The 235255-nt window shown below is 42.6% G+C and overlaps 3 protein-coding genes and 2 long non-coding RNA genes across 12 annotated transcripts; 3 read left to right on the top strand and 2 right to left on the bottom strand.

The window, feature by feature from the left end:
• The first annotated feature begins 9050 nt into the window (after window positions 1-9050).
• BDNF (brain derived neurotrophic factor) lies at window positions 9051-82738 on the top strand. Of its 8 annotated transcripts, XM_083600019.1 has the most exons (3): window positions 63880-64217; window positions 64908-64989; window positions 77419-82738. In XM_083600019.1, exons 1-3 carry the CDS (start codon window positions 64141-64143, stop codon window positions 78178-78180), a joined length of 921 nt encoding a protein of 306 aa, XP_083456145.1. In that variant the 5' UTR covers window positions 63880-64140; the 3' UTR covers window positions 78181-82738. The 8 variants fall into 8 exon arrangements, with proteins under 8 accessions (XP_083456147.1, XP_083456149.1, XP_083456150.1 ...); XM_083600021.1 differs by lacking the exons at window positions 63880-64217; window positions 64908-64989 and adding an exon at window positions 9051-9922; XM_083600023.1 differs by lacking the exons at window positions 63880-64217; window positions 64908-64989 and adding an exon at window positions 10666-11101.
• LOC310756546 lies at window positions 78018-118750 on the bottom strand. The gene is made up of 2 exons (XR_014544924.1): window positions 118137-118750; window positions 78018-79950 (listed from the first exon to the last, which is right to left on the bottom strand). It is a non-coding gene; the product is annotated as an uncharacterized lncRNA (long non-coding RNA).
• Window positions 118751-118836: 86 nt separating this feature from the next.
• LIN7C (lin-7 homolog C, crumbs cell polarity complex component) lies at window positions 118837-132110 on the top strand. Its single transcript, XM_083599853.1, has 5 exons — window positions 118837-119063; window positions 123647-123765; window positions 124301-124372; window positions 126240-126449; window positions 128022-132110. The coding sequence occupies exons 1-5, from the start codon at window positions 119027-119029 to the stop codon at window positions 128175-128177; spliced, it is 594 nt and encodes a 197-aa protein (XP_083455979.1). The 5' UTR covers window positions 118837-119026; the 3' UTR covers window positions 128178-132110.
• A 10756-nt stretch (window positions 132111-142866) lies between these two features.
• Window positions 142867-168230, bottom strand: LOC310756571. The gene is made up of 2 exons (XR_014544931.1): window positions 167278-168230; window positions 142867-149243 (listed from the first exon to the last, which is right to left on the bottom strand). It is a non-coding gene; the product is annotated as an uncharacterized lncRNA (long non-coding RNA).
• On the top strand, window positions 144952-231067 carry LGR4 (leucine rich repeat containing G protein-coupled receptor 4). Its single transcript, XM_083598233.1, has 18 exons — window positions 144952-145954; window positions 184095-184166; window positions 201051-201122; window positions 202049-202120; window positions 209468-209683; window positions 210788-210859; window positions 211609-211677; window positions 214187-214258; window positions 214369-214440; window positions 217493-217561; window positions 218327-218398; window positions 219195-219260; window positions 220366-220437; window positions 221850-221921; window positions 223649-223774; window positions 225378-225490; window positions 226740-226820; window positions 227715-231067. The coding sequence occupies exons 1-18, from the start codon at window positions 145770-145772 to the stop codon at window positions 228989-228991; spliced, it is 2850 nt and encodes a 949-aa protein (XP_083454359.1). The 5' UTR covers window positions 144952-145769; the 3' UTR covers window positions 228992-231067.
• Window positions 231068-235255: the final 4188 nt, after the last annotated feature.

Consider the following 235255-nt stretch of genomic DNA (forward strand, 5'->3'; position numbering starts at 1 on the left):
TCTGGGTCATGTGGCCAGCATGACTAAGCCACTTCTGGCGAACCAGAGCAGCGCACGGAAACACCGTTTACCTTCCCACCGGAGCGGTACCTATTTATCTCCTTCACTTTGATGTGCTTTTGAACTGCTAGGTTGGCAGGAGCAGGGACTGAGCAACGGGAGCTCACTCCGGGGATTCAAACTGCTGACCTTCTGATCAGCAAGTCCTAGGCTCTGTGGTTTAACCCACAGCGCCACCCGCGTCCCTTGACATGGCACAGTAGGCACAGACAATTGCTGCTGACAAACCAAGTTAGGTCAGTTAAAGTGAGTTCGCACATGCTTGTTTACTGCTTGGTGAGTACACCATCTAGAGAACACCTGCATGTGTGAAACAGACATCACAGATGAGGTGCCACAAACTAGGGTGGCCAGATGCTAGAGAGTGCATGGCTCCTCCACCTTTGATTGTTTTATAGAATACAGTACATAAATTTCAGAGATGTAGCTTGTCATGCAAGAGCTGAAACAACAAAATCGCTATGTTAGACTCTAGAGCACAAGCTGACCCTCTCTGTGTAGGTTGGCTACAAAGTAACAATCTGCAAAAAGAAAAGAAAAAGTCAAATATGGTAACAAGGGCAGACAGAGCTAAGTCATATTACACAACCAGGAGCTGCTAGATCAAATAAAGAGACTAATGTATGTAAGAAAATATCTATAAGGCCAGTTCTACCATATATATTAGGCACTTAAATGAGGGAATTTCTCAAAATGTTTTATAGCAACATTGTTACATGATATGGTATGTCCATACCCCCAATAAAGGTTAGTTTAGCTCTCCAACACATAACTAGTACAGGCATTGTCTAGAAAACTTGAGGCAGAAATGGTTATGCCTGGATCCAAAAGGGTAAATGTTTTTAGTTCCTACTGAATGTCAAAGTAAACATTTTATTCAAGTACGGGAAGGAAATAATAGCATGGGGTCCAAACTGCTAAACATAGTGGGTTCTCTCCAACATTAGTCAAAGAGCAGAATTGTAGAGAGTTGGAAGGGACCACAGGGGTCATCTAGTCCAACCCCCTGCAATGCTGGATTATTTTGCCCAACGTGGGAGTTGAATCCACAACCCAGAGATTAAGAGTATCGTGCTCTACTGTCAGAGCTATAGAACTTAAGGATCAAATAATTACGGTTGAGCAAACCTTAGTTGGAAACCAAGAATAACATCTTCAAAGTTCTACAGATTCATGAAGAATTGTAACCCCTTGATGTCCACACCCCACTCACCATGGGCGTACCCAGGATTTATTTTAGCGGGGCAGAACTGAGTTATCTGTGACACAATTGGTCAGTTAGTTAAGTAATAACTGACACTGACACACACACACACACACACACACACACACACACACCAGCTAGGCGCATACTATTCACATTTCCTTGGAAGAGTAAGAGGCAATGGAACATCCAGTGCTTTCTCTTTGGGTCCTCTCCTAAATTGCCCTTTTAACTTGCTTTAGTTCTCTGTATTCAGGTTGTGCTGTTGTGCTCATGTCCATCTGGTTGGCCAAGGCATCTGGTTGACCAAGGTAAGAACAGAATGCTGGGTGAGTTGCATTTTTGGTGTGATCCATCAGGGTTCTTCTTATGTTCATAAGGTCTCTGATATTTCCATGCCCTCACACTGAGATCCTTTTCCTTTGGAGATGGTAGGGATTAAACCTGGGACTTTATACAAGTAAAGCATGCAATCTACCATTAAGCTCTGGGCCCTCTGATATGCCAGATCTAGGTCAGCCCTCCTGCTCCATAAACTAGCATGAGCAAGCTCTGAGTGGCTGCAAGGAAATTCTCAGGCCTTTACCAGGCTCAGACTTACACATTTGGGGTGCACCAGGAGACCAACTGCCTCTGTAAAGGCAGAATACCCCAAGGATGACCACCAGATTCCAACCCTCCAGTGCCCACCCTCCTTGCGTGTATAAAGTGCTTTTTTGTAATCCTTGGACAAAAGGGAGATAAAAAGTTGAGAACAATCACTGAGATCGTCAAATGGGGTTTGCTGCAGATATGTCAGCCAACTGAGCTTAGGCAGGTAAAAAAACAAGTAGAAGAACTTTTGGGTGTTGGCCCCCTGCCTATGGAATTCCTTCCCCAGGAGGTCTCACTTGGCAGCTTCCCTGTTAGCTTCTTGGCACCAGGCTGAAGAGCTTTTTATTCTCTCTGGCTTTAAAAGTTACTATGTCCTGAGTTGTAACTTGTTTTAAGCTGCTGCTTTTAATTGTTGCTATTTACAGTGACATTTTCTTACTCTCTTTTATTGTACTGCTTTTACTGCGTCAGATCCACACTAAATTAGCTGAGCTGGGTACACCTTGAAATCCATGGGAGAAGTCAGTTGTGAATTAAGTCCCATCTATTTCAGCTGGAACCAAGTTCAACTAATGTAGTCAAGATCCAACCTGCTGCTTGTATACTTTGTTTGTGAAACACCCTGGGAACCATTTCAGCTGAAGAATAGTATAGAAATGTTCCAGACAAAAAGATAAATAAATAAAGGACTGAAAGTCTGCATTTGTGAGGTGTGTTTTATGTGATGTGTTTATGTTTATGTGGTGCTTTTGGGTTAATCCAGCAGGATTCTTCTTCTGTTCTTAAGGCCTCTAGCTATGGTCTTTCTAATCCCTAACACTAAGACCCACATTGAGATCTCTTCCATTCCCTTCCCTTTCTTCTCCAGGAAAGGATGGTACCCAAACTAGGAGAGCTGCTTTTATTATATAAGTAACATGAATGGGTGGTTCAGTGGAAATAGCTCCTCCGAGTCCTACGCATAGATTGTTGCCATACAATGATTATATGTGCATTGTAGAGACAACTTATCAACAGTACATTGAACAGCAGGAGAGAACTGTCAGCATCAAATGCTTGGGTTTACAACTTGTATTTTTTAAAAAAAATAAAAATAATATTTATTACTTTTAAAGATTACAAAAAAGGAAAGGAAAGAAAAGAAGACAAGAGAGAAAAAAACAAAAGAGAGAAAAAACAATACAATATATAAACAATACAAAACACAACCTAAACACATTAAACTAAACACATTAAACTAAACTAAACAAAATCTTAACCCTAACCCTAAATAAAACAAAACAAAAACAATTTAAAAACAAACATCACACCTTTTCCATACTCTGTCTTTCATTCCCTTGTTTCCTCAACCTCCTCTCACCTCCCTTTTTGTATTCCACTTCTATTAATTGTTTCAGCAAATCCTTTCCAACTTTCTCTATTTTCTATCATATTATAAATATCTCAACATATTTTTAACCTTATTTTCCATTAAGACTAAAATACTTACATATGCTTAACTCCTTATAACATTTCTGCTAAGGCCATAAAATTTCATTCAACCATTTTTCTATCACTCATTAATTTTACAGTATTTCTATATATAAACTTTAAATTTTCCAATCTTCTTCCACCATCTCCTCTCCCTGGTTTCAGATTCTGCCAGTCCTTTCCGTCAATTCCATATAGTCCATCAACCTGGAGATCTTATGTCCGAGGCTCTTAACTCTTTTCCAGGTCCCTTCTGCAGGTCTTCTTCATATTCTTTAATGCTAAAGAGCAGATCTCGGGAAGACTCCAACCTAACAACCTTCTGGACAGGTCAGCCAAATTTCCATAGTTGAAGCTAAGATCCATAAAGTGTTTCAGGACATGTTTCAATATTCCTCCAAATCCAACGGCCCCCAGAACTTCAATCTCCTCCAGACCCAAGTCCCTGTCCCAAAAGTCAGTTAATCCCTGCATAGAGGGATCTTTCCAACTTTCCTTCTTCAGTCCAGGCCGGGATTCGATCCTCAGATTCTGACTTTTCTAGATTCGATCATAAAAGGCCTCAACTTGTAGTCCTCAATTTTCTTCTGTAAGGCTGAGGATCCCGCTTGTATTACTTTAGGTTCAACAACAACAGCTTTCTCCTTCTCCTCCACAATTTGTCCTGCCAAAGTAGATTCCTGTACCAAGTCCTGAATTATTTCTGTCTTGGTGCTCACTTTTTGTCTCATGTTAGTCACTTTTTGTCCCAAATCGTCAATTTTAAAAGCCATGTCATCCGTCTTCTTATGAAGCTGTTCCAGCGAATAGCTTATCTTGCATAATACAGTCACTATGGCTTCTCCTGTCAACATTTTTAAATGGTCCAAGGTCAATCTCTGGTTCTCACAATTTCTTATCTTGCAGCTGGAGATTCCCCAGTTACACTCCTGTAACAGTTTCAAAAGCTCCCTCTAGAGGGAAACAGTCTCCACTTGTATCAATCCTTTCAAACACAACTCAAGCCATAGAAGATAGTTTCAATTTTCAGTTACTTTTCCTCCTTTTTAAACGCAGAAGAGGACAACGGAAACAGTATCTTTCTCTTATTTAGCTAGCTGTCAAATACTTTCTGTTCACAGTCAATGAACTCTCCCAAGACGTCAATCTACTGGCAGCCCTTTTCCAGGTTCAGAGCAGTGGTAATTTGATTTTTCACTCTCTCCTGCAGGCTCGCTAGGTCCAAAATTTTCCCCCTCTTCTCCTGCTTCCAAGGGGGGGTTTTGTAATTTTAACCGATGGAAATTTAATCCTTTACCAAAGGCTTTCCAAGACTTTAGCTTGTAACGTCTTTGCTTCAATCTATTTACAAAAGAGGAAGGCGGACTTCCTGTTTAAGACCTTCCCGTTTCGGTGCCAAATTAAGGTATTTAAGGATCCAATTTTCCGTTCTACTCACGGGTAGTTGTTTAAAGTCCAATTGTCCACAGGAAAAAGTCAGCGCTCTCTGGCAACAGCAATGCGGCTTCACTCCGTGAAAGAAGCAGTCAATTCGAAGCACCGCGCCACTCACCCCACGTCGCTCCGGATCCCCAAAACAGGGTTTCCCCGCGAGTAGGGGAGGCGCAAAAGGTGCCAGCCGAATCCCAGGTTTACAAGCTTCTCCCGCTTGTGATTTCAATGGGTCTCCGCCTTCGCCGTGGCGGTCAGACCCTGCTTTTCACGGAGCAAGTTCCTCCCGATCGGAGGAGCTCCGCCATTGCCGGAGGCGCCAATCCGGAAGTCCTGGGGTTTACAACTTGTAAACTCATGCACCAGTATTGTAAATTAACCAGCCAGCCCCAAGAGAGGTACTGACACTCGGAATTGGGTAGCTATAGCAGGAATAATTGCAGTAGCTAATGAGAAAGATTCTGGGCAACTTCCATGATCCAAGCTGGCTACATTACAGCCACACCTATACCCCATACTGCAAATGTAACTCAGTGCGTGGTACTGGAGCAGTCCATCGTGGACCCAGATCAGGACCCAGTTACTGACCACAATCCACTAGTTGAAGACATTTACTAAAGGGTGAATTGGTCTGCCCAGGTTTGAAGACAGAATTTTGAAACCTGCTAGCGCTATTGATTTCTGACAGTTTTGAATCTTTCCCACCACCCCTGGAGAAAGAGCATTTCTACAGGGTTTAAATGACATATGCTGAAGATAGGCCTGTTAAGATGCTGGCTGTTTCCACCCCAGGTAATCTGAAGAACACAACCTTCTTGTGTTCTTCAGTAATGCAAAATGTCCTGTTTTGCAAAGGGATTTGAAGAACTGGGAGATGAGCAGCTTCACTAGAGAGGAATGCTACAGTAGTAGGTCCGGTGGCAGAAGACTGGACAGCATGGACGTAGCTAGGATTTTTGTTGGGGGGCACAACCTCAGTTTACTATGTATTTTTATTGATTCGGGGGGGACAGCTGCCCCTCCCTGCCCTCCCTTGGCTATGCCCATACTGGGCAGGGCTGTCAGCAAGGGACCAATCTCAGGGCAGCATCTCCTGCTTTCTCCATGGCTCAACATGAGGACTCATGCTTGCTTTGCCTTCCAGATAAAGGTCTTTGTTGATTCAACAGCTTCAGAGCTTGGTGTGGGTGGGATTGGCATAACCCATAAACTGTCATACTGCATGCAGAAGCACAAGAATAAGTCCAATTTGAAATCAACTTGAAATCGTGGAACTGATAGGTTTGCGGATCATTCCATTTTAAAATAAATAAATGCTTGAGAAAGCAATGACTTAATGAAACACTACAGACATTTAGCATCTTCAGTATTAAATTGTAGAAAGTAATAGCCTTAAGCAATGAACTTTAGGGCTGGACTTGACTGGTGAGTTTGACTTGATCACATTGACTCAATCTTACTGACTTAATTTACTTCTCCATCCCACGATTCTACTAAATTCCTTTGAAGGAACCATTTGCTTTAAGGTTTGCTTTTTCTTGACAAGCTTTTTGAGATTTGAGAGAGAAACTCACCATACATAAAAAAAATGAGCTGCTTGTCAAAATCAAACTTTAAAACTAGGAAGTCCTTCCTATAAATGATATCTGGGCTTGGTAACTTGCTCTCTTTTTCTCTCCCTCTCCCTCTCTCATCCTCTTGGTAAGAAACTGCAGTTTGATCAAGCTGCTAGAGAATGATTCATAGCTTGATATTTTCTTCTTATCAAATACATAGCAAGGTTTCTGTTCCAAATATAAATAAATATTGGTATTATCTGCATCTAAAAGGGAGGTATGCAACAGGTTTATTGCTCTGTTTGTGCCGGTAAACCCATTGACGTGAACATATGGCCAAGCAAAGAGCAATCAGATTAATTTTCACCAAAAGGGAGAGATAACAGGTGGCATGTTCAATGGGCACTGATTTAGCATGGGAAGCATTCGGTCCTCCTCAGCAGAAGCTACAGCTGTCAGAATTGAAATGACCAATTGTATCAAAGCATAGGTTGCCATTTTAATAGGAACTCGTCACTGAAAATGTTGTCACTACCAAAATAATAGAATAAACACCAAATGTAGTCGGTGCAGAGGGATCTGTGGAGACAGGTGGTCCTGCCGTGTGGGTCAGCCAGGATTGTCTAGATGTCCTTTCATGACTCTATGAATGACCTCATAATGACAGGAAGCAATCCTTCTTCCTTTCCTATCAACAATATCCTCCTTGCCTTGATATGATGATTATCTCCATGGCAGTTTTGTCAAAGCTGTCAAAGTTCCTAGTAGAGGCTTACCCACTGAGCGCAATCTACCTATGCCAGAAATGGTAGCAGCACCATATCAAGAGCTCTTTCCATTTGACAGGCATGTGCTTAGCAAAGGAAGTCTAGAGATGCTCCTCACAAGCAATTCTCCATCCTTGAATCCAAATGTGGATCTGAGACGGTATCTCTTACGTCCTATTAAAGTTCCTTCCCCATCAGACTTCACATGAACTCAAAGGCTGCGGTCCAGAGCATTGCCAAATTTGTTGCACTGCAAGGCTGGGGAACTTGGAACCCTTCAAATGTTGCTGTACTAAAGCTTCCACCATTCCTGACCACTGGCCCTGATGCCCAAGAGCTGATGGGAAATGGAGTTCAATAACTAGAGGGCTGCAGGCTTCCCCATCCTCAGCTTAGAGTCTCACCGATAGGAATGAGATGTAGGAAATGCTTCATCGCGATGGGATGCACTTGGGGATCCAGCACCCCCAAAATCTGGTTCCCTCTGCTTGCTGGTGGAGAAAGGAGTCACCCGGTACCTACGTGTTGGGAGATTCACGGGGGCTCAGTAATCCTCAAGTGCAAACCAACTCGCTAATTGGATCCCATAATTGGATTAACTCGCTTGCTGCTAATCAATTTACGGGAAGAGAGGAGAGAGAGAGATGGGAAAAAATGTTTCTCTGGGCAATTCAGCGAAGAGAGCGGAGGCTTTCCCTGCCGCAGCCCTAGACGCCAAGTTGGCTACACCAAGTGTCGTTACTCACAGCTAAGAGGCAGCGAAGCCATTAAGGCATCCTGCAGGCAACTTCAGGCAAACTTTCGATGGAGCCCCCGCTTCTAATTGCAAACCGAGAGTCTCGTTGGAAGAGAGGGAACGCCAAATGGAAAGGAGCAGAGCAACTGGTCTCCTCGATGGGGCAGGAAAACTCACTGGAGGGCCACATCTCCACCCGCCCCCGGTTGGTTGGTTAGTTAGTTAGTTAGTTAGTTAGTGATTGATTGATTGATTGATTGATTGCAAGTTAGGGGCTTGCAACCCTTTGGCTACTTTTCTCCGAATATCCCAAATGGGGAGTAAACTGCAACGTGAGTGTCTTTCTCTAGACGATTCCCTTGTGTAAGGGATTGATAACCACAGAAGTGGATGGTTGCCAGATGATGCAGGAGTTGCCAGAGAACCAAATGGATCAGGATATTTTCCTAGCTAGTGTTCTTTTTTATGTCGTATGGGTTGTTTTTTTCAGGTTTTACAATGTTCATGATGTGATTCAACATGTGAGAAAGGGCACTACCATTCCCATTTTCAAGATTTGGGCAACTGAGGCTAAGAGGGGCCGGTGGCATTCCCGGGACTCTTGGGTTAATCTCTGGAGGAGCTGAGAGACCAAGATCCAGAGCTCTATTGTCCAGAACCAAAAGTGTCACACTCACAAGGAACGCAGACTGGTTGCGAAAAAGGCCGAAGCACAGAAGGTGCGTGATAGGGAGAGAAAGAGGCAGATACAGATCGTGACTATATAGGGGATCGATGCTTTGCTATAATGAACAGGGGTTAGTCCTTGGAGTTGAAGGATGGAGTGAAGAACTACAGCTTCAATCTTGCTGCACACTTCCTCACTTGGGAGTCAGCCCGACTGAACTCAGCAGGGCTTACTTCCAGGTAAACGCGCGTAGGACTGCAACACGCTTCCTTGAAAGTAAGCTCCGCTGAAATCCATGGTCTTATTCCCCAGCAAATGAGCTTAGGATCCAGGTACAAAACGGATGGGTATGCACAGGTATCACACCCCCATCCATCCCGCCATCATTATACAATCCTGTACCTGGATCCTAGACCTAAACCCCATAGGCACCCATGCGTATTAACGCAGAGCGTTGCTTAGTCTTCCTTCCCTGATGCGCACACACGCACGCGCGCACACTCCATCCGCGAGCCAGCCATTCAGATGCGTATGCAGGTATATGTAAATATCCTCGAGCACCTGTCTGCCGGTCTCCATCCACCATCTGCCTGCCTCCCTCTCGTCCTCCCTTCGCCATGCCACCTGCATAGTTCCGCCTGTTTGGCTCCACTCCGCTCGGATGCAACAAGTCCCTGGAGTGCCGTCCGTGTGTTCAGTTAGAGTGAAAGTGACACGGCAAGGGAAGGAGAGAGAGAGAGAGAGAGAGAGAGGGAAACGCCGGCTGCTTCCTTACCTGCTCCCACCAAATGCAAATCTCCAGCCGGCTCATCTTGCTCGCCTGCACGCACCAGACGGGTTAGAGCGGGCGCGGGGTGGGGGGAGGTAAAGTGAGCTGGACTTTTTCTCTCTTTCCCTGCGTTCGTTCTATGGGGTGTCCTGAGAAGACTTTGGCGGCGAACTTTGAAGCCCACTCCCCACGTGTCGGGAGGGAGGCAATTCAAAAGGAGGGGGCGAGAGAGAGAGACACGTTTTCTCTCCCCCTCCCCACCCCGCGCGCCACTTCTTTGCCTGGATGGTTCCAGCTGGGTCTAGTTGCCAACCCCCTTCTCGTTTATTAAGATCACGTAAGAAGAAGAACCCAAAGGGGGAGAGAAAACGTGTCTGTGAGCTCAGGCGTTTGCGTAAATCCGAGATCGGTTTTTAAAGAACTCCCTGCCAGCCCGTCGCTTTCCGTTTCCTTCCTGTAGCCACCAAGGTGGTGGAAGAGTTGAGGCTTGCGGATATTGCAAAGGGTTGTTATTAGATTCATAAGTCACACCAAGTGGTGGGCGATCCACTGAGCCGAGCAGAACTTCTCACATGATGACTTCAAACGAGACACATTACCTCCCAGCATCTGTTGGAGAGACTGGATTTTAAAGGCACTTCTGTCGCCAGGACAGCAAAGAAACAATGGTGAGTACCAAGACCAGGTATCGTTATTTTCCAGACTTGTGATTTCAAAGAAGATGGATAGATAGATCTCAGTAAAGCTTGGGGCTGTTGCCTGACAACAATAGTTCACAGCTCACCTTACTATCATCATCATTATTAGCATCGTTATTATTAATCTCTCAACCCTCCTCTCGCCCCCGACGTCCCCACTCGGTAGCACTTTAATTTCACCAGGCATAACATGAGTCTCAGAGGCCAGATGAATTGCGTGCGTGCGGGAAGTGTGTGTGTGTGTGTTTAAAGAGGCTCCAACTTTAACGGCAACGCTCTTTTTGATTTAAGGCTGCGTATCAGAAACTTGGAGCGGGGTTTTTCCTTGGGAAAGCTGTTGGCTGCGCGATCCACTTTCACCCTTTCTGCTGTTGAGGATGATGGTGGCGAGGGTGTTTGTTGTTATTTCACACGGACACTTGGGGGGGAGGGAGAATAATATTGGAACGGGATGTTTGGGGCGGAGAGAGGGGGGACAGTTGTAGGGAGGAGGCAGGAGAACAAAAAAATTATAAAATAATGTAATGGGTGATTCCAACCCCCCCCCTCCCGGCCGCCCCGGTGAAGCAAACTCAACATGTGATCTTCTATTTACAGCCCGGCTCTTTTGCCAAGCTCGCTTCACGTGACAGAGCCCGAGAAAAGGGAAAGAAAAGGCGAAACCCGTATCAAGTGACACTTCGTGAAAGTGAACATCCTCGACGCCCCCTCCCCACCTTTCCTGGGGCGTTGAGGAGAAAGGGGTGGGGGAGGAGGGAGGAGGAGGGGGTGTCGATCAGTACCTTGGAGAGAGGCAATGGGTTTGGCACCCCAGGTATCTGTCTCCCCTCCGGAGCGAATCCCGGAGCTCTTAAAAGGCGGCTAGGGTGGACCTCCCCTCACACTGATAAGATCTGGCTAGGAGGAGGGAGAGGGAGAGAGAGACAGAGAGAAAGAGACGGAGCAAACCCTCTCCCGTCACAGTTTCAACTGCGTCCCGGTTTCTGGGCTGACATTGACTCGGATTCCTAGCGGCGGGGAGTGCAAGGCAGAGAGCGAGAGCGAGCAGCTCCGGCGCTTGGCCCCGACGGGTCGGGTCAACTCTGGGAGATGCGAGTGCGCTGCTTCTGAAAGAGCTCGCCACGGGTTGTGGGTTAGCGGTGACTAAAGGTAAGGAAAGGGCGCCGATCTCTTGCCTCCCCCTCCTCGCTTCCCGGTGTGCGTGTGTGTCCGTGCGCGCCTTCCCACCCGTCCTCCGTCTCCCCGCGACGGGGAGAAAGGTTTCTTCGCTCCTCTTGGCCGAGTTTGTGCTCTTGCTTTCCGATCTGGGCGCGCGGAGGAAGAGAGGCAAGGTAGGCGAGGGAGAGGCGCCTGGCGCGACTGCTCACTCCCAAGAGTTGGCTTAACTCGTGGGGTTGGATCCCAGGTTACCGTGTGTGTGTTTGTGCGAGAGAGAGCGAGAGCGAGATAGCGTGTGTCTTCTGGAGAGAGATGGGCGCAAAGACAGAGAGATCACCGGCAAGTGATAAGCTACCAGGAGCTGGTCACCGCTTTGGGGAGAGAGAGAGAGTCAGCTCTCCAGAAACTCCTCTCCAAACGATCGCCTTCCTGTGTTTACATGGACGATACCTTCGCTTGCATTCACGTGTGGTGCCTTCTCCAAAAGCGGCTCTCTGTGGTACTTTAGTTGCCAGTTTTATTTTTTCTCTCCAGCGGGGTGTTTCTAAACCCTCCAACGTATCAACGCAGCGGAAACTCCATTCTCTTGCAGTCTTCCTGCTCCTGTGTTTTATTCCCCCCCCCCTCCTTCCCTTCCATTCTCTCTCCCCTCCCCTTTCCTCTTTCGATTCTTCCTACGTAGAAATGTAGCTAATAATATTTAGTCTCCAGGCTAAAAATAAGCTGTGGAAAGTCAGCAGTTTGGAGCAGCGGGTGCTGCTGTTGCTCACAGGTAGAGAGAGAGGTGCTTGCTATGCACGCGGCGGTGATGGGGCGCCTCATCCCTGATTTCTATCTTTCCCCTTCTTAAGTCGTCATCGTCTCCCCGCTCCCTTGAAACCCCCCCTCCGCCCATTGCAAGGATCATAGCTAGGAGCGGAGATCCGATCCAGCCTCAAATCCGTCCGTCCGGCGTGGTGCCCAGAGAAGTGGGGGTGGAGAAAGAAGCCGGGTAGGGACAAGGAGGGAATGGGAATCTTCATCCGCGGAGAGCAAAGAGGGAGGCAGGCGAGCTAGGCTTAACGGGAAAAGGCAGGAAACCCCCGGCGAAGAGCTGCCTCTTCACCCACCGCCAGCCTGGCCAGGAGGTGTTACAAACCAAGGAGGCGCGCGATGGCTTTAAGAGAAGCGGGGAGCCTGCACGAGAAACCAGGGACAGCCGCTCCGCTGCCTTCCCCCAAAGCCACGCTCGGCCATCGCCCCGAGCTGAAACTGACAAGGGTGTGCTGGACTGTTGGTGCTGGATCCGGCCCTTGCTTTCCCCTGTCCCTTTCGCTCCCCATCGCAGGTTCTGCTGCGTCCTGGAGAGAGAGATCCCACCTCGCCGGCCTCGCTCTTTGTTCCCGGGGCTGCTCGGCCGGCTTTAGCTGGCTGCAACGCGCTGCTGCCTGCCTGCCTGGCGATCTTCCTTGGCTTCGCCTTCCCTCCTCCACCTCCTCCTCCTCCTCCCACCCGCTTCCCAGCGCAGCTCCTCGGGCCGCGAGTGTCTCCTCCGGCGCGATTGCGATCACGTAGCTCAGGGAAGAAGGGAGAATCCCAAGCAGGCAGGCAGGCAGGCAGGCAGGGGGAGGGAAGAGAGGATTTCGCAAAAGGGTGTGGCTTGGGGCGGGGGAGGAAGGATACAGAGTGGCCTCCCACGCACGGGTCGGAAGTCGAGGTGTGTAGGGGCGGGGGACCCGGGTGGGATCCCGCTGCCGGAGGAGAGGAGGAGGAGGAAGCTACCCCGGGGTCCCCAGAGGCGCCCCAAGCGGAGCCTGCGGGGAGAGGAGCGCCTCGTTCGGATTTGGAGCTCGCCTTCCGGAGGAGGAGGAGGCGGAGCGGGCCGGCCAAGGCGCTGGAGGGGGGATTTCTGCTCGGTCTGATGCAATCCCAAACGTGCTGCAAAGGAACTCCGAGGCAGCGGCGGCATCACTCGCACCTCCCACCTGCCCAGATGGCGCGCCTTTAAATACGGATCGGCGGGGCTGAGAGCTCTCGGGCGGAGATTGGCGGAGAGCGAGAGAGGGAGGATGCGGAGGGAGCCCTTAAAGGCGCCGCGCGCCTTCCTGCCTCTCGCTTGAGCCCCTGCTCTTCCGAGTTCCAATTGGCGCCCGCAGGAGCGAGGGAAGTCAATATTGTGACTTTCGCCAACCGGGAGAGGAGCCGCCCAGGCTGCGGTGCGTGGTGGGGTGGAGAACCTGCCTCGGTTGCTAAGGGGGATCTGAGCGGAGTTACCCATTTGGTGGGCAGATGGACCGAGGCAATGGCGTAGAGAGGGCTGTGCAGCTCAGGGAACACGTGTGTGTGTGTGTGTGTGTGTGTGTGTGTGTTGGACCGGGAGTTCCTTCCCAAGCTAAAGATCTGCCGCGGTGGCTTCTGGTTGAGCAGGTCTTTGCGACATAAACTGGTTTCACGAACAAAGTTGTCCAGAAAGGAGTTTCTGGGTAGAGAAATGGGATTGGTGCTAAAACCAGGCCAATATTGGGGTAGGTGGTGTCAGGTGTTCATTTCTAGCATGCCTACGGTGTTGTGGAACACTTGCCTGCATGGCCGTAACGAGGATTTTTGTTGAGGGGGGCAAGCTTATTTTCTGGAGCAGAGAACTTAAGTTAGTTAAGTATTTTTTATTGATTTAGGGGGGCATCTTTCCTCCCTTGGCTATGTCCAAGTGTGGGAATCCTCACCATATATATATAAGTCCCCTGAGATAAGTCAGCAACATGACCACTTTGTAGATGAGGATGCAAGAGAGTGATTTGCCCAAAGACAGTAGTCATAGCTTTCTAAACCTAGATGTAGTGAGACTCAAGTGTGTCCGGAAGAAAAACCCCTCCCACCTTAGTTCTTAACACTAATTCCGGATATGTTTGGCTTGGTAGTTGGGAAGAAAATGTACTGGTTACTTTGCAGGCTGTGCAATAGAGCACCCTGCCCTTAAAAACAAGTTGTAAGATGTAGCCATTATGAGCCCCATTAAAATTAAGCCTAACTTGGAGTTCATGGTTAAATCAGGATTTGAACCCAGGTCTTCCTACACCATGCATTTAACACACATTTAAAATATATAACTGCCCACAAAGAATTATGGGAATCCTGAGTTTACCCCTCACAGAGCTGCAGTTCCCAGCACCCTTAACAAACTATAGTTCTCAGGATTAACTGGGGGAAGCTGTGTGCTTTAAATGTGGACATGGGCCTGTGTGCTGAGTCTTTCAGGGATCTAGCAATGGGCCTGAAGCTAAATCTCACTGTTGCCTTAGGTTCTATGCCTAAGAGTCCATCATAGAACCTGTCCAGTGCTACCCTATGGCTGCACAATGCAAGGAAAGGATGGTAGTCTAGGGATGCTTGCCCATCATTTCTGACTTCTCTGGGGCACCTCTAATGAGCTTTCACACAATCCAGGGTTCCCTGGAACACTGTTTTAAATAGTCCGAGGACAGTAAGTGGATTTTCACCCATGCACATGCAATGCCCAGACTCAATCATAAAGTTGGAATGCTATTGCAGTAAGTGCTTCAAAGCTGTGTGCTCAGGCATAGTGCTACAGAGAAAGATGCACATTATTATGCTGCACGTGTTATATACAGAATGCCAAAGAGTGGTTTTGCATTAAGAATTCCCTTTTTGAGCAAAACTGGGTGCCGCCTTTTGATCATAATGATCAAAATTTGGCAGCGTGGGCCAGGGGCCACGTAAAGCAGTTTCAGGGGCCAGGTAATTCTAAGGTGCCACCTCTTGGTCATCCTTGCCTTAAAATAAGGCATCCAAGGACATGAGGCTAGTGTAGATAAACCAAACAGCTTCAGTGTCTACAGCAGGCTTCTCCAACCTGGTGCCCTCCAGATGTTTTGGACTATAACTCACACGAGCCCCAACATCATACAGCTTTGCCGCCTGGGACGGATGGAAGTTGCAGTCCAAAATATATGGGATGCAGCTGGTTGACAAAGCATGGTCTGCAATATCTACTTACCAACAATAAGTAGAGCCAAGCATAGCAATGGAATGATGGGTCCTGCCAACTTTTTCATATTCTGTGAGGAAAGTAAGCTGTTATCCTTTACTGTGTTTAACTCTTTGCCTCTTTGCTTTCTTTGAAACTTATTTGGGAGTGTGAGTGATTAGGGCTATGGCCAGAAACAAGTTCTACTCAATGGGGTGGCAGATGTTGCAGCCAGATCACCCTCACATCCACATACTCAAGTTATCCTACTAACTCCAGTACTTCTGAAGAAATGGACTGTAGTTTTAGAAATCAATTCCTAAGCAGAGTAACTTGAGAACACAACTTGTTGATTATCGATATGCAAGTATTCCTTTACAATTAGCCCATGCAATCTTAAGTCAGGATGTTTCAATTGCATTGCCAATACAATGTCACAAACCATAATGAGGAGGAGCAAGTATTTGCTGTTTCAGTGCTTTAGATTTGCCTCTTAGGAGAAATATAGAGACCATGTACCAAGGGGTATTTTATCACACTCTGCACATAGCACAGCAGTGCACCACATGGGAAGAGAATCATTTATAACATCCTGCTAGGCAATGATAATTTTTACTGTATTTCCATACCTGGGCAGTAAAATCCTCCTCTGCTTGCAGGAGGGACAGCTGGATTACCAAGCTGGTACATGGACACTGTGATACATTTTACCAGTATTTTATCAGTATGGGAATCCTAGTTCAGGAATGGGTCTCAAAGCTCATCTGGTCCAACTCACTGCTGCTTCAGGAAATCCCTACTAAAGCATGACCGATAAGTGGTCATCCAGCCTCCGTTTAAAAACCTCCAATGAAGGACAGTCCGCCACTTTCCAAGTATGTACCCATGCACTATGGTTTAAAGGCTGGTTCACACATGCTTGTACAGAACGTCAAACATGCACACATGTCATCCTTCCCCCGCTGTAGTTGGTTTTCCTCCTACATACATCGCTGATTTCTTCTTAAGGCCAACCAATCAGCACCATGTACTGCTCCTAGTTTGAAAGTAGGAAGAATGGGTTTCCCCTCTTCTCAGCCGGGGAAGATCGTACGTCTGCCAGAAAACGGGGCGAGCTATGCACTTCCATAGCAGCCTCCTCCCACAAATAATGTTTCCCGCAGTTCACATATGCTTTAGTCATCTGAAGCCCTTTCAGACCATCTGTTCATGTGTAGACGGAACAGGTGGATTGGCCCCGTGTTCGCAATTTCTGTGAGTTTGGTTGAAGGACTGAAGGAAGCTTCTGCAGTATATTCCCACTCCTGCATAGGTTTATCTGAATGTGGGAACTGGGCACATTCAGATTCAAGGCAAATAGAGCTGTGTAAAGAAGGCCCCTTTCACCCAGTGCTCAGAGGGTACGGTCACTATGCGCAATCTCGCCTCAGCCTCAGGCTATGCATGAGGAGGAGCACTGAAAAAGAGTGCAGGTACAGCCCAGTGATCAAGTGATGGAGGGGGATGTGAAAACTAGCCCTTTATGAATTGATAGCAGTAGCCTGGTATATATTGTTCTCTTGTTTAACTCTTTCTTCTATCCTATATTACAGGCTTCTTCTAAAAACTTGCCTCTGTTTAAAACTCCCATCTGTTCCTCAGTGGGATAAGGATATACTGATGCTTAAGGAAAGAAGGCTAAGAAGCCCTCTTGTGGTCACTATATTTGCTTTCACAGGTGCTCTGGATCTTGGCCATTGCATTTCCGATACAATGGCCAAGAAAGGCTGCAGCTTAGTATTAGAGCATCTGCTTTCCATGCAAGAGACCCCTGGCTCAATCCTCTGCCTCTCTAAGTAGGGCTGGAAATGTGCCCTGCCTGAAACCCTGGAGAGCTGCTGTCAGTCAATGCAGACCATACTGAGCTGGAAGGACCCACGATCTTCCAGATCTCTTTTGCCAGTGGAGTTATCTGTGGCCAGTCGCCACTTCATGCTGCACCTGCCACATGACGAAAATGACATGTGCAGCTCAACCCTATGATAAACAAAATGAATGTGTGTGGTTTGCAGAGCCTGCTCCACGAGCCCTGTTAAGATTAAATACATGGGTTGGCTGAGATTTATTTCCCACTGGAGGTTGTAGCTTTGTTTGACTGAGATTTATTTCCCACTGGAGGACGTAGCATTGACATTTAAAGGGAGCTTCATATTACTCTCACAGCTAAAGTCCAAGGGGACTTGGACTGTTTCACCCACAAGGGTGACTTTTTTGGTCCTTTGCCACTGACGGCATCCCAAATTTTGAGCGCTTTTCATTGGATCTGCCACATTCCCTTAAGACAGGCTCTGATGAGTGAGTGAGTGAGTGTGTGCATGAGAGAGAGAGAGTGTGTTTAGGGGGGGCCACTAGGTGGCGCATCGGAAGATGGCTGACAATAACATCTCTCCGACCCACACGAGGTAATTTGGAGGCTATGATGGGGGTAATTAGCCTCCTTAACCCCCCCCAGGATTGTGGGGGGGACGGCCCTTGCCTGCTGTGCCCTATACCACCCCCGAATTTGTGGGGGTGGGGGCACTAGGCACAAAGCCCTCCTGTGGGATTCCGGCACTCCTGGACGCCGTCCCTGATTCGCGCCGCTAGTTGCAAGCATCTTCAAAAGAAACAATTTGGACGAGATAAATTGCACATGCTTCAAGGAAAAAGGGGAGTAAAGACTGCTGACAGAAGAGATCTCTGATAACAAGACAAGAATAAAATATGAGAAGATACGTCAAGATACGGTATGACTGAGGGGGGAGGGGAAAAAACCTGCCTTCCTTTTTCTTATGTGATTTAACAAGAATCCCCTCCCCTAATGAGTCAGAAACTAAGGACTTAAGCTGTGGATTTAAGGCTGTGTGGAGATAAACTTTCGAACCAAAGCAATGTTTCCAGATGAAGCTGGAAAGCTAAGAGTTTTGGAATGACGCAGTTAAAAATGCCGTCGCCATTTTGGGAGGCATTGTTGGAGCTCTTGGGTCTGGGAGGAGAAAAAGAGAAATAGAGTTGTTTACATATTGTGGATCAACTTCTCGGTGGGACTTAAGAGCGACAAATGCCAAATTTATGATGGAAAGAGCGCTGTTATCTACGAAGGAGATATATGGAAACCATCTGGACTTAGTGGAGGAACGGGAAATCCACACAGGATTATTATTTTGCTTATTGGCTTAAGGAGACTAACAGAAGAGATCGTAAAGGAAAAATAGAAATTATATGAACAAGATATGATGTGGAAACACCAAGATAAGACTGGATAGAATTGTGAATTTTGTTTGGACTGATTGGGACTGATTTGGACATTAACGCAGTAATAAGAAGATGATCTGAATCCCCCTTTGGATCTTGAAGTATGGGTTCCCCCAACAAAATTTAAAAATTTGGCTTTGTAATTTGGAATTTATGTGATGTGATTTAATTTGATGTGATTGGCCAGTTAATAAAAATTATTTTTAAAAAAGTGTGTGTGTGTGTGTGTATATATATATATATATATATATATATATATATATATATATATATATATGAGCGTCTGTCCTCCACCCACAAGCCAGAAAGAATCCTTACTCTGGCTGCTCTGCTTAGCTGAAAATATCTCTTGAGAAGCAACAAGCATGCTCCCCCTCAGTTCTCTAGCAGATTTTGGAGTCAGAAAAACATAACGGGCAGCATGAAGTTAGCATAACAACTGCCCACCCATTTTTCATTATTTCACCAATGTGTGATGCATGCTCGTGAGCTGTCATCCTTGGCAGTGCTAACATTTCCATCTGCTTACATATTGTTTCTATTCTTGTGCTGCAATCCTCGAGCCGCTTGCTCTGGAGTAGTCCCGTTGACGTCATGTGGGGGCATTCCGGAGCCTGTTTATTCCAGGGCAGCCTGTCAATGGGATGGCTTTGGAGCAGATGCCATATGGATAGCTGGCACCTCTTCGGAGGAAAATGGAGAGGGAGGGGCTAATCACTTGTCTCATGTGATGCTGCTAAAGCGAGTCAGATCTGAGCTTGGTCAGCGCTGGGATGAGATTCTGAGCTTTCTGATGCAAGAACATCCACATCTGGGCCATTTTAGCTATTAGATAGCAATCAACTTGGTCTTGCCACTTGTCACAAACCCAGCAAGAAGCTGGATGCAATCTCAGCTCTTTTATGCATCCCTGTTTTCAAACACTTGTTTCTCTGCATGGATACTTTCCTTTTTCAGGTGTATACTTAAAAATCTTAAGTATTCCCCAGAGGAATGGAGCATGCAGACTGACTCTCTGTTTAGTAAGCAAATACATGCAGGGCCACCTCTACCATTAGGCAGAATGTGACAGTTCCCTCAGGCCACAAATGTTGCTGGTAGTTGCAGAGGGTGGCATGGAGATGCTGGAGGTGAGGTCCAGGCTGTGAGTGTCATGGGACCTGGCCTGGTGGCTGCAGACTTGGACCAGAGTCCAAGTTCACCATCTTCAGAAAAGAGCAACTAGCATGTTCAAGGGGATGGAGCAACTCTTCTACGAGAAAGCGTTAAAACTTCTGGGGCTTAGAGTAAGAGGCAACATGACAGTCATGTATACAATGAGCCAGTGTGGCATAATGGTTTGAATGTTGGACTAGGACGCGGGAGAGCGGGTTTTGAATCCCCACTCAGCCATGAAGCTCACTGGGTGACCTTGGGCCAGTCACCAGCTCTTAGCCTAACCTATCTCATGGGGTTGTTGAGAGGATGAAATGGAGAGGACAAGAACTGTTTACAACACCTTGAGCTCATTGGAAGAAAAAGGTGGCTAATAAATAAATAAATCATGTACAGTATGGAGAAAGTGGTTAGAGAACAGCCTTTTCTCCCTCTCTCATAACACTAGAACTTGTGGCTATGAAGCTATGTGTTGGAAATACTTCTTCATGCAGCACACAGTGGATCAAAGATCATAGAATTGTAGAGTTGGAAGGATCCATAAGTCCAATCCCCTACAATGGAGGGATATTTTGCCCAACATGGGGCTCGAACTCATGAACCTGAGATTAAGAGTTTCATGCTGTACTATCTGAGCTATCCCAGAGAATTCCTTCCCATGATAGGCAGGGATGGCCATTAACTGGGTTGGCTTTAAAAGGGCATTAGGCAATTTAAGGATCCTGATGCCCATGTTCTACCTCCACAGTTGGGGAGCAATATGCTTCTGGGGGATGTTTGTTTCACTCTGATCCTGCCTGTGGCCTTCTTATAGGCATCTGACTGACTGCTGTTAGAACAGGATGCTGGACTAGATTGGATGCTTTGGCCTGATTCAGCAGGTCCGTCTTACGTTCTTATGCTCTCAAAGGAAGATTCAACTCCCAGTTGGGTTAGTTTCTGCAGATAAAGTGGGACAGGACACCATCTTGCCTTCTGCCTCAGGCAGCAAAATGACTTAGGGCAGCCTCAAATCACATATACGTGCAGGTTTTCCAGACCTCACAAACACAGCAACCATGAGGCCCACTTCCATTCTGTGCAGCAGGGACCATTTAAGCCTAGTTACATCCCTGTGAAGAAGCAAAGGATATTGAAGTGCCAAAAGAAATTCTTTACAGGATGTTGGCAGAGCGATATGACATGTGAAAGAAGCTATGCCAAAACTCTGAAATAAATTGAGGGTTTGCCAACAATAGGGCTGAGTAAAGATCTCAAAGTTTGGGCTTTCAGATGCTGCCGGAAAAGTTGCCAGTTGTAGTTGTTTCATAGGATTCAGAAGAGTAAACGGATTAAAAATACTGTTTCTGTTCCTCTCACAGTGGTACAATATTGTGCCAGTAGTCTCTTGGCTCTCCCCCTAATATACTCTTCAGACGGCCAGCGGGGTGTAACTGTTTTACACAGTACAGTGGTACCTCAGGTTACAGACGCTTCAGGTTACAGACTCTGCCAACCCAGAAATAGTACCTTGGGTTAAGAACTTTGCTTCAGGATGAGAACAGAAATCGCACGGCGGCGGTGCGGCAGCAGCGGGAGGCCCCATTAGCTAAAGTGGTACCTCCGGTTAAGAACAGTTTCAGGTTAAGAACGGACCTCCAGAACGAATTAAATTCTTAACCAGAGGTACGTTTCAACGCCCTCACGTTGATTTCCCACTTTGCAGCCCCTTATATAGGGGCAATCGTTCCAAGAAGGATGCAGTTAGAGGTAGTTCAATGCAGAGCATAACTTGAATGTGCTGGCATGTTAAGATGGGCTCATGATGAATTCATCCTTGTTCTTCTTCCAAACCAGCTAGTCCTCCTTCTGTAGAATCTTGGAGGTCAATAAACCTCACACCTCCTTGTTTTAAGTGACTGTTCTGGATTCTTCCTGCTTCTCTTATTTATTTAATAAATAAATGCCTATTAGAACATGTCTTACAAGGTGGCAGACGTCAATATAAAGTGTGACAAGCAATAATACATAAAAACAATCCAAGCACACAAACCCCCACCCTGAGAACTGGTCTGTATACCATCTTACAGACTTATCAGCCTCTAGCCTTTAATTTCTGATCAGGAGGACGGGACATATTGATCCTGCCACACAGGATGCTCTATGCTGACCCCCTTTTGGAGAAATGCTTGTCCTCCCAACATTACTTTTTGGGCCAATTTTGCATGACCATTGTTTAAGTGGCAAGATGCAAGTTGCATTGATGTGGCTTGGTCATGTGATCACTTCACCATCCATTCCCTGTGTGGGCCACTGCAAAGTTTTGAAGTATGTCATAGGCAGCTGCAGTAGCACAGTAAAATGTGCTGGTGGCATGAAATATTGGAATTAGGAATACCAGGGGAAATGATATATGGATTATTAACCCTTGGGATGCATTTATCCTGCATTTTTGTTTATGTATTCTTAACAAGGCATGCCCCGTTTTCATTTTTAACAACTTTGGCAGCTTGGTGGGTTTTTGGTTTGTATCCAATTAAAGTTAGGACAACTTAGTTTCAATGTGAAAACTAAGCATTTGTTTAAATTACTGAAATCAGTGGGGCTTAAACTTTGTCTGGGTCATGCCCTATGAAAAATGAAAGCAGGAGGAGATACACCTCCAAATTACTGTATCACAAAACTGCATAAAAGATACAAATAAGAAAGAAAGTATCTAAAAGAAAAGGCAGCATCCCATTTAATACAGAACGTGTATAAACTTTCCAGCACTGAAAGCATGTCTTATTCTAAATTCAATGTCCCAAAGCAAACATGCTTCCTTTTCTTTTCTTCTGAAACAGGCAGGATTAGAAAGTTGGTTCTCCTTCTGCAGTGCATCGAGGGCACTATTTCTCCAGCTGGGTACTTAACCTATATCCTATGTGGCATCCAATTTACTCTGACATTCAGGCAGAATGATTAGGTAACCTAATCATTAAGCCTCAACTTTTTCACTAGCTTGCCATCTTAAATGTTTCCCTGACCATATCACATGTGGGGGGTGGGGTAGGGATTAATGTCCTTTCCCCCCCTGTGGCTCAGAACAGGAAAGGACAATAATAAACCACCAGTATGTGTGTCAACTGGTCTAGAATTCATGGGAGACTTTTAAAAACGTAAACATCATTATAAACAGTATTTGTTCATTTCTCAATCATAAATGCCAAAGTTGATCATATTCTCATATATATATACTGGGAAGGGGAGAAATGCATGCAATGGTAATTAGACGTATTATGGCTTTTTAAATCAGAAGCTATTTACACCTTGAACTTCATGAATAATACATGATATACAGGCATGATAAGAGATAATTAGATGGACCAGCTAAGAAGAATGCGGAAGGGGGCCGGGAACCCAAGGATTGCATAAGGTGTGTGGGCATTTTGACATCTAAGAAGCGCTATAGATCTGGCGTTAACTACCTCAGCCTCATGAAGATAATTAAGGAGAAATGTGGGTGTCAAAACACACACAAACAAACCTAGCAAACTTCCCATAGATTGGCTAGCTTATTGCAGCAGTTCAAAACACAATTGGCAGACGCCCACATTGGTCATGATTGCCCTTTGATGCGGCTGTTATTGACTTTATAAAGATGCCAGAGTTAAAATGCTGTCTTAAGCTCATTGTTTGACAAGTTCCTGTCTAGGATTCTGTCATGGCAATAAATGTCAGCCTATCTACTGAAGTTCTTATATTTTGTTGTGTCCGTGAAGAGTCAAATAGCAAATTACTCATATATTCAGTTCAATCCAAAGATGTTCTGTCTTGTAAGAAGCCTCTCAGCTGTCTTAGGAAATGTTCTATGACAACACGTTCTCCATCTTCTTTTCATTCTATTTCTCATCCCACCCCCCTCTATTTGTATATACTGTTCTGGAATACAGAGTAAAAAGCAGGTTGGCTTGACCCTTAGGTTTTCAAGTCTTTTTTAGAATTGGATTTCTAGTCCACATTGTCCATAAGGCCAAGGATGAATAATAATCCTTGTCTTGTACATGGCTGTAGCATCAATGAGCTACTACAGCTCAAATGAGCTACTGCAGCCAAATCATTGCACATAAATAATGGCCATATCACACAGTGTCAATTCAACTGCAATTCTTCTCACACATTCACCGGTCAGTTGTTAAGGCTTCACACACACGTACATTTGCACCACTTGACATCTCTGCACTTGATCACTGTTCATTTGGTGACTGGCAGATGAAGGTGTAAATTGCCTTCACTGAAAAGCATGGCATTTGAGATGACATGAAAGAGATTAAAGTTCCATCTGTGGTGTTTTATACTATGATGGTCCACTCACCCATGCAGGTCATTATTTGATATTATTATAACAAGTGGCAAACATGCAATATGTACCTACCTAAATACATAGAAATCAGGTGATGTACATGCATGTGTGAACTTACCCATAGCTCATAGATATGGATCTGGTATAACCTGGAGATCAGTGCTAGAAGAAGGACTATCAATGCATACATTTTGGCTTCCACTGCTGAGCCATAGCAATCACCAAGCTACAACCCTTGTCATGTATACTCCTCTCTATTCGGTCTTCGTTCACAAAACATCTATTGATTTCAAAGTTATCAGCTTGTGTAATAGTTTTCTTCAATTTTCTGATGCACCTGGAGTTCCTGTGATATCCTCACCCCACCCCACCCCCACACAACAAGCCTTGCAGTTTATCAGCTGCTTTGTGATTTAATTCCGTGATCTGTGTGTTTCCCTAATCTCCTGACCTGGACATTTTCCAAGATCCTCATTGCTCCTCATTGCTTTTCCTGGCTATAGAGTGTATCCCCCACAGAAGATTCATTTCGCATCTTACTATGGTCTCTGCTCCCAGCCTACTTTTACTTTACTTGATACCAAATAAAGCACTGTGTGTTGAATTTTGCTACCATCTGCACCACTGGGAGGTTTCTAGGGACTTTCTCAGCCTATTGTAATTAAAGATGGTGGTCAGATTTGAGGTGAAAAGTTATATATACTCTGCTAAACAGACTAAGAGACCTCACAGCTACTAAATAAGACAAGTACCGGTACTTTGGGTCTTGTTTGGGGACAGAATCAGCCTTGGTCACCCTGATGGAGAGACAGAGGAAGTGCAACCCTACTGAGTCTGCTCTGTGGCATTTGATACCATTGACCACAGTGTCTTCCTCATGAGTTGGAAGTTGGATCACTGTTCTGTCATGGTGTCACTCCTACTTCCAGGGATGGTTCCAGATGACAGTATTAGATGACAGTGCCTCCACACCTGGCAAGTGATCTTCAGGGTGCCACAGGGCACGGTTTTGTCCCCAGTGCTACTTAGCATTTATGCAAATCCTCTGAAGGTGTACACAAGATGATATGGGGCAAGGTGACATCCATATGTGGATGACACCCAGTTCTATTTCTCTGTAACATATGAATCAGCAGAGGACATGAACATCTTAAACTGGTGCCTGGATACAGTTAGATGAGGGCTAATAAACTGTGACCAAATAATGGGGAGGGGGGCAGAAACCTTATAGATGGATAGTCCCTAGGTTTAGGAAATGGTCTGTACCAGCTTTGGGTGGGGTTCTACTCTCTCTGATGAAGAAGGTGCATAGTTTGAGGGTGCTCCTAGAGCCATCACTGTCACTATGGGCCTTGATGACCTCAGTAGCATGGTGCACATGTTACCAAATTTGGTTGTTTTGCCATCTACAACAGTTCCTGGACATAGTGGTCCATGCAGTAGATAACCTCTTATCTAGATTACGGTAATGTGCCACAAGTGAGACTATCCTTGTGCCCGATTTGGAAGCTGCAGCTAGCTGAAAACACAGCTTCTAGGATTCTCAGTAGTGCATCCAGCTTTGCACATGCTACACCAGTGTTGAAATATCTGCACTGGCTTCTTATTAGCTTTCAAGCCAAGTTCAAGGGGGTTTGGGTTGACATTTAAAGCCTTAAACAACTTAGAACTAAGGTACCTAGCAGACTGCCTCACCCAGTACAGACCAAGCTGTGTCTTTATGTATTTATTCATTTGTTGCATCTCTATTCTACTTTCCAGTCAACACATGGTAGCATATGTGGTTCTCTTCCTCCCCATTCTTTCCTCACAACAACAGTGTGAGGTAGCTTAAGCTGAGAAACTGTCACTGGCTTAGTGAGCTTCACCCAGTGAGTTTCATGGCTAAGCAGGGATTTGATCTCTAGTCTCCCAAGTCCTAGTCCAATACTCTAACTACTAAACCATGCTTAAGATCTTCTGAGGAAACGCTGTAGATTGTATTTTGGTGACAAGCTTTCTTGATGGTGGCAGCCACTCATTGGGATGCCCTTGCATGGGTGGTTCAAGAGGTGTCCGCATAACAGAGACATATGTTTACCCATATCCATCCTGGACTCTGATTCCTAAATCTTAAAACTTTTTTTCCTTTTACACACCACTCGGTTTTATTAGTGATATACGGTTTTATTCAACTTTTATTTTAACTTTCTTTAAAAAAAAATTTGATGGTTGTATTTTTAAATGAATTTAAGCAAGGCAGTAAATATCACCCTATCAAATAGCAATAGAAGCAAAACTGAGATGTAGCTACATAGAAGAACCACCAGCAGTGATCATATAAGTAATTAATACAAGCATTAGCTACTTGTGATTTTTTTCTCATGAGCCATAAAACAGCATATCAATTAATGATCCTTACCACTTGAGTACAGGATCCTACCAACTGGGAACTTTCCTTATGCTATCCCTTGCTGAAATACGCAGGAGGTTCACTATTCATTTTGGTGGATTCCTTGTTGCAAGAAAGGCTTGTGGGAGGGACTGAGGGGTAATGCTGCTTATAAAAAATAAAGTATGGAACTCTGAGAGGGAAGCTAAGGGAGAAACAACTAATGCATCATAGTTCTTTTTCCTTTGAGCTGGTGCAACTGCTGACAAAGAGAAATAAAGGAGTCCAGTATGAGTGACAATGAGCATGGTAGGGTCACGGCTTCAAGCTGACACGGTGGCCCACAAGAAAGTCTCTGCAAGCGTCCATTTCCCTGGACACTGCTGCTATGCAGCCCTTAACAATCACTTCTCAGGCCTTTGTCTTCCTCTGTAAACAGCACCCTCAGGAAATGGCAAGGAATGCCACAGCCACACCATCAACTCTTAATGTCATTCTGCCTCAGCCTACATCACTCTTAAGGCCCCATCTGCACTAAACAGTGGTACCTCTGGTTATGAACTTAATTCATTCCGGAGGTCCGTTCTTAACCTGAAACCGTTCTTAACCTGAGGTACCACTTTAGCTAATGGGGCCTCTTGCTGCCGCCACACAATTTCTGTTCTCATCCTGAGGTAAAGTTCTTAACCCAAGGTACTACTTCCGGCTTAGCGGAGTCTGTAACTCGAAGAGTTTGTAACCTGAGGTACCACTGTACATTTAAAGCAGTATCATTCCATGTTAAAGAATCATGGCTTCCCCCAAAGAACCCTGGGAAGTTTAGTTTGTTAAGGATGCCGAGAATCGTTAGGAGCCCCCCCCCCCATTCCCCTCACAGAGTTACAATTCCCAGAGTGGTTTAACAACCAATCCTTTCTCCCAGAGAACTCTGGGAATTGTAGCTTATTGATTTCCACTCACTAAGTGCATCAAAGCAACTAGAGTAACTATAGGTCATATTAATTCAACTCACCTTCCCCTGGCAATAAAGGATCCTGAAATCTATTAGTGAATCCTGTTACAGGATATGACAAGCATGGATCTTTATGGGAATGAATCTAAAGGAAATTATTTTTTGAAACCAGTTTTCCATTATTTCCCCAAAGCAGAACTCCATAAACTTGCAAACTGCCTGGCAAAGTTCTTTGTTCTTCAAACATTAAAATCTCAAATGAAGAATTGAAACAAGCTGAAAGAGGTCAGCTTTCTTAATGCTGGCCTGTATTCCAAACACATTTACAAGACGTTTTATGTGAGCAGCCTATATCCCAGACTACGTCATCAGAAAAAGCTTCAATATTTCAAAAATAAGATCTTTAATTGAATACACCTGGTTCTTTTCCTCACCTGTATAAAGCAAACTCCTTTCAGGTTAAAGCCATTCACTTTAAACTAATTACAAGAGCACACATCCCATTTAAATAACAGCAGTCATGCAATATGTGTGATATTCCTCACCATTCAAGAAAATGTAAGGCTCATGTATGGTCATCACAGCATAGTTCTGCAGAAGAACTTTTACCATATCAGTTATCATTGCAATGGACTATTTATCACAATAGACACAATCTGGAGCTCTATGGGGCTATCAACAGTTGGAAGTAGCCCCACTTAAGAACATAGGTAGAGCCCTGTACAATCTAAGGCCTTTCTAGTCCATTATCCTGTTCTTACCAGCCAGACACCTGTGAAAAGTCCATAAACAGGACCTGAGTACAAGCTACCTCTGATTCTGAAGTAAACATAAAAGTCAGTTGGTGCAACTGAAGCCTTGCACACCTTTCAGATGCATCGGAGTGGAAAGATTATCCAAGATAAAAACAAACTAGATAGTGCCAACTCCACATTTTGGATAGTTCATGACAAGGGTGCCAACTTGAATAAAATATTGGGGGGGGGAGTAAGCCCTGCCCTGCATAACTGATCACATGATGCAGTGCACGGACACAATTTGAATGGCAATGCCCATTAACTTGGGGGTGGCCCTCAAATATTTTATGGGGGGCTCCTATGATCAAGATGGCCTCATTCAGTTAGGGCATCCTCACCATCACCATTGCCCATTTTCAACCACCCAGAGGGAGAGTGGAAAGCAAGGGGAGGATGCAGCTTTGTCTCGTCACTCTTGGGAGCACTTGCATGGTCAAAAAGCAAGAGAAGAGCAGGCAGAGCAACACGGGTCAGAGGTTCCAGGGATCAACAGTGAAGCTCCTGCTAAGCAGACAGGCCTCATCAGGTGCCCAGTTATGCTGGCCTTTTGCACAAGCCCTGAATTTCAGAGAATTGCATGAATCCTACCAACCCAAGCAAAGGTGGCATAAAAGAGTGAGTGAGGCAGGAAATCTGAACTGCACTTGCCTCCTGCACCATAAATATATAACAATGCACTCATTAATCAACGCTATGTTGACTTTTAATGGTTCTTCGTAATAAGGCATGTGAAGTGAGCCCTGCTCTGCCCTCAAGTGGATCTGGTAAGAGATGGTGATATGGTTGATAGCAGCATGATAATGACTCAGGCGGTCCCATTTTACCAACAAGTTATGACCTTTAGAATGTAATAAGTCTTGCCAAAGGGTTGCCTGGTGGAGAGGGGAAAGGAGCTACTAATTCAGGAACAGCAGGGGGTGGGGGTGGGGGAACAGAAACTCCACAAATTAAAGAAGACAGTATTTTTAGCAATCTAATCTCTGGTGATTTATGAGCCTTCAAGGCTTTTAAATATCAAATCGCCTGCATTTTCATGAGTCAGTGCTTTATGGTGCTTTTCAATAAAGACCAGCTGCTCTCCAGCAACCCATTGGCCGAGTTCAAGCAATGATGCAGCTAACTGGAGGCCGGTCCATTGAAGCAAATGGGGCTCTGCTCTGCTAACCTCAGTCTGTTCTCAGCCAACATCCATTTGCCTACTTTCTAAACAAGACAACCAGTCCAGGGGTGGTACAGCCTGCAGTTTTCCTCCTTCATGGCAATGTTGCCCGTGCAGGGAGGAGTTGTGAAGAAAAGTGGAATTAGTTGGCTGCAGCTGCTGTTGGCTCTGGGTACACTGACCATTGGGCTCCCTGCCTTAATGCCCCACTACAGTCTCAATGGGCACCAGACACCACTAATTCAGTGTGTGTTGCTGCAGCTGCAGGGATGCTTGAATGCCAGTAAAAGTTGCATCTGTTGCCATTTTTGCTTAGCTTGCTATTTAACGTCAACCCTCAGCAACAGCAACGCTAAACACCACCGAGGCAAGCGCTTCTACGATGCAAATTAGGCACTCCTATAAAAAGAAAAGCTTTGGCTCCAGCTCTCGAGGGCAAACAGAGGCTGTGCAAACAGAGCTGGAAAATAATGCAAAACCCGTGGGTTCCCAATTTGAATTGACATATGCAAAACAATGGAAACATTTGCCAAATTTAACTCCATTAGCAGATTTTTCCTGTTGCTAAACAAGGGTGTGAGTCTGAAGATGGGGTTTCCGTAAATAATAGCATCTTCACAATGCCAAACTTGAGTCTGTGCCTGAAAAGTGAGCGCCAGTTTTAATTCTGATAATCAGATTTCACAGAATATGGAGCTTGCAGCTAGCATTCTGATTCAGGGGATGTGCCTATGTCGCACCCTGTTTTTGTTGTATCCGTGTGGTGAGAAGATCCAGGAAGCAAGGGCAAAGAATACTAAGCCAGGCAAGGTGGATCAGGCAGAGGCAAAAGCAAAGCAGCTCTGTATCAGGTTCAGCGTTGTGTGAAGCCCTGCTGCCATTCACGAGTGAAAAAGCTGACCTCACCCAGAATCACTTGTGGTGGGTGGGTCTGACTGTATCACATGACTTGTTTTCATCTATAGGTGCTCAGAATGCTCCACAGGTTTATTTGTCAATCCCTCCTTTCTCTCAAGCTCACTAGTGGCACTGTTCTGCAGTTCACTCCTATGCGTGCCTATTCAGAAGTAAGTCCTGCTTAGTTCAAAGGGACTATTCCCCCCCCCCCCACGCCCAAGTAAGCAAGTACAGGATTGTAGCCTGAAACATGCTTATGAATCACAGGACTATATGTGCAATTTTGTCTGTTTCACAAATTTCTGTAATCTTAATATCACTTCCTCCAAAACTGTACTACTGTCGCACTTAATTGGGTGGAGGAAGCTAGCCTTCATTAAATATTTCAGTTCTTTTCCTTAATGAAAACACACTTGGCAAGTCAATTTTTAACAGAGTAAGCACCAGTAATGTCATAGCAGTATATAAACATGTTTTATTGCACAGCAAAGTAATGCATGTTGCATATATGGGTTGGATATGTGATCACTACTGAATAGGACCGCAGGGGGCGGGGGAGGGAGCTTGGAGAATGCTTCCACGTTAAGTAGCAATTCTTCCAAAGAGCAGATTTCAGAAAAATATTTGGGAAAGAATAATGAAAATGAAACAGCTTCTGTCTATCAATTAGACTGTTCTATGGGTGTCAGATACCTTCAATGGAGAAGATAGATAGATGATAGATGATAGATGATAGATGATAGATGATAGATGATAGATGATAGATGATAGATGATAGATGATAGATGATAGATGATAGATGATAGATAGATAGATAGATAGATAGATGATAGATAGATAGATAGATAGATAGATAGATAGATAGATGATAGATAGACAGATAGATCTGTTACTCGCTCACTCACACTGGAAAGATGACATGACATACCATCTCCTAGGCAACAGGTCCAGTTTGAGGGTACCACACTACAATCTGCTTGTATCACCTATTCTAGTATGTGATGCTAAAGAATTATTGCTCAGCTCTGTGGCATTGATACTATGTGACCCCTCAGGGTTCTATTTTGCCTCCCATGCTGGATAAACACCTCTGTGAAATCACTAGGTGAGGATGTCCATAAATTTGATGTGAGGTATCAACTCAGTGATTGATTGCTCAGGCTGAAAGTATGCAGTAGACCTTGGAGCTATATAGGGGACAATGGAATAAAACTGACTTTCTAGGTGTACCTGATTTCCAGAACCAAGAGGATCCTAGGTTTTCTTGTGACAATGTCTACAGCACATCTGACATTTCATATTAAATCATAGAGATGACTTCAAAATTAATGGTTGCTCCTGTTGAGAAAAGATAGAGAACATTTGACTGGCCATTTTCTGCTTCCTTTAATTGGAACTGAGCCCATCTGGGCCTGCCCTGTTTTGGAATGTTCAGAATCTTCTAGAGATATAAAGTATTCTGATTCCTCCCATATAAGAATATCAAAGATAGATTTGTTTTTAACCACACTCTTTCATGCATTCATTTGGTTTTACTACCCACCAGTTGTATAGTTAATAGATTGTAGGTCGTGGAAACAAGATAAAATCAAAGAAAAAAATATGGTAATAATTTTGTTTTATTATACCTCTGAGGGGTTCTACTGTTGTTATAGTCCACTATCAACATATGAATGAGAAATATGCTTTTGTCTTGCTTTACAAACCAGAACAAAAACCATTGTGGAGAAATCTTAAAGAGTCCTGGTACTTTATAATTTACCCATTACTAGATACCAGTATTAAATGGTCAAACAAGATGACTGGCCACAATGATGGAAAGAGACAATAGATTTGGCCACAGGGGTCAAATGCATCTGCCAGTTTACAGATCAATGGACCACATAGGAATTCAAGGGGGCAGGAACCAATGGAGCTGGCATTTGGCCATCTTCTAATGGGTATCAGCAGGGTCTGGATTTTCAGTTAATGGTGGATTCAACATCTCACATATTCAATGAAATGAATGACAGCACACAAATGAGTCATTTTAATAAGGAACCCCTTAGACCTTATGCATATGTAATTCAATATAAGTTTCATCTCTGACCACAAGCCATACACTGTGGCTGAAGAGAACACTGCGGTTTGGATTGGCACCCAGTAGGGTATTTAACTTTTAGCATTCTGCTGACATTTATACTCTGAAAGACAAAATAGTTCCATAATTCTTCCTCAACAGTCTTTTATTCCTACAACCTACCTTCAGATTTACCAGTCCCCAGCAGGGAGGAACCACTACGTCCTGAAACAGGACCTGACAGAAATCTATCTCTCTGCCCATCTCTCCATCAGCCTCAGACTTTACAATTCAAACCTGAATGAGGATGGGAAGGATGAGCAGAGGGAAGAAGAGATCCATGTTATATATACCGTATTTTTTGCTCTATAAGACTCACTTTTTCCCTCCTAAAAAGTAAGGGGAAATGTGTGTGCGTCTTATGGAGTGAATGCAGGCTGCGCAGCTATCCCAGAAGCCAGAACAGCAAGAGGGATCGCTGCTTTTGCTGCACAGCAATCCCTCTTGTTGTTCTGGCTTCTGAGATTCAGAATATTTTTTTTCTTGTTTTCCTCATCCAAAAACTAGGTGCGTCTTATGGTCTGGTGCGTGTTATAGAGCGAAAAATACGGTACCTAATGTTTTGTTCTTAATGTGGAATGAGGTTCTGGACTACAACTCCCATCATCCTTGACTATGGGCCATGCTGGCTTGGGCTGATGGGCGCTGGAGTCCAACAACACTGGGAGATTCACAGGTTTCCCACCAATAGTTAAAGTCTCTGATCAAAAGCATCGTGAAAAAAAAAAGAGTTATTGAGGAATTTGAAGGAAGATGAAGATGTGGCACAGTTCTGGGAAGGAGTTCCGGGCCTAATGGGTAACAAGGGAGAAATATCATGAATAATTCATCAATAAACTCAATAAATTCTTGGAAGGGAAGGAGAAGTCATTTCCAGCATGTTTCGACCCACAGTGCAGGAAGAGTTTCCTGATTTCCCACATTTAGTCAGTCCTGACTCTATGAACCACTTCTTATGAAACATCCTGAAGCAATTTAGCAATAAACCACATATTTTAAATATGTCTAGTCCAATGCAGATAAACTGGGTTGAAAATCACTTGAAAGGCTCGTTGGAAATGGAATAATAGAGATCCAATGGCAGGATTCCCCATATCTCTCTGTGGCTAAGCCTATCTTGTTGGGGCTCTTGTTAACAAAGGGGTTTTTTTTGCTGCACTTTCTCTCTGTCTGCATGTTGATCTCCCCTCCTGTTATTTCTTCTCATTTTCGGCTATCACCAAGACATGTGGTCAAGATCTCTGGTATTGTTAGCCCAGAGAATCATGAAGTGAGAGGCAGAAATGCACTCAGGTTCTGGACACCAGATACCCAGATACTTTGCTCTCTGCTCAGACACTAACTTTTTAATGCCTACCAGAGCACATGAGAGTAATCCAGTAACACCGGTGAAATTAATTCCCAGTTCTTATGAGTTGTGAGTGCATAGGCACAAGGTATAACTCTGTCGCCACTGAAGGATCTCAAACATCAGGAAAGATGACATTGGACCCAACAAACTAAACCTTGCGTCCATCTTATTCCCGGTGCTTTCTGGGTTTGACAGTGTGTGCATTGCTGCTATATTTAATGATAGGCCTTTATCTCTATATTATCCATTTCTCCTATGTGGTTCAGGGTATCACTACCCCACATTTTTGCTATGGTGGAACCTTTGGAAGTTTTCCCTCCTTGATAGCCAGAACTGAATGTATGCTGTGATTCTGCAGCAACACGGGAAAAATGCAAATCTGGTATTTGGGGGGCAAAATTCAGCTTCCTAATAATCCCAGCTTTCATTTCAGAAAAACAAGCCTATAGCCCTGTGGGTGCAAAGATATTCTTGAAGGTATGTGGGCAATGCCAGCAAAAATCTCAGAAGCCTGAGGGGTGGCTGAATAAGGTTTCTAGTTGTTGGGGCAAGGCTCCAACGCTATAGAATACTTTATTTCCCTCCCCATGACCAGTGGAGTCACAATACAATCCATATGCATGTCTACTTACAAGTCCATCCCACTGAATTCACTTATTCCCAGGGATGTACGTATAGGATTGCAGCATCAGCATCCCAAAATAAACAACACAAACTGTGATAAGCTATATAGGTCTGATAAACGTGCAAAATATATAGGGGAATGTAGCTTTTGTTGATGCAGAATCTGAATTTCCTGAGGCAATTGGGGTTTGGGCATGGAATAAAGACAGGCTGCCTATAAGGGAGAGAGACATTGAGTGACTAGTGCACTTCTGACCACTAATAAAGCACTATGGGCAGCGACAATTTTGCGTATGGGGTTCTGCTCCCAGCCCACCCGCGCACTGGCAAAACACATATAAGCATGCCCTATTACACACTGCCCCCATTCTGCCTTCTTCCAGGTCCAAAAGGTCCCACACAACAGCGATCACATGCCAGTTGGACGGGCCTAAAATGGCCCCCGCCTGTACTGTGAAATTCAGTGTAAAGATACTGCTGTTGGGTTCTTGGATAGCTTGCAACAATAACATGAAGGTCCCCCCCCCCAATTTTTTAAGGGGTGGAAATACCTATTATACTAAATTCCATGCATTACTTAAGAAGTAACCTTGGCCTTCACCAAATTACTCATCTTTGAAGGAGCCAAGATGCCAAAGTGCATAGTTAAGCTATGAGATTCTCTCACACAAGAAGTAGAGATGGCCACCAAGTAGAATAACTTTAGAAGAGGGTTATATAAATTCATGGAGAATAAGGGAGGCTATCAAGGGCTATGAGCAACAATTACTTGGTTCAACCTCCACTGCTGGGGACAGTATGTCTGTAAATACCAGTTGCTTGGAACCACAAGTGGGGAGAGTGTTGGTGGGCTCAGGGTCTGCTTATGGGCTTCCCAATGGCATCTGGTTGGTCTCTGTGAGAACAGGATGATGGACGGGACTTCAGTCTGATCCAACAGGGCTCTTCTTAAGCTCTTCTGTTATCAGTGATGGCACCACTTATAAAATGTTCGGCTTTATTTGATGGATACACACTTCTGGAGGTGCACTTTTAGGATTGGGTTTGGAATAGAGCATTGATAACATTAACTTCTTGGAAAGAAGAATGATGTGCTTGGTTACTGAAAGCTAGGAGAAAAACGGCTTCAGAGGAGCCACTGAAGAAAATATAGTTTATTTGCAAAAAAATATGTATATTTCCTACTTTCTTCTTCTTCAGAAAATAATGGCCCTGTTAACACTTTTATTGTATGAGATGGATACTAGGAACAGTGTTGTGTGTCTGTAAGGCATGCAGATATTGCAATAGGAGTGGCTGTAGAAATATACCGGTAACTTCTTGTTGCTGTTTAGTTGTTTAGTCATGTCCGACTCTTCGTGACCCCATGGACCAGAGCATGCCAGGCACTCATGTCTTCCACTGCCTCCTGCAGATTGGTCAAACTCATGCTGGTAGCTTCGAGAACACGATCCAACCATCTCGTCCTCTGTCGTCCCCTTCTCCTTGTGCCTTCCATCTTTCCCAGCATTAGGGTCTTTTCCAGGGAGTCTTCTCTTCTCATGAGGTGGCCAAAGTATTGGAGCCTCAGCTTCACGATCTGTCCTTCCAGTGAGCACTCAGGGCTGATATCCTTAAGAATGGAGAGGTTTGATCTTCTTGCAGTCCATGGGACTCTCAAGAGTCTCCTCCAGCACCATAATTCAAAAGCATCAATTCTTCGGCGATCAGCCTTCTTTATGGTCCAGCTCTCACTTCCGTACATCACTACTGGGAAAACCACGACTTACTTCATATTAAATGGAAAAAGACAGAAAGGAAGAGGAATGTGTTCATTCAGATCAGTGGAAATCATTGTTTTCATGAAAGACCACTATTTCTGCTTCTCCCTCCCCCTTTGTGATGGTTGGGAAATTAACATTTTGTAGTGGAAACCAACACTTTTATAATATAATAATTCACTGGGCAATGTAGGCCAATGAGTGCAGCAGCAAATGATGGATTTCATAGAATCATAGAACTGTAGAGTTGGAAGGGACCCAGAGGGCCATCTAGTGTGTTCTGCTGAGATTTCTGTGTTGGCTAAAAAGTACAATCTATATGGTGCCCTCCCATAGCTAGCATGTTGTCATACAAGTTAAACTAAATTACGTGCCATGTCTACAAGCTCCATTTTGTGTTGAATAGCTCCATTTCTGATTATTGCTGCTATTATATTTAAATTGTAGCATGAGCTAGCTGATTTCAAGCAACTTCCTATTGCTTGTATTTGGGAGTACGGGAGGAGGACAGGAATAGTTGGACATACGTAACTAGGAAACACGCATAAACACAATTAAATATAAAATGCTGCTAGTAGTATTAGAAGTGACCTCAGCCAATTAAAAAGTATTAATAGAAAAAAATACTCTGGTGTCAAAACTCTGAGTTCATTGACATCACTCTCATTTGTATAATCGGGATTAATTTAGATTTCCTGACAAGGAGAAACAAGAATCCAGGACATTTTCTTGACCTTTTCTTCTCAGAAAATTGGTTTGGGATGAAATCACATTAACCAAACAGATGGTTAAATAGATAGCAAGGAGAAGTTTGTTTATGTTTTTTAAAAAAGAGAGAGAATCCCTAGGAGCCTGTTATAGGTAGATTAAAATGTGGCTCTTTTGAAGGGTGGGGGAAGTGTTTAATTTTAGCTAATGAAGTTTTGCCTTTCTCTTAAAATGTTAGAAATCCATCACCTATAGCCCCACTTTCCCTCTCAGCGGAATAACGTAAGGTGGCTTACAAACATAAAATCTAACATTAAAAAACAAAAGCACGGTGATCCAACCAGTGAAATGCAGCTGTTCACACTAAAACCATCAGCAGCAAAATCATCATCACAAGAACACAAAGAGCAGTGTTTCAAATGGAATGTTTCCAACTGCTAGTAGAAAAATGGATGGGGGGGGGGGAGGGATGACCTAAATTCTTAGGGCAAGAAGTTGCACGTTTAAGGTGCCACCACCAAGGATGATCTCTTGCTCATAGTCACTAATCTTGCCTCAGGTATGTGCAACAGGGATGCAACAACTGATCTTAAAAGCTGGGCAGATTCACATTAGAGAAGACGGTCATTTGGGTATCTAAGACTTCATAGGTAATAGCCAGCACTTTGATTTGCACTCAACAGCAGCTCCACTTAGTACATGTACCTCGGGTTACAAACGCTTCAGGTTACAGACTCCGCTAACCCAGAAATAGTACCTCGGGTTAAGAACTTTGCTTCAGGATGAGAACAGAAATCGCGCAACGGCGGCACGGTGGCAGCAGGAGGCCCCATTAGCTAAAGTGGTGCTTCAGGTTAAGAACAGTTTCAGGTTAAGAATGGACCTTCAGAACGAATTAAGTTCTTAACCTGAGGTGCCACTGTATATAGTTTACAGGAAATGTAGGCTAGACCCATACAAGGGGGAAAGGTGAGGGGCAGGGGAGATAATAATGTTTCAAGAGGGGTGTGGAGGAAAGCTTTAGAATGTATGAAAAGGAGGAGAGGGCTTGGGGAAGAATTGCCATCCTTCAGCACCTGTGGTTACACTTCAAATTTCCAGTCCAGTACCCTGCATGCAAGGTAGTTAAATTCAGGCTCGTTTCTAACTCAGTGGGGAAAGGGAGGGGGCTGCTATAGCAGATGCCAAGTCTGGCTGAGGAATTTTCCATGCCCCATACATACATTCATCCATCCAGCTAATAGCAAGCAGGTTGCCGACACTGATAACATGGTGAGGCACAGTCAGTATAAGGATGCTGGAAAGGCCTTTAGGGTTGCAAGTTGGAGCTGTGGAGAGGTGGAGGGGGTGGAAGTGGAAGTGAGAGAAACTACGATGTGACATAAGATGCCATGGTTGTCTGTGAGATCCCTCAGCTTTAACCATGGTTTATAACCATGTTAACCAGGGTTAGGGTTATGTACCACTGAGGTCAGTATGCATTACAGTAGTCCATTCAGCTCTCTGCATCTCCTTTTAAAAAGTAAAAGAAACAACTCCAAAAGTTGCAGTTGGATATTGGGACACTCCAACATGTCACAACATAGTTATAAGTTTTGGAGTTCTCCCCAAATCAGGCAAGATGTTACATAAGGTGGGGAAGGAGTTTAAACATTAGACAATTTTAGACTTATTTCCAAGGTGTGGAGATTCCGGCCTGCACAAGTCTCTGCTAGGTGCTGCAGATATCAGCTTACATCCCTTAGGTTCTAGGAAAATTAAGCCATGGCTTCTCCCCATTTTGGGGGAACATCAAGCCCAGATCTGCCTCTTATACATAGTTTCCTAGTTCAGCAGGGAGAGAGAGAAAAGTTCAGGCAACAGAGTTGGGTTAGATTCTTGTCTAAGACCTTGGACAGCTGCATCCAGTCAGACCAGACCTCTGGTCTTCAACTACGACCATGCAAAATACATGGTAAAAAATTAAGAAATGGGTCTGCTCAGTGGGCAACTGTGATCCTGGAGACCTCACATTAACGTCTCTCTTTTAGTTAGTGATGACTGCATACCTCCATTGGCACTGCTAGGAAGATGACTGGGGAGGGTTGGCGAGTAGTGAAAAACAAGGAAGTTTGATTTGAGCCAGGCTCTAGCCCTGCATCACATAAACTTATAAAATATAAACAATTGTACTCTGCACATGCTTGAAGGTACCATTTTCTCACTGATGTGTGTGCACTACAAACCTGCACACATCTAGGACTGTGGATGGAGTCTACCATGCACACTTCAACAGCCTAGGACTTTCACATCTCTTTTTCTTTTCTTTTTGGCAAGGGTCTCATGTTCTTTAACACTAGGTACCACAGAGAGTTTCAAAGAGGTGAAGCATTTCTACCTGTCACATACCTGCTTAAAGGCAAATGAAGCCCTGCTTCTTTAAAACAGCAAGCTTACATGACCTGTGGCATCTGATCTTTCTCGAAATCAAACACTTCCCTGGTGCAATTAGAGGCAGGATATTCAGGAGATGTATTCTTGATCACACTGTAAGTGTGATCCCTCTAAAAAGAGCCGCTTGTAGAATTACCTCTTTTGTTCTTATTAAATCTAAGATATATTGGCCATTTCCTTCTTCCGTATTTCATTCATTCATTCTTTATCACCATCTTGATGGATTCTTGCTCCCTGGAAGGGGGAGAGGTGCATATGGGATTGTCTGCCTCGTGTACCAAAATAGTAGAGCCCTGCTGGATCAGACCAAGGGCACAGCTAGACTAAAACCCTGCTCTCACAGTGGTCAAGCCGATGCCTATGGGAAGCCAGCAAGGATCTGCTTGTGATTCTCAGCTGCTGGTATTCAGAGGTATGTTGCCTCCAGTAGCAGAGACAGAACCTTTCTTTGTAGAGGAGTTGCTCCAACCCCTTGACCATTTTGACTGCTCTTTTCTGAAACATTTCCAATATCCTGTGTCTCCTCCCTCCTCTTGAAGCTCTGCAATTTCCTTGGCTGGCCTTGGGTCCTACGCAAATTGACTTGAAGGCAGCTGGGCACCATTTTATGTTGTACAAAATACTGTGAGCCACCCTTGCACTGTTGACTTTGCTTGGCCTATCCACTATTTTACTAGTCCCAGCTGAGGCTGCATACTGGATGCTGTAGTTAACCCTTCACAGTACAGTGGTACTTCGGTTTTTGAACGTCTCAGAACTCAAATGTTTCGGTTTACGAACGTGCCTCGGAAGTCAAACAGCTTCCGCTGAGTCCCCCCCCCCCAATTTTCTCTAGTGAATTTGCAGACCACCCTTTGCACCTTGGTTTTTGAATGTTTCAGAAGTCAAACCGTCTTCCGGAACAGATTATGTTCAAAAACCGAGGTACCACTGTGCTACAATTCCCAGCACCCCTTAACAAACTGCAGTACCCAGAATTCTTTGAGGAGGAATAGCAATTGCACCTTAAAGGTATAGTGTGTAGATAGCCTAAGACAGACATTTGCGTCGCTGTCTGTGCGATGGGCCTGGGAGATGGTTTAGGAGCCTTGATCTGCAATCCTGAACCCCTTGAAATTCCTGAGGACATGTAGAGGACTGCAATGATGACCACATTTCAAGATCGTTATGAAACCAAAATCTTTGGCAGCACAAGCTAAGGGCACAACTGCAGCACCTTTTTAGGAAAGGAAGAAAAAGCACGAATACTTTACAAAAAACTAAGTGTTTCAGCTTGATGATGATGATGATGATGTTTTTTTTTAAAAAAACTGTCCCCCGCCCACCTGACTGGGTTGCCCCGTCCACTCTGGGCGGCTTCAAAGCTTCCAAATCAATGTCTCCTTTTCGCAAAGTAGGGAAAACCCTCTTCCAGAGTTTTAAGGAGAAAGCGAAACAAGTGACGAGGGAGCATCATCGAGCACGTGCCAGGGGCGGCAACCGGAGGCTGGCAGCGATTTTTCCTCCCCCCGCCCCCCCTCTAATGGGAGGCATCCTTCGCATGTGTCGGGATTGCGGTTCCTCGTTAGTGCTGCCAGCGGCGTCTCCCTCGGAGAGGCGGGCGGGGCGTCACGTGACCTCCACGCATGGCGCGCGTGGCTTCCCGTCCGCACATCCCACCCTAAGCGGCGCTCGGGAGGTTGCGATCCGGCGCTAGGCTGACCCGAGGCGAGCCGCAGAGAAACAATGCGATCTCTCCGTCCGGGCCAAGATCAAAGGAAGCTGCTCAGTCGTGTGTGAAGGGGCGGGGCGTGTGTTGCAATTATTAACCTCCGCCACGCAATTTCCACTAGCAATAATTTAATCTGTGTTGGTGGCATGAACGGGAAAGAGCTGCGCGCGCGGGAGGGGACGAGTTGCAAAATTTGGGCAAGTAGTTGGGGGGGGGGTCTCTTTTCTCCCTCTCGCTTCCCAAAGCAGCCCCGCAGGAGCCCACTTGGGGTGGCTAGCTTTTGCAAGGAGGCGCGCTTATGAAACAAAACAATAAATTAAGTTTTGCGGGGCTTTGTTGTTGTTTTTTAAGCGAAAGGTGAGTTTGGGGTTGCGTTGCTTCTGCCTGTCTGGTTCTGTCTGCGAGAGAATCCGCCGGCTGGCTGGATCGAGCACGTTTGCCCGCTGCGTGTTCTCTTCGAAAGTGACTAGTTGTAACGTTACCCGGAGCCTTCATTAATAAAGAATGTTTGTTATTATCTTGATTGCATTCTTAATAGGCAGACTATGGAGAGGTCAGTGAGGGAGCTATATTTAAATGGATCTGGTTTGTTTAATGCACGAACAAGTAAGCCAATCTTTTCCAGCTTTTTAAGGGATTTCGTAACATTTCGAGAGGAAGCCCCAGTTCCCTGGATTTTAAAATTGCTATTAAAAGCGAGGCACTGGAAGGGGGAAAATAATAATATAAAAGTATTGGTATTCTACCCATCTCCTCACCGCCGTTCTGTCCAATCCACTTACTCCGGAGTAGTCCTATTGCATTGTGATGGGGGGAGGGGGCTTGAGCATGACCAGCCTGCGGATGGGTCTGGCTCAAACTAACCTGGGAAGGCATAAGTCTCTGCAATATGCGTGGCTGTTACTGGCTTTCAGTTGTTATTTACAACTTTGCTTCGCGATAAGGGGTGGGGGAAGCGATCTGGGTGTCTATTCCAACCCGATCCTCTTCCTTCCCTAGAGAGATCTGGTCGACCAACCCTACCCAGGCAGGGACAATAAAGTTTGTAGCAGGCGAAAGGGAGCCCTCCCCTTCTAGGGAGCAAACGGTGTTTGCCGTCCGGCATTGGGATGGGGTGGGAGAGGCATCGCGGTTCCTTTAAAGCGGGCACCCCAGTCCTCGGCGTTCCTGCTTGGAAGCGGCTTGACCAATCGAAGCCCAAACGGAGATCTAAATAATTCCTGAGTGAGCAGAAGCCAGCCACGGGCGGGGGGGGGGGCAGGCGGGCTCGTGCGAGAGAGGCTCCTACGCCAGCCCCCCCCCCGCCCCGCTGGGGGGGGAGAGGAAGGGAGAGAAGGAGATCAGAGGCTCCCCACCACGCCGCTACCCTCCCACCCTTCATAAAGCTTTGATGAGACATTCGAGCTGCTCGCCTCCTCCTGTGTTTCTGGAGCTGCAGGAGGCGGCTGCAGGGACTGGACGGCTGGGAGACGATGTGACTCTCCGGAGGAGACCCCAGCAGGCTTTGTGTGGACGGCAAGGTAGGGACGGGGGGGGGGGGGAGAAAAGTTGACTCGAGCCGAACTGGGTGGAGAGAGAGGCGCCCCGGAAAGGGACAGCAGCAGGGGCGCCAAGCAAAGCGGGAGACGCGAGAGGGCGTCGGAAGGGGAGGGCTGGAGAGCTGCGGACCCGGGGCTCCGGCAGGACCCTCCGGGGTGTGTGTGTGTGATTCCCTTCAAGAAGCTGATGGAGCGCCGGGCGGGCGGGAGGATTGGGAGAGAGGGGATAGCGGCGCCATCTGCCCGTCGGGCCCGTCCGCTTCCTCGGAAGTAAAGCCCGAGAGCGAGCGCAGCCCTAGGTAAGCGTGGAGGGGGGGGCGGCCCAAACGAGCGAGGTTTGTTGTCCGATCTGCCCCTCTCGGGTGGTGCCCCCAGAGCACCAGACACCTGCTCGCTTCGCGGCTGGCAGGGACTTGGCGCCCTCGCTGCCTCTGGCCAGGCTATAGCACGACCTCGCTCACCAACGCGCGCACTTAGTTCTCGCTCGCTCGCTGCCTGCAACTTGCCGCGTACTTTCCTCTGCGGAAAGCCCACCCGACGGAGGCGGTGGGTGTCCGAGGGCGGCAGGAGAGAGCGAGAGAGGCAGGCGCGCCGCGGGAGCCCACTCGCTGGAGCCCAGGCAAACAGGCAGGGCTTCCCCCGGCTGGTCCCATCCGACGGTACGTGGAGAGGCGGGGAGCCCCTCGAGGCTGCAGCGCAGCGGAGGAAGCGGGTTTGGGGGCGGCTGGCTGGCTGGCTGCCGCACGATTACTGGTGGGCGAGGTAGGGGTTCCCCTCCTTTTAGGGGAGACTGCAGCTGCGGGTTTAAGGAAGGTAGGAAGGAAGGGTGGGTTTTGTGACGGGGGGGGCGTGTCCCCCCCCAAACCAGCAAAACAACCCAAGCAGCGCTGCAATTGCGATACTCTTTGGATTTTTGTGGTGGTCTAGTTGTGTAGAGCGAGTTTGTTCGGGTGGTGGTTTTGTGCGTTTTTAATGGGACAGGGGGCCCTCTGCTGGTCAGAGAGAGAGGCGCAGCGGCTGAAGGCCCAGAGGAGAGGGCGGGATTCCAGAGCAAAGCGCCGCCGCCTCCGCCAACCTCTGAATGGGAGTGGGAGGTCTTCTGCTCCACGCAGCTGAGCGAGGTGGGATCATCCGCGTCAGGCTCGATGCGTCTTACATCGCTGGCTCGGAGGGGCCTCGCATCCAGAGGGGGATTTCCTTGTGTAACATGATGTGCTAGAGGAACTTTTTTGCATGAGCACTCCTGCCCAGATGAGAGCAGGCAGGACGCGGGGAACGCTTGCTGATGACAGCAAAGGCAGGCAGCTGGGCAAGGAGGCAGAGAAACGCTCTAAGCGACGGAGACCAATCTTGTATGTGTGAGAGATGTAGGAAAGCCAGGGGAATGGGTTCCTGCTTAGAACTCTCTCTCTGAAAATTACTGGAGATCACTCTCCTTTTAATACAATGCCCGCCCACCCACCAATGTTTATCTTAATGATTAACGGGAGGAAGCTGCCAAAATATTTGGGTACAGAAATGAGCTTGCAAGCAAAGAATGCAGTTCCTAATGGTTTAAACGGAGGGGGGGGACATGGGGACAAAAGTGAATCTGGGGGAGCTGTTCTTCACACGGGTTTGAGAATTACGTCTAGGCTGCAGTCATTATACATTTACATGGTAGTAAACTCAATTGGCTTAACTTCTGAATGAGCATATATGGGGATGCACTTTTAGATGGGGAACTCTGGATTTCTAGATATGGACTGCTGCATTGACCATGCTACCTGGGACAAATGGCAGGCGGCTCCTTAGGGCGAATATGGTGCTGCCCCACCATCCTCAGTCCACATTCAGGGGTTCCACTGCCTGTCACCTTCCTCCAGCTTGGTCTCAGCATTGTCCCCTGTAATGCAGGGAAGAGGATAGGGACAAAACAAGTATTAGTTGGCTCTGGCTCCACCAGCCAGTGGTTGTCTTCCTGCGTACAACCCTGCTTGTCTCAATGGGCACCAGCCAACCCTGGACTCTGACAGGCTGCTGGAGCCCCACCAGAGACTTTGAGTCCAACAATATCTGGACGGTCAATGCCAGGGTAGATAAATTTATGGGTGAGACATCTGTTTACACACATTAGCTATCGTAGCTTAGTGGAACCTCCATGTTTCAAGGATCAGGATGTTTCGATCAGGATGCTGGGGTGCATAGATTTTAACCTGCTCCAAGGAATGCAAGTCTGTTGCAGCTAGTTGCTTGGGAAATGAGTGACATAGGTTTGCCTGTGTGCAGTGGTGGCTGCATGGTCCATCTCCCCACCAGCCCAAGAAACTGGGAGTAATTCCCTCTAGCATTGCCTCAAGTTCCTTCCATCACTGTGATTCAAAATCAAACTTGAGTGTCATCTCCTGGAAACAAAAAGTTTCACTCATTCTTCAGTGTATGTAGAGATATATTGATGACTTGGGCAACTTGACGTTGTTGTTGTTGCTGTAGAGAGAATTAGGATGTGTGGCAGCGGCAGTGGGGATGCATAACCGCCTAGGTATGACACACTGCCAGAGGTTATAAATGGAATGTAACGGGAAGTTACTCTGTTGGCTGCAGCTCAGAATTATGCATCTACACAAGCCAGCAAGGCTCAGTAAGTGAACGGAAAGAGACACTTGTTGAAATGTAACCTTTACTGGAATTTAAAACACGCCGGTTACCATAACTGGAATTCCAGGGCTATAAAGTTATTTGTCCTTTTTGTCTACTTCGCTAGACGGAAGTCTCTCTCTCTCTCTCTCTCTCTCTCTCTCTCTCTCTGTGTGTGTATGCTTTCCGTAAATTATTAAACTCCTTTTATATTGTGCGTTCAGTCGGTGGATGGGGGAAGATAACTTAATAAAAGCAAGCAATCTCTATATATTTCTGCAATACTCACCTGTGCATTTCATCCACTCATTCCAAGAACAGAGAATATTCATTTCCCATTCATTGCTTTATCAGATCTGCAATAATTTGTGATCCCAATCTTATCACAGTGACCAGGATTTAAAGAGATCCACATGGCTGTCTAAAGTGGTCTTGTGTGCACACAGTGATTCCCCCCGTCCCTTGACCTTCTGCAGCATCTTATAGTGTGTGCACATCCACACCAGGGCTTGCTGTGGAAAGGGAGACACTGGGAATGCTCAGTGTACAGATGGCACTTCAAATCCTATCCATTATTTGAAAGTGTTCATCCCATTCATTTCCATGCCCCTTATGTACATGAAAGTTTAGTTAGTACTGTAACAGAACTTGGGTCTGCCATTCTCTTTCCCACAGAATAAGCACTTTCCATTTCAACAGGGATTGTGTTGCTTTGGCCATTTGAGAATCTGGTTGTTCAAGATCTAGACTATTTTGAAAATTCAACTTGCAACCTGGGGATTCATAGGTTAGTTAAGCATTGCATGCATGACAAAGCATAACTGAGGACCACAGATTAAGCTCCTGCCACCCCAGTCCTGAATGTGGAATGAAATCCTGTTATTTTAAATGCCTCTTGGATCCAAGTAAGTTTGATTAGGATCTTGCTGACATACACATGGAACTGTTTGATAGCACTGAGTAGCATAGAGGATTAGGTATCCCATCCTAGTTATTATCACAACTCTTTTAGCTTTCGTATTTGGATCTCAAACAGGCGCAGCAACAGAATTAGGCTGCTGTGTCAGCAAGACTTCATAATGCATTATAGCACTTCACTGTGCTTGAAACACTTCATATACAGTACATTGCCTAGAGAATCCTTACGACAGCCCTGCCCAGTAGATCATTATCATCCCCATACTGTACTGCTGAAGCTGATAATAGTGGCTCGCGTAAGGCCAGCCTTCCCCCACCAGGTGCTTTCCAGATGTTTGGGGTGACACCTCTGCTGTGCTGCCTGGAGCCTGGTGGGAGTCATCATCCAAAACATCTGGAGGGCACCAGGTTGAAGAAGGCTGCCTAAGAGCTATTGAACAAATATGTGGCTAAGGTGAGATTTGAATGGTGTGGGGGGGGTACCAATTCAGTGCATGTTTACCCAGAGGTAAGTCTCACAATGCTTAAAGGGGTTTATTTCTCTCTTCCCACCAACCATTACTGCTGCGGATCGCAGCTGCAGTCACTGTCCTCATCAACTTTCTTTAATTTATGTTAAAGTCAGTGCGTCTTACTTCCAGGTAAAGACAATTCTGCTTATGCTACAAGTCACCTAAATAAGGTGCTTTTGAAAATGCTACCTAGTAATTATTTTCAGATGTCCAAACAATGAATGAACTATTTGGCAGCTTTGTTGTGTGCTATTGATTGCTCTAATTCTTCAATTTTTTATAAGATTAAAAGAGCAATGTGTTACAACCATGTGCATTCTTTTTTCCCAGAATTGCCATTAGCCTCTTGCCTTGAACGTTAAGGGTTTTTCTTTTTTCCAAAAGTACTTTTTTTTAATTACTTTGTTTGCTATACATTTTTTTTGAGGTTATTACCGTTTTGAGATCAATAACCATTACTTATTTATGCTTCTAGTAACTGAGTTTTAATGTATGCAGAGAATCTATCCTGGTAGTATACAGCAAGTACCTGTGTTATCTTTAATTCATGGATTGATAAAAATACTCAGAATTGAAACCATTGTGATATTTATAAATGCACGTACACACAGAGGCAATGGTCCAGGCTGTGTGGCATGAGTAAAATAAAAAGATAATGATGATTACTTGTTTATACTGCCCCATTGAGTGAATTTCATTGAGCCACTGACTGGCAGCATGAATGACAAGGCTTACTATTTCACCTTCAGTAGGCATGTGCCATCTATTCATGTAACTTCAAAGCAGCAATACTTTCAACTTACGTCTATTACTATGATTGAGTCTCACACAGTAGTTTTCCTGAGCGCAAAAAAATTGCGGATAGTTCCTATTAATTTAAAATTATATATACATAATTCCTTTATATGTCTTGAATAACTGAGGTTGGCTCCTAAAAATCTGAAATATCTTTCTGACTCTTAACTTTGGTCCTCTTTTTATGTGCTTAGGATGACACTGTATTGGCCTAAATATGAGCCTCACTTTCCCTCCAAATTCCGACTGTGAAAAGTTAAAGTGGGGCTTATATTCACGACCTTACGATATGCAGTCAGGAGTGTGGCAAAGCGGGGCCCGCCCTGCACATAGTCCCTATCCTCTCCCCCAAGACTGGGAAGGGAGAGAGTGATGAAGGGGAAAGGCTGTTGGCAATGCACCATGCGCCCCCCCCCCCCAGGAGCAGCAAGGAATGGAGCAGCTTATATTTGGGTATTTTTTTCTCTCCCCTCACTTCCAATTTTAAAGGTGCAACATATTTGGGCCAATATGGTATTTTATTCATTTCTCTGTAAAAGTTTATATCCTGCCCTTCCTCCAAAAGGATCTCAGGGTGGCAAATATCTTCAATAAAATACAATTACAGTGGTACCTCGGGTTACATACGCTTCAGGTTACAGACTCCGCTAACCCAGAAATAGTACCTCGCGTTAAGAACTTTGCTTCAGCATGAGAACAGAAATCGTGCTATGGCGGCAGCAGGAGGCCCTATTAGCTAAAGTGGTGCTTCAGGTTAAGAACAGTTTCAGATTAAGAACGGACCTCCGGAACAAATTAAGAATGAGGTACCACTGTAAAAGTAATTTTAAAACTTCTAACAAAAATTAACACATGTAACTAAAGCAGAAATGTTTTCAGCAGACATCTAAAGGAATACAATTATGGCAGCTGCCTCATGTTTGGAGACTGGAAATTCTGAAGTACAGATGTTGCCATACGGCAATCCCTTAAGTAAACTGGTCCCAAGCATATAAGGGCTTTATATACCAATAGCAGCAACTTGAACTCGGCCCAATGGCAAACTGGCAGCAAGTGAAGATCTTTGAGCACAAGTGTAATATGCTGATGGACATGGGTGTTGCTGTGCTCTAAACCACCGAGCTTCTTGGGCTTGATGATCAGAAGGTTGTCGGTTCAAATCCCTGCAACAGGTTGAGCTCCCATCGCTCTGTCCCAGCTCCTGCCAACCTAGCAGTTCGAAAGCATGCCAGTGCAAGTAGATAAATAGGTACTGCTGTGGCGGGAAGGTAAACGGTGTTTCCAGGCACTCTGGCTTCTGTCATGGTGTCCCATTGTGCTAGAAGCAGTTTAGTCATGCTGACCACATGACTTGGAAAGCTGTCTGCGGACAAACGCCTGCTCCCTTGGCCTGAAGTGAGATGAGCACCGCAAACCCATAGTTGCCTTTGACTGGACTTAAACGTCCAGGGGTCCTTTACCTTTTTACCTTTATGCTGATGGACTCTACCTGACAAACTGTCAGCAATCATCCTGGAGCATTCTGCACTAACTGCAGTTTCTGGAGCAGACAAAAGGGAAGCCCCATATAGAATGCATTGCAGTAGCCCAGTCTTGAGGTTTCCAATTTCTGCACCACTGAGGTCAAGCTGGCTTAGTCCAGGAACGATTGCAGTTGCCTAACCAGCTGAAGCCTGTGAAAAGCAAACCTACCCAACAAGGTCACTTGGGTCACACTATTGACAATGCTGGATCCAGGAGCACCTTTTGGGCTGTCTTCTGGAGACACCACAACCACACCCACTGCAGGCATTCCGCCACTTTCTTGGACATGAGAACTATCCATTAGTTATCAGCATTTCTGGCAGATGCCCATAGAATCTCTGCTGAATGATTCTGTGCAGTCTTGGCACAATCGCCATCACCTTGTACATTGATACGGGTTGGTTCTATTCTTCATCTTACCTACTAGTTTCCCAGTGCGTCTGGTCAGGATTGGCCTCTGGTTCTGAGTAAGCCAACTGAAAACTAATCCAGGCAAGGCTGAAGAACACCTGATAATTTGCAAATGCTATAGCTTGAGAGACAAGGGAGAAAGGAGAGAGACACACAGAAGGGTCTCACACATTGATTTCAGATGTAGATGTCTGCAAAGGGTGCAACATGCATGCACACTGGATCGAAACTGTTTCACAGTGATTTCATCTGGATCATCTGCAATAAATGAGTAATGAAATGGTATTACTTCTGGAGTACACTGCTAGTATGGAAGTAACCATCCCTTGCTCCCTCATGTTTCCGTCTTTGTGAACTCTTACATGCTGTCCAGAGAAAGTTTCTGAATAAAGGCAGGCCTCGCCGCTCGCATCGTCTCTCCCCATATCTGGAATCGGGGATGGAAACTGGTGTCAGCAAGTAGGGAAGAAACCCTGGAAACTGCCTTATGCTGAGTCACGCCATTTGGCCATCCAGTGCAGCGCTGTTTACACTGGCAGGCAGCAGCAGCTCTCCAGGATTTCAGACAGGGGTTATCTACCAGCCCTGCTTGGAGATCTTTGGTACTGAACCTGGAACCATCTCCAGGCAAAGGAGATGTCCTACACTGAGCTATGGCCCTTCCTCATTCATCTCCAGGGAACTACCTGAAGCCTATCTAGCAGCACAGTTTGAATTCCCTCAGAAATGGCTGCCTTCTACTCCTGTGAGCTTCTCAAGCTATAGTTCACAGGGTTCTTCTTTTTAGAGGGGGGTGATGTTGTGCTTTGGATGCATGGTGTGTATGTAGCCCTTGAGAACTAAGAGAGGATTTGAACCCTTGTCTGACCCTCAAGCCAATACACAGTCTCATAGGAGGTGCACCATGTCATGTATGTGTGGCAAAAGCTGTTCCTGCTTGAATTCCCTCCTCTGTGCAAATGGCCCACCCTGGTGCCCACCGTGCCTGCCCTAGGCCTTGTTGCCTATAGTGTTAGGCCTGTCTCTGGTAAAAAGGATTGGGGCCTGCTCTGAAAGAACAGAGGAAATACAACTCTTTGGGTTCAGGCCAGTATATCTCACTCAGGGCTGAAGATAAAATCGCTACTTAACTCTCAATATGAGGCAATTGAAAAAGAGCTGTTCACTATTGTTTATTTAATGAAAAGAGATAAAAAAGAAAGGCCTTTTCTTTGAGATTCAACAACACGGAACAATTTTCCTTCTGTAGTACTGCCACTTAGTGTTCAACTTCACTGAATCACAGCTGGAAAACCCATTTTAAAAAATTGCACTCTCTGTTAGGGTCCTATTTTTCTTGCTACAGGGAGGATGTCATCATTCGAAGACTGTAAATTGTGGTTGGCATAACAAGCCAAAAGTCTCGAGCATTTTATTTTTTTACAAATCACTTGACGGAAGGCATAAGGTTGTGTGCTATGGCAGGAGATGAGAAAAGATCCTCCTGCTTATTTAAATGTGTGTTTGGTAATAACTTTGTGCTGGTACTACTTTTAAAAAGTCATGGGAAATGGGCCCTGGCTGCATTTGTGGACCAAGACTAAACACAAGTTGTCTCCCCAAAGTTTGAAATTGAAATAAATGAGCTGCTTGCCCTGTTCTGCTTATTTGTCCAGGCGCAACCAGGCTTTTGCACAATACACACTTGCTTGTCACTCCTAAGAGAGAGAGGGGTAGAAAGAAAGACAACTTTCAGTAAAGATTTGCTTTTAATACTTGTGTTCTACATTTGTTTCCCTTAACTGCTCATTGATTGAACCCAGAGTCCAAAAAAAATGTTTTCTTGTTTCAGTCTCAGTAAACTCAACTGTTTCAGTCTCAGTAAACTCAAAAGGTACAGCACGGAAGAAAACTGAACTTCACAAGAGTTGTAGCTATCTAGAATAAGGTCAAGCTATTTTCTTTGGGAAAAGAGGTCAACAGGATGCTACGAGAGCTCTGAGCAGAGGATATCTTTAGCCCGAGCTGTAATGCTTACTCTTGTTTTAAGTGGCTGCTTCTTTAATATCTACAGATGTTGCTTCCAGCCTTTGATTTATGGCCGCATTGGAAATTTTGCTCAGTATGCTGAGCATCGTGACAGAGGCTCCTGTGTGAGCGGATATATCCCTTTTAATAGGTTAATTACTAACCTGCATTGACTTGTTTTCACATAATTGTTATGAGCACTCAGCCCCCTCCCCTGCAAAATTGCAGCTTAATGGAACACCTCTTAATCATCTCTAGGAGAGGTTTATATACTGGCACGCTCCATCTTACCAAAAACTGAAATGTTTTCTCCTGAGCGTTTTGTTCTGAATATGAACTTAAGGAACAGAGCTCTGGCTTAGGGGGGGGGAAAGAACAAACTCTCTTTGTATGTCACTAGCACAAGGGGTACCAAAATAACGTGCCCTTTACTTTTCACCCTTGGGGCCAAGCTACACATTACTTGTGTATAATATAGTCCTGTCATTTTTTATTTTTTTATTTTAATTGTAAACAAAGAATAGCTTTGACAGGCTGCAATTTTGCAGGGAAAAACAGCATGCAATATATGGATTGCCCCTTATTTGATAAGCAGCAGATCAACATTAAACCAAAGTCCATTGAACGTGTTTACAGTCTGTACGCTGTAAACTAGTTAAATTTAAGTATTTGTATTACAGTTAGTTCAGACCATCTGAAGGTCATGGGTCTTTTATAAACTCAGCTTTTGTGGTGTGCTGTAGTCGAGGCAGTGACATCCCTTTGAGGAACATAGGATAAGACTGTGAAGATATGCCCCATCTTCTACGAAAAACTCCTTAGTTTTATTATGGGCCTATGACAGCGAAGATCATGTAGGGGCTGAGATCACTCCCTTGGTCTTTGGGATAACATGCCCTTCCAAATCCCCTTTCCACAGTGGTGTGGAGCAACATAACATCTCTTTACCCAGACCTGTGGAGCACAGTCAACATCTATTGTTGCTCTACTGCTGGGCGTGGGACAGAAATAAATGAGGACAGCATGAATCTCATGCCATCCACACATGGGGCGGGGAGGGAAGAGAGAATAGTGTCATTTTCTCTATCCACTTTCCCAATTTTGTGCATAATTTCATACACTGTAAGTTGTATCCAGCTAACATTTACTCAGAGCAGAACTAATTGGATACAACCCGTCTGTTATGGAAATTTCTCTTTTCTACACTTGCACTCCAGTGCATTATGCCCAACAAAGGGATTAAGTCTCCCTTTGCATCAATGCTGGCCGCTTAGCACATGATCCCATGTCCTGCTGTCATACCATGGCAGAACAGCTGGTGCAGAGAAATAACTTGTCCAAGGCTGGGCAACTACTTGCCCACTGACTTCTTCAAAACCAGAAGCTTCAGAGAATGCAACCAATCTGGGACAACATCCGCAGCTCTTCCCACTGAAGAATGCCTGGTCTCTCTCTGGCCATATCTGTGATATTAGTTATAACGACAACTTTTTAAGATATACCAGTATTGACGTTCATCAGGTGTGTTTCTCATCACTATAAGGCTGGTCAGTTCCTCTAGTCCAACATGCTGCACTAAGGCAGAAGAGTCCATAGCTAAACATCCTGGACAGGGCAGTCTGTGATCTCTGTGTGTGTGTTGTCAGATGAAACCCAAACAAAGCTCTCTGTCTTTGGAAAAATATAGTGAGTAAACAAACCAACCCCTGTGTTGCAAAATATGAGTCAGCAATATCAAAAGCAACACGATGGCCAGAAACAATAATAATGTGAAATACTTTATGGAATAATTCAAAACATCAAAACTAACAAACTTAAGTCTCTGAAAGTCCTTAAATGAATCACGGTGCTAGACTTTACCCAGCGGAGAAAAATATAAACAGTGAGCCACAACCTGTTTAAGTAGCTAAAGTGCAGATACTACGGTAGCTTGAAGATCACTATAATTAAGGTTGCTATCCTATCTATATACTTGGGAGTGAGTCCCCCTTTAATGGGCCTTTCTTCTGAGTAGAACCTGCATAGTGGTGTTCTGTGTCTCTCCTAAATTGGCTAGAGCCAAGCTACAGATCACTGGTGGATACATTATTTAGTATTGCTAGGTTCTCTTTTCCTGCTTGTGGGCTTCCCACAGGCCTCTGGTTGGTCATTGTAAGAAGAAGATGCTGGACTAGATGGGCCACAGGTTTGGCTCAGCAGGATCTTATGTTCTAAATAAGCTTTCAGAAACTTGGAGGAGCTAAGAATCTTCTATTCATGGAGAATTACAGGGTTGAATCCAGAGGTAGCTTGTCATGCTTTGGTCTCACAGAAATGGGATTCTCATTTCATTGTAGCCCTCACAAGGCAGTGCACAAGTAAAACAAAAACATAGCATGGGACTAACTTGTCTCATTGATTTTAGTGGGATGGGCAGGGCAATCTTAACCCCCTGATTCACTCTCCTAGAGGGGTTTAGGATGTGGCAGAGGTGTCCCTCCAACAAGCTTGGATTCAGAGGAAGTTGAGGAGCAATCGTGGCAGATCCACTGCTGCATTTGGAGGAATGCCTCAGCAGATGATCTTTCTATGCAGGCAAGAAGGAGGACCTTCAGATATCCTTGTCCCAGATTGTTTTAAAGTAAAAAGAGACCAGCACTTTTAATTACTTTGGAATTGGGGACCCAGTTAATAACTGGGCAGCTACATTCAGAAGTTTCCAAACATAGGCAAAGCCATGTTTCAAGTATTAGACACTATGTAATTTTAGCAGAATGTTTCAAGAGCACAGGTAACTATGACAAGATCCTTTTTATTCAGGCAGGGTAATAGCTGAAACACCAAAGGATGTTTGGTGAAAGGTGCTTTGTGCAATGGACACTTGAAAGGTCAGATCCAATAGCAACCCCAAGCTGTCAACCTGATCCTTTAGGATTAGTGTAGCTCCATCCCAAAGAGTTGGAATGCCAGCTTCCCAAAATGTATTTATTTATGTAGATCATTTGTATTCCATGCTTTGTCTCAAAGAGACACTCAGGGCAGCTGTAAACTTAACCATCTAAAACTTTGTTGGCTGGATTGAGACCCAGTTTATCGGCACTCATCTAGCTTGTTACAAGTCCTGGCACTTGCTGAGAGTGTCCACTGCCTCACCTGGACTAGATGAAAAGGAGAATCTAGGTGCAGATCTCCAGATCTCCACATGACTACCAGCAGCAGTTTTGTGAAGGTGTTTAATAGCACTGGAAGCAAGAGGCAACAAAAAAGCTGGATCATCCCAGACAGGTGATCTGGAAGGATACCATGTCAATAGTACTCTAAGCCATGGAGAGGTCCAGGAGAATCAACTGTGTTGCATTTCCCCCTGATTATCTCCCAGTGCAACTGTTCTAAAGCAACCAAAGCAGTTTCAGTCCCCAAAGCAGAATGGAAGCCAGACTAAAATGGGTCAAGATAACCTGTTTCACACAGGGGTGCCTAAAGTTAGGCAGTCACTTCCCACTCATCCAGCTATGTTCAAGAAGACAAGGAGACTGAGGGAAAGGTAGGGAAATGGGGGTGGTATGGAAAGCAATTGACTGATTCCACAAGCAGCACACAATTAGAACAGCATATCTGTGTCTTTCTCATGAATAGATACATTTGAAAGCATTCCATCTAGCTATTTCAGATGTGAGAGCTACTTCTAGGATCATACTGATGACTTACATTTCTAATATGGAAAGTAGGTTCAAGACATGGGCATGACCCCAAAGGAGTTCTTGCATCTGGAATTGGTAGTTGGAAAGGTTTCATAAATAGGCCTACAGTCATAAGAAAGACAGGGATATGCTGGTCTGCTTCCAGACTGCACATATCTAACAGCAGATAGCACTGGCTCTCTTGTTTTTGGCTATTACCCTTTTCCATGACCAGAAAACTTTTTAAAACTACATTCATACCATTGAACCTATACATCCATTTGTCATAATGACCATTTCAATTTCTTACTGTTTCTTTTTATATTTATTTATTTATAACCCACCCTTCTTCCCAAAGGAGCTTGGAGTAGCAAACAAGAGATAAAATAAAAACATACTAAAAACAATTCCAAGACAGATGCAGACTGTGAAAAATCTCCAGTTAAAAGACTTGTTGGAAGAGGAAGGTCTTCAGTAAATGCTGAAATGGCAACGGGGTGGTTCCAAAGGGTCTATAAAGTGTCACAATCTTTCAGGTAACCAGGTCCCAAGTGCAGTAGGGCTTAATACCCCCAAACCAGTGCTTTGAACATAACCCAGTAGCTAACTGGCAGCTAGTGCAGTCCTTTAAACAGCCGGGCTAATGTGTTGGTGACATCCTGCCCCAGTCAAGCCACTGCGTTTTGCACTAGCTGCAGCATCTGGACCAGCCTCAAGGGCAGCCCCCCCCCCCCAGCATATTGCAGTAATCCAGCCTGGAGGTTACCAGCATATATGGACAACAGTGGTCAGGCTTTCCCAGTTCAAGCAACAACTCTAAATGTCTTTTCAGCTGAAGGTGGTAGAAGGCACTCTGGCCACTGAGGCCACCTGAGCCTCTAGTAACAAACAGGGCAGCAAACAAAATATATTCATGAATTTCACTTCAAAGTTTTGTTTGTTTCTAGGACTTTTTTTTTTAGCCACCCTACAATTATCTTATTTTATTTTAAAATTTTGGATCCTAAAACTGGGAACCAAAGAAGGGACATGAAGGTATGAAATACACACTTGTGGGTTTGTTTTTTTTACTGCAGTTTTTCTCAGATTGTCTCTTCAGCAGGAAGCACTGCTACCTCACAGATCAACTTATTCTCCCCAGCTAATATTAACAGTTCATTTCCCTCCAGTTCTAACTTCCTTGTTTGCAGCCAGTAATTTAGAGCCAGCACCTGTTCACATCTTAAGACCTGTGTCATAAAGAAACAAATGCTTAAGATAAGAGCATATTGAACAATGTGTTAATGCAATATCACAAACCACTACAAGACTATCTCCAAACACCCCTCCCCCATCCAAACAACCCAGTAAAACAAGTTTTGGTCCCTTCCCACCTTTTTCAGTGGAAAAAAATAGTCAAATGTCAAGGATTAGCATCAGTAACTAGGTGCATGTTTACCTTTCTGCTTTTGCCAGCAGGGTACTATTTGCAAATTAAATTTCTTGGGTCTTGCTACAGGTGGCCACCAAGGCTTGGTTCCATGCTGAACGTGTGCATCAGATGCTGAAGATGCAAAACCTCATAAAGGATTTGTTTTCAGTTTAAATAAAAAAATCCATTTGGAAGGAAACAATTTAGCAGGAAGGCGTGCGAGGATGTGAAAGAATGGCTGCTCCCACTGTGTTTATGGTTGGTTCATACATGCCTCACTTCAAGGCACCACACCTTATTCTCAGTAATATTTTGCATTCTCTGGAGCTTCTGCCCAGTGGAAAGTTCACTTTGCATTCTAATTTGGCCCAAATGTTCCTAATGACTTGCCTTGTCATCCTGACTTTTGTTCTGTACTCTCTACATCCAGATTTCTTGTTTGTCTGGTCCTTATGACTGCAACGTAGTGTATAAATGTGCACAACATTTTGCAAACCAACAGCTCCCTGGGGAGGTTGTGGCCGCAAGAGGAATGGGGGTAAAGTGAGAGGATTGCCCTCACAGAATTAAATCCTTCAATTTTCACTGTCAGAGAGTAATCCTTTACTTTCATTATTCTGGACCAGAATTATGGTGCCACTATGTTGGCAGAAGGGCCAGCCAATCCAATGCTTAACCCTGGAAGGGAAATTCTCACAAGTAATAAATTTAAAGGGGGGAGGAGATGGCAAACACATCCACAACAGCATCCCTGGGAATGCCACCACAGCCCACCATTCACGGCCAGTGCTAGTAAAGACATCAACACAGGGAAGGAGCCAGTGAACTAACAATAGGAATATGCTCAAGGCATATGTCTCACTACACACAAGGCAACACCACTCATATCAGCCCCAATGGCACAGCCAGCCATGACAGGTCCAGATTTTTAATCCCTTTGTGCTTTATGACAACCACTGTTTTGGAGCACAAACGGAAGGAGGGAGAGGTCGTACAACATGACACCTGCACAACTACCTGCCTGCACGTAGCATACACAGCTCCCTCCCCCCCCCTTGGAAAAAGCTTCAAAACCCACCTAAGGAAGGGAAAGATTCATTTTTTTGCCAAGCAGCCAAGGGAATGGGGCACACCCACACCCACACCCCCCCCCCACACTGACAGCCACTGCCATTAATGAATCACTGAACAGGGCATAGGACTAGCAGAAGCAGGAGACAAGAGTTTGAGCCCTACCAGGGGGAAGCGACCCCACACGCCCTTAGCGTGCCTGGCAGGGAGGAATGTCATATCAGGGTTAATGAAAGGAAGAGAGAGCACCCTGGACTCAAACCCACAGCACAAACGTCACACAGCAGTTGCCTAGCCACTCAGCCATAGTAGCAGGCAGCAGTCTTTACCTGCCCCACTCCCTGACAGATAAGATGTCAGGTATAGTGCAGGTGGTTTGGCTTGGGGAAACAGCTTTACAGGCCAAATTAGGCCCACAGATTAGAGGTTTCCCCAATGCTGCTGTAACTTGGCCAGCAATGACAGTGCTTAGAGAAAAGTGTCTGATTTTTGCCAGCAGAGTTTGCCTGCATGTGGGGATGAGAGCCTTCTCTGCATTTCCCTGTATTTTCGGGGAGGAGGATGTTACAGAATTACGGTTCAAAGAAGACACAGTATTCACATTTGGCAATGTGACAGTGGGGAACAATGGGAGAGTTGGAGCAATAATCCATTATGCTACAGCATGTGTTTTCCCGCAGCCCGTGATTACATGCGTCCCTGCCTCCACGTCTTTCCCTGTTCTCTCGTGTTCGCACTGCCAGTTCCTTGGGGGCAGAGACGTGTCCCTTTGTACTATGTCCCAGAGGGACATAGTAGTGGTAGAAAAAAGATACTGTACTTTTGCTATGTTAGGTTTTGCATCACGATGTGACATCATCAGCATCAGCGCATCATGACCATAGTGTTTTGCCAGTGCAGTTAATAGAAAGAACATCCCTCATGCTGCTTACAGAGTCACATTTTGATGTCTTTCTTCTTCTTACATTTTCTTCCAAATATGAAGTAGTATAAATCCATATACTGCACTGTATTACAGAATACATCTAACTAATCTGTACAACTAATTTAAACACACATAACAAACGTGTGATGTTTTAAAGAGCAATACTACTAGCTAAAAGTAAACATTTAAATGCACAGGTTTTTCTAAAGTGTAACAGGACAGTATCACGATCTGAAAAATTGTGAAACTTGCTCTGGGTCGCTGAGAGCATTCTGTGAGTTCTCTAATTGTTCTGAGGTAAAATAGAAGACAGAAAAAGACAGGCGCTCTGTGTGAAGCCACAAGTGTTTCTCCACTGTCAGCTGTCTTTCCTATTGGACAGCATTGGGTTTCTGAAGGATAATGGACTTCACCCATAGTCTTGAGAACAGATACTTTTAAACACATACAGAACCAGCAATGCTTGCAATCTAAATATGTGCTCTGAATGGCTTTTCTAGAATTCTCTTTCCCAACCTCACCTCCTCCTCCCTGCCTATGTCAAGCTCTTCACATATTTAGGGCTCCGAGAAAAACTGAGTGGGAACATCACTACTTGCACACATGTAATCCCACAAGCAGAACCAACAGGATAAATGGCCACACCCCCCTGGATTGACATAATTATTATCAGCATGGGAAACGGGACCACACGAAGAGATGGAGCTCACTGCCAAATCCAAGCTGCATCTTGGACTCTTGCCACTGATGTATATAACTCTCTGTGACACGGCAGCAGCATCCAATAATCTGCACATAGTTCCATGTATGTTTAGGACTATGTGCCTATCCATATATTGATATACAGTGAGTGCTAAACTGCCCCACCGCCATGCTCACTCTAGCTGGGCCTGCCTCACTACTTTTGATGTTATGATCAAGAGCTGGGAAAGAGTACAGTGATACCTTGGTTTTTGAACAGAATGCATTCCGGGAGTCTGTTTGACTCCCGGAACCATTCAAAAACCAAAGCGCAGCTTCTGATTGGCTGCAGGAGTGTCCTGAAGCCAATCGGAAGCCATGGAAGCCACGCTGGATGTTTGGCTTCCGAAAATTATTCAAAAACTGGAACACTCACTTCTGGGTTTCGATTGTTCGGGAGCCGATTTGTTCAGGAGCCAAGGCTTCCAAGGTATGACTGTATAGGCAAAAGTAGTTCAAGGAAGGAGTGGGTTGCAAGTGCAAAAATGGATTCTGGGGAACTTCAAATATTGAACCTGTGGTTTTCTGGAGCACAGAAGAAGTCTGTCTCCCCATATGCCTTCTTTGTTTATCGGAGTCAATAGTATGAGAAGGTGATAACAGACTTCCTGTAAGATTTCAACACAGACCTCTAGCAAAGTAGAAGTTCAAAACAGAGGCACAAACAACAGCAGGCAAGTGACCCAAAATGGAGTCCTTTTGTATCAAGAGGAGACAAAGTGCTTAGGACTTTCTAAACCAGGATGACCAGTGCCTTTTTGGTATCTGCTCCAGTGTCCAATCCAAGAAGCAGACTCTGATGCAACCTGGGACTCTCCATTTTCCCTTTTCTTTTTCCATTTTCACACTGCTTTCCTCCTCCTCCTTTGGTGCCTCCCTCCTTCCTTTCCAACCCCATAGCAATGGTTGCCTGGAGCCATCCATGCTCTCCTGATCCTTCTCTAGATGCCCACATACACCCCAAGTAGCATTTTGTTATAAAAAGAAAACCTCTCTTCCATCACCCCATCCAGGTGAAACTTATTGCATCTGCCACATGCTAAAAACAGAAGCCTGGCCAGAAGCAAAAGATTGTAAAAATGGTCCTGCATAGAGCCCTTTAAAAGAATGGGAACAGGGGAAATATTTATTAAGAAATGTCATGCTTACAAAATTTCTGAAGGGTATTGAAACCATTAAAAGACCAGGCTAAAATCAGTTTACAACCAGGGAGATAAAAACATTAAACCATAGCGAGAGAGCTCTGTATTCTGGGTGGCAATATGAAAAAGGTCCCGTCTTGCATCTTAGGTTCAACCAACCATGTTTCTGAAAGTGGTGGGAAGTATAGCAGAGTCTCTAATGTTGAATATGGGGTGGGGGGATATCTTAGAATGATGGTGTTGGAAAGCGTCTTGGAGGTCCTGTAGACCAACCTCATGTCCAGTGCAGGTAATCCACCACTACAGCATCCTTGATAGGTGCTCAGCCTGCCTCTGTTTAGCAACCTCTAATGAAGAACAGCCCACCACTTTCTGGCGCAGTCTCTGTGCCAAAACAACTTGTGCTGTGAGGAAGTTATTTGCTTGTAATTTGAACTCTTTGGTTCAGGTCCTGTCCATTGGAGCAACAAAAAACAAATTTGCTCCAACAGCAGTGGAATAGCACTTCAAAAATTTGGAGATGGCTATCGTATTGTGTCTCCCGTCATTCAGATAGCCTGCTCCCAAAAAAGTTTGGGGCTTTGAAGTTAACTCCAAGGATTGAGCCTTGACATGACTTGAGAGCCAGTGCAGGTAATGAGTAATAGTATCAGTAAAGTGAGTGTCAGAGACCAGACAGGCCACTTCATTTTGCACGCACATGATCTCCCTTCCATCAGAGTAGTCACCCTCTCAACGTTCTGATGGCTAATGTGACAGATCTCCAGAAATCTCCCAAGCATTTGCTCCCAGGGAAGGTTGTCCCATCACAATAATAAACTTTCTCTTAAGAAGATAAAGACCTGTTGACTGTTTTCATGAAATATTATTTGCAAGCAACCAGGCTTTGAGCCAAATTCTGAGAGGAACCAAGCCCTGAACAGCTGTTTTCACCAAACAGGCTCGACTTTTCGGAGAGTTGCAGGTACCTGGCAAAATCCTTGGAATTTCCCAGAGAATGTGACCTGTGCATTGTTCTTAACACACAGGCTTGAGGACTTACAGGGTGGCCAAAACCAACATACTTTGTGGATTTCCTCTAATCAGCCCAATTTGCTTCTCTCACTCGTGTTTGCTTCAGTGATGAGGAGAGTTTGGTTCTCTGTTTTAAGCTAATTGAGAGTGACCCTCATGTTCTTGTCATGCTGCCAGTGCAGCTGTCATAAAGCATGTTTCAGGACCCCTGGAAACACCCTATTTGTGCAGTAGTTTCTCCCTATGCAGAGAGTTATTTCCTGCTTTTAATAATGATTTTGCTCTGCGGTGGAAGTGGGCGAAAGGCAAGGGAGGGGGAAGCTGGGTCTTAAATCAATACTGCTGGAGAAATCTGCTTCCACAAAGAGCATGTTTCCTCTTAGAATTGCAAATGAACATGAACAAACATCCCCTCCTCACACTCAATTCTTTAGTTTGTTATTTTGTTTGCGTGCCTATAAAACCAGAAGCTTGGATGGGAAGAGGAGAGTTAAAAAAGAAAAAGCCATATGGCAATAGCAGGAGGTCTGGCCACCCCACCTTAGGCTCGTGACAACATGCCCTACATTTAACCTACAGTCAGGAACTAATTAACAACACAGATGGGAGTGAGCTAGCATATGTATTAAGAGGGGGAAAATTAATACCCCAAAGGTTTTAATCAGAAGCCTTGCCTCTTTCTGGGTTAGAAGCCTAAGCATTGGCATAGGAAACTGCAAAATATATAGATGGGGAGGCAGTGCCTGGTAGTGGTTAGAGAGTGGGGCCCTCTTCCGGCAGCAGCACTGGGGTGTTGCATGACTATAGGTAAGTCACAAAAAGCTGCTTACCTGTTTCAGTCTGATCAACGTGGAACAGAGATCAGCACTCTGGGTTTTGTAGTCTGAGTATTGGGGCAATGGGAATGTTTTTGTAAAAGCAAAGGGAGTTTTAAAAGATGTCCCTGCTGTATGAATGTAGGGACACAGCAAAATGGAAGCTTAAGCTTAATTAACTTCTTATTTTGTACTACATGATTGAAGCGCCTTAATTTATAGATCGGTAGGTGGAGCTCCATACTTCCCCACCTTGTTTCTGAGAGGTGGTTGCTCCAATTTTAAAATCAGGGATTCCTTTCCCTTTGAATACTGGTTGCTGGGGAGCACAGGTGGGAAGAGGGTTCAGCTCCTCCTTTCAGATCCCATCAGCCCTATCAAGTGGGGCAACTCCTGGGAGCTGAGACCTCCCCCCATTTGGGAGGGCAGCCCCCCCAATGTCCCCCAAAAATTGGGGTGGAGGAGGCCAAACGCGAGCTGAGCACAGTGCCACTTCAATGGCCAGCTCATACTTGGTGGAGGAGGAGGCAGGGAGAGGAGGAGACACTGGCCACTGAAGCCATGCTCTGCCCACCCTCCTCCTGCTTGCATGGACAGAATGACCATAATAGTGCAATGTTGGATTCCTCCCTTTGCGTGGCTTGCAGCAAGTAGATAAACCCAAGCAACATTCTGTCCCCTTAAATCAGTGATGGCCAAACTTGGCCCTCCAGCTGTTTTGGGACTACAACTCCCATCATCCCTAGCTAACAGGACCAGTGGTCAGGGATGATGGGAATTGTAGTCCCAAAACAGCTGGAGGGCCGAGTTTGGCCATCACTGCATATACACTGTGAGGCTATTAGTTTTGTGTGTTTTGACTTTGGTTGTTACGTACATCCCTTATGCTGAACAAAATGATAACATAACAGTAAATTCCATATACAAAGACAGAAATTCACATACGGGGGAGCCTTTGTCCAAACTGGACAATTTAAAAAAAAAAACTTTTTTATTTTTTAATTTTTTAGTTATAGGTGTATTTAAGATACAATGAATTTTATGTATTTTCTTCTTAATGTTGGCAAGTTACTTGCCTGCCATTAGCTGTGAGATCTGTCACAAAGCTCAGGTTTTCCCAATTTTTATCAGACAAGTTTCTGCCACGTGCCGTCTTTCTGGGATTTGCCCCAGCAAGGCATTACTTTTGATGGAAAGAATGTCAGAAGACACCAAAACCAGGTCCTAAATCTCAAGACAAGCCTGAAACAAACCAGGTTTTTCCTTTTGCCGAATGGTTTAAAATGGAAAGTTGGAAATACATAAATTAGGAGTGAAAGGTTCAAAGAATTTCTCCGGCGGGGGGCGGGGGGACTGAGTCCTTTCCTATCTGTGGAGAGAGAGAAACTCTTGCTTAAAGCCCCATTTAGCTTTGTATAAATAATTTATAGAATTGCATATGTATGTATACACTTATATATCTGATAAACGTATAAATCACTTTATATTATTTTTTGGTAGTGGTGTATTTATATACATTTGGGGGGCATGAATTCCTCAGCAGGGCTCATTATATATGACTGGTGCATGATGTTCTTTTATTAACCACAGCATTTTGATCACAGGCTACTATTTGTTACTAAAATAAGAGTGGTGCCTGTGTGTGTGTGTATGTGCACGCATAAATATTCATAATTGTGGAATAAATCTCTTCATTTGAAGGAAGTTCCTGGGCCGGAGGTTTCTAGTGCTGATCTGTCAGAAAAGCATGTGATTTGACTGTAATGGTAACGAATGATCAAAAAGTACTAGTTGGGGCAGGAAACCACCAGGGTCTGCCTGCCCAGCGTTTGAGAGTGTATTAACACAGATCCATTAGCGCTGCACGCAGCCCTCGCTGCAAACATCTCCCTGCTGCCAGGGGCTCCAGCATAAATGACTGCGGCAAGGCTTTTCCTTGAACTCGGCTGTTGGCTAACTGGATCAGCATGGCAAGTCAATGCACATTGTCCTTTTGGGTTGTGGTGGAATGTCCGGCTCTTCCTTCTGACTTTCTTCCAGAGGCCACCCACTATGGAACCAGCATGCAAGCTGGATCCCTTGCCCAAATAAGGAGAGCATCCTTTAATGGCTATGCTGAGCAAGGGACTGGACTGGGCATGTGCCGAGAGGGATCTTGGCATAGATCAGGGACAGCCAGGAAATGATTGGCAGCACGACTGACAAATACAAGCCTTCCAACATGGAGAGAGAGGAAAAAAAGAACCTGTTGTTGTCAAATACCTGTTGAAGCGCTGTTAACTGGCATTTCCAGTTCAGCACGGCCTGCTGCAATCTCTTCCATTCCGAGGCCAGCTATGGCTAATAGCAAGGTGTTGGTTCCAACTCTTTGTCACCTTCACCAATGCCACCCACTGTCAGAATATCAGCAGAGGTAAGTATAGGGACATACATAGGAAGCTGCCTTATCAGACCATTGGTCCATCTAGCTCAATATTGTCTACACTGGCAGGCAGATACTCTCCAGGGTTTCAGGCAGGGTTCTCTCCAAGCCTACACTGGAGACACCAGGGATTGAGCCTGGGACCTTCTGCTTGCAAAGCAGATTCTCAACCACTGAGCTACAGGACTCCTCCTAGGTGTGGTACTTGGAATAGGCTGAGGCTGAGTGGCCACCGTCCCCCTTGATTTCTTCCTCTCTCAAAAGTGGACCAGATGTTCACAACTGTGCCTGTCCCCTGGTATCCTGGACTCTGTGCCATTCCACATTGATTTTTCTTTGCTGCGAAGGCACTGGGGTGCATTTTCTAATAGTGCCCTACAGATGTGCTGTTTTGGTTGGCTAGAAAGGAATTGCCTTGTGCTGCAAATCTGGTGTGTAGCAGAGATGTCTCGACTCTGGTTTGCGCATCAGGCAGAACTCCGTTAATATGAAAGAGCTTGAAAGCGAGTTGAATGTGCTCTAGCGGAGAAGTGAGGCACCTGTGGCCTCCAAGGTCTATGGCCTTCTAAACTCCAAACTCCCATCAGTCCTGGCTGGAACGGTCCAGGATATTGGGATTGCCACAGCTTTTCCATCCCTATTCTAGTGGTGTAATAGACTGGACTCTTCTCCTTTCTGCAGCCAAGCCCAGCAACATACTGCTACTATGGGAGGTGGAGATGAAAAGGATGTGGCAGTAGCAATACAGTCTGTGAGCCTTGAGGTAAGGAGTTACTAGAGATTTCTGGGTTTGGTTTAGCATTGTGTGAGAACAAGGCCATATTCTTTCTCTGTGACTGGAGTAGTTTGTGGGGGAATTTAATCCTCTGATCCAGCAAGCCTAGTTCTGCTAGAGCATCACTTTGGGTCAAGGGGTGTAGAAAGGTTGGGCAGGGGGCTTGTTTTTCTTTCCCCTCCAGATGTGCACTGCAAGCAAAGCCCCAAATCACTGTGCTATGTGCTTTCCACATACACCCTCTTGAGTCTGACTTGGCAACTGGATAGCAGATGTTCCACCGCAGAGGCTCAGATTTAGCTCAGAGTTTTTCTGTTGGTATTCCCTATTATCAATACTTGAATTAAGTGAAGAATCCTAGAGTCATCTAGTCCAGTCCCCTGCGATGCAGGAATCCTGCCTGCAGCCGTCCCTGGGTGGACTTGAACCACCAACCTTCTGGTTAATAGCCAGAGTTCCAGTTAGGAGGACCACAATGGGCACTTGAGCAGTAGTTTGGGGTCAGGGCAAAACATGCTCCCATACCTAAGAGCCAACTCCAGGGGGCGTTGGGGTGTGGGCACCCACAATAATATAATGGTGGGGGCCAGGCACCCACAAAGTCAATGCAAAAAGCTGGCAGGCAGCAGCAGCGCTGCCTCTGAGAGAGAAGCAATTCAGCTCCACCCTCAGATGTGGAGGCAAAGTCTTTCTGCCTCTGCATCCAAGCCCCTCCCTTGGAAAAGGAGGCCTCACTGGATGCAGATAGCAGGAGGAACAAGAGTTGCCACCACCACTGGCTGCTGCAACGCGGGCATGTGACATCACACGTACTATGTGCAGGTATGTGCATGTGACGTTGCACATTTGTGTTGCAGCAGCGGGCACCCACAATCCTGAGGGTGAGATGGCGCCCCTGCTCCCATATCCTAATTTAGGGCTTTCATGAGAAGTAGCGGTTCCAGAAGCCCCCAGCCCCTGTCCTGCAGTTTGTACTTCATTTTTTCTTAGGTTTCATCTGTCACAGTACTTCATGTATGTCACTGGCTTCTGCCAATACTTTTGACTGTACATTGTGCTCCTGTTTGTGGTAGGCATGTTATTAATCTCCAAACAAAACCATAATGCAAAACTGGCATCAGTAATAAATCATGGCTGCTGTCCAGCTAGGTAACAAGTGTTACTATCTACTCAATCAAAATTCAGAGAATGTGGCTTGTGATTTGCATTTTGTTCCTTAATATGCCTATAAACTTGGTCTGCTTCCGTGTGCAGGTCTAGTAGCTTGCTCTAGAATGGGCTATCAAAAGAGGTAGCTAGTAAAATTACTAGATGCAGGCTTTCCAAACAGCGCTGAGATTAGGGTACCTGCTCAAAACTGGACATTATTCCCAAATATAATGCCTTCTACATAAAATGTTCTGTTGATGCTGGAATATTCCCACTACCCAACTATGATTTACAATTTGTTGACATCTTTATTGTTTAGTAAGGCTTTTCCTATAATGATTGCAACATAATTATCACTGGATAACCTTGGATTGAAAATACTCGGAAGCAGCTTTGACAGCAAACCCATATGAATTACAATTCCATTTTTATGTGTCTAGCTTTTCCCAAATGATTTCTCCTGGGCTCAGCTGCAAAGGAAACTTTTCTGTAGAATTAAAAGGCCTCATTTGCATCAAAAGTATGAATTACAATAAGATTATGATAAAGTGAGTGATACATGCATTTTTTTAAATGCACAATTATTTTCCATTGTTTGTACAAGCTAGTTAATATTTACTAATTAGTGTTTCCATCACCCTGAAGATACAAAACCCTTCAAGGTCTGCTAGGACTCTGTCACGCTTTCAAACAAGATGAGTTAATCCATTTTTTAACTAACAACAATATACCAAGCTGGGGATGTGCATAGAGGTCTTCCATCATCATTTAAGGCAAGAAGGTAAAATCTGTGGCTACAATTCCCATCATCCCTGACCATAGGCCATGCTAGGTGGGTCTAATGGAAGTTGGCCAACAATATCTGGAATGTTTGCACAGGTTTCCCATCCCTGATTAAGATACTTCAACTGGCGCATCAGATCCATACTGGAATGGGGAAAGTCCATCACAGTAATGAACTGTACCTTTCTTGGAGCTGTTGCATGAAGTGTTACAGATAGCAATGGTTGGAGGAACCATGTCTCTGAGAACATCTGCCATGGTGTGTTTTGAATCGGGTTGCAGTTTGGGTCACCCTGGACATATCTACACACAGAGAGATCAAGGACATTTTGGTCAAGTGCAGTTAGCAAACAGCCAAAGAAGGCCATGGCCCAAGACACATAATTGTCAAAAAGCAGCACTGGCATGGTCTAATTTTTCCCTTGTACTCTACTGGTTAAAGAGGCTTTTCTGTGCCAGCTAGCCTAAGGCTCATGATTTTCATAATTGGGCGTTGTTTTTCATGATGATGCCAGTGCTGAATGGGGAGGGGGGAAGGGAAGATTATTAAAGTTATTTTTAGTGATCGGCCAAGTTTGAGAGCAACAGATCTAAAAACCGGCCATTGTGGTTTCTTGAGCATATGTGTGAGTGTCTTCCATAACCTACATTTTGGAAAGCAGAATATGAGTCCATAAATTATAGGGATTGGGATGAGGGAAGGCAGGGGTGGGGTAAGAGAATCAAGAATGGTAGAAAACATTTCACTTTCCGGCAGATGGCCAAAGGGCGAACATCCCATGAATGGCCAGTCAGCAAAATCTTTTGTAAGTACTTGCAGAGTAGTGGTTTAGCCCTATGCTTTAGTTGAGATGCCTGCATGGCAGGCAGTTGCACTAGGTGACCCTTAGAATCCCTTCCAACACTACCTTTCAATGTTTCTATGATTCTCTATATTCCAAGAACATGGAAGTAGGTGGTGGGAATCTTCTGGAGATTTGGGAGGATGCTTGGAGGTGATAGGATGGATTGTCTTTCTATCCCGTGCATCAGAAAGTGGGAAGGAAAGGCATGTACTATCTTGTGAACTCTATTGACAAGCACACTCATGGTCAAATAGTTTGATGTTTTTTATTTGATGGTTTCTTATCTGAGCAAAACTGTAAACCGCCAAAGTGGGCAACCAAGACAATTGCTTCTTCCACCAGCAGTTTAGGAGCGCTCAGTTCATTAGCATGTGTTTTTGTGTGTGGTTCTTTGTTTTCTTGTTTTCATTAATTAAAAAAATAATTATACAGCTGGATGAATAAATATCCCGAAGGATAACGTGTGTGCCAGCAGCCTATGCATTTGACTGCTAACTCTGCTTGCTCTCAGTACGTTTAGTCTTTGCAAATCATGTCCTGACATGCAGCACATTTTGGTATCTGTTCCCACACCTATAAAAAGATACATAAAGCAGGAATCTTTTGTAGGCGCCTTTAAATAACACCAAGCACACTGAAGTACTGCATGCATGATAATAGGAGGAAATTAATTCCCTGGTTTTATGGAATCCTGTACGCATTTACTCGGGAAGTTGAGCGTCCCACTGAATTCAGTGGTGTTTACTTATGATTAACCTGCCAGTTTTCCAACCTGTTTCAGTGCATTTTTATTCAGAAATAATCCCCACTGGGTTGAATGGGACTTATTCACCCAGGCAGGGGTTCATAGTATTGCCACCTTCCTATGATCTTTTTCTATGTTATAAATTGTAGAATTGTCATGTGTGATCCTAGAGATGCCTTCTCAAAAGTAAGTTGTATTGAGTCCAATGAGTTTTACTCAGTAGCTGATGGTGTGGTGGGACACTCATGCTCACTTGAACTCTGGTCAGTCACATCGCTGTTGCTTACCAGGAGGGGAGGTTGTCATGGTGGAAATGCACCAGCAGGAGTACCTGATTGGCTCCCCCATGCCAGCTTCACTGCCACCTTGCCCCTCCCCCTCTATCTCCCAGTAAGCAACAGCAATGTGACCAACAGGAGGTCAGGTGAGCGGTGCTACCTCCTCACCCCATCCACTACTACTCCCAGGAAAGTGAGTATACACACTTTCTATGGGATAAACCATACTGAATCCAATGGGGATTAATTCTGAGAAGACAGGCATAGGATTGCACTGTAAATGTCACTGTTTATAGATTTGTAAGCAAGTTTCAGTGCCGGACTTCTGCTGAAAGATGCAATCCTTTGCTACTAACTACTAACTTTGTTACTAACAGAGTAATTCGGATGTAAAGGTAATTCAGATGTGGAAAGGTTAACTTTGGATGGTATTTTTCTTGTTTCCTCAAACATACATCACAGCAACTCAGTTTTTAGTACAATTGCAAAGTGATCTCAATCTGTCCAATTCAGAGTGTAGGCGTTTGGTATATATCCTCTATTGTTTCAGTTGTTATCGTGTTATGTGCATGTGGTGTGCATGGATTTGCAACCCAACTTGGTGCATTTGCTAGAGAATGATGGGTAAGAAATGTAATGAACTGTGTATGCGCATATATTTTTATGTGTATAATATACAGTGGAAACTTTTCCAAGAGAGCTGGGTATGTCAAGGCTGTATTGGAGGCCACAGTTTCTGATTTGAAAGGCCTGCCTACCGAAGTTCCTGGCTTGTGGGCTTTGCTGAGTAGTTATTGATAGGGCAGAGGCACTCTGGCCATGCTCAGAGGCATTCTCATTAGCACTGTATGTTCCAGGGTGAATAGTCAGTAGAATCTGTGGCCAAGCTCTGTCTCAAATGGTGCAGTTTTACTGTATCTGAGAATGCTGACTGGGCGGCAAAAGGTCTGGATGAGTTCTTGGGAAGTGCTGTTTTCCATAGCTGTCAACTTACAGATTTGAAAATAAGGGACCAGCAGCCTTGAAAATAAGGGACCAGCAGCCAAAATAAGGGACCTGCAGCCTCACCTGTTCCAGGCACTCCAGTCTTCCTGTCCTCCTGCAGTCTGGTCAAACTCATGCTGGGTAGCTTCAAGAACACTGTCCAACCAACTTTGTAACCAGAGGTTCAACTGAATAGAATCTGAATCACATGCACCACAAGGCCTATGCAGCCTCAACTTAAGATGGCTCCCCAGCCTGGCTTTGCACTGCAAAGTTTGCAGCAGCACGTGCAACAAAATGGCGTCCAGTATTCAAAAAACCCCTCAGCTTGCATTAACTAGCCACACACAAGGCATGCAAGCTCCACCCCTCAGTCGTTCTTAGACTTCTTATTGGGTGAGCAACACAGCCAAGTAACACAGTTAGAGCCTCCCTCCTCCCTGGCTGGCAGGGAGGGAGGGAGAGGAGCTGCTTCCTTTGAAATTTAAGGGACATCATTTAAGGGACATCCATCAATAAGGGACAGCAGCGGGACATGGCGCTGGAATAAGGGACTGTCCCTTCAAATAAGGGACACTTGACAGCTATGGCTGTTTTCGCAAGTAGCAACTACATGTCAAGGCAAGGGAAGAGATGGACTTTTGCAGGCCTGCACCTGGCCAATTCTGGGCTTCTGACCTATTTTGAAGCCTTAAAGCTTCCTTTCCAACCCCTTCCATCCAGGTCTTCTTACATTTCTACAGCAGGGCCAGCCCAATACATTTTGGCACCTGAGGTGAACCACAAAATTGTGCCTCTGGGGAAGAAAGGTTGAGTAGCTGCATTGGGATCTGCTGCCCCTGTGGATCCTGCCACCTGAGGTGGTCACCTCACCTTGCCTCACGGGTGAGCTGGTCTTGCAAGGCAGCTGGCAGAAACTGGCTTATTTCCACACATACACCACAAGCAGTCTGCCACAAATGACTGTGTTTGAATGCGTCAGGAACTATGTAGGTTGAAGCGGAATGTTACAGGCGGGTGTGGGGGACTCCCTGGTCCTGAATGGGGCAACTGTGTCCATGGAGGAGCAGGTCAGTTCTGTGTCCAGGGCAGCTGTGTGTCCAGGGCAGCTGTCTACCAGCTCCATCTGGTACGCAGGCTGAGACCCTACCTGCCCATGGACTGTCTTGCCAGAATGGTGCATGCTCTAGTTATCTCCTGCTTGGACTACTGCAATGTGCTCTACGTGGGGCTACCTTTGAAGGTGACCTGGAAACTGCCGCTAATCCAGAATGCGGCAGCTAGACTGATGACTGGGAGCGGCTGCTGAGATCACATAACACTGGTCTTGAAAGACCTACATTGGCTCCCAGTACATTTCCGAGCACAGTTCAAAGTGTTGGTGCTAACCTTTAAAACCCTAAATGGCCTTGGCCCAGTATACCTGAAGGAGCGTCTGCACCCCCATTGTTCAACCCAGAAACTGAGGTCCAGCCCCAAGGGCCTTCTGGTAGTTCCCTCACTGCGAGAAGCGAAGTTACAGGGAACCAGGAAGAGGGCCTTCTAGGTAGTGGCGCCCGCCCTGTGGAAAGCCCTCCCATCAGATGTCAAAGAAATAAACAACTATCTGATGTTTAGAAGACATCTGAAGGCAGCCCTGTTTAGGGAAGTTTTTAATGACTGATGTTTTAATGTATTTTTAATCTTTTGTTGGAAGCTGCCCAGAGTGGTATAATTATATTATTATTATTATTATTATTATTATTATTATTATTATTATTATTATTATTAAAGTTTGACATCTCTGCTTCTTATGGGAAAGGGAAGGAGGTTTTCATTTGCCTGCCTTCTAGGCCAGGGGTAAAGGGTATTTATGTGGCCCCACACTTCTAGATAAAAGGCTCCCACCCCCCAATTCTGTAGCTGTATATCCATCAGAGGGTGTACTTGGACTTGTAAGCTCTGGGGAGGGCCCCCAGATTTCAACACCCTTAACAAACATGAAAAAGGTTCTTAAAGAGTAGATTATTGTGGTCATCTGGAAACAGATAATTGTATACGTTTGTATTCCCACCTCATGGGAAAATATGCTCACAGATCCGTCTTAAGAAGCAATGAATATACTTTCTGGAAGGAGAGTAATGTTTTCAGAGGAAGAAAATTGTCCAGTTTTGTGAGGTGGGAGGGGGATATTTGCAACAGGAGCACATCCTTAAAGAAAGATGTGAATTGTGCATGTCAAGTAAGAAACAAAAGCTCATTTACTGAGCAAAGAAAGTTTGTGACTCAAAATGTGACCCAGTTCTCTAAGCTGCCTAAGAGATGTCTCTTTATACATGAGCTGATTTTTCAGAACCCCTTTTTCTGTTATGACCTCACACCACAAGACTGCCTCACTTGATGTGATTTGTCTCTGAGTTTCCACAATGAGCTCACTGCTGAGTCTTGTGTGTAGAAAAAGATGTGCTCTCTGTGTGTTCTTTCTCACAAAAAATATATAGAAAAGAACTTCTATGAATAGTTATGGTGTGGGGAGTGTGTGGCATAAACTTTCATAGGCAATAGCCTGACCTACTGCATTCAATGCCCAGTGTAAACCCATACACATGGAGGGATGTTGAAGTTGACGGTAAAATGTATCTGAAGTGTCTTAGGCAAGGTGTGGACTGAGACAATGGAAGACAAAGTGTAGGCAAGATGAGAGTGAGAGACATCATGTCTACATGGCCTTAAATGCAGCACTGTCCACTTCTGAGGGGAAAGAGCCACCCCATGCCTGAGAGTGTTGAACTGCATGTGTGTACATGCACCCCTTCTGCCCCACAGCTGTGGAGCTCTTTTCCTCCAGATGCCTCCCAAAAGCCATGCATGAAGCAGTTCAGAAATGCTTCAAAACATCTTTTTCTTTGGGTTAGCTAGCTGTGCCCAGGCCTTATCAGGAAGGTGGACATTATATGTTTTAATGGTGTGTTTTTTAAGAGAGAGAGAAGATTTCATGTATTATAAGTTACCCAAATAAGAGCATCATATATGAGCACCAAGGTAACTTATAATTGCGTATGATAATACTCAAGGCTAATAATTGAAATAAATAAATCAAAATTATGATGAGAGACACTCAGATCTTTTAATCCCTGCTCTGTATCATTGCCTCTGAACTGCCCTTTGAAGTTACCTTTTGCTATAAATGTTTGCCTGCTGTCATTATTTAGAAGTGTGTGGCATCAGGCCACACCATGAACCTGGCTCCAGAACCAGTTCAGCAGTCTCCCAATGTGAATTCCCTGGTACGTGCATCATTCAGTCAACAAAGGGCAAAATGGAAATCCAGGTGGTAGGTGGGTGGTGAAGATAGCTCTGAGAGAAAATGAACTTTAAGCACCCTACATTTGCTCAGTTGCCATCTTGCCACATATTTATGGAATTTACATGCCAAAAGCTGGCTTTGGTCGCCTCAATTACCAGATCAATTTGTACAAATCTATAAAGACCTTTTTGAAGTCAGATGACAGATATATAGGATTTTTCAGAATAAATGCAGCAAACAATTCAGTGAGGGATGACCTGCAAGGACTGAGTAAACTATTAATATTTATACAAAGATGCCACAATGATATATATGAATAGGAAGAATGACTAGTATCCAAAGGACGTGTTGAGCTTAGATTATTGTCAACAGAATTCCTAACGGCATAACATTTCCTCATATGAACATCGGGGCCTAAAACTTGGGCAATTCCTGTCTTAGTGCGTAAAGCGCCATTGTTGTGCTTTTCCTCTGACAAGTGTTAGGATTCCTTGTTTCCCACAGAATAAGGATGTGAAGTAAGTCTTTATACATAGCGCTGTGTTGGCAAACAAAAAGAGTGTTTACTCCAGTCCTTACTGCCAAGTATGAGGTACTTCGGCGTGAACATCAAAAGCACTGAAATGAGTATTAGCTGATTCTTAAGAAACGTGAATAATGCTATTGCTTGCTAGAAAGAAGCAATTGGTCAGCCACAAAGTTTTGAAAGGAGGCAGAAGAGTGGAACAAGTTCAGAAAGGAAGGTAACCCACTAGGCTCCTCCACATGGCTTGGGTGTTGATCGTTCATCCTGAAGTGGGAGTATGTCCGGAGCTTTATTGAACATTCACTCTGATTCGTTTATACAACAATGAGCATCCAACTGGATGTGTGCAGTGATTATGCACTATGCGTTTCAATACATTTTGCCCATTGCTTTCCCAACTGCAGAGAGTCTGTGTTGTTGTTTTAAGTGGATTTGTTGTGCTAGGCTGACATTTAATTGTGTATACCTAATTTTCTAGTATGTGCTTGAAACCCTCTCTCAAAGTCATGATCCTAACTTTGGTAAAATCAGAAAACTGGGATTTTGTGTCTTTTCGTAGGGAGACTTGCAAAGTTCCTCAACCTGTCACAAAAGTAAAGATTATCCAGGAAAATATATTTCCTACTCTAGCTTGGGATAAAAGTCTTCCAAGACCAAAGCAAAGGTGGGAAAGCAGATTGTTCGAAGCTGTATAAGGCAACCAGCTTTAATTCCATTGTGGTGGGTTTCTCCTTGATAAGTTTCTTTATTCCTTTGTGACTTAGGCTCACATTAACAACACAGCTACAGCCATGTGGGGACTACTTCTCTGTGGGATAATCAGGGTAAATAAAAATAAGTGGATTTTTTTAAAGCACATCTTTAAAAAATAATTAGATTGTAACTTTTGTTCAGATTTCAGCTATAAGTTTTTCTTTTTAAAAATAACCTGGTTTAAAATGAAAGCAAAAATAGAACTTCTTAAAACTAAATTTATAACCTTACAAATTCATGAAAGACTGCTTTAAAAAAGAAAAGAAAGAAAGAAAAGTGAGCAAAACATTTTCATCAGTCATTAATAAGTACAGTAGTTCATGCATTTATATTCTGGGTTGATAGTGGGGTTCAGGAACTTGAAAGACAACACATGTCATCCAGTAATCCGTCTGAGTGCATGTGATGGGGGCCCATTTTTAAATTAAAACCATATCTACAATATCCATCTCATATCATAGATGCAATTAGCTGAGAGAATCAGCAGAAGCAGATAGGGCTTATGCCTCATTCTGCCCTCAGGCTTCCTTGATCCAGAATGGCTCTTGCAATCCCCACATACCACAATCCTCATAATTCAGTGCATTAACTTGTTTAGGAGTTTTACCCAATTAAGGGAAACTTTTTTTCTGTAGTGACATGGCATTTGCTCATAGTGATGATGTCACTCTATGAATTCTTTTGCCTATTGCATCTAGCATTCAAATATGTTTCCTCAAGAGTGGGGAAATGTCAGGCTTGTAGGATCTTTTCATTTTGTTTTGTTTTTTGCGTGCTAAGATCCCGCAGCTCCCGCCATCCCAATCCACACAATAGACATGACACAGTGTACTGGGATCAAATAAGGCCACAATTTTATTGCTTACAGGTGTCAGAAGCCTGGCCTAAGCATTGGGTTCTTCCAAGGACTTCCAGGTCCACCTGCTGGAAGTAAAACCTGGGCCAACCCAACAGGGGAGGGGGACCTATGACTTACATCAAATAGGAGTGCCACCTGCTGTCCTGAGGAGTGCTGTGGCTCCCGCCTGAGCATTTGGACAGACTAAACTCTTCCTGGATCCCTTTAATGGGGTACCCATTACTCAGAGGGGCAGGCAGAGGCTACAGCTTCCCCTCCAGCCAAGACTAAGGCTTACCCAATGCCTAAACTGCCAAAGTTGTGACAATTACTATGAGGTAGGCAAACACCGTGAGTCGTAGGGCAATTTGCCTGATGAAAAAATTCCTGCCCAGTCTCAAATATGGCAGCCAACAGCATCCATAGCAAGGTCCAGCGTGAAAATAAAGCAAAAAAACAGAGAGGAAGGGAGGGAGATCTGCTTTCCCCAGCTGTATTACTAGGCATAATTTAGAAAAGGGCCCATATGAAGATCAATTTTGGTTTCCTTGTTCCCCCCCCCCCTTGAAAAGAAACATAGAGGGCACACTTAAATTCATTGATTCCCCCCTCCCTTTTTTAAAAAAAAGAAATTCCATAATTGAACTCTTTGGTTTATGGTGAGATTTGACCATTTCTTCTTCTAAAACGGTAATTAAAGACACACTCCTAAACTTGCACACTATGTAAGCAGCAAAGCTTTGTACATGATTGTTTCTTTTGCTTGTTTGCAAGCTAGGCACCATGTACTTACACTTTACCTTGATTTTTCACCCTTCAAAACTGGTCTGGGGAGATGTGTCCAGTCAGGAATTCCAGGGGTATATCTTTGTCAGACACTCGCTCCAGATAAATTTCCCCACAGAACAGTGTTTTATCTAAAATGCCATATACTAAAGAAAATGTCCAGGCATAAATTGAACAAGTGCCTTCTAAAAATTGCCATAGTATATTCTGCAAGGGAGCACATGCTAGAAAACAAGAGCAGACTGGAAACGTGATGAAGAGGGACAGCTTGACAGGGAGCACCAGCCTTGTTGCCTTGGTAATGGGCTGTCACATTCCCTTTCCTTCTCCCCCAAGTTATACAGACCAAGGGCAGTGCAGGGGCTTCACTGACCCTCAGCTAGAGCACGAAGGAGGGGTCTTGACCTCTGCTTCACTGAATTTCATTGCCTGCTAGTTTAGTACAGAGAGATGAACAGCATGTAAGCAAGCAAGCAAACACCTCCATGTGCCACAAAATAGCAAAAGGCAAGGATGTAATTGGGCTGGATTTTAAAAATGTTCCTGAACAACCCCACAACCCCATTTTGGCTTACCTTTAATTCGGATAGCTGAATACTTCCCTTGTTACTCAGTATTCCCTTAATACACCTTTACCTTCACTTACGAATGCCACCTCAGCTGCATGAAAATATCTGTTGTAATTGCACCTGGTATCTGTGAGTTCCACAGGTCAATTTTTTTGCTACACAAAAACAAGCAAGCCAAAGCTCATTGCAGGAAAGTCTTGTGTGTGTTGGGGCTTGTGTGCATGCTCTCCATGCTCTCCCATGCTGGCAGATGGTTATTTGCTCCTCAATTTCTGAAATGTAGTTTTGGGAGCCTTAGGCACTGTGAGGCAATCCTTCCCCCCCCCTTTGTCTTTTTAAAGGTAATTACTGTTCATATAGTTCCAACCTCCGTGCTGAGATCTTTCTGCAAAAGACAATAACTTTCTGAAATCTTTCCCCATTACTGCATGCATACCGCAGATGCTTAGTAACCTTTCCAAGCATGCTGTTACACTTGTCATGCAAATAGAGGATAATTAATTATCATGCCTAGAGTGTGACATTTACTGTGCAAGGGTTCTTGAGACTTCAGGCCAACATCTTTAACTAGTTCCAAGCAGGGTAGTCCAATCATTGGCTTCTGCCATAGTGAGCGCTCTCAATGAATGCCTTTGTGACATAAAAGATAAATGTGGGAAACCTTCTTCCAGGTGTGATTTCTGTCGCTTGACTGGGATGACGGAATATAAACGTATGCCAATTGTCTCTGTGTGAGGTTAAAAAGTTACATAGGGTTAACACATAACTCTTTCCAACTTGGCAGAGGCGGGGGATGTACGCTTGTTGCTTCTTTCATCTATTTGTTCTGAATTCCTTCTTTTCTATCTTTCTTCCCCTCTTCTTGTCGCCCACAGTTCCACCAAGTGAAAAGAGTGATGACCATCCTTTTCCTTACTATGGTTATTTCATACTTCAGTTGCATGAAAGCTGCCCCAATGAAAGAAGTGAGCATCAGAGGACCAGGCAGCTTGGCTTATCCCGGTCTCCGGACACAGGGAAACCTGGAGAACCTCGGCGGGCCCAATGACGCCTCCAGAGGATTGACGTCCTTGGCGGACACTTTTGAACATGTCATAGAGGAGCTCCTGGATGAGCAGCAGGTCATCCAGCCCAGCAAGGAAAATAAGGATGCCGACTTGTACTCATCTCGGGTGATGCTAAGCAGTCAAGTGCCTTTGGAGCCACCACTGCTCTTTCTGCTTGAGGAGTATAAAAACTACTTGGATGCTGCAAACATGTCCATGAGGGTCCGGCGTCACTCCGACCCGGCTCGCCGCGGGGAGCTGAGTGTGTGTGACAGTACGAGCGAGTGGGTGACGGCGGCCGAGAAAAAAACGGCGGTGGACATGTCGGGGGCAACCGTCACAGTCCTGGAAAAAGTCCCAGTACCCAAAGGCCAACTGAAGCAATATTTTTATGAGACCAAATGCAACTCCAAGGGTTATACGAAAGAGGGCTGCCGGGGCATAGACAAGAGGTACTGGAATTCCCAGTGCCGAACTACCCAGTCTTATGTGCGAGCTCTCACTATGGATAACAAGAAGAGAGTTGGATGGCGGTTTATAAGAATAGACACTTCCTGTGTTTGTACACTGACCATAAAAAGGGGAAGATAGTGGATTTGTGTTGTATAGATTATATTGAGACAAAATTTATCTATTTGTATATATACATAACAGGGTAAATTATTCAGTAAGAAAGAAAAAAAATAATTTTATGGACTGCATGTATAAATGAAGTTTATACAGTACAGTGGTTCCACAATCTATTTATTGAACATATCCATGAGCTAAAGAGGAACAAGACAGAGAGAGAGAGAGAGAGAGAAAGAGAGAGAGAGATAAATTCATTTGCGCACAACTTTGAGAAAAAAAATGCATTACATTCCTCTAACATTGTGGTTTGTTGCTGTTGCCAAGAATTGAAAACTTAAAAAAATTAAAAAAATAAAATTGCATGCTGCTTCAATTGTGAATTGATGATAAACTGTCCTTTCAAAAAAAAAGAAAATGAACCAAAACATTCCGTTTACATTTTAGACAGTAAGTATCTTGATTCCTATTAGTATTATATCTGTTTACTGCTTTTAAATTCTTCTGGTAGCGTTGGAATTAAAACAATGTCAAGGTGCTGTTGTCATAGTTTTACTGTTGATTTTTTTTTTTAATTTTAAAATTCCCACATGGTTTTCAAAAGAGGAGATTACTCCCTGTCATCACCGTATATGTTCTGGATAAAACAAATTTGGGGTTTTTTTGTATGTTGTGAAGGTGTTTGCAATATCAAATCAGACTACTGAAAAAAATAATAAAAAAAGGCAACTGAAAAAGACAGTGTTGATGTTCCTCCCAGTGCTCTTTTCTAATCTACAGGCAGCACTTTTATGTTTGTCTAGGTGTGGTTTCTATTCTATGATTGTTGCTTTAAAGACCTGCCTTTTGCTTGTTTTGTATTTTGGTTGTTCTGGGGTCCGTCCGTCCCCCAACACTTTTCCTCTCTTAGGAAGAAAACAAATTGCATTCTCTTTCAAATATATTCCTCCCATTTTCCTTGGGTGTTGAGAACAAAGATGATTGCCCCAACCTAGGAAGGGAGATCTGCATACACAGCTGGTGTGGATTCCTCAGGATCTTTCGCCAGGCTGCACTGAGCTTGGTGAGGATGGAGAATCTCATCACCATCCTCTCGTTGTATGAGCGGAGTTGGTTCAGGGAGAAGTAGTATTTGTGTCTGGATTAAGTATCCCATTGAAGTACAATTGCCAAATTTGGCAAGAAAAAAAAGGGGAAAGAATCACATGAATATCAGATGGTACTTTAGCAAATACATTTGGAATGCCACAATGCTGTAACTTATGGATCCAGACGGTCTACAGTTGTGTTGGCAACGGTAGGAGTAGCAATCGCTACTGAAAAGAACTGCACAGAGAGACAGTGAAGCAGTAAAGGCTTCCCTGTGCGAGTAAATATATGCAGGGCAGCCAGATGCTCTTATTGTAAAAAAGAATGTCTAGTATGCCCCGGTTCTCAAATACCTGCTACTTTTTCTACTTGAGATAATATGACAGAATCCAGGCCTGAAGGAGTGGCTCTGGAATCAGGTAGGCAGAGCCTTCTACCTCAAAACCCAGCTACCTGTTTCATCTAAATATGTCTGCAACGGTCTATGGCTTTTTGAGAGGTAGCACACAATAGCCTTATCTTCTACAGGCAAGAGAATCCTGTAGAACCATAGCTCTTGGTTTAAAAGGAAATCCTAGGATGCAATCCTGGCATCAGTTGCATGCACTTTAATTAAAGGTAACTCCAGTGGTACTCTTAAGGAAGTAACTGAGCACAGGACTGATGCCTCTGGCCTTGGATAATTGTCAGCAAATCCAGCACAACCTGCAACACAAATAGACAATGACTACATTAGAAATGCCACAGCAAGAGCGTGACCTCTCACTAAATATATTCGGTTTTTGTTTTGGCATGCATCATATAACCCACACGTTGCAATGCAGACAGTGTCATTTATCAAGGGATAGTTGCATGTATTTCATAGTGACAATGGCTACTTCCATGGGTGGGGTCTGACGTTTTGCTAAACAGAGGTCTTTGCTTTGATGTAGGCCTAGTTTTTCGAAAGTGGTAGATAAGGTAAATCTGTTTCTGGACTGAACCATTTCAAACTAAAAATGAAATACCCCCCACCTCCCCAGAGTGGGGAGGCAGTCATATCAGGGAGAAGGCTAGGCTACAGCCCTTCTCCTTTGACATCTAGTTTTCTATGTGAATGGGGAAAGGGGGCATTCAATTATATGAATCTCCACCTGCAGTCTAAAGTAGTACAGTCCAGACACTGGTTTACTATTTCATGTGCTATTTGTTTGAACAAGGCTATAAATAAAAACCCAACCTTTCTTGGGTGACATTTCAACTAGAAGACTCAGGCCTTAAGATAATGTGTCTTAAAACACCACAATCCAAAAATAAGCTCATTTCAGATGCTGGGATTATTAATTTATCAGTGGAAATCAATCCCTCATTGTCATTAATAGCCAGTTTATGCAGTTATCAGAAGTAAAAATTGGATGCAAACAAACTTAGCATATTTATTTATTTTATTTATAGAAAATATCAAAGCTTTTCACCAACTTCTAATACAGGAAGAAGAAGGTTGGTTCTGGGTTATTACAAATCTATTCACTCTCCTTGGACATGTGTTCACTGTTGAAAAACAAAACACTAACCCAATTGATTAACGACAGTATGCAGGTAGATGCTTTGCCATTAATCAACTCTTGACTGCCCAAGGCTGGGCAAATAAATGGTTGTTACCTTAAAGGAAAGCAGATGCTGTCATTGTCCATTTTTAATAGGCAATCCAACTGGAGCTAAATCAGCCTTTCAGCCCAATGGCAATCCCTTTATTTAGCTTTAACCTGCATCCCAGGCTATCTTCACCACAAAATCCTAGTAGACATTTAATATAAGACATATAACTTAAAGGCAGGGAAAATATCTGGGTTACATTAATCCATGCATTTGGAATGGAAAGTCTTTGTAAGATTGTGTTATAAGCAAGAAGCTGCTTTTGTTCACACTTTTGAAAGTGGAAATGGAGGGGAATCATTGTCATCCCTCGGTGATGTTTTCTTATGCGATGAGAAAATATCACGATCCTGATTTCCTTCAGATCCATTAGGCTAGTTCCCTGCTTTATGGCTGTTCCTAGCTTTATGTAGCGAAACAGTGTGCAGACTTGTTCTCAAACCATTTCCGCTGATATAAATGAATTCCCTTCCAGCCCCACTGTGTATATAACTAGGTCAACATCCTCACTCAGTCCTAACTAAAGCCTGTCACCTAAATTCTCACTAAAAAATTGAAGTGGATCATTATTTAGAGTCATGCGGTTCACAATCAAAACAAAGGGAAAATCTGAAAGTAAGGTAATTATTGCATATCAGATATACTATACTAATTTAGCCTATATAAAAGATTCTTGGAATAGGTGTGATCTTATATCAGGATGCATAATATTGGTCTTTGGCTATTTTTTAACTCACAAGGAAAGAAAATGATTTTTGCTGTAATATAATCCACCAGCAGAACAGAACATAGAAATGTTTTTGTATATATCCAGAGTGAATCAGCTTTATAATAACTTTATCCCTGTTGGGCATCGTATAACATAGGATTAAAAATTAAATAAAATCAGATTTAGCCAGTCCTATTCCTAATAAACTGGAGAATCCTATTCTGTTAGTGGACAATGACTGATACAAACCCAAAAGATTTCAGCCTTCAAACAGGACGATTTAAGGCTCACTGTCTCCAACCACTATAGCAGATCTACTCAATTCCATGGGCTTACTGTGGAATCACAAGTTTGCGTATCACAGATTGAAAGCTACATAAGAATGTAATTCGTATATCTAGGAATACTAAATTTTTATTAACAGTTGTACAGTACACTGTAAACACACAAACAACTACAAATCATTATTTGGATGCAGAATCTGCTATGCAACGAATCAATATAGCCCTAGCTTTTGTAAACTGAAACAAGCACTATTCTTAACACCCATTCTATGCCAGACCTACTACTACAAAATAAATACATGATCACAGGCTTGGCAGTTTTAGTTGAACTGGGGTTTCAAAAATATCACTCAATTGATCTTTATTTTATTTTTTATTTTTTTGCTGTGATCTGTCTGTGGCAAAAGTATTTCATGCATGTCTTTGGCCCTATTGTTTTGTTCAAAAAAAAAAAAACCTCTTGCAAATGTAAGTTAATGTCTGTGGCCTTGTTCTCTCTTATTCACCATGTGTAACAAATATTTATTGTATATTTATATAATTTTATGGGATTTTTGGAAAAAAATGAATCTGGCATTAAATCTTACAAGCATCTGCGTCACATTGTAAATAAAATTAAGCTATATTTAAGTGTACTGATTAACATATAATATATGTTTAAATATAGATTTTTATGTTTTTAAAATATATTTTCAATATATATATATATATATACAGTATATATAAACTCGGGTTTTTTGGGACCATGTGACTTTTCTCTAATTGTAAACCAAACATGAGTTTTACAATGAAGATGTGTGTTCTTTTTTTCCCCCAAAAGCAAAATCTACTTTTATTTTAACAATAAAATCTTCTTGGTAAGGCAGCTAGGCAGCTGTTTCATATTTGGACAGTTGGCAGGGGAGGGGGAGTCGCAAGAGGTCCTCTTCCACACACACACAAAGAAAGGATTTCCCCCGCCCCTCCCAGAATAATTCCTAGCGAAACTAGCATCCATGGATCAAACATCATGATTTTCATTCAACTATAAAACAATGAACAAGTCTAACTTTGTATATATCCATATAAAAAAACTGAATCATGTATGTGAATACATTATGCCCGGATCTGATAGCTCCAGAACATATTTAAAGGTTCCAATGTACCGATTCTGCTCCGCGCAGTTCTGAGATGCTCAATTTGGTTCAGCAATAAAGACCAATCTGCTCACATAAAAGAGTTCTTCCTTGCTCTGCACCTAGAACACAGGTGGGGAATCTTTGCCCCTCCAGACTCCCATCAGCCTGACCAGCGACAGGGATATAGGCTTCCCAACCCTGCTCTAGAACTTTGGTAATATGAGCCATCATTGTTAAACAGATCATGCACTGAATTTTTTGAAAACTGGGACACTGATCAGCTTTTATATCCTTACCTGCCTTTTTAAGGTAATTGTACTTACAGAAAACCTGCCATTTAAGAATGCAGGATGGAGATCACATGGCTAAAGGTCAAAAAGTCCCTGCTTGTGGAAAGTTAGAATTTCAGAATCAGTGTTTCCAACCTGTGCTTTTTCAATATATAGGACATCACTCTGTGCAGAGAGGTTCTTGCTGTTGTTTTTTGTTCTTTTACACATAGCAGTGCAACCTCCCCACAAGCAATCTGAAGTAGTACAGTCCTATTAAGCAATCAATTATGTGTAGTTTGGCCTTACGTACTTTTTCTGTGGAGGATGGGAGGGATGCAGGTGATGCATTCATGCCGTGTTCACATGATCATCTGCCAATCACACCTGTCACTAAGAAATCTAGGATAGCAGGAATTTCTGACAAGGTGACAAGTCATTACAGCTGTCCAGTGAAAATGATGGTTATGAAAATACACCCCCAGCTTGAATTGTACATTACTGAACATACTCGTAGCATCGCTAAAAAGATATGTTTCTGCTATAACTGCCAAGCCTTTGTACACTTAATGATACTACAGTCCTGCAATAATAAAATAAATCTTAATGATAAAAAAAATTGAAGCTCAGTTAAAAAAAATCGAAACCACATTCCCATCCCACCCCCAGATGCCAATAATTTATTCAGGAGTATCCAAAAATCAGTACACATCCTTCTTACATTTCCTGGTTTAAAAAGAGGGTAACAATAGTGGTGCATGAAACTGTTCCAGTGTGTAGTTCAATAACTGGAATAATGTAATATCTAACTTTTAAAGATATACTTCTGGAGCAGGTTTAGGGGTATGGGGTTGCAAGGGGGAGGCGGGCTCCATTCACCCTACATGCAGGCTCTGTGCATGGCCCCCTTGTTCGTGCCCCATACCAACTGCCCAGTCCACCAGGAAGGCGTAACACTTGGCCTGCCCTGGGTGCCAGCAACCCACGCTACACTGCTGATGGCCAGCATCTCTAGTTCGAACTGAGAATGTGAAACCCTGGAGACCCATTGCCAGCCAGTGTTAATAAAAAGGCAGACCAATGGATTGAATTGGTATAAGGCAGTTTCCTATGTTCCAATGACATTAAGGTTTTTCAGAGATACGCAAATGGCACATCGTAAGAGAACTCTGTGAACTGCAAACATATGTGGTCTTCAGCCAGCATCTTCCCCATAGCTGAGATCATGCTCTGCCACCAGAGGGAAGAAGGAAAAACCAATTGTATCCTCCACACCAAAATTCGGGATATCATTCAAGAGCTGGCTAACTCATACAAATACAGTTACATGGCATAGCCGGAAGATGGTGATGCAAATCCTGTTAGCGTTTATAGGAGACAATTTCTGCACATGCTCATTTCCTATCACTTCCCTTTGCCTCTCTCTCCTACCTACATGCTTTCTGTCATACTTGCATCAAGCTCTTCCTGGTACTCAGCTGGGTGTCCCCCTGTCCTTCCATTTCATCCTCCAGACCCTCTTCTTTAACCTAGCCATGCCTTGCTTCTGCTTCTACTGATACATGCAAAACTACTCCTTCCCTATGTGGTCCCTGTAAAGTCTTCTTGGCAAGGACTAGATCAAGTCTGTATTCTAAGGAGTTCCCAACATGTTGCAAGCACCAAATACACATTAAGACATTCAACATGGAGTCCTGCTAGTACAAAGATCAGAACAACAGTCTTTTTGACCCATCCTAAATCAAAAAGTTATTGACCTGCTTGGAATAGACAACTTCTGTTGCCCTCCTGCCATTGGAAAATGACATAAATTCACAATGGAGAGGGTTGTTATATTTAGAAGTATGTCTCTTACTTAAGAACCCAAGGCTTTTAAGCTTCACTACAGCTATAAATAGAGAGTTCAGCAATATTCTCACATCTTTCTCACTTCAAAAAAAGAGAAAAAAATCCTTTGACCAGTAATAAATTAATCCCTTGCTTATATAGTGGTGTGTTTTTTTAAAAAATGGATCTTGTATCAACATTTCAGATCTTACAGAATCTAAGGAATGTAGCAATTTCAAAGCAAAAGCTCAAAGTGACACACAAAATTGTTCTTTCTTTGACTTCTACATTATTCAGGTCCTCTATTAATATAGAGAACCCTGTTGTATCAAGCAGTATTCTCAGCTCAATTAACAACTTTGACTTACCAAATGAGATTTACAATTAACAAACTATCTTGACCCGTTAGTTTAAATGCCATTTCATTATACCACTGGGTGATTGCCAAAATATAAATTTCATGAAACGTGTGAGAGGCAAAGTAGATTCTTCCTTCTCCCCTCTACCCCATGAAATTGCTCATAGGTCCCCACTCTTTTACCAATATTATCCATTCACCAAATTTAATGTTTGAGGGACAATAATGAGACATTCTTGCTAGCTCCTCTGTATTTATTGAACTCACCTCCACACAGTCCAAGTATGCTGCCTACTATCTTAATTCACTGAGGACTACTTTGAATTATACGTTATCTTCCATGAAGTTCTGAGACTTAAACAAAGACTGAGAAATCTTATTTCAGTGAAGCTACTTGCCAAGTTTCCCATGACTACACTGAATTTTCAATAGTTGAAAAACTTGGAAAGGCAGGTGCCACTAGCTGTTCCTGGACAAAATTCAACACACCTTCCATAACAGAAAATTTTCCCTCTTCTCCATGAAATCTTTTGTAGGGATTCCTCCAACCCTTTGGAACAGATTTGAGGAATGGTGTGGGGTACCTGCCGGGGGAGATGGGGTGGAAGTCTAATTGTGAAAGCCTAAATCTTTGCGTTGATGGGACTCATTGGGAGAATACTGCCCACTGTCACTAATATATGAACTTCCTCTAAGAATTATATTATAGGTTGGTATTCTGAGTGCCCACACAACATTCTGCTTTCTTAGTTGATCTGCAGTGAGTCCCCAATGTTACCAAATTATTGCTGTCTGGAGGGGCACATACCAGGTGCTTCCACATCAGCCACATTCTCTGAATGCTTACTCACTTTTCCCAGAATACCCAGAGGACATCATTTGCAAAACATTGCCTTTCAGTGTTTACTCTATTCACCTCCTATCTTCACCCCTACTGACCTAATTTGTGACCATTCTTCTATAGTAAAATGCAATTGATGTTCCAGCTCATCCAATGTGAATAGACAAAATCTCATTAAGGGTATTTTTATTTGTAGGTGGGGGCTCCTGTGCCTTCAAATGCAACATTTCCTTTTTTGAAGGGTCAGATGCCTTCATTTGTTCCTGTTCATTCTGGTTGGGGGATTAGTTGAGTAGATTATATGTGAATTGCCTCAGTTTATTTTTTCGTGGGGTGTTTAGTTAGTGATTTTGATCATCATCATCCCCTCCCTGAAAATAAAGTTACACGGGGCAATTTATAGAGAGGCTATTCAATGCTATTCACGAATCCTCCTGCGATTAATAGGAAGCAATAAAACTGGCTGACCAAGCAAACAACAAACATTCATTTAAATTTGCTTTGCAGGCTACTTTTGAGTAGACATGAGTGATGGGCTTTGGCCATAGGGAAGAATAATGTTGCTAGTTAATATAGTTGTAATATACTATACTACATGCTACGTGGAACCTCCATTCTAATTCCACCTCCACATAATTACAAAAAAGCATTGCCTCCAAAGCACTCAGGGGCTGCTGTGTGGACGCAACTAAAGTCTCAATCAGATCATCAGGAGTGGCACTAGTTATCTGTTCAGATGCTGAGAGTAGAGAGGTGGTGCTGAATCTAGTCTTTCACATTCTGCCTCCTCACAAATCAGTTAATAGCACTACCACCAATGATCTGACTTGGACATGGTATCCTTTTCTAGAGAGTGTTTTTAAGACATAAGACGCATGAAAAGCCATGGTGGCTGAAGGCCCATCTAGTCCAGCATCCTGTGGTCACATTGGCCAAACAGATGCCCATGGGGAGTCCACAAGATTGCAGCAGTACTCTTCCAACCAGCGATTACCAGCAGCTGTCATTCAGAGGCATACTGCTTCCAACAGTGGAGGCAGAACACAGCCATTCTGGCTAACAGCAAGCACATATTTCCTGACTGGGTAGAGCAGTTATGTTCAGTATTTTATTACATTTTATCACAAATTTGAGCGAAAGGTTATGGAATGGAAAACAGTACAAAGAGGGATGGAAATCATATGGGGCCTCAGCCCTGTATACCTGAAGAAGTATCTCCACTCCCATCATTCAGTCCACACACTGAGATCCAGCTCTGAGCGCCTTCTGGCAGTTCCCTCATTGTGAGGTTACAGGGAACTAGACAGAGGACCTTCTGGGCAGTGGCACCCGCCCTGCAGAACACCTTCCCATCATAAGTCAAGCAGATAAGTAACTACACAACCTTTAGAAGACATCTGAAGGCAGCTCTGAAGAGGGGAGGTTTTTTTTTATAAAAAAGTTTAATGATTTATTATGTTTTATATATGTTGGAAGCCACCCAAAGCATACCCTCCAACAATTCTCTGGTGAAAATAGGGACATCCTATTTAACAACAACAACAACAACAACAACAACAACAACAACTTTACTATTTATACCTGTAATGGTTCTAGGGATTGCTCGTGCGTAAGCAGGTGCCTACCTCCCCGGCTGGGTGCAAACACCTGGCTGGGTTGCCAAAGTGAACCTTTTCTGTACGGACAGCCACTCACCCGTGGCTGACTCAATCGCTGGCAGAATCCGTCAGTGGGCGTTTCTTAAACTTTTTCCAGCAAAGAAGTTCTTTGACGCCTAGTCTCCGCCTACCCTCTCTGCACGGAAGCCTTCTGCGCAGGGAGGGCGTGGGCAACGGAGGACCCCTACTCTTCCCGCTGGTCCCAGGCAAGGAGTCATGAGACCGCCTCGCCACTTCCCCCCGCTGCCCCCCTTCTCCCCTGGTGCTACGCTGATTCTCTTCCCCAGAAGATGGGCTGCTCCTCCCGATCCCTGGACGCTCTCTGGAATCCCTCTGGCTTTCGCTCTCCCCCTCCAGTACTGATGGCAGTTCCCTGACAATACCCCATCCATCTGACTGGGTTGCCACTCTGAGTGGCTTCTGACTTATATAAAACATAATAAAACATTAAACATTAAAGCACTTCCCTGTACAGGGCTGCCTTCAGATGGCTCAGGGGTCGGATAACTCCATACCCTTCAACATTTCTATGACGAAAAGTGGGACATTCTGGGATCAAATCAGAAACCGGGATGGCTTCTCTAAATCAGGGACGTCCTTGGGAAATAGGGACCCTTGTAGGGTCTGCCAATAATAAAATTGTTGCTGTTGTTGTTTTTACAGCCCTGCCATTCATTATAAGTACAACAAACATAAAACAACAGTATTAATGTCTGTTAAACACACAGACACATCTGATAAATATGCTTTGTATTTTGTCTTCTGTAATCACAATTATAACTTTCTGGTTTTTGAAAACAACAAGAACAACTTTATCACACTGAGAATTGTGCACCATTCTGAACGTTTATGAAAAACTGGATTAGTTTTGTCACTTCAGCTATCCAAGGGAGATGCTGTTTTTCAGAGCCACAACACAATGTAAGTGGAGGTGGAAATGTATGTGCTAGAATGGCAGAGCTCTTACACAAGACTACAAAATAGATTTCATTATTCCCTTGTTAAGGTGTTTTGCAATGAGCTCCAAAAAAATAAAGTAAAAAGTACACACATTGAATTGCTTTATAAATCTCTCATAAAAGCACCTCTGGTTACTACTGTTATTGTCATGTTGCTCTTTTGCAGACCGGCTTAAGATGCCCTCAGGGCTTTGTCAGCAGCAAAAAAATTAAGAAGCGCCACAAAACGAAAAGAAAACCAATTATTACTCCACAGAAACTCTTCCCTGCTACAGAAAACACTGTCACGAAACAGAGAGGGTTGATGGTGAGGCCTCATCAGGATGAAGCATAGCATTGACAACTTGTGGTCCACATATCTGGGGACTGATCTTCCTGATGAACTGGGGCTGGAATCAGAGGACAGTCGCCATGAGAACAGAAAGTGGTGAAACGAAGGCATTACTGTGTAGTGCACACGCACATTTCTTTTGTCCAGCTCCAAGTACAAGTCCCTTGTGCTGCAGACTTAAGGAGAGAAAGAGGTAGTGGTTGTATTAACAGAAGTGGAGGTGTGCTAGGTAAAAGTGGATAGTGTTACTTAGTGGTCAGAGGGTATGAAATCACCAAATATCAAGTCCTATCTTTAGATGGTGGAAGAATATTCATCTCTGGCTTTAAGATCTATCTCATGGCAAAAGCTGAGGCTGAACTGGTGAAGTTGTGAGGGCCCCATTCTTTTCACCAGGGGTGGGGGGACTTTTTCAGTCCAAGGGCCACATTACCTTCCAGGCAACCTTCCAGGGGCCACATGGTGGGCGGGCCAGAAGAAAAAGGGGGTGGAGTAATGAATATTCATTTTACTTTTGTGCAGTACCCTTCAGCACCTTGAATGGTAGATGGTAGAAAGGTAGTACATATGGCCTTTGTAAAGAAACCAATGGTTTGGGTGGGTGTTTCTGGGCTGGGAACACATAAAAGTTATGAGACAAACATTTAATGAAATTAGCCCACAAACACTTCTGCATGGGGCATGCAGATGCGGTAATGATGATGATGATGATGATGATTAATAATAATATTCCATCCTTTCTCCCAAAGGACTGTAGGGTGACAAACACATCAACAGTAAAACAATACAATTAAAAGCATATTTAAAACATCTTAAAACTATGACAGAAGTAACCACCCATTCTCCTCTATCCAACTGAATTACTTCAAAGCTGCTTTGGAATAATTGAATTGAGAATTGTTAATACCCAACATAAATCATCATAGCTACATATGATGGAATCAGCAATCTACAGAAAAATTGGCTTTGTTGACAGTGAATTTTGTGCTGATCAATTAATACAGTTCACTTGCTTTCAAGCAAACCAAGCTCTCTTTGACAACCCAACATTAGCAAAACATATACCTCGCCCTGCAATTCTATATGCTTTCTTCACCTGCTAATACAAAAATCCTTTTATTCAATTTTTTTTTATTTTTTTTTACCAAAAGACAGAAGAAACTTAGACTGATATCACTGCCAACATTTTCAAAATGGAACAAAATCAGGAGATTTTGATTTCCAAGTTCAATTTCAGTCTACTGAACTATGTTGCATTTGAGCATATATATTTCATTAGGTACCTTGGCTAGGCATGTATACAGCCCAGGAAGCAATTTGATGTATTTGGATGGAGAAGCAAAGGCTCTCTACATTCAGTAGATTCCTCATCCTTGCCAAAAGGACAGACAGACTCCTCAACCTCCCCCAACCTCTCCTGTAACAAGGGAATTAATCTCAAAACACCAGGAGTTTCCTAAGAGATAAGGTTAGTATCATTCAGCTAGCCAGTAGCCTTTCTGAATAGGAAGCATAATGTGATAACCTATTGAAACCAATTTTGTATGCATAATGAACAGCATTTAAGCTCGTGAATTGTGCTCAAAGAGTTTACATGTTACATACACAGATACCTGTAGGTAACAAAATAATAAAGTTGTTTATTGTAGGAAATACATAACTTGAATAGGAGTTTCCAGTTCTAGTCTAACTAAAGAAGAACAAGGCACTTATGCCTGCTCCTTTTGTTCTCTCAGAGGATTGTTAAAGGTGACCTCTCATCTTGAGGTCCAAGAAAGAAGTGTGACAAGGAGGGAGAAATTGTAAAACAGGATGCAACCTGAGAGTATCAGTCTAAACAATAAGGAGACAGAGAAGTAAGCTGACTGGGACTTTCAGATTCCCAGACTAACCTAACTCTATTTCAAACCATGCAACACCCTTCTCCTATAAGCTGAGTTGCACTCAAACATCCAACGGTTTGGTTTGAGAAGTTCCTGTGTACTTGTGCTCACCTGTAGAGGGAGATGTGAACTGCATACACAATACCAGCCAGTTCCAGAATCTCACATGCCTGGGCAGCCCTGAGGCAATAGGAAGCACCCTATCCACCTGCTACCCAACACCACAGAGCTGGCAAGCAGAAGCACCATGTTTGTTCAGGCTTCAGATCTCCCAGGGCCAAGCATCTTTGTGGCTGAAGCCCAAGAACATAAGATCCTGCTGACTCCTATCAAGTCCAGCATCCTCCTGCAGCTTCTGCCTCTAAGAGTAAAGGCAGGACATAGACATCAGTCTACAGGTGCTTCTGCAATCTGATGGAAATTTTATTAAACCCCTGTATTTCAGTTCAAAACCCAGACTTTATATATAGAGAGAGAGAGCTGGACCATAAAAAAGGCGGATCGCCGCAGAATTGCTGCTTTTGAATTATGGTGCTGGAGGAGACTCTTGAGAGTCCCATGGACTGCAAGAAGATCAAACCTCTCCATTCTTAAGGAAATCAGCCCTGAGTGCTCACTGGAAGGTCCGATCGTGAAGCTGAGGCTCCAATACTTTGGCCACATCATGAGAAGAGAACTCTCCCTGGAAAAGACCCTGATGTTGGGAAAGATTGAGGGCACAAGGAGAAGGGGACGACAGAGGATGAGATGGTTGGACAGTGTTCTCGAAGCTATGAACATGAGTTTGACCAAACTGCGGGAGGCAGTGGAAGACAGGAGTGCCTGGCGTGCTCTGGTCCATGGGGTCACGAAGAGTCGGACACGACTAAACAACTAAACAACAACATATTTATATAGATATCCTTATAAAGTGAAACTACCAATGAATCTGACTTTCCCCCCTCTCCAAAATAGGCTTCCCGCAGCAACTCTTTTTGATCCTTCTTGCTATCCAAAAGTTGCATACAGGCCTCCCTCTCTCTAACAATGCAACAGGACATCATGTTACAGGATGCTACTGGCTACCGCTAGCCAAAGCTTTAATCTCATTTGGTAGGCCTCCCATTTCGGAACACACTAATGTGCTAATCCCACTGCTCAGCTGTTTGAGCTGCAGATGGACAGGCATCTGATCTCATCCATTAGCCTTGCACCAAGGAGTCATACAAAGCAGACATGCCTTGGTGCCTTGATCACAAATCAGGTGTAAGAGAGACAGGAGGTTGGCAGCGAGAGTATTTCAGTCCCCACAGCCTAATTACGCAGGGAAAGTTTTGCATAGTTAGCATCTAGTCTTATTGTGGATGCTTATTGTGTTTCACTAAAGGGAATCAACAATGACATAGGTCTGCTAATAAGTCAGCTTGTAAGGAAACTATAACATTGATTTTATTGGGTCAGGCTTAATACAGCAGATCCAGCAAAAGCAGAGCTGCTTCTAATGCAGTGCCTTTGCACCTGCAGATTTGGGGGGGGGAATACTAGAACAAGTTCAAAATGAAAATAGCAGCTTCAGAGGGGGAGACAATTGGGGGGGGGTTGGGGGAAAGGGTTAAATCCCCTTTTCCTTGCACCAAAGTCCCAACTCAGCTCATGCTCCACAGCTCCTTTTTCTAAGAAAAACACATTGCAGGTCCCAAGCATGTGTCTATTTTGGATTTGCTTTGAGCAAGGCGCTATTGGAAAGTAACAGGGAAAGCCATATTGACTTAAGCAGTATGATAGCCCATAGCAGCAGCTACACATTGGACTGAGCAGTCACATGGACTACAGACTTGGTAGAAACCACTCAGTAGGCAGTATGTATGACCCAAGAGATTCATGGGCGGTCTTCTCCTTGCCCAGCTAGTACTCAGGTAGCACAGTCTCAGACCTGGTGGGCTACTGACAGTTGAGAACGCATTTACAAGCAGAGCATGTGAGCTTCCTTTGAAGAATACTCAGAAACTTCAAGTGACCCAGCATGGCAGCTGTTAGATCGCTGACCAGAACTGGCCACACAAAACGTATCTTCTTACTTCTTAAGCAGCTTTGCTGGCTGCAACATCTGTTTTGAGGAACTATTCAAAGTACCATCTTTAACCTTTAAAGCCATTGACTGCCTGGGTTTCTTAGGGGCCACCTTCACCCATATGAACTTGAACTGAGCATTGCCTTTCTGAGGCCCCTCTCAGGCTGCCTCTGCCTTTTGATAGTTGGATGGGGACAAAGGAAAGGGGCTTCTCTGTTGTGTGCCCCAGTTATGCAACAAGCTATGGAAGGAACCTTACCCGGTGCTGAATTTGGCAGCAGTTGCGGACCTTTTTTAAAAAAATTCATTTTTTTAAAAGGTTGCAGCCTAAAACTCTGTTTTAGGCTGCAACCTTTTATCCCTTTGCCTGTAAATAAGGCCCACTGAACTTAAAGAGGCTAACTTCTGAACAGACTCACAGCAGCACACTGTTAATTGACATGGATCTTCCAGTTTCTCTTTTTCTCTGTTCCTTTTACCGATGCTTTATTTTTTAATCCTTTTTCATCTCTGGATTGTTAGCTGCCTTGGGACTTGTAAGTCTGAAGGGCAGGGTAAACAATGGTTTTTTTTAAAAAATAACAAAGTTGTGGCTGACTTTTGGCTATTTGTTTTTCTGCAAAGTACACCCTTTATGCTAAGTTGACATTCACCAAGTTTCCAATCCTCCCAAGTTGCCCCATATGCCCATTGTTCTCTGGATAGAAGGAGGATCAAATGATGTAGCCCCATGCTGAGCATCTTGAGAGATGTGTTTCCTTGTTTAAAATTATGAATGCTTTGTGTTGTGCTGTGATTCACTGTGGGGGGGAGGGGGCAGAAAGTAGATTGGAATCTACTGGTAGATCTCTTGGTGATCTGCAAGCAGATTGTCAAGGGTTGTTGTTGTTTTTTTACTCCCAGTGGCTGAATGGTAGCAAACGCAAACCAACTTTCCTCACAGATAGGTAGCGCTAAGCAGGAATGGAGTTTTGTGTGAAAGGACTCTGATCCCAGTTTACTTCTGATCCTGGAAATAAATTGAATGTGCTTCAGAGGCACTCTGTTATTTAATTCTAATTATATGTCATGTGTACTTGGCTCCAGTTGGTAGATCTTAAGAGTTGTAGTAAAAAAAAAAGGAAAGAAAACTAAGCAGATCCAGCAAGCCTTGGATGACAGTCAGTTAGAATTCTAACTTATGTGTTGGTGTAGAGGAAAAAGCAGAAGTTGAGGCAGTCATGTGGGGCTTAAGTCCAGTGTTTTAAACTGCCACCACCCCTTTTGCCATTTGGATGTCCTTTGCCATTTTGCGTTATACCATGCCTCCATGGCAGCCATTTTGTGACTGGTGGCCACAGCACCTTCTCAAAATTTAAAAGCTGCTGACTGGTCCATAAAGGCCAGTGCCCCCACTCCAGATGTCGTTGGACTCTTGCCTATCATCAGCCTCGGCCTGCAAAGCCAATGATAAGGAATGATGGGAGTTGTAGTCCAGCAATATCTGGAAGCCCACAGGCTCCCTGTTCCTGCATTACAAATAGATAACCTGGAGAATTACTCCTCAGAGTGCCTACCTGACCAGTATTTTGACTCTCCTATGTATTGGCCCAAAACACAGATTTTTTTTGGGGGGGGGGAACTGGCTTTCTTGGCAACTTCCCATAGCCAAGTTATATATTCCTGACTCGATAGCTCAGTTGGTAGAGCATGAGAGTCTTAATCTCAGGGGTGGGGGTTCAAGCCCCACATTGGGCAAAAGATTCCTGCATGGCAGAGGTTGGGACTAGATGACCACTGTGGTCCCTTCCAACTCTACAGTTTTATGATTCTATGATTTATAAGACCTTCATCATTAAACTTAACTTGGATAGAATCATCACCATAACTTGGACTTTGAACTCGAGTATGCAAAACTATGGCAAACTATGCAAGCAAACTATGGCAATTTCTTAAAGAAATGGGGCTGCCTGATCACCTCATCTGTCTCCTGAGAAATCTCTATGTGGGACAAGAAGCTACAGTTAGAACTGGATATGGAATAACTGATTGGTTCAAAATTGGGAAAGGAGTACGACAAGGCTGTACATAGTCTCCCTGCTTATTTAACTTATATGCAGAATTCATCATGCAAAAGGCTGGGCTGGATGAATCCCAAGCCGGAATTAAGATTGCCGGAAGAAATATCAACAACCTCAGATATGCAGATGACACAGCCTTGATGGCAGAAAGTGAGGAGGAATTAAAGAACCTTTTATTGAGGGTGAAAGAGGAGAGCGCAAAATATGGTCTGAAGCTCAACATAAAAAAAAAAAACCCGAAGATCATGGCCACTGGCCCCATCACCTCCTGGCAAATAGAAGGGGAAGAAATGGAGGCAGTGAGAGATTTCACTTTCTTGGGCTCCATGATCACTGCAGATGGTGACAGCAGCCACGAAATTAAAAGACGCCTGCTTCTTGGGACAAAAGCAATGACAAACCTAGACTGCATCTTAAAAAGTAGAGACATCACCTTGCCAACAAAGATCCGTATAGTAAAAGCTATGGTTTTCCCAGTAGTGATGTATGGAAGTGAAAGCTGGACCATAAAGAAGGCTGATCGCCGCAGAATTGATGCTTTTGAATTATGGTGCTGGAGGAGACTCTTGAGAGTCCCGTGGACTGCAAGAAGATCAAACCTATCCATTCTTAAGGAAATCAGCCCTGAGTGCTCACTGGAAGGACAGATCCTGAAGCTGAGGCTCCAATACTTTGGCCACCTCATGAGAAGAAAAGACTCCCTGGAAAAGACCCTGATGTTGGGAAAGATGGAGGGCACAAGGAGAAGGGGACGACAGAGGACAAGATGGTTGGATAGTGTTCTCGAAGCTACCAGCATGAGTTTGACCAAACTGCGGGAGGCAGTGGAAGACAGAAGTGCCTGGCGTGCTGTGGTCCATGGGGTCATGAAGAGTCGGACACGACTAAACGACTAAACAACAACAACAACATGATTTCATATGGGATGGTAAACTGATCCTTTCGATTAGTATATCAATTGCAAATATGAGTTTGTGATAAGAATGACACATACAATACTTCCCCCCCGACACACACTGAAGGTTCAATCCTTTACACACTTATTTGGGAGTGTCCCATTGAAATCAGCAGCACTTACTTCTTAGTAGACGTATATAGGATTTGCTGTTAATATAATGTATGAAAAGGGCTGGTCACCAAAATCCACAGGACAGCTCCCTCACAACTACATTATGCCTTACTGAATTCAATGGGATTTCAGAATAGCATTCTGTGGATTGGGGGCCACTATTTTCTTTTTAGAGTTGCCACCTTTTTCATGACTTTTTCCTGCGCTTTTAATAGCAACCAGACATACAGAAATTTAAGCCAATGAAACTTTTCTTGGCATAGAAATAAAGTGATGTGTCACTTTAATTCATGAGGAGTATCCAATATTATTTTCCATTCTTTCCTGAAACTGAGAATTGAGTGTAATGAGAGACTGATAAGAGTTAGCCAAATCTTCATATTGCCAGTATTTAAGTTCTACACTTCAAACTTTGAATACATTTTTGGTATAGATGAAGGATTTCAGGACTGAGTCAGTAAATGCTTATGACAGTTCAGTAACAAGACAAAATATGCATTTGAAGTATAGGATTCAAATGAAGCATAACTTTTTTTAAAAGGAAGTCATTTTTTTTATAAACGTTCACTTTAATTGGTTCAAAGTTCCATTTTTAAAATTAACTTTATTAATTAAAATAATTGAGGCTTTTTCGTTAATCAATGCAAAGTCACTTAACATAGCTGTTTGTCAGGCACATTACATATGTACTTCAGTGCTTTTTTTCTGGGGGGGACGCATACCCCTAAACATTTTGTGAATCTAAGTTTGGCCTCATTGCGGGGCAGTATTTTTTTTAATTATTTTTTATTCAAAATTAAAACAAAACATATCCAGAAACATATCATCCTTATTTTTTTCCCCATTTTTCCTCCCTCCCCCCACCCTCCCACACAAAACCCATCCACCCCCACCTCCCAACTTCCCATGCGGGGCAGTATTTCAATATGAGTAGAAAAATGAGAGTTTAACAATGTTTAGATTAACAATGTTTAGAAAAATAAGGATATGACAAGAATTTGTTTGTATTGTTTGTCTTTTCTGTTTGTGTTTTTTATATGTGTTATAAAATGAATAAAAATATTTTGGGGGGAAAAAGAAAAGAAAAATGAGAGTACTCCTAAACATCTTTTTAGAAAAAAAGCACTGCATGGATTTATCCCCTTGCAGAAGAATTCATGTAAAAGAGAAATGGCAATGTATACAGGTCAGTGGCGGAGGAAGGGGATGCGGGGAGTGCGAGCCGCCCAGGGTGTCATCACTGGGGGCGGGGGGGCGGTGTTGTGACAAAATGACAAAAATATGAGTTTTTTAAAAAATGGGCTCACAAAATTTTTTAGTTCAGTCAACAAACATAATGAAATGCGGCTGGCACTTATCGCGGGGCCTGCAGCATGCCTGAGCCATGCGTCTCTCCTGGGAGTGATGTGGTGGCTTGGGCGCCTTCAGGTTCTGCGCTGCCTGAAATGGCAGCATGGGGCTTGCATCTGCCCACTGCCTCTCCCTCAGCCGCCATACAGCTGGGGGGGCTGCAGAGAGGCTCCACACAGCGTGCCCCGCCCCCATGGAAGGCTCATTCTGCCCCTGGCTGCAGGCTGCACGGGCCGCATCCGGCACCCGAGTGGCTAGCTACTCCACTGATACAGGTTAGGGTGTAGCTCCCAGGTGTGGCAAAACCACAGTGATAACTTCCTACCAATATAGTACCAGCAGGAAGAAGGGTAAGGCAACAGCAGTATCAGGCCTATGTGGTGCATTGGCAGGACTAGTGCAGCATGGAGCCCCCAAATGGCCACTACCTTGCCCCTCCCCACCCTGTTAAGTGGTGGTGCCACTGCTTCTGGGAAGCAATTGCCAAGGCTCTGCCCCATGGCTGCTCCTGGTAACATTTCCGTATGTTGATTTATAAGTATAGATGCAAATTTAGAAATTATGACTACAGTTTAAAATTTTAAAATACAATGCATCTCGCTATACTGGGGGAAGACTGCGACCGACTGACCTTCGTATCTCCTCAGTCTGCTGCCCAGGTGTTATCAGTGGGTAACTTCAAGGCCTCTGTACTCCCTTGTTAATTCTTTATTTTTAAACAGAGCTTGGAGCTAAAAAAAGAGGACTTTGTCAAATAGAGGACTGTCCTCAGTAAAGTTAAACACATGACACTAAAACGCACTGAGCGAGACAGGCAGGCACACGCACACACACACTCCTTTTCATCCCCAAATCCCATGAGAAGCAGAAGTGTTAAGTCTCATAAGGTATGAATGCCAAAAGCTCTTACTCTTCCATCATCAGGAGGCATTTTTAGCTGTCCACTCTACTGTCTGAGCTCCCTGCCGTCATCCCTCCACTCTCCCTCCCCCCACCTTGTTGTAGAGGTGCTTGGTAGGTCATCCCTTGCTTATGTCTACAGCACAGGGGAAAATAACAGGCATGCCACCCACTCACGGTGGAATGATCAGCTTCCATTTCACAGTCAAGCTTCAGAGGGTGAGAAGAGAAGGGAGTGGCCAGCCTGTGGGTGTATTACTACTAGACTGCTGGTTCGAGGATTTTGGCCTGTCTCAGTTTACAGCCCGGGCAGCCAGGAACACCTGCTGCTCCCCTCCTTTCCCCCCCAAAAGAAAGAAAAATTCTACACAATTATCCAAAAAGCAGCAGGCTGGATTGGACGAATGAGAGCCAGCCTCTCCTTCACCTTCCCCTACCTCAGTAATCATAAGATTCACTACACAAGTTAGCCCTTTCACTGAGAATTTGGTTTCCTAGTGCCATTCACACTTCTTCATACTGGCGTTGAACACAGGTCAAGACCAAATGGATACATCCCTTAAGCCAGGGGTAAGGACCCTCAGGCCTGGGGGCTGAATGTAGCTATCCAGGCTTCTCTGTTCTCAGGATTCCCCCAATGCCATGTCCCTTCTCCTCTGGGCACACTCGACACCAGTTCTCCTCTGGGTGCTCTGTTGTCCCTTGGAAGTACAGCTGTGCCGGGGAAAACATCGAGGAGCCTTGCAAGAAGAGGTAAGAGTAGAGGTGCCACTTCTCTCCAGCATCCCAAAGCCTGAGATTCAAAGGCTGAATGACATGACGGAATGACCAGCAGCAAAAGGCTGTGTCAAAGCTGTGTCAAAGGCCCAGAAAATGGAGTGGGGGAAAAATACAACAGAAAAAAATACCCACTTTTTAACAGATGGTAGGCAGAGGGTCCAGCAGCGGCAGCAACAACAAACAGGGTGTTGACAGGTGGTCTGGCTTGATACTTCAACTGGCTGAACTTGCCCCTTTGCCATTTTGAACCCTGCACAGTTCAGTGCCATATATACTGCTGTCAGGCAGGTGGCTTTCTGGGCTCTAAGAGCTGCCAGAATTGACTGGCCCAACTGTGCTGCAGACAGGAGCACCAGACTCCCACCTGAATACCCTCACAATGGGTTATACTGTGGGGAAATTCAAATTGTGTGTGGTGGAGTGCAGCTGTACAAGCCCATTCCTCCCGTCAGTGCTGGGCAAAAAAGAAGAAGAGGGGAACAGATTTGTTGTCAACAGCAGAGGGCCCCAGGGACCCAGCATTTACCTGAGGGTGCCATATTAGCTTTCAGCTGAGGGCACCAGGACTGCCTGGGAATCATATTTTTTGCTGGCATAATTTTCTCGGCATTCTGAAACACTGTTCTTTTCAGGGTTCCTGATGGCTGCTCTGACAAATATTATTTAAACTTGATCTACACCAGTATTATGAAGTTTTTTTTATCAAATCCTATGTGACATGGTCAGAGTAGAGCCATTGATTCCAATGGACTTGTTACTTTACTTTATTGCCCTCAGTGAGTCATACTCTGAGTATGACCAACAATGATATCACCCTATTTAATGTTAGTTTTTAATTTCCCAGGAGACTTGGTTAGGTCACTGTTGGGCCATTAGAAATTTGCATCAGGAGTCTAGATATTCCTAATTCAATCTAGGGCCAGCTAAAATTGTTTTGCTATACAGGCAGGGAAAGGTATAAGCATGAACTGAGAGAGCAATGCAGAACCCTAAGCAATGTCACAGAAAATTCTGAGGCACACTTGGGATTCGTGTGCAGAGGTGGCAGTTCTGAAAGACAAGGGCGGCATGCTGAAAATTATGTCTGCATCCTCAAGCTGACCATGATTCTATCCTAAAAGGGAGAGAGAAAATACTCCAAGGCAGGGCCAGCCCTACTGTTAGGCAGACGGTGCAGGCTGTTCCTAGCCATTCTCCTTCATTATAGGAAAGGCATGTCTGCCATGAGGCCTTTCCTGGGCCACCTAAACTTGCCTGTTGCCTCAGTGGAGAATGCTATCCCATTGCTAGTGCTGAATTAGGTTCCAACTCCCAGTCAGGGGAGGCAGCACCAACTTTCCTTCATCTCAAGCAGCAAATCATCCCTGCTCCAAGCATACCTAACCTTCAGTCTTAAGGAGCAGCAAGATACCAAACATGACATGGAAATCAGCTAAGATACAGAAAGCACCAAGATACAGGTGCATCTTGCCTTGAGAGAAAGGCAGCTTGGTTTCTTGTTCTTTTGTGAAGAGACCCACAGAAGCAAGGCCGGTCGTGTTTAGCCTGGCTTCTGACCTTTCTGAATGTGTCTTTTCATGCTCAGGTAATGCTGCAATGCAGGGGTGGGGAGCCTGTGGCCCTCTGGACTCCAACTCCCATCAAGCTCAGCCAACAGGGCCAATGGTCAGGGATGATGGGAGCTGTAGTCTGGCAACATTGAGGACCAATACGCTCAGAGCAGCTTACTGAGACACACTTTGGTGAGCTGCCATGCCTGGTTAATAATAATTATAATTTATTATTTATACCCCACCCATTTGGCTGGGTTTCCCCAGCCACTCTGGGCGGCTCCCAACAGAATATTAAAACACGATAAAATATCAAACATTAAAAACTTCCCTAAACAGGGCTGCCTTCAGATGTCTTCTAAAAGTAAGATAATTGTTTATTTCCTTGGCATCTGATGGGAGGGTGTTCCATAGGGTGGGCGCCACCACCGCGAAGGCCCTTGTTCCCTGTAACCTCACTTCTCGCAGTGAGGGAACCACCAGAAGGCCCTCGGAGCTGGACCTCAATGTCTGGGCAGAACAATGTGGGTGGAGATGCTCCACAGTTGTTGGACTGTGTTTTGCATGATGGGTCCCAACTTGTGCAGGCTTGGTGGGGTAGCCTCCGCCTCATGCCCAGCCACAAGTGCTGGCAGGCCAAACTGAGTGCAATCCTCTAGTGGGCAAACGTGACATTTGACTGGAGCTCCCCTGTTAGCTTTTGTGCACATGTTGCAGCTATCAGGTTGCAGATGAGACAAATGGTGGCTCGGGGACTCCGCACTGGAATGCTTTTGTATCTCAGCCTCTCAGGGCTGCATCCAGGATTCCCGCGCAGAATGCTTAGCGGAGATATTTTATGCAAAGCATAAAGCAAAGCTTGTTTCTGCCCTGATTGCTTTTGACACTATCTTGCAGGCGACTAAAGTTCAAACGAGAAACAAATTGGCTTGGGAAACAGGTGGTGGAGGAAGACAGTTTAGAGAAAGAAAGCCATAAACAAAGGTTGATTAGCGGGGAGGGAGGGATGGAGCCAGCACATCACAACAAGGTTACAGCTTCGCTCAAAATGTTTGGATTAAAAGGCTATCAAGCGCACAAACAGAACGATTGCTGTGAAACGCACCCTCATTTAGCAGCACTTGACAGCATCCATTATATTAGTAACAGAATTGCTCCCATTATTTAACGTCTATTTAGCTCTAATAAGGGTCAACGCAGCAAAGTCTCGGGGCTTTCGACAGAGGAGACACATAGACAGCAGAAAGAGAGAAGCAAACCAGCAAAGGCCAGACATCTGCCCCACCCTATCTGAATTACATACTATCTCCACGTGACAAGGATAGGGCAACCTGGGCAGCAAGCCCAAGGTGGGGGTTTAAAACTTTTTTTCCCCAGCTCAGTATCTGGCATTTTCTAGAACAGAGATGAGGGGAGAAGCTGCCTCTGCCCTAGCATGAATACACAGGTGCTCTGTTCATGGTAATGTGGTGAACTATGAGGGCAATGCATCTCTTTATTTGCCTTTCATGCCACTGTTAAAGGTTGAGTCCTTTAAGCACAGTTGAAGTGAGTGTAAATATAGGGGATAAATATAATGGATAAATATAGCCTTATAGCACACATTTGAATGTGTGCTATAAGGTTATACCAGTAAAAAAAAAAAAAAAAACACCCACAGATACACATCCAAAGTTACACCCATCTCCTTGCTTGTAGGCATTAAAAATACAGAGTTTGCTGAATGATATACATAAGTCTCCATGTTTCAGAAATATACCTGTAGGCCCAATCTGAAGACAATATGGGGGCTCCAGAATCAGAAGTCAGTTATCAAACCTGCTGTGGGTGTGCAAGAGGAAAACTCCCGTTTTGCTTTCTGATGACTTTGCAGATCTGCAGGTGTAAGAAAGTCTTTTTGTCCCTCTGTATAGAAAGCCATTTTTATTAGGGTCCTTCTCTTAGTGTAGGCATAGTCTTTGATCAGGAGCCAAAGCTTTTGACTTACAGAGGAGGCAGGGGTGGTGGTAATCCTGTCTACATATCTTGTGATTTGGATCACGCCCTTGAGAGAGGAGTAGCGTTAGGTGGGGGTGAATGGCAAAGAATACAAAATACTGAGCCTCCCTTTATAGAGCTTTGGGGAAGCTTCTGCAGGGTATTAAGTCCTCCGTGTTTCTGATCTAAAACAGTGATTGGGACATATTTATTTGGTAGACCTAGCCCCGGGTTCTGATATGATTCATGCTTTTAAGGTTAGGGTGTACAGAGCGTGACTGTGGCAGAAAACATACACAAACTTTGGCAAAGACCCCATCCTTTTCTTCTCAACATGGCCAGGCTTGCCTCAAACATAAGAAGCCTGTTTTGTGCATCTTCTAATGGCCAGCAGGTGTTCCGTGGCTGCTTATACGCCGAGCAGAACACAGTGTACAAAATGAAGTGCTTCCAGTAATGGATATCCCCACTGTAGTCTGGAAGACTCTCAAAGCTGAACTTTTAACAGAGCGTGGAATTGTCTGTTTGACAGGAGTCCTAATCATGATTGCAGAAAAATAAGAACAAGAAGGACTCTGATGGATCAGGCCAAGGGCCCATCTAGTCCAGCAGCCTGTTCTCACAGTGGCCAATCAGGTGCCCATGGGAAACCTGCAAGTGGGACGTACTGAAGAAGAGAAGAAGAAGAGTTTGGATTTGATATCCCGCCTTTCACTCCCTTTAAGGAGTCTCAAAGCGGCTAACATTCTCCTTTCCCTTCCTCCCCCACAACAAACACTCTGTGGGGTGAGTGGGGCTAAGAGACTTCAAAGAAGTGTGACTGGCCCAAGGTCACCCAGCAGCTGCATGTGGAGGAGCGGAGACGCAAACCCGGTTCCCCAGATTACAAGACTACCGCTCTTAACCACTACACCACACTGGCACCACACTGGCACACTGCAAGTATCCAGAGACGTACTTCCTCTGACAGTAGAGGCAGTGCAGAGCCATCATGGCTAGTTGTCTCTGATAGCTTTTTCCTCTATGAATAGGCAGCCTTTGGATAGCAACGACACTTGTGTTTGATAAAAAGCCAAGGAAGCTGTATTCGTCTGTAAGAAGACTTCCAAAATCTAGAGCTGGGCAGTACCTGTATTAGGACCAACCAAAATGTCACAATATTGTGAGCAAGGTTCTGAGTTCTTTGAATTTATTTATTACTTTGTTGCTTACTACCCCAAAAAAGGCTTGCTACGCAGAAAAAGGGTAGTATAGTATCAATATTTTTTGTTGTTATTTTCAGAATATGGATAGATATCTTTTCAAGAAAGCAAGAGCATCAAGTGACACTGAGGACAACCCTAGTTTTGACCCAGAATCGCTGTTCAAACAGAGTGCAGGAGAAGACTCATTTATTATTATATTTTGGGAATGATTCGAGTTCTTATGTAGCTGCATTGTTTTGTACTTTCTGCACGCCTTATCATATTATAAAGTAGTTGTGTTTTATGTTATAAATCAAATCTTGCTAGGAGTTGTTTATTTTTGTTTTGTCCAATGTATTTCTTATCAATAAAAAATTCAGTGTTGCAATTTTTATTCTGAAAGGGTGACCCAGAGAAAAATATATGAGAACCACTGACCTAGAGCATTGCTTCAGCTCTTTACAAAAGAGATTGCAAAATAAATATTTAATCAAATGAGCATGTCAGACACCTGAAGAAAGTAAGAAAAAAGCTGGAAGCCTGCCTGAAGCATGAAGGAAAGGGTGAAAACAGACACTGGATTCAGTGCCAGATCTATGTGTCGGTAAAAGAGTGAAGGCAGCCCTGCAGCAGGAAAAACCCCATCTGGCTCCTGTAGTTAGTTAGGTACACCCGCACACACCCTAATGTTTGTTTCCTGAAGGCTATAGGAATTTCAGCATTCCGCTTAAAATCAATTTCCAATTGTATAGCATATGAATCACATAAACATGCAAAAGGAACCCCAAAAAAGTGCCCTCTGGCGAGAAAGGAGTGGACATTCATATGCAGAGAACACATGTATGGCCAGGTTCCATAGGGCTGTTTTACATGAGCCAAAGGCTATGTGCATGCCTAGAGGAATGTTTTCATTTGAACAGCAATGCATTTGCACAGCTCACACATGCATGCTTGCATGCACGCAGCCTGCTCTCGGATCACAAGCCATTTTTCAAAGCATGTCACCTTCAAAAGCACTTTGCCATGAGACATGCAGAACTGCTCTTTGGAAACACAGCTCCAACTCTTGCACCATGGGTGGACTTTGAAAGCAGAACTGGACTGCACTTAAAAGACAATTATACATTGACCTTTTTTGCATTTTTTTAACCATCACAAGTCCAATTCAGTATACAGTACTGATGTATTTTTGCACTACTCTTAGAGTCACAGAATCATAGAACTGTAGAGTTGGAAGGGACCCCAAGGGTCATCTAGAACAACCTCCTGCAGTGCAGGAATCTCAGCTAGAGCATCTATGGCAGATGACCATCCAACCTCTGCTTTAAAACTTCCAAGGAAGGAGAGCCCACCACCTTCTGAGGGAATTGATTCCACTGTCAAACAGCTCTTACCATCAGAAAGGCTGAAAAACACATGCCAAAAGAAAACAGGGAAAAAAATAAGGGGGAACAAATAGGTTACAAGTTCCCCATCCTTGGTTCAAAAGGCTAACAGCCATGAAAAATGAAAAGAAAGAGGACATAATTATGGACAAGGGACTTAGCCATAAAACCACTCAGTGCTTAGTTTTCAGCCATGAGAAATACTTAGAAAAAGAAGAGTGGTCTTTTAGCAATGTTTGGAATATTCTTCTCTCACCACCTGGGGGTGCTCCACACGTCCTTTTTATGGGGCTTTCAGCAAGCTTTGCACTTATGATGCCATTGGGACAGCTTTCAATACCATTTGTGTCCACAACCTCCCAAGGGAGATGTTCCTGTTGGGATACTGCCAGGGAGACAAAGGCCATCATGCAAATAGCTAACTGAACTGGAATACAAAAAAGGGAGGTGTGAGGAGGTCGTTGAAAGAAGTAAATGAAAGACAAGATATGGAAATACTGGATGTGTTTTTAATTGTTTCTGTTCTCGCTTTTGTTTTGTTAAGATAAGCAGTGTTTTTGGTTTTTTGGTATTGTATTGTATTGTATTGTTTTGCTTTGTTTAACTCTTTTACTTCTTTATGTAATCTTCAAACTCTTAATAAATATTACTTTAAAAAAAAAAGACAAAGGCCATCATGCCCCCACGCCGTCTCCGGACGGTCCATCGATCTCCCGTAGAAACGCAGTATCAGTCAATTAGCAACACAAGCCTCAGAAATAGCTTGCCACATTCCAGAGTTTGTGCACGCTCTTTCAGCAGAGTTCGCACAACGAAAGATGCACCCAGGAGAGCATTATTTACAACTTTATTCAGCGTTGGTCAGAACAAAGGAAAAAACATGACTGCCTGCTTCGATGTCCAGGCACACAGAGAAAAAACAACAGCTATAGACAAAACAGAAACATCCTGTGAACAGGAAATACGTAGGCTGTGACTCACAACAGCCTGTCCCCTTTTTAAGGTGGAACGGAATATTCTAACAGTTCCACTGTTGAACAGCTCTTACTTTCAGAAAGTTCATAGTATACATATATAGAGATTGCAATATTTTATTGAGTATTGTTAAGGGAAGGGGATGGTGCTGTGGTCTAAACCACTGAGCCTAGGGCTTGCTGATCAGAAGGTCGGTGGTTTGAATCCCCACGACGGGGTGAGCTACCGTTGTTCGGTCCCTGCTCCCACCAACCTAGTAGTTCGAAAGCACGTCAAAGTGCAAGTAGATAAATAGGTACCACTCCGGCGGGAAGGTAAACGGCGTTTCCGTGCACTGCTCTGGTTTTGCCAGAAGTGGCTTAGTCATGCTGGCCACATGACCCAGAAGCTGTTTGCAGACAAACACCGGCTCCCTCAACCAGTAAAGTGAGATGAGCGCCACAACCCCAGAGTCATTCGCAACTGGACTTAATGGTCAGGGGTCCCTTTCCCTTTATTGAGTATTGTTACTCTACACAGTGAGGAGTCCCGGGTGGCGGGGTGGGGGACAGCATTTACCTGGTTTTTTACAAACAAGTTGCATATAAATTTATTATTAACAACAACAATAACAATATCCTTTGGAAGGAAGTCACAAAAGGTTTAGGGTATTTTCTAATAGTGGAGTTTATTTAGAGAGATGCAAGTTGAGCACTGGTAGTGGCGTAGGTTAAAAACTTGTCTGCTGTTTCCCCATCAGATCTCCAGGGACAAGCAGCCAACAACCCCAAAATACACAGCTGAAACTGAATTCTCCGTGTGTCCCCCTCATTTTGCCTTATGACACTTTCAAACTGACCCTTAGTCATGCTGGCTTGGGCTGCAGGATGGGAGTTGAAGCCCATCAACATCTGGAGGGCCACATGTGCCTCATCCCTGCACTATTGGGATAAGGCCTTGTCCCCAGAGAATGTATCTGGGGAGGAGGGGCAGCCCCTGCGTCTTATATAAGGAGGATACACAATCTGTACCTCACAAACATGCCCACTATAGAGGTGCTGGAATCCACGTGAGAAGTGCCGGAACTGAGTTCCTTCGAGTTCTCCCTGGAAAAAAGCTCTGCTTTTAACCCAATACAGTGGTACCTCAGGTTAAGAACTTAATTCGTTCCGGAGGTCTGTTCTTAACCTGAAACTGTTCTTAACCTGAGGCACCACTTTAGCTAATGGGGTCTCCCACTGCCACGATTTCTGTTCTCATCCTGAAGCAAAGTTCCTAACCCAAGGTAATATTTCTGGGTTAGCGGAGTCTGTAACCTGAAGCGTATGTAACCCGAGGTACCACTGTACTCTTCTTCTTGGGTCACTCTTCTTAAAAGAGTCTCAGGTTCATGTTGGGAAGACGTGCCGCTGTATTCTTAATGAATAACTACAGACATATACAGAATGTGGAAGAGCCACCTACGGAAGATTCACTTTTGCTAGAGGCGTTTTTGCAGTGGGGCTTACTCCCAAGTAAGAGTGCATGAAGTTGCAGCCTGTGGATGCACGCAAATTCAGCAGGATATGCCACTAGCCAATCCATAATATATAGATGGGGGTTGGGGGAAATACACAGCTTCTTCCCCCCCCCATGAAGTTTTTACTGTGCACATCCATTAATTCATTATTGTAAATTATTTTTGAGCACAGAAAGTTCATTATTTGAAGCAGCTTGTTGCTTCTGCACACAAGTCCATTAAGAAGCTTTTATTATGCTGCATCAATGATCTCCTTTAAGATGATCTCTGATGGGTGAAAATGAAATCTGTGTCTTGCATAAATACCAGTAAATCGTTTGAGCTATGGGAAAAGAACAGGAAGCACCGTTGGCGTGTACTAAAATAAAGCTTACTCTCTTTGATTTCCTCATTATTTGCTCCTTGTGAGACTCAAGCATTACTTTATTTATTCCTATGTGTGATTTTATTTATAATTTATTTGGAAGCATTTACCCAAGTGCTTTGCAATATTGTGGCTCCTACTAACTATTCTGCATTGCTGCATTTTTGCTATTCAAACACACACACACACACAAATTCTACAAGCTGCAGATCACTCACAAATCAAGCAGAAATGAGCAGATGGAGCTACAGAAATATAACCTTTTCTCTTAAAAAAGAGAAAAGAAAAGAAAGGAAAATAAAAATTAACAGCCACCAAAATGTCAGGTCAAACCTCCCTTGTGTTAATAATTCTAATATTCTGCTCAAAACTGGGACCATGGATTTTCACTGCATCTTGGAGTGAATACAAATCGGAGCAGGTTTCACAATGCATAAGCCAGAACACATGTGAGTGGGCTCTATGATGCAGCATCACACCCCATGGAGTTGTTAGGCAAGGCAGAACACGATGCAAGATCATAGAATCATACTGCAGAATCTTAGAGTTGGGAGGGACCCAAGGGTCATCTAGTCCAACCCCCTGCAATGCAGAAATCTCAGCTAAAGCAACCATGACAGATGGCCATCCAACCTCTGTTTAAAAACCTCCAAGGAAGAAGAGCACTTTTGCATTTGGAGGCACAGCTCCTAGTAAGTGTGATGAGAGAAATATTTTCAGTGGTCTCTCCAGTGTGATATGTTTGAGCAGCTTTCCATAGGTAGTACACTAGACTGTATTCAAACAGTCTTAAATACATTTCAGTTTTAAGTTCACTGCTATAATCCGCAGCCCAAGACTCAGTAAGTGTTTACTTCCTGTGGTGCTGGGGGGTGGGGTGGGATGTGACATGTGAGCAAATCCTGAACCCTGAGCCATGTGTGTGTTTCCCTCTGATTAGACATATGGACTCCATTATGTAAAAATAACTGTGATTAATTTGTTCTGATTTGTATGATTTCAAGTTGACTAGTCACAGTGAGCCAACCAAGTTCCACGTTAGGAACTTGAAGACCTGCCTGTAGCACATGCCCATAGGTTAAATTGCCACTTAAATCTGGAAGCACCCTTTTCAGCCCAGCAGGCCAATCCTAAACTCCTGACAACCCACTTTGACAAGTGGGTGGGGCTACCCACCTATCAGTCACCTGACATCATAATGACATCAGGTGACTTGTTTTTCCTTTTCAGTGTAGCCCAGAAATTTCAGAGTGTTGCAACGTCTTTACCTGCCCCACACCTGCTGGACCTAATTAGGCCCACAGGCCTGATGACATCTTAGAGCATCTTCTCTTGCCTACCTGATGTAAGCTGTCTGTCATTTTGCCATTCAGAATTAAGCATGTCAGTTAAAAGCTGCCTGTTACTATGACTTTAAATTCATCCATCAGTCCATAAGATGGCCAACCTAAACATGTTTGAAAGCATCTATAGCCCTACTTACAGCCTGAACCAAACCATATTCACTCAGAAGAAAGTCTCCTTGATTTCTTTGGGTAAGTAAGTTTAGTACTACAGCTTTAGATGGCTGGGAAATTCTGACAAACCAAACTAGTGATCTGATTATAAATGAGTGAAATAATTACTGGACCACTTTATCCCAGAATGGTAAAATGATAGTTACAACAGACAAGTTTGTTTTAAGTTAAGGAATCATGGAACTATTGACCTGCGAGTTGCTCAATATTTAAAAATATTCCCATCCCATTAGATCAGGGGTTGTCAACCTGGTCCCTACCGCCCACTAGTGGGCGTTTCAGGATTCTAGGTGGGTGGTAGGGGGTTCTACGGCACAAGCTGAATCCTCCTTCCACTAAGCACTGGTGGGTGGTAAGGAAATTTTACTATCAAGAAAGATGCATTAGTGGGCAGTAGGTATAAAAACGTTGACTACCCCTGCATTAGATCAAATAATAGTTTGCAGGACTGAGCTGGGTGCCAGAGATAGCCTGGAAAATCTGTGGATGTGGCTTTGCTTACATCACGTCACATTGCAAGCAACGGTAACCCTCTCTTTTATCTGCTTACATGTTGATGCCAAATTCCACAGCCAGATAATTAGGATAAAATTTCAGAATCTGCTATCGGCACCTACGTGGTGTCCAGAATTTAACTGGAAGATGGATTATTCACTAGATCTCAGTCCTGCTATTCTGGGGTCTCTAACATACAGTTACCCAGCTCTGATAGTCTACAGTCAAACAGTAGAATTTTGGTACTTGTTGGTCCACTTTAAAGGCCTGGAAACTTCAATCATCAAGGTACAACAAAGTAAGAACAGATTTATTTATATACCCATTTCTGCATGAGTGTAATCCAAAGCAGTTTACAACTAATAATAGCTACATTAGCAACAACACTTCTATCAATGGCAATCCATTGCAAAATATAAATAATAAACAAAAATGATCAAAGAAATCACAAAACAGTCAGTTTCAATAATCTGTGCAATACAAAATCTCTCTTCCTAAAAAGACACAAAATATTTTACTAGTAAAGGTCCCAACAGTAAAACAACATTCAATGAAAAATAAAACTTATACAAACTAGCAAAAAGAAGACTCTGGCACAAACACTGAGAGAAAATACACAAATATCCCTAGAGATCCAGCAGAAATGTATTTTGCAAACTGATTGTTATTGCAATTGATCAAATACACTGCTTTTTTTTTAGAGGTATTACAGACTCCCCCAGTGGCCAAGTTTCATATACTTTCACTAGAGCTACTATTCCAATACTGATTGCTGCAAAAGTGACTGTCAGTGAGCGTGTGTCTGCTCAACAGGCTTTCTTGCACTAACAGACCCGCCAGTAAGAATAGGCAATTTAAAATGGAGTACAAATTTAATATTAGATTACAAATGTCATAAATGTATATAAAGTATTTACACAATGTGACACCCTCCAGCTGATTACAGTAACAGGTATGTGTTAGAGAGAGAGAGAGAGAGAGAGAGAGAGAGAGAGAGAGAGAGAGAATGAGCACATGGACACACTGAAATTTGGGTTGAACCCTAGGGACTGCCAAAATAGATACAGCATCTGGGGAGCTGCATTATAGGATTGCCTATTTACTTCTACTTCCACTCTGCTTTAATAAATGTCAATCAATAAAATATGACAAAGCAGCCATGTCTTCAGTAAGTTTTTATTCAAAGGAAACTAAACTCAGAAGTGTGGTCCCTAGAACATCTTACCCAGACTTCCTCAACCTCAGCCCTCCAGATGTTTTGAGACTACAATTCCCATCATCCCTGACCACTGGTCCTGCTAGCTAGGGGTCATGGGAGTTGTAGGCCAAAAACAGCTGGAGGGCCGAGGTTGAGGAAGCCTGATCTCACCAATCAAGGAAGTGCACAACAATATCAAAGTAGATAGTGTTGTAGTAATGGCAGGAGCCTGTCTTGACTCCCAATATCAGCTGAAGCGTCACTAACCCAATTAAGTCCTTTTTTCTGCTTTCTTTTTTTTTAAAAAAAGAGTCAACATACATATACAAAAAGAAAAGGAAAAAACGAGATGACACTACAAATGCCACTACCAATAATAACAATCAAAAGTTATAATAAAGTTATACCCAGCTTCCCCATCCCATCCCCTCCACCAGTTCTCATCCATACCTTATCCCATAAACTACGTTCTACATTGCACATATTCCAATTCGAATCTATGAACTTAATTATCCAATCTTTACTCCTCTTCTCATTTGGGTTTGATTATACTGTGCAAACTTATTCCAAGCATATCAGCATGTTATTGTTTGAACAATGTTTATCGATATACTCCTCATAGTATTTCCATTGAGATCTTAGTTTCTGATTTGATTGGTATCTTATTATCACAGTTAGTCTTGCCAGTTCTATAAAATCTGATAACTTATTTAACCAGCCCACTTTCGAGGGTATGTGAGCACTCATCCAAATTTTCACTAACAGTAACCTTGCCGCTGCTGTTGCGTAAAGCAATAAATTTCTTCTGTCTTGCGGGATCTCCTTGCCCAGCAAGTTTAGTAAATATATTTCTGGGTTTTTTCCCAAAGAAATTTTTAACATTTTTTTCAACTCCTCATGCACACTATTCCAAGACACTTTCACTCTCCCACAACCCCACCACATATGAATTAGTGTGCCATCAGCATCTTTACATGTCCAACAGGGACTGGAGTTTGATTTATATACCTTGGCAAGTTTTACTGGCATTATATGCCATCTATGAATCATTTTCATAATATTCTCTTTAATCGCATTGGATGTAGTAAATCTGATATCAATCTTTAATCATCTTTCCCATGGTTTAAGTTGAATTCCATGCCCGATATCCTGTGCCCATCCCAATTAAGTCCTGATGTACAGGGTAAGCCACTTGCATGACATCAGGAAAGGTAGGAGAGGGGAAAAGGCCAATCAAGGTGAACATCAGCAAGGGCCTTGGCTGGTCATAGTCTGGCCACAGTTACCTATCCTTCAGATTAGATTATTGTAATATGCTTCCTGTAGGGCTACCCTTGAAGACAGTTCAGAAGCTGCAACTAGTGCAAAATGCAGCTGCTTGGATATTAACTGGTACTTCTAGATGAGCCTACATAACACAGGTATTGAGGGGACTGCGTTGGCAGACTATATGCTTTGGAGGCCAAGTCACGGTGTTGACTTATAAAGCCCTAAATGACTTGGGGCTGAAGGAATGCCTCACCCCATATCATGCTGCTCAGGAGCGGTTCTCTTACTGGTCACAGCCCCAGTTGAGGTACAAGGGAGAGAAAATTATCCATGGTGGCAAACCATCTCTGGAATAATCTAGCCCTAGAGGCACATCTTGCACTTCCTGATGGAAGCTGGGGGGGAAAGGTCTTTCTTTGTGCAGGCATTCAGAAATGCTTAGTTTTATGCCATTGCTATGTTCATGTTTATCTTTTATTGAAGCTCCTGGTGGTGAAATTTTGTTACCAGATTTTTCCTTTCAGGGACATTTCAAGGAAAGGTAGGGCCTATAAATGACAATTCAGGTTTAAGATACCCTGCTTCAGAGTGAATCTGGAGGGACATTGGCTTTGATTATCCACTGGCAGCCTTACAACTCTATGATCCTATAAATAAAGAGTTAACAAACTACATGGCTGAAAGTGAAAGTTAATTAACATTCCCATCCGAAGTCTTTTAGAACCTTCTCCAAGGAATCAGCAAGTTCTTCTGTGTCAGTATTATCATACCAGTCACATTTATCATATCAATCAGAGTTTTCATGTGCACAGAAGGGAGAAAAGCATCATAATGACATAAATTCCAACAGCTGATGCACAAAAAGGTCCTTCCATATGTCCGCTGTGCACTCCCACACTTGCCAGAAGTGAATGTGAAAACTCTCTAAATGAGCTTGTGCCAGTCAATCTCTGTGCAAAATTAATCAAGAGAAGCATTCTGTGGCATATAACAAAATGCTGGGTTCTTCTTACATGCAAATCAGTCGGCACTTCAGATTAATCATAAGGCATTTTCTCTGATGTGTACCAGTGCAGAAATCTGCTATGTGACGTGAGGCCAGGTGTCCACATGAACATATGCATGACGAATCCTTAAACACTTCCCAAAGCATGCACAAAACAGTGGCCTCTACTATGGGGTGTCATCAATTCATCTATGAGACTGTGCAAGCAAAGCGAGTGCTGAAACTTATTCTGGGTTCTGCCAATAAGTAAGGTTGTAAACAAAAACTGGGGCCAAATTCTCAGAAGCCTGAGTTTGACTATGCTGTAGTAATTGTAAGACAGCTAAAAATAATCAAAAAGTGGGCTAAGCCGGGACAAAAGTGACTTGCAATGTAGGCAGGTTTTTTGTTTTTTAAAAATAGCATTCATATCCGCATACCCAAGACGGTTATTTAAAAAACAAACAAACCCTACCCCGAGATATCCCATCCAGTTCCCAACCATTTTCACCTGCTTGAATGATCATTCTGCCAAACCTGAGTACAATGCCAACATTTCTTCTACATTCTTTTACTCAGATCAGTGTATTCTGCTGGGGCATATGGAAGACTCCCTCTGTACTGGGGGCAATCCCACAAAACTCTTGATTAATATTTCTGGAGGCACAGGATGACCTTTCAAGATCAATTAAATGTGTTTCAATCTAGTGAGAAGAGGCTCAAAATTTCTTCTTGGCATGACGCAAGCAAGTTGTAACTTCGGAAGAGTTCTTAACAGATTTAGCTGCAGCCAAGCATGTGCCCATGTGCCTCTTAACGAACAATATGTTTTGTTTTCAGCTCAAACCTGCATTGCTTCTGTTGTCTCAGAGCTGCCCCAAGTTGCTCAAGAGGCAGCACATTAAGGGTACAATCCTAAACACTCTTACTAAGGAGTCCCTTTGAACTCAGTGGGATTTACTTTTGAGTAAACATACTGAATAAACATTCGATATTTATTGCAATGTTCAGTTGCAAGATGACTGAATGAAGACACAATAACAGTAAGGTAAAGGTAAAGGACCCCTGACAGTTGAGTCCAGTCGTGAATGACTCTAGGACTGCGGCGCTCATCTCGCTTTACCGGCTAAGGGAGCCGGCATTTGTCCGCAGTTTTTCCGGGTCATGTGGCCATCATGACTAAGCCACTTCTGGCAAAACCAAAGCAGTGCACGGAAACGCCGTTTACCTTCCCGCTGGAGTGGTACCTATTTATCTACTTGCATTTTGATGTGCTTGGCAGAAGCTGGGACTGAGCAACGGGAGCTCACCCCATCGCGGGAATTCAAACCGCTGACCTTCTGATTGGTTTAGACCACAGTGCCACCCCCGTGGCTGTATTATACAGTTAGTTCTACATGAGTCAACTCAACAGATATTTTTATCATACAGTCACCAGTATAGGTCAAGGGGGCCACAGGAAAGAGGTAGAGAATCAAGCACCTGATTAATCTCAGCTATGTCAGCACAGAGAGATCATGTAGATCAGGCATAGGCAAACTCGGCCCTCCAGATGTTTTGGGACTACAACTCCCATCATCCCTAGCTAACAGGACCAGTGGTCAGGGATGATGGGAGTTGTAGTCCCAAAACATCTGGAGGGCCGAGCTTGCCTACGCCTGATGTAGATCACCTTAGAACACAGGAAGCTGCCTTCTACTGAGTCAGACCATTGGTCCATCTAGCTGGGCGTTGTTAACACTAACTCATAGCAGCTTTCCAGAGTTTCAGGCTGAAGTCCTCAGTCCTACCTGAAGATGTCAAGATTGAACATGGGACCTTTTGTATGCAAACTCTACCAAGCCCTTCCCCGCCTTTTGACATGACAACACAAATATAGCTGCTGAAGTGCTTGCAGTAGCTTGTTAAAAGAGAACCTGTGCTGAATTCAGCCCAGGATGGCAGAGGAGCACACCTGCCTTGCTACTATGTGATGCAGAGGTAGGGAGAATACTAAAGCGTTCATGAGAATAAATTCCTTGGTCATAAATTGGTCCTGTTGTAGCTTGTACTGTGATCTGTGGGAAGCTACTCTGGCTTTGGTGGTTTGTGGATCGCAATCCACACCATACATTTAAAGCACATCAAATGGACATTAAAATCACATGATTCCTGCACAGAATCCTGGGGACTGTAGTTTGCCCCTCACAGAGCTACAATTCTTAGTGCCAAACTACAGTTCCTAAGATTGCGAGGGGGGGGTGCTTTAAATATACATTGGAAGTGCTTTAAATGAGATGGCTCAGTTGGTAGAGCATGAGTCTCTTAATCTCAGGGGTGTGGGTTCAATCCCCAGATTGGGAAAAGATTCCTGCATTGCAGGTGGATAGACTAAATGACCCTCCTGGTCCCTTCCAACTCTACAATTCTATGACTTTATGAAATGCATGGCGTAGAGGATGTACATATCTGGATTTTATACTACCAGCTAATTTTGTATGTCCACACATCAGCTGCAGGTTCCTAAAAAGGACACAATTGCCAAAGCAAACCGGCAGTTAGCTCATGGAACACCATAAAGTGCAAACATCTGGATTATATTACAGAAACATTTTATAGTGTTTTCAGCCCCAGCATGTCCCTGGCCGAAAACGTGTTTGTGATTTGACTTTGTTCATTGACATAAATTCCTTCACATTTGAATGTCTCATTGAAAGGCACATAGCAGAATGCTCCATCACACAACTGAAGGAGTGACAACCTTAAAATGAATCCCAGAAGCTGGGAATCCCTCTGGGTGTATAAGGGCTAGTAGTGGGCATCTTGGTCGTGTCATTTATTAAGCCAAAGCATGTGCTTTCAAACAAGAGTTCAAATACTTTGGGATGAAATTAACAACACATAAGCACACGCCCTTCAGGCAGACCCTAGTCCACACCCATTTCTGTAAAAAAAAAAAAAAAAGCTTTGGCATGCAATTGGTTTGTCCTTCTTGCACCCGATGCTTTGATCACTTTAACAACACAGAAGAAACTCGCCCCACACACTAAGATTAAATTGACGACAGATGAAGCACTCAGGAAAAAGTGCATCACACATACAGCCAGCAGGCATAGTACTGAGGACATAGCCATGTGCATCAAGGAGGGATTGATTCAGTATTAGCAAAAAGCATCCCTTGTACAGGCAGCAGATGTGTAGCCAATCTTATGCACATTTACTCAGAACTTAGTCCAATAGAACTCATTTCCAAGGACTTGGAAGGCTAATATGGTGACCTCCAGATGTTGTTGGACTCTACTTCCCATCATGCCCAACCATTGGCCAGGCTGGCAGAGGCTGATGTGAGCTTGAGTCCAACAACATTGGGCAGTGGAGCCAGGCACCACATTGGCTACCCAGCTTCAGGAAGTATACATAGGATTGCCACTTTAAACATTCAGCATTTTTCGATAGTATGGTGATTTTACTCCTGAAGAAAAATAGTTGAAAAGCAAGGGGCGTATTGTGGAATATGAACTCAGATTACTCAAAGTTTAACTAATTCTCCACCCACAAGACCAGACTGGTGGCATTTTTGGATAGGCTGCACTTTGCAAATGTTATCTGGGCTGCCCTCACAACATCCTTGCGTTGTGTTAGGGCTTGGCACTATAATCCGTATTGAAGTTTACCTGTGCCATTATATTAGGGGCATGACATTCGCATGTTCCAAAAGCTAGTGCACCTGTAGTTTTATAGATGTCATTTATGTTGATTTTATGTAGATTTTTTGGATAAGAAATAAAGCTCCCTTTTCACACATCACACAGATGTTGGGGGCAAGTGGAACACATGGCCACTTAAGGGTGGGGCCAGCAAATGAGGTTCCCATCTCCATTCCACAAATTTACTGTACACATGGATGTGACCCTCTGAACAGGACTATTATCTCTAGGATGATGATTCCACTACTTTGTTTTCACAGGGAGAGGATGGCACTATAGTCTAAACCACTGAGTCTCTTGGGCTTGCTGATCAGAAGGTCAGCAGTTTGAATCCGTGCGACAAGGTGATCTCCCGTTGCTCTGTTCCAGCTTCTGCCAACCTAGCAGTTTAAAAGCACAAGCAGACAAATCGGAACCGCTGTGGCGGGAAGGGAAACGGCGTTTCCGTGCACTCTGGCTTCTGCCATGCTATTTTGTTGCACCAGAAGCAGTTTAGTCATGCTGGCCACATGACCCAGAAAGCTGTCTGTGGACAAACACCAGCTCCCTCAGCCTGAAGCAAGATGAGCACCGCACCCCACAGTCGCCTTTGACTGGTCCTTTACCTTTTACTTTGCTTTACCTCCACACTGAGACAGACATGCTGAAGGGGCACACACCTAGTCAGTCCAAAGACCTTTTGAAACCAGTATTTCAGTTTCCCAGGAAACAAATAGTTCAAAGTTACCAAAGATTTCAAAGCGAGGCTGTGGAATAGAGTTGCTGGGTTGGACTTCACGGACAAGTTCCACACCATCATTTTGGGCTGGGGTACCAACACGAATAAAATATGGGGGGCAGCCAGGGGGGCAACTGCCCCCCTAAATCAAGTAAATAAATAAAAATACTTAACCAACTGCACTGCTGATAGTTCTGTTCTGCTCCCCCTAACATAAATACTGGCTAAGCCCATGGGTCCTGGTAAGGTCCGCCCTGCATAATCGATCACACTATTTTAATGGCAATGTCCATCAACTTTGGGGGCCCTCAAATATTTTACCGGGGGGCCAAAGGGACCTAAACCCCTAGCAGTTGGCTCCTCTGGTCTTGGGACTCGCCATGCAAAGCGTCGCCCTCAGCATACCAGTCTTGCACTCATGCCCTAAATGCATCTGGCTCGAAACTGCGGGAGCCGAATTCTCTCTGCGTTGCCTGCCTATCTCACCCGGCAAGCGCGTCGCACCCGCCCTGGGAGGACCTCTCTGCCCTTCGGAGGCACCTCCGTTTCCACCCGTGCTGGGCAAACCTCTTGCTCGCACTTTCTCGGCCTTTGGACCCCACTTGGTAACTTTTTTCACACGCGCCCCATTTACTTCTCTCTCTCTCTCTCTCTCCCTCTCTCTCGAGCAGCTACCATTCCGCCCACCTGGGCGAACCGGCTCCGGAATCCCGCCCGCCTACCTAAGAGGCAGAACGAGAGCACCAGACGCGCGCGCCATCCCCTCGCGCGCCTCGCTAGTTCCGGCGAGAGCCGGGAAAAGCCGCGGCCTTCGCCCCTCCTTCGCCTCGGCGCGTCCTGGAAGCAGCGCCGCCTCTTGCCCGGCGTCACTTCCCCGAGAGCAGCTGGAGAAGGAGAAGATGGCGGCGCTGGGGGAGCCGGTGCGGCTGGAGAGAGGTGAGAGCAAAGGCAGGCGGGCGGGGAACGGCTGGCCTCGGCTGCAGCCACTGGAGAGCCGGATCTACTGAGCGATGCCCTGCAGGGGCGACGTGTGTCTTCGCCTTGGGGAGCAGGCAGGCTAAGCCCCAAAGCGTTATTAGGTCCTGAGGCTGGTCAGGGTAGGCGCAACTACTTGCCCGCAGCAACAGCAGCCCCGCAAGCCTCCGCCCAGAGTGGGGAGAGGGGGTGCTGTTGCCTCTCCCCGCTCCCACACCCAGAGATCCTCCGCAGCAGTGCTCCAGCTTAGGTGGCTTAAGAAGAGGATTAGAGAAGTGCCAGGCTTACTAGCTGGGATGGCCGTCGCAAGCGGGGAGCGCGCGGCTGCCGAGAGAGACCTAGATGGGGGCGTGGCGTCCGGCCCGGCGGGGATCTTCTTCTGTTCTTGGCTCCCTCCCTCCCCCCCCCCCCCGTCTCGGCTTCTTTGCCTGGTCCGAGTCAGCTGGTGCTGACCTGTGGGTCGGGGTGCGCAAGGAGGTTGGACAACACAAGGCCCCTGTGGAAGTTCAGGTTGGGCTGCTGCTCTCGGAAGGAGCCAGCCGGTTCTCTGGGTGTAAAGTTATGGGAGTTTTAAATCGGAGTTCTTAGGCCTCGGCGGAAAATGCACTGTGAGCTGCTACTAGGTATAGTTAGTTGGGAGGGTCTAATTTATGAGCCTAGAAGCATCTAGGCCCCCATCTGCACTATACATTTAAAGAGCATCATACTGCTTTAAACGGTCATGGTTTCCCCCAAAGAATCCTGGGACTGGGAAGTGTCGTGGGCTAAGAGTGCTGAGTGCTTGGATACCTCCTCTTCCCCTGAGAGTGGTTTCACAGAGTGGTTTCACAGTCAGTATGTCTTCCCTGGGAACTCGGGGAACTGTTGCTCTGTGAGGGGGAGAGGGTTCTCTGTGACTGCATGATGCTAATGCAGACTGAATAACGGATTCCTAGGCCCCAGAATCCAATTTAGTGGGTTAAGTTTCTTACAGTGCTGCAGCAAAATGTTGTCGCATTGAGTGCTCATAGCAAGGGGTTCTAGGAACCAGCCAGCTATACTCTTTTTTCCAGGGTGCTCCTAAACACCCACCCACCCCCTGCCCCCATTTGGTCAACATTCTGTGCTCAGTCCTCATTGAGCTGAGTTTTACAGGAAAAGCTAGGTACTGAATCTTAAGAACTGCTGCATGTCCCCAAACTTTTAGGTGAACTGGTGTGATTAAACAGAATTTAGGCTTTTAGCTCTGAGTTATCCTGAACTGTAATGCACATATGTTACTTATAACATATATGGTATTATTTTGTGTGTATGTGTGTGTATATTCCTCAGAGCTTGTGTGGTTCTTGCACCTGGTAGACGAGGGTTCAAATATCTCATTAGGCATTAAATCACTGTTGGCCTTTGCCTTAGAAACTCAGATATATAAGCTAATCACTAAATGACACCTTAAACCTAGTTATGGCCACCAAAACAGAATATCTAGGTATCTTTTTTTTGTTTTTGTTTACAATGATTTTATTATTATTATCATCATCATCATCATCATTAGCATTAGTCATTTCTATATCACTTTATATTTTAAAGAAAAAAATCTCAAAGCACATTACAACGCATTAAAACATCAAATAAAACAATCCAAAATAAAGCAAATTCAACCTTCAATGAAAATATTTCAAATCCTTCTCCAAATGACATTTTGCTTTTCCTATATTTATTAACCCACTTAATTTGTATAGCTGCCCCATAGCAGAAGTACTTTAGGAAGCCAGTGTGGTGTAGTGGTTAGATAGTCAGATTGGGAGATCAGGGTTCAAATCCCGTCTCAGTCATGCGGTCACAGGCTCTTAACATACCTCCCAGGACTGTTATGGGGATTAATTGAGGGGGTGAACCATGTACTCCTTAGAGAGAAAGGTGGGATATAAAAGCTGGAGGGGGCAGCCAGATGGAGATGTCAGTCACCAACCTGGCGTTCAGAGACCTCCACGGGGTCACAACTGGAGTTGCAAAACATGCCTGGCGCTTGGTGAATTTCTAGCACTGCTCATGAAAAAGGGCCTCAGTTGTTGATCACAGGGTTTGGGCAGGTTCATAGAATTGCTGATACAAAGTTTTCATAGAATTGCTGATACAAAGTTTTCACAGAATTGCTGATACAAATGATGACATTTTTAAGAAAACAGAATAATTGTTACTTTGCAGTGATGTTGAAGAAATGTACATTGTATCTTAACAGTATTTCAATAAAAACTAAACTTAGCAAATACAGTGGTACCTCCGGTTACATACGCTTCAGGTTACAGACTCCGCTAACCCAGAAATATTATCTCGGGTTAAGAACTTTGCTTCAGGATGAGAACAGAAATCGTGCTCTGGTGGTGAAGCAGCAGCGGGAGGCCCCATTAGCTAAAGTGGTGCTTCAGGTTAAGAACAGTTTCAGGTTAAGAACAGACCTCCAGAACAAATTAAGTACTTAACCCGAGGTACTACTGTAATGACCAAGTAGGCTATTTTTGAGTCAATTGTCAAAGTATTGATGGCTCAAGCTCCTGGGCCGGGGGGGGGGGGGATCGGGATCCTGTGTTTTATGAGGGAACAGTTCAGATAAAGAAAAAGGAAATAGCAGGTTAAAATGTAGTGTCTGTGTAAAGCTATGACAGAGGAAAAGATTTAGTATCACTGATGACTGACCTCTTCATTAGTTATGGAATGAAGTCAAACAGCATCACCCATGCAGCTTGCTGTATGTGCAACTTTAAGCACTGCACCCTGCATGACTTTGCTGCTCAAGTCCACCCCAAAAGTAGTGTTCGACATATAATGTTCAGCCTTTAAATCTCTTGCCACTCCCAGAAACATTTTCCCCCTTTGTACATGCATGATTCCAAACAGAACTGGGTCATCAGCTTACACTGAAAAAAGGATAGGGAATGTGCAGACACCTCTAGGAAATTCTTCTTGCCTAATTGAAATTCTTTTACTATCTTGGAGAGTACTGTTTTCAAAATGTCCATGCTAGGCAAAATTCAATAGGAACTCTTAAGTAACAGTTGACCTTTTGGGTCTAACAACCCAGGAATTCTCAGAAATAGAAGGGAGGGTGTAACTGAGCCAGTTAAAGTGATGATGATATTCTCCCATGAATGGATGTTGTGCAACCCATATAACTGACAATCAGTTGTCATGTTTTAGTTTTCCAAATATGGCTGGGTTTGTTTGTTTTTGAAACTTCTAACATTCATTATACAGTAGTGGCTTATTGTAACCTCATATTTGTTTTGAACAACATTTTATCCTTTGCTCCTCAGTCATTCAAGGAAAATTAAGTAATATTTGCAAATAAAAACAAAAATCATATGCTTGGACTCAGCTGCTGGCTCTGCTCTTTGTCATGCAAAGGCTGTGTTTTTATTTCTAATCTTCAAAGACTAAGCTTTGGGAAATACAATTTTTTTTGCTAAGTTGTTGTTTTGATGGGTAACAGAGGCAACAACAGATGACTTAATTTTTTCCATGCTCCGTAGTGAGCGAGTGCTTGGTTGTGGAAGCAAATATTTAAGGAAGCTGTTAGAATTGATAGTGGAGAAAAAGTTAAAATGTCACGTGTTTCCATGAAGCTGAGATGGCAGGTGTATCCGGCAGCAATAACATTTGTACTTAGCTCCCCGTCAACAGTTCATTGCATAATGGTCAGTGCCTGACTCTCAGTGTTCCAGTGATCATCCTATGGAAACGTACTCTTTCAGAGGCTCTGGTTTCTATTCAAATGCAAATATCAGTGTCCTCTGCCCCTTGGGCCACCTTTTAACTTAATCATTTGGGTAAAATGTTCTCTGTGGTCTTTCCCTCTACTCAAGCAGTTTCAAGTGTGTTTTGCTCTCAGGAGAGGGGCCCCAAGCTTGTTAGAGCATTTTCACAGAGCTGTCTGCTTTGGGAACCATGTGCATTGTCTGTTAGTGACTTCAGGAGTATGTTCTAATCTGGAGAATTCAAAGATTCAGGATTCAGACCTTGTCATCTAAGCATGTGAACATTGAACAGAGCCTAGAACAATATTTATGCTGCTGCTATGGAATGGCATTTAATTCTGCATCTGCATATTACAAAGGAAGAATGGTAGGAGGAGTCCAGATTGTTTTTCATGAATGTTTGTCTGCCACTGAAATATTTGTAATAAAGAATCCCTAATAGGTATACATTGCAAGGAACAAGGTTTGCCTGAAACAGGAGAGCTGATGATCATCGGGATTCTGTCCTTGGGATTTTGTTGACAAGTATATTGGTCTGATGCTCATTAGTCATGGAACAAACATTGAAGAGCAAGTTGGTACAAGATTTGTACTGGGTTTTTCCTGCTCCAGATGAATGGGAAAGGAGTGCTTTTGAATGTTACTCTAGCTGCGTGGGAGCCACATTTCTATGAGTGGCTCCCACACAGTTGAGGTATATAGGCTGATCACATGGTCTGATTCACTAGCCCAATTCACTGGTCAGAACCAGTATCATTACCCTCTGAGTAGATTTTAATAGTTCATGTTCTTTCCTTGCCTTTCTTTTTACAGACATCTGTCGGGCTATTGAGTTGTTGGAAAAGTTGCAAAGGAGCGGAGAAGTGCCCCCACAAAAACTACAGGCTTTGCAGAGGGTCCTTCAAAGTGAATTCTGTAATGCTGTGCGGGAGGTATGTTTTTGAGGAGTGTGTGGAGAAGGTATAGATCAGTGTCTTCTCATTAATATTTGGGAGCTACACTGGGAATTGCCTTCTGTTGAAGTGCAATTACAAGAAAAAAGATAATACAGTGGTATCTCTGGTTGCGAATGGGATCTGTTCTGGAGGCCCGTTCGCAACATGAAAAGCCTGTAACCTGAAGCACTGTATCTGCACAGGTGCGCAGTGCAATTTGGCACTTGTGCATATGCGCGAAGCATGATTTAGCGCTATTGCGCATGCGCGAGCGGTGAAACCCGGAAGTAACCCTTTCTGGTACTTCCGGGTCGCCGCGGGACGCAACCTGAAAAAACATAACATAAAGCAAACATAACATGAGATATGACTGTAGTGAATGACAAACCAAGTTTCCTGATTCACAACTCAATGCATGCATGCAAAATTATAGTTAATCCGCACAGTTCATTTGGAAATATTATTAACGTGGTTTGATTTAGTCATCCCCTATCCAATAAACCACATACCTGATTTTTCTTTCTTTCTAAAGGTATATGAGCACGTGTATGAGACTGTGGACATCAGCAGTAGCCCAGAAGTGAGAGCTAATGCCACAGCCAAGGTAAGACTCCTATTTAGGAAGGGTTAATATGTTAAAGCTCAACTGGCAGCTCCGATCTTTAAAAGCTGAAGTATTAGGCTATGAAAATATTGCAGTGAGCTGTGCTTTTGAGCTCAGTGGGTATATCCGTGAAACAAACACTTTAAACAATTGTAGGCTTAAGATAAACTGGGAAGAATGAAAGGGTTCCTTACCAAAGACAAAGTTTTCCTATAGGAGTTCCCTATTTTAAAGTTGTTGTTTTTCTGTTAATGCACTGAAGCAGTTAATGTTCACTAATGCACTCTCATGCGGATGCTTTTTACATGTTTATTGACTGCCTTCCTACCCCAATGCATGGGGTGCTAAAATAGCATTCTTGCTGAACAGTCAGTGCATTGGATAAATGCCTGGTGTTCCCACAGTACAAGAATGTGGAGGGTTGGGATTGTCAGCACCTGTTACTATAAGGATGTTGAAGGGGGTTCAGGACAGGGTGATGAATACTGCCTCTGCTTAGAGAGCATTCTGTTGTGTAATATGACTCTCATTTGTACATTTGTTTACTTGATTCCAGTGCCCAAGTTAAAAATGCATAGTAGTGCATCTGTTATGAGGAACTTGTGTGTATTTTCAAAATACTCACAAGGGGGAACGGAGGTCCTTTGGCTGGGTCGAGACGATATGGGATTGGGGGGGGGCAACTCCCATCTCTTGTGGGGGCACAATTAGTGCCAGCACCATCCGTTAAGAGTTTGGTTGTAATCTTTGACACCTCCCTTTCCATGGAGGCGCAGATTGCAGCTAAAACAAAGGTGGCATTTTTTCGTCTCCACCAAGCTAAGCAGTTGGCTCCTTACCTCTCTCACCCTGACCTAGCCACTGTGATCCACACGACGGTCACCTCCAGACTTGGTTATTGTAACTCACTCTAGGTGGGACTGCCCTTTAGACTGACCCAGAAACTCTAGTGGGTGCAGAATGCCACGGCGAGACTCCTTACAGGGTCCTCGTCGTGGGATCACATTCACCCGGTGCTATACCAGCTGCACTGGCTCTCGGTGGAGTACAGGATCAGGTTTAAGGTGCTGGTTTTAACCTTTAAAGCCCTATATGGCCTAGGACCCTCGTACCTACGGGACCGCCTCTCCTGGTATGTCCCACAGAGGACCTTACAGTCTTCAAATAAAAACATCTTGGAGATCCTGGGCCACAGGGAGGTTAGGCTGGCCTCAACCAGAGCCAGGGCTTTTTCAGCTGCGGCCCCGATCTGGTGGAATGCTCTGTCACAAGAGACTAGGGCCCTGCGGGCCTTGACATCTTTCCACAGGGCCTGCAAGACGGAGCTGTCCCACCAGGCTTTTGGCCATGGCACAGACTGACCCCCTCCTTCTGTAATACTCATAGAACTCTCGCCCAATGGTTGCCATTAATTTGACTCTGAATTGATTTTAGAATGTATTTCAATTAATTGATTGTGATTTTATGTAAACTGTGTTATTTTTATTGTTGTTAGCTGCTCTGAGCCCGGCTTTGGCTGGGGAGGACGCGATATAAATAATAAATTATTATTATTATTATTATTATTATTATTATTATTATTATTCACCTTTGTCCATATATCATCAAAGAAAATGCAGTTATAAGTGAAACAGTGCATCTTTTGGGTTTATTTGCCTTTTGTTTTCCCATGGTTTGGAGTACAAACCATCTTCAGAACAACAGCCCAGAGATTGAAAATACTCTGAAGTACATTTGCAGGGGATGCACTTGTATTGGCAGTATTTAGCTAGATGCTTTGAAATATTTGCCTTTGAGATAAGACAGTGAATAAGATTCCAGACCTTGTGAACTATGGGGAGGAAAATGAGATTTCCATGTTTTGCAGGCCACTGTTGCTGCCTTTGCTGCCAGTGAGGGTCATTCCCATCCCAGAGTCGTTGAACTACCAAAAACAGAAGAAGGGCTCGGATTCAACATCATGGGCGGCAAAGAGCAAAATTCTCCAATCTATATATCCCGAATTATCCCAGGTGGTATTGCTGATAGACACGGGGGATTGAAGCGTGGAGACCAGCTTCTTTCTGTAAACGGAGTGGTAGGGATGGAATTTAACTTCCACTTGTAGTAGCTACCTGTGACCGCTTGAGGGCATTGAGGGGATGTTGATTGCTTGGTCTTGTGTGTATTATGCAGTATGAAAAAAACAGGTTTATATTTTCCTTTTGCAAATCGTAATGGAGAGTAAAATATTATGGAGTATGTTTGAGATTTGCAATTCTAAGTTCACTAGCACTGATAGAAACCTGCTGTTATGCGAGGAAACATTTTTAATTAATAAAGCAGGGGGATGCACATTTTAGAATTGGATCCCAAGTTTGTTGAAATAACATTAGCAAGATGTTAGTAAAATAGTTTATTACTAATAGTCTGTTAGTAAAATAGACATTGATGAGAAACTGCCCATATGCAGTTTCTCATCAATGACTATTTTACATACTATGCAACTTTAAATGAAAAAATATTTTCTACTCTTGAGACCTGTCAGCTATATTATGGCTTAACCTACCTCACAGGATTTGTGAGGATAAAATGAGATAGCCTCACGCATACTACTTTGAGGTCCTTGCAGTCTAGGCAAGATACAAAATAAATAATGAAGGCTGAAGGTATAGGGGCAAAATCCTGAAAGGATGAGGCTGTGCTTCAGTAATTTGATTTTGTGTGTGTGTGTGTGTGTGTGTGTGTGTGTGTGAATGAATTTGGATAGGAAAGGACCTAATCCACTGTGCTGAGTAGACTTCACCTCCCAGTTTTCACACTTCCCAAACGTGCCAAAAAATGTATCAAAATGCATTTTAAAATAATCTGCTTTTGGAGGGAACAGCATGATAAGCATGGATTGAGTGAACCCATGTAAAAACGACACAGACTGGAACTAGAGATTCATCCCTTTCTAGTTGTGACTCCTTGAGTTCTCTCTGTCAAGTTACCTCAGAACACCTGAGGTAAAGCAGTTCACCCCATACAACGCTACTTTGCATGCACATTTACTTTTTTCCTAAATGCGGTTAAAATGTAGCAACGGCCAGCAGCTCCCTGTTCCATTTTCCTAATAGGTAGCCACTGGAATAGCTCACAGCAACTCAAGTCCTCCCACACTGAACTGTTTTGGCGGCTGACTAAAGGAGTCATTGACACTCAGCTGACCAGTCCCCACACAGCCTTCCAGCTGGTGGGTGGCACTGAGAAAATCCTTACCTTTCTATAGACTCATTCATTTGTCCTGGTAACTTCAGTTGGGGGAACTAACTTTGCCAGGCAATCTGGCTATGCCCTGATAAGGTGGGGAAATCTTGGGAGTCTGGCAATCTACCTAGGAACACATCAGGACCCATTTACATATCATGACTGACATTTTGAGAAGCACTGTTGTAAGTGAAACCTAGAGCAACTGGCCTTTTCTTCCCCCCACCCTTAAATATGTGCTTAATTTTGAAAGCCACAAATTACCTAGAACAGATAACGTTATGATTCAGCCAACATAAAATCTAGCTCTTCTATGTGAGGTCATTCAGCTAGCCTTATAAATAACAATGTTGGAATATTAGAGTGCTTTTTTATATATATTTACTAACAGAATGGTTAATTTTTGAAATATTTGTTTCAGAGTGTTGAAGGGGAGCACCACGAGAAAGCCGTGGAACTGCTAAAAGCTGCTCAAGGAAAAGTTAAGCTGGTTGTACGATACACACCCAAAGTCCTGGAAGAGATGGAGTCACGATTTGAGAAAATGAGATCGGCAAAACGCAGGCAACAGAATTAATGTATTACATGTAACTTAAGGAAAAGCATGAACTTTGCTTGTCTGGAAACGTCAGACAAGCAACGTTAGAAAAGGATGTTAATTTTGTTAATGCTTTGTCTTTTACAAATAACTCTTGAACATCTTAATGCTTCTGAGAAGAAAAGTTTACATGGGCGTTTGTAGCTATGTGGTTTTACAGATCCTTTCTTTAAAATTCAAACCTGTAACCATCAGAACAAATTTGTAAAGTGTTTTTAAAATACATTTTAATAAGCTTTTTTCAGCATTTGTAACATCTGTTTTCTAGTACTTTTTTCCCATTTGGCATTACTTAAAACTGGAAATCTTTATTTTGGATACAGATATAAAACAAGTCTTACTCTTTTTGGCACTAAATTTAGTCATAATTATGTGGTCAAGTACAATTAGTGCTTTTGATGAACAAGTTTCTATGCATGTTCTCAATCATAACTTTATATGGTTAATGACATCTTGGACACTTTCTTACCTCTTTTGTGAATAATTTGTAACAGGCAGTCTCTTATATTTAATGTTTCAGTGATTGACATCACTAGCAGCAATCATTCCTATAATTTAGATACTTTTGTACTAATTTCTGAATACTTGGAGAAAGTGGAAAGCATACCTGACTGTAGTTGTGTATTTATATTCAGTAAGGTAAAATTGCATGCAGTGCAGAAAAGATTGTATATGTACTCAAGACTTTCTTCTATTGTAAGTTACTTCTGCAACTGTGTCTACTTGTTCTCTTAACAGTGATGGATGTAACCCACATCAGGTACCTAAGTGGGTGGTGCGCTCTTCTTTCCTAGAGCATCAGAGTTCTTGCAGTATGCTGTTTGCAGTTGTCATAGTGACACAGATAAGCTAACAGATACACCAAATTCTTTTGTAAAAACACTCAGGCAGCAGACGCTACTCTCTATCAGAAAAGGCATTCCTGGCTTGTGTAAATCCATTGGGCATGCTTCTAACCCAAAGTGGATAGCATTTTGGTACATCACGTATAGTTCCGCCCCCCCAACCCAAAGTTGTCTATGAAGTAAGTACAAATCCACAACTGAAGTTTCAGCAGATGGCTTGTGCTAAGAGAGAGCTAGTATGTCTGGGGTGCTTAGAAAATATCCACCTGGAGTGCAAAGAAATCCTTTTCTAGAGTCTGGGAATCTCTATAAAGAGATTCATTTGGCTGGTGGTCTGCCAAAGTTCTACTGTGGTGGGCTGTGCTTTGCATCTAAAGATTCCTGTTTATCCCTTACTACTGTGGATGAAAATGCCTGACCAACATGGTTCCTTCATCCAGATGCTCTACCTCAAAACTCCAAATCCTTGAAGCTCTGTTTAAGTTCAAAGTTGCCTCACTCTTTTAGCATAAGCTGTCAAGCCAAAACAAAGAACTTGCAGCAGCTGGAGACACGTTATTTTCAGCCGAGCCCCACAACTGTACAAGTTCATCTTTCTGGGGTTTAGAAGATCAGTTAGCAAAGAGACTCTTTGCTTTTGCAATTTTTTTTTATCTTGTTGTTGGTAGTGATGTGGTCACTAAGCTTGCTAGACCTGTGTGATAACTGTAGTGGCAGTGGAGAATGAGTTCCTGCAGACATTACTGACTTGCATCATAGATGCTTTCATTGCTGCTCATGTTACTGTACCGGGTTAAACCTTCCAACTTTATTTAAACAGAGCGCTACTTGAACTTGCTTATAGACTGTATAGTTTAGTCCTGGAAGCATTTGCACCACTTTCAGCTGTTCAGAAAGATGACACAAAGGACCAGTCTCTAATTCTCAAGTTAAATTTTTTGAGCCAAGAAACTATCTTGCTAATGCTTATCCAGAGAGAGAAAGTAGTTTGATCGATGGACAGTGGAAACTACTCTGAACCATGTTGCTTCAGGAATATGGATTTTATTGGGATTTATTTCTGAGTAAGCGTGCCCAGGATGGCAAACCTTTTCTTGCTGAATTTCAGTGTGTTGCCTTCCCTCAATCGCTTTGATTGAGCTTCAAGCCATTATGTTGACATCTTCAGCCTAGCAACGTTGCAGGAAAATCATTTTTGTGAGGGGTGTATGTAACAGAGAGTTATTCTGCTTTTCTTAGAACCCCTGTCTTGAAAGCTTCAGTTGTACAAGAGATGCATGGAGCCCTGCTTCCACCCTTTTCTCACTAATCTGCTGCCACTATTCCCTACTCTGCCTGAGATGAAAATAGCCAGTGGTTCAATCTCCTCCCTTAATAATGAACTAAAAAGGGGTTACCTTGATGAAACTTGAACATTCCTGGCTTGGTATATCTAGCATTAGCCTGGTTATCCACTGGATGTCAGTGTTCAGCTGTAAATGCATCCAAGTGGATAGGAGTAAGTGTTCTGCAACATGTCTCCTCTGCATGAACTACATGCAGTCAAATATAACTAGAGTGCCAATATAAAAGGTCAGGAGAGTAGATTTTTCATTCTAATGACAGCGTAAATCTTACATTTGTTTGGATGACCGGGCGGGGAGTGTAATCTAGCAAAATCGATTCAAGTAACCTTAAATCCTTTGAGTGTTTAGACAGCATAAGCCTACAGTAAATTGAAGATTTAGTGACTAAAGCCATGAAGCATGTATTATTATTATTCTTTTGTCTTTTTTGTCTCTTTGGGCTTATCCACACTTACCTTTCCTCTGCTCTTTGCAGGCACGGTCCGCACTTTAAAGCTCCATGTATGAGCACCTTTTTTTCCTTTTTGCCCCAGAGCTTTTCCTGTGAAAACCTGCTCTTTAAAGCTCAATCGGCGCAAACAGCAATCTGCAGGAAACACAAACTGACGTTTAATCCAATTGAGCACTAAAGAGCAGGTTTTTGCGGGGAAAGCTCTGGGGTAAAACAAATAAACATTTGGACACAGAGCTTTTATAAGCACGGATCTGTGCCTGGAAACTGCAGGGCAAAAGCTAAGTGTGGGTGAGCCTTTAGATAAGTGAGCACTGAATTGCACGGTTTAAATATGTAGCCAGCTGCAGAAGGCAACCAGCTGTACCATGTTGGTGGACTGTATATTTTTTATGGAGCAATTAATATTTAAAATAATGAGACCAAAAGAAGTAGTTGGGCCAATCAGGAAGTATTTTATTTTAATTATATATAATACTAGATTTGTGTTGGAGGTTTCTATAGTAAAAAGAATAGGGTCAAACAAATACTATAATAAAAATAGTTTAATCTACTTTTACTGAATATAGACATGTGTTTTGTTACTCTAGAAAGGGTTAGCTTGGGGTAGCCTGGGCTGCTGTTGAAAAGTGCTTATGGCTATAATCCTTTTGCCCGCTTGCCTGGGATTGATCACCATTGAATTTGATGGGACTTGCTTCTAAGTAGACATGTATATGGTCGCACTGCTAGGGGGTTTCATTATCAAGCCTGGCCTATGGATTCAGTAGGCTCCAGGCCTTTTGGATTAAAGTCTGGTGTGTAGCAAATGGGGGCCAGACAGTGTCAATATATATATTTTTGCCTCTTGTCTTTATTGGAATCAAAAGCACTGTGTAAAAGATGTGCTGCTAAACCCATCTCATATCCAAAATTTGGATCAGTAGAAACTGTGAAAGAGGCCCAAAGCCAGATAGATGTGTGTGTCTACTTAAAACTGGTCTCTCTTTTTCTTAGTCGCTGCAATACAAATGGGATCCTGAGCCCAGGTTGAAAGCCAGTTTTTAAAGTAAAGTTAGATTCGTTGGAGAATCAAGATATGAACATATAAGATACTACTGAACAGGTGCAATGACTACATTGTATTGGTGTGTGCACATATGCAATAATTTAATAGCCAGCAAAAATTAAAACATAGACAATACTGTGTGTGTAGTCTTTATGTACTTAATTGCTGCTTGAGGGCCCTGTACATTTTTTAGGAACATAAAAATAAAGAATTGAAATTTCATATTTCTTGCTGTGTGAGTACTCTCTCTATTTCCTTATTGTCTTACTGATACAAATGAAACAAAGTTCATACTATCCTTATAAGACAGCCACCATATTAGAGTATATTTATTTGGGAGACACTTTTCCACACTCCTGGCTTCTCCCACAAAATACACTTCAGGGTTTATCCTTGCAAGTTCAGAATTAGTATGGTACTACTAATACCTAGAGCACACGGGTGGTGCTGTGGTCTAAACCACAGAGCCTAGGGCTTGCCGATCAGAAGGTCGGCGGTTCAAATCCCCGCAAAGGGGTGAGCGCCCGTTGCTCTATCCCTGCTCCTGCCAACCTAGCAGTTTGAAGGCACATCAAAGTGCAAGTAGCTAAATAGGTACCGCTCTGGCGGGAAGGTAAATGGTGTTTCCGTGTGCTGCTCTGGTTTGCCAGAAGTGGCTTAGCTGTACGGCGGCTCCCTTAGCCAGTAAAGTGAGATGAGCACCACAACCCCAGAGTTGTCCATGTCCCTTTACCCTTTACCTTACTAATACCTAAGAAAGTATTAGGGCTTCAAATTACAGTGGTTTTCTACTGAGTTCCTGTGGTAATGACATGATTGGCAGCCATTATTTTTTCTAGTTTATTATGCTGAAGAGTGAAAGAACCAGATACCGTTATGTGAGAAACGGGGTATGTTTGTCCTAAGCAAGCTTTTCTGTTTTGATTGAAGTGTACCTGGGAATACATGCCACGCAGTACTCAAGGTCTCCTCCCCATAAAAACAAATAACAGCCCAACAATTAAAATGGCATCAATAATAGTTTGTGTAGATGTGCCTAAAGCAACCTGTGAACATTCACACTATGGATGGGGAAAAGCCCCTTTATTCCTGCAACCTCTCCAACAGTTCTGGACTGCATTGGAAGTAATATGAGATAGCTGAATGGGTATGCAGTACAATGCCATCAGTGTTGAATTTTTAAGGAACATTCTCACATGTGCAGATAATGATTTGCACAGCTTAGAAGTCCAAAGTGCTTTTCAGTCCATGTCCTCCTCTATACAAATATTTAAATCCTTTTCCTAAGAGGATTTTAAACCTGATAAACTAGCTGATAATTGCGTTATAATCCAGATAATGGCTTCTGCCTCACAGAGAACGAGACCTACTATGTCTGAGAATCATAACATCCAGATTTTTAGTGATGCCATGGGCATCTTGTTCTTCAGCCCAATTTTGTTAGTACTTAATTTGCCACCATACTGCATAAAATGTGACTGCTTTCTTCATTGCCTTTCAATACCTTAACATCGTGTATTCCCCCCCCCCCGCTACAGCTAGTCTCAAGCCATTTTTGAAACATAAATCTAAGTTTTAAACTATGCAATTCCCTCCACATTTGGACATTGGAGAATCTTGTTGCCACTAATAGGAAAATTGGGGGGGGGGCAGGTTGTCTTCATCTGTTTATCCCCTTAGTGACTGATAGAAAAGACAACTGAGGTGTGAAATCTATTGGTGCATGTATAATTATTTTTACTATTGCAAGTGTTTATCTCCCCAGAAGGTCTGTGCTACTGAGCAACCCCACCATAAATGATGGCATGTCCCACTAGGATTGTAATCTTTCCAGGTAAACAGTTCTGGAGATATCAGATGCCACATGGGAAAGTTGGAATGGTGTCCTATGCTTTTGATTGTATTTTCCCCAATATATGGAGAGAGAGATCTGGCAAGTTTGGTTCACCAAACAGTTTCCCAATCTTGCTCACGTACATTGTGGCGCAGTTCACTCTTCCATGTTTGCTTCAGTCCTGACAAATTTCCCACTAGTTCTCCATTACTTTGTTAAATCATTATTTTGCAACTGGGGCCAGTTCATCATACCATTTCTTCATACCGTGTGAAAGGCACACGTGCATACATTTTAATGTCAGGATCCTTCAATAAGTGATGGAATTGGTATATTTGTACCTATGCTAATCACTGGGCTCCTGTGTCTGCTTGAAGTTGTTCTTAGGAGGAACATGACATTATTCTACAAAAGCCCACCCCTTAGGAGCTAAAGTTAGCACAACAGAGTCCTTGCTGGGATGATGATATATTACCCACACCAGCCTTTCCTGGGGATCCATTGTCTTCTTTCCACCCCTCACCCCCAACTTATGATTCCTATTGCACCCACCACAAAACAGTAAAACTCTGTGAACCACTGCCAACTATAATTCAGAAATTTGACAGGTTTTGTCTATTCAGAAGGAATCACCATGCCTGGAAATTGCATCAAAGTCCTGCAGAAAATAGTATACAAACCAACCACCAAACTTTAAAGGTGAATTGCAGGAAAACCCCTGGATGTATCTGCCTACAATTTGGCAGGAGGAGCTGCTATGCCTGTAAATTTCACCTACCTCTGTGGAAAGAGGAGGGGAATTTATAAACATTTTAAGGCTCTCCCATTATAGTGAAAACACAGAGCAGCTCCAAAACAGATCAAGCTGCTGGTACACATCAGTATCATATACCACTAGGTGGTGTTAAAGTGCCTCTGTTTCATACAGAATAGTTTCTTACAGGAGCAACAGCTCTAATGTACACAAAGGCTACCCTATTCATTCATTACCATGTGGAATGAATTCCCAGTTGCCTGCACTGAAATGCACTAAGCAGCACCAAATCCTCCCCTTTGCCTAGTCTGGCTGTCCTGGGTTTCCTTCCTCCACCTCTGAGGACTGCTTCTAGGAACATATCATCAGATGACTGGTCCGTCTAGTTCTGTACTGTATCTACTGACTGGCAGAATTTCATATAGGATTCTTTCCAGCCCAGCCTGAAATGGGGGCGACTGAACCTGGGACATTTTGTAGACATAGCTCTTTCCACCTGAGCTACAGCCCTTCAGGTGTTCTGAAGTAAGAGTCTTTTCTTCTGAAAACATGTGCAGCTAAAGGTCCTTTCCATGCCAGATAGTTCAGATGTGAAAAAGCACTTCCACGATGGGGGGGTGAAATATCCGTGATGTGGCGTAATGAATAAACAATAGTTTAAGAATGTATGCTCCACTTTTCCCAAGCAAATCACCCAAGGTAGCTCATAGCAACAGCTGGATATAAAACAATTAAGACCCAGATGCATGAGAAACCACACAAATGGAAATTAATACAATAATTGCACATGATGACCTATAGTTTTGAGAACTTGTGGGTGTGTTTATTTTATAGATTTATGAGCCACCTCACGACTTGAAGTTATTGACCAGATAGAACACATAAGGTACAAACGAAAACAAGAAGTGGTGACTTTAGGGTGACGTGTGGTTTAATCATCATCATCATCTGCAGTTTGGCATAGAGCTTGGAGCCCAGAGTGCCTCTGTACACAATAATTTGCATGGTTGAAATTTCCCATCATTCCAATAATTAGGGTTTGTTTGTCTCCATTGAAACCAACTCTCTCTCTCCCCCACCCCGTCTGCCAGGCTTAATGATGGGATGGAGGGAGGTAGAGCTTCCTTGATGGATGGAATGCCTGGGAAAGGTTTTTAGCTGGGCAAGAGAATTCCTGTGGGGTAATGTCAGGTGAGGGAGAGCCCACAGGGGGCTTGTTCAGATAGAAGGAGGCTGTTAGGGAGAGAATATTCTCAAGGGTAAAGAACAGAGGGATAACCAGGGCTTTTTTTTCCAGCCAGAACTTGGTGGAACTTGGTTCCGACACCTCTCAGGTGAGCACCATCACCATTCTAAGTGAATGAGGAAGGCGTTCGTGGTAAGTTCGGGCACCTCTTTTTCTAGAAAAATAGCACTGGGTGAAGCCATATTAATCTGTTAGGAAACCCAGAAATCTTTTGTAGCACCTTAAAGATTAACAGAAGAGATAGATTTTGGGGGGTGGGGTGTAGGGAGAAATGGAAAGACCAACAGGAGTAGGGAGAGAGAGGGCAAAAGCAATTGTCCCACTGGCTCTTCTAAACGGTCCTTTCCCAAAGAGACCTCTCTAGGCTTATGTGGAGAGGTGCCTGAAGTGATACCAAATTTTAAATAAATCAAGCAGTACCAACCCTGTGCATTTTCAGCATTGTTTAGCTAATTAGAAGAGCAATTTTTAATTTCCAGAAATGTAATAAAATATTGGCACTGAAGTAAAATCCCGCTTCTCTTTTTGTCGGCTACCATGATGCTGGTTTCTGTTTCCCTTCCGCTTCCCAGAGTGGAGCCTCTGTGTCTGCACTGCATCATTTCCTCTGTTCTTTAGACCTCCAGGTGATGTCTCCCCACCCCTTCTTTAGTCAAACTGATCTTTCATTTCACTCACAGAAACAGCAATGTACGGGCCCACTTGTAAAAACATGCCATAAAACATATGGGTGAGTTCAGTATTTCCATAGCCTGGACAGAATTATTCTATGCTGCTGTTGAGGAGTTCATTGGTGTAACGGTCACAAACTATCGTAGCCCACGGGACTGCCAGCTTTCTAACCAGTGGACTTTCTGGTTCATTTGTTTGCTGGTTCCCAGCATCCTCTCCTGCCATCTAGATGAAGTTCTGGCAGGAAGCAGGACGTGTCTGGTTAGTTTAATAGTGCCCTAGGAAGAATGTGTTTCCAGTCCGTGGTGAAGGGTGTTCTAGCTTACCTCCTCTCTTCCTGCCTTGTTCATGCTGCAGACATTACCTTTCTGTCTGGCTCAGGCCTTCTGGCTGTTGACATGACTTCCTGACCTAATTACTGGCTCCGCTCCGCTTTCAATTCACGATGCTTTCCTAACTTTCAGCGTGCTGTGGCTCTTGGACACTGACTACAAGCCTGCCCTTTGCTCCTGTGCTGAGCCTGATCTCCTGTTTACTTCATTGGCTTCACCCCAACTTTGGCTGCAGACCCAGTTGAAGCCCTTCCTTATTTTTAAACCTCTGTAACATAATATGCTTTTAGCAGAAGTCTCTTTGCGCTTACCTCTTTGGTGATGTTTATGCTTCCAATAAAGTTGCTTTTTCATCATTCTCTGCAAAGAAAAAATATTTCTCCCTCTACGTATTGTCTGGATTCAGTATTAGCATTGCTAGTGTCTAAAGTTAATAGGTTTCTTTCAGATATCTAAAACTGCAAATGCATCTTTCTGTGCTCTCAGAATGAAGTGCTCTTTTAATAGATGTTGGGCACTTGCCCTGGCCAGTATTAAAACTAAGCTTGCTGAAAGACCTATGCTGAACATGACTCCTAGGGCTTTTTGATAGTACTTTTGAGCCAAGGAATTGGGGCAGGTTGTGGGGTTTTCCAAGGTGAGAGGGAGGGTAGCCTCACCATCTCCCTCTTCTGGCTTGTCAAAAGTTGATAGTTAAACAAAATGCTGAATAGTTGATCTCAGATGACACATTTATACTTTGCAAGGAAGAATGCCTCAGGAAGATTTTCACATTAAAGCAGGTATATGGAAACCAATAGAAATGCTTTTTGTGGCACTGGTAGTGGCCAGAAGGTGCAAAAAATGCTTTACCACATGGAGAACCCCTTTTGAGAGCTTCTGTGCCAGCTACTGCTGTGGGAGATATTTAACAAGAGATGAATGGCTCCACCAGGGGAAATAATTTCCAAATGTGACAAGTGGGGTCTGCAGCAAGAGGCTGCAATTTGAAATGCTCCTGTGTAGTGATGTGAGGTGAGAATATTCTCTGCTAGAAAATTCTCCGGATAATATTCTCCACAAACTGTAAATTCTGTGTCATCTACACAGATGCTTTAAATGTACACACCTCATTAGAAGAAGAGGAGTTTGGATTTGATATCCCGCTTTATAACTACCCAAAGGAGTCTCAAAGCGGCTAACATTCTCCTTTCCCTTCCTTGCCCACAACAAACACTCTGTGAGGTGAGTGAGGCTGAGAGACTACAAAGAAGTGTGACTAGCCCAAGGTCACCCAGCAGCTGCATGTGGAGGAGCGGAGATGCGAACCCGGTTCACCAGATTACGAGTCTATTGCTCTTAACCACTACACCACACTGGCTCTCTGCAAGAATATTCTCCAAAAGATTATTCTCAAGAATTTAACATCACTACTCCTGCGCAAAGATTCCAGCCAGCCAGTCATAGCCTCCCAAGCTACTCAGTTTTGATTTTCCATCCTCACACATTACAGTTAACCAGCCACTGAGTATGCTCAGTCCTTACTAAATCATTTTGGTTCACTCTATCCTCTTTGGATTCCCAGCCCCCAAATGTGAGTGGGTGTGTCCTACTACTGCAAACTTTGGGGTTCCTCCAAGCCTGCTAAGAACTCACTCTTGTATGTGGATGCCACCATTTTGGCTATATGAGGCACAACTCTCAGAGAATTGAGCTTCCTACTTAATTACAAAAACTGCCCACCATTCAGAAGTATTTCCATAAAATTTCAAGCAGTGGCTCAGCTATAATATGCATATCAACCCTGTGCTTCCTTCCATGTGCCACCTATTGTCCATGTCTCTGGAGCCGAGCCTTGTACACCATCCAGTTCCCCCTGTCTAGGTTACCTTTGGCTTGCTGAATGTCCTGAGAGATCTCGGAATTCTACGTTTCCTGACCCTTTCTCAAAACCTCTACAGCCATAACGCAAAACATACTTGCAAATGTGTTGATCACATCAGTGCAATCCAAGTATTAGAAATGATGAAGGCCTCTTACAACCTTGTGGGCCTCTGAAAAAGCTTCAGTTTTCATATGATCATCTGTTAGCATTTGTTACTATTAGTGGGATAATTTAATACCCCTAAAGCATGATTCACAAACTTGGCGCCCTCTAAGTACTGTGCTGGCTGGGGCTGATGGGAGTTGTAGTTCAAAACATCTGGCTAGTAAAGCATACTATATAAACAATCCTTTTTTAAAATTTTAGTTTTGAAGTTAATTCTTTGAATTGTACAGATTTTTTTTCCATTCTGGAAATCCATCATAAGAATTAATCTCTTCTGCTTCTGTCAACAAACTCTCAGAAATTTGATTGCATTTTCATTTTTGCTCCTTACCTTGCAGGCTAATTGTTTACAGGGTGACATTTACACTGCCACCAGCTCCAAATGAACGACCATTTCAATTTAAGCTTTGATTTGGTCTAGGAAGTGGTTTGTTGCTCCAGAGCTTGTGGGTAGGGGAAGACGACTCCTCATTTGCAGATTTTTGTAATTTTTTCCTTGGTATTTTCCCTTCCTATGGCTTCCAAACTCAGCGGTGCTTTTTGGCCTTCTCTTCCACACATACAAAAAGTCCCTTTGAAATACTTTACATGCTGTTTTCCAAATATAAGATATAGCACTGTTGCTCTCTGCATAAGTTATTTTCCAGTCTTTGAGAATGTTATTAGGGGATGTCAGAAAAGTAATGTTGAAACTTGCCCAGACACTTTCCCGCTTACAAATAAAAATACCACAGCAGGCTTTTTTTTCTCCTCCAGCTTATCACTTTTGTTTCCTTGTTTGATGCAGCAATCTTTTAGGGTGCACTGTATGCAATAATGTTTCTTTCAGTGCCAATTATCTAGCTCAGCCCAACCATTAAGGTAATGAAGACTGCAATCCTATACACACTTACCTGGGATAAGTTTCATTCAACACAATGAAACTTGCTTCTGAGTATAGGTAGCCAGAACTGCACTGTGGACACTTGATACGGAATTTATAGGTAAAGGGACCCCTGACCATTAGGTCCAGTTGTGGCTGACTCTGGGGTTGCGGCGCTCATCTCGCTTTATTGACCAAGGGAGCCGGCGTACAGCTTCTGGGTCATGTGGCCAGCATGACTAAGCCGCTTCTGGTGAACCAGAGCAGCACACGGAAACGCCGTTTACCTTCCCGCCGGAGTGGTACCTATTTATCTACTTGCACTTTGACGTGCTTTCGAAATGCTAGGTTGGCAGGAGCAGGGACCGAGCAACGGGAGCTCACCCCATCACGGGGATTCAAAACACCGACCTTCTGATCGGCAAGTCCTAGGCTCTGTGGTTTAACCCACAGCACCACCCACGTCCCTACGGAGTTTATGTATGTGTGCACATACGGAATTTATGTACGTGTGCAATTTTAACAGATTTAGTCAAGGTTCTTCTAGGAGGAAGCAACAGAGAAAATAACACCTGAGCCTGCTATCCCATTATTACTTTGTAGGCACAATCCAGTCAAACTTAAGCAGCTTGACTTCAGTGGGAGAAAGTTAAGCATGTGTTTAACCCTTTCCTTGATGAGAATGGCTAGATCACATCCTGTGCTCTCTCTCTCTCTCTGTGTGTGTGTGTGTGTGTGCGTGTTTGTGAGGTTGCAATTAACAGATGCACCATATCAATTTAAAGCTTTTATTCAAACATTTAAATTTGCTTATCTAATTATTTCATAGAATTGATGCTGGATTTTAGGCTTCTTCAAGGCCTTGCAATTGAGGTCTTACAGGTGTTATGATTTCCTTCTTCTGGCATCAGATTTGGTGAAAGAGAAACTGTTAGGTGGCTTCCTCACTCTCAGTTTGCATCCCAAGTTAGTAGACCTTTGGGGAGACAAAGCTATTGCAGGTTTCTGTCTGACAAAAGCAACTACAAAGAATTATGTATTTTATGAAGTTGCTTTAGTTCCCGTGTTTTAGGCTGCGATCTTAACCACACTTGTTAAGGAATGAGACCCACTGAACACAGTAGGAGTCATTTCTGAGTAGTGTTGGAGGAGACGTTCAATTCAGGGTGCATTTAAAGCCAAATCTGTCAAATTCCCACTTCTGAAATAATATGCAATCCAAAACACTACTAACTTCCAAAATTTGCAATTATCTGAAATGTGTGATGCAGTTCTCCATTCAAACAATGCTTACAAAAATACATATATTAGGGGAGAGTGTATTTAAGAATGAAGGTATTAGTGAAAGTAGCATACAAAGATGCATTATGTTAGGGGAAACTGCTTGCAAAAAATGTATGCATTAGCCAGAGCTGCATATAAAAATGATGAATATTAAAATGATGACTCTACATGAGGATCTTAAAACTGGAAAAACAAGACACTGGGAGAACCAAAATTGGCAGTTCCTTCCATCCCTACTTCTGAGTAAACATGTGCAGGAAACATGGTGATAATTTAATAGTGAATGGCTCATATGTGTTGAAAAATAAAATACGTGGATTTTTCTTCTTATAATTTATGAAAAGCAGCTACTACTTATTCTAAGCCACTCACTTAAGAGAAACACTACCACTCCTTTAGGGAACTACCTTAACATAAGTTTTGCAATATGTGATCTTAAATTTAATAAAGTGCAATCTGATCCTCATTTGTATTTCCTTAGATGTAATAAAATGAGGGTTTCCAGAATTGAAAGCTATGAAAACAAAACTATTTAGAGGCAGTCACAACCTACGGCCACAACACATTACTAACTTGAATCACAGCTAGGCCATTCCTTTTCTCAAATAAGATGGAAGCTAGTTTTGTGGGGATGCATCAAAATGCAGTATTTCATAAGGAACAACAGGATGGATGGAGAATAGATATGAATTGTGGTTACACCACTTCCCGAACCAGTGGTGAGAGTGTGTACACAGCTGAAGTGCAAAATCCAGCTAAACATAGGCACTTTAAAGTCCAATTTGATTTCAGCAGAATAAGCATGTGCTTAGATCAGTTACAACGTTTTTATCACTAACAAAAACCTTTTCGTTTTGTTACAATGCAACCAACTCACAACCACACCCATTACTATCTGCACAGCCATGTCAACTGCATTCCTCATTAGCATCATTTTCTTTTTAATTATCTTTTTAAATTATCTTTTTTGCAATATGCACAATATAAGACAAAGCAGGAAATAGTATGTGAGCACAATTATAAAATTGCAAGTGCCATTAGCCTATATTATTTAAAACATTCTGCTTAACTCAGGATAGTAAGTGAACACTTATTCAGCAGTGAAAGTTTTCCATACCTCACAATATGTGATTCTAAAAGAACAATTAAATTTAAAATGTTTTGCTATGTTGTAGTTTCCAGGTATGGAATTCCTTTCCCTGAGAGTTAATCTATAGGTCCAAAGCCTATCTACATTATCTAACACTAAGGGATATACAAAATTAGCTGTGTATCAATTAAATGTTCAAAAGGGCAAAATGAATAGCCACTTATATTTTGGCAGACTGCTGACTTTGGGAGGTGAGGAGTCAATCCTGTGATGACATTATACTCACTGTTTTTTGTTTGTTAAATGGCTAGAGATAATCTATGCTTTGCATGAAAGTGAGCTCTAGAAGCCAAACAAAAGAACCTTTGGGATGATTGCAACAAACCACTTGGTGGTGAAGCTTATAAAAAACCTCTGTACCGTACACTTCATGGAAAAGATCCACAGCACAGAACATGCTTCTGAGGGATTTGAAAATGTTTGGGTGTCCCACCACAATGCTTCCAGACAGGTTTCAGAACTCACCTTTGTTGCTATTTGGTAGCTGGCTGGTTTGGCATGTCTTGAATCTGCCCAGAATGTTCCAGCAATACCTTCAACAAAGTGATGTTACTACCCAAAGTAGTAGGGTTCAGCTACTTCCATTTGGAGAGCCACTGCCTTTCTTGAAATAAAGCTCAAAGGTCTGAAGGTCACCAAGGTAGAAAAATAATATTCTTGGGGGTGATGCATTTTGTGAACATCCAATAGCCAAGGCAAAAATATGGATCTAGTCTCTCTGAGTAAAATACTTTCCTGAATCATTCTGCTTTCAGGAATCCAGGTTAGCAACTTCCATATAATTTTTACAATAGTAAACAGGACTACAGTAAGGACTGAGTTAACTCTTTAATAACTACCCAGGTTGAAGCCACATCCAAGTTCCAATGCAAACGATTAGCTGGAGCAGCACACAGCCTTGATAAAACAAATATTTAACATTTGTATAGCCCTTTCAAGTGTTCAAAGCATGTCACATGCATTACCAGAGGTAATCCTTACAACAACTGTGTAAGGCAGGAGAGGGGAACTGGATCTGGCTTGCAGGCAAGCTCCTTTTATCCCTTACACCAGGCCAAATTTGACAGGTGGGCTCGGCCGCCCTGCATGCTGCTTGGAGACATTGCTGATCACTTGGTCATTGGCACTTCAAAGCACTGAGCAGGGCTTTTTGCAAGGAGCAAGAGTCTTGCGAAGGGCCTTGCTTGGCTCTTGGTTTGTGGGAAATGAACTTGCAGGATAAATTGGGATCTGTGGCAGACCAAATGAGGCCCATGGGTCAGAGGTTCCCCACCCCTGCTGTAAGTTAAGTCTGTATTATTATCCTCTCTGTTGCAGATGGGGAAATGAGACCAAGAGAGAAGTCATGGCAGGTTCAACTGAGGACTGCCTGAAGTACCAATAGCCGCTATGTTAGTGTTTTGATGTACCTAGTGTAGGACTCTCACACTAGAGTCCTCCCAGAGGCCCACACTGTTTCTAGAAGTTTTCTCACAACCTTTTTGTTTAAGTAGGGTTTCAGGGTTATTCCAGATGGGGGACCTTATATCTCGAACAGGTCTTGAAGATCCATTTATTCCTGTGTGTGGCAAGTTAACTGCTGAACATGCTCTCTTTTTCAGTCATAATATTCATTCCCATTTTTTCCTTTGCTATCCACATCAGTGGGTGGAGCTGGACAGAAAGCATCAGGACTGTGCTTTTCTGTCCTCACCTCGATCACTCCTCCCAAGTTCTCCATTAAATTTGCCAGTTCTGCACACATTTTGTACCTGTGCACACACACTTCCAGGAAGTATGCAAGAGCAAAGGTTACCAGCTTTATCCAGCCAGTTAACCTGTTGCAAAATGGAGGCTTGTGTTTTTTGAGGGGGAGCATGTGGGCAATATTCATCTTCACTTAGTTTTGTAAGAGGTTTCGTGCAAGACGTTCATCATTAACACCACCACCAACTTGTTTTAAAAGCCTGGTGTAGGTACTGTGATTTTTATCTCCCTGGAAATGTCCCACATATATCATGTGGAGATTTTGAAAGAACAGGGTCCCCCCCCCTTTTTTTTTTGCTGGGCATGTGGCAATATGTGGAAATAAGATTCTTTCCTTTAATACTGGGAGCTGCTGGAAACAGAAGGGCCAGACTGAGCATATGAAAGTCAAGGCGAGCCCATGGAAACATATCCACACACCACAACCTCCCCCACCCCCAGCACTAATGACCTTCCACACTAGCAGCCACTGCAAGTGTTCAGTGTGCTGCTTTTACTTCCCGGAGTATTTCACAATATGGAAAAGCTGGATTCAACACAAAAAAAATAAAAAGGCAGTGTTGGTAATGCAGAAAGAAAATAAGACATCGGCGGGGAAACACCTATTCCACAATAAGCTTCCGTCCAGAAGTGTCTGCAAACATTGTTTTATCCTGCGTTGTACTTTTAATCAGATACACAATAGTACGGAGAAAGCAGCCCATGCAGCACAAGCCCCTTTCCAATGAACCGGACAGCAGCTGCAGCTAACTTGGGAACCCCACTCCTCAGGGGGTGCCTGCCTTGGCAATGGGCAATGCCTGTCTTTATCGCGATTGGGGCCATTCCGACGACTACAGCTTCCAGGCCCTCCAGCTTGCACTCGGCCACTGGCGCGCCTTTTTAACTTCTCCAGCCTCCTTGCTGGACGTGGAGTCGCCGCTCTGCTCACCCGTAGCCTGCAGCCCAGGCCCGGGCGCACGAGCAAGCCTCTCCCGGCGGAATCCCGGGCGAGCCGGAAGCTTCCGCGAGCAGCCGTGCGTCACGGAATGCGCACGCAACGCACGGCTCTACCGTGGATCGAAGAAACCTAGCCTCCCCCCTACCCGCTAGCCGGGGCAGCCCCGCTCTCTTCCCGAAGCCGCCCTCCGCCCCGCCCTCTTTGTCACTCAGCACCTCTTTCCCCGCCCACCCACTGCTCCGCTTGCCAATGAAGGCCCGCTTTTCCCCCTCCCGTAGGACGTTGCCGAGATATTTTTTTTTGGGAAACGTGCGTGGAAATATTTGCATATTTATCAGGCCGAGGTTCTCTCTGCACCAATGCGGGCGGGCGGCAGCGTCCTCCTCATTAGCATACACACCTCGTCGTTCTGCATAGCGCAGCAGCAAGCAGCGGCAGGCGCCGGCGCCGGGGTTGGCGAGGAGCGCACGCAGTAGCCGTCCGCATTGTGTGCAACCCTAGAAGGCGAAAGAAGGCAGGCAGGCTGCTGGCCAGGCGAAGCGAAGCGCAGCGCAGCGGGCGAGCGCTGGAATGGCTGCAAGGTCCACTTCCTAGCGGGGAGGCTGCGCTACACGCGGCGGCGTCGGCGGCGTCAGGAGGGGAGCTCGGCGAGGCTGCCATGGCAGAGCCCAGCGGGGCGCGTCCTTACCTGCTCGCTTGAGAAATGATTGACGACGAGCTGCCGCCTCTCCATGGAGCGGGAAGGAAGGGGAGCCGCTGAAGCGTCGGGGGGATTTTGCTGAGGGGAGGAGGAAGGGGAAAGGAAAGAGGACTCGGCTGCTGCTGACGCGGAGCGCTGAGGTGGGCAGCCAGGCAGCCAGCCGGCCGCGATAGCAAGGACTCCGCTCAGGCGAAGAAGGGCCCGCGGAGAAGGAAGCGAGCGAGCGAGCGACTGACTGGACTTGGCCCTTTCGTCCTCGACGGGGAGACCCCATCTCGGCGGCTCCCCGGGTTGCCCGCGGGCAGGTCTTGGCGCCGAGGGCGGCTCTCGCGATGCGCTGCCTGCCGCTGCTCGGCTTCTTCGCCTGGGGCTTCGCGAGCTTGCCTGGGCCCAGCCGAGGAGCTTCCCCTCCTCCCTGCCCGCTTTCCTGCAGCTGCGATGGGGACGGCGGGGTGGACTGCTCCGGGAAAGGGCTCGCCGCCGTGCCCGAGAGGCTCAGCGCCTTCACCCACACCTTGTAAGTCGGGCGGGGAAGGCGACGGGGGGGGGAGTTGGTGGTTGCGCTTGCCTTCACCTTGCCAAACAGGTTGTGTGCGCTTTCGCAGCCTGGCCTGAGAGAGGGGGGGGGGGGCGGAGGCGGGAAGGAGCCTCTTTCTTTCCTTTCTTCTTTGCCCCAGGCCTGACTGCGAAGCTTTACCTGCGTGGAGATGGGCCCCGCTGCGGCGAATCGAGAGCTGCTGCGCGTACCCTTCGCCTACCTGGGAAGCGAGTCCCATTGAATTCAACGGGACTTGCTTTCGCGGAACGCGCGTGGGGTCGTGCAGATTATATACGGGTTTCTTCCTTTTTTCTTTTTCTTTTTTTACACGGCCCTTTTCCTGTGGGTGCTCCTTCAAAGTAAATTAAGTGGGGCATCCTCGCAAGTAAGTGTACTTAGGATGCCAGTGCTTAAATTGTAATCCGGATTCCGGTGTCCACTTAACTTGGTGTCAGGCAGCCTCCCCGAACACCTCGAGACTTAAAATCGGGGTGTCGTTTTCAGGATGGCTAAAGGGCTATTAAAAAAAAAGTCGAACTTTTCCTACCACATCCGTGGGTATTCAGGTGGGAACGTTTCTGAGCGCTAGAGGGAAACGGTTGGTAGTTCACTAATTTTGCATTCATGAACATAGGCTACAAGGATGTCGAAACACACACCTACCTAACTCAAATGTGTGTGTATGTGTGGTGTCAATCCTAGGCATCCTCTCTTATTGAACTTCCAAGTAAACATAGATATGACTGGGCTGTAAATTCCAAGCCCTGTTTTACAAACCAGCAGGGAAGTTTTAATTGAATTGAGCCTAGCTACTGATTTGTCACGTTTCCCCCCTTTATTTTATTATATTTTTTGAGGCTGTGTACACAATACTCATTTAAAGCGCAGGTGGGTCATTATTTCTCTCAATTCAAATGGAATCTGTCACTTGGGGGGGGGGGAATGCATCAAAACACAGTATTTCATAAAGAACCATAAGACTGATACTGGATAGATATGGATCATGGAGAACTTGTCGGGTGGGAACACACTGTGGATGCAGAATGAGTGGAAGTGTAACCACAGCCTTAGCCTGATTCTCCAATTCTCATCCTTTTAGTTTTTCTAGCAGAACATAGGAAGTAGCCTTGTACAGACTCTGACCATTGGTCCATTGAGTTTAGTATTCTCTACACTGACAGGCAGCAGCTCTCTGGGCTTTCAGACAGTTCTCTCAGCCTTACCTGGAGACACCAGGGATTTGACCTGGGGCCTTCATGCAAAGCAGATGCTCTACCACTGTGCTGTGGCTCTTGTGGAAAAGAGGGATGGCCCTTGCAGCAGTCCTTGTTGATCTTCTTGTTAAGATCTATGTCCTGAATAAAAAAAAGGGGGGGGGGGGACAATAGCTCCTAGCTGCTAACTTTCTCACCCACATATCTCTTGGAGAAAGGAAATACCAAGAGATTTATGGAGAGGTAAAAGTAGAGCTTAAGCACCTGTTAGTGTCTGTGTCGCATGAACAAAAGCAGTCTGCTAAATTTACAGGTATGCTCCCAAGCAGACCTGGTTTGGTTAAGGCAGAGCCAACATACAAATATTTTGGTGCTGCAATATTCAGGCATGTTGACTAATGACACCTCCCTTTCTGTATAAATCAGTTGGTCCTGACATGCTACTGGGGCTTGGATTTGAAAACAGATGCAGTAAAACTGAGATTCCAGTACAAATAATCCCAGCCTTTCTGTCTAACAATGCCATTATAAGAAAAACTAAACACCTCAGAAAACAATGCTAGGTGTGTACTGCATCTAGGATTTCAAGGGTGTGGTGTTCTAAGGTGTCTGTGTGTGTGTGTGTGTGTGGTTAATCACACCTGGTGCTGTGTATGCAGACTTGTCTTAAAAGCTCTAAGGAATTTCCTAAAATTTTTACGCTTTTGGTCCTAAAGCTTGCTTGAGCATTCAAGTATCCAGTGCTTTAAAGGAAATTATAAGATAATCAGGGAGCACTGAAGCAAAGTCCTGTTTGGTTTCAAAAATAGTTGGAGGCTATATGCTGAATTTGTCAGCTGAGAAGATTTGAGGCAGACAAGAAGAATCAATAATTAATTTTGAAATGGATTATGTAGCAGAGTTGTATTGTTTAAAGGCCAAGAGAAGGTGGTGGGGATTAACATTAAAAATAGCTGTGTATATGAAACCAAAGAGGATTAGGTAGGAGTGCATAAAATAAGGATTATAAATATGAGAACAGGTTTGGAGTAAGATGAGGTAGCTAGCGCAGGGCTGTGTCATTTTTTTAAAAAATCAGGAGTACTGTGTACTTTAAACATGGAGAGAGGGTACAGGTACTTGTGCAGATACTCTCCTTTTTCATTATAATTATTACGGTTTTTCACTTAGTCACTGACTGCTATTTCCACAAAATAGAACAGATTAGGATAGGAAATCTAGGCAGGGATGCTTCAAGCATAAACGCTTTTTCAACTGGATATTGGTGAAATATTAAAGGATAAGTATATGCTTGCTTAGTTTGGCTTGTGCTTTTGAGATGTTATGAGAGAGCTTGGATCTGCAATCCTATATACTAAGACAAAACGCATTCTGTGAGTGCCAGGTGATTTGGGTTATGCAGACCCAACAGTGCTACCCATAGGGGAACCCCCAGGTTTGCAAAAATGTACACAAAAAGTTGGGGGAGGGAAAAACCCTAAAAGGGTGTTGGGATGGCAGAGCAGCTCAGTGGGGACTGAGCATTCTCAGTTACTATGGAATATTTTTTGAATATTGAATAAAAACAGAAAACTTGGACAGGAGGACAAAGTCCCGAGAATGGACATGTCTGGGTGGGTGGCATGCTGCAGAGGAGCACTCCACACTGTTGCATTTTGTTGTAGGTGCTGCTTGTACAGTTTGACACTGAAGTACTTGCAGCATGCAAGGGTCTCACAATCTGATGGTTTCAGAGTGATAGTATCTTGAAATGTCTGGCTTAGAAAGTTGCAGTGCTAAGCAGGGCTTCCCACAAATCTCATAATAGGGCATGTTGGGTGTGCCTCACCTTTCCATGAGGGGTTAGCAGTGGAAAGCTATAATGAACGCTTTCTTTGAGCTGCAGTCAGGTCTCGTATTACTGAAATTTCACTGCTTTCCCCCCCAAAGAATATTGTGGTATACATTTAGATGCTGTCCACACCAAGCAGGCAGCATAAATGTCGCTGCCCCATGGGAATTTTAAAATACTAATTTTCTTAGCAGTATATCCTTATCAGTTTCTGGATTAATTTCTTTTCTAGCCCACTGCCACAGATTATTACTATTACAGTGGTACCTTGGGTTACATACGCTTCAGGTTACAGACGCTTCAAGTTACAGACTCCGCTAACCCAGAAATAGTACCTCGGGTTAAGAACTTTGCTTCAGGATGAGAACAAAAATCATGCTCCGGTGGTACGGCGACAGTGCAAGGCCCCATTAGCTAAAGTGGTACTTCAGGTTAAGAACAGTTTCAGGTTAAGAACAGACCCCCAGAACGAATTAAGTACTTAACCCGAGGTACCACCGTATAACCCTTTTGCAGTGTTAGAACTTTGACATTCACTTTTAGAAGTTTCACTAGGCCAGGTGTGATGCAACAGAATATATCCAAACCATGATTTGGAGATTCATGAGTGTGTCACAAGTTTGTGTTGTTTACTCTCCTACTTTCTTTTGTGAACTCCAGTTCCTCCTTGACATCCTCCTATTTAATCCCCTTTCCCCCACCAGCATAATGTATGCCAAACTAACTATAGGTAGTACAAACTATAGCTATGGAAAACCAAGAAGTGGAGAAGGCGATCCTTAGGAGAGAGTGTAAGATCCTGCAGAACATGCCAGAGCCTTTAAAATATGGGTTTGAGGGGAAGGTTGCATTGTGTTTATGACATCTGAACTGGGCCAAACATTTGTGTTGTGTTCAGAATGTATGCTGAACTTCGAACAAACATGGACACACATTGTTTTCTTTTTCTCTCTAGTCGTAGGAATAACTTAAATGGCTGCAAGGGGAAATGATGGAAAGTGAATTGCATGTTAAGGTTATTCTGAGCAAGTTGAGGGATTGAAAACCATTACATATTTAAATTAGCCTTGGAAATAAGGTCACAAAATTGCTACCAGCAACAATTTTACCAGCTCATCTGCCCACACACATACGTTAATCATTTGTAGCATATCAGTGACCTAGAATAACAACTCTGATACTGCAATTGCTTATCTCCCAATTTACAAATGGCTCCCTGCCTTGAGGTGTTCCTTACTGGCCACAAGCAACCAGGCAAATGGCTGTTTATAAACTGAATTATCTTAATATCTTATTGTAAATGAAGTTATTTTGTGATAATATAAATTAATATTTGAAAATCAGTATAAAGAAGGGAAGCATAATAGTTAAGATAGGTACAAATCTTACAGGCTAGCTGGCGCTGGTGTGGTAGGAAAGAGAACAGTTTAATGGGACATGAAGATGCATGACTGGCAGTTATAGCAGTTACTAAAAATACTATATGTACCGAAGAATCTCTTGGATTGCTTGGTTGCAGGAAACCTGGTTTCATTACCCAGAGTTTGTTGAGATTATGACATTGCATTGTTGCAAGATAGGTGATGTCCAGCACATTGACTATGCTAACACAGTCAATTGTGTCTTTTGCCACAATTTCGCTGTACTAATGAGCATGCTTGTTTTCTCTTGCTCTTGAGGGTAGGACTCGAGGCAAAGGCTTCAAGTTACAAGAAAGGAGATTCCAGCTAAACAATCAAAAAAACTTTCTGACATTCAGAGCTGTTTGGCAGTCGAACAGACTCCCATGAGATGTGGTGGACTCTCCTTCTTTGGAGGTTTTTAAGCAGAGGTTGGATAGCCATCTGTCATGGGTGCTGTAGCTGAGATTTCTGCATTGCAAGGGGTTGGACTAGATGAGCCTTGGGTCCCTTCCAACTCTTAGATTCTATTATTCTATTATCATAACTCAGCTGAATTGATCACTATGATCATAACTATCACCTAAGGCAAGGAAAGCTTTTCTTACTGTCTTTGTTTATTTTCTCCATGCTTTGCCTTGACCATGTTTTCCTTTTTATTCAGGTGAAAGGCCAGAGAAATGGCTTACAATATCACAGTTCTCTGATGCTCAGTTGATATAAAAAGGAGATTGCCAACAATCTGATGTGCTTCACTGCAGGCACTTAGTGTTTATTGGTGTGTATTCACCATGCCATTGCTTGAAGTCCACCTAAAGAGAGTCAAATACATGGGAGACACCATAGCGAGAGAGCATCACCCAACAAGAGTTTTAGAGCCTTAATGGAATTGATCCAATTCAGGATGATTGACTGACCTAGCATCTAGATACATTAGTTACCCTTTGAATAATAATAAAACAACAACAGGCGTGAGTAGCCTCATCTGGAAGCAAAGAATAAAATAATCCAGTTCTAGTAGACATTTTTCCTTGATAAGCATTATAGTAGGCTGCAGTTCTTTAACATTGTTCTTGCTTTCTTTAGTTTTTAGGATTCCTGTCAAACAAGATGTCCTGTGTGGTACTTCTAGTGCAGCTGTAAAGGGCCTGGCCATGTTTATTTACATTGGTTTATATTTTCTCTCTCCTCATCCTATGTATAGTAAAACCACAATTGCTGTGTTCCATTTGGTTTGCTTCTTTCATACCAGTTGTCTTCATTTAGCTTCCCTCACTCTAGCCTCCATAATTTTCTTTCCGAAAATTGTACAAGAGGTTTATCTTTCAGAACATGGAAATCCAGAGTGCTGTGCTCAGTTAAAATAGGTTAAATGGCAATTAGAAATGTTGGCTACTGCTTAATACAAAATAAGTGAACTCTTCATGCTTGGTTTCTAATAATAGAAGAGACACTAACTTTGGGCAAAAGTTCACCTGAAATTAAGTAGGCTTCCATTTAAACATTATCTGAAATAGAGTAGAAAAATTCTTCCTCCAATGAGACCTGTTTGTACAAGTTTTGTGTGTATTTGTTCTAGAGGGAATCTTAGTGGAGTATCTTCTTTGTGGAATGTCTTTCATCAAGCATTTTTGTAGATGCCCACTTAAATGAAAAGGAGTGTACAAAAGAGAATGACATCTGTTTCATGATGTTGCACAAGAACAGAATTAAAAAGCCTTCTAGGTACAGTGCAATATTTTTTCAATAAGGGAAGACTGGAGACTAAAACTGCCTCGCTCTAGTCTTGGTTTGTGAAAAGGGTGGCATTACAGCCTTTATTTTCAGTAGTTAAGCTTTAGAAAAGACTCATTAGCTGCACTTTTTAATAAGACCATAAATGTTTATATTGATTCTGAGGTTTGTTTATGTTTGAAAGGTGTTTTTCCGTAACATGCAAGGCACTCTATCTTTAATAAATATTCAGTGTATTTCCAACATAGAACCATAAAGTTGGAGGGGTCTTGAGGATCCTGTAGTCCAACCCCCTGCAATGCAAGAATATGCAGCTGTCCCATATGGAGATTGAACCTGTGACCATGGTGTTATCAGCAGCATGCTTTAACCAGCTGCTTTAGTTCATGTGGGTCTCAGATCTTTTTTAACAAAACGGTAAGGATTTTCAAGTGATTTGCAGTTGAAGAAAACCTGTGGGTATGGTTTGACGATTGCAGATCAGTGAGCAAATTACAGTGGTACCTCGGGTTAAGTACTTAATTCGTTACGGAGGTCCATTCTTAACCTGAAACTGTTCTTAAGCTGAAGCACCACTTTAGCTAATGGGACCTCCTGCTGCTGCCACACCGCCGGAGCACAATTTCTGTTCTCATCCTGAAGCAAAGTTCTTAACCCGAGGTACAATTTCTGGGTTAGCAGAGTCTGTAACCTGAAGCGTATGTAACCTGAAGCGTATGTAATCCGAGGTACCACTGTAAATGAACAAACAGAACCCTTAATTTAGAATGGATTTGACACTTAGTTTTGCTTTCTTTCGGAGCTCATTTTTGCAGGAAAGTTTTCTTTCTGTTTGCTATGTGGAGGGTGTACTGAGACTGGTTTCCAATGTGGAGTGGTCGTGCATGAAAGTAAATCATTACATCTAGCATTCATCAGTCTTCTAGGAAGTACCTGTTGTAAAATAATCAGGTTTAGCATATCTAACTTGGGGCTTCATGACTGTTTTGTATAATAGAATAGGGATCCTTTCAGAAGAATAAAAGTGTGTGCTGACAAAGTTAGGAGAGGGCATTGGTCTGTACTTCAGAGATGGTGGTTGATGGCTTTAGTTTTCAGGGGGAAAGCCCATGAAAGATGTTTGACAAGTTCACTAGTCCAATGACAGTCTGCCAGTGTTTTGTGCTCCTTGCCCAACTTGGTCACCGCTGTGGCATTTGCTGCAAGAAAACTCTTGTTGCAGATATTCAACAACATTCTTGTTAGTTTCTCTGTAGCTAAATAGAACTCTGTAAAACCATGCCGCTTCTACATTGTTACAGGGTATTAGATAAATGTTTTCCTAAGAGAGTTGTGCCATTTCTGATCAGATATATTCATGGCAGCCTTCCCCAACTTGTTGCCCTTCAGATGTTGTGGGACTCTGTTAACTGCATCCTGCATGGCTAACGTCAAGAGTCCAAAACATTTGGAGGATACTTGGTTAGGGTGAATGGATTTGTGGTATAAGTAAGTCTTGCTATAGTGTAGGGAGGGGTAGCGTGTGGGCCTCCAGATTTTGTTGGACTACAACTCACATCATCCTTGACCATTTACCATGCTGGCTGGGGCTGGTGGGATTTAGTCCAACATCAACAACATCTGGAGAGTCAGTTTAGTCACCCCACTTCTGTTATAGTGAGGAACTGTCTTGGTCTTTTTAGGGTGGCTTTACTACCTTTTTGTTTTTGTTTTGGAAAGACTTTAATATCTGAAGTGGCAGAATGATAGATATATTCTGCTTCTTTGCCTCCCACTATGCCCAAGGCTGAGCCAAACAAGTGAGGATTAATTATTCCTTAGTCTGTTCATCCAGGCAATATAAACTGCACTTCAGTCACCTTACTTTTGCTGGGTTGCCTGTGAATTCCTATTCAAAAGTAAGAAAATTACCGGTATGTCTAGTCTGGATATGAGGGTGTCTTCGTTTCACTGCAGGAAAAATAGCCTTGTGTGTAGTGGTAAACGTGTGGTTGCGACCTCAAGAAAATGTGCTTGGATGGCAAAGAATGGGAAAACATATCCCCAGTATATCTTTTAAATGGCAAAAGTTCCTGAAATGTTGGGTATTGGTGTAAGAAGTGGAGGGGTGAGGTGAGGTCCAAGTGGTTTCTAGTCAGTATATGCTTAGGTGGAATGGAGATTCTTACATGTTTAAATGCTTACATGTACATAAAGAAGAGGTAGTTTATTCTGTGATAAGCCATTTTAGCATACAAGCAGCATACAAATTAATAAATAACATTGCAAAAATTACAATCCATACAGAGTAACTGTACTCCAGTTTATGTAACTTGAGGACCTAGCTTTAATAGGGTTGCCATATTTCAAAAAGTTGTTGAGCTTTTTTTTTTCCTATTTCAGCTATTTCCAATGACTGAATCCCAGGCCACAGGATTCACGAATGTGCCTAGTTCTGTTATATTATATAGTTATATACATTTCAGTTCCTTTCATTCATGCATGCAGATGAAACTGGTTACTGATCAAGGAAGTGTTTCTGATGGGTTGCCTTGGCATTTTGCATTTGAACATAGTTTGGTTTGTCATGTTGTTGGAGGTAGTAATTCTTGAATTGCACACTAGTTTGCATTAATTCAGTGACATGTACAGTGTGACTTGACAAAAGTTAATGTGAAAGTAGTTGGCAAAAGTCCGTGAAGTCCAGGCTGATTAAAAGTAGGTGCTATCTTGTGAACTATGCAATCACTAGGGATGTTTCATTAAGCAGCTATGTGAATTTAGTAATGAATAAAGGCCAGAGGTTAATGACCCATGACATGGCTTGTTTACTAATGTTGTTCTCGTTATGAAAATGTGTGAAACTGCCTGTTAGGAGAGCCTGATGCAGCTCTTGTTGGGTCATTGACCACACTTCTGAATCATCCTTATGTGGCTTAAGTTACAGTTCATTAAGTATATTAACATCTGACTGGAATAATTAAAACATGCTGAGATGGCCTGTGGTGTACATGGTAAATCAGCTGATGTGAGGTTTCATATGTGCTTGGATCCTACAACAAATATTAATTTATGTGGAAGTTACATATAACTCAACACTTTTGAACATCAGGCCTTCTGTGATGGTATGTACAATTTGGTTATAGTATTTAGACAGTTATGCGATCTCATCTGACAATTGGCTCACATTCAGTTCTCGCTGTGTTGATGCATGCACACTTAGACAGATCCTTTTGACGATAAGCTTTCCCTCTACTTTTAGTTGCCTTTGAAATAATGATATTTAAAAAACCTGAGGAAAATAATAGGAAAGATGCATGGTATTCCAGAATTCAAAACCACTTCTTATTTAGAACAACAACAAAACCCCATATTTTAAAAAGAACATAGCTTTAAATTGTTATGGTGTCATGGTAACATTGCAATATATAGTACAGACTACAGATGCATATCTGTGAGGCACATAACTTTGCTTTGACATATGTTTAAGGAAACAAAAAGAAAGGATCTGTTTTTGAACAGGTGATAGTGTCAGCATATTTCTCCCATTGATCTGAGCAAGGCATCTATGAAAGATGAACTTGTGTTTTTATTTTAATTTTTAAAAAAGTTGATCCCTTTTTGGAAATCTCCATTTGGTGTCTGTGTTTGTCTGCTGTGGATTATAGATCAATACCAGTTTGTTTTTAGTTGTGTCACAGTTGGCATGTCTTTGGTTATTCTGCATTCTGGTACTTAAGCAAACTCAAGTTATTCATGAACATTAATGGGCTACCGCGGAGCAATATTGTTTAATACATTTCAGCAGCTGAAATTCTAGCTGAACTGTTAAACATGACACTTAAAATGTTGTGGGCATTTTTTGATTTATAGACATGGTTGCATTTGGAAGCGAAAACCCTTTAAGCTTGTTAAGCACATCAGAGTATTTTTTATGTTGAGTCTGTGTAGATTTGTGCAAGGAATTATATATGCCACTTTAAAAATTGATTTTTGAGGTTGCGGTCTTGACATTAATAGCAAATTGATTTCACTGAACTCAGTGAAATTATGCACACTGGTTGCATGGTAACCCAAATATCCTTGTATGTATAATTATAAATCTGGAAATTAACTATTTTGAAATGTGCTAAAATAAGTATTTGGCTGAACTTCTCTGATTTCACAGAGGGACAGGGCAAGCAGAAAGGCCATTGGCTGAGCTGCTCCATTGTGGCTTGTATAAAAGATCTTCCATATCTTTCTTCAGTCTTAATACATCAACATGGCATCTTTTAAATTATGATTCAGTATTGGGCATGAATGGTTTTTGGAAGGAATGATCATACTTGGACAAAGACTCCCAAGATGGATATGCACCCAGGAACGAGGGGAATGAATTAAAAAAGAGTCTTGAGAATGGGCAAAGGACTGGAGAAGTGGATGGATAGAGTGGTGATATATACATTATTTAGGAGCTCCGTAAGAGGATAAGAGTTGGCATTGGGGTGAGATAACTAGCCAAAACGATGGCCATAGGCCTCTACTCTTGCTGTAGCATATTATTATTTGAATGATGCAATTTCTACAACTGTTTTGAGGAGCTCAGTATTTAATGCTCTGTACGTTTTATCAGTAATGCTGATCTGCAGTTTGGATTTAAAGACAATGGATGAGCTGAAGTTTTTCATTTACTTCTGAAATGGTTTGTTTTAAAGGACTACAGTTGACTTAGGGGTTGGTTTTTTTTGTTGCATTCTGTGTCTAGAGAAATATTTCATAGTGTGAAAACTTGTGGACTTGTGTCTCCATTGGGGCTACAGAAAGGAAGCCAACCAATATTGTTATTGGGGAATTAATTTATATTGCCTTTCCATTAACACACACAAAGGGGCTAAGTAGGTATTGCACAAAAGAAAGTGGAAAGTGCAATACCTCCTCCTTGCTAACGTGCTTCCTTCTTGCTAATGCAACAAAATGGCATTGCTACCATAAACCCTTAACAAAATATTTGAGCTGTCAAGATCCTTGTTGTTTCTTGTATAGGTTTTGTTTTGTTGTTTAACAAACTCATGAAGCAGGCCGAAACACGAGCATCATAGAACCAGAATTTTAACAGGTATAAATGGTATTTAATTATGTTTAGGATATATGTATACTTATTAAAGTTTGGTATAGGATATGGTATAGGATCTGAAACGTATTCATGTACCTTGCTGATATAGATTTAAAGGTAAAGGTAAAGGTAAAGGTACACCTGCCCATACGGGCCAGTCTTGACAGACTCTAGGGTTGTGTGCTCATCTCACTCTATAGGCTGGGAGCCAGCGCTGTCCGCAGACACTTCCGGGTCACGTGGCCAGCGTGACGAAGCTGCTCTGGCGAGCCAGAGCCGCACACGGAAACGCCGTTTACCTTCCCGCTAGTAAGCGGTCCCTATCTATCTACTTGCACCCGAGGGTGCTTTCGAACTGCTAGGTTGGCAGGCACTGGGACCGAGCAACGGGAGCGCACCCCGCCGTGGGGATTCGAACCGCTGACCATGCGATCGGCAAGTCCTAGGCACTGAGGTTTTACCCACAGCGCCACCCGCGTCCCGATATAGATTTAAGTGCATATAAACCTGGAACTCTGCAGGCCAGATGTTTGGTACCAGAGTGAGATTTCTGTAGTTCACATCCTGCATTAATTGCAGAAAATGGGCCCACATGTTGAAAGACACCACCTCCCTGTGCCCCCCAGGATGTCTACATGTTAAGGTGTGGATGCTTTGAGCTGGGGAAGCCTGCAACAGCCCTGTATGGGAGCTGGAACCATGCACAATTGGGATCCCAACTTCTGTGGAAGCTTCTGTGTATATGCTTCCCTGGCTTAGGCATCCACACTCAATGGATGCATGCAAAAAGGTGACCGAGAGTCATGCAATCATGGAGGTGGACCATGTGCATGGGTTCCCTTCACATGATTTAATGAATAAGGTGAACCTATGGGAAAGAAAGATGTATAATGAGCCAGTGTGGTGCATTGGCTCCTATGTTAGGTTTCTTTGTGAGATACCAGATTCAAATCTCCCTTCATTCAGCTGTGAAACTCATTGTATGGTGAATGGAAAGTCTTCCAGTTTATCCATGTGTGTGAGGGACTAAGACAACTTACTAAGCTCCTTGGTAGAAGAGTATATGACAACGTAATAAATACAACTTTTGTTCAAGACAGAACAGCTCTTAACTTTGCCTTTTGCATTTTGAAATATAAGCATGAGCATGTGTGTGCGCGCGCACACACACACACACACACACACACACACAAATAAAATGATATTGAATAAAAATAAATACAGCAAATACAGCAGGCGATAGAAACCTGCAATGTATTCGCATTTGGTTCCTTTTAGAAAATGCTGTGAAAAGATTGCATGATCATATAGTTAATATGTTCTCCATTATAACCAGAACGTACTCAGTGGGAGTTGGAATGGCACAGTACAGTTCTGGGCATTTGAGACTTGTGTTCTTTGAATTAATTTCAAATTCCTATGACCTCTATGGAGAATCTTGCCTGTTGAGATCATAATCTCATGCTTGGGTATTATGACGTGAAGTGAGGACACTATTCTAACTGAAGAATGCAGCAGCTGGCAACTTGGATGTGTTTCCTATCTCCTTTTATTTGGTCTCCACTCCTGTTGGTGTTAACAAGTTTGATTTATTTTTTTATTAAGCTTGTGCTAATGTTGACTAAACTGTTAATATTTTACAGAACTAGCATTATGAGAGAGTTATGTCTGTACTAATCTGCTGATGTAACAGTGTTGAACATTGGTTCTAGATTCAGGTAGGTAGCCGTGTTGGTCTGACGCAGTCAAAATAATAATAATAAATGTCCAGTAGCACCTTAGAGACCAACTAAGTTTGTTCTGGGTATAAGCTTTCGTGTGCATGCACACTTCTTCAGATACACTGAAACAGAAGTCACCAGACCCTTATATATATAGTGGGAGGGTGCAGTGGAGTTTTTCTCAGAAGGGTAGTAGGAGACTCAATTGACTCAATGGGTGTGGTAAACCTGTGACTGTTAACGACTGCAATTAGTCCTACAGGAAAAAGCAAGGGATAGTATGCAGATGACCAAACACAGGTTTAGCATGTGTAGTGAGACAAGTATCCAGTATCTCTATTAAAACCAGGTCTCTCCATACTTTTCAGTTTAGTAATAAGTTGTAATTCAGCACTGTTCAGTATTACCCTGCTCCTGCCAACCTCGCAGTTCGAAAGCACGTCAAAGTGCAAGTAGATAAATTGTTTTACTTTTTATAGTGCATAGACCTGTTTTTTGAGCAGAAACCAGAAGATAAACTTGGGCCATCTCAAGATTCTTTTTGAATGGTATCTGGACACAGAACTAATGCATGAACATTGCTCAATATACCTTTTAAAATTCTAGCTTTGCATCTGTCCACTTTTTGTTTGAAATCTTTCCTTTGACTTTAATGACAAATTAAGTTCCATCAACTAAAGACAATGAATATTAATAACTGAAAGAATAAAATGGGTGAAGGGGTTAAATTATTAACTATAATGTTACTAGCAGAAGACCTTCTTATAGACCTAATATTTTACAAGTTCAACTATAAAATATGAATTACTGCCCCTGAAATTAATCCGGTGGTGGAGGAGGATCTAAACTAGCAGTGACGGAGTAGGAATTGTCATCTCTGTGTTTGACAGTGGTGGAGAAGGCAAGGGAGTGAACCGAAAATTAAACAGCCAGCCTCACAGTGCCTTTGGACAGACCTATGGAGGAGCTGCTCTGGATAAAATGTCAACCTGTCTCAAAAAGGATGTGTTAGAGCTGTGAAAGGCAGATTAAAATGGTGAAGGTGCTGTTGCTCCTTCCTTATAAACAAAACAAAAAGCTAAAGGATCTAGGCCCTTTTTGTTTAGGGGGAAAAAAGACGGGTCCAGAGGTTTATAAAATTAGTGTGGAGTGAGCTGCCTCTCCCAGTGAGTTGTAACTTGAGGTCACTCAGTGAAACTGATTGGCAGTAGACTGAGGGCCATCGAAGCACTTCACACAAGAGCTAACTCAGGTATTAAATTAGATGCTGCAATATAAGATTGCTGCTCACATTAGGTGATTTTAAAGAATTTTAGGACAAATTCATGGAGGATAGCTCTTATAGCTGGGAGAGTAAATAGAGAGAGCCTCCCTATTAAGAGGCAGTGAACTTCAGATTTTCAGTTAGCAGCACTGGGGAGTAGAAAATAGTGGAAGATGGTTGGTGGCACTCATGTCCAGCTTGTGGAGAGGCTTATTGTTGGGGCACTGTTGGAAATAAGCTGCTGGACCCTTAAATTCTTAATCAGATGAATAAATATATGTTAATGTGAGTGTGAGAATTCTCTTCTGATCAGATTCCATGTCCTTTATTGGAGATGAGTGCTTATGAGAAGGAATTGAAGTACTTAGAAAAAAATCAGGAAATCTGATGGAGTTCGTTCAGATGTGGTGGCAGTAAGGAAATAGGCAAATATTCATGCACTCTCACTGTAAAAACCTAGAATGGTATTTGTGGTAATTTGAACATTTCTTAGGGATACATCATTTCAGTGTTTCTGTTATCTGCATGTTTGGGTTATTTTTCTCTTGTGAGTCATGATAATGGTCCTCTTCTTGTTTTAATGTTCCACATGCATTTATTTGTGATACTGTATTCAGTGTTGCCCTTGTAGCCACTGAACATGCAGTTTACCTGGCACTGAAACAACAAAATGTATAAGCATAGGTTAGGAATTGGAAGGACAGGGAACCTAATTCCACGAGCCTGAAAGTGCATTAACTTGGTTTGTGTTCAACTACTCACTCCCCCATTGTCATGGCAAACCAATATTGAAACAGCGGAGTTTCAAGAGCCAGTTTGTGATATGTCATCGGAATTCAAAGAAAACAAAAATGTTGAGATGGCAGAAGTTCCCCTTTAAAGCAGCACTTGGAATCCCAGCAATAGGTTTAAAACAAATTTTGAAGCCTGACCCTCCTCTTAGTAAAAGGCTGTCTATTCATGCACTAAAATCTAAACTCCAGACATATTACTGTTAGCAATCTTTTAAGACCTGGCATTTTGCACTTTTCAGCTAGAGTTTGTCATATTTTATGTTATAAAAATTCCTTAGTGTCTGCACCACTAATGTGTATGTTTGTGTGCCAAATAAGGTTTCTCCTCAGGAGACCATAACAAGATTCTCCCCCCCCCCTCTCTCTCTCTCTCTCGTGTGTGTGTGTGTGTGTGTGTGTGTATATATATATATATATATATATATATATATATATATATATATATATAAACTTGCAGTGCTTTCAGCTTTGAGGTGAGCAGGCATTCTGTTTATTTTCCGTTTCCTGTGACTGTGTGCCATTTTTCTTCTCAGCACTGCACTTAATATAAGATGCAGTGTACTTGGAATAGCTCTACACTCACTCTGATGATGATTTTCAAGAGCTAAAATGTAACAGTATTCCAGTTGCAAATATGTACACAAAAATAGTGTGTGCCAGTTTCAGAAATGTAGGCTTCTTTCCCCCTTTTAAATACAAGAAAACAGGCATGTAATGCCTCATTGAAAGATGCCAGTGGGGGGTGCTTTGTGTGGGTCTTAATTAAGGGCTTTGAAAGTTCCAACAAAAGGAAAAAGAAAATGCTGCAGGTTATTGTTATTCCACCCCATTGGCTCGGCTAGCTGACTACCCATTGGTGCATTTTGTCCATTTTGAAACCGAATGGCACTTTTGTTCATGGTTAACAGAGGTGAAAGAAGCCAATTATTGGCAGTCTTTTCCACAGGGAAGCTGCAGACTGATTTAACCAAAGGCAAGTATGCACTTTTCCACAAACCAGGCTGCTTGTCTTTCTTTGGCACTGGATGAAATGGGAGCTTTCCCTTAACTTACATGCAGCTATAGCTGGCTAAAACCATTTCAGTATTTCAGGTACCACTTTTTGTTCAAATAGAAACTGCTTGTTTTCCACTTGCTGCAGGTGCTTAGATAAACGCAGTTGGTTTTACCATAGGAGTCACACGATACATTCCACTCAATCTTTGCCCCTCCTGGCTCGTAACAGCTAGTCACAAGAGACTAACTGACTTTTATCAACAGGAATGTCAGTGCCATTTTGGGGGTCATGGTTTGGGGAAGTGATCATGTGGTCTCTGTTGAAGATGCTACCTTTAGACCCAGTTGAGTTTAATGCTAATGGGGGACTTTGTGGATCAGCTAGTTGCTGAAATGCCGTGTTGGCTGGGATCTCATATATTTCCCTACCCACTATAGTAGATTTGTAGCCTCGGGGTCCTCTTGGCCCCACAGCATTGATGCTATATCTTTGGTGGCAACTGCAGCCTGGAGTGTCTTCTGTCTGCTCTGTTGCTTCACCAGCAGTACCGACTAGTGGAAGTTATCCATGGTATTGTCATTTATGCCATGATAACCTCCAGATTGAATTACTGGAATGCATTGTATATGTACTGCCTTGAAAATGGTCCAGAAGCTTCAAAGGGCACAGAATGTCATCACACCATTCTAGGTAGTGTCCTAGGAAGAAAGGAAGGTCAACTGAAGCCAAATTGGGTAGCATTACTTAACAGTTTGAATCCCTCAAAGAATAAAGTCCCATCTTCATTGATATAAGATCCTATGCCTCCAGTTTAGGAGCAACTTAAAGCAACCATAATTAATCTCCAGCTTTAAGAAATACTAGGCAGTTTTTGTATTTATTCTTGTTTTTCACCTACTTGTGCTTTTTGCCTAAGACTGAAGACAGATCCTGGGCATCAGCTGGTCTTTATATTCCCATAGATGGTTGCAACCATGGCATGTTCCTGCTTCCTAACCTGAAACTTGCATAGCACATGACAGAGCCTCATTTGAATGCTCTGCCTCCCTCCACATTCTGTCTTCAGATTTTGATGAGATGCATACAGCATGGTTTCACCACTCACTAGGTCCCCTCACCCCATCTTGCATTGGAGCGCCAGTGTGTTTATCTGGGGGGGGGGCAATAGGTGGAAGGGACCAAAGCCTAACAGAACAGTCCTAACCTCAGATGGGCAGCAGTGGGGTATGGTTGAATGGCACAGCCTCCAAAGCCTTGCTGCTCAAACCAGGTGGGCAAAACTCTGCTCCATGCTACACCAGCCTGCCACTGCCATAGCAATTGGACCTGATCCAGCAGATCCAATAACAGCATCCATACCCCTGCTTCTCTCATGGATCCAGGTATCTCCTTAGTTTATTAGGCATCTACTGAATGGGCATTTCTGAGTGCAACTTTTCAAGATGAGATATGGCTGCAGCTGCTTCAAACATGACTGTGGATTATTGGTTTGTGTTTAAGAGCAGCATTCAATGTTGGCCATATACTTCATTTTAGCTTGCTGTACTTTATCTCTCTGTGTTTTGGTTTGGTTTGCAATGTATTGGTTGTTTTTTGTACTTTTAACTGTCTTTGGCTGATTTTATTGCACTTGATCTTGAGACAATTAGGCAGAAGGTGATTAATGTGTTGTTGTTGTTTGTTAGTAATGCACCTCAAAATAATCAGTGTAAAATTGTTAATTTGAGGTACATTGAGATTATATTCTAGTCTTTTGAGGCCTATCAAGTGCTTCAATGGGATCTATTTACTTCTTGGCATGTGGTTGCATGTTTTCAAGCTTGCACCCAACTATGTAATTATTTTTCAATTGTTGCTGCAAGAACAACATTTTGTCCTTGTTAGAAACTGTTTAGTAAGTTTAAAAAAATACTTTGGTATAAAATGTGCAGTAATACTTGAAACTATTTTTATGTAGAATTAGACAGTTTTGAACATGCTATTCTTGTTGGCTTAGTTACAGCTAAGGCTATATTTATAGTCCAATTTTGCTTTGGTTTTATTGCACTTTTTAAATATTAGCTTTCGAAATGTTAGGCTTACTTCAACTTTTAAGGCTCATATTGCTTTCTAAATATTGGGTGTGGCCAACAAGAGATCCAAAATAAACTGGATGAAAACTGAAGGAAATCTGAAATACTTAGTGTTTCTAAACTAGCCATTTGAAACTGGAGTGTAGCTGTTGAAAACCCCCTGTGGAGGAGTTACTTAACAGAGTGAAGATGGTGACTTTATTTTGTGTGTGTGTGTGTGTGTGTGTGTGTGTGTGTGTTCGAAAATGCTGTGACTTTAGGTTGCATTCCTAGTCAAACTTACTGATGAGTAAACTCCATCAAATTTAGTCAGCTTGCTTCTGAGTAGACATGCATAAGGAATATACTGTTAGGCCTGTAAATATATAGTTTTTCTTTAGGGAATGAACACATTCTCAGTGGCTTCAGAGTTTCTATCTGTGAAGAAGGTTGTTTACTTATGACGGGGTGGAGAACCTATAGCTCTCCAACTCTAGTCAGCCCTGAGCCATCCTGACTTATGGCTGGGGATAATGAGAATTGTAGTTCAGCAACAGCTAGAGGCTCCTAGGTTAGCAACACATAACTCAGAGAATTGTGTTCATCTTCATAACTGAGTGCTATTTCATTGTCCCACCTCCAGTATGGGTTACAAGTCCCTATAGGATTCTATTGATACAATACCAGTTCTAGGGTACAAAAGATGAGTTGCTTTTGCCTTTCTTCACTTTTTGTACTTGACAACTCTGTAAAGGACTCAGTCTTTGTTCCAACTATACATTTGCATTTCTCTGTATGTTTTGGGAACCCAGTACTCTTGTCCTTTCATGATGTAAATCTTAGGGTTGTATATGGGCTCTAGTGGAGCTCCAAAAAAGCATTCCAGGGTGTGGAGATAGTATGCCCATGCCTGTTAACAGCCCATCTAAAGCACACACATATTCATCAATAGATACCATAGTTACTGTTTATTTAGGACTTATTCAGACAATAGATGGCTTCCTGTCATAGGGTGATACAATGCAATACACTGAACATGCTTACACTTCTTGTGTGTTGCTGGCTTACCATAGTTTATGCTAATGTGTGCTGCCCAATTGTTCTTGCTTCATTTTCCTCTGGCATAAACAAACCATGACACCACAGTTAAGCTTGGCTGCTTGTGACATCTGAATTCAGGATCCTGGCTTTTTGCTTCATAAGAAGCAGGTCTCATTAGCCAGCTGTAAACCATAGTTTTGTTATTGGTATATGAAACAAGGCTTTTGAGGGATCAGTAAACCAGGTTTCTAGGCTCAGATGTTCTAGGAAGCACTGCTTTGCGCAGAAATATAATACCACGACAGTCCCACACTTACTGTATTGCGCATTTCTTAGGTTCAAACTTTGGTGTTTTGAAGGAATGCTAGTTTTAAAATGTAAAACTGCCTAGTAGTATATATTTTTCTACTAGTACTAAGCAAGTGGAACCTGCAACTAAAAGGGGCACTGTGGGCTGCTCCTGTTCAGTGTTTTATGCATATTATTTTATTTTTTAAAATTTTGGATACTGTATTTCCATTAATTAATTCCTTGAACATCTTTCATTTCTGTCCCTTGGGATGGTTGAAAATAGTTCTTCAATATGAACCAAGAAGTGACCTGTCCTGGCAATTTGATGTTTCTCTCTACCCTCTTTATAGCTGTGTGTGTCTTCTTCCACCCCACTTTTTGTTCCCTTCTTTCCATTCCACCTATGACATGGTTTTCTGCCATTCCCATGCATGTTCTCTGTCCACTGAGGATACTCAGAACTTATTGAGCTAGTGGGTAGGTGGGTATTTTATCCTGTTTAGGATTCTTTCCTAAATATTTTTTTTTGTACTTCTGCAAACCTTCTTGTGCATGGCTGGTTTTCATTCAGGCTTACATAACTGTGAGCACTGAATAGTCATTGGCCCATGGCCTGTTTTTTCCTCTCCCCCCCTTTTGTTTCACTTGAAGGTCATGGCCCAAGTCTTCTGTAGGACTGTGTGTGTATATTCAAGAACTGGGTCCCAAGTTTCAAACTTAGCATGGGAAGAAAAGCTGCATATGCCACTGAATTTTCTCAGTCACATTGGCATCAGCCCCAAACCTCGAATGTATAATGCCCATGTTGTTTCCCTTCCCTAATGATCTGGCTTAATTTCAAGGTTTTTCCATGCATAATCAATGGAAAGAGAGATTTTCCACTTTGTTTTGGCACCTTTTTCTCTCTCTCTCTCCAAATGATCTCAAGTCTTCATACAAATGTTACAGATAACCTAGTACACCTGTTTGCTTGACACTCCAAACTTGGCTTGCAGAGTGTTCTGTTTTTCAGCACTTGTCCTAAGGAGCTGATATCCTAGCCAATATTTTAGTCCTGTTGGCAAGTAGGCATTAGTGTAAAAGAAACATGTGCATGAATACACACTGTTTAATTATTAATACAGTTGCAATTGGGACATAAAAACCCCTCTTCAAGTGTGCTGCTTGTTCCCATCTGTAGAACTCATGGTTCTCAGTGCGCATTTAAATCTAACGGTGAAATTGGCAAGAATTCTAACAATATACTTTCCCAACAAGAGTGAGTTGCAAGACAGTTGTTATTCCAGAGATTTCTTTAAACATATTGGTGTTTAATATGTCTGTTTCAAAAAAGGGGAAAATGCTAGTCAGTTATATGAGCTAAGCTGATGGTTCATGGGCTGCTCATGGTGTAAAATGTAGGCAGACAACCAGAAAACTACTGTGTAAATATATTACTATCATTATTATTACTATTATTGTTATATGTTTATTTATACCCGCCTTTTTCCCTGATGGGATGGCTTATAAAAATAAGAACTGCTAAAAACATAGAAAAAGCAGTCATTAAGAACAATTAAACTTTGTTAGAAGTAAAACTGTATATATTTATAAAATATATTAGAACCATAAAAATCCTTACAGCACAAACAGCCCAGCACCATTTATATATATAAAAAAGCTCGTGTTCAACCAAACTACAGTGGTACCTTGGGTTAAGTAATTCATTCCGGAAGTCTGTTCTTAACCTGAAACTGTTCTTAACCTGAAGCACCACTTTAGCTAATGGGGCCTCCTGCTGCTGCTGCTGCGCCACCAGAGCATGATTTCTGTTCTCACCCTGAAGCAAAGTTCTTAACCTGAGGTACTATTTCTGGGTTAGCGGAGTCTGTAACCTGAAGCGTATGCAACCTGAAGTGTATGTAACCCGAGGTACCACTGTATTAATATAATATTCACATTGTTAACTTCTTCAGCATAAATGGGGGGGGGGGAATCCCTGTGAAATACCGAACACATTTCAACCCTTATGTCATCATGCTCAATGCCTAGTAGTAAGAAATCACAAATCCTCAAAAGTGCAATAAGTTCCTTTGAAGCATCCCAAATCTTCATACATACTAGAGGTTCCTGGGGATTTTGATGTGCATTCAGTCATAGTGTCCAGATTACTTCTCCCTTTGCATAGAACAAACTTTGAAGCCGCAGAGGCTGTTTCTTAGATGGTGTTAGATGAATTATGGTGCAGACGGGAGTGCCTCTTTTAGTTTTCCTGCAGTGCTCTCCTGTTGCAGCAGTTGGGATGATTGCAGAATACAGATTATGGCATTTTGCACAAACCAAAATGTCTCCGTGGGTTTGTGGGATGCAGATTTTGAATGTTATGACTGAAATACATTGTAATCCAGTGGGAGTTGTTGAGGTGGGGCATGGTAAATATCCAGATTAAATAAGATGATTTAATTAGGAATCAAATTTTGTGACATATGCAAATTTCTTCCTTTGGTTTCACCCCCCTCTTTGCAATTACAGCTACATGCTATGTGGTAACCTTAGGGTCAAATGAGATGTGATATTACACGAGACAGATGGATGCCAACAAGGCACAGAAAAGCAGGGCCCAAATTGGTCAAGCTTTTAACACTATGCCCCCTGCTTGCAAACTTGGTTTGAGGCCCATGGGCCTGATAACTACTTAACAAAAATAATCATGAAAATACTAATTCCATTAATGGCACCACATCTTGTTAGGCTTTTGCATCTCCTACTGGGAGAAAAGAGAAGTTGTTTCAGGAGTTGTGAGAAAAAGGTTCAGAAAACCCCTTTGCTACCTTCCCCTTCTGATGTTTCACCACACATTCCTCTATACATGTCCAACAGTGTTTCTCAACCTTGGGTCCCCAGATGTTGTTGGACTACAACTCCCATCATCCCTGAGCTCTGGCCTTGCTAGCTAGGAATGATGGGAGTTGTAGTTCAACAACATCTGGGGACCCAAGGTTGAGAAAGGCTGGCTTAGAAGTACCGGTAAGTCCCATTGAGCTAAAATTGGTACAGGATTGTAACAATGATTTCTTTCTTGCTTTATTGGAATTCTAATCAATGATTCTTCATGTTTAGGCTGTCCAAATACACACAAAAATTACATTAACCTGATCTTGGCGATTTGTGTGCTATCGGTTTTTTTGTTTTTGGTTTTTAACAAGATCTTTTTGAAATATTGGAGAGTTTGAAGTATTCTTTTAAAACAACAAGACCACAGCTCAGTGCAGCTCCTGGGAACTTGTGAACAGACCTCGCAAACAGGGACAAGGATTGCTGGAGGAGACGGAAGATAGTGAGCTTGTGTCTTTTGGAGTAAGGCTGCTTGCTTGCTTGCTTTTCTGAGCTTCTTAAAAGTTTGATAGATTGATAGCAGGCCTCAGGGACTGGCTGAGTGCTCTGTTAGAGGCTTGATTACTTTTCCTGATTACTTTTCTTTCATTGCAGACCTGAGGGAGTGTGTGGCTGATTGCTCTGTGGGAACACAGGATCTGAGGGGGAGGAGTTACAGCTGAGAGGAAACCAGTCTGAGGGAGGAGTTAGCAACCAGCAGCAGTCAAACTTAGCTCAGTGCAGATCCTAGGAGCTCAGGACCAGACCTCGCAAGCAGGGACATTTGCGAGGGAGTTTAAGGGGGAGTCCCAGAGTTCTGTCTTTTGGTGTGCATAGGACCAGAAACATGGAGGGTGAGGGAGCTGCTGCAGTGACCTGTAACACCTGTGCCATGTTTATCATTCTGCCAGAGAACAAGCAACAGTACACTTGTAGCAAGTGCAAGCTGGTTGTCTTCCTGGAAGAGAAGGTGCAGCAGCTTGAGGCCCACCTAGCCACACCTCAAGCCAACAGGACAGAGTTAGTTGATAGAACTGAGTTGACTGAGATTGAGCACCAAGATAGATAGGGTGCCTCCAGGGTGGAGAAATATTGTGCATTGCAAGAGTCTAACCCCTGGAGGAATGTGACACATAGAAGTAGGACAGTCACAAACCACACTTTGTCATTAGAGTTGCAAAATCGCTTCCATGGTCTCACCTTGGACACTGATTCTGGGCCAGAGAAGCTAAGAGAGCAATTGCCAACCTCAGAAGAGATGACGGTGGCTGTGAAAGGTACAGTGCATGGAATGATTATTGCCACACACACCCCTCCCCCCCCCGAGGAGAAAGAGACAGGAGGAGATGGATTAGGAGGAGTCTTTTTCCATTCTTGATCTAACCCCATTAGATCCAAGGCTTCTGACCATGGATGAGTATGCTGATAATGTACTTGTTACGTGGAGACATTGAGTGTACTCATTAATGGTTCATTGTCACCCTGGAAAAAAAGTGACAAGTGGGATGCCGCAGGGTTCTGTCCTGGGCCCAATGTTGTTCAATGTCTTTATAAATGACTTGGATGAAGGAATTGAGGGGATGCTCATCAAATTTGCAAATGACACCAAACTCTGAGGGGTAGCTAATGCCGCAGAAAACAGAATCAGAATTCAAAATGGCCTTAACAGATTGGAGAACTGGGCACAAGCTAACAAAATGAATTTCAATAGGGACACCTGTAAGGTTTGCACTTAGGCAGAAAGAACCAGATGAACAAATATAGGATGGGGGACACCTGTCCTACTAGCAGTACATGTGAAAACGATCTTGGGGTCTTGGTGGACCACAGGCTTAACATGAGTCAACAGTGTGATGCAGCATCAAAAAAAAGCTAATGTTATTCTAGGCTGCATCAACAGAAGTATAGTGTCCAGATCAAGGGAAGTAATAGCACCACTCTGTTCTGCTTTAGTCAGACCACACTTGGAATCCTGTGTCCAATTCTGGGCACCACGATTTAAGAAGGATGTTGACAAGCTGGAACATGTGCAGAGCAGGGCAACCAAGGTGATCAAGGGTCTGGAAACTAAGCCTTATGAGGAGCACCTGAAGGAGCTGGGTTTGTTTAGCCTGGAAAAGAGGAGGCTGAGAGGAGATATGAGAGCCATCTTCAAATATTTTAAGGGCTGTCACATGGAGGAGGCAGCATGTTTGTTTTCTCCTGCTCTGGAGGGTAGGATTCAAACCAATGGCTTCAAGTTGCAAGAAAGGAGATTCTAACTAAACATTCAGAAAAAACTTTCTGACAGTAAGAGCATCCTCTTCCTCAAGATGCTTATACAGAGAAGGCATCATTTGGTGGTCAGTATACTGTGTAGTTAGAGTTCCACTTCATTATTGGAGATGTAGAGGATGAAAAACACGATCCCATTGTTCAGATGAGAGAAAAAGGTAGGATTCTTAACCTTTATCTAATTTTGTGTTATGGATCTGTGGAAAGTTTGTTTATTGAATTCCAGGCTTTTATGTTTTCAAAGCCCTTTCAAAGCCCTGTTGTAAATTACTTCCGTAGTCATTGCTCTGAAAACCCTTATAAACTTTCAGTATATCTTTTGTGCAGTGATTCCTAAGGTCATGCAACTGATGTCTCCTCTTCCCCCTCCACAGCCTACTGTTTCTTATGCCATGCTATACTCTGCATCAGTGGAACGTTGAGCACATAGGCGATTGCTTAATGGCTGGCATGCAGTAACACAAATACTAATAAGTCCTTTCACAACAGTGTTGCTCTGTGATCTTGTTGACGGCTTGACTGACACATGAATAGGGTACATTAGAGCTGGTTACTGTGTCCAAATGCAAGCTAAGACATTATGGTAGATAATAAAGAAGAACGACATGGCATGTGAGTGAGGGGAAGCTGACATGTACCAAGAAACTTACTTCCTTTCGCATGAACAGACCTGAACTGTTTTTCTAAAGAAGCACACACCCTGCAAACATTACCAATGCTGTCTTAAAGATGTGATTCAGTAGACTATGAAAAGGAAGACTTTGCAGGACTGGTGGTGCAATATTTGAATATACAGAGGCATTTATTATCATTGGCAATGCATTGGTTTCGGAGAGCGGTGCCCTCAAAATGTTGGTGGACTACAGCTCCCATTATCCCTGACCATTGGTAGTATTAACAAGGACCGGAGGGCACTACATTGACTCAGAATGTGGTGTAATGGGTTACTGGACAGGGTGGAAGGCGAGAGATTCATGAAAGGGGGCATGTCAGGGTGCCTTGGTGCTCTGAGTTCCTCTGAGTCCTCAGTTGCATTGTGGGAGCCCAAGCCTCTTAGAATAGTTCTTCCCAGGGTCTTGGTCAGGTGGGATCCTAAGAATAAAAGGGCCTTTCCTCAATGGAGAGACACCATGGGACCCAACACAGTGATACGTAAAAGGTTTTTGGGTTTTTTTCCTGGAGTGAGTGGTAGGTGAATTGGAAAGCAGATTTATTTAAAATATTTATAACCCAATTTTCCTAAAGAATAATCAAAGGTCGTTAACAATATGATTATTAAAACAATGAAACATTAAAATTTGAATTACAAAGCCTGAGCTGCATAAAACAAGAAACTCAGAACATAATTGATAAAAAGCAGGCTGCAGAGAGCAAAACAAATGCTATTCAATGCTGTTTATGTAAAAAACAAACAAACAAACAAAAACAACCTTTAAAGTGATATTGCAGTATTTAAAAATAAATCTCATGGGTTTTCTTCTGCTTTGGATTTGTCCCTCGTTCTTGTTTATAATTCCACCCCAGGGTTGGCGTCCTTGTGCTGGAACACACCCTCTCATTTTTGCTATATAACTTGCTTCACAGCCAAGGCAATTATGGCATAAAACAGCAGCTTTGGAAGTGAAGTAATGTGTCTCTTAAAAGATAATTGCTGACCTCTTACTATCCAGAATGTAATACTTGTCTGCAGCTGGGGGTTTTTTGTTTTGTTTTTAAGTTGCTTGGCTGAAAACTTTGTCAGTATGTCTTGCAATAAAATATTATTACACGTGAGAAGTTTGGAGGCCTTGGTTGAAATGGGCACCAAATACTCCCTGTGTTACCTTTATTACAGTTGCCTTATCCAGATGGAAGATGTATGGGAAAAGATTGTCTTCGAGATGGCATCAAAATGTTTGTGTGTATTTCATATTTGTTAATTTATTCTGTTCCAATTTGCCCATCATTCTAATCCCTGGACAGTTCACCCCCTCCCATGATTAAAGCAATAAAAATACATATTAAAATTTTAAACTATATATTAAATACGATGTGATATAGCCGATGAACTATCTTCAGTATTGCTGGTGTTCATTGGGTAGGAAATCTTTTTGGCCTGGTGGGCAAGATCTGTATCTGTCAGGTGATTGACGTGTGGGCTGTCCCAGTTGCTTGTGAAAGTTTCTTGCCCAGCACTTTTAAAGTGTCAGACAAACCAGCTGGATGTCACACACTTGGGAACCAAATTACAAGGAGCTTTGCCAGCCCTGTGCTTTCCAACTACCAAGCATAGGCTTGGCAAAGCGGCCTTCTTCTGTCCTCCCATGGGGAACTTGGCATCACAGTTGATCCATCAAGTTTACACTTCAGCCCTGCGTTTCTGTACAGATCAGGTGCACAAGGAACCAGGTTGCATAACTGATCACATACGAATCAGCTGTGAAGCAGGTGGCTGTGGTTTGCGGAAAATGGCCTGCAGCTCAGATGTTCCACACCCCTGCATTAATAGGTGGAGAGGTATATTTTTGTCAGCGTTAAGAGGTTAATATCATTGGTGCTAGTCATATACCTTTTAGGGTAGGGAGTTCCACTGACCAGGCACCACCACAGAGGTCTTTTTTGGTGTCGGATGAGAACAACTTTCTCAAATAAATTTTCTATACAGGCATTGCTTAATTAACACCTGATTTCTTTGCATGGTGTCTGCAATTGTTGATTTAGTCCACAGTTGGTACTGATCAACTTAAGTTAAGTTAACCGACTATAAATATCAAGTTTGCGCTGTAAGTGACCTTATGGCTGTACAAATAGGACCTCAACAGTTGGTGATATGTGTCTCTTCCTGTTATTGTTGTCATTTAGTCATTTAGTTGTGTCCAACTCATTGTGAGCCCATGGACCAGAGCACGCCAGGCACTCCTGTCTTCCACTGCCTCCCACAGTTTGGTCAAACTCATGTTCATAGCTTCAAGAACACTGTCCAACCATCTCATCCTCTGTCGTCCCCTTCTCCTTGTGCCTTCCATCTTTCCCAACATCAGGGTCTTTTCCAGGGAGTCTTCTCTTCTCATGATGTAGCCAAAGTATTGGAGCCTCAGCTTCAGGATCTGTCTTTCCAGTGAGCACTCAGGGCTGGTTTCCTTCAGAATGGATAGTTTTGATCTTCTTGCAGTCCATGGGACTCTCAAGAGTCTCCTCCAGCACCATAATTCAAAAGCATCAATTGTTCGGCGATCAGCCTTCTTTATGGTCCAGCTTTCCCATACATCACTACTGGGAAAACCATAGCTTTAACTATACAGACCTTTGTCGGCAAGGTAATGTCTCTACTTTTTAAGATGATGTCTAGGTTTGTCATTACTTTTTTCCCAAGAAGCAGGCATCTTTTAGTTTCGTGACTGTTGTCACCATCTGCAGTGATCATGGAGCCCAAGAAAGTAAAATCTCTTCACTGCCTCCATTTCTTCCCCTTCTATTTGCCAGGAGGTGATGGGGCCAGTGGCCATGATCTTAGTTTTTTTCATGTTGAGCTTCAGACAATATTTTGTGCCCTCCTCTTTCACCCTCATTAAAAGGTTCTTTAATTCCTCCTCACTTTCTGCCATCAAGGTTGTGTCATCTGCATACCTGAGGCTGTTGATATTTCTTCTGGCAATATTAATTCCGGTTGGGATTCACCCAGTCCAGCCTTTCGCATGATGAATTCTGCATATAAGTTAGATAAGCAGGGACACAATATACAACCTTGTAGTACTCCTTTCCCAAATTTGAACCAATCAGTTATTCCATATCCAGTTCTAACTGTAGCTTCTTGTCCCACATAGAGATTTCTCAGGAGACAGATGAGATGATCAGGCACTCCCATTTCTTTAAGAAATTGCCATAGTTTGCTGTTTCCTGTTATTAGAATGATTTGATGCCGTGTGCAAATCGTTAATTTTACATGGGATAGATTCTGCCCAGAACTGTTAACTGTATTAATGTGTGACAGTCATATTTGACCTAATTTCATCCCAAATGGAAAGCACCTTAGATACATTTGCTCCATTAAGTTTTGTAAAGTTTTGTTACATCATAACATCATAACAGAGATAGGAGCTTGTGTCCAGACCTGACTTTCATATGCAAGGTACTGTGTTAGTCCAATATTTTTTCCCCCTACTAGAGGATTTTATTCAAATGCAGACAACTGCCTAATTCATTTTGTAAATGTTATAATTAAATAAACCTGTGGCAGAGGGCCCAGATCTTGAAAATGGCTGAATGAAACTTGCAGTATTAATTTCTGTGATCAGGCAGCAAACAGGTTAAGCTTGCTTAGAAAATTCTGTGCAGAGGTTTAAAGGTGCTTTGTTGAAACATGATGATCGTCAGCAAAACCTTTTTTCTCTTTAAACGATCACACATACAGGAAATAAATTTAGATGATTAAGTGGAGAACACAATATTTGGACACTTTCTAAAATTTGAAGAGTTGGGGGAAAAAAGGTTTAAAGTTATGTGGGTTTTTTAATTCTTTCTGAAATCTGGCAGACGCTGCTTTGGGCTTCTTTTTCCACACTTGCACAGACACTTCTGTGCTTTTTACAGTTCCAGTCTCCTCCTTATGGCACGTTTTAGCAGGAAGGCATTGGTTCACGGTAGTATGTAAAAAAAATGGCTATATAATGCTAGCTCCACTGAAGGCTATCAAAGTTCCATTATTTTACTGGAGATGTTGTTATCAATGCATCTGGGCACTTGAGCAGAAACTGGGGCACACTTAATCATGCAGCCTTTTTATTTGAACCATCTAAATTATGAATATTGGATTGGTTGCACACACAAACACACACACACGCGCGCACACACACACACTAGATGGGGAACCTCAGCCCCAGGGACTGAATGTGGCCCTGGTCCTTGGAAGTCTCTCCATGCCACACTCCTTACCAGCCTTGTTTTGTAACCTTCAGTGTTATTGCCTGACTGTAAGGTGTTCTTGAACTTTGTTAATGCCTCTTACTTGCATGGATGGGTGATCGAGAAGGGTTGTGGTGAGCATATGTACTAGCTATAGCCCACTGTATAAAGGTAACGTTGTCGTTTCTTTTTCCATCCACTTCTACCTCTGGCCCTTCCCTTCACTAGTATGTGGCCCCTGGAAGATTTCCAAGAAGGGAATGCATCCTTCCCTTCCACAATGTGGGAAAAGGTTCCAAACTGTGGCCCCACCAGTATTTCCCATTCCAGGAGTCAGCTTGTTCTCCAGCCAGAGTGTGGAATCTTTGTCCCTCCCTCCATATGCAGTGGGAGTAATTCATATTTCCCTGTGTAGTCTTGCATTTCCAGCAGTTTTCCCACTGCAGCTTCATGTTCTGGATGGTAAACTCCATTAAGCATCCTTGGCATGTGCTCAGTCTATAAAATGAAGTCAGTCTTGGCCACTGCTTCAACTGTTTTACTAGGATCATTTCAGGGCTGTGGAATCCCTAGCCAGTCTACAAGCGAGATCAGCCAGGTGTTTCTAATTCTCACACTGAGTTTTAGAAACCGTATGTGTGGGTGAAAGAACAAGCAAATTGATAGAGAAATTCTGTTCTTTCTGATTAGCATTTTTGGCAGGACTGGAACATTTCGTTGGGCTTTAAATGCTGATTTTCTCAAATAAAGTAGGCTAGACAAAATTTTAAATGCTAGTCAGGATTCAACAAATTTTGATTGGCAAGTCATTATTTGTCCTAATCACAAATATTGTCCATCTGCCTATGCTCCCTTTTTCCTCTGAGGCATTTGCATAGCCTCCTGATGGCTGTAATTGGAGGGGGGAAGCAGAGTTCTGTTTGAAGAGTATCTCAACATACACATGTTCTGTTGGAGAGCGTCACAGAGTTGTGACGAGGAATTTAAGCTTAGGCCGGCTGTAATCAATATTTTCATGTACTTTTCTGATCATATTTTTGTTGTATGTCTATGGCTGTGTCTTCTTTCCCTCACCTCAGGGGTGGAGAACCTGTGGCCTTCCAGATCTCGTTGAACTACAACTCCTGTCATCCTTCACCATTAGCTGGGCTGATGGGATTTGGAATTCATCAAAAAATTTAGAGGGCCAACATTTGCCATTCTTGCCTACTGTAACCTTACCTTAGCTAGGTACGTTCATGGGCCAATCCAATGCCAAATGCTGAACTGAGATGCCATATCTCTTTTCAGCATTGGAGGACACCCATCACCAAGCTACCAAACCAGGTGGACAAGTTGGCAGTAATGTTCCAGTTATTCTTTAAAACTAAGCACCAGCGCTTAAAGAAGAGATAGAAGGAAAATATGCCATCATCCATTCTCTCCCAACACATGCAACATACCCCCCCCCCACTCCCACCTTTGAAATTATCCTGAAGAACAGCTAATGTCCTTCTGTGGACATTCAGTTTCTGTTCCCTACCTACTGTAGGTAATTATTACTGCTCAGTTGCTTAAGCACTCTTAAGTAATGACAGGTGCTTGTGTTGTACCATGTAGAATGATTCTTATGAAAGATTAAAAGCCCACAGGTGTTCATGCATAGCTCATGTGTTGTATACTGGCACCATGTAATTAAATGTAATTGCTGAACATTCTAAGCTAGATCTAGATATTTTTAAATAATGAACTGCAACTCAGTGTTGTTAAGCTTGCTCACTTATGAGCAATATAACAAATCCCATATTACTTGTGAATGTAGGACAGGACCATTTATTTTTCAGTTGTAATGATCTTATTTTTTAGTATTGCTTTGATCTTATCTAAGTAAATTATCACTTATTGTTTAGAGAAAGTATGCCTCAACTCCTCATTCATTCCTTGGTCTTTTCCGCCCATGAAATGATTTGCTATGTTTTTAAACTTCTCATTAAAAAGGACTAATGCTATTGATTGGGGGGTTGCTTTTTAAACCAGGCCCCTTACTTACCTGGGATCCATTAATAGGCTATACCAGCGACCTTGATAAACTAACATCATATCTTGAAAGCAGAGAATGTTATACATGAACTAAAGTATTGAGATGATCTGCCCCTCAATTAATTCTGGGGAAAATAACGCTGGTTTTGCTGTCTTGCTAAGAATTTGTTTCCTACATACTTTACACATACTTAATTTTTTACATATTTCACATATAGGAAACTATGTTTTAACGTATGTTGAACTTCATGTGATTTTAAACATCTTTAAAACTACAAATTATGGTGATGTTGTCCTGGACTTACTGACCTTTGTTCAAGCTTTACTACTGATCTTATGTGGTGTTTAGATTTTATTATGAAATACTGAAAGAAAAAAAAAGAGGGTGCAAGTAAGAGCCAGATAGTATTTAACACAATCTGGAGAGAGAGCGAGCAAACACTTCAGCTTGTGCAGAGCTTCTCCTTTCAGTGTTATATAATTAATTGCACATCTTTATGAAATGTTGTCCTTCATGGAGATTTTCCGGGTTTACAATGTGAACTGGTGGCATCTTATATGCTCTCTTCTGCATTTTAGGAAAAAATTCCATTATGAAACTTAAACCTTCCCATTTGCAAGACGACAGCTGAAAACATAGAACCCCTTTGAACAGTCATAATAAAGGAGACAGATAAATGTTTGTGCTTTTTCAACTGTTCCTATCCCATTGCAAAATAAGTAGCTGTTTTAGGTTTCTGGTTTTGTTTTAAAGTTAACGTTTAGAGACAGGTGGTGTTAAAATAATGTGGAGACATAATACCAGTAAGGCATAAAGTACCAGATTAAATACAGCTGCTAATCTCAAATACGTTTGTTTTTTAAGTAAAAATGAAGACCCTTTGATACCAGGCTTATCTGTGATTGCCCAGGATGGTTGACTGGCTTTAATTTCGGTCTCCTTGGTGGGATGTTCAGTGCAGTCAAAAGAGAGGTCAGAATATAGTGGTAGATCTCTGGCTGATTTGCAGTAGATCACTGAGGATTTCTGACTCCTACTTTAATGATAGCAAACCACCACCACCCCCGTCCCCATAAGGCTGCTGAAACTAAGCAAGCTTGAGAGGAAGTGAAGAATGGTTTTTTTGTGTGAAAGGACTGTGAGCTCACATCTGGAACTGAGAACAAATTCCCAGGCTGAGATACACACAAGAGGTGTCCTGTTCCTTAATTCTTAGTATACACCCACCCAGCCCCTTCCTATGCCACTTGGATACAGCTGGTGGACCCTTGGTTTTCTAGGGAAAAGACAAGTAGATCCCTTAAACTTGAATTTTACCCACCCCTTCCTTTGTGCATTCTTAAACAGCAGTGATAAACCCCCCACAAAAATGATTGGATGAAAGATGTGAGAAATATCCTGTGTTCTTATTACTTAAAAGAAAGTAGTCTTCCAGCATTCCTAGAATCAGGAGCAAGGCAAATAATTTGCCAAACCATATAGTTTCAGGGAGTGTCCACCAAAGTGCACTCTTAATTTGTCGGATCAAGATAGCTGTTCTTGCAGTTGTTCTTCTGTTGTGTTGAGTTTGGTTATATGAGATGTGGGTGCATCAGTACTGCTGCATCTCATACCATCCCAAGATAATTTGAATTATTTCCCACTTGAATCCAACCCAATCTTGCTCCAGCTACTGCTTTATAGTTGGAGAATATGTAGGATGGGAAGCTAGAGAAAGTCAGGCAACAGCACTTCTCAAAAGGGTGTGAACAAGTTGTACCCGATACAGTTGCTGGTGTGCTTGTTGCATTTGATGGCAGTTGCTACCAGTATTTGGTCTGTGAACCCTAGAAAGAAAACGTGTCTCTGACCTGCTTGCAAAGTGTCAGTTGTCATTAGATTCACCAACCCACTTGTGGATAAGTTTTTCCCTCCCATGTTCAGTATAAGCCAGAAGGTAACAGCTGGCACTTTCAGCAGTAAGGCAGGCCAACCAGTGTCAGCTATACTGTTAGTTCCAGCTTTAGCTGTCAAGACCAAAGATAGGATTCACACATATCTCCACCTCCCACTTACAAAATGGAGGTGCTGCTGCCTGCTTCACTTTCTTTCTTGAAATAGCACAGAGAAGGCAGAATATCCTCAGAACCATACTAGAGGGTCCTCAGGGCTGATGTAATCTACAGTGAGGGGGGGGGAGTATTTGACTCCCTGCTAAATTTGCCTGTTTGCCCTCTGACAGAGAAATGACCAGTCCTTAATTTTAATGGTAGGTTTATTGTAGCTGTGAGAGACAGAATAACAACAGGAAAACCCCCCAGAAACCCAGAAGACATTTTGTTCATTGGTCCATCCAGGATGTGCCTTTGTTTCAATTCAGGCTCATTGATGTTGGACCATCACATGAATAACAGCATGTTAGGCACATGATGTTGCTTGGCTTGAACCTTTGTATATTTTACTATGCACATCAATTCTAGTTTATTCCCACAGTAAGGCAGCTGCCATTTTCAGATGCTGATAAAAGAGCTTCTTGTTCTCTCTACTGTTGCCCTGGGGAACCCTTTAATGGAAGCCTGAATTAATTTTGAGGCTGTGTTCTAACATTTGCTCTAGGTGGTTGATTATATAGTTAATTGTACTTGGTTTAATAAAAGAAACAAGTAAGTTAAAAGATAAGACTCTCCTGATTACCTTTTTTATTGCCAACAATGTATTTTGTTCAATCAAGAAATTTATTTAAAATTGTTAGGATTTTTTTATGGTCTGTGTTTAAGGGAATAGATTTATAAGATGAGTGAGTGAAGAATATTTCATTAGGCAAGGTACCTAGAATCAGGTCAGTGAAGAGTATTACCTTCTCTCTTGCCTCTGAGGTATTCCTATTAAAACTGCTACCATGACTCAATGTTGTGTGAACTGTCGCCTATTAATTTGAACCTTAAATCTCACAAGCCAATCCTTTCAAAGTAGCTTTTCTTGAACCATGTGATAAAATGGTATTTCAAACTACTTGCTCAATAGCGAGTATGGCCCACCAACCATTTACCAATGGACTAGCTCCACCATGTCACTTTCAAATGTTGGTTCCCCTCAATTACACTAAAATTTTGACTTTTTTCTGCTGCTCTATGGAATTATAGAGTGCCTTTTTACAATTATTCTGCTAAGCAGTTTTGTACTGTTTCTGTGAAAAAGCTGTTTCTATTCCACTCAAATTGGGGCTGCATTCCAGTCTCCTGTGTGAGTTAGACATAGACTACAAAGGGTTTATGGAACCATCTAGTTGAGGAAGCAAAGCAGCCTGGTGAGTGAAATTGCGTGTTCATGGCACTTGGAAGGAAGAGCTGAGTTGTGACTTTTAGTTGCACTTAGAACCATAGAATTGTAGAGGTGAATGAGACAACAAGGATTGTCCAGTTCAGCCCCCTGCAATGCAGGAATCTTTTGCCCGCAGTGGGGTTCCAACCCACAACCCTGAGATTTAGAGTCTCATGCTTTACCAACTGAGCTATCCCTCATGGACCTTTACTTAATGGGTTAAGTGTCTCGTAAATATGCTAAGAGTACAGCTTGTCAAGGAACTGGTCACCTTTTTAAAAAATTGATTGAAACTGGTTGTTGCCTGAGACCGTTAAATAAACGATGAAGTTGCTATAAGCTTATTAACTGGTCATTCTGACATGAGGAAGGATCAGTTTATATAACACTGCAGAGGATTGCGGCTGCTATAATAGAAGTATAAAAGTCATGTGCGCAAGATGGACTGTGGTGATCAGGGCGGATTTTGGCACTGCTTTATATGAGGTTAGGCATCCCTACAATAAAAATTGTGCATCCCTCACAACTGATGATGCCCTGCATGTGTTTTGCCTTTGAGGCTCTGGTGCTTTTTGTACCAAATTTTCAAAAGTAAAATATGACTGGCTTTATGGCTGTGACATAAAATTCCCAAAAGTTATAAGGATAGGTAAGGCAAGTAAGGTAATGTGTCTTCCTCCTCTCTCTTTTCTCTGTCGTTTCTTTTGGTTGCCTTTCTCGTTCCGCACCCACGCTAGAATCTTGGTGTCCAGCCAGTCCCAATCAACGTTAGCCCAAACAATCCAATTTGTAAACCCAGTGAGCTCTCCAGCTGCTCATTTATTTGTTGAAAATCAGGGCCAAACCTGCCACTTCAGATATTTTCTTGTTTGCTGTTCAGAAGTTATTTGCAGTATTTGGCAAAGTATCTTCCATTCTTTACTGAATAAACTCCTTTGCAACTCTAGATACACTCTAAACATAGTGTTACAAAAGCCAAAATAAATGTCTCTTCTGGCTGATGAGCACCAGACAACTTATTCTGTTTGCTGATATGTCAAATTCTATCAGGCAACTTTAATACCTTTATATCTAAAGTATGAAACTGGCAGTAATATGGCAGATGGTATGTGTTTGTTTGAACCAGGCAGCTAGATAATTTGATTCTGTGTATGTAACTAGAGATTTTTTGGGGGGAAATTGTTTATTCCCTTGGATTTTATAATAAATACCACTGCTTCTGTGACAACTAGTTAAAACAAACCATCCTAAAGTAATAAAACTGAATTCTGGTAGTAAAGATGACACTGCCATGGCCAATACAAACTCTATTCTTCACAACAATAATTTTGTTTTGTACCACCCTATAAAAACATGGGAATAACTCTTGTACAGTATACACATCCACCATAGTAATGTGAAAGGAGAAAGTGCACTAGAGGTATAGGTTAAGAAGTGAGCAGATGAGAGTAGATAAGAATTTTAAAAAATAAAATAGAAATAACTTTAAGTGGATTTGATTCTAGCCAAACTTATCATGTTCTCTTTTTTTTAGATTGAAGCAAAGCAGTTCATGGTTTTTGAGAAACATTTCACACCCAAAAGTAAATATTTTTGAAATGCTCTGGGTCGTCATCCTTTTTCCTTTGTCTTCTCCACTTCAGCTGCTCTAAACAGACCTCTGATAGAGCAGGTAATGGTTCTGTATAAAGGAAAATACTCTGCAGAGCTGTGCTTTCAGCAAGCTGTAAGGGGAAACAAACAAATTGCCCTGCATACCTATCATGTAAGCACTTGCCTGCATTTGTTCATGGGCTGAAATTGAAATCTGCTTAAAACTATTACCTTGAGGACTTTTTTTATAGGTTTTGCAGGAACGTATGACTGTGGTAGAGCTGAGGCATGTTCCTGCTATTCTTGTCAGCTGTCCCAGAAGCCTCATTTGCCGGAGGGGTTTTATTTTATCAGGTCTGAATGCATTCATTGATAGTTGTGCTTTTCTCTCTCTCAAGCAGACAGTATGCCTGAATGCTGGGTGGTCACATTTGAATTTTTTATTTTTTTAATTTTTTTACTACTGCGAGTAGTACAAGAGTAGCTTTAACAGAATGCATAGAGTTTATGTGCACACTTGTTGTGACTACTGCCCAAAGAATACAAAGGGTGTTGTAGTTCTGTGAAGGGACAGAGAGTCCATATAAGCAACCATCTTGGGTACCCATTTAAGAAATAAAGGATGCATTTAACCACACATTTTACTCCACTTCTGCATCTGATGATGTTTGCCACTTGGCAGGAAGATACAGACAAACAAGTTACCCAAGGATGAGTGAAATGTTTGGGCTCCAAGTATCTTCTCCATGTATTTATATACTACGTTTATATCCACCTTTCCTCGGAGGAGCTCGGGTACATGGTTCTCTTCGTATTTCCCCCTCTCAAATCCACCTGTGATCTGTAAGAGATGGTGACTGGCCCAAGGTCATCCAGTGAGCTTATTGGCTAAGTGAGGATTTGAACCCTGGTTTCACAGGTCCTACTCCAGCATTTGAACCACTACACCACACTGTCTTTCCACACCACACTGACTCTAGCCTGTTCCCATATGATAGTGGGTACCAGCTTGTTTTCTGTTACAGGTGTGCTGAGTGCTGAGGTTTGAAAGCACCTTTTCATGGTGTCAGCTATGCCATGCCCTTTTTCAGGATACTCCATTCAGTTACCCCTCAGTTTTCCCCCACCTCCCCAATATTCCATGCCCACTGAGCATGCTCAGTTCTTATTAGGTGGTTCTGTTTGGTGTTTTCGGGGTCCCCAAGCCTTCTGATACATTCCTGCTGCTGTCTTATATTTATAAACACTGGTACAGTGGTACCTCGGGTTACAAACACTTTGGGTTACAGACTCCACTAACCCGGAAGTAGTACCTTGGGTTAAGAACTTTACTTGAGGATGACAACAGAAATCGTGTTCTGGTGGCGCGGTGGCAGCGGGAGGCCCCATTAGCTAAAGTGGTACCTCAGGTTAAGAATGGTTTCAGGTTAAGAACGGACCTCTGGAAGGAATTAAGTTCATAACCAGAGGTACCACTGTACATGAAGAATGAGTTTGGCTATTGGTATATACATCTGGAGCATGACTTTTAATACAGGCATGACCTTTAATACAGGTTTAAATATTTAATAGGAAAAAATTGATTTTGTGTAATATACTAGATTCTCTCTTGAAACATTTTTCGCACTATCAAGTTTTGAAACATTTAGCTTTCATTTCTTTTCCCCATGTGACCTTTTTATTCTCACAGTAGACTTAATTCGATTTGTGTTCTAGAAATGCTACTTACGGTAATTGGCACATTTTGTTCACACAGCAATGCTTTTTCTTCTCCTGTTTTTTCTAGGGATATCAGTATGAACAATATAACAAGGTTACCAGAAGATGCATTCAAGAATTTTCCTTACCTTGAAGAGTTGTGAGTATTGAATCTGACTTGCTTTTGTGGCATGGGGAGTGAGTAAATGTTGCCTGAGAAATGCATGTAAAAGTAAATAGTGATATGTGAATCAACTGGGAACAAAGAAGGCATTGTACTTAATAGTTTTAAAAAATCCTATATGTGCTTCAAAGCCAGGATGCTATTTACATGGAACCTTTTTTATAGTAATTATTTTAATTGTGATTGCAGTGATGACATAGGCTTAATTACAGTGCTATCCAAAGATAGCACAGGGACTGTGCAATTACTACTGTTTTAAATGGAGCTATGCTAGACTGATTGCATAGCTTTTATAAAATGTGCTATAGTTACTGTGGTTCCCATCAGCCTAGGTTGGGACAAGTACTCTCTCTCTCTCTCTCTCTCTCTCTCTCTCTCTCTCTCTCTCTGTGTGTGTGTGTGTGTGTGTGGTGTGTAAAGGTTGGGAAGTGTTGAGAAAGTGAGACTTTGTGAGAAACAACCAGATGTGCTCATTAAATGTATCCCATTTCCTTAAATGTTTCATGTGAAAGTGTATTCCTCACTCATGGCCCCAACCGAACATAAATGAGAAGGGGTTTGAGAACGTGGACATGAACATGGACAGAATGGGCAATGAAGTAGCAAGAAAAAAAAAGCTTAAAGTAGAAAACCCTGTGACATATTGTATCTTCTTTTACTCCATTAAAATACAGCTCCCTTTTTAATAATTCCTCAACAGTGGTGTGGCACACTCAAAGCATACTGAGAGGGCTTTTTTCTTTCTTTTTAAAGACAAATTTAAGTTGAAAACCCTCAACGAATAGCTTGGGAATCTCTCAGAGATTAGGGTAGTGCCTATATTCTTTTTCAGGCAGATGTGGTTAGCTTGTGCTCCTTCAGTCATTGTTGGGCTTGCTGGCTGGGGCTGTTGGGAGATGGAGTCCAACAACTTCTCGAGTTCTCCATCTGGAGGTCCAAAGGTTACCTACCCTGTTTTAAATGATTGCTTAAATATGACACAGTAGAACAGTTCCATGCAAGTTTATAGAATATTAATAGCACTACAAACTGATTCAGAATAATGCCATTTAATGCAAAAAAATCTTAAATATTGGTTGTAGCTGCTACTGTTTAATTGTAAACAGCCTCAAAATAAAATGCACAAGGGTGGTAATTGGCTACGTGAGAATGTGAGCAGGGAGATCCTTGATGCAAACATTGCTTTGGCAATGATTCGAAAGGTGGGTGGCCATAGACAAGCCATTGTCTTCAGTCCTAGTCCCTGTCCCAGAATATAGAGGAGATGATACTACCAAGCTGCCTTGCAGAGTGTTGCAACGTACCAGGAAAAAAATTAATAATATGTGGAACACTTCAAACATCCTAACAGCACTATATAATTGCTAAGTTAATAAATAATAGACATTTATTAATATTAAAGGAGGCAAGTTATACCAGGTGCTTTATATAATAGATTGAAAACTGTGTTGCATGTTTTATTTTATATATAAATATTTCTATATAAATATTTGCTGTATAGTATGTTGGTGTCCATCTCCTCAGGTGTTTCTATATGTTTAAAATAAATAAGCAACTCTTTGAATGACTTGCATTCATCTCTCCCCACCCCCACCTCTGCCTATAAGTACAAAGCAATAAAACCAAACTATGTGGGTGTTTCAGTTTTTATGTAACTTCTGTAAACTTGGGGTGTGTCTTGAGTTGAGGAGCCGAAAGGCAGAACCTTTAGCCACTATCTACTTGGAACTCCATTGCACAATACCCAAAGTATCTTTATTGCAAACTGTAATGATAGTGCTTAGGAAGAAGAAGAAGCATAGAAAAGTTTTCCGTTTTATTATGGGACTGAGAAATCCTGATTTAATTTATTACTTGCCTTTCTGGTGCAACAGTCTAACGTATTTCTGTTCCCTTGCTACAAAAATGAAAAGAATTTAAGGTGTGTCTTTTTCATCATGCACATTATCAAGCTCGAAAAGCTATACAAGAGAAAAGAAACATACTCATACTCTGTATCCAAGTATACAAATGTGTGAATAGTGTCACCATGACCTGGTTCACACGTAAAGCAAAGCTAAACTATGGCTTAGCACAAACGTGTGGGTTCCTGGAGAGGAGATTATGGTTGTTGTACTGCTGTGAGCTAATATATGGGTCATAGCCACATCATACATTTAAATCGCTCTTGTACCACTGTAGCACTCATGGCTCCCACCAAAAATATTGTAAACTGTAGTTTGTTAAGGGGGCTGGGAATTATAGTTCTATGAGGGCTCTTAGCAACTCTCAGCACCCTAATAGGTTCCCAGGTTTCTTTGGGGAAAGCCATGACAGTCAAAGTGGTATAAGAGTGACCCTGGCTTAGTGTGCTGTCCAAATCCAGGCTTGTGATTTGTCTTGCTACAAACAATCAGTGGGTGTATCCAAGGTTTGTTCCTTGAGTTTACAGCTCATGGTTTGTCTTGCTATGACTGCGGTCTTAAGCATAGTTTCCTAGGTGCGAACCCTTATTGCATTTGGCAATCCTTTCTTCTGACTGCATAGGTTCAGTTAGTAAAACACAGTGTGACCTTTAGCAAAAGGTTTTCAGGTAGCTGAAATGCATCCTTTAGCGTTTAAAAATATTTCAAAGAAATGTTGCCATTTAAACTGCTAGCATGAAGTAGTGAACCCATCAAAGGAAGAAGTATCTTGCCTCTGCTTGGTTATTTCCTCCTTCTCTGACTTCCTATTTGCTGACCTATCTCAATAGCAAAACTTGAAAGTGTCATTATCACCTCAGTCACTTGCCAGATCAAGGAGTGTGTGTCAGTTAGTTACCCTAGTGCTTTGACACATGTCATAATTTCTCCTCAGAAAAAAAGTTCTGTGCTCCCCATTCCTGTTTTTGCTCCACAATGCCACTGCTTCAACTACCAGATGTTTCAACAGTGCTGATTTCTTTAAGTGTTGTTGCTGCATGTTTATTTGGTTTTTTTTAGGAGTGGTGGGGGAGATGTGTAAATAGTCAGTGGGCGGCATTGCACTTAATAGGGTCTGGGTGGAGTCAGGAATTTCCTGCTAATATTTTCTTCTTCTTAGAAAAAAAGCAAGGAAGTTCTTAGCAGGCTTCTTCACTGGTCCTCTTAAGTCTTCTGTGACAACAGCTATTTTGTTCCCAGTGAGTAGTATTTTTCCAGCGTGGGAATTGGGAGGGAAGAATCTGAAATCCCCAGAAGCACAGAAACTAAAAAACTCACCAGCCTACTTCGTCCAAACTCTCTGATACAAAAAGGTTCCACCCACGAACAAGAGCCTCAAGGAAAGCAGCACAAAATAGCAGACATACTTCAACTACATATTTTGTTGACCTTTTTTTGATGCCGTGTGCTCTAGTTTTCTGACTTGGATTAACAGGCAAACCTGAAACACCCTCTGCTAACTGTAATGAAAATAGGATGCATTTATTACGACAAAGAGTTACAATTTGTTGAGTTGCAACATCTAGTCCTCCTATGATACATTGGAATGGCTGCATGGTCATTTTAGTGTGTTTGCTTACACCGCTGGATAAATTTAGGTCTCATTCACAAAACAAAATGCATGAAAACAAATGCTACTGGGCATTGCCAATCTTACTACAACTGAATTCAAAAGGCTCTAGGCCTTTCAGTTCCCTGTTGGTGTTAAAAATAAGTAGAGAACACTTTCATAAAAGGAATGTAAGCCAGTGCTTCCTGCCCTCCCCACCCCCAGTTAATAGACTTGGGATGCAATCCAAAAACCCAATCCTACATGCTAGGGTGGTACAGTGGTTTCCTTTCACCCAACTTAGAACAGGTTCACCAGCCTCCTCTGTTGAGTGACACCAGCACAGACATCCCTGTTCTACCACTGAAAGTGGACAGAAGTATTACCGGTGGGAAGCCTGCAGAAAGCCCACAAATTGGATGTTCTAGGGGAAGGGATTATCTGATCTGCAATTCAATGGATCCTGAGCCAGCCCCATTGTGATGCCAACTCTTAGACTGGTATAGCCCAGAGCAGGCTTTTGCCTGCCTCTGTCTTGACCTGCATGAATTACAGGGTGGTGGTGCTGACGGTGGCAGCTCCATTGCACCCTGCTGCTTACCAACTGGGGATTGTTCTCCATTGGTGAAAAGGGATCATGGAGCCTGATCCTGACCAGCTTCAGTCAAAGCTGGAGAGAGATGGCACACAGAAAGCTCATCTCTAAACTGCTTACTTTAAAAATGAGTTATAGGAGAAGGGAGTTGATGGGACAGAGGACTCAGTATCCTAATCAGAAGGAAGAAAATGAAGTATGTGAATTTGCAGGAGAAGGCTGCTAAGACCTTTCAGGTGGTAGATGAATAAATGATTAAGTTAATTTGGAATATGCAGAACATGTAAAAAATAAATTCAAGGAACTGCAGAAAGGGGAAAAGAAGTCAAGTTAAGAAATGTTAAAATGATTGTAAAATTATTGAAGTGTATAAAATTGAAAATCATACATAAATTTTTTTTTAAAAAATCCTCTCAGGTGTATATTGGTAGTTAAGATGAAATTCCTACCTGCTTCACTTTCCACTGAAGGAGATTGGAGTCTGTTACAAGAAAGGGATTTCTTAACTAGGCAGGAGGAGAAGGGTTTTTTTTTAAAGGGGGGAGAAACAAAAGGGTGGGGGACTGGCACCTTCATTAGAAAGGGCAGTTTTGGGAATCAATTTTAAGTTATGCACATTCATTTAAAAAACCCAACATCCAAAAAGAAAATTAATGTCCAAAGCTGAATTAAGATAGATGGGACAGAAGGGATCTATATTAAACTGTGTCCAGGTGTTTCATGCTACCCTGACTTGGTAGGCATTCTTTTGCTTCTGTTGTGCCACACAGGAGCCTTTTAGTATGCCACAAACTAAAACAGGCATGCTTCACATTCTCATATATATGTCTTTGTTTTCTATGGTTCATTTTGGCCTCTCCATGCCAGGTTACTATAATTAGCTGGTTTAATCTCCCCTCCTCCCCCATGGCCTTTTGCAAAGTTTGTTGTTTACATGATGGTGACTTCTAATTATCACAAGGGCAGCCATAAATATGAGTGTCTCAGTTTATACACAGATGAAAAGCAGGGCATGGATTTGTATTATTCACTGCTCTGTTTTGCACTTAGCAACTTTTAATTTTCTCCATAGGAATCTTACAATACTTAGGAATATAGTCGAAATTCTCTTGTCTTTCTCTATAACAGATACTTGTGTGAAAGTAATTTACAAATGACTGAAATGGAATTGATCAGAGTCTATAAAGAGCAGCTGATCACCAAGGGCTTTGCCAGCTCATTTAATGAGGTGTGCTCTTTAAACAAACATAATATGAATATAAGGTAAAAGTAAAGGATCCCTGAATGGTACAGTCCAGTTAAAGATGACTGTGGTATGTGGTGCTCATCTCACTTTTCAGGCTGAGGGAGCCAGCGTTTGTCCACCGACAGCTTTCTGAGTCAGGTGGCCAGCATGACTAAACCACTACTGGTGCACGGAGGACCGTGACAAGTGCCAGTGCGTACAGAAATGCCATTTACCTTCCTTTTGCAGCTGTACCTATTTATCTACTTGCACTGGTATGCTTTCAAACTGCTAGGTTGGCAGAAGCTGGGACAGAGCAGCAGGAGCTCAGCACCACCACACAGATTTGAACTGACAACCTTCCAATCAGCAAGCCTAAGAGGCTCAGTGGTTTAGACCACAGTGGTACCTACGTACCTTAATATGAATATGCAACAGCCCTGCATGTGATACAAAAAATAAAATTCTCGTGAGTATTTGCCTGCAATTTACCAGCCTTCCTTACAAAGGAATTTATATTTCTGCACAGGTTGCTGTGTTTCACTAAAAATAGGTATTTTAAAAACAAATGTAGCTTTGTTGGCCCATTGGAAAACACCCTGAAATCCAGTTGGACAATACCTTTATAATGCCACATAAGTGTTGCAAGCTTTTGAGTTCTCCAGAACTACTTATTTAGGTAAGATGCTATACAAACTGTGTAAGAAGTGAGGAAAATTTTAAAATAAATAAATACAAAAGGTAGGGTGGTGGTGTAACTGTGAGGTCAGCTTCTGTGATGCAGTCTTGCTCCAAGATTCCTTCTTTTTCATAAAAATAATTTATGCTGCCAATATTTTGAGTTCTGTGTAACTCACAGGCTAGCACAGTAAATGACAGCATCACATCCAAAGCACCGTGTTCCATTAACAACACTCAAATATTGGCTATATTAGGTTCCAATGTGATTTAAGTCTTAATATAACCCCTCAGTCCTATCTTCCCCCTTAATTTTTTTTATTGGATGTTTTATTTGAAAAAATAATACAGATTTGTGGAATAAATTAATAGCAAACTGGTGTCCCTAAGTCCTAAATTCATTTAGTTAAAAGCACAGAGCAGCTCACAAAAACCGGTAGGGGTGTGTGCACCTACTTGCTACCTGTGATTGTTGTTTCCATAATACTGAGCTTTGGTTTAGAGTTATGTCTGAACCAGACCTCTTTATGCCTATCTCTTTTTAAAAAATGACTCTCCAACCCCTTTGTGGTTGAAACTGTATGAGAAGCTACTCCCTAGAATTGTGTTGATGCGTCATGGGTGGAATGTGCCTTCCCAGAGGGGTTATGCCAGCTGACACTAGGCTGGTATTTAGCACCCACTTCTCATTAGTTTTTTTTAAAAAATTATTATGTGTTGATGTTGAACAGTATTGTGTTTGCCTTGTTTCTTGCTTTATTTTTATGCTACTGTGTTTTGGAAGTTACTGAGCTTTTTTCAGTTTGGCCCGAAGTTGTTGTACGCTTTCTTTTTTGCAAAATCTCAAAAAAGGAAGTTTTGAGCTATTTTAAAGAAAATTCACCAAAATCTACACTTCAGACATGGGTTGCCACACATCTGGATTTACCTGGACATTTTAGTGATTTCTGCCTAGACACTGTTTCCAACTGCTGAATCCTGGCTGTGTCTGGACATATGGCAGCCCTAATCAGTGCCCTGCCTGAGGACTTGTGCTTGCACAATGGAACTTGCTCAGGATTTTTGTTAGGAGGGGGACAGAATATCAGATTTGTATTTTTAAAATTGATATAGGGGGCAGCTGCACCCCTTGGCTGTACCCCTACCTTGCCCCCCCAATATTGTCTTGGGGAACACAGGAGAACCTCCAGAACTGTGCAGGGGAGAAGGGAGGGAGTGTTCCATCTGGAAGCTACAGTGCTTGTGTTAATGTGATGTTCGCCATGGGATGTTGAATTCCACTCTTTGTCTCCGCTATCAACATTAAGGTTTTTAGTTAACTTGCTTAAGATTGATTTCATAACCACTTTTTATGTGTTGCAATGAACATAAATTCATTTTTCCAGTGGACCTTTCAGAGCATATGGGCTTATGAATAGTTCAAGTTATGTAGGTTTTAGCTCAACAATCTAGGTTTTCCTCGATTTCAACACTTCTTAGCATGTTGTCATAATACTGGGTTTGTGTTGAGCCATTCACAATTATGCTTTTTTCAGTTCGTGTGCATCTTCTGCTTGTTTCACATAGTTGAGCAGATTTGCCCTGAACTTGAGCTTCGCTAACTGTCAGAAAAGTCACAAAGTGGTTCTGCTTCTGCTGCTGGAGCATCACTAATATGGTTGTCAAGCAAGCCACCCAGAGCACCTTTTGTTATAGGCCTATAAATAGCCTAAGTCAATAAAGTGCCAAGACTATCCCTTTAATCTTTAGTTTAATCTTTGAGGAGATTGGTCAGTCATTCTACTTTCGGGTAGAAAATATTAATTGTTTCTCTATGGGAAAAATGTACAGTCAATCCACTTAAATGTCAGCTGTAGTAAATGTGGTTTTCAAACTTTCCTTGAACTTCAGGCATGATATTTGTACAGCTGCAGAGCTCATGGGTGCTTATAATAGTTATGGAGGAGGGCCATTTCGTCCATATGTTCTAGTAAGAGGTCACCATGTTATCCGGCGCAGAGAAAGGGACTCCCAGGAGGTTGGTAATCTGTTGAAATAGAAGGAAATGAAGCACAGAGCCCTTTGTGTGACTCTAAAGACATATCACCTGTGTGTGGCATTTTCATTTTCTGCTGTGAAGCAGTTTTGAATTGTTCTGCACTGCAAATCAGTTGAGTAAATAGGACACTTGTGTGTGTGTCTAACTGATCAGAAGAAACAAGCAATTAGAATAGCCATCAAAAAAAAGAAGTCATGTTGTATTTCCGAGCTTGGAAGTTTGGCTTGTCTTGTGGATGTCATTCTAACTGCTCTTTTCTCTTTTGACTGGAAATGGAGGTAGAAGGTATAAATGCTTCCCACAGTTGAAACAACCCTACTTATAAAAAACAGGCTTGTGAATGTGAAGGTTACCCTTCCTTCTGAACTTTGGCTTTACTTGGTATCTTTCATCAGGCAAGGGGTGTGTGGTGTGTTGGAGTGCTGTGGGACTCAGTTCATATTCTGTTTCCTTAGGTAGAATCAACTGTATACTCCAGATTTCCAAGCCCTGTCTTATCAGAAATGTCTAGCCATAAGACATCTTGAGGTTGTATTGGACCTTCTGATGTCACACAGGTTCTTGCAAGCTTGGGTTAAGGCAGTTGACTGACTCACTAGAGAGAGGCACATAGGTCTGAGCACACCTGTCAATATCTTTGGCAGAGGCCCAGGAGGAAATCAACAGAGTAAGAATAAATACATGAAGGAGTGAAGCAGTACAAATAAGGAATAAAATGAAACTCTACTTGCTGTCCTCAACCCTAGCAAGAGTTTAGTCAACAGTGATGAGAATATACATGGTGCAACCAAAGTTATTTTTTGTAACATTGTGTAATATGAAATGTGTCTTCTGCTTGGTGTGAATATGTTGGTTAATCTGCTTCAAGAAAAATGTTGTCTTTCCCTTAGCAGGGGAAATCAGTTTTGTGCTGCTACCAGTAGTTGTCTCTGGTCTTCATGTTCACATTGAAACGTTTTGGGCAAGTAAGAGGAGAAAGAAATCACATTTTTTATAAACACTACTGTCGTTCATGTTCTCTCTCTCTCTCTCTCTCTCTCTCTCTCGTGTGTGTGTGTGTGTGTGTGTGTGTGTGTTTAGGTAGTCTTACCTTGGTTTAGTTGATGATATTGTTCAGATGGATAGCAGAACTACTTTCTTATTCTGGTGATTCATATTACATAGTTATTCCTTGGTATTTATAGATAGTATCGAAAGAATTATTTGAGGTGTGTCCAAGGGAAAGCATAGTAGAATGCTTTACTTTTTTCTCACTTAGACAGCAGCCTACCATGCTATATCACAAGCTGCTTTTGGAAGGTTCTCCCAGTTTCAGAATTGGCTTGCTATGTCACATGGAAGACTACTGTTTTGAAAAACCCAAATTAAAGACTGGAAAGAGTGCTGCTTCAACTATATAGTTGGTCCTACTTCTGTATAATTATGCAAATTAAGAAAACCATACTGGTACTTACCTCCTCCCCCAATGCTATTTGGAGTGCAGAATTTGGCATTCTTTGTTCTTTTTTATTCCGGCAATAATGTCTGTAGCCCCTTAGGAATACATTTTAATAATATATTAATATAACAAAAATAACTTTTGTTAAATAGAAATACATTTAAACTCTGATTTTATGCAGTTAGTGTTCTATATCAACACTTTAGCCATAATCTACTTTGTTATGGTGGTGTGTGACAGTTTTGATTCATGTGTTGTGATTTCCATATTCAAATATTAAAACAACTTGTGCCAATTAATTTTCCAGAAAATGATGGCAAATAGGTTTATTTGTGTGTTGGATTACAAACATTTTTAAGATGGGGGGCCTTGATCATTGGGTTCTTTCTAAAATGCTGGAAATAGTGGTAATGTAATTTTACAGTGATGATTAGTGTAATTCAACTCACTAATATCTTAATAGATATCATCAGCCAGACAAGCAGATGTGCTTAGTTTGAGTGTTGAATGCCTAAAACATGCAGAAGTGAATGTCCAATAAAATATCATGTACACCAAATTACAAAAATAAAATAAAAATCATATGAGGAAAAGTAAGAGGGTTTTATTCATATGAATTCTAACCAATTAGCAGAGAATATAAGGTTATAATGCTATACACACTCACCTGGGAGTAATCCCTGCTAAGCACAGGGATATTTAATTCCCAAGTACACAAGTATAGGATCAGGCTACACTTGTTTGCTTAGAGGATGTCTGCTGTTCTAGCATTATAGCAGTTAATAAAGACCTGAGCAGGTAAGGGATTCAGTTTACATATTTTGCCAGCTATTTGAAGGCAGGCTAAAACTCCTTCTTTGTATGACAACTCTTTCATTCAGTCAGCATAATGAATATAATGTAGTAACCTTTTTGTAAAATAAGGTATAAGGGAGCTTGATAGAGGTTTATAAAATCAGGCATGGTGTGGAAGAAGTGGATAAAAAGATGTTTGCTTTCCTCCCCTCTCATGTCATAATACTGGAACAAATGAAGCTTGCTATTTCTCCCCCTCTTCCTTATTACATATGTTTCTTTTGAATACACTGCTGAATTGGATCTCTGGGCTGTACTGGTTTCTGAACACACTGATGGGCTAGTTGTCCTCCCATGTGGCTTAGACTGCTAGATCATCTTAGTTGTTGAGATGCCTGGGAGAGGAAGGAGAGGAGATGGGTTGAAGTTGCTAAGCAGGAGACTTTGAATTTAGCTGGCTGTTTCCCTACTTCCAAGGAGACCACTGTAAGGCAGTGGGAGTCATAAAATCATAGAATCATAGAGTTTGAAGAGACCACAAGGGCCATCGAGTCCAACCCCCTGCCAAGCAGGAAACACCATCAGAGCACTCCTGACATATGGTTGTCAAGCCTCTGCTTAAAGACCTCCAAAGAAGGAGACTCCACCACACTCCTTGGCAGCAAATTCCACTGTCGAACAGCTCTTACTGTCAGGAAGTTCTTCCTAATGTTTAGGTGGAATCTTCTTTCTTGTAGTTTGGAACCATTGCTCCGTGTCCGCTTCTCTGGAGCAGCAGAAAACAACCTTTCTCCCTCCTCTATGTGACATCCTTTTATATATTTGAACATGGCTATCATATCACCCCTTAACCTCCTCTTCTCCAGGCTAAACATGCCCAGCTCCCTTAGCCGTTCCTCATAAGGCATCATTTCCAGGCCTTTGACCATTTTGGTTGCCCTCCTCTGGACACGTTCCAGTTTGTCAGTGTCCTTCTTGAACTGTGGTGCCCAGAACTGGACACAGTACTCCAGGTGAGGTCTGACCAGAGCAGAATACAGTGGCACTATTACTTCCCTTGATCTAGATGCTATACTCCTATTGATGCAGCCCAGAATTGCATTGGCTTTTTTAGCTGCCGCTTCACACTGTTGGCTCATGTCAAATTTGTGGTCAACCAAGACTCCTAGATCCTTTTCACATGTACTGCTCTCAAGCCAGTTGTCACCCATCTTGTATTTGTGCCTCTCATTTTTTTTGCCCAAGTGCAATACTTTACATTTCTCCCTGTTAAAATTCATCTTGTTTGTTTTGGCCCAGTTCTCTAATCTGTCAAGGTCGTTTTGAAGTGTGATCCTGTCCTCTGGGGTGTTAGCCACCCCTCCCAGTTTGGTGTCATCTGCAAATTTGATCAGGATGCCCTTGAGTCCATCATCCAAGTCGTTGATAAAGATGTTGAATAAGACCGGGCCCAAGACAGAACCCTGTGGCACCCCACTAGTCACTCTTCTCCAGGATGAACAGGAATCATTGATGAGCACCCTTTGGGTTCGGTCAGTCAGCCAGTTACAAATCCACTGAGTGGTAGCATAGTCAAGACCGCATTTTACCAGCTTCTTTACAAGATTATCATGGGGCACCTTGTCAAATGCCTTGCTGAAATCAAGGTAGGCTACATCCACTGCGTTCCCTTCATCTACCAGGCTTGTAATTCTGTCAAAAAACGAGATCAGGTTAGTCTGACATGACTTATTTTTCAGAAATCCATGCTGACTCCTGTGCCCATTGCCCTCAGTAACACATGAGTGGATGGCGGCAGCAGAGAGAACGAGGAATAGGACAGGACATTGGTGCCACTAAGCTAAGCTACAAAGGTGGTGTTGGAGCAGGGCCTCTATCTCCATGAATTTGTCTAGTCCTCTTTTAAAGCCATCCAAGTTGGTGACTATTACTGCCTCTTGTGTTTATCTAGGCACTGTGCAAATAAATACAGTAGGAGATAAGAGATGACAGGTGAGAACTAAGAAGCATGGAGAGGGGAATATGAAATAAAAAGTCTTCTCTGCTTCTGCTTAGACTCTCTGGACGTGGCAAATTCTGCCTAAAATGGGGAGGCTGAGTCTCACTCAGAGAGCCAAAGTCTGTACTTAACTTGAGGAACGATGGCACTCCTTACCACAAGGAAATAATTGTGGTGTAGAATTCAGCCATTTTTTAAGGAGGGGTTAAAATGATGACATTAATTGCTTTCCATTTTGTGTCTGGCTCCATCCTTACACCACCCTTTTGTGAATACTGGGCCTCAGTAACTTTCTGTCCTTTCAAGTGGGACCTGAGGGCAGAAAGTCTTTAAAATTCCCTGAAATGTAGAATTTGTGCCACAGAATGTGCAAAATAACCATAAACTTTCTGATGATGATTTCTAGCCATGATGGCTTTAGTATCAGAGGCAGTGTGCCTCTGTAGGGAAACTGTAACACTGAGAGAATTTCAAATGTGAAAATGTTTTATTTAAAGTGTTTGGTGTGTGTGGCAGGCAGTTTACTTCTAACCTAAGCCTGTGATTTACAGTGTATAGGGGGTTCTTCAGTTGGCCATCTTCCAGGAAGCAGTTAGGCTGACACATTTATTAAAGAGGTAACTGTACAACTTCCACCATTATGACATTTTGCAGTAGAATTCAGTTTTTGTATGGATCAGTAGAATCCAAAAAGAGCAATCTGTCATAGGTCCCTTAGTGGGACTTCCTATTTAAATTCATTGGTCTTCCGATAGAGTCCAGTGAGATGCTGAAATTCCTTAAGATTAGATGGTTCTGAGGGAATAGAATAATATGGCAGTCACAGCACTCTGAACAGTGTTGTCAAGGCTCATGAGCAGGGCCGGCCCATTCATGAGGCAGACTGAGGCAGCCACCGTAGGCTGCAGAATCCAAGGAGCACCTCCATGGGCATCTGCCCACCGCCACTGCTGTTTCACCTTCGGTGGCGAAACTAGATGGGCTGCCCCTGCTCAGAAGAGTCTGCAGCTGGGGGCTGAAAAGGTAGCAAGTGTGCTTCTGAGATCTGAGAGAGTATTCTGGCACCAGGCAGCTGTTCAACAGGAAGGTGCAAAGACAACCAAGTTAAAATCACTGAAGGCTAAAGCTAGGAAGAGAGGCTTTACCTGCAGTTTTCCAAGATAGCTGAATCCGGATTGTCAGTTGGCGGTGGTTGCCTTCACAAAAGTAATGAGTCCCTGATCAGAAACAAAACTTCAAATAGAACCTAGATGAAGCATGTAAATTAATTGGGGTAAAGAGAATCCTGACAAAATGAAGACTTAAGGTGAAGTTGTCTATGCAGCCTGTGAGTTAAGGAGAAGAAAAAGAGGAAATGCCTGTTGGTTCAGATTAGGAAAAAGAATTAGAGCAAGTAAGCAGCCTTATCTTCAAAGTAACTGTTATATCATAAAGTAAATAACTGCCCAAGCATCATTTCACATCTTTCCTCGTAATAGTATTGTATTACAAACAAGTTTACTATGTTATACTTGCTTGCTTTTTGCATATGCTTCATATAGTCTGTTCATCTCAAGTGTGGACCCAGCTATGGTGCATGGTAAAAGACGAATATAGTGGTTCCTCTGGTTACAAACTTAATTCGTTCCGCAGGTCCATTCTTAACCTGAAACTGTTTTTAACCTGAGGTACCACTTTAGCTAATGGGGCCTCCCGCTGCTGCTGTGCCACCACTACGTGATTTCTGTTATCATCCTGAAGCAAAGTTCTTAACCCGAGGTACTACTTCCAGGTTAGCGGAGTCTGTAACCCAAGGTGTTTGTAACCCAAGGTTCCACTGTAAAGGAATTACTTGGAATTGTTTTTAATTGCTTTCCACACCCATCTCAAGGCGATGTACAAAATAAAATAAAAGCAACTTTTTAAATAGTTAAAGACAACACAGATAAACTTTAAAACAATACAAAGTAGACATGTATAGTAGATACCTATTTATCCAGCTCTGAAAGCTTGTTGGAACAAAAACGCCTTAAATTGTTTCCAGAAAATGCAGGATGTGGGCACCTGCCACATCTTGACAGGAATGGTTTCCCCTCAGAACAGGGACAGCCACATAAAAAGCTCTGCTCCAAATTACTGTGAAGCGGCCTTCTGAGATCTTTAGAACTGTAACTCACAGCCATTCCAGCAAGCATGGGCAGTCGCCAGGGATGCTGGGAGTTGTAGTCCAACAACACCAGGAGGACACCACATTGGTTATCCCCAATCAAAGGAAAGAAGGAGAAACTCCCCCATCCGCACAGTTGACAGGCCTTTTCTCCCCAGAAATCCAGTGGATTGGAACCACTCACAGGGTTTATGATGTGTGAGCCTGTTCCATCCCGATTGACATGTGCACCATCTGTGTTTTCATGCTTGTTACAACTTTTCTACAAGAAAACACATATCTTGGCTAAAAGTCAGTATTTTAAAGTATCACAAACTTTGTATTCCAAATTAATAAATAAAGCAAGTACCCCTCTGGCTGGAAAAATATACACTTCAAATTCATAGACTTCAGCATCCACTTCTCAGATATCCAGAAGACTAAACATCTAGAACAGAGCTTTCCAAACTTTTCCTGTTGGTGACACACTTTTTAGACACGCATCATTTCGCGACACAGTAATTCAGTTTTACTGGCAAACCGGAGGTTAAACTAACCTCTTTCCAGTCCTGGGAAGAATGCAGGGGAGCATTCACGCAACACACCTACACACTGCAACTGACACACTAACATGTCGTGACACACAGTTTGGAAAGCTCTGATCTAGAGATTTAGCAATGACTGCCGCTATCACTAGCTTAGTGTATGCTCTGCCCTGTTGGTTGCACCCATATGTATCAAGGCAATGTATGCAGTATAATAAGAACAACTAAAAAAAAAATGTTAAAGCAAATGAATTGAAAAACAACCTTTATAGTTTAACTAGATTTATTAATTAAATGGCAGGGGTGAGGAATCTATCTCACCTTGAGGGTTGCATTTTTCTGTGCCAATTTCCAGGGGCCGCATATCAGTAGTCAGGGGGACCAGAGGAAAAGGTGGATAAAGTGATGAAAATAAATGTTAGCTTGGTGCAGTAGGCTAGTTTCTGTATACACTCATCCAGCCCTCTCTGCATTAATCAAATTGAAATCAATGGGACAAGTTAGTCATCACTAAGTTAACTTGCATTGATTGTGATGGTTTACCACTTTAAAAGCACGTACAATTTTCTACACACTGTTTATAGGTTAAAGCAGCCTAAAAATGTAATAGGCATGGTACAAAGACAAAAAGGGAATGGGTAGGGAACAGAATATATAAAAACCGTTTTCAATTTCTAAGTGCAATAAGACTTATTTTGTACAAACATCCCTATTGTATTTTTCTCGGTGGCATTATTTAATCTGCACTAGCATCTTCAGATCTTAGCCGAGGCATTAAAGCAAACAAGGAAGCAACCAATTTGGCCGAAAATGATCTGTTGTTCGCGTTGGCAGCCAGGAATAACCAGGTGTTTGGCATTTTCTTATCACTTTCCTAAATAAAACATCTAGTGTTACAAGCATCAGCAGTTGACAGGAATTGGACCATATAACAACAGACTTACTACTAAATAAATGTTTGAAGAGAACACATGAAAGATAAATGGGATAACTCCATCTCAAAGCTGTTTCTGTGATGGTTACTTGGGTGTGGTGGAGAGTCCTTTTTTCTTCTTGTGCATAAATACACATACATACATGTACAATAGCTCTTTTCAGAGAGAATGGAAAACCAAGGTTTTCTGCTTCACATACTAGTTGCGCTGAACCTTTGGCTCCCCCTTGTTTGTGTCTGTCAGGAGGAGATCCACTTTGGGTTTTCAACTAGCAACAGTTCATTGTGAGGTCCAGACTTGAGGAACTTTGGTTTGTTTAATGGTTAAAACAGTATCTGGATCTATAGTAGATATTTAGTTTGGAATTTGCTGGTCTATAGAACGGAGATTTTAAAAACCCATAATCTTCAAATAAACAGAGAGAGCTATGTATGGAGAGAGCAGTTGCTTCTAAGCATGCAGAAAAAAGACAAACAGATTGCAGTAAGGGATTTGGAATTTTCTGTTAGAATTAGACTGACACATCTACTGTAACTTTTGCAGAGTTGCCTTCATTATTATTATTTTTTAATAGGCAGCACCTTTTTGGTACAAAATTTCCCACCTTCATGCAGAATTGACATGAGTAACTTGGCTGGATACCTTTATCCTACTGCTCAAAACCCTTTTAAGAGTGGATCCTTGGCCCCAATAGTTGAAGGCTGCGTTATCTAAAGTGGAATAGAAATGTGGTAGTAGGCTACAATTCATAATGTGGTAGTTGTGGCTTGACACTTGTAGTTTAAATGTTACAGACTCTGAGAACTCCGCGCACGATTGTTACTTAAAAACACACGAGTTGAGTGAGTGCTAGTGAATGGAAATGTGGTACAATCGAATGCAGAGCACGCCGGTTGCTTGATGAATGTTTTGATGTCCTGATGATTTAATGCATTAGACACTTAGAAATATGCTGTATTTTTGTAGCCTATTATTATTACTGCAATCTTTTCCAGACGGCTGGCTGGCAATGACCTCGCTTTTATTCATCCGAAGGCCTTGTCTGGGTTGAAGGAGCTCAAAGTTCTGTAAGTAATCAAATTTCAGAGCTTCATGGGGTAATTCTTTACTTCTTTCTTGTCCAGTCAGCATATTCACTGACGGAATGAGCGGAATTGTGTATTTTGTTCTAGGATTTTTTTTGGACAGTGCAGAGGCAGTAACAAGAAAAGTTCTATTGCCTTGTCACTTTTTAAACAATTCCAGTGGAGGATTAAACTGTGGGTGGCTGGTTGCAACTTTGTTTAAATGTTTATTGCTTCATTTAATTGGGGGTCAATGTGTGGTTCTGAGGGCCATGCACACATGCATAGAGCACTATGGTGTTAGCTTGAATTAGAACCACGTGGGAGCTGCCCTGTATGAAGTTGTTTGGGTGAAGCAGCTTGCAATGAAGTTGCTATCTTTTCCTTTTAACCAAAATTTCAAGTCCCACCACCACGACTGTAATGGCAAGCTGAACATCACCACAATTATGTAGGGACTTCATACACCAAGTCCTTTTTGCATAGGTCAGCCTCCATAGGTTTTGCCTCAGTTGTTCACCATGAATGAAGGCTCGGAATTTAATGTGTGACAGGGAATCCTGTTTGCATGTCTCAGAGCTTCTGATTATACTCCAGGCGTAGATGTTTTGAGGTGAAGAAATACTAATCAGTAGGCTAAAGGATGTGCTTCTGAAGTCATTTTTTGGTGGCTTACTGGACCTCGTCTCTCTCGTCTATCTCCCTTGTATGATCTCAATTGAATATGGATTTTTTTCCTCACTAGGCACAGGGCTCAGGCTATATTGAACTGTCATTTAGTTCAGAATTCCAGCATGAGGGGAGGGAACATAGACAAGAAGTACATTGGGAACAAACTGTACTGAATTTGTGAATGTCAGTTGAGAGACTTCTCCAATCTGTTTATCCTGTTCATGTTCTTATTCCCCCCCCCCCTTTTCTTTTTACAGCACTCTGCAGAACAATCAGCTGAAAACCGTTCCCAATGAGGCCATCAGGGGACTCAGCGGACTACAGTCCTTGTAAGTTTCCTTGAGAATTCCCTGCTCCTGCATCTGTTTTCTTTCCTATTTTCATCTCTCTCTGAACATACCTTGCATTCTGGAAGCTGGAAGCAGCTCATACAGCTCTGGACATGAATAACTCTTAATTATTCTAAATGCATTTGGAAGGGTATTGCTCATGCTATTTGCAAATGCAAAACTTTCTAAAACAATCAGAAAAACTTCACAGTGAGTGAAAGGGGTTTTTAAATGGAATTGTTACAGGTGCTTTTTGCTCATGTGGGGATACATGATTATAATCAATTGGGGTTTTTTTTTCTAATGAGCAGGCAAATATATCTTTACAACTACTACAGCCCTAGAGGGGAGAAGGGCTGAAAATATTGTGTTTGTGTACTCCTGGTGTGTGAGAGTGTATGGATATATGAGTATGTGACTGTGTTTGGGTGAGGGAGAGAGTGCTGTGTGCCTGCGTGTCTGGTGCATGTGTTTGTGACAGTGATGTGTGTAGTTTTTGCTTCACCCATCGCTGGAATGCAGACTGTCAGGAGATTGACCAAGTTCAAATTATTATCAGTACTACTACTACTACTACTACTGCTACTGCCCTGGACCATCAGTTCCCAGGGCGGTTTACAACACTTTAAAATTCAGATTTAAAAACCAATAAAACAAATTTCCCTGCATCTGGCTAAAATAGGCCCCACCCTTGATCTAGTGTGAAGACATTAAACATTTTTTCCATAGCACTTCAGTCTCAGCCCAGTTCTGAGTCTTTGGAAGGGGAATTTTCTCAAGTGCAATTCCTTTGTAATCCTACTGGGCAATTATTGAAGCACAGGACAAAAACACAAAAAATGTCATTGAAAATGTATGGATTTGGCTTGAGAGAGAAAAATAATTCATGTTAATCCTTTTGACCTATAATTCAAGTCCTCCAGCACATTTGTTGATTCAGAATGGTCTAAGGAAGTTCAGAAATGCTTTCAGGTCTGCAAGCTGTTCTGCAAAAGAAATTCATTTGTATTCAACGACGTAATAGTCTCCAGTTACCCGCCACCAACAGAATGGCTACCATAGTTTAGGGCTTCCTTTATTGACAGAATTATGCTTCAGCTGCAAAGGCAAGTTTCTATGTATATGTTCTTTAGTATTTTATGCAATTTGTTGTGGCTAACATACTATTGTCTTTGATTTCTGACTATAGAATGCATTGAAATTGTCCTAAAATCAACTAGTTAAAATCCACACAGCAGATTATGTTATTGGAAGAAGTTGCCTTCAAGACAAGGGTGTTCAACATTTTCAAGCGAAAACTGAGAATACCTTATTGTATACTATTGCAATTGTATCTTTGTACACAGCTGGTAAACACCAAAGCCTCTTGCTATACAGTAGATCTGAAGGAAAAAGATAGGAACAAGGAAAGAGGCAGTTTCTGTCAAGGTGGAAGAAGGCTGTTAATGATTTTATATCCATTGGAAGTATGCTGAACATACTTTGCCATGATGGACCAGCCTGTCCAAACAATAGAGCAGTCGTGTCAGTGTGCTCCTGGTAGCTCTGCTCTGTCTGCAGTTAGGGTGGCTTGTTATCTGCAGCTACTGAACAGCCATCAAGGGCAGCTTCTCACAGAATGTATTCTAGAAGTCTAGCCTCAAGTTTACAAAGGCATGAATGATGGCTAGAGGAGATTCATTTTGGCAACAGATGTCTCATCAATTTGATTACTGTATACTGTGTGCTTGGAGGGTGTTCAAATATTGTCAGTTGTGGAGCCTGTAAAGGTAAAGGTAAAGGGACCCCTGACCATTAGGTCCAGTCATGGCCGACTCTGGGGTTGCGGCGCTCATCTCGCTTTATTGGCTGAGGGAGCCGGCCTACAGCTTCCGGGTCATGTGGCCAGCATGACTAAGCCGCTTCTGGCGAAACAGAGCAGCGCACAGAAACACCGTTTACCTTCCCGCCGGAGCAGTACCTATTTATCTACTTGCACTTTGATGTGCTTTCGAACTGCTAGGTTGGCAGGAGCAGGGACCAAGCAATGGGAGCTCACCCCATCGCGGGGATTCGAACTGCCGACCTTCTGATCGGCAAGTCCTAGGCTCTGTGGTTTAACCCACAGCGCCACCCACGTCCCTGTAGGACTTGCCTAAAAATGTTTTGAAGGTATTTGAGGTGTCCAATGTTAAAGCAGATAACTCTTTTACATGTAAAACACTAGAAAATTGCTGGTCTCACTCTGTTCTCCCTCCCTCCTTTCCTTTGAAAAAGATTTACGTAGCTGTCATCTCAGTCCAAAATCTTCAAGTTTAAACATTACTTAGCTGGTTGTCTGGCAGTATTCCCAACTTTATAGGAAGGAAGCTTTAGGGGGATTTTTTCTTCGTGACAAAAAGTATTTCACCACCTCAGAATTTCATGAGTATGGTTTGTGTATGTACTGTATTTTGGTAGCCCTTGATGTACTGAGGTTCAGGTTGTCTGAAAAAGACAGTTAACATTTCCATCCTATCTAAGCTTTTGTTAAAGAGTTTACCAGCTCTCAATATTGGCCCAATTGATGGCCAGTAAAAAATGAAAAACACAATAGCTGTTACTGGTCTGTCATGGCAAGGTATGTTCAGCGTATAAAACGCTGGTTATATCCCAGTGGATATAAAACCATTAACAACCTTCTTCCATTTAAACCGGAACTGCCTCTTTCCTTGTTCCTATCTTCTTCTTTCAGATCTATAATGGGAGAGAGTTCTGAAGGGTAGGGGACATAATAACAGCCTGCTTCCTATATCATACAGAATAGACCCCCTGATAAAATGGTATCTGCAGGAAGCCCTCTCATGCAGAGCGCAGTGATCTATTGAGTATCTAAGAGGTGAGAGAATATTTTAGGTATATTGACCTTGCCAATTTCAGTGACAAGTGAATAAAAGATTAATATATAACCCAAATGCCAAGAAAGGTTTTGTGGCCACTTTTAAAAGTGTAAAACTAAACACGTGTGTAATCTGTGTTTGCGCACATGCACTTGATCTCTTGTGACACAGTTGGTAACTCCGAGAAGGCCACAGAATTGATGTGTTTGCTTCATAAAGTCACTGCTCGACTGCCAGCTGTGGGAGTGCTAGCATTTATTAAATAGGCTGTATTGAGCTATGGCAAGGTCTGCTATACCTACAAGTAATACAGCTGGCATGCCATACCTACAAGTAATACAGCTGGGAAAGTGCTTGTTAACTCAAGAGTGGATTTGTTGTCCTTGCCATGATGCAATTTCTGTTGTATCCAGCCTTATCAGTGCTCCCCTCTTAAATCTAATAACTACTTTGCAGTCATTGGAGTGATTTCCTTGTGGTTTTTGAAGTAGCACTTAAAAAGAACAAAGTTCACTCCAGACGTCTGTTGTCCTGAAGCGGTTTTATCTCAAATGTACACTCTGAGATGACGGCTTGTGTCAATATCTCCTGTTTCACTGCTGGAATAATGCTATTAGATTTCCCGAGCCATGTAAATACTGTACCACAGCACCAAAGCAAATGAAGAGAGTAATGAGAGATTAGATCGCAGGCCGCAAGAGTGAACAGAACAATCTACTGAGAATAGAGAACACATACGTGATCTAAATGTACTCATTCCCCTCCATTGTACTCTATAACATCATTTACAACATCCTCCTAATGCTTTTGAGACAGAACTGGCAGGCTGTAGTGCTGCAGAAATGGAAATTGTGAAGTGTTATGCGTGCATCATAATCTCATTCAGTGGTTGTGTTGTTTTAGTGGCTCTTGATTTTTATCCACTGCTTTATATTTGCTGCTACTTGGTTTTGAGCAATAATACTTTAATATTTAAGCGTATTATTATTTGTTGTTGTTAGGTAGCTTCCCTTATATGCTTATATGCCAGTTTGGATACTCAAGTCCACAAGCCACTCATAAACTAGCATATTCCTATTGCTTCCTTTACTGCTTCAGAAAAACATCTTGCCAGTTGCTGCTGTTGTAACCTTCAGTGAACTTTCCTGATGTGTCATTCCCTGCTTTCTCCTTGCTGGCACGTGTTCTGGGGCGGGAGGAGCAGACTACTACCACAAGCTCCTAAATCTCAGTATCGGTGGTTATTAGCAATGATAACTATGTTCTACCTCCATTGTCTGAGTCAGTTTGCCTCTGAATAACAGCTGTTGGGAATCACAAGTGGAGGAGAGCACAGATACCTGAGGGGAGGAGAGCACAAATACCCTCAGGTCTTGCCTACAAGATTCCCATAGGCATGTGGTTGGCCAACATAGGAACAGAATACTGGACTGGGTAGCCTTTGGTCTGATCCAGCAGGATTCTTCTTATGTTCTCAGTACATTCAGGAATAATTTTAATGTTCTGTCTTCCATAAGAAATATATGATGCTTACTTTGTTCTTGTTCCACTGACCATTTTATGTGTTTGAACTAAAGTGTGAAATGAGACCTGATAAGTAAAAATAATAGTAATTAATATGAGTGTGTGCCCAGCAAGCATGAATTTATAGACCAGAATTTGAAATAGATTTCTTATAAGCAAATATCCAAATGGGAAAGCTGGAGCCTGGAGCACTTCTTATGAAAAGAAGAGGAATCTGTTTCCTCCTTAATGGATAACTAAAGCAGACATTTGTAAAACTGCTGCAACAGCAATGAGGAAATATTACTTGCTTGGTAACACTATATAGCAGGGACAAGGAACCCTTTTTGGTTTGATGGGCTCAGTCCTTATCAGGATCTCCCTTGCTGTCCAAATTTGTCAGGTGGGTGGCTCCACCCATCAGTTAACAGCACAATGATGTCAGCTACAAGATGTTTTGTAGTCCCAAAGACAATGTTGTTGCTAAAACGAATTGTGTCCCCCACCCTCCATTTTAGAAGGTCTATGCAAGCCCCTTCCTGAAGCATTGAAGTATATGATGTAGGTGTGCCCAGTGTTGCACTGTTTGGGGGCTATTGTCTGTATCAGTTTTGTACTTGCAAAATCCTTCGTATTTGCGGATGTGCATGTACTTTTAAACTATATCCCTATAGTATGGAGATTTACAACAGGACAGCGGAAGTGGATTTAGCAAGCCATTATGGTTGCTAAGATACTTTGAGCCTCGAAGGATAAACACCCACCATCTATCATGCAATGACATGAGGACCTCACTGTCATTGCTACATTGGAATTCATTTCCTATAAAGGGTCTGGAAACTTATGAGGAAGGGTTTATGAGGAATGGCCTTATGAGGAAGGGTTGAGGGAATTGGGCATGTTTACCCTGGAAAAGAGGAGAGTGAGAGGAGATATGATAGCCATATTCAGATATCTAAAGGCCTGTCACCTGGAAGATGGAGCAAACTCCCCCCCCCCCTACTCTGGAGGGTAGGACTCAAACCAATGAATTCAAGTTACAAGAAAGGAGATTCTGACTTAAAACATCAGGAAGAATTTTCTGACAGTAAGAGCTGTTCAACAGTGAAACAGACTCTCTTGGGAGGTGGTGGGCTCTCCATTGGTTTTTTTTAAGCAGAGGTGGATGGCCATCTGTCATAGATGCTTTAGTTGAGATTCTTTCATTGCAGGGGGTTGTACTAGATGACCGTCAGGGTTCATTCCAGCTATAATTATCTGATTCTATAATTCTATATGAATACTTATTTGGATATCTGGGTGACTCTTAACAACTTGCATGTTGGATTTAAGATGGATGTAATGATTACTGCATCCTTAATGTGAGATGGCGGTGGTTTTTGTTTTTCTTTCTCCTTCACATCTTTATTTTTCTTTAGTTTATCAGAGCAGATTTAGTCAAAATATAGAACCTGCATTACTAGCTCTGGAGATGTGCTAAACTACTTCAGCAAAGAAGCATGCTAAATACATTAGTTTTGTAAGATTTTTGTTGTTGTTGTTGTTCTTTGGCATTATGCATCTCTTGTGTGCTGAGAAAATTTAAAAATAGAATTCCCCTAAAGTCAGTGTGGACTTTTGCCTGCTTACACTGGGAAGAAGGGATGAGAGAGAAGAAGTGAAGCACCATCCACTCCTTCCTTTAAAATAGGATAAATGCTAAGATGCTTTTCAGTCAGCTGTAATATAAGCTCATCCATATTAGCTCTTGCTAAGTACATAAGGGAAGCAGCTCTTTTTGTGTAGCACAATGCATTGGGCTTTAAGGAACCATTCCGTAATAACAAACTCATATTTTATCCGATTATTTTTTTTATTGCTCACAATGGCTACTGCCTTCAAAATGAAGAATTCATGTGTCGTTGCTAAAATTGACCTGTTTTGGGAATAAAGTCCTTGATCCTTGAGAAGCAGTCACTACAGACCTCATCCATGCTACTGGACTAATACTGGTTTCACAACAGCTTACTATCATGGCTTCCATAAACAATGCTGGAAATGGTACTTTGCTAAAGGATTGACTGTCTACAATTTAGCCATAGATGAGCAGTAATTTTGCTGACAAACTCAACAGGGTTTCACATAGGAGTCTTATCCATCCCTACCTGGAGATGCTAGTGGATGAACCTGGCACCTTTTGCTTGCAAAGGACATGCTTTATCACTGAGCTATAGCCTTTCCTCAGTGTTGTGAATTTCTTAGCTCTCTTTTTACTTTATTGTGTGTTTCCATAATTTCTGGAATTATGAGATGGTCTTTCTCACCAAGATGACTTGTACCTGCCACAAGGACTAAAACTGCATAAAAGATGTATAGTAAAGATATTTTTATGGTACTGCTGTAACAATAAATATAAAGCTTTCTCACTGAAATTATTTTCTGCTACCAGTTCAAGTTGTTTTTAGCAGAATATTATATGACAAAGTTCTAATATAGAAAATCGCTTTAAAAATTCTGTAAAGATACTATAACAACTACCTCATGTTCTTAAACCTAGAGCTACCTTGTTCTTCTATTCATTTTCAAATTATGTTGAGAGACTGGAGACACAGAGCTCAGGTCAGCTTCTGTTTACAGTGAAGAAGAAGTGAAATTATTACGGAAGGTGGCCTTGCTACTGCATAGACTTAAACGTAGTGCCCAGTGAATCAGTAAATAGTTGTGCAACTACCCATTTGTAAATTCTAGGTGTATGCTGTTCAGCTGTTTCTACTGAGCAAAGGCGTTAGCTGATAGATAACATGCACAATGTGCATAACTTATTCCCTTTTTTTCTGGGTTGTGCTGATTTGCATGTTCATTTGGCTCATGATGATCTATATTCAGTTTTAGCTGATGCTCCCACAACTTTCATGTTCCCCCCACCCTTAAAACTTTTAAAATACGTTGATGTGTATACGCTATATATTTTGCAAGGTGTTAAATATTCATATTCTTTTATCTTTAGGCGCTTAGATGCTAACCACATTACTGCTGTCCCAGAAGACAGTTTTGAGGGCCTCGTTCAACTGCGACACCTGTGGCTGGATGATAACAGTTTGACTGAAGTCCCTGTTGTTCCTCTCAGCAATCTTCCATCCCTGCAGGCCTTAACCTTGGCTCTCAACAAAATAACCAGCATCCCTGATTTTGCTTTTACAAATCTCTCAAGCCTCGTTGTCCTGTAAGAATTTGCAGCTTGTTATTTTGCTGAATACCTACAGATTTTGTTGTGCTATATTAAGTACTTTATTGCCATTCATATAGTAGAAAAATGGCTGCTGGAAAACATTAGCATGTATGATTGTGCTCATTTATAGCAGTGGTAGTATACACATGTGCTGTACATAGGATCTTGTTGCTTGAACCAAGTGGTCATCAGAACTGACTTTGATAGTACAACTCCCTTTTCTTTTATTCAGTGTGAGGGGACTGTGTTTTTAAATGTTGGTCTCCCCATCCCTGCCTTAGTGATCAACACTGACAATTTGGCACATATATGGTACAGAAATGCATTGTGCACATTTCCCAGCTCTTGGGTGTGCACCTTTGTGAAGCATGCTTGCACTGGGTTGTGCATCCAAAAGGGCAACCAAAATTCCAAATGAGTTTGCTATTGGGCTCTCTGCCAAGCTTTATTTATTTAGCATTTTTGAGAGAGAGAATTCCCAGAAGCTCTTTGGTTCAAGCGCCAATGCAAAAGACAAGGAAAGGGAATCTCATTGGCTGTTTATGGTTCACATGATCAATCCGTTTCAGTGATGGGTAGCAAGGAAGCAGATGTGAATGAATTCTTGTAGATCTGTGATGTTTGCGTGGGTTGTGCAGGATCTTGTTCATGTGTTACAATCTGCTTGGCTTCCATGGGTCCCACTACAAGACTGAGATGATTTAAGTGGGATGGGTGTGGGAGATAGCACCCCTGCCATTCAAGGAGAAAAGACAAAATCTGGTCACTTTCTATACAGTTCCCTGGTAAGAGTAAGGTGTGCACAAAAAACAGAACTCTTCTATTGTCAATTTCAGAATCTGAAGGTAACCTCTATCACTTAGGAACTGCATTCTTAAGATGGGGAATGCAGGGTGGGGTTCAAAATCATTAGCTTGCCAGTTCTGCTACCTTGCTCAACAACAAAAGGGGGTTTGTGTATTAGCAACCTATCAGCCTGGATGTTCCTTGTGAGTGCAACACATTTTTTGCTATCAAGTAAAGCTATTTTTGGAACCTCAGCTCTTACATAGTGATTCCTGTGGTTAATAGATTACCTCTTCTGCTTTTTTTCCCCAGGCATCTCCATAACAATAAAATAAAAACACTGGGACATCATTGTTTTGATGGATTAAACAACCTAGAAACCTTGTAAGTATCCTGCCTTTGGGGCTCTGTGATTGAAAAAAGCACATTACAAAAGACTTGATGGCACTGAATATTGAGATTAAGATTTGTTAAGGTTTTGCTTTATAATTATGATGTTATGGTAATTAGTTGTATTTACTTACATATACAAATATGCTTAATGCTTTGTTGCACAACCCTGAGCTGGTCACATCACAACTTGCCTTTCTTTCCCAAGGTTTCCAGTGTGGGCAGAACTTTTGGCAGCAGAGCTGGGGGAAATTATCTTTTTTAAAAAAATAGTTTCCCAATATTATTCCAATAATAGCCCCATTATAACAATGCCAATTCATATCCAATTAATACAATTCTTAATACAAATTGATCAAATACCAGATTATAAATTTTAGTTAAAGTGGCCCCCATGTGCTAGATTTGATGGCTTCCAAATTTTTTTTTCTGTGTTCCAAAATCTTATTAATTTCAGTTACGTTCCAGTTAAAATTATATTCCTTTATAGAGCAGCTGCAACTTTGATTTATATTTGTGTTGTTACATTAAGTAATTTATAAAATACAATGTGTCTGTTTTAGATTGCTTTCAAATTGACTGTTATAAGTTTTTATAAATGTCTGATTATGAAGAAGCTCTGTGATTTCTCTAGCTCTGCTTTGAAAAAAATTGTACCAAAAAACTGGTTTGTTTTTGTTTTACTTTGAGGAAATAGATTAATACCAAGAACTTCATAATATTAAAGATGCTGTTCTTTTCAGAGACTTGAATTATAACAACATGGCAGAGTTCCCTGAAGCAGTAAAAGCACTTCCAAGCCTAAAAGAACTGTGAGTATTATTGTGGCTTCCTTATGTATTTCGTTTTCTCTAACATAAAAACACAAAACAAAACTCCAGGTTTAAAGATGTTGTCTCTCTCACTTCCTGGCAATCTAAAATGGGGAACAGCTTGTTTGGGGATCTTCCAGGTACTTTCCCTGAAAGCTACATGTTTTGATGAAAGCCTCTTGTCTTCTTACTCATGAAGATAGAATGAAACAATGTGCATGCAGTTTTCTTTGCAGTTAGATGTAAGCCTGATCCTGGCTTGCAGCATCTTGGCCACTGTTTGGTCTAATGAGAGTTTCCATGTGGTGGGAGTCCACAGGATGCCACCAAGCTTGCGTGGAAGTTGTCCTTCATGTGAACTAGCATCTTCACATGGATAGCCTGTAACAGCCACCTCAATTCCTGTGATTTCAGTCACACTTTGCAATGAAACAATCGTTGAGACGGCTAGAGCGCCGGTGGCGGATAACTCATTCCGAATCTGACCGGACACAGGTTAGAGCTCAACGTCGAGCCTACCAAGTGGCGATAGCGACGGCGAAGAAGAATTTCTTCGCCGCCTCTATTGCATCTGCAGAAAACAGCAGCAGGAGACTTTTTCAGGTGGTTCACAATTTAGCGGAACCACCTGCAACATCGGGGCCCAGTACGGGCCACATGTTCTCCTGCAATGATTTTGCAAAGTTTTTTGCAGATAAAATCGCTCAGATTCGGGAAGAAGTAGACTCCACCGTGGGAGCAGCGCCGGGGCGGGAGAGTGCTAGAGTTCTGTCTAGTCAAGTTGAGTGGGATCAATTCCAATCTGTTACCTCCGAGGATGTGGACAGGCTGCTTGGACGAGTGAAACCAACCACCTGTCTCCTGGATCCTTGCCCATCCTGGCTTATAAAAGCTAGCCGGGAAGGACTGGGCGATGGGCTTCGTGGGGTGGTGAATGCTTCCCTCCGTGAGGGAGCCTTCCCAGACCCGCTGAAAGAGGCGGTTATTAAACCGCTTCTTAAAAAACCATCTTTAGATGCGGCCACGATGGCCAACTATCGCCCAGTCTCAAATCTTCCATTCTTGGGCAAGGTGATTGAGCGAGCGGTTGCCGAACAACTCCAGGCACGCCTGGAAGAAGCGGACCATTTGGATCCCTTCCAGTCGGGATTCAGGCCTCATCATGGGACTGAAACTGCCTTGGTCGCACTGGTTGATGATCTCCGGCGGGCTAGGGACAAAGGTGAGAGCTGTTTCCTAGTTCTGCTGGATCTCTCAGTGGCGTTTGATACCATCGACCATAACATCCTTCTGGACCGTCTTCAGGGGCTGGGAGCTGGAGGCACTGTCATACAGTGGTTCCGCTCCTTCCTCCGTGGGGGGGGGGATGAGTGTTCAGACCCCTGGGCTCTCACTTGTGGGGTGCCTCAGGGTTCTGTCCTCTCCCCCATGCTTTTCAACATTTACATGCAGCCGCTGGGAGAGATCATCAGGAGGTTTGGGCTGGGTGTTCATCAGTATGCAGATGATACCCAGCTCTACCTCTCTTTTAAATCAGAACCAGTGAGGGCGGTGAAGGTCCTGTGTGAGTGTCTGGAAGCGGTTGGAGGATGGATGGCGGCTAACAGATTGAGGTTGAATCCTGACAAGACAGACGTACTGTTTTTGGGGGACAGGAGGCGGGCAGGTGTGGAGGATTCCCTGGTCCTGAATGGGGTAACTGTGCCCCTGAAGGACCAGGTGCGCAGCCTGGGAGTCATTTTGGACTCACAGCTGTCCATGGAGGCACAGGTCAAATCTGTGTCCAGGGCAGCTGTTTACCAGCTCCATCTGGTACGTAGGCTAAGACCCTATCTGCCTGCGGACTGTCTCGCCAGAGTGGTGCATGCTCTGGTTATCTCCCGCTTGGACTACTGCAATGCACTCTACGTGGGGCTACCTTTGAAGGTGACTCGGAAACTACAACTAATCCAGAATGCGGCAGCTAGACTGGTGACTGGGGGAGGCCGCCGAGACCATATAACACCGGTCTTGAAAGACCTACATTGGCTCCCAGTACGTTTCCGAGCACAATTCAAAGTGTTGGTGCTGACCTTTAAAGCCCTAAACGGCCTCGGTCCAGTATACCTGAAGGAGCGTCTCCACCCCCATCATTCTGCCCGGACGCTGAGGTCCAGCGCCGAGGGCCTTCTGGCGGTTCCCTCATTGCGAGAAGCAAAGCTACAGGGAACCAGGCAGAGGGCCTTCTCGGTAGTGGCGCCCGCCCTGTGGAACGCCCTTCCAGCAGATGTCAAAGCGATAAACAACTACCTGACATTCAGAAGACATCTTAAGGCAGCCCTGTTCAGGGAAGTTTTTAACGTGTGATATTTTATTGTATTTTTGGTTTTTATGGAAGCCGCCCAGAGTGGCTGGGGAGGCCCAGCCAGATGGGCGGGGTATAAATAATAAATTATTATTATTATTATTACTCTTTGTAAGACTCTGACCATTAAAGTGTTATTGTTCTTTCTCTAATTTTTGTTTTTAGGGGATTTCACAGTAATTACATTTCCGTGATCCCTGACAATGCGTTTGTAGGAAACCCACTTCTTCGTACTATGTAAGTTTTTTTGGTTTTTTAAAAAAACAGTGATTACATTTTTTTGTTTAACGGATCAGGAAGTGATTATATGAACTGACAATTTGTCTTCTTAAATGTTTTCACTCTAGACATCTGTTTGATAACCCATTATCCTTTGTTGGGAACTCAGCTTTTCAAAACTTGTCAGATTTGCATTCCCTGTAAGTACCGTTTCACTATAGTATGATTGTATCCTTTGTCAGCTCCATTAAAAAGTAACTATAAAAATCTTTTAATTGTATTATTCTTATTATTATTATTAGACTTATATACTGCCCTTCATCCAAAGACCACAAGGCTGTTTACAACATAAAAACACAAATTATATAACATAACAACAAAGAACAAACAGAAACACACACCCCCACAAAAAAAATAGGTGCCTTTCCCCTCAACTGACTGGGGGAGGGGGCTCATAGTGCACAGCCCCATCAACTCTTTTTCTGCTCTTGGCGTGTTCCTGTAACTATGTTATCTCGTGGAAGAGAAAAAGCCTGGAGCAAGACTAAAATAAGCACACTTTAAATCATTATAGTAAGTTCCAGTTTTGGTGGTTTGTTTAGTAGTCTTAGGGAGGCTATTACGGGAAAGCTGGTAAAGGTTTTGCTTACAGTGCAAAACCAGAAAACAACAACAAGAGCACTCCCAAATTTATAATTAACATCAACAGTGCTGATAATATCTGTTACACAAGAATGATGATGAAGAATTAGCAATGGAGTTGCAAGACTAAAGTTGTGCAGTAAAGACCACTGGGGAAAGCACCATCATGCAAGATACAGGGAGATCATGTTTGCAGCATGGAGAAACATGTATGATTCTAAAAGATCTATAAGTTCTGTAGTTTAACTGCTATAGGGCATGGCTTAATAGAAGTTTGGCAAATACTTAATCACATAAATTGTTTGACAGCATCCTAATGTATATATTTTATACAAAAGCCATTGATTTCCCTGCTAAATTATTGTTTTTTATGGTTGATACCAAATACTGTAGGCAGGCAGTATTTAACAATTTCCAGCTAGGAGATCAGAAGAAGCCGCAGACCTAGTGCTAAGAACTTATAGACCAGGGGTCAGCAACCTTTTTTAGCCATGGGCCAGTCCGCCATCCCTCAGACCAGGTGGTGGGCTGGACTATATTTTGGAAAAAAAATATGAACGAATTCCTATGCCTCACAAATAACCCAGAGATGCATTTTAAATAAAAGCACGCATTCTACTCATGTAAAAACACGTTGATTCCCGGACCGCCTGCAGGCCAGATTGAGAAGGCGATTGGGCTGCATCCGGCCCACAGGCCTTAGGTTGCCTACCCCTGTTATAGAGCAATGTCAACTCATTATGTATTCTGTGTACCAGAACCCTTTCAGACACTGTTTATGTTCATGACTAATGGTGGAAGCCGATGCTGCCATTCCATTTACGTAGTGGCTTTTGATCTGGCAGCCACCTCTGCTAATGTAAGAGAAGAGGAGGTGATTCCTCCCTCCTTGTTGCAGCCTCTGTGCCCCACTTTCCTGAAAAACTGTTCCCGGGGGATCCCCAGAACAGCATGGAAGCAGGAAGGAAGGGGAATCTGAGAAAGTCCTCTCTTCCCTTGTTACATTAGCAGAGGCACTTGCTGGATCAAAATAGTTTTTTGCAAGTGGAATTGAAGTATTGGATCCCCTTCCTTAAGCCATGCAATCAATCTATAGCAACGGGGGGGGGGGGGTTGTGCAACTGCTGTTCCTGTATGTTACATTATGCCATTCTTCTGCGTGACTTGGTTTAACTGTACTTGACTATTACATCCACAACTCCATTGTTGCTACACTATTCTGTCTCTTCTGTGAACTGGATTTTATTGGGCATTGGTTATCATGATGATTAATTTAGGGTGATGCCTTCATTGTTGTTTTCCTATGCTTCCTTGTGAGCACTCTGTTTTCCCCTCTTCCCTTTTCCTTATTGTTCTTTCCCTTGCAAAACCCCACGGTTGTAAATCGGTCATATATTTTGGTATGTTTCCATGAGCTCATCTTGGTGCACACACCCTTTGAAAACATAAGCCTTGGAGATTTGATCAAACAAACCCTTGCAAGTCTTTGCTAAACTGAGAAATGCATTTCAATCACAGTGTGCTTTTTGTACTGCCACCTCAGGATGACTCCCAACTTAGCTTAAAAATGGGATTTAGCTTAGATGAGTCTTACAGCTTCACTTAATCTGAGACCTAATGTGTCTCAGTTGTATTACTTGGCAGTGACCACAGCACAAATGTGGTCATTCTTTAGAAGTGCTGTGCTCTGTTCGTAGGTTTCTTGTGTATGCTAAATATTTATGAATAAAAGAAAAGCTCCTCTTCCTCATTCCGGTATTAAATTCTCAGAAAGGAAGTAGTAGGGCCTACACCAGAGGAAAAGACAGAGTAGAGGTGGGGAACCTTTTGTCACAGAGCCCCACTTTCCCTTGGCAGGGATGGGAGGAATCCTTGAGGTCTGCACACTGCTGGTGGCTGCAGACATAGAATGCTTACTCATAGCATTCATTTTCTTTCTCACCCTCACACACACACTCTGCATTACTTACCACTTTCTGTTTCTGCTCTCTCACAAATCCACACATGTGAATTTAACATGTACGTCAGTGTCTTGACTGTGAGCAAGGAAGCTGTCTTGGCAACCAGACCATAGTATCAACGACAGAGCAGTCCATTGGCAAGCGTTCAGATTTTGAACATAATTCTGAGTAGATGACAAACACATTTTTCAAAATTTTGTGTTGGTTCTCCTCCCCCAAAAATAAAAGCATTTGTAATCCATTTAATATTTCAAACATTTCTAAGCTGTGCTTAGAGATTTGTACATTGAGATGTGATGCAAATGTCATTAAATCTAGCACGGATAAATGTAAGTGGAAATGAGATTAGATTGGTATGAACCTTTAATGAAAACCTCTATTCACATAGCACATATCATTGGCTATGTATGACCTCCAATGCTGTGCTTCAGTAGGCCTCTGAATACCAGTTGGTGGGATTCACAAATGAGGAGAGTAGTATTGTACTCAAGACCTAATTTCAGGCTTCCCAAAGGCATCTGGAAGGCCACTTTGAGAACAGGATACTGAACTTGATGGGCTTTTGGCCTGACCCAGCAGGGCTCTTCTTGTGTTCCTTCTATCCCCTAAAGCAACAGTGTGTGTCATCGTATTTCTTCTTCTCCTTCAGGGTCATTCGTGGCGCCAGCATGGTACAGTGGTTTCCTAACTTAACAGGAACCACCAATCTGGAAAGCCTGTAAGTATCTTCTATCAAACTCTATTAATGAACAATAACTAATTCTAATGGTTAGATTCTCTTTTAAGGAGAACATTTAAAATTAATTTTATTGCTGAGTTTTGGAGATCGGACTTCCTTATCCATATGTTTATGTTACATGAGCCCATTTCAGGCATACTTCCTCCCATGCAGTTACCATTATGTGCAAGGGAGCGTAGGAATTAATCCATTTGCTTCCTCCCCTCATGTGGGGAGCTTTCCTGTACAGAAAAGGTTCCCTGCTGCAGAAGTTCCTTTCCCAGAACATGAAAATCATATGAAGCCAAGAACATGATGGAGGTGTATGGGGCCAGTGAGTTCATTCTCACCCTCCTCCTCATTGGATGAAGCTTGGAAACCTGAAAAAGGCTAAGCTTTATCTAACCTTAGGGTATCCAGTTAGTTAGAGAGAAAGCAAAGCATTTGTAATTCTTCCTAATGATGTAGGATATGCACATGGTTAAGCCTAACATCGTTTTTAAAATACGTTTCTGAAAGAGCAAATGAAAAAATGCTATCACTGTTTCTATAACTATTGACCTATTTTTAATCTGTTTCAGTTTTGTTGAATCAACACTGCTAGGGCATTAGTCAAAGGCACATGTATTTTAAAAATGTCCTTTACTGTGTTCAGAAATAAGTGATTGAGTCCTAACTTTCTAGGATAGTTGTGTCTTCATTTTAATAATTCTGGCAATTATTATGAATCAAAGTTCATTCACATGCTTCTGTTTTATTAAACAGGACTTTTACAGGCACCAAAATAAGCAGCATCCCCATTGATCTATGCCAAGAACAAAAACTGCTTCGGACTTTGTAAGTAAAAACCTCTTGGTCCTACTATAAAACCACAAAAGTAGAATATACAATTTATATCAATGTTTGTTAGCACATCCCTTATAAGGAGCAGTATGTGCTATAGATTTTATATGAGGGAAATGGAGCATAATAACCCAAAAAGTCAGAATTGAGCATGTCAGTTTAAAACCACGCATCCCTGCTATGAGTCATGTGTTTCGGTTGCCTTGTTTTCACATCACTCTAAGCCAAACTGGAGCTTACTGGGACCGCATGAATGGGCAGGCTCTTGTAGAGACTTGCTAACTCCCTGGTCTGTGTGTTGCTGCATCCTCTTAGGGATGCAAATGCCCCCCTCCTGCTCATCGGTTTGAGCCTCTGTTAAAAAAGGAGGGAGCAATAATCCTTCACTGCTGATCTGCAGACATCAGCTCAGGATAGGTGGCCTGTGCATGTGTATATGGTGTGTGTGAATGCAAGAGTGTGGAGTGGCTAAACCCACTACTGATACGCAGCTCCTGGAGAGTTGACTAATGGTGACTGCAGCCCTTATGAATTTGAGACTTTAGTTTCAATTGCTTTTGTAAACTTCCTAATCACATCCCACATCTATACTATCTTTTAAGCTGAAGTTGTTCGAAAAACTTTAGAGAAGGCAGTCCACTTTCTTTGGAAAACAGCTAGTGGGGAAATAGATTGTTATAAGAATGTTGGGAGAGGAAGATTGACCATATATTTGTGACCCTGAATTAGAAGCAGTATACCTTCATATAAAATGATAAAGGTAACCTTTTCCTTTTGTTTCCTTTACAAGGGATTTATCTTATAACAACATAAAACAACTTCCAAGTTTTAAAGGTTGCAGTTCCCTGGAAGAAATGTGAGTATAGAGCACTCCCAGTCTAATCTGATTTTCCCTCCCCACCCCCACCCCCGCGCCTGAATCTGTGCCACCAAAAATGAAACTCTATAGTTTGTCTACAACTGATAGCAAGAGGACAGTATTTCAAAACAGGCATTCCTTGTTTTCGTCCTAAGTTAATGTTTTGTGACCAGAGTGGGAAGTGTACAAAGTGGTGATAGATGTTAAGTCCTCTCATTACTTCATTGCCTTTTGGTGCATTTCTACTTTTCTTTTGTCATTCTTGCTTCCTCCTCGCTCTCTATTTGCCCCAGTGGCTTCTAGACCTTGGCCTTTATTCAGTTTTCAACTTGTGTCTGGGTGGTGTGTATGTGTGTCTGGGTGGTGTGTGTGTGTGTGTGTGAGTTTTAAGCAACTGTTAAGGCCCCTTCGTCTTGTGCCTTGTAGGACATATAATATAAATGCCCTACCTGATGCACAAAATCCAGAGCTCAATGATCCCAAACAAATGTCCAAGCTCTGTTTGAAGATCTCCAGTAACAGAGAGCCCACCAACCCTCTATGTAAAATTGTTTCCATTGTCAAACTACTCTTACCACCGAATCTGTCCTCTTGAAACTTAAGCTGTTGGATGTAGTTCTGCCCTCTGCAGAAGCAGAAAATAAATATTTACCCTTTATGGAGGTGCTTAAAAAAAACCAACCAACCTCACAGAACTTGTATTGTTACCTGTCTCTATTGATTTCCTCTGAACCCATTCAATTTGTCTACCTACTTCTTCAAGTCTGCTGCTCTGAGCAGGAGACAGGATTCCAGTTGAGGTCTAACTAGTGTGGTTTTGCAATAAGCTCCAAGTCCACTTCATGCTATTACTGTGTTGCTAAATTAGGCTTTCACCTCGTATCTTGCTTTATGCTCTCTTCCTTGAACTCCTTCTGTTTCTTTTTTCCCTTCCTTCCTTTCTTTCAGTCTTCCATAGTGTCTTTCACTTAATCATTCATTAATAATTTGAGGTTAATAAGTTAAAAGTGGGGGTTGTTCCTGTCAGGATAGAATGCAGTGTCATGACTGTGCTGCCTTTTGGTGAAAATCCTCCTCTGTGTAACTAATTTCCATATTTCAGATCTTTGCAGCATAATCAAATTGAAGAAATCAAAGACAATATATTCCAGGGGCTGACTTCTCTACGTACCCTGTGAGTCTATTCTCTTTACAAATGCTTTTATTTTAAATGAAGTGTTGGAAACTAACAGTGGTATTCAATGTTGGTAGTCAACGTACAGTTAACCACAGCAAGGCAATCATTTGTAAAATAGCTCTCAGCCCAGCCAATCCAGCACTCCTCAAAATGTTTCATTTATTTTGTCCCTCCTGTCCCAATGCTTAATTTAGGCATCTCCCACACATATGCACTCCTTTCTCCTCCAATTTAAAACCACATCCACAAATCAGTAAAGCCAGATGGTTTGCTGAAATGTCACCATAGACAGGAGGCAGCCTTCAGATGGGTTTTATCCACTTCTAGTTCTGAGCTCACATAAGTGCCATGGTTTATTTCCCCTTAAAAATAAATTAGAATGAGATAAGTATTTCATCCGTTATATTGTAAGCCACTTTGAATGCATGTTGCATATGTGGCAGTTACATACCAAAACAAACTTTATAAAATTTATGTTAATTGTTACGTGGGTGTATTGGTTTAAATTCACCCTAGAAAATTGGGGGAGAAGGAGACTGCAGTATTGATGGCAGGACAGTGGCCAGGAAGTGGGTGCTGTAGGACTTGCAAAGATCACTGGGGTGAGAGCTTGCTTAGATAAGATACTGCAAGTTTTTGATGAGAGAACACAGAAGTGGATCACTGTTTAGGAGGAACAGATGCTGTATTGCAAAGTGGATATGCCCCATTCATTACACAGAATAACAAACCTAAAACAATAAACAAGCAATACTAATCTTAAAACAATAAGGTAATCACAGTATTAGGCAGCAAAATGAATTGCAAAGGGCCCTCAGAGTTGCAAAGGGCCCTCTCCCACATCTTCACATAAAGTATAGATCCTGAAAGTGTGGGGGGGGGGGAGCCTCTGTGACAGATCTTAATCCAATAGGTCATGCCAAACTGGGAGGGGGAGCTAATATCTCAGAAGACAGAATCAGGATTCAATATGACCTTAACTGATTGGAAAACTGGGCCGTAACAAAATGAATTTCAGTATGGAATGTAAGGTTATTCCTTATCAGGGTCAAGGATTTGTCCCAGGTAAGAGAGGTAATGACATGGAGTCATCTGAAATCAAATTTAGGTAGCTGGTGCTGGCACCTGGAGAAAAGAGAGCAAGTAGACCTTTATAGTGCCATCTTGGAAGGCCATGGTCCACCAAGCCTTGTTTCTCAGTTTTCCAGTGAATAAAATGCCCTTAAGAGAACTGTGTCAAGAAAATTGGTCATTATGACATTGTAAAATACAGTTAAGTTGCAAGTTATTTATGTTTGTTAAAAATTTAGTATGACCTGAAACACAAAGTAATCACTGAAGTGCAAACAATAGCCATTTAGGCATGTCAGTATAAATCACTAACACAATAGCACCTCTTTAAATTGCAGTGATCTCAGCAGAAATTTGATCCACCGAATTGACAAGGAAGCATTTACTATGCTGGGTGCTATTACCAACCTGTAAGTAGACCATTTTTAGAACAGTGCAAGTACCATTTCTCCTTCTCAAAAAATATCCACTTCTATTTCCCATAATGCCTTAAACCCTCATTCAGCTGGCATCCTGAAAGAGCAAAAAGTACCATGTTCCTGCAGCATACAAGAAAACCAGCTACTCACATCACAGCTTGATGTGTGTTGGTGTAAAAAGAATGCCACTCAGCCTGTGAAACTTAGAGTAATTTTGGTCTTCTCTCTCTTCTTGATCCCCTTTGTATGCAGCTCCCGTATTTGCAAAAAAACACACAAAAAAACCAAAAAACAGTAAGTGAGTCATTTCCAGGGAACTTCCAAAGTCATTCAATATCTTGACTTTGCATATGGAACAACCAAGCAGAATATGATTTATAGTGGAGTTTTATACAAATATTAGTATGCACTCACATTTTTAGCAACCTGGAGAAATGAAGAGCATTTCTGTGACTCTTGTGTGCATAAGACCGGAAGGAGAGCCCTGCTGCATCAGACTAAAAGGTCCAACTAGTCCTGCACCCTCTTTCCTAATGTTGCTTACCAGATGCCTCTGGGAAGCTGACAAGCTGAGCATGAAGGCAATATCCCTCCCCTGTTGCTGCTTTCTCCCATCAGCTGGTTTTCAGGGCCACAAAGTTGTTGAAACAAGAAGTTGTACATACCATCTTGAATAATAGCCACTGATGGACCTTTCCATGAATTTGTCTAATCTCCATTTCAAGCAGTTGAAGCTGGTGGCCATCACAATATCTTCTGGCAGCAAATTCCATAAATTATTTGCTATGAGAAATACTTCATTTTGTCTGGTGGGAGTTTCAGGATGATATTCTTCATTGGGTGACCCAAGTTTCAGTATTATGAGAAGGGAGAAAAATGTCTGCCTCCACATCATGCTTAATTTACTTCTGTCGTGCCCCTCCCCTTATGCTGCTACTTCTGGTTTTTCTGTCTTCTGTTTAGTGACTACTGCATGTAGACGAATGCCTCCATCGGGCAGCTGTGCTTTGCTAGGCTGGCAACTTGGCTTGGCCTATAACAGCCATTCCCTTTTGAAATAGCTGCATAGGAAGATAATAGATATTTAAAAGCCAGCTTCCAGATTTGTCTGAAGATGGTGATGGCTGGGTTAATTTCTGTTGACATTTGGAAAATCTAGGAAAAGGTGCAACAAAGGGAAGAGCATTGTATCTCAAAGGAGGAGACCCAGGTTCAATTTCCTGCTCAGACATGAAGCTTACTGGGTGACCTTGGGCAGATCTCCATTTTTTTTATTACTAGAACATTTATATCCAACCTTTCCTCCAAGGACCTCAAGGTGCTGTACTTTTCTCCTCCTCAGTCTATTTTCACAACATCCACAAAGAGTAGGGTAGGCTTAGGAGACTGTAGGATTTTGAACCCTAGTCTCCCAGGTCATAGTCCAACACTCTAAGCGCTATATCACATTGCCTCTGCTCCTCTCATCATCTCTCAGTTGAACTTGCTTCTCAGGATTGTTATGGGCTATCATCACTTAATGATACCCTAAGGTTATTTTTGGAGGAAGGGAATATTGATTGTACAATACTGCTTAGAGATCCAGAAGCAGAGTGTTCCACTCATCCAGTGAGCAAAATGGCTAGATATCTTTTTAATTTTAGATTTGCATATTCAAGTATTCAAAATTAATGTGGTCTGTTTTCCCCTCACACTTGGTTTTTCTGTCATCCTTTTAGAGATTTAAGTTTCAATGCATTGACTTCATTTCCAACTGGAGGCCTGGCTGGGTTAAACCAGCTTAAACTTGTAGGCAATACAGAACTGAAAGAAGCTTTGGTGGCAAAGGACTTTGTAAAACTCAGGTAAGTCAGTAACTGGGTCAATACACCCTGGATTTATCTTACTGCCCCAAAATAAAGTCAATCCAGCTGGCAGTTGCTCTTGCATTTCTCATTAATAGGGCTGTGCGGTAAACCAAATACATTTAACTTCCACATAGAAAACTATGGCTTATATATGATGACTAAATCCAGTGCTCACCTGGAGCAAAGATCTTTGTCCAATTTGCCATTATAGGGAGCTCTACTGCAAGCTACAATAGAACAAATCTACACTGGGCCTACCCACCTCTTCAGACTTTCATCAAAACGAATTGCCCATCATTGCTTTACAGAAAAAAATACTGTTTTCTAAAAAATCTCTTCAGCTGCTCTTTATTCCTTTACACCCTTTTTCATGCCTCTGTTTTTTTTAAAAAAACTTTTTGTTCTAGTATTTTAGAAGAATGGCTGGCTGTAAATATTGAACATTGACATTTGCACACCATAGATTTGTGGATGTAAGCACAATTATTGGATGTGGTGAGGTTACATTATATTTGTCAAATAAAGGAAGTAGTTTCAAAGCCCGTTGTTTCTGCTTGGTGTACTATGGCAAGCAGCCTGTGTACCAGCCTACTATGCATGAAGATAATCAGAATAGATAAGTTAAAAAATTGTCCAGTAGCACCTTAGAGACCAACTAAGTTTGTTCAGGGTATAAGCTTTCGTGTGCATGCACACTTCTATAATCAGAATAGATATTGCTCTTAGTTCTTCCTTGACTGAAGTTAGGTTGGTAGAGATGAGGAGAATTCTTGGTAGTTATACCCTCATTTTAGAAGTCCCTTACCAGAGAAGTCTACCAGGCTTGGTTTTTCCACATCTTCTGAAAATTACTGAATGTTAGCAGGCATTCTGAGAGCAAGGCACATGCTCTTAAGCTGATCTAGTATCTCCCCAGCACCCCATCAATAGCAGTTTTATAGTTTTTATGGTGGTATAGCTTTAGTGGCAATATTTTAAATATTTTAATTAGTTTCTATTTTTATTTGGCATTAACTTTATAGTTGCAAGCAACTTTTTAAAATATGTCAGGACCCTTCATCTAGATACATGAATCTTTCTGGCACATCCTTAAGTTGGATGAGAGACAGGGGCAATGCAGGAAATCCAGACAGGCAAGCCAGAAGGATTTCATATAAACAAAATTAACAGTGAGGATGACAGGCGTGTGCTTAGTGCTGTGTTTGCCTGGGAATTCACTTGCGCAACAGTGTTGCTCTCCAGGCAGCTTGATGAATGTTCATTTCAGCATGCACAGGTAATAGCACGATCGCTTGTAACATCTTGCTTGCCTTAAGATGACAACATTTTAACATAATGTTGGATTACAACCAGAGAAACTTCTTAGATCAGAGCTCATATAGAAAATGAATTCTACAGTACTATAGCTGGAACTTTCATAATCTCTTTCTCTAATATAAATCTCTAATATTCTTCAGGAAATCTTATAATTAGCTTTAATCTGAAGCTCATCTTCCTTAGAAGGTATTTTGAAAAGGAAAGCAGTCTCCAGCTCTGGGAGATGATGTTGTTTTATAAAGAAAAACAAATGTCAATTAAGAATTCCTGCTTGTATTTTCAGATCTCTTTCTGTTCCATATGCTTACCAATGCTGTGCTTTCTGGGGCTGTGACTCTTATTTAAATGCTAACACAGAAGATTCCAGTCACCAAGATTCAGTTGCACATGAGCGAGGTGAGTCCTCCGATATAGTAATAGTGTGTGAAAATGGTTCAAATTTTAGTGGGATTTAAGCAGTTGGCTCCTTATCTCACTCGCCCTGACCTAGCCACTGTGATCCACGCAACGGTCACCTCCAGACTGGATTATTGTAACTCGCTCTACGTGGGGCTGCCCTTGAGACTGACCCAGAAACTCCAGCGGGTGCAGAATGCCGCGGCGAGACTCCTTATGGGGTCTTCGCTGCGAGATCACATTCATCCGGTGCTATACCAGCTGCACTGGCTCCCAGTGGAGTACAGGATCAGGTTTAAGGTGCTGGTTTTAACCTTTAAAGCCCTATACGGCCTAGGACCCTCGGACCTACGGGACCGCCTCTCCTGGTATGCCCCACAGAGAAATTTACGGTCTGCAAATAAAAACATCCTGAAGATCCCAGGCCACAGAGAGGTTAGGCTGGCCTCAACTAGAGCCAGGGCTTTCTCGGCCACGGCTCCAATCTGGTGGAACGCTCTGTCACAAGAGACTAGGGCCCTGCGGGACCTGACATCTTTCCGCAGGGCCTGCAAGACAGAGCTGTTCCACCAGGCCTTTGGTCAGGGCGCAGCCTGACCCCCTCCTCTGGCAATCTGCACAGAATTTTGCTTAATGGTTGCCATCAATTTGATTTTAATTTGATTTTAATTAATTTTATAATGAATGTTTTTAGAATGTTGGATTATTTTGATTGTTGTTAGCCGCCCTGAGCCCAGCTTCGGCTGGGGAGGGCGGGATATAAATAAAATTTATTATTATTATTATTATTATTATTTAATGTTGCTAAGAGGCATATGTAGTATTTCGGTTTGCACAATTCCCACAGGGAGCTTTCAACCTGCTCCAGTCTTCAAGGCTGATGAGGATCATCATGGTTTATCCAATCATCACATCTTGCATGCCACGATTTGGGTGTATATGAGTGTGATACTTCCTTCCTCCCCTCCAAGCACCAAAGCACGAACACAAAACTGCTCAGTCATGCCATGATCTTCTGTGCTTCAAACTATGGGGAAGAATCCATTACATAACTTAATGAGAATTTGGAGTGCCATCTAAGAGGATTTTGCAGGCTTTCTCCCCACCCTCAAGTAGACTTAAGATATTTTAATTTAATATGAAGCAAAAGTGTCAATTACAGGAATGTATTTTTAAGAGTCTAAGAACCACCCAGTGGTTTCCTATTTTAGTATTTCTCTAGGCCTAATCATCTTCCTCTTTAATCAAGGTGCACCGGAAGCAGATTACTTAAGCAGCAATAAGAATGAGGAACTTGGTCAGACAATAATTCACTGTACCCCCACAACAGGTAACTGGACTGTTCCCTACCTTAAATTTATCATCTGAATGTTTGCATTAAAGGTAGACAGAATTCACCAGTCTGGTAAACAGTCTTCTAATTGTGGTGAAATAATTCAGAAAAGATCTTCCTCCTCTTGTGTTGTGCACTGCTGTTGTGCACTGCTGCGTTATTATTTATTGTTTTGTGGTTTTATCTTACGATTTTAGCACCAATTATGCTTGTTTAAATTGAGGCACTTTTGTAGAAATATTCTGCCTTGGTCAGACCACAACTAGAGTACTGTGTCCAGTTGTGGGCACCATAAATTAAGGAGGATATTCATAAGCTGGAACGTGTGCAGTGGAGAGCAACCAAGATGATCAGGGGTCTGGAAACCAGGCCTTATGAGGAAAAGTTGAGGCAATTGGGTATGTTTAAGCAGGATAAGAGGAGACTGAGAGGAGGTATGATCACCATCTTCAAATATCTAAAGGGCTGTCACATGGAGGGTGGAGCCAAGCTTGTTTTCTCCTGCTCTGGAGGGTAGGACTCAAACCAATCGATTCAAGTTACAAGAAAAGAGATTCCGATTAATTATCATGATAGACTTTTTAGCAGTATGAGCTGTTTGACAGTGGAACAGACTCCCATGAGATGTAGTGGACTGTTCCTTGGAGGTTTTTAAGAAGTTGGGTGGCCATCTGTCATGGAGAGGTTGAGATTTCTGCATTGAGATTTCTGCAAGAAGTTGAGATTTCTGCATTGCGGGGGATTGGACTACATGACCCTTGGAGTCCCTTCAAACTCAACAATTCTATGATTGTATGATTTTAACTAATGCCTATCTTACAATAGTGTTCAAATATTTTAGCACTGTCAATCTGGTATTTCTCACTGTATTTTTTCTTTGCTTTTTTTAAGGTGCTTTCAAGCCCTGTGAATACTTACTAGGAAGCTGGATGATCCGTCTTACAGTCTGGTTTATTTTTTTGGTTGCCTTGTTCTTCAACATGCTTGTCATGTTAACTATATTTGCTCCTTGTACTTCACTGCCTTCCTCCAAACTATTCATAGGCTTGATTTCTGTCTCTAACTTATTTATGGGGGTCTACACTGGCATATTAACTTTCCTGGATGCAGTTTCTTGGGGAAGGTTTGCTGAATTTGGTATCTGGTGGGAAACTGGCAGTGGCTGTAAAGTTGCTGGGTTTCTGGCCATCTTCTCTTCAGAAAGTGCCATTTTTTTCCTGATGCTAGCAGCCATTGAGCGGAGCTTATCTGCAAAGGAAATAATTAAAAAGGGTAAAAGCAATAATCAGAAACAATTTCGAATTGCAGCTATTTTTGCTTTCCTGTGTGCACTTGTAGCAGGATGCTTACCACTTTTCCATAAGGGAGAGTATTCTGCATCACCTCTCTGCCTGCCCTTTCCCACTGGAGAAACTCCTTCCCTAGGGTTCACGGTTACATTAGTGCTCCTAAACTCATTAGCCTTTTTGCTCATGGCTATTATTTATATCAAACTCTACTGCAACTTGGAAAAGGAGGACCTCTCTGAGAACTCACAGGCTAGCATGATTAAACATGTTGCTTGGCTAATCTTCACCAACTGCATCTTTTTTTGCCCGGTTGCATTTTTCTCCTTTGCTCCGCTCATCACTGCAATTTCTATTAGCCCTGAAATCATGAAGTCTGTCACTCTAATATTTTTCCCATTACCTGCTTGTTTGAATCCAGTTTTGTACATCTTCTTCAATCCCAAATTTAAAGAAGATTGGAAATTATTGAGATGGCACATCACCAAGAAAAGTGGGACTGGAACAGTTGCTGTCAATACTCAAGGTGGCTGTGGGGCGCAGGATTTTTACTATGACTGTGGCATGTACACACATCTGCAGGGCAACCTTACCATGTGTGAATGTTGTGAATCACTACTTATATCAAAGCCTGTGCCATGTAAACACTTAATAAAATCCCACAGTTGTCCAGCTCTGACAGTAGTGCCTTGCCAAAGGCCAGATGGCTATTGGTCAGATTGTGGTACCCAGTCTGCTCATTCTGATTACGCTGATGAAGAGGACTCTTTTGTGTCTGACAGTTCAGATCAAGTACAGGCCTGTGGACGTGCCTGTTTTTATCAAAGCAGAGGTTTCCCATTGGTTCGTTACGCCTACAACATCCCAAGGATTAAAGACTGAAAGACTTTACTGCAAAGCATGTGATTAAAGAGGAGGAAGTGTGATGCTTCAAAGACCATGGCTGTTCTGACCTTTTACCTGGAAGCACTTTTATAACCATCACCTGATGTTAGTTAAAAACAAGGGATGTAGGCAGTGAATGTCTTGAACAATGTATTTTAAATAAGAGCTGTTGCTCTTAATGTAAATAATTGGAAAACCAAAATTTATAATCCCATTGTTTTTTACTCTTTTTTCCAAGCAATTATGTATTACATTCTTAGGCTATTTTTCCATGTTGTTATCCAATTGTAACTTACTGCTCCTGTTGTGATGTGAATTCTGCCAACTTTTCTAGTTAAGCACAATACAACAGAAAGCAGTTAACACACACACACACACAAATATTTTTAAATGTGACTTTATTATAACAAGGGAAAAAATGTTGCTAACTTTTGTATAGCATTTCTGACTGAATCTCAGGACATTTTACTGCAGGGCCAAAAGAAGAGAGTACTCTTCCCAAATGCAACTGTGAGACAAATATGGGAAAAACATGCTATGTTTTCATAATTTAACCTGTAGCTAACTTTGTCTGGAATGAAAGCGTTTATTTCAGTAGAATACTTTAAACCCCTCTTAATAGAATCTGAACAGTTTGGTTGAATAGCCTTTCAGCTCAGATACTGCTTGATAGCAAATGAGAACTTTGGGCTTTTGCATGCTGGACAAACGTCAACATGTGTTTTGCCAAATTTGTGCTGTGTGGTCTCAAAGGGCTAGATCCAGACTTCACTGTCCACAGATAGAAAGTCTGCTTGCATACACAGGCAGTTTTTTATCCAAGTGTCCCACTGGTAACGGCAGATTTTGCAGATTTCTCCCCTCCACCTGCAGCCCCCAGTGCCAGCTTCCACACTATTCTGAAGGATCCCCTAACCCTTGGCAATACTGTGGAATGTATTGCAGGGGGATGGGGGAATTGGCAAAAGTCACCCCCTCCATACACCCCTTGCCCCAAATGCTGTCAGGAGAATCCCCTGAGCATAACTCTGTCCAGAGGTTGCTTTTGCCATTGCTCTGACCCTACAACCTCTAGGATGAATATAGCACTTATCAAAAGTTGCGGAATAGTCTGCATACATAATTGGGGGTTGCCTAATGCACACCCAGAGCATTTTTGACATAGAAGACAACAGGATAACCACTATCACCTGAGAGAACCTCAGTTTTGGGATTGTGCCATGTGTCTCGAGAGAGCAAAAAATGTGTGACATGAACAGCCACGAGAGGTAGTAATGAACATGCTCTTCAGGAAGGGAAATGTTTGGGGTGAAATCATAGTACATAGTACTTTGCAATAATAATAATAATAATGTTATTTGGAGTAAAAGATTGGGATGTTCACAAACTTCTAAACAAGGCATGTAAGGGGTCCCACAACGCTAGGAATTTCTGCTTTGATGCTATTTTACAGTAATGTGGAAATGGATTGTCTTGCATTAAAGTGGGGGAGGGCATGGCAAGTTGAATAATTGCATCTTTAGATCTGAGGCCCTGGTTCTTTCATAATTATAAGGAGCAATCCTTGATATATGCCCTTAAACTGAAGTCTGAGCAGCATAATATGAGTGCATAATCAAACTAAATCTTACATATTTTGGAAGAAAATGTTAAGTTGATTGCAATTCCACTGCCATACCAGTAATTCTGGCATAATTTTTACTAAATGATTAAAACTAGATTGCAGTTAGGAAAATTAAACTGTACATAATGTGCATAAAAAGTCTTTTCTTTGTATTGTAAATTATTTGATAGAACACATGATGGGAAACATGGCTTCAGTGCATTTTGTTAATTAAGGCTACCTCCTGAAATATAACAGCTGCCAGTAGCAGAATGTTTAAATTGTGGTTTATATACTTTTTTGCATTGTAAATAAACATTGGTTGTACATTGTTGTTGTAATAAAACCAGAAGCTTTGTATATCGAAATTATTTAGCTTGTACAAAATATAGGATGCTATCAATCTCGTATACTGTAATTTTTGTAAGCCTAAATCATTCATAGTAAAATCAAAGAAAATCAAAAAGCAAGAGAGAAGTATCCTAGAGTTTTCTGTGTTTATACTTTATACCTCTTAAATTCAACTTACAGGTTTAAAATGAAAATTCCTGCTGGAAATATTTAATTTATGGTGTGCATGAGTAGTGCTAACTTTGTAATGTTGCTATTGGTTAAGAAACAAACAAAACTTGCCCACAGATGCCAAAATCGACCAGTGTGATAAATATTCACCCTAACCCAGAGTGCTGTCTGCGCTAAGATGCATAGAATTGTAATGTTTGCTTTCCTGGCCATTACTACAGATATATTTGGTGCATGTAGAACTGCTATCTCTATGACTGGGGAAGCCTGTTTTGTGCAATAGCTCTACATGTGGGTTGAAATCTCTTCTATCTGCAAGAATTAGTTTCTGCTACAGAAAAGTAGCATTTGAAAATGATATTGCCAACTGAAATGAGGCTCAGTTGTGTAACCACCAAATCAATTTTAAGTTTAAATTCTTAGTTTATAACAGGATGTTATGAATGTTGGAATCTTTTAAAAGGAATTTTATTAAACATACACACATATACACTGAATATGTTGCTGAAAAGTATTTTCGTGGAATTCATGAGTTACAACTTTTATACAACTCTTTATGCCAGTGATATTCATGTGAAAAGAAATCAGTTTCTTCATCAGTATTTGACAAAATGCATATTTTGGTTTATAGGTATTAGATGTTCTGCATTTCAAAGGAAACTCTAAATTTCACAAAATACATAGCCCTGTTTTACAAAGGTGTTTCTATTTATAAATGTAGGCCTACATTATACATTTATAAATTATTATACATTATACATTTATAAATAGCCTACATTAATAGGCTATTGCATAAAACTTGTTTCAAAGTAGAGTTCCCTCAACTATTACTGAAAAAAATTGCTTTAGGTGGCTGTTGTTAGACAGAGAAAATGTTAAAATGACATGTTCACGTTCTCGAATTTTATATTCAAAACATTTTATAAACAAAATTCTCTTGTATACTCTGATATTGAAGGCTTTAGTTGTTGTCACTGAAAATAGCTGAGATCACAAGTAACTCCTCAAGGACTTTAAATGTTTAAAAAATGGTTCACTAGGATCTTGTCATATTCTCTCCTACTTGTCTTGTGTAGAAAAACTTTTTTAGTGGGTTGTAATCACATTGTTGCATAATGAGTGGCTAGATGTTCTGTGAATGAAATCCCTAACAACAATCTTCTCAAAAGCACTTTAAAATGTTTCTGCTTGTATATTGATACACTACAGGTTGCACTGCTTAAAAGAGCAGGTTTTTCATGATTCCCATAACAAGGCAGTGCATAATGTTAAAATCACAATCCACTCAAAACAAAAGTTGCAATCAATTGAGCTCCATTTTAATAAGTAAATGAAGTGAAATCATTGTGGAATAATAGGATAATCATATGGGGAATTTGTGTATAACACAAGAGTTTATCCACTTATCAGATTTTAATATAAAAAATGATGCTTATGATCATCAAAGTAGTGCATATGACAAAATGAAGGGAGAATTTGCAGGCACGTTATTGCGTGGGTGGTGCCAGTGGGGGCAGGGGCAGCACCCTGCAAACAAGAAGCTTGCCCTTCCCATTTCTAGACTCATGTCATTAACATATGTTGGGATAGCTCAGTTGGTAGAGCTGTGACTCAGTCTCAGGGTCTTGGGTTGGAACCCCATGTTGGGCCAAAGATTCCTGCATTGCAGAGGGTTGGACTAGGATGACCCTCGTGGCCCCTTTCACCTCTTACAAATCTGATTCTAAATACACTGGCTATTTTTCTTTTGGATAACTTAACATGTAGGACACAACTTGCCCACCTATAAATATACTTTGACTTCTGTGTGCCACCATGGGTGGGGTTTTTTTAGTTTTAGTTTTGTATTACACTGCCATAGATAATAGATCTGCTTCCCTCTATCACTGCACTTGCGTAGTCTTGAATGGGGTCTGAATATGCCTGGAGAGGGCATAGTAGCTGCCTAGCAGTATGACTTCCTTTGTCCTAGTAAATTGTCAGACCAGGGCCACAACACTGGCAGAATAGCTAGTTCCCAAATTGCATCCTTTTCCATTTGCCTGCTTTATCTCTAGCATTTAAAGCTCATTTTACATGTGACACGGACTGTGTAATAAAACTTACCCATGCAGCCTTCTACTCAGCTGCTGACTTGTTCAAAGGAGATCTCCAATAGTTGTACAGTGGTACCTCAGGTTAAGTACTTAATTCGTTCCGGAGGTCCGTTCTTAACCTGAAACTGTTCTTAACCTGAAGCACCACTTTAGCTAATGGGGCCTCCTGCTGCCGCCGCGCCGCCAGAGCACGATTTCTGTTCTCATCCTGAAGCAAAGTTCTTAACCTGAAACACTATTTCTGGGTTAGTGGAGTCTGTAGCCTGAAGCGTATGTAACCTGAAGCGTATGTAACCCGAGGTACCACTGTACATTATTATTACTGCAGATGATGATGGCCTAGGCTGGTGGCATGATGGTGGGTTAAGTCATACCCCTACCTGCTGAAGACCTAGAAGATTAACCAGATGCTGTCTAAGGAAGTCTCTCACTCTTGCTACAATTAAATCTGGACTAAGGGTGATTTCTGCTTAGGCAAACATAAAATCAAATACTGATGGGTTCCCAAATTGGGGACTCCATGCATTAGTTACTTATTCCTGAACTGAACATACCGGTACCTATTGATTTCTATTATAAGCAGAGATTGTGAAGCAGAAGTTGTACTTGTTCCCACAGCTATTGGTGGGCACTACAGGCATTGCATGATGTCTGCTGATTTCTCAATGCTCACTATAATTTTCTATACAACAACATAGCCTCCAACATTTCTCTGATGGAAAAAGGGGTGTCCTACTACTACTACAACTACTACTATTAGTATTTACACCACCCATCTGACTGGGTTACCACAGCCACTCCAGGCTTTTTGCTGTATTATATTGTCGGTTCCATAATCCATTGTACCAGTTATGCCCTGAGATAGTGCTGAAAGGAATTCTGAGCCTGTGTTTTTATTTATGGATAAAAGGCAGCATACAAATTTAAACAATAATAGGTGGTGGAGCTGGAAAGTGACACCTGTTGCCCTGGAAGATGGTCTTCCTAATTTAAGTTTCCCAACTGCAGTAAAACCCACCCAGCATAGCCGCCAGTGCTGAGGGTCCCACCTCTCCACATCCCCTGGGTAGGTGCAAACAGTGGCCAAGCTTTGAGAAAGATATATTTAAAAATCCAGCATTACTCGGTTTTATTCCTTACGGATATGTTCCACTGAATGGTTTTTTTAAAAAATTAATGCATCTGTTTTTTATGGATGGGTATCTTGGCTTAGCATATGCAGATTTCCCTCTCTCTCTTAATCAGGGCCGGATTTAGGTTTGATGAGGCCCTAAGCTACTGAAGGTAATGGGGCCCTTTATATGTCCAGCTGTCCTTTGTCAACAATATATGCTATATGGTAATTTATGGACCTAACAGGCATCTAAAGCCTTTTGCAGATAACAAATAGGAGCCTTTTCTTGTTGTTTAGTCGTTTAGTCATGTCCAACTCTTCGCGACCCCATGGACCAGAGCGGGCCAGGCACTCCTGTCTTCCACTACCTCCCGCAGTTTGGTCAAACTCATGCTGGTAGCTTCGAGAACACTATTTTGTTGCTCCATATGTTTACATAGAGTAGACCTGCAACTTACACACGTTTCGCTTGTGCACTTTCAGCTGTAGGCGCTTGAGGAAAAAATTAGAAAGGGGGCGGCTGCCCAGGGGAAATTTGGCAGTCCCACCTGCTATCGCACCCAATGTGTTTTGACTATATTGATTTTGGCGTTATGCACTATTGTCAAAACATAACCCCCGTGTAAGCCACGGGTCTGCTGTACTTATTGCTGTTGCTGTTTAGTCGTTTAGTCGTGTCCGACTCTTCGTGACCCCATGGACCAGAGCACACCAGGCCCTCCTGTCTTCCACTGCCTCCCGCAGTTTGGTCAGACTCATGTTTGTAGCTTCGAGAACAATGTCCAACCATCTCGTCCTCTGTCGTCCCCTTCTCCTTGTGCCCTCAATCTTTCCCAACATCCGGGTCTTTTCCAGGGAGTCTTCTCTTCTCATGAGGTGGCCAAAGTATTGGAGCATCAGCTTCACGATCTGTCCTTCCAGTGAGC

This window comes from Podarcis filfolensis (assembly GCF_964270895.1).
Source record: "Podarcis filfolensis genome assembly, chromosome: 1".
Classification (NCBI taxonomy): domain Eukaryota; kingdom Metazoa; phylum Chordata; class Lepidosauria; order Squamata; family Lacertidae; genus Podarcis; species Podarcis filfolensis.

Excerpts from the sequence above, each read along its gene's own strand:
- BDNF (XM_083600019.1), top strand. The coding sequence starts at position 64,141 with ATGGCTAATAGCAAGGTGTTGGTTCCAACTCTTTGTCACCTTCACCAA. Across the intron at positions 64,218-64,907 it reads CTGTCAGAATATCAGCAGAG|CCAAGCCCAGCAACATACTG; the intron begins GTAAGTATAGGG and ends TCCTTTCTGCAG. Across the intron at positions 64,990-77,418 it reads TACAGTCTGTGAGCCTTGAG|TTCCACCAAGTGAAAAGAGT; the intron begins GTAAGGAGTTAC and ends TGTCGCCCACAG.
- LIN7C (XM_083599853.1), top strand. The coding sequence starts at position 119,027 with ATGGCGGCGCTGGGGGAGCCGGTGCGGCTGGAGAGAG. Across the intron at positions 123,766-124,300 it reads TCTGTAATGCTGTGCGGGAG|GTATATGAGCACGTGTATGA; the intron begins GTATGTTTTTGA and ends TTCTTTCTAAAG. Across the intron at positions 124,373-126,239 it reads GAGCTAATGCCACAGCCAAG|GCCACTGTTGCTGCCTTTGC; the intron begins GTAAGACTCCTA and ends CATGTTTTGCAG.
- LGR4 (XM_083598233.1), top strand. The coding sequence starts at position 145,770 with ATGCGCTGCCTGCCGCTGCTCGGCTTCTTCGCCTGGGGCTTCGCGAGC. Across the intron at positions 217,562-218,326 it reads ACCACCAATCTGGAAAGCCT|GACTTTTACAGGCACCAAAA; the intron begins GTAAGTATCTTC and ends TTTATTAAACAG. Across the intron at positions 219,261-220,365 it reads TGCAGTTCCCTGGAAGAAAT|ATCTTTGCAGCATAATCAAA; the intron begins GTGAGTATAGAG and ends TCCATATTTCAG.